This window comes from Myotis myotis, unplaced genomic scaffold (assembly GCF_014108235.1).
Source record: "Myotis myotis isolate mMyoMyo1 unplaced genomic scaffold, mMyoMyo1.p scaffold_m19_p_22, whole genome shotgun sequence".
Lineage (NCBI taxonomy): Eukaryota > Metazoa > Chordata > Mammalia > Chiroptera > Vespertilionidae > Myotis > Myotis myotis.
In genome coordinates, this window is record NW_023416327.1 from 1573519 (window position 1) to 1861876 (window position 288358).

General features: G+C 47.5%; 3 protein-coding genes and 2 pseudogenes across 14 annotated transcripts in view; 2 read left to right on the top strand and 3 right to left on the bottom strand.

Annotated features, from left to right (window-relative positions):
- Positions 1 to 2127: 2127 nt before the first annotated feature.
- SCAPER (S-phase cyclin A associated protein in the ER) lies at positions 2128 to 167991 on the bottom strand. 9 transcript variants are annotated; one of them, XM_036355330.1, is made up of 32 exons: positions 167935 to 167991; positions 162236 to 162304; positions 160518 to 160635; positions 159515 to 159585; positions 155666 to 155860; positions 149607 to 149707; positions 145359 to 145475; positions 144073 to 144233; positions 140980 to 141233; positions 136077 to 136316; positions 131218 to 131388; positions 126971 to 127046; positions 126651 to 126768; positions 126270 to 126381; positions 124171 to 124311; positions 121051 to 121206; positions 120198 to 120340; positions 117594 to 117675; positions 115929 to 116081; positions 113104 to 113211; positions 89151 to 89287; positions 86469 to 86534; positions 80118 to 80244; positions 49187 to 49302; positions 43222 to 43345; positions 33248 to 33480; positions 30369 to 30524; positions 22989 to 23226; positions 21126 to 21275; positions 6944 to 7135; positions 4773 to 4824; positions 2128 to 2566 (listed from the first exon to the last, which is right to left on the bottom strand). In XM_036355330.1, exons 2-32 carry the CDS (start codon positions 162239 to 162241, stop codon positions 2466 to 2468), a joined length of 4215 nt encoding a protein of 1404 aa, XP_036211223.1. In that variant the 5' UTR covers positions 162242 to 162304; positions 167935 to 167991; the 3' UTR covers positions 2128 to 2465. The 9 variants fall into 9 exon arrangements, with proteins under 9 accessions (XP_036211223.1, XP_036211222.1, XP_036211224.1 ...); XM_036355329.1 differs by having other exon boundaries at positions 167830 to 167946; XM_036355331.1 differs by having other exon boundaries at positions 136095 to 136316; positions 167830 to 167945.
- On the top strand, positions 47514 to 47949 carry LOC118679045 (annotated as a pseudogene).
- A 2149-nt stretch (positions 167992 to 170140) lies between the features above and the next one.
- On the top strand, positions 170141 to 186154 carry RCN2 (reticulocalbin 2). Of its 4 annotated transcripts, XM_036355400.1 has the most exons (8): positions 170142 to 170315; positions 170607 to 170712; positions 173494 to 173690; positions 181860 to 181973; positions 183510 to 183606; positions 184424 to 184566; positions 185159 to 185316; positions 185478 to 186154. In XM_036355400.1, exons 1-7 carry the CDS (start codon positions 170187 to 170189, stop codon positions 185309 to 185311), a joined length of 939 nt encoding a protein of 312 aa, XP_036211293.1. In that variant the 5' UTR covers positions 170142 to 170186; the 3' UTR covers positions 185312 to 185316; positions 185478 to 186154. The 4 variants fall into 4 exon arrangements, with proteins under 4 accessions (XP_036211294.1, XP_036211295.1, XP_036211293.1 ...); XM_036355401.1 differs by having other exon boundaries at positions 170141 to 170315; positions 184427 to 184566; positions 185159 to 186154; XM_036355402.1 differs by having other exon boundaries at positions 170141 to 170315; positions 181872 to 181973; positions 185159 to 186154.
- A 5576-nt stretch (positions 186155 to 191730) lies between these two features.
- LOC118679038 lies at positions 191731 to 192043 on the bottom strand (annotated as a pseudogene).
- Positions 192044 to 206957: 14914 nt separating this feature from the next.
- Positions 206958 to 288358, bottom strand: part of LOC118679013 (E3 ubiquitin-protein ligase RNF213-like) — a 99940-nt gene continuing 18539 nt past the window's right edge. The window contains 64 exon segments of the mRNA XM_036355243.1: positions 206958 to 208037; positions 210654 to 210832; positions 210907 to 210996; positions 211349 to 211543; positions 212019 to 212298; positions 212502 to 212682; positions 213261 to 213344; positions 213621 to 213753; positions 215179 to 215430; positions 216293 to 216384; positions 221351 to 221528; positions 222692 to 222851; positions 224306 to 224400; positions 224978 to 225012; positions 225896 to 225977; positions 226256 to 226498; positions 227140 to 227250; positions 227942 to 228088; positions 228672 to 228862; positions 229090 to 229300; positions 231477 to 231588; positions 233275 to 233374; positions 233906 to 234075; positions 234717 to 234899; positions 235006 to 235106; positions 236093 to 236213; positions 236822 to 237003; positions 237274 to 237480; positions 238373 to 238533; positions 239791 to 239936; positions 240560 to 240751; positions 242499 to 242637; positions 242821 to 242974; positions 243351 to 243694; positions 243887 to 243994; positions 245007 to 245125; positions 245925 to 246020; positions 246418 to 246554; positions 248934 to 250265; positions 250267 to 252546; positions 253375 to 253530; positions 253947 to 254140; positions 255017 to 256196; positions 257039 to 257203; positions 257380 to 257520; positions 258502 to 258719; positions 259722 to 259887; positions 260661 to 261256; positions 264108 to 264257; positions 265234 to 265407; positions 266547 to 266727; positions 268877 to 268999; positions 269902 to 269991; positions 271690 to 271860; positions 272277 to 272430; positions 275199 to 275254; positions 275963 to 276182; positions 277400 to 277597; positions 278868 to 279124; positions 279803 to 280086; positions 281047 to 281249; positions 281563 to 281721; positions 282284 to 282438; positions 283351 to 283748. Coding sequence (XP_036211136.1) covers positions 207884 to 208037; positions 210654 to 210832; positions 210907 to 210996; positions 211349 to 211543; positions 212019 to 212298; positions 212502 to 212682; positions 213261 to 213344; positions 213621 to 213753; positions 215179 to 215430; positions 216293 to 216384; positions 221351 to 221528; positions 222692 to 222851; positions 224306 to 224400; positions 224978 to 225012; positions 225896 to 225977; positions 226256 to 226498; positions 227140 to 227250; positions 227942 to 228088; positions 228672 to 228862; positions 229090 to 229300; positions 231477 to 231588; positions 233275 to 233374; positions 233906 to 234075; positions 234717 to 234899; positions 235006 to 235106; positions 236093 to 236213; positions 236822 to 237003; positions 237274 to 237480; positions 238373 to 238533; positions 239791 to 239936; positions 240560 to 240751; positions 242499 to 242637; positions 242821 to 242974; positions 243351 to 243694; positions 243887 to 243994; positions 245007 to 245125; positions 245925 to 246020; positions 246418 to 246554; positions 248934 to 250265; positions 250267 to 252546; positions 253375 to 253530; positions 253947 to 254140; positions 255017 to 256196; positions 257039 to 257203; positions 257380 to 257520; positions 258502 to 258719; positions 259722 to 259887; positions 260661 to 261256; positions 264108 to 264257; positions 265234 to 265407; positions 266547 to 266727; positions 268877 to 268999; positions 269902 to 269991; positions 271690 to 271860; positions 272277 to 272430; positions 275199 to 275254; positions 275963 to 276182; positions 277400 to 277597; positions 278868 to 279124; positions 279803 to 280086; positions 281047 to 281249; positions 281563 to 281721; positions 282284 to 282438; positions 283351 to 283704 — 15222 coding nt within the window. The 5' untranslated portion in view covers positions 283705 to 283748 and the 3' untranslated portion in view covers positions 206958 to 207883.

Consider the following 288358-nt stretch of genomic DNA (forward strand, 5'->3'; position numbering starts at 1 on the left):
CCCCTCTGCGGGCACATCGTTTCCCAGGTGGGTTCCAGGGAACGCCTTTAACTTTGAAGCTTTCTTACAAAGGTCCCAGGTGAGGTGTCATATCTACCGCCCGTTAGTTACATTAATAAATATGTTTTCATGGTTCCCAGGTCATCTTTAAACATATCCTGTAATACAGTAGGGATTTTCTTGTAAATTAAATTGCCTGTAACAATGACAAGTGTTGTATTTTGTTTACTCAACTTTTACCCAGTTGTGTAGTAAAAAAGTCAGTTAAGAGGCCATAGGTGCAAATTGGGAATTAGTTATTTAACTAGATTCACTTTAGAATAAGACATTCCCAGAGTCTTTATCTAATAACGTGGACAGCTCTCTGAAATTCAGGCAGGAAAAGGTTCCCAGCGTTGGGAAAGTGTGTGGCTATTACGCCAGAAACTTCAAGACGTATTGCAGGACTGCACACTTCTGGGACATTCGGAGCCCCTGAGCCAGTATCCCAACAAACGTTAATATTTAATGGATTGTGGGACAGAAATCAGCCTTTCAAATTAAAATATGGACTAGCTTAAATTTTTCAGAGCGGCAAACACAGTTAAAATAAGACACTGTCTAAAGTTGCTCCGTGGGGGCGGGGCGCTCATCGCCACCCATTTCCTGGGCTGTTTCCCATACAAGCAAGTCCTTGCTAGGATGGGGAGAGGACGCCGTGAATGAATAATAAACTATTCGCAGAGACGTTGCAATCAAGCTGTGATAAAAGCAGGAAATTCAGAGTTTATTAAGCTGATGCAAGGAAGATTAGAGGCTTTTAAACGCGGGTCTGATTGATGTAAAGGTAAACTTCCTTCCAGATACAGGGATTCCGCGCGGTAATGAGGACCGCGCAGCAATCAGACCAGCACCTTGTTGATAGAGGCTGTGCTTGGAGAGGCGGCCTCGGGAGTCAGACGGGCGATGGGAGAGGAAGGGGCATGAGGACTGGGGTGGGGGGTGCCCCACCTTAAAAGGCAAGTTGGGGCCCTCAGTCCTGGCAGAAGGCCGGGCCCCAGGGGAGTGCGGCCTGGAGGAGGCACCTGCTGGTCAGGCAGGTCGGGAATGAGGGGGTTGGGGGGGGGGGCGGGCAGTTCGGTAGGAAGACAGGAGGCCCGTGTTGGGGTGAGGGAGCCGGGAGAGGGGAGTGGAGGCCGGGGGTGGGGATGACCCCTTCCCAGGTCACCGAGGTCCGAGGGTCTGCAGCCGCCTAGGAGGGGAGGGCGGCGGGGAGGTGAGATGGGCCCAGGCTCAGCGGGAGGCTGGTCCGGGTCCCAGCGCCCGGGGGGAGGGGGGAGCACCCTCCGGGAAGGTCCCGCTGGCTCCGACCCGCCCAGGCGGCAGGGCAGGGGGGTGTGGACGGCTCCTGGGAGGGTGATCACGTTGCCTCCATTACTGTGGCTTCGGGCAAACTTCCGACCAGACGAGCATTTGCAAGTGAAAAGCGACTTCTCCGCGGTCCCGGCCGGTGCCCCGCGGACGTGCGCACGGGGCTGGTCGCCTTTGGGTTTGTTTGGAAGCGGAGCTCCACCTTTTCTCTGTAAAACAGTAAAAAACCATGCGCCCGGCGGCCTAGGGACTCAGTAGCTGGGTTTGCTCTTAAAAAAGGGAAGAAACTTCTCCTGCTCAGCCCCTGACCCGAGTCTTGGATCCGATACATTTTCGGAACCGTTTTCCGACCGGAGCCTTGTTGCTGGTCACGCTGATCCTCATCCGACAGGAGCGACTGGGGCGTCACCAGCGCCGGCGGCGGGCGCGGCCTCAGGTGGGGGCCCGGACGGCGGCCAGGTCAGGCCCACGGTCCCTGTGCTCAGCGCCGCCCGCCCGTCAGTCTTTCAGAGGCGGATCTTCCCGGATCTGGACTTTCCTCCGGAGAACAATTCGGTTCGCATCACGGAGGCTGTGCTCCGTCCGAGGGAGGCTCGGTGGGCGGTGAGCCAGGCGCTCACTCACCCCAGTGGCCCCGGATCGTGCGTGGAACTAGAATGCACTCCAGTCCCGAAAGAGGGCGGTCAGGCGGGTTAACTGCGAGTCTTCACTAAGATGCTTCAAGGGCCGGGGTGAGCATTTCCTTTCAAATTTGAATTGTCTTAAGAAAAGTCACCATGACAAACAGAATAAGTTATTTTATTACAAGAAGTAAACAGACTTGCTAATTTTGTGCCTAATTTCACCCATATTACAAATGCAAAGGATATATTATAAGATGGAAGTTACCAAAATGCAAACTATTGTGCATAAACGAAATAAACCCAACTTACAGAGTTAGCAAGTAGAACATGACGTATCTACAGCCATTATAAATAGTTCAAAGTATATACCATATCTACATACGGGGGGAGTATAAACATGTGAAAAAGGGTTTCGTAAGGAACAGTTAGAACATTTGAACAATTTAAATTACTAATGAGGGTACTCAAATATAGAACCAACCAAAACATTTTTTATTTTTCTTTTTTTAAGAAAAACTGTCGAGCTTCCTCCCAGGCCTGCTGAGGAAATCTGTTAGCCAGCTCAAGGTAGTCTTGGGATCCAAGGCATTTTCCTGAGAGAAAAATGGAAAAGAATGAAATGTAAAAGTCAAATTCTTTTAAGTTTAAGAAATTAAAATTATTTTGATATCTGAGTACAAAATGGAGACATAAACTTCAGATAAACTATGACACAATTTATGCAAACAAGGTAACTGATCTACTTATAGTATAAAATATACAATATATTTGAGTCACAATCTATTTTATGCTTCTAATGTATTTAGACATTAACCCCTCTGTAAAACATTGTGAAAAAATTTCTTTTGGATTCCAGAGTAGGAAAATAGGGTAAAATAAGTATAGTAACAAAATAAAACGACAATCATAATCTGTCCTTAAATTAGACTTGAAAGGGTAAATATGTATGTAAACTTGACATATTTTCTAAAACCGTCTATTTGGTTGAACACTTTGAGTGACGGTCACCTATGGAACCGCGGGGACGGTCAGGGGTGTAAGCACAGCAGCCACTCGCACAGGGGGCGCCGAGCAGCGAGCACCGGCCCAGGCGTGTGCTGCAGGGCTGCTCACACTTAGGGGTGCACACGGGTAACCAGCTCCAATGACCTGAAATGTTTTCTGGGGACAACAGAAAGCTCCCCTGAAGGGAACAGGTCTCCAGGGACAACTTGGTGGGGTGTTCTCATTTGCTCACTGTGTGCGGATTAAAGCACTGAGTGGGGAAAGCGTGGGAGTCCGAGAAGAGGGGTCCGGGGAAGAAAGAGGTGGAGAGTCCACAGCCTCAGCCCTCCAGGCAGACAGGCAGCGCCTGGGACTCTGCCTGCCTGACACGCGCCAACGGTGACTCATCCTCCGTCAGGAGGGGCCTCTGCACTGCTCACTGCAGAGAAACTGCTGTCCAGGCACCAATGCAGGCACCGGATTCCTGTGGCATTTTCACATCTTCACAAACTTCAACGTTCTCTTGTCAGAAACAGTAACTAACGATGCTGACTTTCCCCAAGGAGCCCCCATAGCTTTCCTCTTCAGGCTGTAGCTGAGTCAGGGCGGAACTGAACTTGCACGTCTGGCTTAGACAAATGGGACCAACTGTGAGGCTGACTTTAATTTCTAAAAGGGGCACAGCTTTCTGTTTACTCATCTGAGTCACTAAAACGTGACGTTTTTCATGATATTATTACAAGCTTATATTTTCATCTTTGTACTTTTCAACACTCGCCCAGTGTGTGTGTGTGTGTGTGTGTGTGTGTGTGTGTGTGTGTAACAATCCAAGATGACCCCCCACTGCCGCCTGCCCCCCAGTAAGGACTGCTCAGTGGGTGCCCCAGGGGGTCCTGCTGGAGGGGCCCCTGACTGGCCACTTGAAAGGCTATCAAACTAACGGGAGAACCAAGGTCTCAATCAGAGACGCTTCTCGACGGTCACAGAGCCACCTGCACGCCTCAGTTACTGTCTAGGAAGCAAAATGTTGTAAACAGTGAAGATGCTCTTTAAAACTCCACATCTCCAGTTTGATCTCAGGAAACTCCTCAGCAGGAAAACTACAGGGAAAAACCCTTGTAATCTGATGGCCTTTTCTCCATGGAGAACAATTTTACATTTCTTATTTCAAATAAAAAAAGTCAAGTACTTGAATTTAGGGCCAGTATGGGTTACTATCACTAATAATTTTATTCTGAACACGAATAGGGGACCAAACCTACGTGATTCCAGTATTTACGTGAGTAACATAGGCCAATATTAATGGTCTGATTGTCTCCTGTATTACTAATTTAGTAATTATTCACCATTTATTCTATCTTGCATGAGGCGAGTATAAATTTCACAAAGATATTTTTGTGCTTTTCTTTTATTCCCATAGATTTCTCTGTATATTCTTTTTATTTTATTTTTTATTGAGTTTTAGAGAGATTGGAAAAAGGAGGGAGAGAGAAACATTGACTGGCTGCCCCTGCATGCGCTCGGACTGGGGATCAAACCCGCACCTGGGCCTGTGCCCTGTCGGGAAGGAGCCAGCCACCTTCTGGCACACGGGGTGGCGCTCCACCCACCGAGCCACAGGGCCAGGGCTCTGTACATTCTGACACATTCATGCTGATGACAAAACTGATTTTTTATTGACTGAAATACACTTGGTGTCTGAATCTCAACTATTTTAGGCAAAGTAAGCAATGATTTCTCCACGGGCTCCGAAAGGTGAAGTAAGAAACATGTCCGCTCACGAACAAGCACGACATTCAATCTGAAGAGACATACCTCTGGGCTGGTACGGCTGGTTAGCTGCCTGGCTGTGACTCTGTGCAAAGTCCTGTGCAAGATGAGAAACGCGTTTTTTACCAAAACCACAAGCAGAGAACCTCACTGAGCGCAGCTTTAAAGCTGCTGAATTCAGAGACAATGATTCTGCACGAATATCTTGGAGCCCAAATATCAAAGCTGGGGAAACTGATGCTATGCATCCCGTGTCCCTGTAACTTGAAGTTACACGGAGACGACTCTCAGACTCTGCTCGACTACCCCAGGGCTAGGCCGCTGCTACTGCGGAAATGGCAATTTCACTTCATAGCTAACAAGCTGAACACTTTAGTCACATTTACTGTCTTACACAGATTATTAACATGTTTTTAAAGCACAACTATTAAAGCTCTTATGTATTCTGCAGCTAAATTTTAAAGTCTGCTAATTTTACTTTCACATGGAAAATGTAGAATATACAAAATTTCAGAAACTACCAGCTCCTACCTTTAATATCATTTTCTAGTGATTATTATTTATCTAAAACACAGGGACCTTGCAGAACCATTTTATAAGCTAAAATCTAATATATATTAATTCACTTCACAATTATTTATAGAAAAAAAATTACTTGATTTAAATCCAACATTTTATCTCAAATAAGCACTGTAAGATATTTGTGTAGCATTTACAGAATTTGTGTTAAAATATATGTGAAATGTGTTAAATTTATATTCACTTACACTTGAATGTGTGTTGACTGTAATAGAGCAGATTTAGAACTAGTTTGAGATGAACATCAGGTGAACTTATGTATATGTATGTATATGTATACATACATATACATATACACATACACATATATACACACACATATATATATATACACACACATATATACACACATATATATTTACTACTTTAGATTCTGATATCATTTGTATTTTTACAAATTGTTTCCCAAGCAGTTGAAAATGTAATGGATTAAGGTGAGACAGACACAAATTTGCTCTTTGCTCAACTATCACTGTCTTGGTTGAGGGCCCTCTGTTTGGGCCAAAAGCTGCACCCATAGCCCTGGCAGCCCCGACCCTCTCCTGCCGTACTTTCCTCCTCACATTCACACTAGTGGACAAGCTGCCTGTTTTCTGTCTGACTCCCCGCCTCAATGAAAAGTCTATGGGGGCAGGTTTTATGTTTCATCCCTTGCTGCGATGCCAGTGCCCAGAGCAGGGTGTAACCTGGAGGGACCACAAAGTACCGAATGGAAGAAGGAACCATCTGCGTTTAAGATCACAGTCTGAAACGTAATTTTTATTGAATTCAATCCCAAGGTTCCCAGAATATATGTAGAATCCTAACTCTTGCTATGATGGTTACAGAAGACTTTATTAAGACTTTGATTTAACCATATGACACTTTATGAAAATTTGTGCCTGACCTGTAGATTTGAATATCTTCGAAAACTTTTTCAGAAAATGAAACCCAGGCTCAAACAAAACAACTAAGCTGAAAATAAAAGATTTCTAAACATAATTGACCCAGTTGTGTTATATTTGAAAGAAAATGGAATGTTTTCATGAAATAAATACGACGACAGAGGAAAACCACCGGCTAGCTATGAACACACATTAAAGGAGAGCCAACGTGGCTGCTGTCCTGCCAGCGACCGAGTTAGTGTCGATGTGGAAACACTGCTTTGCTCAGTGCAGCACCGATTACAGACTTCCCTCAACCAGAAACAGGAGGCCGTTCTTAAAAGTTGTAGATTTTCTAAAGGCAATATAACAGGTTTTTGTTACACACACAGATGTGTGTGTGTATGAATAGTATTTATTTAAACATTTACCAATACACTGAAGTTCTAATGGATCTTCCCTCAGCAATCATTCCCTGTCCCTCACAGCCAGACTAAATGTGAGGTGAATGTGACGTTAAGGCCTTCGCGAAGCCTGGCCGTCCTTTGGAAACATCTTGGTGTGGGCTTACCGTTGCAGCACTTTCCTTGAAATCCTCCAGTAGAAACTACACAACACTCAACCCCCCTCTCACCACCCGACATCTTGTGAATCATTTCCAAGCAGAGAGGCAGGTGAACGCCCTAGCAGGTGGGCGGCTGGCACCTGCCCCTGCAGACAGCGGCCAGCGGCCAGCGGCGGCTCGCACAGCTGAGGCAGGCCGCACGGAGGTACCTGGATGAAGGCGGCCAGCAGGACGCAGCTCATCTCCTGCTCCAGGATGACCTTGTTCTGGCCGTTGTTGTAACAGGCGGCGATGAGCGACGGGAACAGCACCTTGACCAGCCGGGGGTCGCTGAAGTACCGGAAGGGCAGCTGGCACAGCTGCTGCAGCACCGTGGGGTGGCGGCCGGACTGCACGATGACCTGGGACAGAGGAGCAACCCGGTCAACTGCCAGCCGCCGGCCGGCCCTCCCCCTTTCCATGGGCAAGTGCCGGGAAGAACCCCGGGGACACGTGGAAGGAGCGGAAGGAGGAAAAGACTCCCACTCCTCACTGACCTGGATTTCAGTGACACAGGAAAGGAGCAGACAAGAACCTCATCTCCTAACTCGAAAGGATTCCAGAAGTTCTGCAGCCATTGACGTTACTAGAATCGTGATGACGGTCCAGCAGCCGTGGACCAGGACATGCAGCTGTAACCACGCCCCCCCCCCCCCCCCCCCGGGCAAAAGCAGAACAGCCATTTCCCTTAGACCTGCACACAGCCCCCTCCCCAGGCAGACGCCCTCGGGCAGCCCTGCCCACTGCAGTCCCTGACCCGCTCACAGAACACATGAACATGGATAAATCTATTCTGTGTGCAGACCAGCCCTGGAAGAGGGGATTGGAGGGGAACGAGCAGCTTCGGCCCAGGCTCCCAAGGTCCCTCCTCCCACCCGCCCTCCTTATCTGTTTCCATCGGTGCCACGGAGACGAAGAGGAGAATTGTTTAGAGAAACGTGGCCGTGGCCGTGCAGCAGGCGAGGCTGACGGCTGTGCACATGCAGTTAATGGGCTTGTAGGGAGCCCTCCTCACTCACCCCCGGGGCCTTCATGATAAACTCAGAAATGTCCACATCAGATCTGTTTCAAGTAACCTCGGCCGGACAGTTCTCACAGAAGGGCAGGGACACGGTAAAGCCGAGGCCGGGACTGTAAATTGTACTTGGAGAAACACCGTTTTACAGGTACACCCCCAGACAGGACTGCATTCAGATTAAAACCAGAGGGAAAGAACGCCACGGCAGAGGCAGGAGAAACATAAATTACAGGGATTTACAAGTTTTCAAAGCACTTTTAACAATACTTTAAGAACACACGCTCAGATGGTAATGCAGCCTGGTTTAAGAAGAAAATCAACAAAGTAATAGTTCACATATTTCAGTTCAATAGCTAAAATGACATCAAAAACCTTTAGAGAATGCTGATAGGGACTTGTTAATACCTTCAAATCCAGCAGGAATTTTAAAGACGCGCAGCCGTGACCATTCAGCACATGGCTGTGTGCTGCCGTGTCCGACGCTGGCTGAGAAAAATGTGTCCTATCATCCGCTTTACTGATAAAGCGTTTACCTGCATCGTTATTCTAATCATTAGATACAAGTCCGTGGCACAGCCAAATGGTCCCCGCCTTAGAGTTCACAACGATCCCGTTATGAGAAGTCTCTCCCCTTTAGCTTTTTCTGTGGAACCTCACTGTTGAAATGCTATCAGAAGACACCCCACTGGCCAGTCTGGCCGGCACAGGCACAATGACAAAGACGACAACACCGGGGTCTTGGTAAACGAGACAGAACAGGGGTGCCCGGCGGGACCCTTCCCCCTAGACCCCTGCCCCTCACTGAGGTGGGCAGAGCCCTGGGGGCCTGTCAGACCCCCAGGAACAGGCAGAGCTGCCCGTGGAGGAGGAGTTTACAGGTCACAGTGCCGTGAGGTGACCTGCCAGCGGCCACGACTTTTAAGCCTCTTGTCGGTGAAGACACTAATGGACGCAGGCAGGTACCTGGGGGTGAGGAGATCTACCCACAGGACCACCCAGGACAGACCACCTGGGCACAGGCTGGGGTGCACGAGGGGTGGTGAGAGCCGCACCCCGGCTTGGCTGTGAGCCAGCAGGACATCTGGTCAGTACTGGCCTTGGAACCACGTGTCACACATTGTGGGCAGCCAGGGTTTGCAGCACGGAGACTTAGGCAAGACTACCGCTGGGTGAGTCAGGTGGGCTGGTGGCATCAGCAAGCGGAACCGTTGATGGGTTTGGGCTGAGCGCTCCCTTAGGGGTAGGAACCAAGACTGGGATGCCAACAGCCCGACCTGGATGCTCAGGACTTTGGGCACCAGGAGAGAGTTGCCCGAGAGGCTCTGGACAGACTGCGGGGTGAGGGGGGCTCCGTTTTACTCTGTCCAGTCCGTCCTCCCAGGCCACAGGTGGTCACACCCCTTGGATCGCCGAGGCGTTCTCAAGGCAGGAGACAGTCAACAGAGAGGCACCGCGCGGCATGGAAGCTGCTGAATGAAAGGAATGTACACAGTCGGGGAAAGCTCAGTTTACAATACGCTGTTTCTCTCTATCCGCGTTCCCGACGGAGCTGGCACTAAATCGGGGGCTGCTGGTCACCTTTGTTTACAAAGGTGGGCACTACCCTGGGCCTGGCCACTGCCCTCCCTCCGGGCATGCAGGCCGACGCCAACCACGGGCTTCTCACAGAGCTCCTGCCGCGGCTGGGAGCGGCCTGGGCGGCAGACAGGGACCAAGAACGGCCCACCACACCGAGAGACCGCCTCAAACCCGTCGGCCCCTCCGCCGGTCGTGTGATCCTGGGCAAGCTGCCCCAGTGCTCTGGTTTGAAGGTGGAGAATTCCTTCAGAAGTAAACTTCTTAACGACGTATACAAACCATTTCCAACTGGTGTGCCAGTGTTTCTTACCACATGCAACACCTGACTATTCAGGCAGGGCACTGACCTCTTTTCCCTTAGATTATTAAAAAAGAAAAAAAGGACAATAGACATCTGGTGCGAATCCATCAAAATTATACCTGTTCTTTTTTTTTGGTCAAATTGGCAAAACTTAATGTATTTTTTGGCGTGCTGTAGAATTTTACCAGTTAGTGTATGTGCGCCATGAGATGCAAAGGCTGAAAATCACTGATGCACACACACCCCTACGCGGACATCCCGTTGGCGCCCAAATAAAGAGCACACAGGGCCGGGGTGCTGGGTCTCGAAACAGATTCTCTCATTGAGAAGCAGATGCCCGTGTCTTGAGTGTGAGGCAGACGAGCAGAAACTGCCTGCCTGCACTGGAGCACGAGAGCTTCCTGCCTCCACGGTCCGTCTGGTCCTTCTCTGTCGCTACGACCCACTGAGGAAGGGGATCTTTGCCCAGGGCCCTGTCCTCGCCACTTTGTTAGTATCACGGGGGTCGGGGGAGAGAGGGAAAGAGAGAACCCCCACTCCCTCCTCTTTGGAAGCAGGGGCTTGAGAACGAGGAGGCTGCATGCTGGCAGTGTGCCCGGCCTGGTGGAGAGAGGGCCGGGAGACACAAACATGGGCGTTAGAGAGGAATCTGGTTTAAAAAAGGAAAAGAAGATGGAAGGTGGAGTAGACAAGCCTGCTGACTCTTTCACCTGCTGACCCCTGGCCACTCCTGGCCTCTGGCTCCCATCGGTGTGCCTTCTACCAGGCGGCAGAGACCCGGGTACATTGAGGGCCAGGTGAGGTCGGCAGGCACGGACTGAGTCTCGGGTCACGTCTGTGGGGACAGAGGCCATGCTTCTCGCTCTCAGGAGATGAATGACAAGAAGCGCAGGGGCCTGAGGCATCCGAGAGGGAAGGACGAGGTCCTAGGAGAGCCACGAGGGAGGCTGCCCCGCACGCAGGGAATGCGGACATACCTGCAGGGCGGCGTCCCACCTGGCGCCTGGGAACTGCAGGTGGAGGAGTTCCAGGAGAGAAGCCGGGTGCCTGCTGGCCCGTCACAGCTCAGGCTGCCGCCATGTCACGCGGCCTCGACAACGGAAATCCGCTTCCTACAGCTCTGGAGCCCGGGAATCCGAGGTGGAGCCTCTTCCTGGGTGCAGACCGACCCCTCCCTGGCCTCTTGCGCGCGCGCGCGCGTGTGTGTGTGTGTGTGTGTGTGTGTGTGTGTGGACAGACAGACCTCTCCCCAGGGCCACCGGTCCTGCCTCATCAGGACCCACCCCTATGGCCTCATTGGACCTTAGTTATCTCCTAAAAGCTCCCCCCCCCAAGTGCGGTCTCGGGGGGTTAATGTTCAACATGGACCGGGGGGGGGGGGGGGGGCGTGGAGGGGGCGGGATCACACAGTTCAGCCCAAAGGTGCAGCTGTGACTCCTCCTCCCCGGACGGAGGGACGTCTCATCCGAGAGGCTGCCCTCACCAGCTGCGTGCCAGCCAACCCTCGGCGGCCACAGGCCCCGCACTGCCGGCTCAGGGGACTGTCAGGAGCCCGGCTCTGGTCAGTTAACCAACTGGAGCTTCCGGGGCCTTTCTATAAAGGGGGGGGGGGGGGGGGGCGGGCGGGATGGCAGCTTCAGGGCTTAGCTGAGGCTCACACGAGGCATCTGTGACCAGAATATAAAAGCCACGTAGCGATGGGCACTGCTGCCGTGTCCTCTCCAGTGGCATCTGCTCCCACCGAGGGGCTTGCAGGACCGGAGCCCCTCCCAGGTGAGGCCTAAGGCATGTTTTCCATCATCCCAGCCGCCTCCCCATGAAGGCACTCGCTGGGCAGATCCGGCAGCGCCGGCCCTCGGCTGCGGCGGGGCCTCGGCAGCATCTCCAGCCCCTGGAAGCCACAGCCTGGCCTCCCCCGACCCTGTGCCCACAGGACCAGGACGAGCTCCGCACACAGCGGGGTGCCAGGGGGAGCTGGTGGGTGTAGGAGGGCGTCCTGATGGCTCTGAGGAGGGAGAGTCCCGGCAGGAGCACGATCCTAGAAACAAGCGCAGAGGCTCAGCCGACCGTGTGCTTCCAGTTGCTGTGCCCAACGTGCCAAGGGAAACAGGCAGAGGGCAGAGCCACAGAGGGAGCCGTGGGCCCGCGTCATCAGCATGAGCTTCCTGTGGAGCACAGGGAACCCTCATGCTCAGGAAGCCTTCCAGGCAGCACAGCCAGAGACCCGCTCCTTCCAACCGAGACAGGGCGGCAGCCGCTGCGCCTTCCCTCCCGCCCTGTGCGGCCCTGCTGGACGGCGAGGCTCGTCTGTGCCACCGGGGGATCCACCCGCATGTCCCTCGTGAGCTGGATGGTCTGTCTGCCTCCACGTCCCGTCGCCTCGGCCTGCACAGCCAGCCCTGGTCACACAGTGTGTCCGGGGGAGGGCACCGGGGCCTCGCGGCTGGGACAGGCCTCCCTCTGCCACGACGCTGTGAGGACGACGAGAAGGTGGCCGTCTGCAACCTGGAGGAGACCCTCCTGGGCCCCAGCCTGGCATCCTGACCTCGGGCTTCCAGCCGCAGACAGAACAAGTGTGTGCTGCTCACCAGCCCGGGCCCTTGTTTCTGAAGGGACTGAGGCCCCTGCAGGATGGGCCGCACGCGGAATCCTCAGGGCCCTGGGCACGGCCGCAGGCTCCCGGCCGGGTTACGGAGAGTCTGGGGAGGCCCGTCTCTTGGTGGTGCGGGTGGACGCCGTCTCCAGGACACTGCGCGTAGGACCCCCTCACCCGCAGGGCAGAGCCGGTCGGGCAGTGGGTGCAAAGGCCCTCCTCAAGGCCTCATTCTCTTCGCACTCTCTGTGGTGGGCAGATGGGGGTGGGTGACCATCCTCTTTCATAACAAAAAAGATGATGTTCAGAAACTTCAAAAGACTGTCCCAGGTCCCCAGGCAGCCCCGGGGTGCTGAGTGCTGGCTTCCCGCTCACCCTCAGGCCCCTGCAGGGCCCTCAGATGCGAGGCGCCCCTCCCTGGCACAGGGCTGGCTCTGTCGCTGCGCCCGAGCTCGTCCCGTGCCTGCCGCCAGCCGGCTTCTCACAGTCTTGTCCAGACGGAGATGAGGACGACACACCGCCATCCAAACAGATGCCGACCGGCGGACACAGACCCCCAGCACGAAGGCCTCCTCAACACTCAGGTTCTGCTGGGCGAGGCATCCAGTGACCAGCTCTCGGCCTTGTCCCAAACGACCAGACGGAAGAACTGAACGAGAGGAACGGAGGGGGCAGGGCTGACGCTCAGGGGAACCTGCTGGGCACACGACTGCATGAGCTCCGTCCCGGACGCCGGCAGTCAGCTGCCTGGGGGTCTGAGTGTCTGCAGTCTGGCCTGACATTTCTGGAACAAACACTATCGTGTACAACAGGCTGATGATGCTGATCTGTGGTATCACCTGAGTACTTTTCCCAATAGTTACATTTAAAGAAGAAAAAGGGAAGTGGGGTGACGTGCTGAGTAGCCGTAGGTCTGGTCTGAAGGTGCATCCGGCCTGGGAGAGTGTGCGGATCACACGTCTGAAAACGACAACGCACACTCCCTTCCTGGGACCGCAGGAGAGGCCTGCAGAGGTTCCATCCTGTTACATAAACGGAAACACCCGCCTCTCCTCCAACTGTGACGGCCTGGAGTGCTGCCAGGAGCCAGGAAGTGAGCGAGCAGACAAACCGCCCATTCATCCAATGTTTGCGGAGCATCTGCTCCGGCCAAGGGGGACGAGGCACCTGGGAAGGTGGTGACGAGTGAGAGCCATCCCTGCCCTCGAGCAGGGCCCAGTCTTCCCACAGCCCATCTCTTCTCCTTGCAGGGAGTTCTGCAAGCTCCAGCTCAGTCCCGATTCTCATGTCAGAGCCAGGCTATAAAAGTGATCGGTTTCCCAGTCCTTGCTGTCAGCTCCATGGGGACGCTGTGCCCCTAGTACCTTGCATGGTGCCCATCCCGTTCCTGCAAAGAGCAGGTACTCATGGCTCTGGGGAGGGAAGGCATGAGGACCAGCTCAGGTTCCCAAACCTACATCCAGTGCTGCGATGACCCATCTTTGCATTTGCAAGAACAGCTGGCTGGCTGGGTCCCTTGGCCAGCACCCCACCGAGTCCCAGGCTCCTGGCACTGCGGTCCGAGAGCAGGGGCAGGTCCTCCCGGCGCCCTGCGAGCCGGCCTCTCAAATCTAAGGCCACCCAGTTCTGTCGGTCAGTGTGGCTGGGGGTGAAGTCAGACAGAATGTGTACAGACGGCTAATCTCACCAAGGCAAAGTCTTCATGCCTAAGAATTCTTGTTTTGTTTTCCCTTTTCTTGTCAGAGACAAGATGTCCTCACCTGAGGGGTGAGAGCAGGTGTCTAGACATCTGAATGCACCGAGAGAGACAGCCGCGAGGGTCCGTAGATCGTTGGAACAAAGCATATTTTTGTAGCAGAGCAGAGACAAAGTCACGTTGCATTCCTTCTGCGAACAGGTCCTGCTGCAAAGCTCCAGCGAGGGTGGCCAGGCCAGCGCATTGCTCCTGACAAGTCCTGTCACACCTGCAGCCGGCCGGGCCTGGCGGCCAGTGACCTTCATGAATCACGACACACACACACACACACACACACACACACACACACGTGCGTGCGGTACCGGAGGATTAGGAACGCCATGGCAGGACATGTGGGGGCAGGAGCGGGTGGCGGAGGCGCAGACCTAACAACGCCTGAAGGTCCCAATACTCCCAGGGGCTTGGAAAGCTGGTGCCCGACCCCCTCCCAGGCAGCCCTGGGTGAGCGAGGGTCATCCACGCAGCGCCTGCCACCTCCCAGCAGCCGACGGGGAGCGTGGGTGCATTCCCCGAGCACTTACCGGCTGCCCAGCACTAGTCTGTCTGTGACAATTTTATTTAATCTTAAAAATATAATAGCAGTCACATCTCTTTGTAGTCCGTTTACTGCTTTCTCAAGTGAAATAAATGGTCTCTCGGATTTCCCCGCTTTCATCTCTGCTCTAAGCACCGGAGGATAAGGTTCCAATTAGGGGCCAGGAAAGGCTCCCCGTCATTCATGTCAGGCGTCTCCCGGTCGCTCCCTCACACCAGCTCAGGGCACCTCCGGGCTCCGTGGAGGGTTTCAGAGAGAATTCCCCGGGTGAGAGGTCTCCCTTCCTCCGACCTGGGCCCACGGTGCTGAGTGGAGACCCTCTCGCTGCCTGCCCGACCGCATCTGGTGGCCACCGGGCAATGTGTCCTGCTCAGCAGGGCGTGGCCCTGGGAAGGGGAGGGGCAGCGGGGCCAGAGCAGCGAGTGCAGCCCAGGACCCTGACGGGAACCCTGGTGCTTCCACATCCTGGGGTCCACACAGGGTCCCTGTGCAGGAGACGTCAGCGCTCCCAGCAGCTGGGGATGGTGGCTGGAGGGGAGGGCGTGTCGAGGCTGAGCGGTGGGCACTCGGGCCTTTTCCCCGTGAGAGCAGGGAGGCCCCCCATGATGACCTCGCACCGCACAGAACCGCCCCGCTCTGGCCCCGGCTCTGTGCCATCTAGTCCAACGTGCACAGCCGGGAGGTGGCAGCCGCGTGGTTGCACGTTACAGAAGAGCTGCAGCACCGCAGGGAGCGTCCGCCGGGCGCAGAGCTGGCTGTGGGGCAGCTGCCTGGTGCAGAGCCCACGCCCTCTCCTCAGGCTACAAAACACTCCCCTTGTCTGAGAGGGCGACCGCGGCTGACTGCTGCCCGGGCAGGTCTCTGTCGAGGTGGGCACCACCTGCTGACACGTGAAGGGTCCCAAAGGGATCGAAGAAAACCCTTCAGAATGCCCGCATCAGCTTGCTGCCGAGATGGACGACACGTGCTCTGGGGTCGGTGAGTGCAGACTCTCCCACAGCGCGCCGGCTTGGAGTGGGGCTACACCAAACGGCTTTTTAAAAAACATCCGTCATCACACATCACAGATTTGCTAGGACAATGCACCAACTCGGTGAGCAAAGATCCCAAAGGCACCCGCTCCCCCTGCCCCCGCCCCCACCACACGGGAGGCAGGGCTGGGGCGTGCACCATGCTCCCTCATGGCAGTGTTTTCTCACAACAGGATTTGCCAGACACGAAACAGAAGTTTCCTTTGGTTCTCAGAATCACTGGCTCCAGCAAAACAAAACGAAGGAGTTTCTTTTAGAATAGATTCGAAGATAAGTAAGTTACAGTGTCCAAGAAACGGCTTACATTTTTAGCTGCCAGTCAGTTCAGGAGGTTTGGTCAGTGAAGCAGAAGTGCTGTGTCTTTCAAAACCTGGGGCCGTTTTAACCTTTTCTGCAGGATCATCCCGAAGGGTGATGTGTCATCTTGACATCTGATCCTTCATTCGGCAAATATTTACCAGGTAATTGCTACCCGCGTGGCACTGCTCTCGGCACCGGCATTTAGTGGGATGGCTGGGAGTGGGAGACAGAGTCAACAGGGAAATGTCAGGGGCAGGTGCCACCAGTGAGAAGGAAAACAGAGCGAGGCAAAGAAGAAACAGGACCATGGCCGACAGGAAAGGAAGCCTCTGGGAGCAGGACAGGTGGCACCCATGTCCCCGAACCTGCTGGTTTCTTGGGAAAAGCATTCCAGGGAGAAAGCAGCAAGGACAAGGCTGTGTTTATGGAGCAGCCAGGAGAACAGTGGCAAGAGCAGGGGCTGTGACTGCCGTACTGAGAAATGAAAACGGTGACATGTACCTACTTAGGCTGGTCTGGCCATGACCTCCCACGCGTCTCGCATGATACAGTCACACGCCATCAGACAGGAGGGTAAAGCCCAGAGAGGGAGGGACTCACCAAGGCCACCCAGCTGTGCAGCCGGGACAGGACCCACGACCCTGACGGCCGCCCCAGTAGCTGTTCGACGGCATCGGCGTCTGTGACCCACAGGGTCTCCCGCTCCCGCTCCCGCTCCCATCTCAGGAGGTGTTTTCACTCCCTTTCCCGGGAGGTGTGGGCTCCGCCGAGGCTGCGTCTGCTCCAGGGATCGGCCGGCAGCCACCGGCCAACGCGTGGGGCTCCTGACAACTTCTCAGGGTGGTTTGTGCAGGAAAAAGGGCCCCCGACGTGAGCACGTGTTGGGAAGCTCGCCGAAGAGACGAGGGGAGTAAAAAGTGTCTTTTATTTGGATTCGGTGATGTGGGCGACATTCTCTGCCATCAGCCAAAATTGCTAACTGGCAAGTGCCATTCTAACACCAGCCAGGTCACTCACTAAAAGTCTTAAAATAAATATTTAAGCAAAACTTACTTTTAACTAGGAAATTTATTGTGCAACTGACTGAATTTTACTTTTGAGGGGGAAAAGCCATATTTTTCTCTGAGCTGAAATACTGAGAGTAACTCCAAAATGGTTATATTGTCGACACCCCAGGCTCATCCTCAGACGTGGCATTTACTGTGTAAGAGGAAGGTGCGTGTCACGCAGAGAAGCCGGATGCAGCGTGACAGCTAAGAGCGAGCGGCCCACACGCACTGAGAGCAGGGAGGCCTGGGGCCCGGCGGCCCTCTGAGCCCACAGTGGACTCCCTCCAGGGGGACAGGCTGGGGAGCGCACACGGGGGTGTGACCGAGGACCCTCGCCTTGGAGAACGGACAGTAAGGATGTTGGAGCAGGACTTGGGCTGCCTCTGAAGGCTCGGAGCTGGAACCGGCTGGAAAGCTGTGCCCTGGGAACACCCGCTCTGCGCCCCTGAGCCCCGAGGGAGCAGGACTGGGAACAGCCCTGCTCTCGTTTGCAGGGAAACGGCCGAGGGGAGGACAACAGACAGAGTTTAGGGATGATTAGTCCATTAACGTTTGGGTTTTCTTACTAAATCACCAAATTGTACAAGACCTGGAAAATGCAGGTCACAGCTCAGGCCGATCTCGTTCCAAGAGCCTCACCGTCCAGCTCATGCTGCTCTCCCCGGGAGCCCGCAGGAGGCCGCGCACATGCAGGGCGGACAGTTACATGATGCATGGACTTCCCCACAGAGGCGCTGACGGGGACGCTGGGCCACAGCGACCCTTCCCTTCAACTCTCCTCAGAGGTTCGGACTCTGACAGCTGCACTCTCTGGGGTCTTTCCAAATGAAACGTCCGTCACTAACCAAAATGAATATGCAAAGGCGCTTATTCCCCATCCAGCAGTACGCAGGCCGTCAAGTCATTTGTCACTGAGTTAATGTAATTATCAGGGCACTTTTAATTATCCCATATAAAATGCAAATAAGGGGAAGGGCTCACAGCACATGCTAATTGTGTTCATTATAATAATTAAATGGGAAGAAAGTTACGGCGAGTCCTGATGTGCCACACAATAGACGGATGCTTCTGATCTGACCCAACATTTTAATGAGAGACGGCGACCCTTCAGAAAGGTGACCCCCACACGCGGGGCACCACGTCCACAGCAGGTTGTCTGCTGAAGGCGCCCCAGGCCTCAGGGCTCGGTCCTGCCAGCTCACAGACCGAATGGGTGCGGGTCCTTCATGCAGAACCGTGAGCTGACAGCACAGCGTGGGCCTGGCTCACGGGGGAGCATCCAGCACCACCCACTTTTTTAAAACTGATTTTACTGTGGCAAATACATGAAAGTTACTATTCTAACCATTTCTAAGCCCACAATTCAGTGGCATTAACTGTACCCACAATACTGTGCGACCATCGCCATCATCCATCTCCAGAACCAATCTACCTCTTAGCTGAGCCACAAAGTCCCAGCTCCAGAGGGAAAATGCTTTCTCTGAGATCACACAGCCAGGGACGGAGTGGGGTTAGACTCCGGCTTGTTTCCTAGCCTGTGGTCCACCTGGCGCTCATCGGACACGCATTCACGGCTTCCCAGGGCCTTTGCGGCTCCAGAGTCAGGCACACAGATGTCCAGGCGCAAGGACCCGCAGGGTGGCAGCGTCTCAATGCCTGGGTACCCTCCCGGCCCGGGTACACGTCAGGGATCACCAGTAGATGGGGCTGTGGACATCCGATTTCCTTGAGCGACACGGAATGAAATGAAACGTACACGGGGTGGGCTTTGCAGGACCTGGAATCTAGTCCTGGTCTTAGTGGTTCTTACGCCATCTCAGGGCTGGCATCACCTCAGAACCCCAGTTCCTCACTGTCCACGAGGCAGGACAATTCCTGCACTTGCAGCCGCACTGAAGGGCTCAGGGGTCCCAGGGCAGCGGATGGGAACCATTTATGAAGAATTCCACAAATATCAGGGATTATGCTTAGAAACAGCATCGCTAAGGCCCAGTGCTCAGTGTTTGACAATTACTATCGTTTATATTTCTGACGATTTCTGCTGTATTTTACCCTATTCTTTCTTCTCAGAGATTGCTGCACTTTAGCCACTGCCTTGGGCTGAACTGACCTCTCTGACCTTCCCCTGAACCGGAAGTGGGTGTCCAGGTTGGTATCCAGTCCTTCTGGGAGGCAAAGGGTTGACAGGGATGTCTGGCTCTTTCCACCTTTCTGATTTCTTCCTCGCAGCGAGCTCACCCTGAACAACTACCCACGTGGCACTGACCAGCACCAGGTCTCTGTCTCCTCGTGTTGCTACTTAATGTGTTTTCTTGTTCCCGCGTGCTCACTCTTGCTTGGCCGCAGGCCTAGGTCGGCTGTCACCGCCACCTGCAAACACCAGCTCCCGATCCCATTTCCCATCCTGCCTGGTGAGCCCAGAGACTCAGAGCAGGTGCTTCACCTACAGGAGAGGACTAGTCCGTGACCAGCGTCACAGGAAACTCTCGGAAAGTCCACAGGATTCTGAGCTCCGTAATTCTCACCCCAGAGTGGTTAGCGGAGCTTGAAACTGTCCCTCACCTTGGCTGCCGTGAAGAAACCGCCTGTGCGATGGCGTTGGGGCCTGAAAGGGGCGTGCTCAGCACCACCCAGCACCCAGCACACGCCCTGCCTTCCCAGCAGGAAGGATCTCTGCCACCAGCGAAAGAAGGTCTTCTCCTCCCCCAGCCACACACCAGCCAACGGAAACCTGGCAACTCAGCCAATGAGAAGCATCGCCCCCAGGAGCGAAGCGCTCCCGCTCCTCCGATGGACTTTTCTCCAAAGCTCCCCTGCGGTCCCCTCCCTTTCCTCTATAAAGTAACGTTCTCGTTTGTTTTCTGGACTTAGCGATATAGTCTTTTGCTACAGCATGCTTATCCAGAATTGCAATTATCTGCTATTCCCAAATAAACACATTTAAAAAAAATATTTTTTATTGATGTCAGAGAGGAAGGGAGAGAGAGAGAGAAATAGAAACATCAATGATGACAGAGAATCATCGATCGGCTGCCTCCTGCACACCCCCTACTGGGCATCGAGCTTGCAACCCAGGCATGTGCCCTTGACCAGAATCGAACCCAGGACCCTTCAGTCTGCAGGTCAACACTCTATCTACTGAACCAAATCAGCTAGGGCTAAACACATTTTTGCTGATAAAATAACTAGCAGTTTTATTTCTAAGGTCCATAGAACTGAACTTTTTGCTGTGGAACTGTACACAGCAAAATATTACCACACACACAAATCACTCGCCTCTCTAAGTGCAGCAGGTGTCATGGTAACATATGGTAAACAACTTAAAACAGGAAACTGTTAGGTCAACCACGGGCTGTCCACATAAGATACAGCCATTCAGACACTAAAAGTGATACTTGTAAAGAATGATTCGTTACAGGTGAAGTGTCTAAAGCGGGACAGGAGTGTACGCGCAGCATGACTGCAGCTATGTAAATATATTCAGAGAGGGGTGGTGGGTGGGGGAAAGGTACAACCTTCCAGTTACACAATAAAAAAGACAGATAAATGAGGTTGTCAGGAATTACTATTTGATATGTTATTTATGCCATAACTCTGGTTTCACAAATAAAGTGGAACACAGTGCCTTATTATTTTTTCACAAAATCTGTAACACAGATCTCCCAACTTCTTAAAGCAGCAGAATCCTATTTACAAATGAAATCTTGCTCAAAACCAAATAATCAAAACCATTAAAAGCAAAACGACTCAGGAGCCTGCCTCAGGTCCCCTCCACCACCACCAGGCAGGCGGCCTCTGACTCCCGGGCGGGTGGGGGAGGCCGAGGGCCGGGAGCAGTGCCATAGGGGCTGGAGTCCTGGCTGCAAGGTGCCCAGTAGAAAGAGGCTCTACCTCACCACAACAAGAAGTCTGCGGAGACAGCACCAGAATCCCGTGGCAGGAGAGCAGGTACCGCTGTGTGGCTTAGCAATGTTTTATTAAAAACATTTTCGTTGTCCAGCTCAACAAGGGGCCCTACTGTTAATCTAAGGCTGATCCAACCTCTCTGGAGAGAAGTCAGGGACTTCTCGACTTCCCTGGGGCTGCTGGAGGCCCTCACCCAGGCCAGATGGGTAAGCCTGCCTTTACTCACTCCCATACCTCACTCTCAGAGCTGGGGGTGCAGCCTCCGGAACCTTCCGGGCCTCTTACCTGGTTATCCGGGTGGTTGACAGTGAAGTAGCCCACGCAGACGATGACCTCGTGAAGCAGGCTCTCACAGGAGACGTGGCTGCAGTGGCCCAGGAGGGAGCTGGCGATGTGCCGGAACGCGAGGGACAGGCCCTCTGCCCCTACGACAGACTGGCCAAGGCAAAGGGCAGTTAGCGCTCCCCCAGCGGGGCCAGGCTGCGACCAGTGAGACCGCCGCGCTCTGCCACGGCCGGAGCTGGAGAAGCGCGTCCAGCTTCTGAGCACAAGGCTCAGCAGCCCCTCGGGGACCCTTGTGCTAACAAGTGACTGTGATAAACGCGGGGTTTAACCTGCACAGGGACAGAAGGCAGAGCAGAGCAGACCAAATGCCTGGGCCACACGGACAAGACACCTAAGCAGGGTTATTTCTTCCCTTTTTAGGAAGTTATTTTTTCTCTTTGTACAAATAGTCTCACTGTGAAAAATTTGGAAAAATATCAAAATACGAAAAATCGCCTGTAAATCTATCATTTAGCTAACTTCCAATACTTTTTTTCCTGGAGAAAACATTTTCTTGTACACAGGGATACAAATATAATTCTAATTATTTACTTACGTTCAAATAGAAAGGAAACATAAATAACTAGTTATTACTCAAATACACAGCTCTGTGAACCCAAGGCTCCCAAAAGAATGTAAAACACCCAGCCATCAGCCCCTGTCCCCCCAAACCAGCCCGCCCCCCCCCCCCCCCAGCTCCGAGGCTTCCAGGGCCCCTCTGAGGGCTGGGGCGGTGGGCGGTGGGCGCGCGGGAGAGCAGGGTCTGCCTGCACAGCCGGGCTTCTATTTAATAAACATGTCAGACAGACAGAGTGACAGGAGGGCAAAGGGGAGAGGTGAGCCCACAGAAAAGGCCCGCAGCCCACACTGGAGGGAAGCCCACTGCTGGCTACGGGAAAGGCAGCGCTTTAAACACATCTGTGATCTGAGGTCGTGGCCGGCTTGAAGCAGGCCAGGTCGGTGGCGGCTGGGAAGTTTCCCTGAACGCGCTTTGCCTGTTGGTGGTGAACAGCCCTGTGAGGAGTGCCGTCGACACACAATGACTGCTCGGTGTGAGAGCGTCTTCTGTCTCGGTGTCACTGCCCTGAGACAAAATGTTTCCAGTCCCAGGGAGACTTCGGAGGCTCCTGCCCTTTAAATCAAGCAGTGACATCTTCTCGCTCAGCCCTATTTAATTAGCTGCGTCCAGCATGCTGCGACCCCGTGCCCTCCATTTAACCTTACTGATAAGTGCAGGTCAAGGGGCACGTAAGTTTGAATATAAAAATTAAACCAATTTTTCAAGAAACCTATATTTCCTTTTTAGCCAGAATTAATGGCCTAGTCAGTACATTGATTTGTTTCTTGAGACCACCTTCAATTGTAAAAAGTGTCAGACTAGACGATATACAATATCCGGGACCTCAGGGCCATCTGTGCCACCATGAATTCAGAGTGAAACCACACTCTGTACTGAAGGGACAGAAACATTTTGACAGCCTTATTAGTATACAATGAAATGGAGACTGGAAAACATCCTAATGAAACACGTTACTACTGCACGGTGAGGCTCACACAGCAGCACCCAGCTTTGCCGCTGCGACACTGAACTTCCCCACGCAGCGTGGCCTCTACCCTTCACCCCACAAGCTGCGCCGGTCCGCATTTCTCGAGGGCCTACTGCGTGCGGGCGCGCGGTGTCCTGCATGTGACCCTCAGCCTTGTGAGTTCTCTCTTTATCGCAGTTTATTCCTCGTGCCCAGTCCGGAAGAAGACCCTCCCATCCTAGCTGCACTGCACATGAACTTGTGGTCGGTCACACCAACACCAGCCAATGTTTCGTACCTGAAAAGCGGGCAGGTCAAGAGCCGCAAAGCTGTTGAAGAAACGTAAACTCTGAATGGCCACCTGGACCGTGTTCTGCGAGTAACTCTCCTTGGGGCTGGCGGTGCCGGGGTCCGAGACGGTGCCGTGGAATAGGATGCAGTAGAGCATGTGCAGGACGCCCGCGAGGTCCGTGGCCTGAAGAGCCGCTGTCAGTCCCGTGAGGTCCTGGCGATTGCTGTCGAATATGCTGTACGACCTGCAAAGAAACACGCAACTCTTCACCTCTGCTTCCGGGACGGCAGCATGTCTGCCGGTCGCGTGGAGCAGGACGAGCAGGCGCTGAGAGCACACCATCTGAGCTGTTAACAGGGAGCAAGAGCCCTCGAGGCACCCCTGCCGCTGTGGACACTGAGCAAGCGCCGCCAGGGCCGAGGTCGCCACCAGCCTCCGGTCTCCGAAGCCGGTAGCCCTGCTCTGTTAGGTTCCAGGTCTGGACAGAGTCCACGACACCGCTGGGACCAGAGGCCAAAACCAGCATGGCCTCCTCAGGATGCACAGAGGGCACCAGGGGAGGCAGCTCTCAGGCAAGAGGCCTCACGACCCACGGCTGTGCTGGGGCCCTGTGGTGGGCAGACATGGCACCCCCCTGGGGCAGTTTCATCATCAGGGCAGGGCAGGGCGTGGGGCCAGACTCCCGAACAAGCATCTGGATGAGCGTCATGCAAACGACCAGGAATCGGCTGAGCAGCCACGGGGCAGCATGTGGGGGAGCCAGAAGCACGTGCTGGGAAACGAACTCCTGGAGCCAACGTGAAGCCAGGGTTTGCACACCCATCGCACCCCTCAGCTCGGGCCCCAGGAAGCACCGACTGACCAGGAACCTGCAGTGCTCGTGCCACGGCTGCCAATCATTCACTCACCCTCCCCCCCACCCCCCACAGGGAAACGGCACCCAGATTGCCCCCTGAGGAGCCATCTCCAGGACCCAGTGACTAGGTGACAGGCTTTAGGTCATACAGACGTGCTGGTGGCACGGGCAGGGGCTCCCAAGGACTTTGAAGGATGACCTTTTTCCCCCTCCATGCCTCCTTCTCTGACATCAAATCTCGGATGAACTGAACACTGTTAAACGAGTACACAGACTGCAGTGTAACCTTGCATCATCGTGGAGAAACTTTCTATCTTACGGGACTCAATGACAACAAAAAGTTAAGAAATCGCATTGATTTGCTCACGGGCACCTCAGAACCTTGCACGCTGGGAGTGTGTGTCCGTTGGCCCTTCCTCCCCCCACAGCCAGAGAGGTGGGGGTCAGACCCTGACGGGAGACGGAGCAGAGACTAATGCGTCTGAGTTTATTATATAGGTTCCAACAAGGGGTCTGTGTTTGTTTAGCACCGACTGCCTCTGAGAGCCAGTGACAAGTCAGAAGACATTTCTGCCCGAAGCCTCGGGGATGAGTGACATTATGCTGCCGAAAGTCCTGCTGCTGTGAACGAGAAGGCTGCCCCCGCCCCCCATCACTGCTGGCGCTGCTTTTAAAGGGACTGTCAGCACACCCACATGCAGGTATTCAGGAATATGGCTTTGACATTTAAGGCGCCTTAATACCTAGTCTTTCCAAGCATTTATCAGATGACATGAATTCACTGCTATTACTTTTTCAAAAGAGTAAGTATAAGAAAAAAAAGTCAGTAAAGTCATCAGAATTCGTCCCCCTCTCCCTACCCCACTCCATTACTGAGGGAAACGCTAATCATAGCTCATAAAGAAACACACCCCAAGATCTCTGGCAACATTCTCCTGATGGAGTGAAAATGGTCCTTCAGAAAAATCGATCGAGTGAGCGTCCAAGAACTCGGACGGAATGGAGACGGCTCAAGGCACACACGTGTCACTGCTTCAGGGAGAAGACCTTTCCCTGCAGGGCGGGGGTGGGGGTGGGGGCGGGCGGGTGCTGCACGGGCATCACAGCCGAGTGCAGTCCCGAGGGGGCTCGAGAGAATGTTTACTTTTGATTTAGTCTGAAATGCAGATCATTTGTCCACGAACAGGCCACTGGCTTCTGTTGGTCTTAACTGTCAGTTATAATCACTTTAAGCCTGAATGTTTATAATAAAAAAGGTAAAAGGCCTCATTCATGTCAGGCATAAAGTTTTCTTTTAAAAATACATGGAAAACCTAAAAAATCAGATCTGAAATGTTGTATGTTACACTCTGAGATCTTCTCAGTTTTATCAGATTTTATTTTATTTTTGTTGTTGTTAATACTCACCTGAAGACATTTTTCCATTGATTTTTAGAGACAGTGGAAGGGAGGGGCAGGGACAGAGAGAAACATCGATGTGAGAGAAACACATCGATCGGTCGCCCCTCCTGTATGCTCCCAACCAGGGCCAGGGATCGAGCCTACAATGGAGGCATGTGCCCTTGACTGGAATCGAACCCAGGACCCTTCAGTCTGAGGGCGGACGCTCTATCCACTGAGCAACACCAGCTAGGGCTGGATTTAAAGTGTTTTTGTTTGGTCTCTAGGACTCGAGGTCTTAGTGGCATATTCATGTCTGCTCATTAGAAAGCCAAATCCAATTAGGCAAACTATCAACCCCCTGAACAGCACCTGAAACCCGACTTCGCCTTAAAGAAGAGCACGCGGGGCAACAGCTGCGTCCCCTGTGAAGGCACCCCCAAACCCGGATGTTAAACCACGTCCGTCCCAGGCCCTGCTGGGCCCCCACGCGCAGCTGGGACAGCCCCTCCCCGTCGGCTCCCGGCCTGCTTGCTGTCGTCCCCTGGTCCCTGGATCCCTGGCCTGCTGACATCCACCCTCACTCCTTCAGGGCGGGGACCTTCTGGACCGCTTTCCTCGCCTCTTGGATTTGGGCCTGTTCACTCCTTTGGTCCTGGAACCCAAGGCATCTGTGTGACCCTCCTTTAGCCAGGACCCCAGAGAACTCCCCGCGGAGGTGCCAGGTGGGGTGGGGGGTGAAGTCACTGACTCTCCCAACGATGACTCTGAGCTCCCCTGCTCCAGGAGAAGCGCGCTGCGGCTGCGGGCGCCTAGGACCGGGGTTTTGGGGAAAGCGAACTGTGTGCTGAGGAGGTGGGAGGAGCGGAGGGTGCTGGCAGGTGCGGTCCTGGTCGGGGAGCCTCTCGGTGGGCGTCTGTACCTCTGTAGCTTCCGCTTCCTCATCGTCCCTTCAACAGCCACGGGCTCTGGGCTGGCTTTGCCTGGTTCTGCCGATATTTGGGGCCTCTCTCATCTTTGGGGTTTGGCCGTGAGGCTGAAGGAACTCTGCCAAAGGCTCCGCCGTGCTGCCAAGGAAGGCACCTGCTCCCACCGGGCGAGTAACGGAGGAAACGGTCACGTGGGGGCTGCCTGGTGACCCCCCCCAACCCTGTCTACACAGAGTAAACAGGAGCCCCCCTACTTTTAATAATCAGGTGATGCCACTCGCCTGCTTCATCTCCTCCGCTGGCTCCCCATCCCACTCGGAAAAACCCAAACGTCTGATCTGTCCTCGTCTGGGCCCTCCCTCCCGACTCCCTCTCTGCACCTCCTTCCTCGCACCAGGGCAGGCGCTGCCTCCTGTGTCTGGGAGGCTCCACTGCAGCCGTGGGGGCGCTGGCAGCCCCCTCCTGCTCGCGGGAGCCCAGTGCCCGGGGTTTTCCCTGACTGCCTCCGTCTCAGCTTCAGGGTCGCCTCCCAGAGGGGCTGCCCCTGCCCACTCCACCTACAGAACAAACGCTGTCGGCAGCTCACACCTTCCCTGCACCTTCATCGTCTCACTGGAACCTCCTGACGACCTGGGAGGCACTAGCATCACTACATCCGTCTCAAAACCCGGCTAAAGCCAGTCCTCCCGTCCTCATGCTTTTCTGCGTGATGTCGTTGTTTTCTTCTTCGTTTCCTTTTTCAACTCTACATGTTGCAGCCCCTCCTGTCTTCCAAGGCCCCGATTGAATTTCAGTTGCTCCAGAAAACAGTTCATTCCTTCAACTAAGCTGACCTCGCCCCTCTGACCTCCGTCAGCGATTCTGCTCTAACCGGCAGTGCTCGGCCCGGGTACCTCACCTCCGCAGCGCCCTCCGTCTCACACCACGGGTCTCCGTCTATGTAACTTCTTTCCCTTTCTAGCTGACAGGGTCCTGAGGACAGGAGCGATGTCTGAGTCATCTCTGGGTTCTCCACGCCTAGCTCAGGGCCTGGCACAGAGAAGTGCTGCATAAATATTTATTTAATGAATGAATGAATAATTCAGGCAGGCGGGGACAGTTTACCTTTGCCTGAACAAGCGGCTTTCAAGCACCCTTAACACTTGAGAGGCATCATTTGTCCCCACAGAATTAACGGGCTGACGCAGAGATCCTCCCTCTCTCTTCAGGGCAGGTTTCCAGGGACCTTGGGTAGAACCCACTTTGTTACTGTAGCTGATGGCTATGAAGATGGAAACCACAAATACACGTAACGACAAACATCTTTCTGTGTGAAAATATTCCAGAGTCCAGCACAGTCTTCACCAGCAATTAGAACTGGCCGGGAGCAGGGCTGTGCCTCCGGACCGAGGACCCACTGCCCCCGCCCCTCGCTGTGGGGCCCCTGCCGCCGAGTCTGGAAAGCCTGCCGACTAAGTGGAGGCCGTGTGGGCTGGATTCGGTCGCTCAGGCCTGTCCTGGCCCTGCCAGCTGGGCTCAGGAGCCAGGGCCTGAGGGGCTCAGTGAGCACCGCTGGGATCTGAAAACCATCCTTTTCTCTTGGACCGAGAATGGAAAATTGGTAACAGTGAAGGCCAAAGAAATAGGCGCTCCTGGAAGCCCTCTTACAGACGCTGGGTTCTGTTAAGTGACGAAGAAGGGCAGTCTGTGAACAACTCACCAGGGGAATTCTGGCATAAAACCTCACATAAAACCAGTCCTTTTACTAGAAGATCACAATCTCAACTTCTGCTTCAATGCAAGTTCATTGTTCACCAAGCAGTGCTTTTCTCCCCACCCCGGAGCCAGGATTAGCCGTGCACATTCTCACACCCAAGTGGTCTCCCCGAGAGCCAGGGAGAAATTAGGAGATTAAGGGCACAATGGCAGCAGGCTCAGGCCCACCTGCTAATCGCCCTCCCACAGGTGGCCACCAGCAGACCCAGGCCTGTGCTCTCAGGCGGGCACTTAATTATCTCAGGGCGGGCGCCGTGCAGGGGGCAGGCTCGGGGCCTCTGGCTCCTCTGTCTCTGATTCCCGCTGGGCTTAAGGTCACACCTTCCTGGACGCTGCGGGGCTCCTGCGGCCCAAAGAGGCGCCAGTGCATGCCTCCCAGTCACCGTAGCCACACGCGCTCCTGACCCGGCTGTGACCTCGCGGACACTGAGTCACACAGGTAACCAAGTGCTTGCAACAGGCTGCTGCAGTTTACAGTTTAGAAATATAATTTCACAAAGAGGGGAAGTAGAGCGACATGGTCTGTAAGTATTAGAGGTACTGGTGGTGCCAGAAAACGCGGGGGATTAAAGGAGGGGAGGAGAACAGTAACCAGGGGTCACTGCTAAGAAGAAAATTATATTGGGTAAAATGGATTAAGAATTCTTAAAAACAACCAAGAGTTAATCACTAATTTATTTAAAAATCCAGTTGCATTTAGTTCACCGAAACAATTGTACTTCTCTCTGCACGTGCGCACACGCACAGACACACACACACAGACTTCAGTCTGCTGGGACAACCCTTAGGCACGTCTAGGGGGCCTCCATGGAGAACGCTGACACTGCCTAGGCTGGGACTGTACCACCTACCACTCAAACATTTCAAGTCAGACCCTTGAGTCATTCTGGATCCCTCCCTTCTGTCCTCCTCCCTCGTCCTCCAAGCCAGGCACGTCCCTCCCACTCACTGTCCCCACAGGCCCCCGCCACCCGGTTCCTCGTGCACTTTTCAGGGCCGGGCGTTTTGTAACAGAAATGTGGTCCTGTCGCCCCTCGGAGACAATCCAATCCCCAGGGCGTCCACACCTCCCGTCGGTCTCCCTCTCGGCGCCCAGAGCTCCCCTGTGTGGGGCTCATCTAGTACCTCACCTGCCACTCTCCTCAGTGCCCGTTTGGTGCAACTCCCTCAAGCTGACTGTGCCGTGCACACAGAAGGGGTCCCCTGGGGGAAGGGACAGCATGGGGCGAGCGGGTGGCACACAGCCTCTGTGTGGTGTGTGGGCACCTGCTCTCTCCGGTCACAGACCCACGAACAGCACTCCCTGTGTGCCCACCGGCTCAGGAAGGGAACGACTAATGGAGCGCTGGCTGCAGGCCGTGCCTGGCTCCCCGACCCTCAGTCTTCATCTTCACGGGCATGTGATTGGGGTGGGTGAGACTCAGGAAGAACAGGTGGCTTAGGGGTCCCACGCACAACACAAAGAATGTGGAGAAGGTTCATTTTAGAAAAAAATTCTGTCTTTTAAGATATTCTGAATACAGTCAGTGGCATTCTGTGTACACTGAATATGGATAATATTTCTTTAAGCGTGTAGACTTTAGAAGTTTCAATAATTAGTTTTATTCTTTTTTGTATGTTTTTATTGATGTCAGAGAGGAAGGGAGAGGGAGAGAGAGAGAAACATCCACGATGAGAGAGAATCACAGATCGGCTGCCTCCTATATGCCCTCCACTGGGGATGGAGCCCGCAACCCAGGCATGTGCCCTGACCGGGAATTGAACTATGACCTTCTAGTTCACAGGTCGATGCTCAACCACGGAGCCCACCGGCTGGGGCAATAACTAGTTTTATTCTTGAAAAGCCCCTAAAAAATGATTTGTATGCAGTGTTGCTTGTAATTTAATTGTAAGGAAATTATTTTACTGAAAATCCTCGTATCCCGGAGGCGAGTCCCATGGCCATCGGAAACGCTGAGTCGCCCCTGCGATGGGGTCATCGGCCTCCCGGAGGACTGCACACCCGCTACAGTCATACCCGCGGGTCACGTGTGACTTCAGGGAGCCACTGATTTTGGATGGTCCTCCCCTTATTCACGGGGATCCCGTGGAATACGGGGCAAAGGGGAGAATAAACACCCCCAGTGGCGGTGAACCCGGGCGGCACCCCAAGGCTGTGCCGGGCTGAGGACCTGCCTGGTCGGGGCGGGGCTTTGTCGCTGACGCACCGACGCACAGAACCGCCTGACTCCTCTGGCTCCGCTGGCCTCTCAGGTCTTTCCCATCAGCGAGTCAAGTTTATGACGCCAACAAGGAAAACAGACTCTGACAGGAGGCTCAGCCAATTTCCATAAGGGCAGAGGCAGGACCACAAAGAAGGGGCCAAGATGACCGACCACCTGCCTCCCTAGGAAATGACCCCAAATTCCCAAAATTTAAGAGAAGTTTCACAATTTCAGTCCAGACGGACCTCAGGAGGCACCTTACCTTCCGCTGAGAGCCCAGCACAGCGTGCAGGCGCCCTGCAAGAGGCCGGCCGCGTGCTGCAGCAGCGAGGCCAACCTGGGGTTCTCGTCCACCGGGCCCTGCACGGACAGGAAGCAGCCGCACAGCTTGTGGACCAGGCCGATGCTCACCACGTAGCTGCAAATGCAGAGAAGTGTCAGCACCTGCACAGGCTGGCTCACCTTCCCTTCTAGACCCACCTGACCCAACAGAAGCCAGGTCCTCAAACAAGCAAGCAGAACACACGTCTGAGTAAAACTCCTCAAGCGGCCCCTTCTTGAAGGTTTAGTCCTGAGGAATGAGCTACTTCTATAAGTGGTTCTCTTCTCTCTGAGTTACTCCACGAAAGTGACTGAACGGATCACCTGGCCATCCGTGGGGTCTGGAGCCTGACAACAGCTGGAAGCTGTGTGATGACCTCTGCACTCCTGAGGTCAGTACTTCCTAAACTCCGATGCTGCCCACACACCCTGTTCAAACTGACACCTCTACTGCCAACTGCAGGTTCCCTGTTTAAAACCCTGACACCATGAGGTACAGGACCAACAGTGAGATGCTCGCTGCTTTCTGCTCTGAGAAGTGCCACCCTAAGAGCTGACAGTTAAGGAGGCACCGTCATCTTTCCAGTCCATTGCAGTTTCCAGAGCTGCTCATCACAGTGGAAGAACAGCAGCAGCTGTTGTAAGAGTCCTCAAAGCAGCAATCACTGAAAATAACATGTAAGACTATAATGACCTCGGAGATCACCTTAGCTTAGACGGTTTATTCTGACTCAGTGCTACTGCATTTACATGTATGAAAGGACAGGACTACGCATGTAGCCATTCTGAACATCAACACGCTAACTTCCAGGGATGCATGTGAAGGAGTCGATGCGTCTGCTCCTAAGTGCATCCCATCCCCTCTGGGTAAGGAGGCGAGTCTGAGGAATCACTCATGTTTGGAGCCTCTTCCAAGTTCACAGAAGGTGCAGGATCCTGGATGCCCGCCTGCTCCTGCGGCACCAGGAGTGTGTTCCCCGGCTATGAGCAGCGGCTCGTGTCGACACCGGGAAGCCTGTCCCCTTCCAACGAGGAAAACTCACAGGCGGCCATGCAGGCACGGAGGTCGCATGGCGATCAGATCTAACAGAATCAAACCTTGTATTCGCTCAGAACTTCCCGATTTAGAAAGTGTGTTTGCATGACCATCAGTGAACTGTCTTCACAGCCCACAGGGAGCGGGCAGTGGCCGCCTGCTTCCCGTGTTTATCCTGGAAAGACAGGCCCACGGACATGCCCAGCGTGTCCCCCCTCCCCACCCCGTGGCCGGGGGGCCGTTAGTGTTGTGCCTCCTGCAGAGCCTGTGCTCGAGGACAGGCTGAGCATCGTCTCCGTGGCAACAGGGGAAGTCCCGGGGGGCCCATGACCTGTGGGGGACCCCTCAGCACCTTCGGGGAAGCTGGCTATGACCACGGGAAGAATCTCTTTCCACTGGGCTATTGGCCCTGAGAGACGGGAGTCTGGGCTTGCTGGTGGCCCCTTACTAGTTACATGCAGAACCCACACTGACAGAAGCAAGCAGAGACAGCAGAAGAAAGAAAAGAGGCTCAGGTCTGTAGATTCAGTACAATCCCTCAGCGAAAATTCCAATGGCATTTCTTACAGAAACAGCAAAAACAATTGCATGGAACCACAGAACACACCAAATAGCAAAGCAGTCCTGACAAACAAGCAGAGCTGGAGGTGTCGCACGCTGAGTCCCACATATTACAAGCGACGGCAATGGAAGCAGGGTGGTCCTGGCATGAAGACAGGCCCCTGGACATGAGCATCATGGTAGAGTGTCCCCTCACATTTACAGCTGGTACGTCACCTATTAGCCAGCAAGGGTTCCCCTGATCAGCACTGCACACAGTGGTACCTATGAAGGCAGGTGTATTAAACTCGGAGGGGAGGCGGGGCAGGGAGGACAGGAACGGCGCACACAGCTCGGATGCCTGGCTGCCAGGGCTGAGCCAGTGGCCCCGGCCAAGGAGGAGTTTGGAGCAGCCACCACTCTGGCCCGATGGAGGGTGAGGGGCAGCAGCAGAGTAGGAGCCGGAGCTTCCGGCTTCCCTGTCAGAGCACAGCAGAGCCAGTGGTCACAGGGAATGGGGTAGCAGGGGGGGTTTCACCAACCCAGACGTCCCCTGCCCTGGTCGAGGTGGTGGTGCTCTGAGAGCCAAGCACCCGACACAGCAGAGGCAACCACCCTGCTCCCCGCTCCCTGAACCCAGGCTACCACTCCTAACCCACAGTCATTCCCCCCAAACCCCCCTCCTCGTGCAAGTAGCTCAGGTAAGAGAAAACAAAAACTTGGGCTATAGCTCCATCTACTGGAAAACAAAAGAAAGACTAGTCATTATCAACCTGCTCAATTGTTATAGTCAAAACAATGCCTTTCTGAGCATTTCCTCTCCTACAGGGCTGCAAAGCCTCCTCCACTCAACACTTTACATCAAATGGGAGCTCCATAAATGGCAGCTGTTGTGACTGGTTAAGTCTGCACCAAATTTATAGACAGAGATGATCTGGGATAGAAGGATTCTCAGGAATTCTCTGAGTTGAAAAGAGCTGACAGCAAGAACGTTATAAAACCTGGACACAACATATTCATATCTTAAAATATCTAAATAGCAAGAATGACAGATGAGCACCAGCTACAGTCCTTTTCATTAATAAGTGCTCCTTTTCTCTACACAATGTCGCGTATTCTCTACCAGGAATGAGAGGATGGTGTTGTGAGAACCACTGCCATCACATGGGCCCTGAGATTTAAATTACCTTAACTTTTTTTTTTTTAAACAAAGAAGAAAGTATTTTAAAATCTAGCCATTTTACCTGATGAGGTCTTGAACGCGACTGTTAAAGGCATCACCTGGTGAGGGTCTGTTTTTCGTTTCCTCCGTCGATGTCTTTGGTGTAGCTGGCCGGCTGTTTCCATCCGGTCGACTGGCAATCAGGCAGCCAAAGACCATAGAACTGACTTTGAGAAGTCCAGCTGTCAAACCTTCAAAAACTTGCTTATTTGTATTTCTCCCCAAAATAGCATTATTCTCATCTGGAACATAAACCTAGAAGGAAATAAATACAGTAATTATGTTTAAGTAAAACCACCAAAAATGGACAGAGATGATGTGGAAAATTTCCGGAATCATAAATAATTTTGAAATTCTAGAGCTGGCTCTCTGAATGTGCGAGCGTTGGCTGTGAAGTCAGATTGCTGAGTTCAAATCTCAGCTCTGCCCTCGCTAGCTGCATGACCTTGAGTAGGTCTACCTCCACCTTCAGTTTTCTCACTTGTAAAACAGGGGTAACAACAGCTTCTTTTTTTAATCCTCACTTGAGGATATTTTTTCCATTGATTTTTATTTATTTATTTTTTAAAATATATTTTATTGATTTTTTACAGAGAGGAAGGGAGAGGGATAGAGAGTTAGAAACATTGATGAGAAAGAAACATCGATCAGCTGCCTCCTGCACATCTCCCACTGGGGATGTGCCTGCAACCAAGGTACATGCCTGCTGGGGTCCAACCCCAGCAGGTCCAGGGGTCCCCAAAGGTGTGGACGGAGTCGGCGAAGAAGGAATGACACAGAGGCAGCGTTCAGGTGATCATCATGGCCAGGTTCCTCTAGCCAGGTTCTGTAGCCATGTTCCCTCGCTAGGTTCTCCAGCCAGGTTCTGTGTCTAGGTTCTTCAGTCAGGTTCTGCAGGTTCTGTCTAGCATCTTTTGCCATGTTCTCTTGCTAGGTTCTGCCTCTAGGTTCTGTGTCCTGTTGTCTTGTTACATCTGTATTTATACCAGTTGATTTTAATCCTGTCAATTTCTATTGCAAAGCTTAGGGTGTTTCTTATCTCCATTTCAGGGAGTAAAGATTATGTAGCTTAAGTGTGACTGTTTGTAGTTAAAGTGATTAACTACCCGCCTAGCACTTAGTTAAGGGGTTTTATTCCCTCCTTAGCTTCAGGGGAAAATCCCTACCTGGGGAAACAACCTTTCTCGGAGAGGTGACCTTGGTTAAAACACATAGAGCCAAGAAGGGAAGCAAACATATTAAGAACACTATGCTATATATGCCAGGTCCCTTGAAACATATGCTGTGCAGATGTTTCTTCCCTGCAGCGACTGTGTCAAGCAGCAAGGATGGACCGGCTCCCGGCACATGCCCTTGACCGGAATCGAACCTGGGACCCTTCAGTCCGCAGGCCGATGCTCTATCCACTGAGCCAAACTGGTCAGGGCTCCATTGATTTTTAGAGAAAGTGGAAGGGATAGGGGAAACACTGGGAGAAATATTGATGTGAGAAAAACACATCGATTGTTTGCCTCCTGCACAAGCCCTGACCAGGCCTCAGGTTGGGGAGGAGCCTGCAACCCAGGTACGTGCCCTTGACCGGAATCGAACCTGGGACCGTTCAGTCTGCAGGCCGACGCTCTATCTACTGAGCCACACCAGCCAGGGCTAATTCACTATTTCATTGGGGCTTTCAGCCCAATGTTATAAACACCATTTGGGCAATTTCTCATAAAGTAAACACAAACTGAAAAGCTTCTCTGACAACCTGGCAGTCAGACGAAGAGCCTGTGGCTCAGGCTGGTCAGGTCCGGGGTGAATCAGAGCCCTGGGCTGCCCTTCCCTTTCTCATCATGATTCCTATTCCTAACCGTCTCAGTCAGTCTCACATCAACTCAATCACATCGTCATGGTTTTCCACATCTTTTTTTCCCCCTAATTTACTCACTCAGTATTGATCCTTACTGCTGAGAATGGAGTTTTCTTTTGCTTATTTCATCCAGGAAAAAAATTCAAAAGTGCCTGAATTAATTCAAGGAGGGGCTTATCTTTAGTGAGACCAGAAGTTCTTTCCAATCTTCAAAGCGAGATTCGACACAAGGAACCTTGAGGAGAACTGGCTGCACTGTGCAGGTGTTCTGGTCAGGCAGGGCTCTGTCCTGTCTTCTGTCAGCTGAGTATCGGTCACGTGCCCGGGTGAGAGAACCCGGCGCTTGTGGGACACCGAGTGCTGAAACGCACCCAGCTCTGGTGTGCTCACGGGCCAGCACCGGAGTCTGAACTTCCTGCCGCACAGCTGCCAGCGAGGGCCTTTAGGGAAGGTGTGCAAGCCCACCGCCTCCCCGCCAGCCCCGGCCCTGTCCACTGCACACCTGGCCCACCGGAGCCTGGAGCGCATTCCCTCCGGGTGGGTGGTCTATGGAGGGCAGGGCAGGCGACCTTCCCAGCAGGCGCAGTACTTGTAACTACCCTGCTGGTGAGCACAGGCCTGGCCTGGGAAAAGCACCGCTGTGAGCTCTGGCTCCTGGCAACCTGCTCCTCAGGCAGAATGTAAAACCACAGCCTCTCGTCTGTGGATGGAAGGGATTCCCTTCGTATATTTATGCAGAGCACACTGGTACCGTCACTGTCTTACTCTTAATGTACCAGCAAACTACAATGTGATTTCATGTGTGTATTCTTATCACAAAATCTTCCCTTTCAGTCTTTTTTATTTCTCCATCTTCTATTTAAGGAAACCATGATCCAAAGAAGCCACCGGGACTGGAGTAAGTGCTACGCGCTTATTCTAAATCCATTCCAAGGAGAAACCCAATATTTATGGGACCAAGCCCCTGAGGCAAAGTGTTTTAGCAAAATTAAATTAAAGTCATCTTCGCTTTTAAAAGACAAGCTCAGATTCTTTCCCCCCCACTACCTCCTACCACCAAAGTGGTTTCAGGAACATTCTAAATTCTTTTTTGCAATACAGAAAGATGCTTTTATTAGCGGTATAAATCCATCCTCTGTAACATGATTCCATGAGAGAGAAAATTAACTTGGTAATCAGTGGTAATTCTACCCAACTGATTTTTAGCATTGTGAAGTCGGGTCTACCTATATTTAGTTGTATGGTGTGTTCGCAACGGTCAGAAGATGAGTTAAGTTCACTGAGAACCAACAGGGGACTGACAGTTTAGAAGCGCCTGTCAGGACACTGGGAGAGTTCAGGGGGAAGGAAAAGCACGGTGAAGGGTCCCGGCAGCGGAGCAGGTTTCCACATGGTGGTCACTGTTTCATGTCCCTTGGCAAACTGTCCTTGGACATACAACAGTCCTCTCACATTGGTCTTTTATAAAACATCTATGCTCGTGTCATATTGTACATAAAACCACAGCTCATAACGGATATTAACCATGATGATTTCCTTGGCTTGAAAGTATAAAAGGAAACTGCATGGGAATGGCTAATAAGTTTTCAATATTATCTTTGTAAAATTTCTACAAACAATAAAGAGGACATAATATTTTATTCAAAATGTCATTATCCTTTTAAATGTATTTATTATGCCTTCCAGTCTCTGTTTATGTATATATTTTAAGTAGCCAAAGTCCTAAATAATATAACTTTAGCAAACTTTATGGTACAGGCCTCAGTAGTCATAATGGTTTTAAATTTCTTTGTTATAAATGTTGAGTCAGATTCTTCTGCTGGTGTTTTCCTCTCTTGCACAGTTAAAGCCCCAAAGCTCACAAAGCCAACCAGGCCCTTCCCGACCTGTGCACGGCCCATCGCCTCCAGCTTCTATGCCACTCGGTGGTTCTCTCCCTGAATCCTCCTCCCCCAGGCAGGCTTGTGACGCGCCCCCCACTTCCTCTAGGTCGCTACCTAATGCCACCACCTCCATAAGCCTTCATACACTACCTTTTCTTTTAAAAGATGCCAAGCTGCCAGAAAAGCCACGGAATAGCATACAATGAACTACACTCTTCTACACAGATTCGTTAATTGATGTCATTTAGCCACATTTGCAAAAGCATATTTTAAAAATAAATTTGATTGTAAACCACCTATTTTAAGTGTGTGCACTAATAAATTTTGACAAAAGGAACGTACCTGTGCAAAACCATCATAATCAAGAAACAGAACATTTTCATCGCCCCCAGAATTCCCTGTGCTTCTTCCAAGTCAATGTCCTCCTCCCCAGGGCCCTGGGCACACCCATCTGCTTTGTCTCATCGTAGGTTATGTGGCATTTCCGAGCATTTCATATTACGGGACCATAAAAACAGGTAGACTTTAATCTGGCTTTCCCCCCACCGAGTAATGCTTCCTGAATTATGAATAACTCATCCATGTTGCTGAGAATATCAACAGTTCATCCATTTTTGTTGCTAAATATTATTCCAGTGTATGGATTACATCTGTTTGTCATTTCACCTGTTGGTGGACATGTGTGCTGTTTAGGAATGTAGTCATTTATGAATAAAATGTCTAATATCATTTTTGTGCAAGTCTTTTTTTTTGGTGGGGAATGTTTTCATTTTTCTTGGGTGAATAGCTAGGAGTGAGACTACGGGGAGGCAGGGGAAGGGCATGCTCGTAAGACACTGCCGACCCTAAAGCACACGTTTACAACACAGGATCTGTGAAACCGCATCGCCGAGACGCAGGAGAAAGCACGCGACCATTCAGGGAGCCTACACCTTGCAGTGGTCGCCACGAAGACGCACCTGCTGCGCCGAGACGAGGCGTCCACGGGAGCTGATGCTGCTGCCCCCTCTCCATGCAAATGCTGCTCAGGTGAGAGCGCCTGGGCAGGAGCAGAGGCCACCAGGACGCACGCTGTTCGCCCACTTCCCACCTCCCATAAACCCCACGAGAGCTTAGCGGCCTGAGTGACCCTTAATGTCTGGTGTGACTGTTCTTCCACTGACTGGAGAGCCAGGCCCCGAGTGCAAACGTGAAGGCGCTGCACGGGCCTCAGGAGGCAGGCCGCCAACGCGTCCCTGCAGGTGCTGGGAGGCCTGTGGGCTCCTCTCCGTCCACCGTCTCCTCCCCGGCCCTCCTGCTCCGTCTCACTCTCCTCCCAGGCCCCCCTCTTGCCCCTGCTTTCGGATGCACGTGCCCACGTGTACGTGGGGGAGTCTCAACCTCAACAGGTTCCTTCACCTCAGGCTTCTGCTCGCTGCTCTTCCCTCTGCCAGACACAACGGGAAGAGGGCTGTTTCCTTCCACCGCTGGCGGAACCCCCTGTGTCCTCCATCGCTGAGGGAACCCTCCGTGCCCTCCACCGCTGAGGGAACCCTCCGTGCCCTCCGTCGCTGGCGGAACCCCCTGTGCCTTCCATCGCTGAGGGAACCCTCCGTGCCCTCCACCGCTGAGGGAACCCTCCGTGCCCTCCGTCGCTGGCGGAACCCCCTGTGCCTTCCATCGCTGGCGGAACCCTCTGTGCCTTCCATCCCTGAGGGAACCCTCTGTGCCCTCCATCGCTGAGGGAACCCTCTGTGCCCTCCATCGCTGGCGGAACCCCCTGTGCCTTCCATCGCTGGCGGAACCCTCTGTGCCTTCCTTCGCTGGCGGAACCCTCTGTACCTTCCATTGCTGGCGGAACCCTCTGTGCCTTCCATAGCTGAGGGAACCCTCTGTGCCTTCCGTTGCTGGCGGAACCCTCTGTGCCTTCCATCCCTGAGGGAACCCTCGGTGCCCTCCATCGCTGAGGGAACCGCCTGTGCCCTCCATCGCTGGCGGAACCCTCCGTGCCCTCCATCGCTGGCGGAACCCTCCGTGCCTTCCGTCGCTGAGGGAACCCTCTGTGCCCTCCAATGCTGAGGGAACCCTCTGTGTCCTCCATCGCTGGCAGAACCCTCTGTGCCTTCCATCGCTGAGGGAACCCTCTGTGCCTTCCGTCGCTGGTGGAACCCTCTGTGCCTTCCATCGCTGAGGGAACCCTCTGTGCCTTCCGTCGCTGAGGGAACCCTCTGTGCCTTCCATCCCTGGCGGAACCCTCTGTGCCTTCCATCCCTGGCGGAACCCTCTGTGCCTTCCATCCCTGATGGTACCCTCTGTGCCTTCCATCCCTGATGGTACCCTCTGTGCCTTCCATCTGCAGTTTTCTTCCTGCAGCTACACTTTGCCACTGAGCATCTTCTATCTGAGACTCGCTGAAGACTGCAGGCCATGGTGGAGGATGTCCCCCGGTGGTCAGCTTGATGCCGCACCGTCAGTCACACCACGTCTCCTCGCGAGCTGCAGAGGCGCTGCTGGGCTCTTGCTGTGGCGTCAGGTGCAGCAGACACTGGGTTTGTGCATCTGGTGATGTTCACCGTGACCCCGCGACAAGGTGGTGTGAACCAGGTTTTTCCACCATAAACGTACTCTCACTTTGTAATTAACAATTTTGTAGGGATACTTTTTGTATGTTGGATATTAACTCCTTATCTATTTATCTATTTCCCTCATTTCTTAGGTTGCCTTTTCACTTGGTGATGGTCTCCTTTGCTGTACAGAGCCTTTTAGTTTGACACAGTCCCATTTGTTTGTTTGTTTGCTTTTGTGGCTTGTGCGTTTGGTGTCATACCCAAAAAAACCACTGCCAGAACCAAAGCCATGGAGCTTTTCCTTGTGTTTCCTTCCAGGATTTAAGTCGTCAATCCATCCTGACTTCATATCCCGGGGATGGCTTCATCCCTGTGCAAGTGGCCATCAAGCTTTCCCCTGCACTTGCTGAGACACCATCCTTCTCCCTCTGTGCAGTCTTGACAGTCAAGGGTTAGTTGAACACGCGTGGGTTTACTTCTGGGTTCTCTGTTCTGTTCTGTTCTGTGGGTCTATTGGTCTGTTTTTAGGCTGGTTTTCTCTAATTTTATTTTTTTGAGGTTTCCACAGTGATTTATTGTTCATTATTTTAACAACGTTTACATGAAGACTGTTCACAATTAGGCATCCTCAAACACTTTTGCCACAATGCCTGCTTTTTAAATAACACCGATGAACCGGGCAGCGGTGTCCCTTCCTGATGAGGCCTGTGGGTGTCGGGGGCCCGCCGATAAAAGTCCCTTTGACAGATGTTCTTGGCTCGGTTCTCTCGCCGTCATCCTGTCCAGCGCGTCCTGAGACCGGCTTCCGTATTCAAGCAGGCCCAGCGCCACCGCCTTGTAGCTCCCGTTCATGTCGTGAGGAAGCTTCTTTGCCGGGTTGCAGCAGGAACGAGATGTCTTCGAGTAAATCACCACACGCCATCAGAAATGGTTTCCTGGAGTCTGTCCTCAAGCCCATCCTTGCTGAACACTTGTGACTCTGTGTCCTTATTCTGGAGGCAGTTCCCTCACAGCAGGTTTCTGGCATTGTGGTCACATCTACAGCTGTGCGTGAATACTGGCTCCGATTCACGGGAGCAGCTGCCGGCTTCCCCAAAGGCGGTGACGTGCTGTTCCCCATCCGCAAGGCCTCCCTGTGCGTGCTGCACCCCCACAAGGGCCGCAAGCTGCCAGGTCATGGTCTGAGCGCGGGGCCCGTAGCGAACGGAGGGGACACAGGAAAACGGACCCGGGAGAGCCCGCCTCCAACGGCAGGCCCCCAGTTTTCTCTAATTTTCATGATTTCCTCCGTATGCATTCCCTGAGCTTAGTCTGTCCTTCCATATTTACTGGCTCCTTGAGGTGTAAAGTTAGGTAGTTTGAGACACGCAGGTATTTATTGCTATAGACTTCCCTCCTAGCAATGCTTTTGCAGCATCCCATAGTTTTGGTATATTATATTTTCATTTGACTCAAGGTATTGTTTAATTTCTATTTTAATTTCTTGGCCCCATTTGTTTTTCATGAGTGTATTGTTTAATTTCCATGTATTTGTGAATTTCCCAGTTTTCATTCTGCCATTTATTTCTATTTTCATTGCACTGTGGTCAGAAAATACGGCTGGTGTGATATCAGCCTTCTTAAATGTACTGACGCGTTTTGTGTTTCTGTGTGGATTTCTTTGGGTTCATCCTAGTTAGGGTCCACTGGACTTTTTGCATCTAGATATCCATTTCCTTCCCCAGATTGAGAAATTTTATGCTCTTATTTCTTTAAATACGCTTTCTGCCCTTCTCTCCCGCTCTCCTTCCCCCTCTCCCTCTCTCCCCTCCCCCGTTGAGACTCCCTTTGTGCATGTATTGGTCTGTCGGGTGGCACTGCATAAGCCCCGTAAGCTTTTGTCACTCATTTTCACTCTTTTTTCGTTTAGTTCCTGCGACTGGGTGATTTCAAATGAGTTGTCTCTAAGTTTACTGATTCTTTCCTCTATAAGATCAAGTCTGCTCTTGAACTTGTCTAATTTTCCAGTTCAATTATTGTATTCTTCAGCCCCAAAATTTCTAATTCTTTTTGAAAGGAGGAAATGAATACTGAGCCAATAAAATGAACTATTCTGTAAACCTGATTTGAATTTTCCAATCTTTTCACTCTTGTCCTTTTTCTGGTCTAAAATTCCACATTATATGTAACTGTCAGATCTTCTAAGTCTCCTCCAATCTGTGACAGTTCTCCAATCTTTCCTTGTCTTTCATGACATTGACACTTTTGAAAAGTATCCATCAGTTATTGCGTAGAATGCCCCTTACTTTGGGTTTGGAGACCTAGGTCTGACTCTTGGCTCTGTGATTTACTAATGATGTAGACCCTGGCAGACCAACCCCTCTGGGACTCAAGTTTCCTTATCTGTAAAATGGGATAACAATACGGACTTTATGGTTAAAAAATTAAATGAGGCAATATATATTAAAATGCCTGGAATATAAGGCCACACAACACTAAGTCTTTTCCCCTGGTCCCTGCTTTTTAACTATTTCTGATAGAAATTTGTGCCAAAATGTCTTGCCCATATTTTAATGCCTTCTTTTATAGGTAAAACCGAATGTAATTTAGCCTCAAGTGATGAACCTGTGTCAGCACCATAAACAGCCACCATTGTGTGTGCAACCAACAGTTCTAGTCTCCCTGTCAGGGTGCCTGCATATTGGGCTGCATCATGCACTTTCTGAGTTTCAGCTGGAGACACGTGGGGATCCGTTTATTCACACGTATACTCATCCCCGATGCACTGAATCTACAGGCCCTGTGTTAGGGTCTTGGTGACAGTAAGAAGTCCTTGCTGACTTTATGGCTAGGAGGGGAGACGGGCAAGTGAAGGGGTCATTACAATCCAACGTGATTAGTTCTATGGGAGATGGGTGCCGAGGCGTACATGAGAAACCCTAGCCTGGGCTCGGGGAAGGTTTCAGGGAGAAGGGGCCATTGTGTTTCAGGTCAGGCCTGCAGAATGTGTAGAAATTAACCAGATGGAGGAGGAAGGAGAGCAAAGGCATGCAGCTTAGAAACAACCATTACAACTATGTGCTGAGTAAAAGGAAATCGGCCTGAAGAATAAATCCCCTGCTGTGACTTACAGCGTGAGCGCGGGGCGTGCCAATACCTCAGGGACTCAGAAACCTCACCAGGAAATTTCTGGCCCAGGGCTGTGTTCTGGAGACGTAAACCTTGGAATATTGCACTGAGCTTACCTGTTTCAACATCTGTGAACTGAAGTATAACTTAAGGTTACAATTGGCTGCTTGTTCCCATCTCAAAAGTAAAACTGACAGAGGCATTTCTTGCTTCAAAAAAAAAAGTTAATGGCCATCAAATATTCCTTTTTACACTGGCCCGTCTGCTGAGCTGGCAGAGGTCTGCAGGCCTTCCCTGCTCTCCCTTCCGCAGCACTCACTCCTGGGGCCTCACAGGTTTGGCTTTGAGGCCAACGGACTCCAAAGCCCCGGTCTAACCGGGTCAAGGTGTGGTCTTGGCAAGTGATGCGGTGAATTATCTTCCCTCTGAGCTGAGGGGAACCCAGTACGAGATTTTCCAATGAAGAGGCTCCTCTGCTGGCCCGTTTGATTCTCCCAGTCATCTCTGCTGTGTTTCTCACCTGGAGAGCGAGTGAATTCTTTCCCTTTCTCCACAGGGAACACTTCCCGAACCTTAACTACTTCCAACTCAAAGCAACACTATTACATACCGTCAGCTGGTGCGTCAGGAGGTCCATTAAGAAGGTAATCTTGTTACTGAACAGCACGTCGGCGCAGTTTTCCGGGCAGTTACTGCAGGTGAGGCTGTAAACATGGACTGCGCTGCAGAGAGACCTAACGGGGAGAAAACACCTCGAGTAAGCCCTCAGCAGCCCTTCTCCACACGATTAAATACGTACAACGCCCGGCACAGAGCATCGGGCGGGGGGGGGGGGGACGCCCTAAGAACAAGCCAGGTGCGAGGTGCCAGGCCCCCACTACATGTGAGAGGCTGTAACTTACACCCAAAGCCCGTGTTCACTCGCACCTACTACAGGCCTCACTAATTTCTTATCTGCAGCAGGAGACATGGAGCACACTCACCAGTGCGTCTGATAATGTCTTCACAATCTAAGGTCAGATAATACCCAGGACCTTTGGGACCAGATGTCTTTGAATAACACCCGGAAAAAGGACGGGCCAAAGCTCCTGCTGCCTTGCCTCTATTTGAAAAAACTCTACTGGAGGTTTTTATTTTTCTTAATGATTTATGAGAATTCCCTCATTATAACTATAACAAAGGGTTAATACAGGTTCGTAATATTTTCTCCAGTTTACCTAATGCCTTTCATGTTACTTATATCATTTTTCAGGTATTTTTATGTATGAAAGCTACACAATTTTTTTCTTTAGAATTTCATTTTTCTTCCCTTCCCTTTGTCCTTTAAAAACTTCTTCATTATGATACATTTGTATCCAGCCATTTGTATTCATTTTTCTTAAATTTTATCACCATATGTGGAAATTTTATGGCTTCATAATTCACGATCAAATCATTTAGAATTTCCTTTGGCATGAGGCAGAAGCCTAAGTTTGTTCCCCACATTAAAAACATTACGGAACAATCTACCCGCTCTCCACTGGTTTGAAAAGCCACCTTTATCATGCTATACAGGGCATACTCCCTGGCTCCTAGACTAAGCGATAACTGGCCAAGCACTGGGCCCGTATCGCGCTGTTTGTGCGCTGTGGCTCCACAGTAGCATGAATGTATGAAACTGCCGATCCCTAACGCCTTAAAAAGTGAGGCACGACAGTAGAATGACATGTGGAACTTTACAGCTTTATAATCTCATCCTATTTTCCCTTTGGCTTTGACCTATAATTCTATGGCCTTGACTTTTAAATTTCTATTTCTCTGTTTCATTCCATACAGTCCCCAAAACTTGTCAAAAATCTTTTGTGGGCTAGCACAAGGCATATACAGACACACAAACATCAGAACGCAAACAACGCCTGGTGTGGGATTCTGTCCTGATCTGACGTGCTCCGTGCTTTCCATGGAAGGACACACTCAGCGGTGACGTGTGCAACGCCATGGCCTCTCCACACGCTTATGCTCACAAACTCTCCCAAGAAACTGCCACAAAGAAACTCCTTTCTGACGAGAAAAGAAGGGGCAACAACCTCAAGGTCAGGAAAGACCTGTCCACTCAGCAAAACCCGTTTGAAAGGCCGGCTCTGTGTGAGCAGCACCTGTCTCAGAAAGGTCACTTCCGGGAGCCCAGCCTGGGTGGTCTGCCCGAGCCGCCCTGCCTGTAACCTAAGACTCTAAGGCCTGGGAGCAGTCTCTCTGACGTCAGGCAGAACGCCCCAGATTTTAAAAGTGTCTCCTCAGGGACGTTACAGCCTACTGTCCGTTCTGTCAGAAGTGCATGTGCGTGGGCTGAGACAAAGGCTCTCTGCCCCATGTCGTCAGGGCACCACCAGTGAGGCCCATGTCAGCTCCGCCTTCTCACTGAACAGGTGTCCTCTGAAAAGCAGAGGACAGGAAAGTCGCCACCAAACCGGGTACTTCGGCAACAAGAACAGGAACACATTTAAATACGAAAAGGACAGTGCACCTCAGATACTGAGATGAGCACCGAAGACTTTATAAAACAGCTGAACAGAAAAGCCAGGAGGTGGCCGCCAGGCGGGTCTGCCAGGACAACGTCGTCAGCACGTGGCTCTCACGCAAGGCCGTCTGCAGCAGGTACGACTGACCAGGAGACACTGTCCACCAAAACCCACCGTCTCACACTGATGTCAAGAGAACAGACATTTTCAAGCAACTGCCATGGGCGTTAAGAATCCAGAAGCCCAATCATGTTTTAATTTTCCAAGTACCTTTGGTTTACACTCAGCATTTAATAAGTAGAATGCAGTTTACCTGTATTATCATTCCCAAGCTATGTTTTGTCTTTGTAGAGCTCCAAACTAACTGGTATAGATGCACTGGGTGCACCAAGTGAGCTGGGCGGCCCTCACAGAAGGGCCTGGGACCCAGGCCGGGGAGGGGCCCACCCTGCAGAGGAGGCGGGTTCCAGCTGCCCCGCAGGCTCGCCAGGACGCAGCAGTGCAGCTGGGTATTTTAAGTAATTTAACAGGCACGAGGAAGTCTCGTACTGCAGTTTTAATTTGTACTTCCTGATGATGTTGAGAGCTTTTCATATGCTTATGTGCCATCTGTGCATCTTCTTCGGTGAAGAATCTATTCAAATCTTTTGCACATTTATTAACTTTCAGTCTGTGATGGAACCGCAGCAGCTAAAACAGTTCCTGGTCATGGCAGCACTGAGCCCACGCTGACTGGCAGGATGGAGGCACGATACTCTCTCCTGCACCCACACGAGGCCATGTGGGAAGTTTGCAAACACGAAGGACAGCGTAGGATCTATCTCTGAGCTCGTGTCTATACAAAGTAGAAAGACTCTAGTATGTATTTTTTGAACCAATGAATCTCGAATGCTAAAACGACCTGGAGTCTTTATAGAATGCTACCAGAAGAGTGTTAACTGATTATGCTTATAAAGTTATTTGTCGCAGGAAGAAACGTTTCCAGTGGAGTCTCATTTTCATAGTGTTCAATGGGTCTGCTGCAGCAAAGAGATTTCAGATGTATAATATTGGTCAGAATAAAATATATTGAAAAAAGGAGAGAAAAATAGTACTTGACATGGAAAATGTATTTAAAAGAAGTTCTATATGTGGTCTTTCATATATGGGAATCTTTTAAAACTGTTATAATTTTATTTATAAAATTAGAAGATATTACATAGTGCAATTATAGGTGACAGAATTTGCTTGTTTCTCTGCAGTGGACACGAGACATCTGGTCAGTGGGTAAAGAGGACAATGCATATCGTGGTCCAAAATGTAACATTTTAATAATACCAAAATTAACCCTAAAATTAAACAGTTTCCATCATTGTAAGGACACCACAGAGAAGGAGTAAGAACTCTTCAACTAGATGAGTTATTTCAAGGGTTTTTGTTTAATTGGTGAATCTGGAACAACTGGAATAGGCAATTTAATTACTCCACAGAGACACATTCTGATTTTAGTTGGAAGATCATATATATTCTAAGCACCAACCTAACTAGCCTTTCTGTTCTCCCTAAAATTAACCTCCCCTAGAAATGTTGTTTCAGAGATTATAATGATGGACTTAAAACTGTAGGGGAGCATAAGATTAAAGCATTGCTTTGAAACGCTAGTGTTGAACTCTGTTTTGTCTGATTACAAGGCCGTCACGGTCCGCGTGCCTTTAGCTAGGTCTCAGCAGGACCTGGCCCCGTAAGTGTGACTCCACATCCGCACGCCAGCTCTGGAGGAGACCCAGGTGGCTCGCAGTGCCGACCGGCAGGTTAAAGGCGACACGACGCATTTCTTTGCTTTAATCTCATTAGTGGTGCCGCAGCTGTCAACTGTGACCATCTCCGTGCAGCCTTTTGAGACATAAACCAAATGCCGCAATAAGTCAAATGGGAAGAGCATTTATCAATCAGTATGGCTAATTAGCTTGCAAACAGTTTTTTACTTTTATTGTGTAGGAGAACGCTATTCGCTTCTAGTAAGTCTTGATCTAAAAATTGATATTTAAAATTATAGTAGAATAATCCTGCCTACAAAGGAGGACTTGTTTAACACATGTTATTAACATGTGCCGGGGCCTTGGCATGGTGGATGTGAGGTGCATGTGGCTTCACTCCACAGCATCCACATGCTCCTGACGGGCCGCCAGTCCAATGGCCCCTGACTCCGTCTCTGTCACCTGCTTTAGGTTCTGGAGGGCGTTTAAGGCAACGCGGAAACACTGCAGTTCTTTCTCAGGCTTCACTGCTAGCCTTCCCGGGTCTTTCTGTCTCAGATGTACAAGGAGTCTCAGTGGTTTGTGTTCACTTTCCCTTCTGATAAGGACAACAACTCTCGTGGGTTAGAAAACGCACACAGATCTTCCCGCCATCGGTCCGTGCCGCCATAATGGTGCGCAGGAATGTCCTGGCTGATGCTCTGAAGAGTATCAGCAATGCCAAAGAGAGAGGCAAGCGCCAGGTTCTCATCAGGCCACGCTCCAGTCCTCGTCCGGTTTCTGACTGATGATGAAGCATGGGTACATCGGCGAATGTGAAGTTACTGATGACCACAGAGCTGGGAAATTGTTGGGACCTTCACAGGCAGGTTGAACAAGTGTGGAGTAATCAGCCCCAGATTTGATGTGCAACTCAAAGATCTAGAAAAATGGCAGAACAACTTGCTTCCGTCCCGTCAGTTTGGTTTCATTGTACTGACAACCTCAGCGGGCATCATGGACCATGAAGAAGCAAGACGAAAACACACAGGAGGGAAAATCCTGGGATTCTTTTTCTAGGGATGTAATACATACGTGGAAATAAAATGCCTCAAAGGACAAAAAGAAAGAAAGAAGAAAATGCACACAGGCTGGAACTGCCCGGGGGGGGTGCTCTGTGCACAGAAATGCCGGACCGAAGGGCACCTACACCTCTTTCATTCACCTCTACTTTGAGAGAACAGCAAACCCCGGACTCAGTACCAAAGAACTTCTGCACAGAAACGTCACCAAAGGCCACAGAAAGCCACACAAATAAGCCAAGGTGGACAGTGCCACACAGACAGCACTGTCCTGAGCCAGGAAAGACGACTCCTGTCGCCTAACCTCTTAGGGCACTTCACAGTTCACAAGGACGCTCACGGCATTCCAGCTGACCTGCACAGCGCACGCCAGGTGGACACAACCAGCCGTGAGACCACGGGAGGAGACACGGCCACAGGGCTAAGGCACCGCCCAAATTCTCCCAGCGGGAAACTGGAGTCCAGCTTTGTCTGACGCTAGAGCTGGCGCTATTTCTGTTTTACCAAACTGTCTCTCAGGAAAAAAGATAACATGGTTTGGGAATTTTTTTTTTCTTTTCTGTTTTATCCCATGGACAAATGAAGCACTCACTTTTGTTGGGCTAACTAAATATTTAAAAGTTTTCTTCGTGATATAAATAAATTTTTATGAAAACTTCTCACTTAAACTCTGAGTACCCAGAAATTGTGCACGTTACAACTCAGGGATGCCAGACTTCGGAGGCAGAGCTCTCTGCTTCCACATCCCAGAGACCAGGGGGCTCTGGAGAGCAGGAGGCAGACCCAGTCTCCGGCTGTGCAGGACCCCGATGGCCAAAGCACTTCGCAGTCAAAGTCCCAGCTGCGCCTGCGTCCGAGCGACTGTCCAAGCGACGTGGCTGGGACTCCAGGTGCAGCAGTCTGGCCTCAGACGGTTTCCTGTGGCGAGGACCGGGCCTTCCCTCGGGCTTTGTTCATGTGCTCACACCTTGTTCTGCAGGCAGCACAGGAAGCTGGCTTTCTCGACTGCTCTTCATTTTGGCTCCATTTCTGTAAGCAGTTACAACTGCCCAGGAGTTTACCAATTCCTCTTGATTTAGGGCTTGAGAAGGTCGTAGACCACAGAGATTTCCTTTCTATGGCGTCAGGCTCAATCTGCTTTTCTCCCTACAGGCAGTGTGAGCTTTTGCTCTTCAAGCCTGAACACACGTGCCATTTCCTCGTGGCCTCCCACATGGAAACACAGGGCAGAAAGGACGCATAAACGGAAGGTGGAAGACAGATGAAGAGACTGTACTCACTTGGGAGGAATTCGTGAAACTGTGTTCACGTTCGCAGCTGGGACCACTCCTTGAAGAATGTGTTCAAGAGCTGTTAATCCACCGGCAACTTGAAATGCAATCTGATCGGCCACATTCTAGACAAGAACACAAACAGAAATTAGCCCAACTTCCCAGGTACAGAATGAGAACCACATGAAACACTGACTTGCAGTGGGACACATTCTGCTGGTTCAATTATTCTGCAAATATTTATTCAAGGCTTAGTAGGAGCAGTAGGTCAAAAGCGGCGAGCACCAAGGACACGACTGCTGTCCCCCACGAAGCTTGAGATGTGGTGGGTGAGACGGCGCACCTCCAATGCCTGTAAACAAGATGATGTCGACGTGGTTAGCGCCTGAAGAAACAGGCCCGCGCTTCAGGGGCACGAGGGGGTGGCGGTCAGCACGGGGGCCGCTGACCACGTTGAGGCTGAAGTCAGGTGAGACAGGAGGGAAAGGACCGAAGTGCTCCAGGCAGAGGGAGAACCATCTCATACAGAAGTTGTCACGATACCCTGAAAAGGCAGATCATTCTGTAACAGTCATCACCACCTAACAAGGCAAGGTGACTTCCACCAAGATTTCCTCTTCTAGAATTTTTCTTCAGTAATATCAGCTAACATCCAACCAGTTAGCTATACTTTTTTTTTTTTTTTTACCACTTCAGCCATTTTAGGAAGAGTATTAAACCACTTTTGATTACTTCTGTGCATTTTCTGAATTGTTCACGGTGCTGGTGGGAAGAAGCTCCTCCAAGTTCTTGGCATCCCTCTGGCGTGCGGAAGGCAAGAGTGATCCTGGGGGCAGGTATGAGCTGTGAAGGCTGCACAGAGCCACTGCATCACATCCGGACTAAGGAGGACAGCAACCTGCTATGGGCTGAATCGTGTCTCCCAAACGCTTACGTGCAAGTCCCAACCCCTAGTCCCTCAGAACGTACGTGTATCTGAGGATAAAGTCTTTAAAGAAGTGACTAAGTTAAAGAGACGCTGTTAGGGTGGGTCCTACTCCAACAGGACCTGTGTTCTCCCAGGGAGAGGAGCAGACACGGGGGCGTGCACAGAGAAGGCAGCCACTGACAGACGGAGCAGAGACGCCACGTGGCCCACGCTCTCAATGCCTCTGTCCCGCACGCACCTCCCCTCCTCAGAGGGAAGGAGGGAACGATCCTCTTTCGCCCTCTGTGTCCCTACTGCACCCAGAGCTCCGTGGGCTTCCTCACCAAAGCCTGGCTCGCGGGGGAACAGTCTCAGAAAGTGCTCCACCTCTCCGTGCAGCGGAGGACCGGGTGAGGGCACGCCGACAGACGGCCACGGGGTCTCCACGTGGAGACACAGGCAGTGACCCTCCGGTCTGGGCCCAGGACACACGTCCGATTCCTCTCTGGCATGTGCCTCGAACAGGAGTTTCTCACTGGAATGGAGTTTCGTGCCCAAAGAATGAAACGCAGTTTCTCGAGATGAAGGACACGTTCACCGTGAGCCTCCTTGGGAGCCGCGACCTGAGCAGGGAGACAGGCAGGTAAGGCTTCACACTGGAATGCAGTGCGGCCGGAGAATCACGGGCTTTCCAGCTAAAACAACGGCGCCAGCCTTGGCAAGGCAGGCGCTCCCACATGCGGCCTGCGCAGAGGGGACCCAGGAGACTGCCCTTCTTTTTTTTTTTTTTTAAATATATATTTTATTGATTTTTTTCAGAGAGGAAGGGAGAGGGATAGAGAGTTAGAAACATCGATGAGAGAGAAACATCGATCAGCTGCCTCCTGCACACTCCTATTGGGGATATGCCCGCAACCCAGGTACATGCCCTTGACTGGAATCGAACCTGGGACCTTTCAGTCCGCAAGCTGATGCTCTATCCACTGAGCCAAACCGGTTTCGGCAAGACTGCCCTTCTGAGGCCTTTCCCACGCAGAGAGGGGCCAGCATGGCACAGGGGGAGGGCTGAGTGAAAGCAGACGTTCAATGTATACATCTCGCCTCCAAAACAAAACAAAACAAACCTCAAAGCTTTCATGCGGCTCCAGCAACATGGACGTGACCTCTTGAAAACTTTAAGACACAGGCCCTCCAAGACATTAAGCAGGAAAAAAATAAGCCAATTTCAGGAGATAAAGGCCATTCAAAGCCAGACTTTTATTAATGTACTACTGAAAACGTTTGGACTTAACATTTGCAGCTTTTCAAAGAAATAAAGCAAATAGCAAAATCAACTGTGAAATAAAACCTCACACATCGTCTGCCCCTGCAGCCGAGAGGGCTCTGGTATGGGGAACGTGGGGTCAGAGATGTAACGAGCCGCCCCACCCCTGTGCTCCCCCGGTTCGCGGCCAGACAGAAACACTGCGCAGTCCCCACCTCAGGGCCAACAGATGGACGGGGACTCAACAACAGGCGAACAAGTGAAAAGATTTCTCAGCAACGATGTCCTGTGAGGTGAGGCCGATGAGCAGGAGATACAGGCCTGTGAGCACGACAGGGAACCCCATTCCCTGTCCGCACAGAGGCGGACGCGCAGTGCTCTACATCCTGAGACGCTTCCACCTCAGGGGACAGAGAGGGAAAAGCAAGTGGGCTCCATGATGAGTTGTCCAAATGTTAAGTTAAACCACCTTCTTAAGCATGTGGCATTGAATAGTCTATATGCAAACAAGGATACAGAGAAACAAGGAGAAAAGGACATCGCTTCACAGTCCAGGAGGAAAGGGAGCGGCCGGCCCTGTGCTTCCCTTCCCGTCCATCGCACCCCAGACGTCTCTGCCTATCACTGCTCTCTCTAGGCCTGGACGCTCCCAGGAGTCTGGATGCACCTCAAATGCATCGCCTTGTGCGTGTCCCCCTCCTGTGAGTGGCTAGAAAAGAAGCAAGTCCGCTAAGAACGCTGAACCAGTTATTCTCCCCACCCACACTGCCACCTGCTCAGCCTTCTCAGCGTGTCATGTTCACATGCCCCCAGTCCTGAGACCCGCCTCACAGGCTGCCTTTCACGACGCCTTCCCGACCCTCAGCCAGTCAGGTCTCTGCACGAAACTGCCCCTGTCCCGACGCCCTCCTCACTTCCTACTTATCCAGACCCGTGTGTGCCCACGCCCAGCACTGGAAGGCCCCACTCCCCTCTGCGTCCTCCCCCAGGGCAAGCTCAGGACGCACACGGCCCAGGCGCCAAGCAGGCTGCTCCAGGAATGAGACGATCTCCTCTGGAAAGGGGAACTTTCCTCCTCCTCCTACCCTTTTCCAAACACTCTGCACTCAGGCCTGTGAAACTGGAGCTTCCATAAGAGCTTCACCATTCGTATTCGAGTGAGGAAAACACCTCTGAAGGGAAATGTGTGGCTTCGCTAGGTCCCTGGCAGAACACCGACAGCTCTGCCTTCCACCCCGTGACACTGACACTGACACTGAGTAATAGGATTAGCAGCTCCACCCCAATAACCCAGCTTAGCTAACGGCCAGCACAGAATGACAGCTCCGCTCTCCACGGCAGGTCCTGGGCACCCATTCAGTTATTAACTGGAGTGACTGTTATTGCCTCTTCCAATCAAGAGAGGCAGCTGTTACTCGGTGGTGGCCCAGAGGCTGTGGCCTTTGTGCCTGGCTTCCCTGCAGACAGTAACTGTGAGCTTTGTGGTGAGGGAGGAGGCCCCCAGCCTGTTGGCGGCGGCAGATGGGGAAGAGGGCAGGTTCCGCAGCAGGAGAGGCGGGCTCTGTTCTGAGCGTCTGGTGGCACCTTAAGGCCTGTTTGGAGATCGAGTTGGTTTTAGCAAATCCCTAAGTTCAGAACTGAGATGAGACGATCCAGGAGTGAATGTTTTTGTGGTTGGTTTTTCCCACATGGGAAACCCTCCTAACACTTACAGGACCTGGTCTCTGCAAGTCTGTTCTCTTCACCTGCTGTCAGCTTACGAGAAGCAAGCAGCACAGGCTGACTGCTCTGTCGATGGCTTTCCCACCATCTACACACAGTCTGGCCTCCGCTTTTAAGCTGCAGACACTCGCACTTGAAAGGACTCGGGTCCCGGGGTCAGGGATGTCACCGGACATTATCAACTCATGGGAATGTGGTTCCCCGAGTCAAGTCATAGCCCAGTTTGCAGCTTAGGAATAAGGAACGTGGGGCTGAGGGAGGCGGGAAAGACTTCTCAAGAGGAGGGGGCAGCCCTTGCGACGCTGACCAGAGCGCAGGCCCGTTGGAAGGCTCCCCCGAGGGAGGGCTGGCCCGCGTGGGCCTGTCTGGACTGAGGGAAGGCAGGGCAGGAGGGGGTGCAGGACACAGACCCACGTGCTGCTCCTTCTCTGTCAGCCATGATGCGGCAGGTGGCCCAAGGCCCAGGCACAGTGAACACAACAGAGCGCACAGTCAGTGTACTTTGATCCCCGCCATCCTCAGGCTCCGCAAAGCTGCCCTGTGGTGGCCAGGCGGCACCCAGCAGGGGTGGGGACCTCTTTTCTGCCCGGGCCTTTTGGATATTTATGACATCATTCTTGGGCCATACAAAATGTGCAACTTAAAAGTTAGTCTGCTATGTTTGGCCAAACATTAACTCACCCTAATGCCTTGGCAGGGCCAGACCAATGATTTCTCAGGCCTTCTATGGCCCTCGGGCCAGATGTTCCCACCCCTGACTTAGAGCGAGAGAGTGAGAGTGAGAGAGAGAGAGAGAAACGCAGTGTGTGAGACAAGAACACACCGAGGGGCGTACTAGAGCCGCGTGCAGCTGAGGAAGGGGATCCTGTGACAGCTCTTCAGGACACAGTGAGGGCAACATGGAGGGTTTCTATTAGAGTAAAAGACAAAGGACCCACATAGGAGGCTCCTTCAGCTTCTTTATTCTCCCCCTTTCCCCACTTGCTGGCTGTGGGTTACGGGTTACGCAGACTTGAGGGGTCTCACACAGCAGTGCCCCTTTCCTCCTTGTTCCTGCATATTTCAAAGTTGGGCAGCAAAAGAAACTCGACCATGAGACCCAGGAGAAGGTGTTTCAGGCAGGACACGCTGGGGCCACAGCCAGCACCACGGACAGATCCCGGTGGTCCCGGCTCCCAGGGCAGTACCCCAGCTCACAGGCTCCTCTCCCCCGGCACTGCTCCTCCCCTCAGAGCCCCGGCAGGTCTGGATCGAGTCCTCGGTTAGTTAACTGTAAACCCCACTGTACTGATCACCTCACTGCTAGTTTACAAAGTGCACGGTGTGAGCTCTCTGACAGCTGGGATCACACTGACACAGGGTCGAGCAAAAACTAGGTGCTCAGTAAGTAGTTGCTGAATCAAAGAATAAAAGTGCATTCTATTTCCTGGGGGTTCTAACATCAGAAATTCTCTTTAAAGGGGAGAAAACCCATACGTGCACAACGAGAAAGGCTTAGAAACACCCGCATGCCTGGGAAAGTCAAGGCCCTGGTCTCAGGCTCCCTGAAGGGACGAGCCCAGAGAGGAGAGGCCAGAGATGCGAAGGCCAAGGGCAGGGCCTCTGCCAACCGTCTGCTCATTTTCTGCCTTTCTCACCTTGGCATCAGTGTTTGCCCAATTCTCAAGAAAAGTAGTGACCAGACCCTTTACGTCCTAAGGAGGGAGGGGAGGACATTTGTAAGAAGAGGCCTAAGGCGGGAACAGGAACCCAAATGGGCTGGTCCTCAGAGAGTCGTCCTGGGGGCCGAGTGGTCTTCCTGGGCTGACCATGCGGTCGCCCAGCTGCCATCGTGTCCAAGCTCTGACAACATCCATGACACAGAGAAGAGAACCATCGACAGGACTCAGTTACCTGCTCACGCTTCTCAGTCAGTGAGTGGCCGAGCTGGGGACTGAGCCCAGACTTATCTGATTCCGAGGGCATGATGCACGACATGGAGGATGTTATGGGAAATAACACAGAAACATTTATCACCGAGTATCCCAATTCTGTACAATCTTAGACTCAATGCTATGTAAAACTTTAAATGTTTTTATTTTGAATAATTTTAGATTTACTAAAGAGTTCTTGTAAGACTTCATGTTAACATCTTAAGTAATAACCATGATACATTTATCAAAACTAAAAACATTCCACTAAAGTAGCGGTTCTCAACCTGTGGGTCGCGACCCCTTTGGGGGTCGAATGACCCTTTCACAGGGGTCGCCTAAGACCATCGGAAAACACATATTGAATATATAATTACATATTGTTTTTTTGATTAATCACGATGCTTTAATTATGTTCAATTTGTCACAATGAAAATACAATTTGTCACAATTTAAAATACATAAAGTATTTAAAAATACAATATGAAAATATCAGATATTTACATTACGATTCATAACAGTAGCAATATTACAGTTATGAAGTAGCAACGAAAATAATTTTATGGTTGGGGGTCACCACAACATGAGGAACTGTATTTAAAGGGTCATGGCATTAGGAAGGTTGAGAACCACTGCATTAAAGCAATGCCATTAACCAAGTATGGCCTTTATTTGGGTTTCCCTAGTTTTTCCACTGATGTCCTTTTCCTGCTCCCAGGTCAGACCTGGAATACGGCGGGGCCGAGGAACAGAACACCCTCTGCATTCCATGGCCTCTTCTCTGCTCCTCCAGCCTGTCCATAGATCCTTGTTTTAAATTCCTCTTTCTTTGAAAACACCCAGAGTAGTAGCTATTTTCCTGGCTGGATGCTGTGCAAGCCGTTAATGACCAAGTCCTTGAGCACATGCCGCCTACTGCCCACCGCGCTTACACCATCACTCACGCATTCAGCAACCATCACGTGACCACAGCGCCGCGGTAGGTGCTGGGACAGGCCACACAGACAGGTACACGCCCTCACGGAGTTCACGGCCTCGCCTTCCCGTGTGGTACAGTTTCCACTCACAAACCTGGGCGGATTATAAACTCGGTGAAAATAAGGCTATTACCTACTACTCAGTTCTCACTGGTGAATGCTCTACTCAGAAAGGAGCTCTAAAACGAAGTTTATTGATTGAAGTTAAGTAAAGCATAAGAGTAACTTTCATTATGGAACACGTCCAAGTGATCAGAGGAGCTAGCCCTGCAGTGACACCCCAGTGACCCCTGTATGTCCCGTGTTACAGGCAGGCACCACATGAACGATACGAAGCATAGAGGCCTCAGAGAGCTACACAGACGCGTCTAGGGTTTACCTCATTCCTGGTCTGAATGAGATAAAAGCATCTTTAAAATGTGTTTCTGTCCCTGGATAAACCTAAAGAGCCCCCTATGGAGGGGACTAAGCTGTCTCGCGGGCCCCAGACACCAGTCTGCCTGCCAGCCTGTTATCGCGGGCCTGACGGTCAGGCTGCTCATGTATTATTCACACGGACATTACACAGTTTACTACTTGTCCACAGAGATTTTAATTCAGAAAATGCTATGTGCCAGCCAGAGTTCAGTGTAAATTACACGGATAAAAAAATCATTTCATGTCTTTCTGACAAGTGATTTACATAATATTTCTATTCATCAAAATGGCCTATTAGTGAATAACATAACGTCATTCACACGGACTTTTCTATTCTGAAAAAAGTACAAATGCTTTGTGACTAACTATATTTTCTTATAATTGTCTAAATTGATGAAAAAATAATTTAGGTCAATAAGTGTGAGCTGAATACACATACTCCAAACTACCAGAGAGAGACTCACCCAGTGCTACATATTCCAATCTGTGGAGAGATCTCTCTGTAATCACCACACAACCACCAACTGAGTCACTGGTAGTGAGCCATTCAAAAGACTGCAGATTTAAATTCTGTCAAGAAAGCAACAGTTGCTCTCCAAATAATGCTCATTTTTAAGTTTTATACTTAGAAAGAAAACGAGTAAAATGATATTTTCAAATTACTAAATTTGGAGCTCATATAAGCATATAAAGTTACAGTAAGTTGTGAAAAGCTGGACGGTAAGAGAAATAAATGGTTGAAACACACACACACACACACACACACACACACGGACACAATGTGAACCTTTGATTTTTACACTAAGACAAGGCAGGAAATAGGTGTTTTAATCGTAAGTGTAAATGTTAACAAATGTGTGGGTGGGGATCAGGGAATAATGACTAAGTGGGCGGAGTTTCTTTTGGGGTGATGAAAATGTTTTAAAATTGATTATAGTGACGGTTGCAAAACTCTGTGAATATCCCCCCCAAAAAGTGAATTATACACTTTCAATGGATGGATTTTATGTTGTGTTTGTATCTCAATAAAGCATTTTAAAATGTTAAGAACATGGTTTAATTAAAAGACACAACTTGTCCTGGATGGTGTGGCTCAGCGTTTGGAGCACCGACCCACACACCGAAGGGTCACATGTTTGGCTCCCGGTCGAGGGCACACACCTAGGTTGCAGGTTCAGTCCTCAGTCGGGACACCTATGGGAGGCAACCAATCAATAGTTCTCTCTTACAGTGATGTTTCTCCCTTCCTCTCTCTTCAATCAATAATTTTTAAAAATCGTATTTAAAAACACAAATTATTGAAGTATTTTATAAAATATTTTCTACTTTACAAAAGGTTCAGACTCAGTTGACAGGACCAGAGTTATAAAGTCTTAAGTAATAGATCAGAATGATATATTTGCACAAAATGAGGAAAACTTGGTGTCAGACAAAAGTCTGATTCCAGGTTCTGATGTGGACACAGTTCTCTCTCTCTCAGAAGCCAGCACATTTCCAAGATGCAGACCAGGAAGTGCTGGGGGTCTGGTGTCCAGGACAGTCATTGATTACTTTATGGAACTCTGATATAGAGCCAACAAGTAATCAACCAATTCAAAATTTATGTACTTCAGAAAATGTGAAATGTAAACAACCCCCGAGGACCCAAATTCCAAAGATAATTAAACCACTCAGGGACTCATTCCTTCCTTCATCCCGTAAGCACTCGCGGGCACCATCCGGTGGGAGTCGGAGGTGAGTCTGTGTTAGGAAGACAAAGGACCCACAGGGAGGTGTCACGGAAGTATGGTCGGAGGTGAGCCTGTGTTAGGAAGACAAAGGACTCACAGGGAGGTGTCACGGAGTATGGTCGGAGGTGAGTCTGTGTTAGGAAGACAAAGGACTCACAGGGAGGTGTCACGGAAGTATGGTCGGAGGTGAGTCTGTGTTAGGAAGACAAAGGACCCACAGGGAGGTGCCACGGAGTATGGTCGGAGGTGAGTCTGTGTTAGGAAGACAAAGGACCCACAGGGAGGTGTCACGGAGTATGGTCGGAGGTGAGTCTGTGTTAGGAAGACAAAGGACCCACAGAGAGGTGTCACGGAGTATGGTCGGAGGTGAGCCTGTGTTAGGAAGACAAAGGACACACAGGGAGGTGTCACGGAGTATGGTCGGAGATGAGCCTGTGTTAGGAAGACAAAGGACCCATAGGGAGGTGTCACGGAAGTATGGTCGGAGGTGAGCCTGTGTTAGGAAGACAAAGGACTCACAGGGAGGTGTCACGGAGTATGGTCGGAGGTGAGTCTGTGTTAGGAAGACAAAGGACCCACAGGGAGGTGTCACGGAAGTATGGTCGGAGGTGAGCCTGTGTTAGGAAGACAAAGGACTCACAGGGAGGTGTCACGGAGTATGGTCGGAGGTGAGCCTGTGTTAGGAAGACAAAGGACTCACAGGGAGGTGTCACGGAGTATGGTCGGAGGTGAGTCTGTGTTAGGAAGACAAAGGACTCACAGGGAGGTGTCACGGAGTATGGTAGGAGGTGAGCCTGTGTTAGGAAGACAAAGGACTCACAGGGAGGTGTCACGGAGTATGGTCGGAGGTGAGTCTGTGTTAGGAAGACAAAGGACCCATAGGGAGGTGTCACGGAAGTATGGTCGGAGGTGAGTCTGTGTTAGGAAGACAAAGGACACACAGGGAGGTGTCACGGAAGTATGGTCGGAGGTGAGCCTGTGTTAGGAAGACAAAGGACCCACAGGGAGGTGTCACGGAAGTATGGTCGGAGGTGAGTCTGTGTTAGGAAGACAAAGGACTCACAGGGAGGTGTCACGGATTATGGTCGGAGGTGAGCCTGTGTTAGGAAGACAAAGGACTCACAGGGAGGTGTCACGGAGTATGGTCGGAGGTGAGTCTGTGTTAGGAAGACAAAGGACCCATAGGGAGGTGTCACGGAAGTATGGTCGGAGGTGAGCCTGTGTTAGGAAGACAAAGGACCCACAGGGAGGTGTCACGGAAGTATGGTCGGAGGTGAGCCTGTGTTAGGAAGACAAAGGACCCACAGGGAGGTGTCACGGAAGTATGGTCGGAGGTGAGCCTGTGTTAGGAAGACAAAGGACTCACAGGGAGGTGTCACAGAGTATGGTCGGAGGTGAGCCTGTGTTAGGAAGACAAAGGACTCACAGGGAGGTGTCACGGAGTATGGTCGGAGGTGAGTCTGTGTTAGGAAGACAAAGGACCCATAGGGAGGTGTCACGGAAGTATGGTCGGAGGTGAGCCTGTGTTAGGAAGACAAAGGACTCACAGGGAGGTGTCACGGAAGTATGGTCGGAGGTGAGTCTGTGTTAGGAAGACAAAGGACCCATAGGGAGGTGTCACGGAAGTATGGTCGGAGGTGAGCCTGTGTTAGGAAGACAAAGGACTCACAGGGAGGTGTCACGGAAGTATGGTCGGAGGTGAGTCTGTGTTAGGAAGACAAAGGACCCACAGGGAGGGGTCACGGATTATGGTCGGAGGGCCCTGAGAGCACAGAGGAGGAGGAATTGCTGTGTACGTATTTTTAAAAAGAAAACACATGCGTTATATATGGGAAAAGAACAATTACAGCAGGTTAACCATGTATGCTGAAGAGGAGGATATACTTTCTACTTCAGTGTCTCAGTCACAAAAAAAAGTGAATAAATCAACTATCAAAACCCCCAATTGCTGTGTGTGCTTAGGGTGAATTCACTTATTCTCTCCCACCTCACTTACCTCACATGTGCTATCAATTCCTGACTCTCATAAGACTGAAATGACTATCAAGACGTAAATAAGACCCTGTCATCTCAAATAGGGTTTGAAATTCCTTCAAAACAGTAATACAATGAGCTTTATACAAATCTGACTTATCTTAATGGCCCAATTATTTAAATACAAACTTTACCAGCAAATCTGTAAAGATTTCACAGCTTAGCAAGACAACATGCAGCAACACACTGTGCATGCTTTGCTGTTACAGTAAAAGAGAGAAAAGCTCAGGCCTGGAACAGCCGTGCACGCCAGCTGTGCCGTGTGCAGACCACGAGCCCACCTGTGAGGACAGAGCCGTGAGCGAGGCCTGGGAGCCAGTGTCCACAGGAGCAGGTACGTGTCGGACAGAGCTGTGCGCGAAGGCTTGGACTGGACCTTGTCCTATGAGGGGTCAAGTGCCCTCACAGCCCAAAGAGAGACTTTACTCCGGGGAGGTATTTTCATTTGGATTACCAGGTGTGTGTGTGTGTGTGTGTGGTTTTTGTGTGTGTGTGTGTGTGTGTGTGTGTGTTTTATGAATCCATTAGAAACAAGACCAACATATATCTAAGTGAATACTTTTAAAATATATTCACTTATTATTTATAACTTACTGCATAACTATTCTTCCCTCTGTACCTAGGTTGAATTTATTTATTGGTAAAATTGGATTTTCTACATGTACTTAGAAAATAGGTATTCCTTATCTAGGTGTCTATTTTCATTAACCGCTATTAGAATTTTACCGTTAATGATTTTGAAGGCTACATCAAGTAATTTCATCTTTGCCTTAGAACATCATTGGCCTGATGTATGATTTATCTGATTTTGAATCCTTCATCTAGACTACAAACTATGACATTATTCCTGTACAGTAATTTCAATTCTCAGGAATAGCAACCTAATGAAAAACTCATCTTTCCTGAAGGCTTATCTTACCATTCATATCCTAAGGCCCTTAGCATATTTTAAACCCGTTTAGATACCCTCTTCCTATTTTATCATGAACGAAAGGGTTAGTTTTTCTTCCTTTTCCCATTTTTTAAAAAATAAAATAAAATTGTAGTTTTCAACACTGTCAATGGTTAATGAAACAAACGGATGCATTTTTACAATTCCCAGGCTCACCGCTTTCACATGCCCCATGCCTGTGCACTGGACTCACTTTCTTCTTGCTGCTGTACACCTGTTCGTTGTTCTTTCGCTGAGGGCCTGTTGTGGTCCTATCTTTACCTTTGAAAGTCTGAAATGTTTTCCTTTTGCCTGAATTCTTGACTCACGTTTCACTGGGCACACAGTTCCTGGTCGACATCGCAGGTTCTGAAGACCCTGCTGTGCTCTCTTGGACACCTCTTACTCCTGACAAGAAGTTTGCGATCGGAAAACTGAACTCTGTAGATCGTCGGTCTCTACTCTTAAACACTTCTTCTCTTTGATCTTCATCAATTCATGTCTTTCTTCAATTCTCGAGAATTCTCAGGAGTTGGTGTCAAACACTAACTCCACTTTTCTCTGCATTCTCTCCTCCTGGAACTCCCAAATAAATGCATGGAACGAACCCCAAAGTCTACATTCTATGGTTCTTAACCATTCTTTCGCTCTTCCCATCTGTTTTTCTGCTGTATGTTTTAAGTATATCCCTTAATAATTCTCAAGTTATTCTCTCTCCACCTGCTTGCAGTCTCTATTAAATATTGTTGAGTTTATTTTTAATTTCAAAAACTATATTCCTAGATTTTAGTTCTTTTCATATTACCTATTTTTTCCTCTGCCTATTTTTCATGCTTTCCTGTTTTTAAATGGATATTTTCACCTATCTCCTGAAGTATACGAAATATATATTTTTAAAAATCTTTCTCAGATTATTTTATAAAATTTTATCCGCTATAAATTCTTATTCTATTTTAAAAAATTGTTTCATGGCCGTCTTTCCTAGCATCTGACTTAGTGACACCTGCAGTTTTGGTTCATAGCACATCTGGAGTTAGAGGTGCTCTATCCTACACTGTCTGTCCCTCTATGCCCCCTGGTCACTCCAGCCACGTACATGGCTCAGAGGCGGAGCTCCAGCAGGAATGCGGGGGCATTTCAGACCCAGCTGCGGGGCTGGCAGGTGACTGGGACCTGCCGACCTGTGCTCTGCTCCTCCAGGCCTGGAGCTTCCGGGAGCGGCTGGCAGTTCTCACTGAACCTCCTCTTAGGAGTGGACCCCAGGTCGTGAACCTGGCTTCCGACGGGCACCTGGCCCCTTAGTCCGCAGGCGCCCAATCCTGGTTACCAGAACACCTGTGGACGGGGAGCGGCACAGCATGCGGCTTCTGCCCTTTTCACCACTTTGAGGTCCTCTCCGTTCCATTTCGGGGCCACAGAAATCCCAATTTTGTTTCTAACCTGGCTATATCCTTAGTTTTCTTTTAAAATACGTTTTACTACCGTTAAGTCCTTGCAGCAGAATAGAGGTGTCAGCGCATACGCTCGCCACACCAGCATGACCGTGTCCCCAGCCGAACGCCCTGTCTTTCCCCGGCTGACGTGACGGCTCTTCTGATTCTCACCGTCACTCTCACCGCATTCATCTTTGCCTCTGAAGGCTCCTGTTCCTCTGCCAGAATCGGGGTCAGCAAACTTTTCCTTGGGGACCAGACAGTAAAGATTTTAGGTTTCCAGGCTGAGAGGCAAAGCCCAGGCTGTGACGTGCACTGCAGCCATCAATCAATGCAAAGGCCATTCTGTTTGCAGGCCATTAAAAGCATGGCAGTGGGCCAGCCGTGTCCAGCGCTGTAGTTTGTCAATCTCTGCCGTAAATATTGCTCCTCCTCGGGGTTCTCTCCTCTGGTCTATCCTCTCCTCACTCCATAGACTGTTATCATTTCTGCTGTTTCCCTGGCTGCAGCTCAGCTGAAGATCCCAAACCTGCTTCTCAGCCCAGGTGTCTAAGCCCCATGTCTTCACGACTAACTTTCTACCAAGAGCTCATGCACCATTTGGATGGCCCACAAGCCTGTCAACGGAATTTGTTATTTTTCTTTTATAAACCTGATCCGAAAGTTACCATCATCCACTCCATTTTTAGCCTGTTTTCCTCACGGGGCTGGAAAAACACTCCCTACAACAAGGTGTCTTGCTCAGACTGAAACGTGGCTTTGCAGTTACGGCTACGAGAGTGTGAGGACGCCCCCACGCTCCCGACAGCCACTCCGGGTACACGTGCAGCAAGCACGAGGCAGCGGACGAAGGCCCGTCTGCTCGGTCGGGGCACTGCGTGATTAATGCCATGGACTCTGGCATCAAAGTGGTTTCGAAGCCTGTCCACCAGGGACTGGCTGTGGAACGAACCTCGGACAAGTGCCTCAGTTCACTCATTTGTAAATGAGGAAAGCAACAGGTTACCGGAAGGGTTAGGTGTGTGGATCTACGTGAGGAACTCGGGACGGGGACTGGCACAGAATGAGGGTTCACGCTGACGATCCGCCTGCACTGCTTTCTCGCGTTCCCAGTGTCTCCTGGCTCTGAGTAGTGGCGGCCGTCAGCACACAGAGCGCTGCTGGCCTATCTGTCACCTTTAGTGATGTCACTGAACTGCGGACGGCTGTGTCCACGCTCTTCTCCCAGCAGATGCCTGCTCCTTGGCCCCGGGCGCGGCAGGAAAACGCCGGCCTGCACATTACCCGGAGCCACAGCACCAGCTCTTCTTACAGAGTAAGCTCTCCCACCTGCCACCCTCCAGGCACCGTGGGTCTCCTTGTCCTCATTCCAAGTCTTACTGACCCGTGAGCTTTGGTCTAACTTCTGTAAGAAGAGGTACTCAGAGGGCAAATAGAGTGGAAAAGGTTCTTTGGAAACCACGAAGCAGTCTGCAAATACAGGCATTAGACCTATTGCTCTTACAGGATGGAGAACAGAGCATCTGTTCGAAGTTCCCACCAACTCCTATGCTTCTGCTTGCTGAAAACTGCCTATGGCACAGTCTGCTTTTCTATCACGGTGATCTGCGGCAAACAGAGGAAGACGAAACGTTTACGCTCTCTGTGAAGGGTGGAGGCATTGCTTCCACTGCCACACGCCCGGCTCTAGTCAATGACCAGGACGCCCGGGCCGCGGCTCTTCCAGCAGGAGGGGCTCCCGGGGTGGCTCGGCCACCAACGAGGGTCGATCAGCCTCCGGACAGTCCCACCCCGAAAACAGTCCTGCCACTCTCCCTTCTCTCCACGATCCCAGACTGGGGAGCGGGGAGAACCCTCAGGACCCCTGCTTCCTGGAGAAGGACGGGGAGGGGCCCTGAGGGAAGGGCACCCCGGGCAGAAGCTGAGGCATCTCATTTCCATGCTGCTCTCCCCGTCAGAGAGATGACAAGTCAGCAAGCCCATTCAGATGATTTTCCCATCACTACTTTCCTTTGTTTACCTTTATTTTTCTTTTAACTGTGCAGGTGAACGTTGACTTTTCATTCATCGATTTATCTATCACTCTTCATTTTCCCCAGTAAGTTTCTTGAGGGCCTACCCCACTCACCGTACCCGCTAAGGCCCCAAGGACTGAATTAATCCTGGGTTTTCTAAAGGAAATGCCTGGTGAAGGGAACAGCAGACACAGAGAAGCAGAGGACGTGGGGGCCTAGACAGGAGCCAGCTCACAGGTGGCGCAGAAAGGACAGCGGTGCAGGCGGGACCGTTCTCACCAACAGTGAGGCCGCCCTCGGGAGGCGGGAGGCGGGAGGCAGGAGGCCATGAACGCTGGGGGTCTTGAGCAGGAAGGTCGTGTCCTACATTAAATGACTCAACGTTGATGCAGCACCTACCTAGGTATGCACACACCTTAAGCTGTATTACATTCATTTATAGACACCCCCCCCCCCCCCCCCCCCTGCTCAATAAAAAAGACTGTGTGAAGCCCTGCAATTGAGAGACAGGCTTCACTTGGCCGTAAGCGCTAAGGCCCACAGTGCAAGCACAGGGCGCTCCTGCTTTCTAAGAAGTCCTCTGCGTACCTGTCCGCACTCTCTCCTGACCTGACCTGGAGCTGCGGGGAGAGCCTATCACCAGGAAACAGTCTACCCACGAGTTCCCGCATCTCACTCTGGAAGAGCAATGTCATCACTTCCGATGCTGGGATGGCGTCTTCTCAACCCCAGCCATCACCTATAAAACACATTTTTTGAAAATATAATTGAGAGCAATACATGGCAGCTAGTACAAAAATCCCGTGCTATTCATCTTCTCCTGCTGCAAGTGGTCACTGCAGTGAGCAGCCTGACACTCTGCAGATGAAAATATAAACGCTGAGCCGCCTCCGTTCCGTTGAGGCCAACCATTTGTGACAGTCTCAGCAACATGATAAATACCGTCTGTCCACAGCTCCCCTGTATTTGAAAGTTACGACAAACATTTTGCTGAAATGTAAACAACTGACATCATGACTGGTGAGGCAGTGGGCTGCAAATTTATCTAAAATCAAGAAAACAAAGATCTTGTTTGACACTAGATAAACCATTAGTGGTCACCAGGGGAGCAGCTCTGGGAGGTCATCGTGTTGTTTGTCATCAGTCTCCAAAGCACATGCACCAGAGATACGGTTGCAACGTAGTCGAGGCAAGAATAAGTCATATGAGAGACAAAAGAATTAGAAACCTTTCTCTTTAAAGGACAATTTCTAATTGGAACACAATTTTAAAATGTTAAGCTTAACTTCTGTGTGTGTTTTTTTCTCTCAATTATTTTAAGTGGCAAAGTTTGGAATAAAACGTATCACTCCAACCCCATTCTTTCATGTCCTCAACTCTATGGGATGTGACTGCCATGGTCTCTTTGCACAGCTTTCCTGAAAAGGTGCACAATCGTTTATTCAAGTCCAGTCTGGGTCTTTGGAAGACGTGAAGTTATCTTTTAATTAAGAAGGCACTGCAGAACAAATTCTATTACTTTATAATTATAAATTATACAATTAAATTACTTTATAGTTATAAATTATATTAGAATCTTGCTGGCTGAATTTTTATGACAGTCTATAACTGTTTACAGTTCCTACATTTGTATTCCTGGGCCTCATATACTGAGAGCTTAATGATGACTTGTGACATGAAGGACAGATAAATTAATTTATTAATTTCTACATATGTAAATAAGTGATTACAAAATGGGAGGGAGGTCATTTTGAAACATGGCAACAAATATATTAAATCAGAGGACCTGGTTTCTTACAGTCCATAATAAATACCAATTACACTATTTTATACATTTTATATGAGGCAATGCATACTAACTACACTATATGAGAAATTAAAGTCTTAATTTTTTCCATTGAATTTACTATGACCTTCTTTGTCATTCTGCCAACATTCTGATTATGTAAAATACATCGCAAAGACCTTTTCTGAAGATTGGAGAAGGGAGATAGTTCTACTCTACAAATGAAAATAAGAATCTGTTTTATTTTGAACATTGTCAGCTAAAATAAAAACTGACCTACCTTCAATCATATTGTATCATTAAATTTTACTTCAAAAACCACTAGATTCCCTCTGTGAAACACCAAGTACACAATCAAAGACAAAAGCATGAGTCGGACACCTGCTTAGTTCCTGCCACTGGTAGCTCAGCGTTGTTTTTCAGAGCTACGCTAAGCCCTCTACAGCTTCTTCTAAAACTACCAGGCCTGTCCCGAACACCCCCACCAGGAAAAGAGAAAGCTCAGCAATTCCAGTCAGTCACAGCCTCTTGCTGCCGTGTTCCTGGACCCCAGGTGCACCTGCTGCTCCCAGGTGGAGCGAGCCGCGGGCTTTACCTGACGTTTCTGCGTGCCTCTGCCTCTGCCTCTGCCTCCCGTTAGGATGCTCAGCTCCATTTCTACACTATGACCCCGAACAGACTGGAACAGCTTCATGTAGATGCTTTCCAGTCCTAGTTGGCTCACCCTGAGACCAGATTATTCTAACTCTTCTCACCAACTCTGTCCTGGCCCAGCAGTCCAGAACGGCATCTCACGGGTGACTTTGGCTTTAACCTCCAGTGTGCAGGTGAACATTCTAGCTACCATCTTATGAAAGGAAGTCCACACCTTCATGAACCACCTACTGACTTAGTCTAGTAGCCCTGATAGGCAGACACGTCTTCATAACACAGCCCGTGCCGTTGTGCAGTATGGCCTATTTCTCATTCTCAAAGAAAGTAGGAGAGTGTATCTCAGACCTTTTTATAAAAACCTTCTGTACATACAAACACCATTAGCTTTCTCTTTATCCTTTTCCTGGCTGACTGAACGATCTCACCCATTCATTAATTTTGTGGTTTCTTCAGTAAGTCTTTACTGAGTACCTAGTAGTACGTCAGGCTCTGGGCTTACTGCGAGGGACAGACACAAAAGGATCCCCAAAACTCCACAATCCGACGGGAAGGCAAACTAGCAAATGAACTGTTTGGCAGAGCAATGCCTCTCAACCCTGGCTCAAAATTACTGGTGGAGGACTTTAGTCAGGCAGTCTGTGGAGGTCCCAAAGCATCTTTTTCTTTTTTAATTTTTATATTAAAAAAAATGTGAAGCTCAACAAAAAAGGAGACAGAATCACGCAGTCGTCCGCGTTTACTTTCTAAAAACCGTAAGGGAAGCCGAGGCACAGGGTGGATGCAGACAACATCCTACCCGACAGCAGATGCAGGAAAGGGAACCAGGAGCCGTGGGCACAGAGGAAGGGCGGCCGTCCGAGGAGACGGGACGAGTGAGAGAGAAGGGAGGCTGCTCAGGAAGCCCTAGAGGACAGGACACACTCGGGCCCTTTAAGAATGGAATTTCCCATCTTTCACTCTGCCACAGAGATGTCCAGTTGGAAACACAGGGACCTGGTGCGTTTTCACTGCGACAGCCCTTCCCCCTCCAGCGTCCTTCCCACGGCTGGGCTGGGCTTCCGTGTGCAGAGGTGACCACAGCCCTGTCCTTCGCCCCTCGGCTGAGTGCACTGCACCCTAAACCAGGGGGAACCTCAGAAGACAAGCAAAGAAGAGTGGCTCCCCAAAGGCTGGATGCAACATGCATTTTGTAATTCTGCTTCTAAAGTGTGTCCTGCATGTGCTCAGCGAGACCTGCAGGTCATTTTTATTCCAGAGTTTGCTGTTCACTAATATTTTCCGGTCAGACTCTGGGCTTAAGGTAAAGCAAAGAACAGCTTTTCCTGTTTGGAAGTGCCAGGCCAAAAGCATCATCTTGTGGGATGGAGCATGTGAAAATTCACGGTAACCCATACTTAGGAGTGTTACCAAACAGACATCTGCAGAAACCATGGCTTAGAAAGCTGGTGTGTGTGTGTCTGTCTCCTGTGTGTCTGAATACCACCTGTAAGAGTAAAGACAAAGGCAGGTCTTAACTGGCGCTACGAAAACATGCCACAGCAGGGACAGTCAGTGGGTGGGGACCATGGTGTCGGCTAAGAGCGCAGGAAATCCCCATTCCAGCCACATCGCCAACGCCTTTACAGACTTGGAGCATCAGCACGTTTCATTCACATACTTCACAAGAGGATGAGAGAGTTGGCTAAATATCTGTGAAGTTACTTAACTTCTAACATTCTCTTCCAATAATTTGTAAAAATAGAAAAGCACCTTGTAGGCTCAATATATACTTAATGAATAAATTTTACAAACCATTCTGAAAGTTTACATCATGAAACAAAAATGTATTTCATATACTACAGATACTACCTCTGTATTTTGCCAGAATGTTTTAACTTATTGTGTGAATATATGGCATTGAAATACTAAATATCTCACTCATGCAGTAAACTTACTATACCAAATAAAAATTTCTTAAATTTTTTTTGAATCTTTGCCACTTATGGTGTGACCTTGGCCAAGTTAGTAAATCTCTGTGTGTCTTGATGTCCTTATTCTCAAAACGGGGATAACATTACAAAATTACTATGATGAGTTAACAAGATTAGAAAGTGTTACAAGAGTAGATGCTCAATAAATTCTAGGGTTTTGATGATGTTGTTCACTGACAAACATTTCCCAGCTTTAAAATGCATTATGGATCGATAATGCATAATGTTGGCAAGGAGGAATGGGAAATGCTTGCAAACCAGACAGGCATATGAATTAGTACAGTACAAAGCCCCTTCATCTGCACCTGACCTCCACTTAGCCAAGACGATGGTTTAAGGGACACCCTTCATCTCCTCTATAAAACACACAGACTGATGCCTACATCCCAGTGAACATTCTTAATCTTGCCTCTGAGCATTGTATCTTTTCCCAAACAATTATATGTCAATTGATTCTTTACTATATTATGTAATTTAAATTAATGTCAAGTAAACTAATGACATGCTAGGAAAAAAGTTCCTATGCAAATGAAGTTGAATGCTCCAGAAAGATTCAATAACAGCAGATGTTATACAAAACTGCCTGCAAATTAGGTGTGAGACAAGTGAAAAAACTGGGTCTGAGGGGCGCCTGTAAAAATCTAGAGGATTGATTCTCAGTTGTTATGTTTGCGAAGAGGGGCTAGGAGGGGAAGATGAGGGGCTTTCACTTATTCTATTATATATTTCTGTGTTGCTGAATTTTGTTTTTAACAATGAACGTGTATTATAGTAATTTAAAAAATACTTTGTAAACCTAAAGTCCCCCAAACAGAGAAATAGCCCAATGAATTACAGCACTCTCATATGATAGAATATAGTGTGGTCCTTAAGTCATGTTCACAATAAATGAGAAAACGTTTGTGCTGCACTTTTTCTACAGCACACATTACTCTAATAGACTGACAATGTTTAAAATATTCAAATATATATTTTTTGAAACACTGGTAGTTGCAATTCTGAAAGTCTTAAGTGAAAAGGAGCTGCTGTAATCAACTTTATATTTCCTAAGAACATTCTGTATCTACCCCAGGCCATCGGCAGAGGAAAATCAATGCAACCAACTCATACATATTGGAGACTTGTATAGATTTGCTCCTTCTCCCCTACCCCCAACGGGATGGTATATATTTGCTCTCTTAGGGAATTCAATTAGCAATATGAGTCTCCTCCTCTGTCAGTGATGGACACCATGGAGACTTTCCTGACCACCTGAAGACATGTCAGATGGGCTTACTGATTCCCTGACTTGCTAGTTAACAGGAGAATTACTGCCCACTCCCATAAATGACTCCATATGCTTCTTGTCATAAACACAGTGGCAGCTCCTGAAATCAATCTTTCATGACCTTATTGATTAGGACATTTAGAAATAATGAGACTTCACTGGTGGCAGAGTAATGCTTGAAAAAAGAAAAAAATACTCCAGTGAGGGCTTGCCTATTAACACGGCCAAATCTATCTTCCGACTGCCCTTTTCCTAATCCAGACACTCACCTAGAAACATACATGATAAAAACTTAATCCTGCGGTTCATGTGCTTGTTCTTAATATTTGCTGGTAAGGTATTTTAAGTTAACAAAATAAATCGATTTAAAAACATTTTTTGGGTAATCAAAGTACAAAGTCAGTTCACCAGCTAAGATTGAAAATTATAATATGAATTGGAAGGCTTAAGAGAGACCTTTATAGGACATACTGTGTGGTCATTCAACAAATATTAAAAACAGGATTCTCAAATTTATGATTATTTCATATTTATATTAAATGTTTAATTATAAAGAAATAAAAATAATTTTTTCACCATTTTCCTACCCTGTAAGTATATAATTTACACCTTGGTTTTTCTAAGAGTGATTATAGAATAAAACTGTTTAGGAAAAGTCTAAACATTCTAGAAGAGAGAAACTTGAAAAACTTTCTCACTCAGATATCTGAGTATATTCTGCTTATAGGATCTGCATATATGACGTGTTTGAAGCAAAACATCACATAATTTTAGAGGTAGCCAGGACCCTAAAGATACTCTAATTCAATCTACTTCTTGTATTATAAAGAAATCATAATCTAGGGGAGTGACTTGCCTGGGAATATACCCAAACAGAGCCAGGATTAGGATCCAGAACTCATCTGATGTGTTTTACAATTTTCCACAAAGTGAGAGGGGTAGGTAGAGCTTATCTGGTTAAAGATAAAGAATTTCGCTTTTTTAAAAAACCCTCTATATAAGTTTCTAAGACAGAGTTAGGACACAGCCACGTTTTATTTAAAATGTGGGCTCATAGACAAGGATCGCACCCTCTGCACGTGGCAAGGTACTCAATAAAAACAGGCATTTTCCTGGGACAATGAGTCTGCCTCTTGGTTTAAAACACCCTAACTTCACAGACCATATCGATCTCAAAATGGAACGTTTTCAGTTGCTATGTATACAGAAAAATTTACATATGCTCTAAACTCAGTGCATGTTAACTACAAAGATATGCAAGTTGAATTACACTCCAAATAGAACCCGTGTAAACAAAATATTCACATCAATTGTTCTAATGCTTAAACAAACTGCACCCTAACGTGTCTATCACTCATAAAACAGCATTTCACTGTGTTTCAGGTTAGAAAATCGGTTTGAATGGACGTGAAATGCATTTTCCCTCCTTTAACATGGGAAGCAGCTCCCAGTGAGCATCCCTGCGGAGCCGTTGTCTCAGGAGGGGCTCCTGGTGGCCAGAGGGAGCTCTCAGCGCGGACACTGCACACACCTGGGGCCCGCACCGCGGGGCGCACTGTGGACTGTGATTTACCAGCTGCTCTAAGAAAACAGCTAGAGAAACGGAGAATGTATTAAGTAAGGAGGATAAAACTAAGAGGTCTTTAGGACTGAATGTTTTCCATCTCCTCTCAACTGAAGAATTCCAGCTGAAAATAAAAGAGCAAACGAAGCCCGAGGGCTAGGGAACAGCAGTGTGTCTGCGGGACCCGAACCCAAGGAACTGAACAGTCAGCGGGGCAGCTCGCGGGGACCACTGCTTGGTCTTTAAGTCGCGGCGTGCGCCACATGGCCACCAACCGCCCTTCACAAAGCTGGGGGGGGGGGGGGGGGCGTTTCTACCTTTCTGCCTTCCAGTGTCTGCTGGGATCCTGCAACATGAAAACAGCAGGGCAAGCTTGGCCACCACACGTCACGCGACGTGGCCGCTCTGAATTCACTTCAAATGGTGAATGCAGCCAGCTGTGTGGTTTGCTTATTCGGGCTCCAGAGATTCACTCACAGCTGAGTCTCCATTAAATTGGCAGGATTCTAAAAGCTCATGAAAGGCAACTGGAAAAACTCCATGTCCAATCCATCTGCGTAAACTGTTTACTTATAGGAACAGCGTACAAATGTCTCGTGTTTCTGATAATCCACAGAATGCTTCTGCGATGCTGTTACTATTCAAACTTAAAGGTAATGTTGATCATTACAGAGTAATGAGAAAAGCCAATGAAACGCATATTATGCTCACTTGGACCAAATTTAAAACCATGGCAAAAATGAAAAAAAATGCTGTGCATGTACAAGAACGCTTAGAAACTCCTATTTGAAATAATTAAACATTTCTGCAAGAAAAGGACCTTTGGAGAAGACACTGTTTGATTTTTACTTACATTTTTAAATGTATATTATTGTGAAATATAAACAGAAAAGTCAGAAAAAAATAGAAAAAATTTAAGTACTATTTAAAGAATAATAACTTGAACACTGCAATTGCCATCTGATGAAGAAAAAGACGGGAAGCACTCAGGAAGCCATCTCTGAGTAATCATTCTCCTGGTTTTCACGAGAAGTACTTTTGTATCTTCTTTACAGTTTTATCGTTCTAAGACAATATGGCACTTTTGCCTGTTCCTAAAATTTACATAACTGGACCTATAACAGTATATATGTATGTCTGTGTTTTTTTATTTGTTCTTCTCCCTTAACACTGTCAGATACATCCATGCTATTACCCACAGCAGTAGTTAATTCGTTTTTGGTTGAATAATATTCCATTATATGGACACACCATGATTCATATATTTGGCTGCTGGTGGATACTTGGGCTATTTTCCATATTTGGTCATTATAGACAAGGCTGCTGTTACACATTTGTGTACGAGTCTCCTGGTGTACACGTGCAGTGGCTCTAGACTGCAGCGGTCTACTGCAGTAGGTGAAGCACAGTATCACACTGAGATTTTAATTTGAATTTTTTCTGATTATTAAACAGATTCTCTTTGCATTTATTTATTGGATTACTCGGATTTCTTCTTTTGGAATACTTATTCTCTTGACCATTTTCCTTCTGGATTGCTTTTCCCCCCCATTAAATTGTAGGAGTTCTTTCTGTGCTCTGGATACCACTGCTTCCTAGGTAATAAATATAAAGATCTTCTCCCATCCTGTTTTTTGCCTTTTTATTATTTTCCTGGTATCTTTTGATGAATACAAATTTCAATTTTTTATGCAAATTTCTCAACACTTTCCTTTATGGTTAATGTCTTTTGTGTTTCTTTCTTGCCCAGACAAAACCTCAAAGTCAAGGTATTTTTCTATGTTATCTTTTTTTTAAAAATTAACTCAAAATGTATTAAAGATCTAACATAAGAACTAAAACTATAAAACTCCTAGAAGAAAACACAGGGGTAAAGGCTCATGACATTGTACGTGGCAATGATTTCTTGGCTGTAACACCAACAGCACAAGCATAAAGACGAAAAGTAGACAAATGAGACTACATCAAACTTAAAAACTTTCGTGCATCAAAGGTCTATGTTATCTTCTAAAGTTTGTTTTCTCTTTTTACATTTAGGTCTACCAGGAATTAATTTTGCGTTTATGACATGAGGTAAGGTCAAGTTTCATTTTCTAAAAATAAGGATATTCAATCACAAACCACACTTTTCCCGCCTCCTTTCCCACAGACACATAAACAAGTGCCGCACACGTGGTGCACGAAGCGTACACATGTGGGTAGGACCACTTATGAATTCAATTCTGTTCCGTTCGTCTTTTTCTCCACCGTCGTATCTAAATTACTGCAGCTTTATAATAAGTTTGATGTCTGGTAGAGCAAATCCTCCCATAGTATTCTTTTTAAACAGTGTCTTAGCATTACTGGTTCACTGAAATTCCATATTTTAATTTTAGAACCTCCATTTCAAATTCCACAAAATAAAATTTTAATTTCGCCACGTAAGGATTTCAAGGTAATAAAATCAGGAACAACTCCGAGAGGAGACGCTGGAGAAGCAGCAGGCTGGGCTGATGAGGAACTGCACTGGAGATGGAGCACATGTTTGTGTATATCCGGTTGCCTGCATCTTCCATATCACTGAAAAGATCACTGCCATCTGGACAGCTGGGAGTGTTTTATTGGGAGTTTACTGGAAAATGGCATCTCTCCCTGTTAATATTTTTCTGTACTAGTATTTTGGTTCAGTAATAAATATGTGAGACTTTAAAAAAAAGGAATTTTAATTGGGGCTGCACTGAACCTGTAAATCAGTTGGGGAAGAAAAGAAGTATTTATTTACTATAGTGAGTTTTCCAGTCCATGAGCAGGTCATTTTACTTCTAGATACTAAATACTTTGACATTATGAATACAATTGATTTTATTTACTATCCTTGTATCTAGTAACCTTGTTAAACTTACTTACTAGTTGTACGCTAGCTATACATTTTTTTAGGTACATTTTTTCAGATTAAGGACATTTCATTGGGTTCCTAGTTTCCTACTATGAACTGATTTGATACTGATCTTACTAAATGCTTTTGCTGCATTTTCTAAGATGACCATATGCTTTCTTTTCTTCTTTGAATATGATGTAAAAAGCTAGGATTGATTTTCCAATGTTAAACCAATCTTAAATATCTTGAATAAACCCAACGCTGTTGGGATACATTCCTTTTATACACTGCATGATTTGGTTTGCAAAAACTTTGTTTAGAAATTCTGAATCCAAGTTTATGAGTTAGTCTAGCTTTTAATTTTATTTTCTCCAGTTTCAGTATGATTAATTTTATTTTCTCCAGTTTCAGTCTGCAGTTTCACTATTTTCTCTGCTTGGGTTTCATTGGGCTTCTTGAAACTGTGGGAAAGTTCTAAATGAAAATCACTTCAAATACTTTTCTGCCCTATTATCTTCTTCTTACCCCTTCTGAACAATTTTGCATAAACTAGGCCTTTTCACTATATATTAATGCCTCTTACAATCTTTTCTGAATTTTCCAACCTTCTTTTCTCCACGTTTCAGTCTGAATTCTTTCATTTTTATTTTTTAATTTTCTTTTATTTTTTTATTTTACTTATGGTAACACTGGTTTACAACGTTATGTAACTTTCAGGTATACAACATTATAATCCAACAGTATATTACACTGCACTCACCTCCAAAAGCCTAGTTTCCATCTGTTATTACATAATTGACTTTCTTTACCCATTTTGGATCCCTTCTTATGGCCTACCTTACAGCTCACTATTTCTCTCTTCAGCTGTTTATTCTACTGCTGTCTCACATACTTTTTTCTTAATTTTGATTACAAAATGTTCAGTTTTCAGATTTCTGTTTTCTTTCAAATGTGCTATCACTTAAAAAAAAAAGAATAGTTACATTTTTCAACTTAGTAGGCAGAGTTCTGGAGACCTGTTGGTCAATTTTTATTGATTTTTTATCCTCGATGTCTTGTTCCGTTATCTGCCTAATTACCTTTCTCTGTCAAACACTGTATCTGAAAACGGTTTTGAGACTGAGGTTGATAGTCCCTTCCTCCAGAGCAGCGTTCCCATTGGCTTCTGCTGCGCACCTGGAATACCAGGAGCTCAGGTCCCTGCACTCTTCTCAGTGACCGCATTTCCCAGCACGGGGGGACGTGAAGCCGAGCTGCCGGCTGGGCCGCGACTGGCACGTTCCTGTCTAACCCCCTCCTGGCACATTCCTATGACACAGGAACTCAGATCTTAGAGTTTCTGCGATAATCCCCAGACTCCAACATTTTCCCCACCAGCGCCACAATAATGTTCTTATCCACCACTTTCGGATCGCCAATCGCACTCAACCCTGAAATGCCATCCTTGCAGCTCTAGGCCCAGTAATTCTGCCAGCCTAGTTAGCAATTCAGTTCTATCTTTATTTTGTCTAGCTTGATTAATGCGCATCAGTGGGAGGACTGTTCTGAATTACCTGCTCTGTTACTACTGGTAGGTCCGTAACGATAGGTATTTTAAGTTGATCTTTTATTTCCTTAAGAGATAAAAAAATATATAATTTTAGGCTCTGTGACTAATATTTATAAGGCCCTGCAGTTCCAATTTCTGCCTGCTCTTACTCATAATTAATTCTGTGCTTATTTTTTGTTTGTTTTGTGTTTTATTGATTTCAGAGAAGGAGAGAGAGAGAGAAACATCAACGAGAGAGAATCACTGATCAGCTGCCTCCCGCATGCCCCCTACTGGGGATTGAGCATGCAACCTGGGCAAGTGCCCTGACTTGGAGTCGAACTGTGACCTCTTGGTTCATAGATTGATGTTCAACCACCAAGTCACACCGTGTAAAATGATTTGAGGAGAGCCCTAGCTGGTTTGGCTCAGTGGACAGAGTGTCAGCTTGTGGACTGAAGGGTCCCAGGTTTGATTCTGGTCAAGGGCATGTACCTCGGTTGCAGGCTCCTCCCTGGCCCAGGCCCTGGTCAGAGTGCATGCAGGAGGCAACCAATTGATGTGTTTCTCTCACATGGATGTTTCTGTCCTTTCCTCTCTTCCACTCTCCCTGAAATCAATGGAAAACTATCCTTGGGTGAGGATTAAAAAAAAATGATTTGAGAAGTTTTCTGAGGCCTAGGATAAAGGTGTTTTCTTCCAACGGGGGCTTGAATATCCTTGTCAGCTTCCTAGGGACATCACTGCTCAGTCAGGCAGTACTTTAAACTCAATGCAGCATCTGAAATAATACAGCGATATGAACCTAACCTGGGGTGAGCTATGGTCCTCACTCTGCGATGCCAAGCGTGCCCGTGGGTAAGTCGGGAGAAGGCTCTGGTGTCCTCTCTTTGTGAAAGGAAAACCTCCTATTAGATTTCATCTCGTGGGCATTACTGCTGTCCCCTCACTCATGAGGCCTACAAGTCATAACTCACATTTGCCAAACGCTCTTAGGGAATGCAGTTATAAGCACAACTTTCACAATTCTTGCTTTTTCTTTAACCTGGTAATTATTTAATTTCTTCTTAGCTCTTTGATGCTTTTAAGAAAATTAATTTTTTGCAGCATTTTGAGATGTTTTTGTTTGTAGAGTTGGTGCAAAGTCTACACCACCATATTTCTTACAGGTGGCTGAAGTTTGCTAAAAGGTGTAACAAACACAACAGTTTATAAACTTTTTCTTTCGGGACAGACGCACAGAACTCAAAGGGCCGGAAGGAAGCTAGGCTTCCTCAGGGTCCTGACCTTTTCTGCTACACGAGTGTTTCTGCGCATCAGCAGTTTAACCCACTTGCTCTACGGCAGCTCTCAGAACTTCCTGAAAGTTACCCCAGGAAAACTGCCTCCAGCAACAAGAGGAGGCATGGAGTGCGGAGGTCTAAGTGAAGAGGTAAAGCCCTTCAGCTCCCCTCCCACGTTCCTCAGTGAGTGCTGCCCACACCCCACTGGTCACTGCCAGGTGCCTTCAAATCCTTCACTGGGTACTGGACTCTGGCTCTAATGATTTTGGAACTCCAGGCAGTTTTCCAAACAAAAAGAAGTGGTTATTTACAACCCTAAATTGAAATCATAAATGTCATTTGCTGAATTTCACAGAAATGTCAGTATAACTCTCCCAACAAAATCCACATTAAGTGAGTCTACCTGGGCTAGGTAAAAGGGTTTTAGTTATAAAATAAGGAAGGGGCCTGACTGTGGGTTCGTTCAGACCACCTGGTGGTCCTGCAGTGTATACTCTGAGGACAGCTTTGCAGCAACGTTTCTGATACAGACCATTTAGACTGGGAGCCAGACTACATTTTTCTCCCTAAAATTAAAAGGAATCAGTGGTATTCCAGTAAATTGCCCCTTTGTGAATGAAATAACTTTACTTAGATTTTCATCATGAATACCCTCCTTATAAAGATTATTTTACTTTTTCCTCAAAAATTCTGTGATTACTTTAATCTAAAACAATATTCACGAGATAAGGCGTACACAGTGGTATTTTCAAGCAATTACCCTTAGTCCAAAGTGTAAGTGCCCTTCATAAAACCCTTTATAATGATTTTACGATAACTATGGGGATTTTTCCAAGGCACAGCAAACCTCCAACACCACGTCTGACATCGACCGGGTCCCGAACCCCGTCCCTCAGCGTGGAGCCTGTGGTCCTGCCCGTGCCACGGCCCACACGCTGTCTCCGCTCCACACAGGACCATTGTCTGCGGCGAAACGCAGCTGAGCACACCTTGTAAGTAACTGGTCATAATTCCACCGCCGGGCAGACGTCTTGACCAGACCAGCCACCGTGTCACCTGGGAACTTGCTAGAAATACAAAACCTTGGAACCTGCCCCATAACCACTGAACCAGAGAGCCAAGGGCAGCCTAGCAACTGTTTTAACTAGTCCTCTAGGCGATTCTGACACAGACTAGAGTCTGGGCTCCTGCTCCAGAGACACTCTCATGCATTTGCTCTGATACAGGAATGTGCAAGCAGCACTGTCTGTCTGTCTCGCACACACACACACATCCAATTCCTGAAAACAAATGTTCATGCCAGGAGAATGGATTAAAAAACTGTAGTGTTAACACAATGAAGTATTCACTGTATAACAGAGAAAATAAGTGCAAAACATCTATAACTTATAAGCTTAAAAAAACTTAGAACCATAATTGTGAATGTTGTAATTCACAAAGGCCTAGAGTATATTTTATAAAGGTCAAATACAAGCAAAACTAAGTAATATATTATTTAACAATACATTTATGTGATAAAGCAATAAACCTATTTTTAAAAAACAAAGAAAACCACCCCTTTAATTCTATGCAGTGTTTGCTCAGAGGGAGCCGAAGTGGGTGGGTGAGGCAGGATCACACCAGGAATAGTCCACTTCTTACATTGGGGTGGTGAGTTCACAGTTGCTGGTTGCACTTAAGTTACTTTTATCACTACAGTCTTTTTAAAGTATAAAATGTTATATAATAAAGTTTAAACCCAGAAAATAAGAAAAAATATATGCCCATTACTTTATATTAGGAAAATTAGAAACTACCTAAGATATAAATTGTGTAAACTGTGATACATTCTTTGGTTAAAAAAATGTTAAAGACATGAGAAATTATTCATGATAAAATTTGACATAAAAAATTTTAAAAACATGTATAGTAAAAGGATTAGAAAAAAATATAATGAAATGTCAACAGTGGGCATTACAGGGAGTTTTATTTCTTTGTACATTTAAAATTTTCTATAGTGAATACTAAAGACTTGTAAAATTATTAAGGACTAGAGGCCTGTTGCACGAAGAGATCCATGTAATAGGCCTTCCCTTCCCCTGGCTGCCGGCACCGGTTTTCCTCCGGCACCCGGGACCCAGGCCTTCGCTCTAGCCGGAGCCTTCAGTCTTCACTCCACTGCTTCGCGCCTACGTATGCAAATTAACCGCCATCTTTGTTGGGTTAATTTGCATCCTCTCCTGATTGGCTGGTGAGCGTAGCGGAGGGACGGTCAATTTACATGTTTGTCTATTACTAGGTAAGATATTTTCAACTGTCATTGAAACATTTAATGATTGTAAGTCATTAAAGAAAACAGCCAAATCTTCTGCTGGTAGAGGAAAATTGGTGTTTTGTGAAAATTTATGATCTATGAGCTTTATGACTCAAAGCTGTATATTTTCTGCTATAAAATTGTATGTCTTTATTGATATGATTCCATTTAAAATAATTTCATTTTGTTTATGTGGAGAAAAATATGACCTAAGGAACATTTTTTGTTATTGAAGACTTCAATTAAAACAACTGGAAAAAGGTCAACTTAATTAAGAACAAAAGGAAATCATCCGTCAACGGAAGGCTGACTGGCTTTTGGAAACACAACAGAAATGCACACGCCTTAGAGAGAAAGACCCACAGAGACAGGGGCCGAGGCCAGAGGCTGGTTCCTACCTCTTTCTCCAGGATCCTAGCGATCTCTCCCAGGGTCCGATCCAACGCGGAAACCTTATTGTTTGCCCACGACCCACTGTCTTGGACTTGCAGCTGTTTTAGAAGGTCTTTGGCCAGTCGCTGAAGCCTTCAACACAAAATGAAAGGGAAGGAATGAGTGAAAGGGAATGGCGCCATTCATGAGTGAGACCACAGTATCTCATTGTTCTAAACTTTCTGAAACAAAAGTTACTCCCATTATTGGATTAGAAACTGCTCCCCAGAGCGCCTGGGGGGAGAACAAGCAACCACCCCCAAGGCTGGTGCAGCTTCCTGGTCACCAACAACCATCCAGTCCTCATGCACCAGCAGAAGCGGACGGCACCGTCTGTGCGCAGGGCTGGGGAGGGCGGTTGTGGCCGTCACCGCCGTCAACAGAACTGGAATGCCGAGAGGTGAGTACAACGGCAGAGAGCCTGAGTGGAACAACCTGAGCAGGTCTTGTTGCTGTTGCTAATCCTTGCCAAGGACATTTTTCCCATTGCTTTTCAGAGAAAGGGGGGGGGGGGGAACAGCGATGTGAAAAAGATACACTGACTGGTTGCCTCCCGCACACGCCCCAACTGAGGACAGGGAGTGACCCCAATGAGGCACTTTGGTGCACAGGCTGTCGCTCCAACCACTGACCGACACCGGCCAGTTCAGTGTTTCATATTTTGATTTAAATCTTTAAGCTGGCTTGGACATTATGTTATTAGCATTGTAAACTCTTAACGTCAAACTCCCCATGGTCCAATTTACAGGCAATTTGGAATTGCCTGCCGACTGCTAATGTCATTTACTTAGACAATCAAGCTATTACCTGCATTTCACCAGGAAATACTACACATTACCTAGATCCTGGGGTTCTTTAGTAAAGGGGCTGCTATCCTATTTCTTGTGGCCCCTACTTCTTCTGTTTCTCTGTGAGCAATCTTTTCCTTTCCACTCACTTGCTTCGGCATCTCACCAGCTGACACTACCCTCGCCCACAGACCCTGCTGCTGACCTTCACCTTTATCTGTGATGGATTCCAGAGGCCGTCACTATAACCACGTTCTTGTAAACAGGTCACCTTCCCCTCCCGTTTTGTTGTTACCCCCAGTGCCACCCCAGCAGTGACCATCACTGTGCGGCTCTCACTGGGGGCGGGGCTCCATGTCAGCGCCCTGCGCCATTAATCTTTTTAGCTGATTGATAAGTATCTGCCAGGCTTTTCCACTCCATGCAACAGGCTGGTCTGACTATGATCGGGATCCGACCCATCTGTCAGGCTGCCCCTGCCCATTCTCCATAAAGACTTGCTTCACACACTCCCCAATCCCTTCAAAACCCCCCTTTCTTTCTCCCTCTTGCTTTCATAAGATCTTACATTTCACAGGCAATGGGAGCTATTGTGAGGAACAAGAAGATCCTCACTTTCCTCCACGGATCCTCAAGCCTCTCTGCACGTCACCCACACGGTCCTGTTACAACTGAGGGGACTGCCCCTCCCGTGTGGGCTGATGCACCCCAGTCCACGCTCCGCGCTCTTCCGGGATCTGTACCCTCACTCCTTCCCGCTTCAGTGTCTGCAAATGCTCCCACCTCATCCTCCTCTGGGAAAGTCCTTCTGATCCCTTATCAGCGTCAGCGTTCTCCTGGTTGCCCAGCCCCGGCCACTCGTCACACAGCCCTCCCTCCAAGAGCCTCCAACAAAGCCTCCTGCGAGGAGGGGAGCTCCGCATCGGGCCGTCCCACACGGCGGCCGCTGAGCCAGGGAGTGGTCAGTGTGGCCGAGGAAGGGAAGTGTAAACCACACTGGTTTTAATGTTGAAATACGAACAGCACACGTGGCTGGAGGCCGTCATGCTGGACGGTGCGGAAGGCAGGAGGGACTCCAGGAGAGGGTCCTGCCTCCTGCTCGCGGCACAGCCACAGCCCAACACGCTGCCTCCGCACACGTGCCGCCGGCACACCGCCAGGGAACGGCCGAGCAAGGGTCTTCTTACGTTCTCCACCCCGCCCACAGCCTCAGAGGTACCCAGCACTTTCACGTACAAAACCTTATTTAACCCTCCGAGAACACCGTCCCTTAGTGCTATCCCTGTTTGAAAATGAAGAAACTACGGCTCAAGCGAATCAGGTGACTTCCCACGGTCTCACAACTGTAGGGGTGCTACTGGGACAGAAATCTAGGCATGCGATCTTTAAATCCCAGGTTTTACCTCTATACCATATCAGTTAATTCAAAAAGGACATTTATTCTCAAACTAGTAATAGGCTAGAATACAATTTCATCTATAGCTGCATTTGTGTAAAAGTTTCTCAAAACAGGCAACAGCAAATGCAGCTAAAAAAAGACACGGGTGAATTCCAGTTTAAACCTCAGCTGCCCATGTGAGGTTACTGTGATACGTGAAACAATGAACACAACTCCAAAGCCAAAATGCCTGTGCTTTAACCTGGCTCCAGCACAGGCCACATGTGTCAGCCCGGGCGGTCATGGAACTCTCCGAAGCTCACTTTCTTCATCTTGAAAGTGGAGGAAATGTACATATGTTTCCTCTCCAAGCTTTGGAAGATCACTGGTAAATAATGCAACATACCGAACATCATTCACTACAGTGGACATTCAATAAATGTCCAACTATTATTATTATTCATTGACAGAAAGTTCTCAATCTAACAAAAGGAAAAAAAAACCAGTAAGAGCAACATTTTTTTCCCCCCTCTAACAGTTAGAGTCTAACTGAATATGGGCTGGAGTCCCATCCGATTAAAGTTACTGACCTTATCATGTGGAAGAATATGGGCAGCGAACTTCACTGTGATAGATAAGTAGCCACTTCAGCTTTTGGCTGAACAAAGGCTGCACACCATGTAACTAAATATCCAGCCCAGCAATGAATGCATATGAATCCAGCAGTCCTCTTACCAGGAATGCTCACATTCCACTGAAAACCAGGGTTACTTGGGGAGGCACAGGACCATTTTAATTCACAGAGTACAAGAGGCTTGTATTTCACCCCGAGGTAAATCAAATCCGGGATTCATGTGAGCCTACCCTTCAAGGAAGAACGCCAAATCCAGGGGACGCTTGAGTAACATGAGCTAGCCCTCTGCTCCACTGCTGCCTCCACAAAAGCACCAGTAAAACTGCCCATCTCGAGAACAAACGCCTCAGATTTTGATTCATGCTATAATCACAGAACGTCACAGCACTAAGCTATATTTTCCTTACAGGGCAAAAACAGGAGCTGTTAGAGGGTGCAGTTTTTAACACAGAAAATGTTATTCGGATTACTTCTGGCAGATAATTTTTCTAGCATGAAGGAGAGTGGAGGCTTTGTAACTCCTGGGCTAAAATATGAGAAGTGTCTGTCAGGTAAATGATTTTGTGGAGACTGTTGTACAGTCAGATATTTTCTTCTCAAAACTTGAACAAATTCCAACAATAATTCTACGTTCAAACCTGTCACTGGTGAATGTGAGATGTAGAGTATCTCCGGAAGGAACCCTAAATTTTATCACAGTGAATTTGGGGGAGTTTGTTGGGGTCACTGGGAAGATCTGCACAAGTGTAAGAAGAGACTGGGTCCACTCTGGCGTGTGGACAGAAAGACAAACACTTTATCTTTCTTATTTTCACCTCCTCTACTTGAAAGGTACACGGTTTAAATTTAGGGTTATTGGTTACCCTTCTATTTCTTTTAAAATACAATTTATTGACTTTTTACAGAGAGGAAGGGAGAGGGATAGAGAGTTAGAAACATCGATCAGCTGCCTCCTGCACGTCCCCGACTGGGAATGTGCCCGCAACCAAGATACATGCCCCTGACCAGAACCAAACCTGGGACCCTTCAGTCCGCAGGTCGACGCTCTATCCACTGAGCCAAACCGGTTAGGGCTACCCTTCTATTTTTAAACAATATGCTTAACCTTTATTTTTAAATATAAGAGCTCAAAAAATCCCTACGTAATCCATCAGTGACTAGATGTTTAAAATCATGAAGCGGAATGAGATGGCCGAGGGAGTGATTCTCCATCAGTAACAGCGATGGTGGGCGTCAAGAGGAGGAACGAGAACCAGGCAAAAGGTCAGCAGAAAGCAGGCTGTCAAGCGAGAGGACAACCCAGAGCGGCCGGGCGGCCTGTGTCACACAAAAGCCCCTGAACGGCGACCTGCTGGACTGAGTGCAGGCTCCCTGCACGGGGCTGTGGACTCGGCCAAATGACTTGCTCTGGCCGTGGGGCTGGAGGGGCGAGATATCCCCTGTGGACACCGAGGCGGCAATCCTCCCCAGAGCAAGCCAAACCACCCCAGGAGCGTCCTGAAGGGATTCTGCACACGCCCGAGAGGCCTCCCACTCCCGGGGCCGCGCCAGACTTCCACACAGGCTGTCACGGGGCAAGGAGAGGGAGCTGCCGCAGAGGCCTCCGCTGTCCCGAGGCCACGGCTCAGAGCGGCTTCTGCCGAGGTCTGTGGGCCAAGCTGGTCGAGAGGCGAGTGCACACCGAAGAGGAAGGGAAGCGAGCCCGCCCCTGGTGGAGAAGCGGACACACTCAGACACACCCGCAGAGCCGCTCAGCTTCCGCCGGACGTCTCTGCCAACGCGACACCACGGCCCCCAAGTTATTCACTGTCCTCAAATTCTTGGCTCTAGTTCTAGATTCTTCTTAAAAATCTCTTCCCATCAATATGTATTATTATTTATGTGCCAATGAAAAGCTGTTTTAACTACATATCTGTTAGCTTGGTCCTACTTTAGTCTCCTTCAAAAAAAATTTTTTGTAGAAATTCTCATTTATTTTCCCATATGTTCTTTTTCCAAAAAATTTATCTTTATTGTAAAAAACATTACGTATGTCCCCCTTTTGCCCCCTCAAGCCACCCCTGCCCCCTCAGGCCATCACATGGATTCTACCTCTATTTTAAAAAGGCTGTTATGTAATTGGAATCACACTCCATATGTAGGAAAATTTATAGAGAATTTACCACACTGTGACTTCCATCCAAGAGTGTAATTCGTCTTTGCATTTACACAAGTCTTATTTTATACCCGATAGCATGTTAAAGTTTTATTTTTATACAGGCTTCATACATTTCTTGTTGAGTATATTCTTAAATAGTTTATTTTTATATTGCTATTGTAAATGATGTTTATGGTCTCCAACTGATTATCAGAAAGAGAGCCCTTAATTCTCATACCCTGGACATGCTGTTGCATAACTTCTGGCAAGTGACTGACCCTCTTAAGGCTTAGCTTCCCTGAGAAAAGCACCGAGTTGTGAGGAATAAATGAGTCCTCACATGTAGAGCCTGGCGTAAGGTAAGCGCTCAGTAAACGTTACCTACTATTAATACTATCACATTCATTCGCTGACCAGCCATTTCCCTGACTTGATTCTCTTGTTCTACTGGTTCTTCACTTGATCTCGGGGGCTTTTTAGCTCTACAGGATCCTCATAATCTTGGTAATTTTGTTCTCCTCTGTGAAAGGTTGTATTTCCTTTTAGAATGGCAATGGCTAATAGTTCCGAAAAATAATAAAAAAATTATCTGATGGGTGTCTTATTTCTGAAAGGCGGTAATATTTCTATTCTGAATGTAAGCGTTGCTACATCAAAATACTACAGCATATCTATCAACTATGTAATTAGTGACAGTACACAATTTGTGCATTTAAGTGTTTCCTGACCCTCTTCACCATTAAAAACGTCATCTTTGTATGTAACCGTTTGGCACAATTTGCATGTTTCACTGAGCACCATGAAGCCTCCAGTGCGCTCCTAAGCCCCAGACTCGCACGCCTTTCCTAAGACACTGCAACCTGCGCCCCATCATCAAGGAGAGACCCTTCCGCCCCGCACCTCTGTGGGCCGCCAATCAGAGAACAGCTGTTGCGTCGTTACACTCACGCCGTATGGGAGTCTAAATCCTCCTCTGTCCAAGCGACCGTCACCCGACTCCTGACGGAGACCCCCGGCAGGAACCAGCAGTCGAGCCAGAACTACTCTGTCAGAACAAGGGGCGTTTAGGACGAGGTGGCTCTTGGCTGAGGGCCTGCCCTGTGCACTGAGGACTCGAGCAGCACCCGGGGCTCCACACACGTGGTGGCAGCGCACCATCGACCGAGCTGTCATGACCAAGAAGTTACCCCATATCCCAGACGGAGACCAAGGTCCCCTGGGAAACCGCCCCCAGCTGGACACCACTGTGTTAGGAGAGTGAAGTTCTAGGCACCAGACACAAAGCCCATGCTCACAGGCACACAACGATGGCTCAGATAGGCTTTGTTGCAGGCAGAGACTAAAGAAATGGAGAACTCAAATGTCGGATAAAATACTCACTTTGCTTTATAAGGTGAGTCAGAGCCAGAATTTTTTGTTTCCATTAAACTTTCATATTCCTTGGCCCTGAAAAGACAAAAGTGTAATCATTGTTATTTTGCCACTAATTTTTTATAACAAAAAAAAACCTTGGCTGTGTTTTTCCTCTTCCAAAACTAGGGACATTACTACATTAACTTTAACACTTTGATTTCTGAAACTGCTTCTTTAAAATACTGTAAATGCTGTCAAAAAAGACCTAAAAATACATTTTTCTTTATGGATAGAAAGCAGATTCATAAAAACACTACTGAATTTAAAGATGCTAAAATCATGATTATTAACTTTGAAACCATATTAAGTTTCTATGAAGTAGTTGAGGTGGCTGAGTATCTATGAACTCAAAGGCATGTAATATGCAATATTAAATATAGATAAAGAAGGGTAATTTAACTTTAGAAATAATTTCAAAGCCGGTAGAAACCATTTGACCCGACACTCAAGGCTCTGCTGTATTTTGCTTGTGCTTTTTATACGGACTAAATGCCAAGTGTCTGCAAACAGCCACCGCCTCACTCGGCTCCACTTCCCTGAACCAGGCAGCCGACAGCCGCCCACACCACCGTCTCACACAGGTGTCACTGCAGCAATCCACTAATGTTGCTTAATCTGTCAGTTTCTCTTTGGAGAGGAAAAAGCTACTTTAAATTTTAACTGCTCACCCAAAGGGTCCTCCATCAAAGAATTAGTGCAACAACCTATGAAAGAATTAGCCACAATGTATTCCAACCCAGCCAGCAACGGCAGGTGGAAAACTAAACTCTGCTTCATAAAAAATGTGAAAGACACAAATTATAACAAGCCTAATAGGGAAAAAGCAAACGAGCACAGGTGATACCTGGGAACTAAATAACTAAATCAGAATCAAATATTAAATTATGTATCATTTAAACCTACATATGCTCAATGCTATCGGCCAAAATATTAAGACGTATCAAAACGGGAAAATAACCACTTGGTAGCTGCAAGTATGACCTCGGATGAAAGGTGGGAAAGTAACTGAGGGGCAGGGGATTCTGTGCCGAGCTCCGTGCGGGACTGCGTAAGAACTGTTTCACACGGTCCGGAAACTCGACCCGGTATCATTTCCATCTAACAAAGAAGAAACTGCGGCTTTGGAAGATGTCTGTGATATCAAAGCATACGCTCATCTGGGGCTTGAAGTGCAGGCCGTGAGAAGGTACGAGCTAGCGTGGACACCTGTGGGAAGAGGACACCTGAGGTTTTGAGCGAAGAAAACGACATGATCTGCCTCGCATTTGACCAGCCCGCTCTGGCTGGAGTGTTTACAACAGACCGAAGGGGCACGGGCGGAAGCAGGGACAGCAGCAGAGCAACCCCCAGGTGAGGGAGCCTGGTGCGGGGCCAGCAGTGACGTTTGATATGAGACTCTGAGTCTATTTTAAAGCAAACCTAACATTATTTGCAGTTGGATGAGATGTGAGGTTAGTGGGAGAAAGAGAAGGGGCTGTGTTGGGGAGGGGAGAGCAGGGCCTTGCTTGGGACATACCAACTTGGAATAACACTGGAGACATAAACTTGGTAAGTGGAGGCTCCTTACAGCCACAGGACTGGGTTAGCTCGAATGTGCACACAGAGAGGGAAAAAGAAGTCCAAAGGGCCCGCGGCCTCCCAGAGTCCGGAGGTCGGCAGGCTCTTTGCATAAACTAGGAATGAAGGACTATCATCCCCTGAACTACTTTTAGAAGTAGTTTTAGAAACTAAAACTACTAGTAGTTGCGGAACTACTTTTAGAAACTTGGAGGGACCTCCAAAAACACAATCAAAAACCCTCTTCTGCCCGTTGCGTCCATGGCCGCTCTGAGGCTGTCATGATTCTGTAAAAGGAAATGGAGCCTTTCGCTGATTACAACGTGAAGTCGGAAACTACAGAGCTGACCACCACTCACCATTATCGACCCACGTTTCCCTGTTCCAGGGGTCAAGCTTCTCCATCTTTCGAGATATTTGGGAACAAAGGCATGACAACGCATTCAGGCTACCTTCTCTCAGACCACCTGCTCAGGAGGCACTGCACTGTGTCCTCGAACAAGACGCAGCTGTCATCGGGGGTGGCAGAGCTCGAGGTCACGCTGCGCCACCAGCTACCTGGGCCTCAGATGTCACTTCGAGGCTGATGATAAACTACAGGTCTGACAACTCACTTTCCATTTCCAGATATTTCTTGAACTTTTTCTTGTTGTGACAGGCAACCAAATTGATTAAGCCTAGTCATGGGATTTAACACTACAGCCAGCAGACTTCTATTTGTTGATTGCTATTGATTTTCTTTAATACTTCATTTAAAAATCAATAGCTGGGAAGAAAAATAGGCCTGGTTTACACATACTGGACATCCCACCGCATGCTGGGGGAGGCACAAGTTTGGCAGGGCCGCTGCATCAAATTATAAGAAGAGCTCTTAGCAGGTGAAGGCAAGGGCTTTAGATCGATAGGCAGTTTTCTTTCTCAATCAAAGAAAGTGGCTATAAATTAGGCTCATCAGTGTTATTTTCGAGGCTTTCTTTAAGTAAACAACTTTAAACTTTTTGTGGGGGTTAGAGGGTCTTCCTTGAATTTACATTAAAAAGAATACCTCACTAATAGTTTTTCTTTTTTGTTTTTTAAGGATAGTTATGGTACCTGGAGTTCATGCGGGCTTTTATCTTTTTGGCCTTTTTTTTATTTTTTTGCCGCTCTTCTCCATCTTTCAAAGGCTCTGGTGGAGCTGTACTTTCGACCACAATGTCAATAATGTACTTCTTTAAGGAAAGATGCTCCTGCAAAATAAATCAAAAAGTAAATATGACAAATAAAAAATAACACAGTATTGCTATGGGCTTACAGTAAGTATAAAAGATTACGCAGCCCAGCAGGCGTGGCTCAGTGGTTGAGTGTCAACCTATGAAGCAGGAGGTCACAGTTTGATTCCCAATCAGGGCACACGTGCCTGGGTTGCAGACTCAATCCCCAGTGGGATGTGTGCAGGAGGCAGCCGATCAATGATTCCTTTTCATCATTGATGTTTCTCTCTCTCTCCCTCTCCAAAAGCAATAAAAACATATTAAAAAATAAAAATAGCTATCATGAAATGGTATCTAGAACTGACTTCAAAATATTATTTGGGGAGTGGGTGAGATGTCTGTCGGTGAGGCAGAACTTACCACAAGGTCACCACTGTTAGGGCTCAGTGATGAGTAAGTATATGGAGGCTCGTCACACTATTCTGTCTACTAGGGGGTATGTTTTAAATTTCCCACAAAATACCAGTTTGGAAAACATTTATCTTGTATGAAAAAATAATCTGTACACCTGAATCTTAAAATTCTGTTTGGCTTACCCAAGCAAGTGAAATAACAATATTCATCTCTCTCAAGCTGAACCCCAGATGCCATTAACACCTGTGCGCACCATTCAAGTGCTGAAGTGTGCACTGCCAGCGTGAACCTGTTGTAAGAACAGGAGACAGTCTCCTGCAGAAAAGTGGATGTAGACTGAGGAGGTGCTCCACACAAAGAAGCTCAATGTACATTATTGATCCAATCACCTTCCTTACCTGGTCTTGTTACGTCTGAGGCTCTGGGACGGGGCACAGGTTAAGTGGCTATTATCTTGGCCTAGAAACAGTGCTGACCCAAAGCAGTCAGGCCCTGCCTTACAAAGGCAGTAAGATGAAGGTCCTAACGCTTTTCACTTCACTCCACACCCAAATCTGTGCGGACAAGGACACCAGCAGAATCCGTCCTGACACTGATCTTGCTGCACAAGGTCTGGCATCAGTACACCTGAGCAATGCTTGCACACCTGCATACACAGGCCAGCAGCCTCCCTCTCCCTCAAACTACCCTTAGCAGGAGTATAGTCCATACAATTTGGTTGCCTAATTATTTTTCCTCCCTAATCACTGTGCTAGATTCCATTGTTCTAGATATGATTTGGGCCCTGCCCTAAACCATAATCTTTGGGCTCCAACCCTTGATGACATCCTTTCTTAAAACCCCAAGGAACTGGCTAGGACGAGAAAAACACACAGCAACCCCACCCCATCTTACATGAAATGGTGCTGCTTCAAGTTCTCTACAAGTGCTGGCCTTCCCCAGACCCTCTGTTCTCTGTGAACAGCTAACCAGGACCAGAGCCCCAGTTTGCTCAATATATAATAAAATGCTCAGGAAAAAATATAGATACTGTAAATAATGTCACTTTTGTAGTTACCATAAGGAAATAGAGAAATACTAAAATCTCTATCTATAAATATCTTCATTGTAGTGAGATTTACAACAAAATATTAGTAGTAGGGATTTGATTACACAAATTACGGCCCATGATCAATATGAGACTGACAATCAGATTTCATGACTTTTAAGCAATAGTAACGCTAAAAACATTCATTGTATAACAATAAACAAAAATTCAGGACTCATATCTATGTAATACAGTTTATATAGATATAAATAAGATTTATATTATCAAAATGTTAATAATAGGCATTATTCTTTCTAAAACATTCTGTAATTACTATCCTATATAATAAAAGCCCACTATGCAATTGTCCCCTCGGGCAGTGGTTCGACCCGTTCGACCACTCGCTATGACATGCACTGACCACCAGGGGACGGCGCGGAACATGGCGGGCGTCGGCAATGCGGCGCTGGCAGCAGGTGGCAGTGAAGGTGCTGCCAGCCCCGATGGGCCCCGATGACAGCAGACCATGGCGGAATGGTGGAGCAGGTGAGCGGGTGGTGCCAGGCCAAGGCAGGTGTGAGCGAGGTCCGATCGACCCGCCGATTGTCCCACAGACAGCGACCAGCGGTGGCGGTGGGGGGCAGGGCCACCACCTGGCTCCCAGGTGCTGAGGGAGCTGGGCAGGGGGCCCGGCCCCAGTCAGTCGTCCCACAGGCGGGATGGTGGAGCATGAGGGGGCGGCACCAGGCCACGGCGAGGTGCCAGGCGGGGCTGTGGGGCTGCAATGCTGGGGCATGAGCTGGGGCCCGATCCCCGCAGGCCACCCCGAGGGACCCACCCATGCACGAATTTGTGCACCAGGCCTCTAGTATATTAATATTTTTGTTGCAAAATTAATAAGAAAATGCAAGGAAAAGCAAGCTCTTTAAAGAAAATAAGGTCAATTTGTATAAGGGCACAGCTCTAGGCTTACTTGTGCTGTGGAAGAATGGGTATAACTGTAAAAATACACTCATCTTTTTGTATTTACCCAAAATTCTAATTAATATGCCACAAGCACAAGGAAAAGCAAAATATACTCTTAGTCTTTTTCCAAATATAAATCAATCAGGACCAAAAATCATCCAAAAGGCCCTGGATCTCCTTCCTTCCTAATACCATTTGAAAACACACACACTCCTGTCTTCACAGAGTCTTGCTCTCCTACCAACAAGCTGGAAGGCTCTTATTAAAGGGGAAATAAATGGTAATGGAAGTGACATGACTTGAGGTGGCAAACACTCAATACAATATACAGATGATATATTACAGAACTGTACACCTTAAACCTGTATCATTTTATTAAGCAACGTAACCCCACTACTACACACACACACACACACACACACACGCGCGCGCGCACACATATACACACATAAATATGTATATACTAGAGGCCCGATGCACGAAATTGGTGTGCGTGGGGGAGGGGGGTCCCTCCGCCTGGCCTGCGCCTTCTCGCAATCTGGGACCCCTCGCTCCTAACCATCTGTCTGCTCGCTCCTTACCACTGGGCTTGCCACTCCTTAGCGCTGCGCTTGCCAGCCGTGAGCCCGACTTCTGGCTGAGTGGTGCTCCCCCTGTGGGAGCGCACTGACCATCAGGGGAAGCTCCTGCATTGAGTGTCTGCCCCCTGGTGGTCAGTGTGCATCATAGCAACCGGTCGTTCTGGTTGTTCTGCCATAATGGTCGCTTAGGCTTTTATTATATAGACTAGAGGCCTGTTGCAGGAAGATTCCTGCAAGAATGGGGCTTCCTCGGGCCTATTCCTGCAAGAATAGCCCTTCCTGAGTCCGGAGCGAAGCAGAGAAGGGAGCGAAGCCCACTGAGGCGGGCTCCCTCCCTTCCCGCCACCTCGCTCCCTCCCATGTCCTCTGCTTCGCCTCCCTCCCGTGTCCGCCATTTGCTCCCTCCCGTGTCCAATGCCTCAGCTCCGCTCCCATCTCTGCTACCTCCGATCCGTTCCCTTCTCTGCCACTTGGCTCCCTTTTGCAGTGCTTGGCTTCCTTCTACACTGTCTTCAGTCTTCACTGGGCGCCTGTGTATGCAAATTAACCACCATCTTTGTTGGGTTAATTTGCATACTCTTCTGATTGGTTGGTGGGTGTAGCGAAGGTACGGTCAATTAGCATCTTTGTCTTTTATTAGTGTAGATATATATCTTATTTGGCCATTCCACCTGACACTGTTCACTCTACATAAGCATTAAGAGCAGACAGTTTTGAGGAATGTTACCTATTCACTTAAGTGCTGGATTAGTTGCAAAGTAACACAAGATGAAATAAAAATTATCTCCCTCCCCTCCCCCGCATAAAAAAAAAGAGCAGACAGTTTTCTTATAGGCATAGAAGCACAGATTGACACATCTATAATCATAAAAGCATAATATGCTAATTAGACCGGACATCCTTCCAGACGAAGCTGGGGCTGTGAGGGAAGCCTGGGTCCTGGGTGCCAGAGGGAAGCCGGTGCCGGCACCCAGGGGAAGGAGGGCCTACTCTTGCATGAATTTTGTGCATTGTGCCTCCAGTTAGAAATAACACTGAACTGTAAGTCAAAGTGTCTACACCAGGATAAATTCTGCAACTCATGACAGAGTGACTTCTCTGGGCCTCCGTTCCCTCACTAGTAAAATAAATGCATTAGACAATAAATTCTAAAGAGCCCTCTTTATAACATTCTAAGAATCAATGTGAAAACACCAAAAGGTAATTAAGGATGGCTAATTCCACACTCGTACACTAAAAAATGTGAAGTCTGGTTTTTAAGTCACAATTGTGACTTCTCATTTAAGCATCATTGCTACAATATGAAATACTAATAAATGTATGTAAGGAAACGAATACTATACAGACATGATCTCATCAGAGTTTATACCCCTCTTATTCTTTTAATTACCTTTTATGGCATACTAGACCAAAGCTCTGGCCTTTCTAACATCATTTACTATATTAAATACTGAGGTTTATGATCCTGGTATTCTATCTAACTCCTCCTAAAGGTTCTCATAATTCCTGATTTTGTAAAAGAGACATGAAAAAATTAAGCTACAGACAGGTTCATGATCTTTGGGAAGGAATGTAAAAGTTCTAAAAATAGGATATATAGGGAAATATAAATGACACAATACAAGATTACTTCCATTTTAGAGCTCTCTCAAGTGTTACCTCAGAATAAACACATTTCATAAAATGTGGCACATGGATATGTCAAAGGAAATAATCTGCTTCCCATTATTTTGAAGTACTATAATACGGACTGAGAATTGTTAAGGATGCTATTCTTCCTAGATCAAAAGGGTTTAAAGATCTCCTTTGAAAAAAGGACCAAAGCTTCATTACAATAATAACAAGTATATTTTTACTTGAAAATTAAAAGGTGGTGTGTTACGCTCAAGAGGCTTATTTCTCTGGAGGCGAGTTCACTCTCAGGAGCAGGGCGGATGCCGAGTTACTAATCAGATGAGAAAGCAGTGCAGGGTTTTAGCCCTCTTTTGGGAAACTCATTTTTCTCTCATCATCATTCTGTACTTTCTCAACTTACTACGTGCCAAGGGCTTGTGATAACTGCGTGAGTTAAAGAGGGACGAACCTCTGGATGTCACAGTTACTCAGAATAAGGCCAAGAGCATGTGTGGTAAATGATTATTGTGGTTGATATCAACCCTTCATAAAACGATTCCAGCAGATTGTCCTCCAGACAGACAAGAGGAACTCTGGTGTGTAATTACTGGTCTGCTGGATGGCATTAGCCATATCAAATAAAGTATCTACATATATTATCCAAACACGACTCAAAAATAAAACCACCATATATAAAACTTAGTCCATTTATATTTAAAGAGAGTGTTCAGAGACTCGTGAAACTATGAATTTACCAGAGATAGCACAAACTGAAGAGGTAGCTCATGTGGCAGTTTTATCATCTGTGTTTTTCAGGCACCTGGATGAATGCAGAATGAACACGCAGGTGCTGAAGAAATGCTTAAAAAATAAAATAAAAAGTTTGAGAGTTCTATTATATTTAGATAAAATTTAAAATTTCATCAAACAGCAAATTTGAGACAATCTGAAACATAATGCTTCTTATCAAAACAGGCCCTTTGTGCGACAGCATCATTTTGAAAAATTAAACACATGTAACAACAACTTTTCAAACTTTACCGGCTATTTTAATTATACAGAGGATTCAACTGTGCTAAGTTCTCTTTCTATAGGTGTAGGAGATACACTTATGTTTTTATATATTATAATCTACGGATTGTATTGCTGGGAATGACAGATGAGAAAGTGAAGCTAATGAAATACTGTGAAACAGACGCCATGCAAAGAGAAGAGGCCATCTTCTGATAAAGACGATGGTCTACCATCTGTCCCCCTGTCACTCAGTGACAATTACAAATACTCCATCAGTTTTCTGATGGGTGAAATGATAAATGAGGTAAAGATGTCTGCAGATTCTGATGTTCCTTTCTGATCTAATCTGAGGTCTAACATATAACTCAAAGCAAAGCTCAGAATATAAGCTGATTGATTACATATAGCAATGTACTTTTTTTATAGAATAGAAAATAACTAAAATAAAAAAATATTTTTAGGGATAAAACTAGATGCAAAAATAAAACTATGAAAGGGACAGCAGAGAAAGGGAGAGAAGGAAGAGGACATATCAGGCATCACTAACCAAAATGAAGTTTGCAATGTTGGTACCATACAAAAGTAATATTCAAAGAGAGAGACATTAGAGAGAAAAGAGAGATGTTTCATATTCTTAGAAGATAAAATTCATTAGTAGGATAAAATATGTAAATATGATCATGATAAAACTATGTAATATATATAACCAAGAAATAAAAAAAGAAATACATGCAAATAATAACAATATGTTAGCAGTCTTTCCATTTTTGAGAAAAGGATATTAATGAGCACAAAAAAGCATTAAAAGAGTAAAAACATTTGTGTAACAATGAACAAAACTGATCTAATATATGATACATACCCAGAGAGAAAACATATTCTTAAAATTGTATAATGTACTAAGCTATAAAGAAAATCAATAAATTCCCCAAAGTACAACCTATCTAGCCATATTCTCTGACCACAACGCAATAAAAGTTGAAATTAAAAACAAAGAATAGTACTCATTTTGGCAGCACGTATTTCAAAATTGAGCAATGCACAGAAGACCAGCCTGGCCCCTACGCAAGACCTAAGTCAAATCCATGAGTCACTTTTAAACATGTTCACTCATACACATAAAACAAAACAAAAGGCATCGCCACCCTTCTAATCTATAACCTTAGAAATATCTCTTTGTTTAAAAGGAAATAGAAAGTGAAACTCAGAATACCTTTAAAACCCATTATTTAAAGTAAGAATAGTCTGTAAAAAATGTTTAGCAACTAAATGAAGAAAACTATACACTTTACTAAATGATACACACACACACACACACACACACACACACAAATCCAACCAAGACTTGAGTAGACCAACATGTTGCTGTATGGAAAGAATTAATACTTAAAATATATCTACTCTTATTCATTCAATCTAAATTTAATTTATAATTTCAATGCAATCCCAATAAAAATTCAAACAGAAGTTTCTTAGCTACATAAATTAATTGCAAAGGTCATGTGCCAACTGAGAAGCAGAGGAATAGTCAAGGCAATTCTGAGAAAGAATGAAGAGGAACAAACTTACCCTATTATGATGGAAGCAAAAAACAAAAACTACCCACTCAATTCTTGAAGATAATAATTGTCAACCTACACATCTGTACCCAGTGAAAACATTTTTCACAACAAAAGTATATAAAAACAAAGAAACTCCAGAATTTCCTGCAGGAGATTCTCTCTAGCCTGAGCGTTGGGTACATAAATCATTGTTTTACTATTTTTCTACTAACAATATACTAGCATATACACCTAGTGCTCTGAGGTATTTATAAAGAATTTTACCAAAATACTTAAAAGTAGGAACAAAATACTTAATGTAGGTCTTTTGTAAAAGCAAGGTGGCACAATGGAAACTTAAAAAGCAGGGATATTGTATCTATACTACTGTCAAACAAAACAGATTTTATGTAAGAAAATTTTTCAGTTAGAAAAAAATACCCCAATTTATTTGGGTGAATTTGTTATGAATTTTATGCTAAAAACAAAAAGCAGCAGCAGAAAAAAAGGAAAACTATTGATTTATAATATTACTCACGCTAAAAAGAGTCATTCCACATAGCAAAAGGCTGAATTCACTAGGAAGACACACAATTTTATCTTTATTTTTTGGTTAATACTCACAAAATGATATTTTTTTTCCCACTGATTTTTAGAGGGAGTGGGAGAGAGGGAGGCAGGAGGTGAGAGGGCGAGAGAGAGAGAGAGAGAGAGAGAGAGACATTGATGTGAGAGAGACACATCGATCAGTTGCCTTCTGACATGACCTGATCGGGGCCAGGGATTGAACCTGCAACCCGGGTATGTGCCCTTGACGGGGAATCGAATCTGAGACCCTTTGCTGACCGGGTTAGCGCTCTAACCACTTAGCAACACTAGCAAGGGCAGAAGATATATTACTTCATATATTACTTCATATATTTTTTGTTAATTCTCACTGGGAATACTTTTCCCATTGATTTTTAGGGAGTGGAAGGGAAGAGAGAGACAGAGTGAGAGACACATCAACGGGTTGCCCCCTGCATGTGCCCCACCTGGGGCTGGGGATCCAGCCTGCAGCCACGGTACCTGCCCGTGACCAGAATTGGACCAGTGACCCTTCAGTCCACTCACCCAAACTGGCCAGGGCAGCACAGTTTTAAACTGATATGCTCTTAATAATATAACCTCAAAATAAATAAGCAGGAATGGACAAAACAAGAAGAAACAAATAGCATATTTTAATACCCTCCATCAGTAACTGTAAGAATAAACAGACAAAAATCACTATGGATACAGAATATTATAATATCATAATTAATGTGCTTGATAGAGTAACTGGAAAATATACATTCTCTTCAAGCAGATAGAACATTTAAAAAACTGATCATGTGCTATACTAAGACAGATTGCAAAGAATTTCAGACTATATTCTCTTGCTCTTATTGCAATTAAGTTAGAAATCAATAGATAAAACTTCTGTTTGGAAATTTCAAATCAACCTTCTAAACAACTAATGGGTCAAAGAAAAAAATATAAGGGAAATAAAATATAAATAATGAATAATAATGAAAATACTCTGCGTGAAAGAAGACCTTAGAAATTAATATCTTTATGCACTTAACATTAGAAAAAGGCTGAAAATTAAGGAGGCAAGCATTTGCCTAAAAGAATGGCAAAATAATCTCCCAGGAAGAAGTAAAAAGGAAATATTAAAACCAAGAAATAACATTAATGAAATAAAAAATTAAAAAGCAATAGATAGGATTGACAAAACCAAAACCCAAATCTTTTGAAATACTAACAAACATCTTGCAAGAATGATCACAAAAAAATAAAGGCACAAAAAAATGTGTAAAATAAAAAACCACAGAGAAGTCTTTAGAAATCACAGAGAATACTATGGAAAATATTTTTGGTAAGACTTTTGAAAACTTATGAAGAAAACATAATTTCCTAGAAAATTTACCAAAACAGATGTAATAAATCAGAAAACTGAAATACACTCAAAGAGATTAATTACTAATTTAAAATCTGACCAACCCAGAAGGATGGCTACTATCAAACAGACATAAAATAACGCTGTTGGCAAGGATGTGGAGAGATTTGGACCCTTGTGCATGGCGATGCAAAGTAAAATGGTGCAGCTGCTGTGGAAAACAATGTAATGTTCCTCATAAATTAAAAACAGAATGACCATATGATCCAGAAATCTACTTCTGAGTATATATCCCAATACTTGAAAACAAGCACTCAAACAGATATCTGAACATTCATGTCCACAGCAGTATTATTTGCAACAGCCAAAAAGTGGAAGCAAACCAAGTGTTCAACAAATGAATGGATAAACAAAATATGGTATTGGAATATCAGGCAATGAAATATTATTCAGCCCTTAAAAAAAATCTAACACAGGCTCCAACATGGCTGAACACTGCGACAAGGGAAATAAGCCATTCACAAAGCAAGAAACAATGTAGTATTCGACTGATGGGCGGTGTTCCGAGTAGTCAAATCCAGAGACAGAGAGTAGAGTAGTGCCTGCCAGGCTCTGGGGCGGGGGGAGGAAAATGGGAATTATTGTTTATCTTGTCCTTTTGTGAGGAAAGATCTCTGTGGATGGATATGGGTGATGGCAGCATAACAAGGTGAATTTACGTAATGCCACTGAACTGTACACTTTAAAATGGTTTAAATGAGAAATTTCAAGTTATATGTATTTTACTACAAATAAAAGTCAGAAAGACAATGTCCCCAAAAAGCACATACCAGGAAATTACAATTTTATATAAAGACAGATTAAACAAACCCTTCAGAGAGATCATTTCTATTTTATGCTACCCAGGAATTTTTTAAAAAATATATATTTTATTGATTTTTTACAGAGAGGAAGGGAGAAGGATAGAGAGTTAGAAACATCAATGAGAGAGAAACCTCGATCAGCTGCCTCTTGCACACCCCCCACTGGATATGTGCCCGCAACCAAGGTACATGCCCTTGACTGGAATCGAACCTGGGACCCCTGAGTCCGCAGGCTGATGCTCTATCCACTGAGCCAAATCGATCAGGGCTACCCAGGAATTTTTTTAAAAATAGGAAAAACTAGTCAGTTTATATTATTAAACTAATATAATATTAATAGAGAAAGAAAAATTAGGAAAATCCTAAATATTTGCATAACGAATACAACTGTGTTTTAAAATCATGACCAAAATAAGTTTATCAGAAAAGCCATGAATGTAATACATCACATTAAAAAATTAAAGGATAAATCAACCTTTTCATAAGATACAGAAAAAATTCAATAAAAATCAATACCTGTTTATTATTTTTAAGATCTTACAAAACTAGGGATCGAAGGGAACTTCCTTGATAAAAGCCATTTATAAATCCCTGTAAATTAATTAAAATTGCAAATGATCTATCTTACCTTTTTCTTTTCTTTTTTAAAATATATCTTTATTGATTTCAGAGAGGAAGGGAGAGGGAAAGAGAGATAGAAACATCCATGATGAGAGAATCATGGAGCGGCTGCCTCCTGCACGCCCGCTACTGGGGATCAAGCCCACAACCTAGGCATGTGCCCTTGACCAGAATTGAACCTGGGACCCTTCAGTCCACAGGCTGACGCTCTATCCACTGAGCCAAACTAGCTAGGGCTATCTTACCTTTCTTATTAGCATTTTGCCCAACTCAGCCCAGGTAGACAGACAGGTGATTAGAATTTGTTCTGATAAATACAAGAAAATGCTCTCTATAACAGTCAACTTTAGATATGCATAACAGATATATGCAGCAAGACAACAGGTATATAAACCAAGCTCATAGTCTGAGATTTAAAAATTTTTTACATACTGATTTTTAGAGAGATGGAGCGATATCGATCCATTGTTCCACCCATTGATGCATTCATTGGTTGCTTCTTGTATGTGCCCTGACCAGAGATTGAACCCACAACCCTGGCGTAGTGGGAAGACACTCCAACTGAACTACCATTTATCTTGTCCTTTAGCATGTAAAGAATCAAGTCTGGAAGATTCTCATTATAGCATTCACTCCAGAATATAAAGACAGTCCCTTTTCCAACCTTATGGAGGTTACTAGGTTAGAATAAAGACGAAGAGGAGGTTTAAGTAAATTTTATCTCTTTTCAGCCGAAGAAATTTGGAGATGAAAAAAGGAAAATAAGAAAAACACTGTAGCCCTGGCCAGCGTGGTTCGGGTGGGCATCATAGCACACCAAGAGACTGCTGGCTCCATTCCCAGCAGGGGGCGTGCAGGAGGCAAGCTGATCAATCATTCTCGCTCATCACTGATGTTTCTATCTCCCTCTCCCTGTCTCTCTCCTTTCCTCTCTGAAATCAAGAAAAATATACTAAAAATAAATCAATAAAATACGTATTTTAAAAAAGAAAGCATCTGTAGGAATTATCTGTTACATCCCAGACTGCTACCACTCCGGGAGCCATCATTACCTCTTCCACTTCAATGCTCGACACACTTTGGCCAAAGAGATCAACTTACTATTTCACTGAATACAGGGATGTCTTTACGGTTTTACAAATTTAAAATTACTTTTTTTCTTCAATCACCTAATTAGCATAATTTTTCAAAGTTGTATACTAATTTGGGATTTGTAAAACCACACTTAGTTGTAAACATCCAAGAAGTAGAAACCAAGATGGCGGCATAGGTTAACGCCAGAGATTGCTGCCTCAAACAACCACTTCAAAAAACAACTAAAAGACGGAACGGACATCATCCAGAACCACAGGAAGGCTGGCTGAGCAGAACTTCTACAACTAAGAGGAAAGAGAATATCATACCCAGACTCAGAGGAGGCGCAGTGCTGAAGTGAAATACTCAGGTGCGGAGTGCGTGCGGAGCGGGCTGGCGGCGGAGGGCGCGGTTGTTGTTTTCAATTGGGAGGGAGTTTCAGACTCTGAGCTCCAGATCCGGGAGAGTCTCTAGGGACCCAGACTCAAACGGGAGAAGCGGGACTGTCTGGCTTCGGTCGGAACTCGAAGGCAGCTTTCTCTCTGAGGTTTGCAGCGGTTGCTGGGACTCTGTGAGGCAGAGCCCCTAGGGACGGAACTGAGAGCAGCCATAACTGCTCTCTCTGGCCCACCCTGTAGATCCCCGGGGACCCGCCCCGCCCAAGCCCTGCACAGAGCCATTTGCCGGATAGCCTCAGGCAAAGGCTAGATTAGCACCGCCCTAGAGATCCAGCACAGAAGCTCTCCCACTGCAGACACAGCAGACTCTCATAGCCAGTTAGCCTGGAGGTCAAATCACCCCCGGTATTGCCATCAACAATCAAGGCTTAACTACAACAAGACAGCGCACAAAGACCACTAGGGGGTGCACCAAGAAAGCATAAAAAATGCAGAGACAAAGAAACAGGACAAAACTGTCACTGGAGGATATTGAGTTCAGAACCACACTTTTAAGGTCTCTTAAGAACTGTCTAGAAGCGGCCGATAAATGTAGTGAGATCCTCAAGAAATCTAATGAGACCCTCGATGTTGTGATAAAGAACCAACTAGAAATTAAGCATACACAGAATGAAATAACGAATACTATACAGACTCCCAACAGCAGACCAGAGGAACGCAAGAATCAAGTCAAAGATTTGAAATGTGAAGAAGCAAAAAACACCCAACCAGAAAAGCAAAATGAAAAAAGAATCCGAAAATACGAAGATAGTGTAAGGAGCCTCTGGGACAGCTTCAAGCGTACCAACATCAGAATTATAGGGGTGCCAGAAGATGAGAGAGAGCAAGATATTGAAAACCTATTTGAAGAAATAATGACAGAAAACTTCCCCCACCTGGTGAAAGAAATAGACTTACAAGTCCAGGAAGCGCAGAGAACCCCAAACAAAAGGAATCCAAAGAGGACCACACCAAGACACATCATAATTAAAATGCCAAGAGCAAAAGACAAAGAGAGAATCTTAAAAGCAGCAAGAGAAAGAAACTCAGTTACCTACAAGGGAATACCCATACGACTGTCAGCTGATTTCTCAACAGAAACTTTGCAGGCCAGAAGGGAGTGGCAAGAAATATTCAAAGTGATGAATGCCAAGAACCTACAACCAAGATTACTTTATCCAGCAAAGCTATCATTCAGAATTGAAGGTCAGATAAAGAGCTTCACAGATAAGGAAAAGCTAAAGGAGTTCATCACCACCAAACCAGGATTATATGAAATGCTGAAAGGTATCCTTTAAGAAGAGGAAGAGGAAGAAAAAGGTAAAGATACAAATTATGAACAACAAACATGCATCTATCAACAAGTGAATCTAAGAATCAAGTGAATAAATAATCTGATGAACAGAATGAACTGTTGATTATAATAGAATCAGGGACATAGAAAGGGAATGGACTGACTATTCTTGGGGGGAAAAGGGGTGTGGGAGATGCGGGAAGAGACTGGACAAAAATTGTGCACCTATGGATGAGGACAGTGGGTGGGGAGTGAGGGCGGAGGGTGGGGCGGGAACTGGGAAGAGGGGAGCTATGGGGGGAAAAAGAGGAACAAATGTAATAATCTGAACAATAAAGATTTAATTAAAAAAAAAACAAACATCCAAGAAGTTATAGTTAATTTAAGATCCTTCAGGAAACTCCTTTTCATACTTTCCATGAATTAAATAATTATTTTCTCTATATTTATGAACACAGGCAAACAAACAGAACTTGTATAATTTATATGCTTTTAAAGCCAAGGAGTCACAACAAACAGAAATACATAAACTCAAATTTAAAAAACACACAAAAACTTTTTTACTTTATTCTCTATATAGAATTAAATGTACTTCACACAACTTCCATGAAAAGCATTATCAGCTTCTTTAGATGAACTAAATCCAAACTACAAAGAAACCTGAGGTTTAATTAAAATAAATTTCATCATTTCTCTAGCATTGTACACAAAAAAATTAAATATAGGAATGTATTTAAACTAGCACCCATTTGTTTTGACCTTTAAAAATCACATACTTTTATCATTTGGATTCTAAGATGATGAAAGAGAAAAACATCAGACCTTTTTTTGTGAAGGCTCAAGAAACAAAACATTTCCTGATCAAATTAAAATAAAAAGTAGAAACACTAAGCCTTTCTTGTGGGGCAGCTGCCTATTATGTTTAACAGGCTTAAAACAAAGTGTGTCAAAGATCAAGAGTAAGTTAGCTGACATGTCAAATGCATAAGGTCAAAGGTACAACTTTATTAGATCAGAGGTGGTATAAATAAAGTCTTGTATGTCAAAGAAGGGTCACAGACCAGATGTACAAAATATAAAGACATCACAGATGACAAGTAATAACTTTAAGTAGGACAAGTATGTTTACTATAGATACCCCACTGATTAAAAATGAAACTTCCCTGTGAGAAAGATAAAACTGCCTTTCTAGGTCAGATAAGTCATGTGCTATATTGCACACTTGAGTTCATGAAGAAGGGGCTATAACTAAAAATAATTACAGTCAAAGAATCGCTTAATGAAGGTGATAGGTTCTGAGAAATGCATCGTGAGCCGACGTCACTGCTGTGCGAAACTCACAGAGTGACTCACTCACACCTGGTGATGCAGCTGCCACGCCGCTGGCCGCAGGAACAGCCTCCTGCTCCCAGGCTGGTCTGTGCACACGCGACTGCACTGAATACTCTGGCAACTGTAGCACATTGGCAAGTTTGTGTATCTAAACATAGAAAAGGTACAGTAAAACAATGGCAGAAAAGATAAAAATGTTGCTCCTTTCAGGGCACGTAGCATGAGTGGAGCTTATACAGGACATGCTTATACTAGACTAATCTTTCAACTCCAAAAGCCGCACAAAATATACAGAACATCTCTTTGAGGGCAGTAAAAAACAGCCCACAGATTAGTGTTCTCCATTCTATTTTCATCGTTATATTATTGGTTGTTTCTAGTTTGCATTCATCTCCAGGGAGCTGTTGCTGGAATTTGTTAGGATTAATGGCTGTTCTATAGGAGTATTCTCCTCATATAAAAAAGTCTCTTCCCCTCTTCCACTTCATTCTCTCTTTTCGCTCTTTTTTTTTCTTTTCTTTTCTTATCTCGCTTTTATTTTCCCGCCTCCTTTTTCCCAATTTCATTTTTGCACTCCTTTTTTTGGTCCCTACTTTTCTTTTCTTTTTTCTCTTTTATCTTTTTCTCTTCCTTCTTCCTTATCCCCTAATTCTCTTAATTCAGGTGGTCACCTTTATTTGGGGTTATTAATATCGTGAATATATTTGTGTATAGTGCCTGGTACGTGGTGCCTTGTTGTGTTGTATTTTGTGCCTTTAAATCAACGCAGCAGATCCAAGCAACAGCAACCTCCTGAGCACCACACCCTCTGCTGAGGAACAGCAGCTGTACGTGAAACCTCGCCCCACCAGCCAGAAGAGCCACCACAGCTGTGAACAGCACCCACCAGAGGAGCTGCTGCCAACTGAAGAGCAGCTGCTACCGCAACCGCCCGAAGAGCAACCACAGACCAAGGAGTCACTGCCACCAAGGGAGCAGCCACTGAACGACTCAACGTCTAGATATGTCAGTGAGATCAAACATGGGTAGACAAAGAAACCCCCAAAGGAAAGAGAAGGAGGACTCTCCAGAAAAGCAGCTAAGTAATACAGAGGCATGCAACATGACAGAGAAAGAATTCAGAATAAGGGTCCTAGAGTGCATAAACCGGATGGAGGAAAAAATCGACAACCTCTGCAAGAAGCAAGACGAAACAGATGAAAAAATCGATAACATATGGAAGAAGCTAGAAGAAACAGATGAAAAAATCAACAACTTAAGTAAGACCCAAGAAGAAATGAAGAGTGATATAGCTGCAACGAAAAACTCCATTGAAAGTATCAACAGTAGACTGGGTGAAGCGGAGGACCGAATTAGTGAATTAGAAGACAAGTAAGCAAAACACACCCAAATTGTACTGCAATTGGAGAAAAAAATGAAAAGACAGGAGGAGAGCCTAAGGGAGCTTTGGGACAACATGAAACGAAACAACATACGAATAATAGGGGTACCAGATCAACAGAAGGATGAACAAGGATTAGAAAACCTATTAGAAGAAATAATATCAGAAAACTTCCCTGAGGTGGGGAAGAAAAAAGTCACACAAGCCCAGAGAGTCCCAAACAAGGTGAACCCGAAAAGACCCACACCAAGACACATCATAATTACCATGGCAAATGTTCATGACAAAGAGAGAATCTTACAGGCTGCAAGAGAGAGACGGAAAGTTACATACAAGGGATCTCCCATTAGATTGTCAAATGATTTCTCAACAGAAACACATCAGGCCAGAAAAGAATGGACGGAAATTTACAAAGTGATGCAAAGCAAAGGACTGAATCCAAGAATACTCTATCCAGCAAGGCTATCATTCAAACTTGAAGGGGAAATAAGAAGCTTCACAGACAAAAAAAGGCTAAGGGAGTTTATCACCACCAAGCCAGCAATGCAAGGAATGCTAAAGGGACTGGTATAAAAATAAGAAATAAAAAGCTCAGAAAGAAAACAGCCACACAAAAACAGAAATGGCTACAAACAAGTACCTTTCAATAATAACTTTAAACGTAAATGGACTAAATGCTCCAAACAAAAGACATCGAGTGGCTGAATGGATAAAAAAAACATGACCCATACATCTGCTGTCTACAAGAAACCCACCTCATTAGAAGGGACCCACACAGACTGAAAGTGAAAGGATGGAAAAATATCTTTCAGGCAAATGGAAAGGAAAAGAAAGCTGGGGTAGCAATACTTATATCGGACAAAATAGACCTCAAAGTGAAGGCCATAACAAGAGATAAGGAAGGCCACTTCATAATACTAAAGGGATCAATACAACAAGAAGATATAACCCTGGTAAACATATATGCACCCAATGCAGGAGCACCCAAATTCATAAAAAAACTCCTGGAAGATATCAAAGGAGAGATCGACAACAATACAATCATAGTAGGGGACTTTAATACACCACTAACAGCACTGGATAAGTCCTATAGACAAACAATCAGCAAAGATACAGCAATCCTAAATGACTCACTAGATCAGATGGACTTAATAGACATCTTCAGAACACTTCACCCCAAAGCCAGGGAATATACGTTCTTCTCAAGTGCTCATGGAACATATTCAAAAATAGACCATATATTGGGTCACAAGCAAAGTATCCCCAAATTCAAGAAAATTGAAATCATAAAAAGCGTCTTCGCAGACCACGATGGCATAATATTAGAAATAAACTACAATAAAAACAACCCAAAATACTCAAACACCTGGAAGCTGAATAGCATGCTATTAAATATTGATTGGGTTACCAATGAAATCAAAGAAGAAATTCGAAACATCCTGGAAACTAATGACAATGAAAACACAACAATCCAAAACCTATGGGACACAATGAAAGCAGTCCTGAGAGGGAAGTTTATAGCTCTACAGGCCTATCTCAAAAAACAAGAAAAAATGGTAGTAAATCATCTAACTCTACAACTCAAAGAATTAGAAAGAGAGCAACAAGAAAACCCCAGAGTGAGCAGAAGGAAGGAGATAATAAAGATTAGAGCAGAAATAAATGACATAGAGACCAAAAAAACAATACAGAAAATCAATGAAACCAAGAGCTGGTTCTTTGAAAGGATAAACAAGATTGACAAACCTCTAGCCAGACTCACCAAGAAGCAAAGAGAGAGGACCCAAATAAACAAAATCAGAAACGATAGAGGCGAAATAACAACAGACCCCACAGAAATACAAATGATTGTTAAAAAATACTATGGACAGCTCTACTCCAACAAACTAGACAACCTGGAGGAAATGGACAAATTCCTAGAAAAATACAACATTCCAAAACTCAATCAGGAAGAATCTAAAAATCTCAACAGGCCAGTAACTATGGAAGAAATTGAAGCAGTCATCAAAAAGCTTCCAGCAAACAAAAGCCCAGGACCAGACGGCTTCACAGGGGAGTTTTACAAAACATTCAAGGAAGAACTAAAACCTATCCTCCTCAGACTACTACAAAAAATTCAAGAGGAAGGAACACTTCCAAGCTCATTCTATGAAGCCAGCATCACCCTAATACCAAAACCAGGTAAAGACAACACAATGAAAGAGAATTACAGGCCAATATCCCTCATGAACATAGATGCCAAAATCCTCAACAAAATCTTAGCAAATCGGATCCAGCAGTACATCAGAAAGATCATACACCATGACCAAGTAGGATTTATCCCAGGGATGCAAGGATGGTACAATATCCGCAAATCAATAAACGTGATACATCACATAAACAAATTGAAAGAAAAAAACCACATGGTCATATCAATTGATGCAGAAAAAGCATTTGACAAAATTCAACACCCATTTTTGATAAAAGCTCTCAGCAAGGTGGGAGTAGAAGGATCATACCTCAACATAATAAAAGCCATATATGACAGGCCCACAGCCAACATCATACTCAATGGACAAAAACTAACACCATTTCCCCTAAGAACAGGAACAAGACAGGGATGCCCCCTCTCACCACTCCTGTTCAACATAGTACTGGAAGTGTTAGCCATTGCAATTCGGCAAGAAGAAGAAATAAAAGGCATCCAAATTGGAAAAGAGGAAGTAAAACTGTCCTTATTTGCAGACGACATGATATTATACATACAAAACCCTAGAGACTCCATCAAAAAGCTACTGGACTTTGCCAATACATGAATTTGGCAATGTAGCAGGATACAAAATTAACCCCAAGAAATCCGAGACATTTCTATACACCAATAGTGAACTTTCAGAAAGAGAGATTATAAAAACAATCCCGTTTACCATCGCACCAAAAAAATTAAGCTACCTAGGAATAAACTTAACTAAAGAGGTAAAAGACCTCTACTCAGAAAACTACAGGACGTTGAAAAAAGATATAGAGGAAGACATAAACAGATGGAAGAACATACTGTGTTCATGGATTGGTAGAATCAACATCATTAAAATGTCCATACTACCCAAAGTAATCTATAAATTCAACGCACTTCCCATTAAAATACCAACGGCATACTTCAGAGATCTAGAACGAACTCTCCAAAAATTCATCTGGAATAAAAAAAGACCCCGAATAGCTGCAGCAATCCTGAAAAAGACCAAAGTAGGTGGGATCTCAATACCAGATATCAAGTTGTATTACAAAGCCACTGTTCTCAAAACTGCCTGGTACTGGCACAAGAATAGGCATATAGATCAATGGAATAGAATAGAGAGCCCAGAAATCGGCCCGAACCAATATGCTCAATTAATATTTGACAAAGGAGGCAAGAACATACAATGGAGCCAAGATAGTCTCTTCAATAAATGGTGTTGGGAAAATTGGACAGATATATGCAAGAAAATGAAACTAGACCACCAACTTACACCATACACAAAAATAAACTCAAAATGGATAAAGGACTTAAACGTACGACAGGAAACCATAAAAATTTTAGAAGAATCCAAAGGCAACAAAATCTCAGACATATGCCGAAGCAATTTCTTCACTGATACAGCTCCTAGGGCACTTGAAACTAAAGAGAAAATGAACAAATGGGACTACATCAAAATAAAAAGCTTCTGCACAGCAAAAGAAACCATCAACAAAACAACGAGAAAACCCACTGTGTGGGAAAACATATTTGCCAATGTCATATCTGATAAGGGCCTAATCTCCAAAATTTATAGGGAACTCATACAACTTAACAAAAGGAAGATAAACAATCCAATAAAAAAATGGGCAAAGGACCTAAATAGACACCTTTCAAAAGAGGACATTCAGAAAGCCAAGAGACATATGAAAACATGCTCAAAGTCACTAATCATCCGAGAGATGCAAATCAAAACAACAATGAGGTACCATCTCACACCTGTCAGACTGGCTATCATCAACAAATCAACAAACGACAAGTGCTGGAGAGGATGTGGAGAAAAAGGAACACTTGTGCACTGCTGGTGGGAATGCAGACTGGTGCAGCCACTATGGAAGACAGTATGGAGTTTCCTTAAAAAACTGAAAATGGAACTCCCATTTGACCCTGTGATCCCACTTCTAGGAATATATCCCAAGAAACCAGAAACACCAATCAGAAAGGATATATGCACCCCCATGTTCATAGCAGCACAATTCACCATAGCTAAGATCTGGAAACAGCCTAAGTGCCCATCAGTAGATGAATGGATTAGAAAACTGTGGTACATCTACACGATGGAATACTATGCTGCTCTAAAAAGGAAGGAACTCTTACCATTTGCAACGTCATGGATGGAACTGGAGAGCATTATGCTAAGTGAAATAAGCCAGTCAATGAAGGAAAAATACCACATGATCTCACTCATTCATGGATAATAGAGACCATTATAAACTTTTGAACAGTAATAGATACAGAGGCAGAGCTGCCTCAAACAGATTGTCAAACTGCAGCGGGAAGGCCGGGGAGGGTTGGGGGGCAGGAGGTAGGGGGGTAAGAGATCAACTAAAGGACTTGTATGCATGCATATAAGCATAACCAGTGGACATAAGACACTGGGGGATAGGGGAGGCTAGGGGACTGTCTAGGGCGGGGGGATAAAATGGACACATATGTAATACCCTTTGTAATACTTTAAGCAATAAAAAAACAAAACAAAACAAAAAAAAAAACAAAAAAAAAACAGCCCACACAGCAAGCTTGGGAGATCACGATCCCTGAACAAGGGAGGCAGCACATGAGGGAGCTCCACATGCATTCTCGACTTTTCCGTGAGGGCTCGTGCCAACTTCGGGCACAGGATAACAGCGCAGCCCACAAGTAGCAGGCTTACCGAGCTGAGGAGACAGAACCGGGTTTGGAGAAGTCAAAGTGGTTGAAGCTTGAGAGGCAAAGTCAGACAGAAGTGAGCCCAAACAACTGCAATTTTCCCTCCAAATTGGTCATATCCAGATACTCAAGAGAAAACAGTAGCTTCATTCCTTCTACCTATTCATTAAGAACCAATGATAGAATTACCCCTGCTTCCTGGCCTCATCCAATTCAGGGCAAGCCATATGTCCTTGAACCAGCCCCTCCTGCCCAAAATCACCCGGCACAGGCCCAAATCCTGTAAGTCCGTTCTAACATCTTATTGAGAAGCCCCATAACACCCCATGGCATTTCCCCCTTTTTTAACAAATCAATAAACCCAATTTTATTCAACTATACCTTTGTTTCTCATGGTCTTTGCTTGGAGGGCATTGACAGAAAGCTAAGAAAAAGAGTACACTGCCATAACCGGTGTGGCTCAGTGGATAGAGTGTTGGCCTGAGGACTGAAAGGTCCCAGGTTCGATTCCGGTCAAGGGCATGTACCTTGGTTGCGGGCACATCCCCAGTAGGAGGTGTGTAGGAGGCAGCTAATCGATGTTTCTCTCTCATTGATGTTTCTAACTCTCTGTCTCTCTCCCTTCCTCTCTGTGAAGAATCAATAAAAACATATATTTTAAATAAATAAATAAATAGATAAATAAAAATTAAAAAAAGAGTGAACTGTATATAACTTCACATCAACATTAGGGATCATCTCAAAGACTTCAGGTTGAGTGCAAGAAGACAGACACAAAAAGTACATACTACATGATACCATCTCTCACATCAAGGACCGGCAAGACTAATTGACGGTGCGAGTACTGACAGACTGGTTAGTTACCTTCTGGGGGTGTGACTAGGACAAGACATGAGGAAACTTTCTGGGGTGCATGAAATTACCTAAAACTTGATACGAGTGGATCAAATATAAACATTCATTAACCTATACATTTGAGTTCTGTGTACTCTAATATATGCTTACGCTTCAAGAAAAGGGTTAAACATACATGTGCACCTACATCAATTATGGCCCTCAAAGAACCACAATAAGGTTAAGAGATGCAAGACAGCTCTAACTGGTGTGGCTCAGTGGATAGAGCATCGGCCTGCGGACTCAAGGGTCCCAGGTTCGATTCCGGTCAAGGGCATGTACCTTGGCCTGAGGACTGAAGGTTGCAGGCACATCCCCAGTGGGGAGTGTGCAGGAGGTAGCTGATCAATGTTTCTAACTCTCTATCCCTCTCCCTTACTCTCTGTAAAAATCAATAAAATATATTAAAAAAGAGAGAGAGAGAGATGCAAGACAAACATGAACTTTTCATCTTTGGGAATTTTTTATAACAACAACAACAAAAAAAACACCCTAGAAATTCAAAGATCAGCAATGCCACCCATGTCTCAGTAACAGCAGGGAGAAATTATTTATTAAAATGCTTACATAAATCTAAATTCCAGGTCAATAATAATTATAGGTATGTAAATAATGCATTTCCAAACATTTATAAATCATATACTATCATTTAATTAGGATATTATTATATACTAGAAGCCCGTTGCACGAAGATTCGCGCAATAGGCCTTCCTTCCCCTGGCTGCCGGCACTGGTTTTCCTCCGGCACCTGGGACCCAGGCCTTTGGCCTGGCCGCAGCGGAGAAGCCGAGCCTTGAGGCTAGGCTTCTCCTGTCTGCCCACAGTGAGGCTTGGCTTCCCTGCTGTGGCCGCAGTGAGGCTTGGCTTCTCCCCTCCGGCCGCAGTGAGGCTTGGCTTCCCTGATGTGGCCGCAGTGAAGAAGCCAAGCCTCTTCAGTCTTCACTCCAGCCGGAGCCTTTGGTCTTTGCTCCACACCTGCATATGCAAATTAACCGCCATCTTTGTTAGGTTAATTTGCATACTCATCCTGATTGGCTGGTGGGCGTAGCAGAGTGACACCAATTTGCATGTTTCTCTTTTATTAGTGTAGATACTATCATATAAATCTCACAGTTTTATACGAAAAAAATTGTTTTGAGAGAGGAAGAGAGAGGGAGAGAGAGATAGAAACATCAATGATGAGAGAAAATCACTGATTGGCTGCCTCCTGCACGCTTTCCACTGGGGATCAAGCATGCAACCCAGGCATGCGCCCTTGACCAGAATCAAACCCAAGACCCTTCAGTCCTCAGGCCGACGCTCTATCCACTAAGCCAAAATGGCTAGGGCTGAAATTTTTTTTTTAATATATTTTATTGATTTTTTATAGAGAAGAAGGGAGAGGGATAGAGAGTTAGAAACATTCATGAGAGATAGACATCCATCAGCTGTCTCCTGCACACCCCCTACTGGGGATGTGCCCACAACCAAGGTACATGCCCTTGACCAGAATCGAAGCTGGGACCCTTGAGTCCATAGGCCGACGCTCTAGCCACTTAGCCAAACTGGTCAGGGCATAGGGCGGAAATTTTTATTGTCAACTGTTTTCCAAGAAATGTAGAGCATCACTAATAATTCTTTTCTTATATTATCTATAATAATAAAAGCGTAATATGCAAATCAACCAAATGGCCGAACAGCTGAATGATAGTCCGGACAACCTTCCGGACAAAGCCAAGGCTGTGAGGGCCGAGCCCCTTGCATGAATTTTGTGCATCGGGCCTCTAGTTAAAATATAAAAATACCACAATTTTATATTAGAATTATATTAAAAACAGTATTAAATTCTTATTTTTATGTTTTGTGTTAATATGCACACTAAAATAACACATTTGTATACTATGACAGTAGTTACTAAGTGTTAATATAGTTTTAAATAATCACAGAACTACACAGAACATGGCCTTCTTAGTATAAAGGTGTGTAAATGAAAAGTGGAGCTCACCACTTCCTCATCTGAGAGCTCTCTCCCTTGGATGCTGCTGCTCTCTCGCACGGCTTGCTGGTGCTTCCTTCCCTTAATGTGGCTGAACAGATACACCTCTGAAGAGATCTACAAGCACAAAAGCAAGGCAACGTCATTAGCCTAGACGTGCGTCTATTCTTACTGTTACAGTCAACTCAGTAGACTGTACGTGAGTTGAGATCACTCTAGCATTTACATACTAGGCTTACAAATGTTTTCTTTTGCTTCGGCACTCTGCACTCCTGCTCCCAAGTGCTCACCCTATGTTGTACTACTCACTTTGCGTAAAAATGAGGAAAGAAATTCATGGTATTCAGTAGATGCCTTTGTGTGAGTTTTAAAAAACAGGGAGAGTAGGGGGAGAAACCAAGATGTCGGCATAGGTAAACACCGGAAATTGCTGCCTCCCACAACCACTTCAAAAACACAACTAAAAGACAAAACAGACATCATCCAGAACCACAGGAAGGCTGGCTGAGTGGAAAGTCTACAACTAGAAGGAAAGAGAAAAGCACACTGAGACTCAGAGGAGGTGCGGAAGTAAAGTGCAGAGGTACGGAGGCACACACAGAAAGGGCTTGTAACTGAGGACACGGTTGTCTTTTTCAATCAGGAGGGGGTCTCAAGGTCCCGACTGCTCTGAACTCCAGTTTCGGGCGAGTCTCTGGGGACTCATACGGGGAGAAGCTGGACTGTCTGGCATCGGGTGGGACTTGAGGGCGGCTTTCTCTTGGAGGTACTTGCAGCAAATACCGAGGAACACTGAGACCCGGGGCTTCTTAGGGCAAGGCTGAGGATCAGCCATAGCTGTTTGCTCCGCCCTGTTGATCCCGAGACCCTGCCCCACCCAAGCTGTGTGCAGAGGCTTTTGCATATGAATGGCATGGCCCTTTGCAATCTAAAATTACCTAACGAACTGCAGCTGGGTCAGAGAGACCCAGAACATCCAAAAGAAGGCCCAAGGCCCCACAGCAGCTTGCATTGCTTCACAGCTGGGCCTCATCTGGGCACCTCCAAACCCCAAACAAAGAAGAAGAATCTGAAGATCTCTCTGTAGCTCCTTCTGGGTAGACTCAGGCAGAGGCTAAATTAGCACCTCCTTAGAGATCCAAGAGCCAGTGTACCCAGTGGTCAGAGTGGGACCATCCAGATTACAACTCCTCAGATCCATAAGGGACACACTCAGGGGGCAGACTCAGTGAGCACCAGAGCCCCACTGAAGCAAGTCTTGCCCCGGAGGGGTGTCTCCAGCACAGAAGTTCTCCTACTGCAGACACAGCTGATTCTCACAGCCAATTGGCCTGGAGGTCAATTCCTCCCAGTGATACCTACAACAATCAAGGCTTAACTACAAGACTGTGCACAGAGCCCACAAAGGGGTGCACCAAGAGTGTCCACCTCAGGTAACTGGGGAGGCTGAGCCACTGGGCCCTATAGGACACCTAGCACAGAAAGCCACTCTATCAATACAGGAAAGCAGCCAAAATGAGGAGACAAAAAAAAAGGTCACAAATGACAGAAATGGAGGAAAGCAAACTACTGGATATAGAGTTCAAAACCACAGTTATAAGGTTACTAAAGAATCTTCTAGAAACTGCCGATAAATTTAGTGAGACCCTCCATAAATCTAGTGAGACCCTCGAGGATATGAAAAAGGACCAACTAGAAATTAAGCATACACTGACTGAAATAAAGAATATTATACAGACTCCCAACAGCAGACTAGAGGATCCCAAGAGTCAAGTCAAGGATTTGAAATATGAAGAAGCAAAAAACAACCAACCGGAAAAACAAAAAGAAAAAAGAATCCAAAAATATGAAGATAGTGTAAGGAGCCTCTGGGACAGCTTTAAGCGTACCAACATCTGAATTATGGGGGTGCTGGAAGAAGAGAGAGAGCAAGATTCTGAAAACCTATTTGAAGAAATAATGACAGAAAACTTCCCCCACCTGGTGAAAGAAATAGACTTACAAGTCCAGGAAGCACGGAGAACCCCAAACAAAAGGAATCCAAAGAGGACCACACCAAGACACATCATAATTAAAATGCCAAGAGCAAAACACAAAGACAGAATCTTAAAAGCAGCAAGAGAAAGAAACTCAGTTACCTACAAGGGAGTACCCATACGACTGTCAGCTGATTTCTCAACAGAAACCATGCAGGCTAGAAGGGAGTGGCAAGAAATATTCAAAGTGATGAATGCGAAGAACCTACAACCAAGGTTACTTTACCCAGCAAAGCTATCATTCAGAACTGAAGGTCAGATAAAGAGCTTCACAGATAAGAAAAAGCTAGAGGAGTTCATCACCACCAAACCAGTATTATATGAAATGCTGAAAGGTATCCTTTAAGAAGAGGAAGAGGAAGAAAAAGGTAAAGATACAAATTATGAACAACAAATACACATCTATCTACAAGTGAATCTAAAAATCAAGTGAATAAATAATCTGATGAACAGAATAAACTGGTGAATATAATAGAATCAGGGGCATAGAAAGGGAGTGCACTGACTATTCTTGGGGGGGTGGGGGAAGGGGTGTGGGGGATGGGGGAAGAGACTGGACAAAAATCGTACACCTATGGATGAGGACAGTTGGGGGCGGGGGTAAAGGCAGAGGGTGGGGTGGGAACTGGGTGGAGGGGAGTTATGGGGGAAAAAAAGAGGAACAACTGTAATAATCTGAATAATAAATATTTAATTTAAAAAAAAAGTGAAGAAGAAAAAAAACGGGGAGAGTACATTTTCATACTTGAAACTCTAGTAATAAGTTCTATCTTCACAATATTGATAATGACAACCCACCAGGACATTGCACAGAGAACACTGCTTCTTTCTCTCATAAGGGGTCAGTTTGGGAGCATAATCAGTGTTTGCGTGTCGTCCACTGCTCAACTCAGCAGCTTTTTCTTTTCTTTGTTCAATCTGTTCCATGTGCCTTCTAATGCTTTCATCATGCTGCAGATGAAGTCAGAGTGTGAGAATATAAAAAAATTACTCAAATTATACTGATAACTTGAAAAAATATTTCTATTAGGCCTTCTAAAATAACAGCAGAATGTCATAATTCAATGTTAACGTGAACACAGAACAAGAATTTACATAAAGACCTTTAATATCTCCTGCATGTACAGTTACACTTCCTAAATGTGCTCCATGGAGCTACATGGGATCTTAGTAAGTGCTTTGTGGAAGAGGTTCCATGGTCAAATAAACTGGGAAAATAGGAAGTGAAAGCTAAAAAGGTTTTTAAAATTGACTTTATGTAGCCTGTAGTATGTCACTGTCTGTGAGCTATGACTCAATAAACAACATTTGACACACTCACTACACACAGCACACCTCTGAGAAGCACTTCCTGGAACACCCTGGGGGAATGGTGACCCACAGGTAAAGACCAAGCTGATCTTCAGCACATCAGGCCTCTGTCCACACCGACTACGCTGCTAACTGTCCTACACCTCCAGTGACTTCCCAGAGAACAAAACAAACAAGCTAAATTACACTACTTCCAGCGTCTGACTCCCCCTCACACTATTTCATAAGGCTGAAATGGCATCCCATCTAACTACCCGTTCTCCTTCACATGTAACTCATTTTTCCTTTAAGATTCAGCTCAGGAATGGCTCTCTAGGACTCCTTCCCCGCACCCTTCGTGCGGGACCGAGGACCCCCCTGCACCGCAGCAGCACGCTGTGTAACCTTCGTCCACGTGGAAGGTGTGTGCTCGGCATCTGAAGCTCACGTCAGAGTGTGAGTTTCTTGAAATTCATGGTCACGTCTTACTCACCTCTATTCCCATGCCTACCACAGGCTCCGTAAGTATTTACTGCACTGAATGTAAATGAATGATAAAGTTCTAGGACTACACAAATAGCAAAGTGTGGTGTCCTACATACAGAATTTACCATCTCTGTGAGGAGCCAACATGTGAAGAGTTGTGGCAGAATGTGAAGTATTCGTACTGCCAGAAGCTGCACTACTTTTGGTGAAGATTTTCTAGAAAATGTAAGTTTACTGTGTCTCCAAACTACAAACATGCAAGTCCTAAGCACTAAAACCAAGTGAAACTATCCTATCCCGTATAATAAAAGGCTAATATGCAAACTGTCCCCTCGACCAGGAGTTCAACCAGAGGGCGGGTCCGACCTGCCAACCACCCGCAGCTCCTCCCCAGACAGCCCTGACCCAGATAAGACCACCCCAACCCGACAGGCTCTGATCAGGGTGGGCCGGCCAGACCCCACCCATGCATGAATTCGTGCACCAGGCCTCTAGTTTATAATAATCACTGCTCAGTAAAAACAAGAAATGTTAAAATGTGTATGATGGTAGCGAAATCATATTTCTCATTATCAAAAGATCAGGAATACAAATTAATTCAATTTTCTATACAATTAATTCAACAAATAGAAATGTAATCCCATGCTCCATGGCAGCTCCAAGCTCTCACATAAGACGCGTGCCCACCTTGAGCTGTATCTTCTTCTGCAGCTCCTCCATGGCCTCCTGCTGAGCCGCCGTGAGAGCCGCCAGTCGCTCTTCCCTGTCTCTGTGTGAACCCAGTGGAGGAACAAACCGCATGGTTAACAAATACAATCAGGGCTCAGGGGCTTCTATCGTCTACACCAGCGGTCGCCACCCTTTTGGACCTCACGGACCACCAGTTGGCGACCACTGTTCTAAAGGGTTATTATTTTTTAAAATTATTTTTCTAAGTGCCTGTTAAGTCCCAGACATACTGTTCATTAAGTGCTTGGAAAGCAGCAGAAATTATTAGTTATGAAATAGGTTTCTGGACCCAGGCAGAGGTTTAAATATTAGCTCCAAGACTGTCATTTAAATATGCCAGTAAAACCACAACAAACGAATAGAAAAGGCATGAACTCACACAGAGAATAGGAGGAAACGATCCCAAACAAATTATGAGACATACAAAAAAGTATGACCATGCTTGGGAAAAAAGCAGTGAATCGAAACTCTCTGAATGAAGTCATATGTTGGAGTTAGCAGACAAAGACTGCAAAACAGCTATTATAAACATGTTCAGATAATTAAAAGTATGCCAAAATAAAGAAAAATATTATGACAATGATTTAACAAATAGGGACTCTCAACAGAGAAAACAAAGAGTTTAAAACAGCATTCCAATAAAAGGAAGGAGGATCCTTGAACAAGCGGCTGATTCTGGGGGTGGCGCATGAAGAACACGATGTGCAGCGTCGAACAGGAAGGTCGTGCCGAGAAACCACTGAGTACGTCGGGGGACACAGGGGCCAAAGGAAAGAGCGCCCAGTGTCAACGTGGAACAAGTGAGCAAGAAAGTGATTAACAGAATACTAGCATATAACTGAAAGTACAAAAAAGATATAAACAGTCCACACTGACATATGAATGAATGAATGAATGAATGAATGAATGATGAATGGGAGAGGACAGACTGCAAATAAGTTCTGCAGTGATTCTTCTCTCGACAGGTGTGGGCTCTGCTCAGTGGCCCGCTTCCAAGGAGGACAGCAGACGGAAATTTTTAAAGTCACTACACAAGGAAGAAACCTGACTCCATCCTCACTAGGTGACCAAGGTCCACAAACTCCGAGGTAAGTCCAGTGGACAGCATGAACCTCTGACATGTTAAGAATAGAAATTTAGCCCTGACCGGTTTTGCTCAGTGGATAGAGCATCAGCCTGCAGACTGAAAGGTCCCGGGTTCGATTCCGGTCAAGGGCATGTACCTGGGTTGCGGGCACATCCCCAGTGGGGGGCGTGCAGGAGGCAGCTGATCGATGTTTCTCTCTCATCGATGTTTCTGACTCTCCATCTCTCTCCTTTCCTCTCGGTAAAAAATCAATAAAATATATATTTTTAAAACAGAATAGAAATTTACATTTAGCCCTGTGGTCCTCCTGTCAGAAACCATAACCCTAATCTAACCATCAGAAACACATCAATTAAATCCTAACTGAGCAACAGTATAAAATACCTGGCCACTCTCAAAACTGTCAGGGTCATCAAAACCATGGGAAATCTGAGAAACTACTAAATCTCAGAGGAGCAAATAAATACCGGGAGAAATAATGGCCAAACACTTCCCAAATCTGATGAAAAACAATCATGAAGAGAACCAACCTATACAGATCATAGTCACACAGAAACGTGAAAGGGCCAAGACCGTGCTAGCAGCATTAGATACCACAATTATTACAAAGCTTTGATAATGAAATCAGAGGATAAAGAAAGTAACCACCAGATCAAAAGACAGAGCCCACAAACAGAGCCATGCGCCCAAGGAAACTTGGTTTATGTCAGAAAGCTCTCTAGATCAGTAGGAAAACTTTGATTTTTCAATAACATGTACTAGAGCAATAGGGTATTCACAATACAATCACAAAGAGTTGATTTTATTGTATGGTTTGAGATAGAAATACAGTTTCTTTTTTAGTAGCTGCTAAGTATGCAAAAAGTTACTCAGCCTTAGTATTAGTCTTGGACAGTACATTTTCACATACACCAAATTTGACACAATTAAAAGGTCAGAAAAAAATTCACATGTCAGCAAGGGATAGACCAACCAAAAGGGACTTAGGCTTGGCCAATTAAATGCTTTTTCCTGGGTCTTTAAATCTTAAACAGCTGATTTTAAAATAAAGGGATGGCCGAAGGTCACTTATCATAATCAGAGTGACAGCACGCTGACCAGACTGTTGCTACCGAAAGGCCATGCGGTGGCTCCTGTGGCCTGGCCTCCGACGCCCGACCACCTGAAGGCCTGCTCCTCGCAGCTCCTACCACGTGTGCTCCCAACGTGCTCCTGAAACCCCCTTTGCTGAATCCAGCCAGCCAGAATCAAACTCCATTTCTTGCGACCAAAACATTTTTGAAACACCATGTCTTCCATCCAACAGAAAGGTTAAAAAGGTTTTCACTTTCACGTGAGGCTATAAAGCCTGGGAATGGCATTTCTGTACTTGGACTGTTTCTAAAAACATCTCCACGACAGCAAGTGCCTTCAAGACCTGACGGGACTCCTGGCCCCTGCAAAACGTTTGTCAGGACCCAAACCACAACAGGCACCTGGCTCGCTCCCTGGCGGCGTCCTCGCGGGCCTTTTCCTTCTCCTGCCTCTGCTGCTCGATCCGCGCTTCCTGCTCCTTCCTCCTCGTTAACAGCTCTTCCACCCGGGCCTGCCGCTCGGCCTCCAGGGCTCGCTTTCGTTCCTGAGGCCAGAGACGTTTTGAAAGGCGTTAGGTGAGCGTGAAACACGGAAATGGCAGCTCTGATGGAAACGTGTATAGCAAAGCCATGGGTCCCTGGCTTGTACGCTTGCTTCACAGAATTTAAACAAAAATCAAACTTCAGTGATATCTGGTTTTCGGGTAATTGACCAGAGTTACACATAACGATCAGAGTAAATGCTATGCTCGGCAGACACTTTGTCATTCATACTCTACAAGAACCTGTAAGTATTTCATGGTTAGTCACTTCTAAAGCCCTGCGTTCAGAAATGGTTCTAGAAACACCAAAACAGCATGAAGAAAGCACAGTTAACAGAGTTTATAGGTGGATGTTCCATGTACCCGTGGCTGTGGTTTTTAAGGAACGGGAATGCACTGCTTAGGACCTTGGTCAGAGGAAAACTTTCTACTCCGTGAAAGCATCTTGCCCAGGGGAGGGATTCCATAAATATGTTAATAAATGAAGCATGACTTTATAAAGTAAATCTATATCCTTACAAATAAAGAACATAACCCTATGGCAAAGGAATTAGAAAGGTGTCTCCTAACTCTTACGCCTTCTAACACCTCTTGGGCGCCACGGCACTTGGTCTCACAGTCACGCACACGTTACGGCAGCTTAAAGAAGAACCTGGCAACCCCCTTATGCCTGCGGTGCGGCAGGTGCCCGTAAATGCCGCCGCATAGCCCACCTGGACAGCTTCGTCCCGCGCTTGCTTCTCTTCCTGCCTTCGCTGGCGCTCTTCCTGTAGCTCACTCAGCCTCTGCTCGTACTCCTTCAGCTTCGATAGAACATCGTGGCGCTTATTCTGGGCCTCAAGGGTGTTTATGAAAGCAATTTCATTTACCTTTATTAACAAAGTGAGTTCCAAACAAAGTTAGTTCTAGGGTGCGCCACAAAAATAGACGTAACCGTCTTTACATTGTAACATAAACCAGTGTAAAGGCATAAAACGAAAGTGTAATAGTCTATGAGTGTTTTCTTCAATATTTACCTCAAAAATGGATAATAATACAGTTATAAAATAAACCCACAGGCCTTAGTAAGAACTGATGTAAAATAATAAAAGTCTGCCACAGAAAGTATTTTAAGTCAATAAATAGATTAGGATTCTATAGAGACCATCTTATAAAGTTCTACATAATATCCTTATGATCTGCAACCATACAAATTACATTAAGATTAAAACAGTTACATATATGTGTTCTAAGGAGTTTGGACAAACCTGAAGACAGACCTTAATTAACAAATCATTTTTCTTCAACTTACACTGAGTGAATGACAGTTAGGTACAAGGTACTGAACTGTACGCACTGCACCCTCAACTTCATATATACTGATTCTTAAGAGTCCAGCAAAACTTGACAGCAGTGTTTATGAGTAAAGTGTAGCTAATGAGAAAGTTGAAAAAAGTCAGTTGGGGTTGAACCTTTCATTCTTTTTTTTTTTTAATCCTCACTCGAGGATATATTTCCATTGATTTTTAGAGAGAGTATAAGAGAGAGGGAAAGAGAGAGAGAAACATCGATGTGAGATAAACACATTGACTGGTTGCGGGCCGGGATGGAGCCTGCAACCGAGGTACAGGCCCTTCAGTGGAAACGAACCCAGGATCCTTCAGTCCACAGGCAGATGCTCTATCCACTGAGCAAACCCGGCGAGGGCAAAGTTTTCATTCTTTAAAGCTAGAAAAATACAGTGAAGTGGTGGCGTGAACTGGGCAAGTGAAGGCTGAGCTACGCTCTTCGACGGCAGCAAAGACTCCAGGAACCCGTCACTACAAATGCGGCCTCAGACGTCAGAAACAGCCTGCACACACACACGGCAGCTGCTTTTCAGCAAGGCCATTCGACACATAAAGGAAAGGATTTTCAACAACTGGTACTGGAACATTAGTTATCCATATGGTAAAATTTCTTCTTAACCCTCGCCTTCACCATATACAAAACACAACTCAAAATGGAATATAGACCTCAGTGTAAAATTAAAAACTTCTAGAAAGAAACTTGAGAAAAAAATCTTAGTAACCTTAGGTTTAGGTAAAGATTTATAAAATAGGATGTAAAACTCACCAAGTATAGAAGAAAAATGTCAACATTTTGAATTTTATCAATTTGTAAGACTTCAAAAGGTACTGTCACAAAAATGAAAAGGTGTGACTCAGTGGTTAAGTATAGACCTATGAACCAGGAGGTCAAGGTTCGATTCCTGGTCATGGCATATGCTTGGGTTGAGGGCTCGATCCCTAGTGTGGGGCATGCAGGAGGTAGCAGATCAATGATTCCCTCTCATCATTGATATTTCCATCTCTCTCTCCTTCTCCTTTCCTCTCTCTTGCTCTTAAAATCAATAGAAACTTTTTTTAAAAGGCAATCTACAGACTGAGAGAAAATATATGCAAAACACAGATCCAGCTCTAGCTGGTTTGGCTCAGTGGATAGAGTGTCGGCCTGCGGACTGAAGGATCCCAGGTTCGATTCCAGTCAAGGGCATATGTCCAGGTTGCAGGCTTGATCCCCAGTAGAGGGGCGTGTAGGAAGCAGCCGATCCACAATTCTCTCTCATCACTGATGTCTCTGTCTCTCTCTCCCTCTCTGAAATCAATACAAATATGCTTTAAAAAACACACAGATTGATTTCCAGTCAAGGGCACGTACCTGGATGGCAGGTTCAATCCCTGGCCCTGGTTGGGGAGCATGCAGGAGGCACCAGTCAATGTGTCTCTCTCACATCAGTATTTCTCTCTCTCTCTCTACCCCCCTCCCTCCCTCCTTATAGTCTCTCTTAAAATCAATGGGGAACAAACATTCTCAGGTGAAGATTAACAACAACAAAAGAAGTTAAACATGGACACATGAACCTATCATGATCCATTCTCAGGTATTTACCCAAGAAAATAAAAGCACACATCTGCATGAATGAATATTGGTACATGAATATTCAATGCAGTTATATCTGAAAACAAATGTCCATCAACAGCTGCTGAATTAACAAATTATGGTAATTCTATTCAGTGGTATATACTTCTCAGCAATGAAAAAGTAACTGATATACACAACAGCATGGATAAAATCAATATCACTATGCTAAGTGAAAGACGCCAGAGGAGAGAGAGTGCATACTGCATGATCCCATTCATACAAAATTCCAGAAAATGTTTACAGCTACAGTGACAAAAAGCAGGTCAGAAACTGCATGGGAACAGTTGGAGGGAGGAAGGAAGGAATTACAAGAAAGCATGAAGAAACTTTTGAGGGTGATGGAATTGTTTAAAATTTTTATGATATGATAGTTGCAGGAATATATACATGTCAAAACTCATCAAACTGATGCTTTACATATGTGCTATCTATTGTCTGTCAATTATACCTCAATAAAGCTGTAAAAAATATATATATACATCATAGGATTATTTTTTTAAATATTTTTATTGATTTCAAAGAGGAAGGGAGAGGGAGAGAGAGATAGAAACATCAATGACGAGAGAATCATTGATTGGCTGCCTCCTGCACGCCCCCTACTGGGGATCAAGCCCGCAACCCAGGCCTGTGCCCTTGACCGGAATCAAACCCGCGATCCCTCAGTCCACAGCCCGACGCTCTATCCACTGAGCCAAGCCGGCTAGGGCTACATCATAGGATTATTATAAAGACAAGATACTGCACCTAACAAGCTTAAAATGAGCCTGTAAAATGCTGTTATTCTGGACAGAATAGACATTTGATAAACATTAGTTCTTTAAATAACAATTGTTGAGAAGGACTTGGGTAACTAATTCAATGCTCAAAGCACCTAAGATTGATGTACTTACCTTAGCTTCTTCCTCTTGTGCTTTTTTAACAATTGCTTGTAATTGCACTTCTCGCTTAAATTCAGCATGAAGCAATTTCTCTTCCATCATCCTACGTCGTTGATCTAGCAATTCTTCCTTCCACTTCCGGACATCTTTTTCCTGCATATAGTGAAGTACCACATCCTCACTTTCAGCACACAGTCATTTCACAGAAGTGCAAACTGATGAACAGTTTAGTACTTGTAAGTGAAAAGAGTTAATGGAGCAGACTACAGAGACAGCCTGCTCGAGTTCATAATCTAACTCATTGGCTTGTTTTCAAGATTGAGTCGATATAGGTACAAATCTTAGAGCTGTGCATTAGACACGGCTCAACTGAAATACCTGCTGTCATTATACTGCACTACGAGTAAGCTTTCATTAAAACAGTGTGTATTTGTTAGCCTCATAAACCTAATGTCTCTAGTAACCAAATTCAAGACAATTAATTTTATCCTTGAGAATGGAAAATGGTGAGAAGTCTGAAAAATTACATTCATTTGCATAAGAAGGAAAAAGAGCCTCCAGAAGAACAAAAATAGACATAATAGTTTCCTTTAAATCCCTAGAACAGTATCAAAAAGTAAAAGACTCTGCTCTAGGAAATCTAATCCAGCACCACTGAGAATAAATTATAGAAAATCAGATGTTGGCTCAACATGAATGAGCTACATAATTATGTGATTAAACACCTAAAAAAGTATGACACAGGAACAGCATGGATAGAATCCAGAGGACAGATCCTCAAAGCCCTAAGTAAGGTGGTGAGCCCAGAAGCAGCACTTAGCCTCTCCTACACTGTTTTCACATCTGTGAAATGGGCTCAGTACCTGTTGAACTCTGTATCTCCCACAGTTACTATGGTGATCAGGTGAGAGCATGTATGTAACAGCGTTGAAACAATACCTTTTATGCAAATGCAAGGTGGGATTTATCAAGAAAAGTAATGGAAGAGATACCTACATTGATGGGAAAAGTAAACCAGAGAACCTCTAATGCACAATTTCAAGAACTGATCTCCCAATCAGTGGAGGTTATATTATATACTGAGAAAAAGATTATAAAAAATAGTGCAACTTCCATTCTGGCAGCTTACTTGCTCTTTCTTCCTCTCTCTCTCAGATACTTTCTTGGGGGAAGCGGGCAGCCATGTCATGAAGAAAGTGAGGAACTGAGGTCTACAGCCAGCTGATAAGAGGACCTGAAGCTGCCATAAGCACAGGGGAGTCTGGAAGTGGATCCATCAGCTCAGTGACTGCTGCCCCAGCTGACAGCGTGACTACACCTCATGAGGGACTCTGAGCAGAAGTCACTAGGCAAGCCACCCCCTTCCCATGCCCACAGAGGCTGTGAGCTAATAAATGTGTGCTGTAGGCTGCCAAGTTCTAGGGCATCTGTTACACAGAGCACATAACTAACACAGTCCTCACCTACATCTGCCACATGCAGGTAACAACAAACTGAGCATCAGCCGGCAGCCAACCTACAAGCGTGCTGCTGTTTCACACACCTGCCACATTTAGTCACCACAACAGGTTAATAATTACAATTTCACTGTACAGATAAACAAACTGAAACCAGTATTGTTAAAGTAACTTGCTCCAGGCACCGTATCTTTCGTAGCAAAACCAGGATTTGGCCTGGTTGGCCATCTAGGGTCCATGTTCCTTCCACTATGCCACACTGATCAGAAGTAACACTGCTCTAAATACTCTTAAGAATCTCGCCTATAATTCTCATTACTGCCCCACTTACTCAAACTTTACAATATGAGGCTCAAAACTGTCCTACCAAGTCTTCTACACTTTGCACAAGACTCCCCAAGGAAACCCTGCAACGAAAATGGCAAAAACAGTCCATGCCAACGCTGCAAAACAAGAATTTACCAGCTAATTTAGGAATTGAAAACTCTTTTTACAGGTAACCTTCTGTAATCCAACTGATATACTTTGTTTCCTAGAATATTTCATTGTTTTTATAGTTTTTTTTAGCTTCTCTCATACCATAAGAAAAGTTCAATTTGAAAAGAAGCCCACCAATTTAAGGCTATCATAATTTCCTAAATATTAAAAACTCACCCTTTCTAACAATTTCTGAAGCTTTAATGTTTTCTCTTCACGTAACTTTTCCCTTAGCTGCTGTGCTTTCATCTGTTTTTCTTCATGTTTCTTCTTAGATTCTGCAATTGTTCTATTAATACAAGCAAATAAACAGGCGACACGAATGTTTACATGATAAAACCAAAAATATTTTCTTTTGTCTTCAAAGTTCTAAAAATAAATACAAAAAGTACACAAAAATAATTTTGGTCTAACTTTTCAGGAAAACACTGTCACTTTTCAAAGAATCTGAACTGTCCTGAGTCATGTGCCTTAAAATGTTATTCAGCAACTCTGTTTAACAGTCGAGAGTGGCTAGTTTCCCTCCTGTGAAGTATTTTAAGTTTTCTGAGACCAGACCTTTTGCGAGATGGGGAGGAAAGTTTCTCATGCATGTGAATTCCATGTCCGGGAGGTCTTGCAGGCTCCTCCTCTACAATATCCCCCCAGGATGTATTCTGGCGCCAAGATTCACGAGCTGTTCATTAAAAAGAAAACCACTGTTACCGCTTACGCACAGAGTTCTATAAAACTAACATTTAGAACAGACTTTAAAAGGCATCAGCATTCTTACTCCAAATTTTTTATTTTACATAGAAGACTGTGTAATAAGATCCTCTATTTAGACCCCTCTACCTGTACACAAAACACACACACACACACACACACACACATAATACCTTCATAATCCGCAAGGACATCATTCCAGTCCATAGACATACCGCAGAAAAATACATTTCCACTGCCCATGCCGGCCTAAAATGTAATAAGGAAAATTCAAAAACAAATATTTGAACACAATTATGACCTTAAAAAGTACACTGCATATGAAATTTTCCCGCTTGTGCTGGTACGTTTCATCTAATAACTAGCTCAAAACTAGAATAAAGCACATAACTCTTATGGTCACAATAATAACCAAGTTAAAAATGCCATAGTGTGAACACTTTAAGAGGAAGACAAATCTACTTGTCATTTCATAGCAGAGACATCAAGTGAATTTAAAAGAAACATACTGGGCCCGGCCAGTGTGGTTAAGCATTGACCTATGAACCTGGAGGTCACGGTTCAATTCCAGTCAGGGCACATGCCCAGGTTGTGGGCTCGATCCCCAGTAGGGGGCCTGAAGGAGGCAGCCGATCAATGATTCTTTCTCATCATTCATGTTTCTATCTCTCTCCCCCTCTCCCTTCCTCTCTGAAAAATAGATAGATAGATATACATATAGATGTAGATGATATAGATATAGACATAATCTATCTATATATCTAGCTATATATATTAAAAGAAACATATTGGCCTATCTTGTGGTCGACAAACTGCAGCTCACGAGCCACATGCGGCTCTTTGGCCCCTTGAGTGTGGCTCTTCCTAAGCCTTAGGAGTATCCTAATTAAGTTAATAACAATGTACCTACCTATATAGTTTAAGTTTAAAAAATTTGGCTCTCAAAAGAAATTTCAATCGTTGTACTGTTGACATTTGGCTCTGTTGACTAATGAGTTTGCCGACCACTGGCCTATCCTATTACAGCACACTCTAATGAACTACACTACACTAACATAGCACACTCTAATGAACTGTACTACCCTAACATAGCACACTCTAATGAACTACACTACCCTAACATAGCACACTCTAATGAACTGTACTACCCTAACATAGCACACTCTAATGAACTGTACTACACTAACATAGCACACTCTAATGAACTGTACTACCCTAACATAGCACACTCTAATGAACTGTACTACACTAACATAGCACACTCTAATGAACTGTACTACCCTAACATAGCACACTCTAATGAACTGTACTACACTAACATAGCACACTCTAATGAACTGTACTACACTCACATAGCACACTCTAATGAACTGCACTACACTAACATAGCACACTCTAATGAACTGCACTACACTCACATAGCACACTCTAATGAACTGCACTACACTCACATAGCACACTCTAATGAACTGCACTACACTCACATAGCACACTCTAATGAACTGCACTACACTAACATAGCACACTCTAATGAACTGCACTACACTAACACAGCACACTCTAATGAACTGCACTACACTAACACAGCACACTCTAATGAACTGCACTACACTAACACAGCACACTCTAATGAACTGCACTACACTAACACAGCACACTCTAATGAACTGCACTACACTAACACAGCACACTCTAATGAACTGCACTACACTAACATAGCACACTCTAATGAACTGCACTACACTAACATAGCACACTCTAATGAACTGCACTACACTAACATAGCACACTCTAATGAACTGCACTACACTCACATAGCACACTCTAATGAACTGCACTACACTAACATAGCACACTCTAATGAACTGCACTACACTAACATAGCACACTCTAATGAACTGCACTACACTAACATAGCACACTCTAATGAACTGCACTACACTCACATAGCACACTCTAATGAACTGCACTACACTCACATAGCACACTCTAATGAACTGCACTACACTAACATAGCACACTCTAATGAACTGCACTACACTAACATAGCACACTCTAATGAACTGCACTACACTCACATAGCACACTCTAATGAACTGCACTACACTCACATAGCACACTCTAGTGAACTGCACTACACTAACATAGCACACTCTAGTGAACTGCACTACACTAACATAGCACACTCTAATGAACTGCACTACACTAACATAGCACACTCTAATGAACTGCACTACACTAACATAGCACACTCTAATGAACTGCACTACACTCACATAGCACACTCTAATGAACTGTACTACACTCACATAGCACACTCTAATGAACTGCACTACACTCACATAGCACACTCTAATGAACTGCACTACACTAACATAGCACACTCTAATGAACTGCACTACACTAACAAAGCACACTCTAATGAACTGCACTACACTAACATAGCACACTCTAATGAACTGCACTACACTAACATAGCACACTCTAATGAACTGCACTACACTAACATAGCACACTCTAATGAACTGCACTACACTAACATAGCACACTCTAATGAACTGTACTACACTCACATAGCACACTCTAATGAACTGCACTACACTCACATAGCACACTCTAATGAACTGCACTACACTAACATAGCACACTCTAATGAACTGCACTACACTAACATAGCACACTCTAATGAACTGCACTACACTAACATAGCACACTCTAATGAACTGCACTACACTAACATAGCACACTCTAATGAACTGCACTACACTAACATAGCACACTCTAATGAACTGCACTACACTAACATAGCACACTCTAATGAACTGCACTACACTAACATAGCACACTCTAATGAACTGCACTACACTAACATAGCACACTCTAGTGAACTGCACTACACTAACATAGCACACTCTAGTGAACTGCACTACACTAACATAGCACACTCTAATGAACTGCACTACACTAACATAGCACACTCTAATGAACTGCACTACACTAACATAGCACACTCTAATGAACTGCACTACACTAACATAGCACACTCTAATGAACTGTACTACACTCACATAGCACACTCTAATGAACTGCACTACACTAACATAGCACACTCTAATGAACTGCACTACACTAACATAGCACACTCTAATGAACTGCACTACACTAACATAGCACACTCTAATGAACTGTACTACACTAACATAGCACACTCTAATGAACTGCACTACACTAACATAGCACACTCTAATGAACTGTACTACACTAACATAGCACACTCTAATGAACTGTACTACACTAACATAGCACACTCTAATGAACTGTACTACACTAACATAGCACACTCTAATGAACTGTACTACACTAACATAGCACACTCTAATGAACTGTACTACACTAACATAGCACACTCTAATGAACTGTACTATACTAACATAGCACACTCTAATGAACTACACTACACTAACGTAGTACACTAGTGCTACACACATCCTGACATATTCAGATCATACATAGGAAGAGCTCAAGATTATTCTTTAAGAAATCCCTCTCGCCCAGCAGGTGTGGCTCAGTGGTTGAGCATCGACCTATGAACCAGGAGGTCATGGTTTAATTCCTGGTCAGGGCACACGCCAGGGTTGTGGGCTCGATCCCCAGTGTGGGGAGTGCAGGAGGCAGCTGATCAATGATTCTCTCTCATCCGTGATGTTTCTCTCTCTCTCCCTCTGCCTTCTTCTCTGAAGTCAATAAAAGTATATTTTTTAAAAAAGAGCCCTAACCGGTTTGGCTTAGTGGATAGAGCATCAGCCTGCGGACTCAAGGGTCCCGGGTTCGATTCCGGTCAAGGTCATGTACCTTGGTTGCGGGCACATCCCCAGTAGGGGGTGTGCAAGAGGCAGCTGATCGATGTTTCTCTCTCATTGATGTTTCTAACTCTCTATCCCTCTCCCTTCCTCTCTGTAAAAAATCAATAAAATACATTTAAAAAAATAAAGGAAAGAAATCCCTCTCATCAACATACTTGAGTATGCTGAGCACTTAGTGACAGCGAAGCAGCGTATTGTTTGCTTTTTATTAGAATAAAAACAGTAAAATGCCTTATATTCTTCTTCAATCTCTGCAATTACAATCTGAGTAATGCTAAGTTCTTACTTTCTGAGATTCAATTTCTTGATTTGTAAAAAGAAAATAACTTCTAACTTGTCAAATGCATTGTACTAAAAACTCTTAATAATGTTAAAGTGCTAAAATAAGAATTGCAATTATTTATTGTTTGTCTTAATCACACAGAATAATACAGTTATTGAAGATAATTTTAAAAGTCATTTTAAATAGGACTGGATGAACTCTAGGTCCTTCTGGCAGTAAGAATTTTATTTTTGAATATACTTTTTTGAACAATTATAAAATTCTAAAAGCTCACAGAAAAATCACTGTCGTTGTCAGTTTCAATATTAATATCATTGTTTTCTTCAGCTTCGATTTCTCTAGTTAATTGTTCCTCTTCAGCAATAGCACTAGCAATAGCTTCTTCATTGGCCTTTTCTAGGCGATCTGCTAGCTCTTCCTTTTTAGCAAGAACTTCTGCCATGGACTGCAAAGTTAAAAACAAACAGCATGAAGGGTCACCACTTGACTGGCAAGTTCAGTAGTTATCTCACTCTTTATATTCTAATCACACACTCAACCGTATACAGAAGATAGCATTGTTCTAGAATTATAAAACCTCAGGTCCACTATAGGCTCAACCACTCACTAGCTGTGTGACTTGAAAGTTTCTTAAAAGCAAGAGCCCATTTTGTATTTCATAACATGGTACAATAATCCATGACTTACCTTCCTTACCAGACTGCTGTGTATGAGAAACTGTGAAGTTGTATAAATAACAGGTATTATTATTAATGACAGTGTCAATTTCATTTGCATGCAAAAAAATTCAAAAGTTATAGATCAAATATCTTAAAAATTAAGGGAAACCATCCTATATAATAATCCTAAATAATAAAAGGCTAATATGCAAATCGACCAGACGGCAGAACGACCAGTCGCTATGACGCGCACTGATCACCAGGGGAGAGACGCGTCACTATGATGTGCACTGACCACCAGGAGGCAGCTGCCCCTGGTGGTCAGTGTGATCTCCAACTGCAGGCTTAGGCCCACTCCCTGAGGGCCTAAGCCGTCAGTCAGACACCCCCTAAGGGCTCCTGGACTGCGAGAGGGCGCAGGCTGGACTGAGGGACCACCCCCCACGTGCATGAATTTCGTGCACCGGGCCTCCAGTTTTACAATAAGGGAAACAGAGAAAGAATTTATGTAATGTTGATGATACCTAACTTAGATATATATATTACAAGTAATATAGATCAGAATAATTACTTTATAAATCCCCAAGGTAAGCTAAATACATATACAAATATAGCTCCACAGTGATATTCAGGTATTTCCATAGCCCTCTGTTGACTGATAGAACAAGTACCAAAAACATAGGAGACCTGGACAATATTATCTACAAAAGTGACCTGTCTTCCCAAGAGAAATGAAAATATGTGTTTGAAACAAAGACAAATGTTCATGGCGCCTTCGTAACAGAGGACCTGGGAAAAACTCAAACATGTCATCAAATGAATGGATGAATAAATATACTGTGTTACATGCATACAACAGAATAGGCCTAAAGACAATAAAAAAGAATGAATACACAACTACATGAATGAAATGCAAAACAAATATGCTAGCGTGAAAGAAGCCGCACAAAGATTACATTATTCCACTGACATAAAGCTCTGAAAATACCAAGTAATAAGTAGTGACAGCAGGAAAATGATGACCTGGGAAGGGGTACAAGGAATGGCAGAAAGTGGGCATGACAAGGGGGGAAAGCGGACACTTTTAGGGCAATCAGTATGTTCATTATCCTGACTGTAGAGATGACTTCATAGTTATAAACATATCAAAATTTATCAGTTTATATATTTCAGATATGTGAAGTTTACTAAAAATCAATTATACCTCAATAAAGGCATTTAAAAATGCAAATGCTTAGCCCCAGCTCAAAAATGAATGTGCTGGGGAACCCAGGCTCTGCTAGCTCCTTGAAAGCGTCCCCTCCTCCTTCCCACCTCGTCTCTCTACCCTCGGCCCCATACAACCACTCTCCCTGGGAATACAATGGGGTGAGGGAGTTTAGATGAGAGTCTATTTCTTTACATCATAAAGTTGTTCTCTATAAACCCTAGAATACAGAAGCTGAATGCTGTTATGTCCCACACAGATATTACAACTAATAGCAATGTAAAAATACAAATAGTAGCCCTGACCAGTTTGGCTCGGTAGATAGAGCGTCAGTCTGCGGACTGAAGGGTCCCAGGTTCAATTCTGGTCAAGGGCAAGTGCCTTGGTTGCGGGCACATCCCCAGTGGAGGGTGTGCAGGAGGCAGCTGATCGATGTTTCTCTCTCATCCATGTTTCTGTCTCTCTATCCTTCTCCCTTCCTCTCTGTAAAAAATCAATAAAATATATTAAAAAAATACAAATAGTAAAGCTGAAATATTTTTCACAAAAAGTAAGTTCACACATGAGCCCATTTCCTCAATTGTATCTTGCCCCAAGTACATTTCCATTTAGTCTCTGAAGACCTGAGAAGACGTTACATACGAGAGACCTTAAGGATGAAGTGATGATTCCATTACCCACATGTAAGTTTTACTATTTCACACTGTGAATTTCAAATTAATATCTGCATACATCATTTGTATATCTATGAAAAGAAAAAATTCAAATATGACCAATTTCTACCCCATATATTAAATCCACTACTTGCTATACTATAATGATGTTCAACCTTTGAAACCATCCACACTAAAAAATCAAAGTTAGAAAAACAAATTATTCTTTATTCCTTATTAAAGGAATCTAAATATTTTTTTCTTGTTACTATCAACCTTATTTCTCCCTTAACCCATATGGTTTCATCTTATCTAATGCTATTCTCTATCAGAAGCATAATTTGGCCTATTATCATCTGCTGACAGCATCTTGCAGTATGATGAGGCACTAATTTTTTTTAATTGCAAATATTTACTTCAAATTTGATAGCCATAATTTTCCTGCCTGAACCTAATAAAGAGCTAATGAAATTGGCCAACATGGACAAAAGATTAATATGAAATAGATGTTATAATATTTTAATACAGAGACAATTCAATATTGAAACTATTTTCATTTCTACCTTGGCCACAAGAAAATTAGCAGCAAGCAAAACTAAAAGCTTCTTTTATTTTTTCTGAATAGGCCTGGAAGTTAAAAAAGAAAATAACGTAAGTGACAACAAAATGACCTAGCAAGTGTTTGACTGAGATAAGTAATAATACTTCTCCTAAAATTTTAAAACTGTCACTTCCTTGTTAGAGCTGAAAATAGCTCCTACAAATTGTTCTTCCTGATGCAAATCCACATTAAACTTTGTATGTTAACACAATTCACTCAAAGCAATTCCAAATGAGTACATATAGACTTAGAGAAAAATACGTAATGAATAATACTAGCTGTTGATATAGCATTTAATCCAATTTAAATGAGGTTTTATCCACAGAGAGCTGAGGCTTTTCTCTTTTCTTCCATAAATCCAGTGCTCACCCACCAATTCCACTGAGTAAGTATGTGCTATGCAGCTGGTAGGTAAGGACTCAGAGACTTGGGATTCCCAGGACTGCAAAGGTGAGTAACATGTAATTTGCAATATGAATATAGTTATAAATAAGAACATTTACAGGTTATTATAATGTAAGGCAGTATAAAAAAGTGACTATTCAAAGAATGGGTAGGTTATTTTTCATAGAAATGATGAAATCTGAGTTGATAAAAGAAATTTCACTGGGGACAGGTTTGAAGTCTGTGATGTGAGTCAGAAGTTGCTGATGGGCTTTTAGGAAGATCAGCCTGGTGGAGGTCTGTTATGAGAGAAGTGGGGGAGAACTGAAGGCTCATGTGCATTCAGGAAATGGCCAGTTGAGAGGAGTGAAGAAGGTAGGAAAGACCAGGGGGTCGAGGTGAAATGGTCGAGGAGGAAACTCGTATCATAGTAAGTAAAAGAGTTTGAACTTAATTTGTAAGAAATAGTGACTCACTGACCATTATGGAACAAGAAAGTAATTTAATTAAACCTGAGCTTTGAACTGATAACTATAATGACAGTGACCTAGGAGGATTTGAAAGTGGAGACAGATAGACTAGTTAGGCTGTCAGTTAGGTGGGGCCATGTATTTAAGGTTTGGCCAACAGATGTAAATGGAAACAGCTGGAGGCACTAAGTTTTTAAAGAAATTACAGTGTACTAGAGGCCCAGTGCACGAAATTCCTGCACTCGGGGGGCGGGGGAGATCATCCCTCCCAGTCGGGAGCCCGCAGGGGAATGTCCGACTGCCACTGAGGCGGGAGAGACTCCCACCACGGCCACTGCGCTCGCCAGCCGTGAGCCTGGCTTCTGGCTGAGCTTCCCACGGGGGAGTGCACTGACCACCAGGGGCAGCTCTTGCATTGAGCATCTGGCCCCTGGTGGTCAGTGCACGTCATAGCGACCGGTTGTTCTGCTGTTCGACTGATTTGTTTATTAGCCTTTTATTATATAGGATGGTGGCCATTTAGAAAAGCACATTTGAATAATTTTTCACAACTTTTTATATATGCTTATTTCTTCTGAAAGTTACTTTATAAACAAAACTAGCATGACCTATTCTGGACTATCCTTAGATCTAGTATCTTAATACTAATGTGGGAAATAGGAAAATATGAGCAGAAGTACTCATCCAAAAATACAAACCTATAAATAATCACAAATCAATGCATTTTAAAAGAATCTACAATGGGAATGATACATAGATTTCATCTTGAACACCGCCTCCAAGCACTGTCTGAAGTCTGTGAAGAGAACTTTTAACACTCATTCCAGCATTCACCATTTCCCACCTATCAGAGAGCTGCATTTGCACGCAAGACTTGCTATCGACTCAGTTTCTTAATGCTAGACTAAAAAACACATACAAACGGAAAGATTTTGAGCAAGTTTTTTAACTCTCACATTCTCATTTTCTTCCTCTACCAAACAAGAAGTTTGATAAAAGTAAGATGTTAAAATAAAATCATACATACAATGCTTTGTAAAAAAAAAGTGCTTTGTAAAGGGTAAAATAATACATAATACAACTTATTATTGGGGTTTATGCCTAATAATAGGTTATTGCTTTAATGAATTCACTCATAATTCTGATAAGTTGTTCTTACCAAGTTAGCAGCACTCACATTTGAAATATCTGAAGAGTCCATTTCACTTTCTATTCTTGCTTTCTCTGCTGAAAATCTCTCTTCATTTGTATGCAAAAGAGGTGAGTCATCTTGCTGATTAATTGAAACACACACTGTATCCCCTTGCACAGCAGGTATTTCAGAACTTCGCACAGAACTGTCCGGTAAGACACTACTACTGCCAGAGTTCTTGACGTCATCCAGTGTACTCGCTGTGAACTAACAAAATATATTTACAGAATGAGTCCGAAATACTAACGACTATACTTTAGAAGCAGTTGTTAAGTGGCAGGCAAAACTCACTCATCTTTTTTTGTATGTTTCAAGTGTAAACAAAAAGGAACCATTAAGCAAGCAGCCACAGATTTTATTTGCATACCAACTATGTATAGGGCACTGAGTGCTTTAAAAAATTAGGCAATACATATTGTAATTATATTTTACTTTAGTAGCCTGTTCTTGATGAGTACTTTAAGTTATGCCTCACATGCCCTAACCGGTTTGGCTCAGTGGATAGAGTGTCAGCCTGCGGACTCAAGGATCCCAGCTTTGATTCCGGTCAAGGGCATGTACCTTAGTTGCGGGCATATCCCCAGTAGGGAGTGTGCAGGAGGCAGCTGATCGATGTTTCTAACTCTATCCCTCTCCCTTCCTCTCTGTAAAAAATCAATATAATATATTTTTTAAAAAAAGATATGCCTCACAAAAGAAATCTATTCACAAGTATAATATTTTGTCTTATATTCAAATAACTAAAGGCATTTACATGGTTTTTGTGAAGACTGTCTATTATAAAATAAAGGCACTTTTCACCAAAATCTATACTTTAAGGGCATTTTACTAAAAAATATGAAGCATGCTCTCTTTAGATACCATTAACACAATCTCTAAGCATCTTTCATGACGCCCCAACATAGTACATAATACCAATTCTCAGATCTAAGAGAAATACACCATAAACAGTATAGTATATGTAAGCACACAGTTTCAGTACAAGTTCATATTCTTTAGATTTCAACATCCTCCCATTCCCCTTTAAGAATATCTAACACACTGGAGGCCCAGTACACAAAATTCGTGCATGGGGATTTGAGGGAGGTCCCTCGGCCCAGCCTGCACCCTCTCGCAATCCAGGATCCCTTGGGGGATGTCCTCCTGCCTGCCTGATCGCCCCTAATAACTCACCTGCCTGCCTGATCGCCCCTAACCATTCTGCCTGCCTGATCACCCCTAATAACTCGCCTGCCTGCCCAATTGCCCCTAACCACTTGCCAACCTGCCTCATCGTCCCTAATTGCTCGCCTGCCTGCCTCATCGCCCCTACCGCCTCTGCCTCAGCCCCTGCCGCCACGGGCAGGACGTCGAGAATGACATCCAGAAGCTCGTTCGGCTGTCCAGACTAATTAGCATATTATGCTTTTATTATTATAGATAAGTAACATAATGTGGAAACAATTGGATTAGGCCAAATACATATTCATTTTTTAAAACCTGTCTATTCTATTGAATAGAAATAAGCCTTTATTTTCACCTCAGAGTACAAAAAGAAAGCAGCTGTGTTTTCCAATTATATTCAAGAGTAATGAGCTCTACGTAGAACTGAAATCTAAAATTTTGAATTTAAAACTCACATTACTACTTAAATAAACATTAGATAAATACTGCAGTGGCCATAAAATTCTGAGTTTGATTAATTATTTATCTAAATATTAAACTTGGCCAAGTCTTATAAACTACTTTAAAAATTCTATTGGTCAGAACTTAAAGCGTCCCAAAGTGTTGATTTTAGCATAAGCATTATTTAAATTGTATCCTATTGTTTATATTGTCATCAACATTACCTATACATCAGTCACCATGGTTTATAATTTTCTTGGCAATATTTATATTAGCATTACTGTTGTTTATAATACAGTCAACCTTGTTTATTAAAAAATCAATATAATTTATATGACAAAAAGAAAGCCTGACTATAAAGTAATGTTGAAAAAATACATAAATATGTTAATTCCATTTTTAGAATGACAGTGGAGAAAACAAATATTATGATTAGTTCGTCCACCATCAACAGTGAACTTTCATATTGAAATATTTTAACAACAGTTTAATTACTCAAAAGTTTTATGTGTGGATTATTCCTAAAATTCCAAAATCAGGTCTATTCATTACACAAAGCCAGCAAAATTCTTATATTATTATATTTTATAGTTAAAATGCACAATAGCAATAGGTAAACACTGGAGATTGCTGCTTAGCACAACCACTTCAAGAATACAACTAAAAGATGGAACGGACATCATCCAGAACCACAGGAAGGCTGGCTGAGTGGAAATTCTACAACTAGAAGGAAAGAGAAAAGCATACCAAGACTCAGAGGAGCTGCGGTGTGAAAGTAAAGTATAGAGGTACGGAGGCGCACGCGGAGTGGGCTGGCGGCTGAGGACACGGTTGTCTTTTTCAATCGGTAGGGAGTCTCAAGCTCTGAGCTCCAGTTCTGGGTGAGTCTCTGGGGACCCAGACTCATACAGGAGAAGCTGGACTGTCTGGCATCGGTCGGAACTCGAGGGCAGCTTTGTCTCAGAGGTGCTTGCAGCGATTGCTGGGACACTGAGAAGCGGGGCCTCAGAGGGCGGCCATAGCTGCTTGCTCCGCCCTGTTGATCTCCTGGGACTCCTGCCCCACCCAAGCTGTGCGCTGGCTTTTGCATATGAAAGGCCTGGCCCTTTGCAATCTGAAAATTACCTAACAAACTTGCAGCTGGCCCAAGGCCCCAGGCAACTTGCATTGCTTCACAGCTGAACTCCTGCTGGGTAGCCTCAGGCAGAGGCTAGATTAGCACCTTCTTAGAGATCCAGGAGCCAGTGTGCCCGGTGGTCAGAGTGGGACCATCCAGATTGCAGCTCCTCAGATCCATAAAGGACACACTCAGGGAGCAGACTCAGTGAGCACCAAAGCCCCACTGAAGCAAGTCTTGCCCCATAAGGGTGTCTCCACACAGAAGTTCTCCCACTGTAGACACAGCTGATTCTCACAGCCAATTGGCCTGGAGGTCAATTCTTCCCAGTGATACCTACAACAATCAAGGCTTAACTACAAGACTGTGCACAAAGCCCACAAGGGGGTGCACCAAGGGTGTCCACCTCAGGTGACTGGGGAGGCTGAGCCACTGGGCCCTATAGGACACCTAGCACAGAAAGCCACTCTATCAACACAGGGAAGCATAAAAAATGCAGAGACAAAGAAACGGGACACAAATGACAGAAATGGAGGAAAGCAAACTACTGGATATAGAGGTCAAAACCACACTTATAAGGTTTTTCTAGAACTTTCTAGAAACCACCGATAAATTTAGTAAGACCCTCAAAAAGTCTGGTGAGACTGCCGATAAATGTAGTGAGATCCTCAAGAAATCTAATCAGACCCTTGAGGTTATGAAAAAGGACCAACTAGAAATTAAGCATACACTGACTGAAATAAAGGATATTATGCAGATTTCCAACAGCACACTAGAGGATCGCAAGAATCAAGTCAAAGATTTTAAATACAAAGAAGCAAAAAACACCCAACTGGAAAAGGAAAATGAGAAAAGAATCCAAAAATACGAAGATAGTGTAAAGAGCCTCTGGGATGGCTTCAAGGATACCAACATCCGAATTATAGGGGTACCAGAAGATGAGAGAGAGCAAGATACTGAAAACCTATTTGAAGAAATAATGACAGAAAACTTCCCCTACCTGGTGAAAGAAATAGACTTACAAGTCCAGGAAGCGCAGAGAACCCCAAACAAAAGGAATCGGAAGAGGACCACACCAAGACACATCATAATTAAAATGCCAAGAGCAAAAGACAAAGAGAGAGTCTTAAAAGCAGCAAGAGAAAGAAACTCAGTTACCTACAAGGGAGTACCCATACGACTGTCAGCTGATTTCTCAACAGAAACTTTGCAGGCCAGAAGGGAATGGCAAGAAATATTCAAAGTGATGAATACCAAGAACCTACAACCAAGATTACTTTATCCAGCAAAGCTATCATTCAGAACTGAAGGTCAGATAAAGAGCTTCACAGATAAGGAAAAGCTAAAGGAGTTCATCACCACCAAACCAGTACTATATGAAATGCTGAAAGGTATCCTTTAAGAAGAGGAAGAAGAAAAAGGTAAAGATACAAATTATGAACAACAAACATGCATCTATCAACAAGTGAATCTAAGAATCAAGTGAATAAATAATCTGATGAACAGAAAAAAAAATTATTGGGACAGCTGGAAATTTTTGAATATTGACTATAAAATAGGTAATAATATATAAATGTCAAATTCCCTCAATTTTATAATTATAATGTGGTTATGTAAAAGTTTTTCTTTGGCCCTAGCCAGTTTTGCTCAGTGGATAGAGCATCAGCCTGTGGACTGAAGGGTCCTGGGTTTAATTCTGATCAGAGGCCCATGCCCGGGTTGTGGGCTCCTCCCCAGTGGGGGGCATGCAGGAGGCAGCCGATCGATGACTCTTTCATCATTGATGTTTCTATCTCTTTCTCCCTCTCCCTTCCTCTCTGAAATCAATAAAAAAAGTATTTAAAAAAAAGTTTCTTCTTTGGAGGGACATGCTGTAGAAGGTGAATGGTTACGATATATGCACATTCTTCTAATGTTTAGCATACAATGTTTGTGTGACATAAATATACACAGAAAAAATATGGCAAAGCATTAACCTATGAATCTACATAAAGGACATAGGAGGGTTCATTGTTCTATACTTGCAACTTGTCTGCATATTTGAACTTTTTCACAATAAAAAGTTAAAAATGAAGGAGAAAAATGAGACATTCTGCATACACACATCCCTTATAAAAATTCACTACAAGGATTTTCTGAGTGTACTACCTGGGTTCTTTCAGCAAGAGGATGGTCACAAGAATGTAATGAGTCTTTGGGCCGGGCTTCTATGGCGTTAGAAGGTCCATCTCCAACTTCCCCTTTCTGTATGCTTTCATCCGGTAAAAGACGTACATTTTCTTTATCACTGTCATCCTTTGACCTTAGTGCTTGTGTTGAAACTTTTGGCATCACTGCTGTTGATCGTGAGCGAACAGCCCTCCCTCTCTGAACAGTCTCCCATCCTTCAGCATCTTTCCGTTCTGTGCAATTAAAGGAAGAAAATAATAAATATTTCTGTAGATAATAAAAAATTTTAAAACCCTATAAAATAAAAATAATTCCAATCTAATTCCCACTTAATATAAGTCATATACAAATATGACACTGTTATACAAGGTGGGGTGTGTGTGTGTGTGTGTGTGTGTGTGCATACACACATACATATACACGTACACACACGCAGAGTCTCTAATTCCTATAACTACACTGTGTGGTAGGGATTAATCCTACCCCACAAACATTTTCTTTATTATCCCTAATTTACAAATAACAAAACTGAGACTTGGATCAGGAATGACTGGAGGCCAGCCGCAGGGTCCGGAAGTGCGAGTGGCCGTTTGTCAGAGCACAGGGTGCACTATGTGCTTGCCCTCTTCTCAGGGCTGTTCATACAGCAACACGTTTAATCTTCACAACCACCCCTGAGTGCTATCACCCCACCCTATCAGTAAGGAAACTGAGACCGAGAGAGGCTCAGTCATCTGCCCAAGGTCACATACTTGGCAAGTCCAGGCAAATGGGTCTGGTGTTCTTGTCCCAACGGCTAAGTGAAAGCTGCCTCCCCAACTCCCAGAATCCAAAGAGTGTGATTGAAGTTTTCTTCTTTTCTAACACATGTAATTGAGGCTACAAATTTTCCTCAAAGCACAGCTTTACCTAATCCCACAAGATTTTAAATGTTCATTTTAATTCAATTTACATTTTCTAAATTTCATTTTGATTTCTTCTGACTCATGGAATATTCAGAAATAGACTCTAAAATTACAAAAACTTGAGAATTGTATGGTTATCTTTCTGTAACGGGTTTCTAACTTAATTCCACTGTGTTCAAAAGGAACAGAGTAAGTTCAATCATCTGAAATTTTTTGGTGCTTGTACAGCCATGGCAAAGTAGCCTATATCAAAATTAACCTTCTTTCCTCCAAACACGCCTATAAAAACTAGACAAAATATCTAAATGAACTGTTTAATGCCCCTGGAAATCAAGCAGATCTGAGGAACTATATTCCCTGAGAAATGGGAAGGACAACATGAGATCCACGTCCACCCCAAAATTTTCCCTGAAGACATTTGGACTTCACAGTGCAGGGGAAGTGAGCCCCACAGAAACCAGCAGTCTTGTCTGGCTGAGACAGACACTGGAGTTCAATGAGCCTCAGCAACGTGGACTACAGAGGGGCTCACTGCAGGAAAGTGAGCCGAAGAGTCTGCATTCCGTCTTCCCTTAAGAAGTCTGACAGCTGCTAAGCTTTGCATCTGCAGGCCAAGACTCCCAGGCACCCCAGAGAATGCAGCAGCTGGGATGCTAATGAGCTGAGAGATCTGTAGTAACTGCAGTGCTGAGGAAACAAATGCTGGAAAACAGGAATGTAGGGGCCTTGGCAAACACCCCAGGTTTTCAGTTGATACCCGAGAAAGAATAAAGACAAAACTAAAACATACCAACTGTATTTTATAAAACCTCAAACCAAGCTCTGACGGAATTAAGGTGATCTGTTGGTACTCTTATCTTCTTGCCAAAAGAAAAGTATTTTTAGAAGGAACCTCTATAATTTTTAATATACGTTATTAAACATTTAATTAAATAGTATGTGGTTTGTTGTAAAACACAATCGAGTAACTGAAAATGCCACAAAAATGTTTTTAAAGTAACAAATAGGCAGGTAGTTTAGATATTTTACTTTTAGGACACAGACTTTAAAAAAATAACCATTATTAATAGATTTAAGAAAATATGGATTCATCATATAGAACAGAGAAGACATCTCAATAAAAAGTTTCCAGAGTGAAGCATCAAAAAAAGAATGGGAAAGAATAAGCATTATTTGTTAGGCATTTCAATTATGTCAAGTTCACTAATCAGGCTGTGTATATCTTCACTGATTTTTCTCTACTTTGTATTATCACTGTTGGGACTGTTATGTTAAAATCTTCCAGTATGAGTATATAGTTTGAAATCTCCACCCTCATTTGTCAGTTTTTACTTTATTTCTCCCCCTCTCCCCCTGTGGGTGGTATGCAGGAGGCAGCCAATCAATGTTTCTCCCATGGATGTTTCTATCTCTCTCTTCCTCTCCCTTCCTCTCTCTAAAATCAATAAATATATATATATATATATATTTTAAAGAAAATAGCCCTAGCTGGTTTGGCTCAGTGGACAGAGTGTCAGCCCACGGGCTGAAGGGTCCCTGGTCCGGTTCTACTCAAGGGCACGTATCTTGGTTGCAGACTTGATCCCTGGCCCTGGTCGGGTACGTGTGGGAGGCAACCAATCAATGTGTCTCTTTCACATCGATGTTTCTTTCTCTTTATCTCTCTCTCCCTCCCTCCCTCCCGCCCTCCATCCCTTCTACTCTCTCTAAAAGCAATGGAAAAATATCCTTGAGTGAGGATTAACAACAACCAAAAAAAAAAAAAGAAAAGAAAAAAGATGTGTGAGTAAAGATAAACATAGAATATTACTTTAATATCAAAATAATATTCAAATACTAATTAAATGAAATAGTGGCATGTAACTTAAAAGCGTATACTGCGTAGAGAATGGAATGACTATTTTTTTTCTTTAAGTCAAAAGAGTCATAAAGGACCTACATTATAAATGAATTTACAAAGGAATTACAAACCTGAGACTAGAATGATTTCCATATGCTTTCATACATCTTTAAAGAATATTTCATAGCTGTAAGTAGGGCAGATTAATATGATATAAATGATGCGAAAGATAACTATATAATGCTATTAGCTCCAATTCCAAATAAAACAAATATTCCCATTGATGTCCACTTGTCTACTACATAAAAATGAATGAGAGCCACTCGCCATTTTTGCAGGAAGTCTTCTGCACTGTCGCTGGTGGGCAAGACGGCGCAGGAGCGACATCTGAAGAAGCAGGAGACCCTGAATGATGAGCCTTTACCTTGTCAGCCCAACTAACACCTGCAGAAGCCACACGGGCAGCAGCCACTGTGCCAGGCGAAGCCCTATGGAGAAAACTGCTGCGTTAACAAATCACATAAATATAAACGTTAAATATTAAATATATACTCAGTAGGTTTAAATATTAAATAAATTATATTTGGCCCTAGCCGGGTTGGCTCAGTGAATAGAGCGTTGGCCTGAAGACCAAAGGGTCCTGGGTTCAACTCCAGTCAAGGGCACATGCCCAGGTTGCGGGCTTGATCCCCAGTAGGGGGCATGCAGGAGGCAGCCGATCCATGATTCTCTCTCATCATTGATGTTTCTCTCTCTCTCTCTCTCTCTCTCTCTCTCTCTCCCCCTCTCTCTGAAATCAATAAAAAACAATTAAATGAATGAATGAATGAATCTCCAATGAGAATAAGACCTGATTTCTTATCAGAAACCATGGAAACCAGAGGCAGTGAGAGGACATATTCAAAGTGCTGGGGGAGGGGGAAGGAGGGGGGAGACTTTAAACCAAGAATTATATGCAATGCAAAACTATCCTTCAAAAGCTAAAGGATAAAGTAAGATATTCTCAGATAAAACTTGAGAAAAACTGTCACTAGCAGACATGTTCAACAAGTCATACTACAGGGAGTCCCCTATAGGCTGAAATGAGAGGACACTACACAATAACTTGAATCCACATGATGAAATAAAGAACATCAGTGAAAGTTACTACACAGGTATACAAAAGACCATGTAGATGTATTTTTTCTTCTGTAACTCTCTTCTTGTCCTGATTTAACAGACAACTTCATAAAGCAATGATTATAAAACTGTGTTGGTGAGATTATCATGTACAAAGATATAATTTATATGACAATAACAATGATAATATGTAGATCTATCTTTTTGAAAGAACTGTCAGTTCTTGTTATGAGTCATGTAGCATGGAGTATGTTTATGGGTTTAGATTTTGTGCACCTAATTATTTCTGAATATATTATATTTCCTAAAGTTAAACTGTACTGTCCTGGGTTTTTAAAAAACATTTTATTCAAACAATTTCGAACAGATACACAACCATATACATGGGTATTTTTGTAACAGAATATCTGTTTTATAATACTTTAAGGGTGTTAACCACAGAAAATAATTTACAGCAATGAAAGCCTTAGTAGTTTTTTTTTAGTTCATCTCACCCAAAATTTAAGCTTCTTCGGGCATTTGATGTTACACTTATTCTATCCGTCGATGGACTTGGAAGCACATGACGTCCCGGAGACATCTTCTTTACTTCCCACGCCAATGACGTTGGTCTGCCGATTCAAGACAGATTACATTAGCAGAGAAAAGAGAGGAAACCTCATGCTTTCTAGAAGTTACCAGAAGGTGGAAACATAATTAGGTCACAACTTCTTCCTGGAGCACTGTTGACCATAAAGTAACTATATTACCAGTAAGCAATCACAGATGATGCACAGTCAAGATTCCCACCCAATTTAGCATAGCAAACAACCTACTTAAGTAAAACAGGCCAGGAGGTGCGAAGATGTGAGATATATAGTACGTCTGTGTTTTGAAAGCCTCCTCACACCCAGCCAAACACATTTTAAAACGTGGTGCAGTGGCTCTGGCTGGGTGGCTCGGTTCGTTGGAGTGTCATCTCACACACAGAAAGGTTGTGGGTTGGATCTCTGGTCAGGGCGCACGTGGAGGCAACCAATCAATGTTTTCCTCTCAGATCGATGTTTCTCTCTCTCTAACAAAAACATACCAGTATTAAAAGAAAGAAAAATTGCTTCTTTATAAAAAAGTGTTGCAATGGTACCGATTCAGGCTAGTGTGTCTACTGTCCTGGAGAACTACTAGTAAGTGTGTAGTCCTGGGATCCAGACGGAAATGCAGTGAGGAGGCTAAAGGAATACCCAGGGAAACGTGAAGTCTCCTTTCTCTACCTGAGATCACCCATGTGAGTGGAAGCATAAACACTTTTTTGCTCTTTGCTAGGAAAGCTAACTCCTCCTTCCTCACAGGCCCACAACCAATCAGCTGCACAATCTCCACTAGAAAGTTTTCCTCCAGCAAAGTGTTCTACACCCTATGCCTTCAGTCGCCTCCTAACTCCCCAGAATCTCTGTGCCTCTTACTCTCCATTCAACTACTGATTTTGATTTTTTCTCTCGCAATGTAACACGAATTTTTAGAAAACAAGAAAATTTAGATAAAAGATTATCCAAATCAAGTCTAAAGCATTTGATAATTAACTGTCCAATCACCTTTCGCAAAGGTTGTAACAAATGATACGTCCACCAGATGATATGTGCCCTTTCCCTGGAAGCTTGCCAACAGCTGATCTCTTCTTTTAGAACTCTCATTGGCCTGTGAAAAAGACAGCACTGCCAGCAAGTCTACAATATGTACTATCTGGCACTTCACAAAAAAATGTTTCCTGAGTCCTGGGATAGAGTTTCAGTCTTGTAATGACTTCTTTTTCCTACAGGAATTTCAGTCAAGGTTGTTTAATGTTTTAAAAAATGCTATTTGTGTTTGTTTTTCAAATTTTATGATTATCATTACTACTTAGGCTGAACTTTTTAACAATCATTTGAATTTTTTATTTTGAAATTTGCATGTTGGTACCTTTTGCCCATTTTTTTCTACTGGGATTTGTAACATTTTCTAATTGATTTGAAATCATTTTCTACCACTACTATTACTATTATGGCTATAAATCCTTTGGGTTAGATGATGGACCTATTTCTCTTTTAATTTTTTATATGTAATAACATTTTTTCCTAATAAATCAAGCCTATCAATATTTTCTTTTGTGGTTTCTTACTTTGTCTTACAGAGTCCTTACCAACAATATGTAACAAATATGTAAATATGTATCTACTAGAGGCCCGGTGCATGAATTTGTGCATGGGTGGGGTCCAGCCAGCCTGCCCCGATCAGGCCGGGCTTGCCGGGGAGAGGGGTCGCAGGTGGTTGCTGGGCTGGCCCCGCCCCTGATCAGGTGGTGGGACTGATCAGGGGTGGGGCTGTCCAGGGCCGGGGCCACAGATGGTTTGGCCAGCCAGCCCTGCCCCCTGGTCAAACTCCCAGTGGAACTTCCAGTCAAACTCCCAGTTAAGGGGACAATTTGCATATTAGCCTTTTATTATATAGGACTAGAGGCCCAGTGCACGGAATTTGTGCATGGGTAGGGTCCCTAGCAGCTGCCGGCTGCCGGCCAGGGCCTTCTTTCATTCCGCACTGCTCCCTGTGGTCAGCGTATATCATAGCGAGCGATAGAACTCCCAGTCGAACTCCCGCAGGGATACTTTGCATATTAGCCTTTTATATATATCGATATTTTCGTCTCTAAATATGTACAATTTCAACTTTTATATTTAAGTCTCAAGTCTAGGTGAAATTAATTTTGATGCATGATTTGATAAATATAAGCTGAATAATGCCATTTATAGGGAACTTAAGGTTGCTCTCCATATCTGAGAGCTGCCTTGAGAGGCAAAGAGAAGAAATGATGTTAACTGGTTAAGGTAAGAAGAGACGCTCCAGGTGTGTGTTTGAACCATGAGATGGCTGGGAAGGTTGGACGTGGCCTCAGAATCTCTCTCAATACAATCCTCCACACAGCCACCACTGGTTGCCTGGAGTTTGCAAGCAAGAAACAAAAATATAATTAGCTCTTCATATGCATTGGTGGTTACATTATAGAAACTCAATGAAGTTCAATTAAAAAAAAGAAAGTAAAGATTTGTTGTATATAAACTGTACAAGGTCAAGGACATCCAAGGGAAGGGGGAACTAGAATCAGGGCTTGTGAGGATTAGACCCTGGAAGACACAGGCTTTGAAGCAACACTTTTAAACTCTCCAAGATCACATGGTTTCTTTCATCCCTCTTCTCTCTGTACATCTACTCCACTTTCCTTGAACCCGCTTCCCTTTGCTTATCTTCACAGGACAATGCAGCCACCAATCCCAAGTCAGCATTATAATCTCCTAACCTGATTCAACCCAGTGAAGAAATGCACCCCTACACACACCAGATCTAATCACATGTTACAAGAAGTAAGGGCAAAATTGCATGGTACAAAGACAACTCAGCCTCACCCACCCAGAACTGTGGGTAAAGCAGGTGCACACACACACACACACACACACACACACACACTCAAAATTTTTACTGCGAGAAACAAAAATTTTAAAAGGATCAACAAATCATGGTTTCCCTGAATTTGGTTTCCTGTGGAATCAAACCTTCTGGATCTGTCTCTTGGGATCCCTTCACTCTCTTGGTTCCCCCAAAGGAGGCATTCTCTACTGGCTGGTTCCGCTTCCTGAGGCTGAACCAACGTTAAATCCAAGGAAAGAGGTAGCCTGGGCCTATTTTCTTTGGGTAATAGGCATCACTGTAGCTTCATGTGACTTGGCCCAGATCAAAAGGGATCAGGTTTCACTCAATAAAAACCTTTTATGGCTCAAAATAACGTGTACAGTTTTATGTCTACAGTGCCCTACATAACCTGGCTCCAGCCCACATGTCTAGCCCACCTTAGGCTCTGCCTCCCCTTGCTCTCCTCACTCCAGCCCTGCTAACCCTACATTCCTGACTCTACTGCACGCTCCCACCTCCTGGGTATCACGGATCCATCACCTCCCATGGAATGACTCCTCTCTTTGCCAAGATAAGTCCTCTGATATTGTCTCACTGAAACAGGACCTCCTTGGGGAGCCTTCCCGGACTCAACAAACCTGCTGAGGGAGCCCTTCCTTATGCTCCCACCCGCACTGTGCTTCTCTTTGATGCCACTTTGCACCCTGCTAAGTACCTGACATCAACCTTTCCTGTGCACCCACCGCACATGTCACGAGGGCAGGGACTGTTTTCCACCACGACAGTCCCAGGGGCTGGCACATCGCATTCAGGTGTGTGCTGGTTCCAGATGAACATCTGTAAGGTGGCTTTGGTCTCTCGTTACTCCCCTAATTAAAAATCATCCATTTTCCTTACTGCCTACTGCATTAAGAACTGCTATACCTTTCCCTACCTTCCTTTCCCTTCATACATGCTCTGCACTTCCATGGCTGTCTTAACTTACCCCCTTCATGGGAAAGGCCACCCACTGTTAAAATCCATCATACCCTTTAAACACTTCTGCTACCTCCATGAATTCCTTCCTAGTCTATCCTGTCCTTTTCTGAAAAGCTCATATGTTCTAATTTACCCTTCCCTTAGACTACAAATTCATGAAAGTAGTGAACGTATCAAACTCCAGCAGTGAAATTTCTGCACTGGATAAACGGGGCTTGCACTAGTAGATACCAAATAGATATGTTACTCAACTGAATGAGAAATGCGGAGGTCAAGTTCATTGTCAATTTCAATGACTGCTTTAGAAAACGCTGGCAGCTACAATTATAAAGGCCAGAGCTCATTACCTGCTCTGAGCATCGGTCTTCTCTAGCTTTTCCTGAAGTTGAATCCAGTCAATCAATGCTTTGAAATCTCTTACATAATTATCCAGCATCATCAGCACCTCCTAATTGAAAAAAACAGCAAACATTAAATTCCATTCTTTGACTAAAAGTTTAAAAAAAAACACACTTCAGAGTGAAGGACTTAAAAATTAATAATTTCTACATTATACTCCTTATTGAGGAAGCTACAAAATATACTGATCTAGATTTTTGGTTGTTTTCATTCTTACTGTTTGGCAAGAAATTAGTGAAGCTGAGAATCTAAAAACCAAGAGATGGTTTTGATATTCCTCTCAAGACCTCTAGAATGACGATTCTTTTTTTAAAATATATTTTTATTGATTCCAGAGAAAGAGAAAGGGAGAGAGATAAAGAAATATCAATGACGCCTGACCAGCGTGGCTCAGTGGTTGAGCGTCGACCTCTGAACCAGCTGATCACAGTTCGATTCCCGGTCAGGGCATATGCCCAGGTTTCGGGCTTGATCCCCAGGGTGGGGCATGCAGGAGACAGCCAATCAATGATTCTCTCTCATCATTGATATTTTTCTCTCTCTCTCCCTCTCCCTTCCTCTCTGAAACCAATAAAAATTTTTTTTTTAAAAGAAACATCAATGATGAAAGAGAATCATCAGTTGCTGCCTCCTGCATGCTCCCCACCAGAGATTGAGTCCGTAACACAGGTATGTGCCCTGACCGGGAATCAAACCGTGACCTCCTGGTTCACCATTCGATGCTCAACTATTGAGCCACACCATCCAAGCCACAGTGCCATTCTTTTAACCCTCTTTATTGTGACATTAATAAACAGAAAGTACACAAAACACAAATATACAGATAAATCGTTTCAAAGCACAGACCCAAGCAACCACCACCCAGGACCAGAGTATAACAATTCCAGTCTCTACAAGTTCCCTGGTATCTCCTCCCTATTACAACTCCATGTCTTTCCAAGGTAACCACTACTTTAATCTGCAATAGTTCAATTTCACCTTATTCCAAAATCCATATAAATGAATCCATAGTGTATGTATTATTTTGTGGTTTCTTTTTTACATCTGTTTACTAGGTTCATCTATATTTCAGTGTACCTGCAATTCATTTATTGTCGATGTCCAAGGTCACAACTGAACAATATTCTTTAAATGGATATTTATTTATGCAACCAATTGTTGAATTAGATGATTTCAAATTCTGGATATTACAAATTATACACTGCTACTTATGTAGATGTGCTCTACACTGACAGATGTTTGCATTTCTGTTGGGTATAAGCCCAAGAGTGAAACTGCTGAGCCACAGGGCAGGTGTATGCCCCACTTTAGTACATAACACATACTGGTTTTCCAAGGAGGCTGCCATCCCACCAGCAGTATACGAGAATTCCCTTTTCTCCACATCCTTCCCAATACTTATTTGTCTTACTGGCAATAGCCACTGTAATAGGTGTGAGGTGGTATCTCATTGTAGTTTTTGTTTTTTAAATACATTTTTATTCATTTTAGAGAGAGAGGGAGAGAGAAAGAGAAACATCAATGAGAGAGAAACATGGATCAGCTGCCTCCTGCACACCTCTTACTAGGGATCGAGCCTGCAACCCAGGAAGACCAGGAATTGAACCAGTTACCTCTTGGTTCATGGGTTGACCACTGACCCACACTGGCCAGGCTCAATGTAGTTTTGATTTGCATTTCCCTTATAGCTACAATTTTTTCTTATATCTATTAGCAACTGTATGTCTTCCTTGGAAAAGTATCTATTCAGGTCCTCTGCTAATTTTTTTAAATGTTTTTATTGATCTTTAGAGAGAGAGGAAGTGAGAGAGAGATATAGAAATCTCTGTATCTCTGGATGAGAAATATCATTGATCAGCTGCCTCCTGCACGCCCCCTACTGGGGACTGAGCCTGCAACCTGGGCATGTGCCCTGATCCAGAATCGAACCAGTAACTCTTGGTTCACGGGTTGACAGTCAATTACTGAGCCACAGGGGCCAGACCCTCTGCTCACCTTTTAACCATTTTTTTTCTCCTTGTTAAGTTGTATGCGTTCTACAACAGCCAAGACATGGAAACAACCCAAGTGGCCTTCAGCGGGTGAATGGATAAAGAAGATGTGCTACATATCTACAAAGAAATACTACTCGGCCATAAAAAAGATGAAATATTCCCAAATGAAGTACGTCCCATGGAAAAGGACAAAAACCATATGATTTCACTCATTTGTGGGATATACAACAAAAAGCAACCAAAGAACAAACAAAACAAACAAAAAGCCAAACACAGAAACAGCAACAAAGCGATGGCAACCAGAGGAAACGGGGGTGGGAAGAATGAAGACAGCAGAGGGTCAAACACAAGGCGGAGGAAGAGCCCGGATGCTGGGTCATGTGCTGGCGCAGGTGTGTGCTAGACAGCTGCACACCGCGACACGTCTATGACACTGTTAGCAATATTACTCCAATAAGTTTAATTTTTTAAATGATAATTTGTTCTATGAAAACATTACTTTTCCATAACTAAGTTTTAAACTGACTTTATAGTATCAGTGGTACTCAAAGACCTCAAAATCACTTTTCAAATATAAATGCTTAAAAATTTTGGCTACACTTTGGAAATTAGGCCCAACACTAACAATAAACTACACCTAATTACTCACAAACGAAATACAGCACCAACCTCACTTTAGTCACAAAAGTTATATTCTACTTTAAAAGACCCTTCTGAACAAAGAAGTATTGTTTATCTCCTTTCAAAGATAATCCTTAGTGACAAATCACTGGTAATAGTCTTCTACAATCAGGAAAAGGGAAAATTTTTTATTTAGTTGGCTTCCTTTTCTCAATTCTACTAATATAATTAAAATTAGTTCACTGAATTCATTCAACTTAAATCACTTAGAGCAAAGATTAAATTCAGAATAATTTATTCCATAAGTTTTCTGAATCTCACTTTTAAAAGAAGAGGAGGAGGAGGAGGAGGAGGAGGAGGAGGAGGAGGAGGAGGAGGAGGAGGAGGAGGAGGAGGAGGGGAAACAATCTCTACAGGACAAGACTACAGCAGCTATACCTCTGATACTCGTTGGCACAGAGAAAGTACATTTGGTGCTTAAACAACCTATTTTGAGGAATGCTTAGGTCCACTTACTCAGAAGTGATCACAGTGGAGCCATGCAGCTGTAATCCGAGTCATGTTTTACGAACAAGGGAACACAAACAAGACAAGCAGCTGGAGCAGCCTCGCAGTCAGTGATGCACATCTTTCCCCCACAGCCGTGAAGGCCATTTTGTCAAGGGGGACGGAAAAGAACAAAAGTGCCTCTGAAAGTAACGCTATAGGCACTCAGATAAGTACATATAGATGTACAGCTACAATTACCAATGACTTTACCAATTGGCTGCAACAGATTTGATTGGTTGGTAATGAATTCTCGTTACTGGCGCGCAGTGCCGGACGGTTGGCGCCATCCCTTTGTCCTGCTGACACCTAATACCAGCGCACAGGCCCTTGGGCCCAGGGCATCGATGCAGCCTCCAATTCAGCTCCAGGACTGAGCAGTGCTGAGCCCAGTGGCGATGAAGGGGTGAAAACACGCATCACATGAGAAGGCAGTGATAAAGGGAACCTTATTAAAGACAGAGCTCCACAAAGTGAAACCAGTTTAAAGAGCATGATTTTTAAGACCGGCTTTTTTTAAAGCTACTAGTGGAATAGTAGTTCATGGAAATCATCTGAAAGAAAAAGAGCAGATAAACCCTCGCAATCATGTTAATAACATCATTCACAGTTATCCGCACGAGCAATCCAGCCCTCCCGCAGACCCTTGTGGGAACCAGTTGGGAGGATGGCTCCCACCTCACTACCTGCGCCCTCCCCACCCACCCTCTAGTCCACTTCATAGGGGAGGAGGGGAAACGCAGTGCTGACGGTGAGCACACAGTGTTGTTGGAATGTCAGTTCCCAACAAGCCCTGCAGGCGTGGCAGATGGCATAACAGGCACATCGCCAAACGAAAACAATGAGAAGTTCAGCCTCTTGATTGCAGAGGTGGGCCCTAGTCCACAATCCTGGCTGGAACAGAAAACATACTTTTTACTAGCATGTTATACTTATCATGTGAATTATACAGCAGAGCTATTATTAACTGCAAAACACAAAAATCACAAATAGTGACAAATCTTGTCTATACTTCTGCAAATCAAGGGTTGACTCCACCAGTAGAATGAGGGGAACTATGTATCTCACAAAGATACTAATCAAATGAGATAATGGATAAAAGAATTAAAAAAAAAACCACACACCTCTAGGTAGTATACACCCAGCACATGTTTTGACCAAATGCTATGTTGTGTATTTTCATCCCCACCTGTACGTCCTGGAGGGGAGAGTAGTCGAGTTGGGTATGAAAATACTGTTAAGCTCCCAGGTTTCATTGCTCAGTATAAGCCTCTGAGCATCTGGGCACAGCACAAATAGAGACCACACCTCTCTCTGCTCTCGCTGTCAAAACCTCCATCGTTACATCTACAACCTGAACAAGTTTCTATTCCTGTTACATCATCACGAAGCGTTGGCAGACGACTGACAGAGCCAGAAATACAAGCCACACTGTCTTTTGGCCAAGTCCAGCCTCTCCAATGCAGATCAGAGAACAGGCAGGAGTTTCCTCTGCTCAGCACAGAGACATACTGACAATCGGACAAACTCACTTCCATGAAGAGGGACACTCTTTACAAACAAATTTGACTTCTTCACTCAACCTTCTGTTATTTTTCATCATAAAGCAAACAATCTGCTAATCTGATCTCTAGGGCTGACCTGGAGATTATCTAGGCCCACATACTCACTTTAATAAGAAAATATAACTCAAAATTAAGTCCAATAGTGTTATCTACCACAACATGCTGACTCATCAAACTCTGTGGATGATTTTGCCCCAAAATATTTTTTAAATAGAAGAAATTTTATATGCTGATAGTAACAATATTGTGATAATCAAACCATAAATTTGGATGATTTCAATTACTCTTCATTCTAAACATCTGCTTCTGACGAATCATAATTCTAAGCTAGTCTAAAGCCGGTTTTGGTTGTTTCCCATTTTAGAGGAAAGGCAGCTGCTGTCTCAACACATAACTTTCCTTTGACCCGACATACATTTCAGAGGTCGGCAGCCAATGCCAGGGTTCTCAACCCTGCTCTCTGTAGAAACAGAGAGGCTGCCTTCGTAACATGTGCATAAAGATGTATCACTCTGGACTTTCTCAAACTAATTTTATTCAGTATAAAGTAATACAGTATCGTTTGTATTTACTAAAAAGCCAGGCTTTGTAGTGAATTTTTAGAGACAGCTCATGCTGTGTGTCTGTTTAATATCCTATTACAAACACAAGGTTATCTAAAAATAGAAACATGCCTCACTGAGGACATGCCACCCCCACCCAGGATGGTTTGCGGGTAGCCATCAATCTCACTTTTCCCACCCAGGGTGAGTTAGGAGAGTGATAAGTATCTCAACCAAAAGGGAGCGATGTCTAATTAAAGACAGTAAACGGGAAACCAAAGAATGTGAAAAATCTCACTAGTGCCACCTACAGCATCAAGGGGGGATGAAGAGGAGAGATTTTAAAAATGTGTGTGTGTGTGTGTGTGTGTGAGAGAGTGTGTGTGATTTCTTGCCCAGGACTATGTATCGACAGCTTTCTACCAAATCCTGCACACAATATAAAAGTACATAATTAGGTAATGCAAAAATCAACAACAAAGTACCCCTGAAAAGCCAAGAAACACCCAAGCTCTCATAGAAGCAGCGAGGAGAACAGTGGTTGCGGGGGGGGGGGGGGGGGCTAGGGAGAGGCTGGTCAGAGGGGACAGACTGTCAGCTGTAACATGAGCGAGCTCTGGGGGCCTACCGTGCAGCCCTGCGACGACAGTTAATACAGTGCGGGAAACGGGAAAGTCAGGTGGAGCAGAGACCGGGGAATCTGGCTTCAAACGACTGCAAAGCCTCACACAAACCTTACCTTACATTCCACCACACTCTGATCTGATTCACAGGTTACGTAGATTTCATCGACTGCCCGGCGAAGATTGTCAAAAAGAAATGCCCAGTATCTAGCTCTTAGATCAATTTTGCGAGGGTGCCTTGTTTTAGTGGGACTTTTATCAAAGTGTTTATCTCCAGTTGTAGCTGTTATTTTACAATCTCCCGCGGTGTTCTGGTGAAGCAAAACAAAACACGAAAAAAATGTTTTGAAAATCCTCCACGGGTTGTATTATTACATAAAGCACATGTTTCAGCATAAATACTTAAAAACATGACATCGTTCTTCTCAGCTTGTATCACAGCACGTTGAAATCACTTAAACAAAGCTTGTAAAGGTCTGTAAAGTTAATTCTTATTTCAGGCATGTCTCATTGGAGGTATCAGGAGGACCTCAACTGTGACTAGATCCTTATTCAAAAAGGAGCACTAAAGAGGCTCCTGATTTATTGGAAGAGTGTATGGCACATTTACATACATTGACAAATAATAAAGAGCAAGGCCAACATTTTGAAACAGCTTGCATATATTCTTCTCATTGAAAAAATAATAACATACACTACACAGTTCTATTCAGCTGCTTAATTTGATTGTAAACCAATTTAAAGTAAAAATTAATATATAAGTGCAAAACAACTGACTAGGAGAAAACATGATGGATTATTATCACCAAGCACATGCAACTGCAACCTTCCAGCCCCAGCAGCACCTGCAGCCACAGGGAGCAGGACTCACAACACGGGTGGCAACACCTGCAGGCCTGACAGCCCCAGAAGCAGTGCAGGTGCCCGCTACCCGAGCTCCCCCAGCCACCAACGCAACCCCATGCCATGGAGACACTGCCCAAGACCCACAAGACCCTAGACTCAGCGGGCACCGCCATCTCAGTGGCAATACTGCAACAGCAGAGACCCGGGCAGCAGCCAGGTACCAGCGACCCCCAGATACACAAACAGCAACAAAGAGGGCAGCTGTGACACCTCTGGCGGACACCTTGGAAGGTAGACAGTGCTGGCGATCAACTCTAACCAGTCAGCGCAGGTAAGAGAAACCAAAACCTGTCCTATAGCACCACCTACTGGAAAACAAAAAAGGCCTCTAATTACCAACCTGTTGGATTGCTAGGCAAAAAAAGCTTTACCTAAATTAAGAAAGTTGTTCACTACTTCAAATTCACTGGCTGAGGGAAAACCCATCAAGCACCATGAATAATAATAATCACAGTAACACAGCATCACACAAAAGAGACAAACCTCCAGAAACCAAACTTAAAGTCACGGAAGACTGTGATCAAAAGGATCGAGAATTCTAAATGGCCGGGTGGCTCTGGTGGTTAGAGCCGGACAGGAAAAATTTATCCAGCAAAGTTATGCTTCGGATATAAAGGAGAAATAGAGACTCTCTCCAACAAAAACTGATGGAGTTCACCACCATGAGACTTGGCTTCTGCCCGGGCCGGTTTGGCTCAGTGGATGGAGCGTCGGCCAGTGGACTAAAGGGTCTAGGTTCAATTCCGGTCAAGGGCACCTAGCCTGGTTGTAGGCTCTCCATCCCCAGTAGGGGGCGTTCAGGAGGCAGCTGACCAATGATTCTCATCATTGATGTTTCTATCTCCCTCTCCCTCTCCCTTCCTCCCTGAAATCAAAAATATATTAAAAAAAAAAAAAGAAAAAAAGACTTGGCTTCTAAGACATGTTGAAAGGAGCTCTTCCGCCAGAAAGGAAAAGACAACAGTCTGACAAGGTGATAGGGATTATCAGAATTGAGTGTTAAAAACCTAATTATTGCATAAAGGTTAAAGGGGGAAATCATTAAAAATAACTATGGCTACTTCAATGTGGTAATGAACACATACCATAAAAATAGATAATTTGCAACAACAAATACATGATAGGGGAGTAAGTAAAGGATGAAACTTATATAGGCACATAAAGATAAGATGCTATCGAAGAAGAAGGACTACTTTATATGAACTCTGGACGCCACAAAACAGAACTCTAGCCCAGCTGGCGTGGCCCAGTGGGGGAGCACCACCCATGACCAGGAGGTCACCGTTCGATTTCCAGTCAGGGCACAGCCTGCCTTGGGGGCTCCATCCCCGTTGAGGGCATGCAGGAGGCCAATGGACGTTTCTCTCTCATCGATATTTCTCTCTCTCTATCCCTCCCCCTTCCTCGCTCTAAAGAAGGAAATCAATAAAAACAGAAATCTAGATCAGAGACACAAACATAAAAAAGAGAAAATGAAGACCATCATCATAGAAAATCACCAAATTAAAATATCAGTCAGAAACACAAGAGAAAATCAACAATGGAGCTATAGAGCAATCAGAAAACCAAAAATGGCAAGAGTACGGCTTCATATGTCAGTATCGCCTTCATGTAAATGAACAACTCACCAATCAAAAGGTACAGAGTAGCTGGACAGATGAAAAAACAAGACCCAACAATACACTGCCTTAAGGAGACTCATCTCAGTTACCAAGACAAACACAGGTTCCAAGGGAAGGTGTGGAAACTAGTGCTCCAAGCAAATGGAAGCCAAAAGAAAGCATATGTAGCCATACTTTATCATACAAAACAATGGACATTATATATAGATGTGGGCATCACATAAAGGACACAGTCAAAAAGAAAACGCAACAGTAACGTATATGCACCCCACTTAGAAGCAAGTAAATACATAAAATAATTATTAACAGATCTAAAGGTATATATTTAGGAAAATAGTAGGAGACTTTAGCACCTCACTTAGACAGTAGGGCAAGAAAGAAATATCGGCCTTAAATGACATGAGTCCAGGTGTCCTTAAATCGATACAGACAACATACTCCATCCAGAAGCGACAGAATACACATACTTCTCAAGAGCACACGGACAGACCGCATGTTGGAACACAAAGTAAGTCTCCATAAATTTAAGATTGAAATTATATCAAACATCTTTTCTGATCACGATAGTATGAAACTAGAAATTAACTACAAGAAGAAAAATGAAAAATCACAACTATATGGAAATTAAACAACATGAACTGAACAACAAATGGGTCAATGAAGACATCAAAGGAGAAATCAAGAAATACATGGAGACAAATGAAAATAAAAATATGACACCAGCACCTGTGGCAGGGGCAGGGAACTTCCCTCTTCTCTGCCAAGGGCTATCTGGATATTTATAACGTCATTCAAAGGCCACACAAAATTATCACCCGAAAAACTAGCCTGCTGTATTCGGTCAAACATTTAACCAACTCACCCCTAATGCCTTGGTTTCTCTTACCTGAATCATGAAGAAATACAAAATCTGAACAGACCAATCACTAGTAAGAAAGTTGAAACAGTAATCCACAACCTCCCCCAAACCAAAAGTTGAGGACCAGATGGCTTCCCTGGTAAATGCTACCACCCAAAGATTTAATACCTGAATTTCCTCATTTGTAAATGAAGACAGTAATAAAGCCTACGTCACAGGGTTATTATGATAAGCAGATAAATTAATGTTTGTAAAGTATTTAGCACAAGCTGTGCACATAGTACTATATAAATGTCTTTCAGCCCTGGCTGGCATTTCTCAGTGGTTAGGATGTTGGCATGCGCACCGGAGGGTCTCGGGTTGGATTCCTGGTCAAGGGCACATACCTGGGTTGCAGGTCCGATTCCCACCCCGGATCGGTTGGAGTGAGTGTGGGAGGCAACCAATTGATGTATCATGTCGATGTTTCTCTCTCTCCCCCTCCTCCTTTCCTCTCACCCTCTTTAAAAAATTAATGGAAAGTAAATTGTATTTTATAACTAAAATAAGAAGTGAGTAAAGAGTTGCATATGTTTTACCTGTTTAGTAGTTTTATGAGTGCCCTGAATTGTCCTCTTTGGTTTTCCACCAGTTTGAAATTTAGATTTTCCTTCAAGGCAAGAATAAACAGATAAATATACAGATCGACAGACAATATAAAATAGAACCAGAGAAATCACTCAGACCTACTAACACACAGCCTCCCTCTATTCACAGTCAACCTGAACCACGGCTGTAACTGAAAACAAATTCCCAAGGTCCCAGGGACTATTTTCATGGAACAGCTTCCCCAGAACAGGAGTGAATCAACTCCTTAAAGAGGTCAGAGTTTCTGACAATGTAAAAATAAGGTCAAATGGAAAACTTCTGGAAAAAATTTGTTTCATGAGTGAAAACATGAATAAAAATAAAATTTAAAAAGATCAAGTTAGTGATACTTCTCAACTTATATATACAGGTCTGAAAAATACTTATTTGAATTCAAATCTTATTTCAACAATAAAATTAGGAATACGTTTTTTACAACATAAAACTCAGTATTTTCTGTTTTGATGAACTTACCTGATGTATGGCATACAGTTTCATTTTGAAACGGGAGGTTTTTTAGTTGTTTGTATTTTTGCAGTCAGACATCTCTCTCTCACTTGTCCTTTTTTTCTTTTTTATGAATGAGTCTGAGCTACTTCATAACATTGTGGATTTCTATTTCAAGCAGTACTTTAACCTCGATTCCTTTCTTCAAGAAGACTTAAGCAAACCACCTACTGCCCTGAGCAGAGAGCTGGCCCGTGCACCGAAGGGTTGCAGGTTCAACCCTGGTCAAGGGCACATACCTGGGCTGCAGGTTTGATCCCCAGCCCAGCTGGGATGCGTGCGGGAGGCAGCCAATCTGTGTGTCCCTCTCACGTTGATGTTTATCTCTCCTTTCCTCCCTTCCTCCCTCCCTCTCCACCTCTCCCCCTCTCCCTCCCTTCCATTCTCTCTAAAAATCAACAGGAAAAATATCCTTGGGGGAAGATTAACAACAAAAAATATACATACCATCATCATCTTTGCTTTCCAGTGGAACACTCCAAGCTATGAGATTTCTTGCTGTACGACCCTCCTCTGCAACTATCCTCCTGACTTTGTCATGGCTGTTGGAGCGCTGGAATGAAGCCTATGGACAGAGAAGAGAATATTGATTGAATTATTAGTCAAGATATAAAATATATTTGGCAGTAAATGCATTATTTCTTATGTTTCTCTGAAAGAAAACACACTCTATTCATTTTTCATAATCCCGTTCTTAGAAAAACCTAACTAGTAACTTACGTAGAATAGTTTTGAACATTTTAGTCTAAGTAAGCATCAGGATTTGAAATGCAATAAATGAGTCTGAGATACTTCATAACACTGTGGATTTCTATTTCAAGCTGTATTTTAACCTCGATTCCTTTCTTCAAGAAGACTTAAACAAAAACATTACTTTCATCCAAGGTCACAGTGTGCCACCTAGTGCTACATGGAGACTTTCACAAAGGTTTGCTCAAATATTAGATGTTTCAAAAAAAAGCAAACACCAGTTTCACGTAAAAGTTTTTCTATCCAACTCTTATAATAGATAGTCTAACAAAGCAATTGTTCATAACGTTCGCCAAAGTGTCTACAGATTTCTGAAACTTGCTCCTAGACTGGGGGAAAAATTACTTTCACTCATTTCTAAATAATTTCTACTTGTAGCAACTTCACTGATAATCTGGAACTGTTGTCAAGCATTGCTTATTAAATGTTTATGTTTGCACCTACATAAAAGTATCTCCTTTCCACAGGAATTAAGAGAGAGGGATTCACAAACTGAACTGGGCCTCCCCGAGGCCACACAATGAGGGAATGAGAAGGAAGGAGGTACAGCACAGCCATGTGCTGGGAACCCAGAGTGAAAACATCCGATCTGTTTGGTAATGGCCCCCCAAACCTCCCGAGGCGGTTTCCAGGAAGACTGGGCTCCCCTAGAGACTCCGTTCCCTCCTCCTGGGTTGGAGTGGCGCTGTTTAAGGAGAGACTCAGGCCTGCCTGAAAGTCTCGAGTCAGAAGAGCAAGTGTAGGGAAGGGAGCCTGTCTGCCCAGGTTCTGGGGAGTCTCACCACGCTGACCCCACCCCCGACCCACAGAGGGCCTGGCCCAACCTGCCAGCTCAGGGAGAGGGTGGCTTCTTCAGAGCTGGCTGGGTCCTGGGCAGAATGCAGGGCAAGCTGTTGGCATGGATGGATCTATATCTTCTTAAAATTAAGACAAAAACGAAGCCGGCTTCCACTTGTGTATCTGCCCTCGGTCCCACAAATGGTAGGAGTGTGGCTCTCAGGTTGAATACTACATTCACAGGTGTTCACTTCATTACTGTGCTTCACAACAAACGTGTTCCCTAGAGTAACTTGTATGTAACAAATGTGACATCAAAAAAGATAATAAGTAAAAAATAGGCTGGCCCATCTGGTGTGGGGTGTAGCTCAATGGTTTGTGCCTCGACCCAGGAACCAGGAGGTCACCGTCCGATTCCCAGTCAGGGCACATGCCTAGGTTGAGGGCTTGACCCCAAAATGGGACATGCAGGAGGCAGCCGATCCATGATTCTCTCTCATCATTGATGTTTCTCTCCTTTCTCCCTTCCTTTGGCTGAAATCAATAAAACATTTTTTCAAAAATGGGTGGAAGAAAGAAAGGAAAGAGGGAGGCCAAAAAAAATTAAGGTTAGTGTTTGAGGTAGTTTGATCACTTACCATCATTCTTCAATTCCCTTCTATGCCAAGAAGCGCTCATTTATCAAATAAACCCATGGGGTGTGACTCCTAGAATTAAAAAACAATTAATTATACACACACACACACACACACACACTAATAGTCATAACATTGTCAAGAAAACATATCTATATATATAAAAGGCTAATATGCAAAGTGTCCCCTCGGGAATTTGACGGGGAGCCTGGGAGTTCGATTGCTGGCTATGATGTGTGCTGACCACCAGGGGCCGGCCCTAATCTCAAGCCAGGCCTAGGGACCCTACCTGTGCATGAATTTCGTGCACCAGGCCTCTAGTTTATTCATAAAAAGATGAAAATCTCATCCCAAGTTTCTAATTAATCTAACAACAACAAAACTGCCCCTTTATACTGCCTGTTTCAATATAATATAGCATGTTTTAAATACTCCATGTTCTCCAAAAAGTAAAATAAAATGGGACAGTGTTAATTACAGGAGCAGCCCATGATAGCCCAACCCAGAGGCTTCCGTGTTTTTTACTCCCATTGATAAACACACACACACACACACACACACTAGTAGTCATAACATTGTCAAGAAAACATATCTATATATATAAAAGGCCAATATGCAAAGTGTCCCCTCGGGAGTTTGACCGGGAGCCTGGGAGCTTGATTGCTGGCTATGATGTGTGCTGACCACCAGGGGCCGGCCCTAATCTCAAGCCAGGCCTAGGGACCCTACCTGTGCATGAATTTCGTGTACCAGGCCTCTAGTTTATTCATAAAAAGATGAAAATCTCATCCCAAGTTTCTAATTAATCTAACAACAACAAAATTGCCCCTTTATACTGCCTGTTTCAATATAATATAGCATGTGTTAAATACTCCATGTTCTCCAAAAAGTAAAATAAAATGGGACAGTGTTAATTACAGGAGCAGCCCATGATAGCCCAACCCAGAGGCTTCCGTGTTTTTTACTCCCATCGATAAACACACACACACACACACACACACACACACACACACTCTGTATCCTGACTCAGTTTACACACGTTCAACTAAAGCAAGTTTCATGAAGTAATATGCATCCCTGTTATGTGAGAGGCACTCTGAGATTTCCTTCTCTGCTCTATTTTTTTTAATTATTGCTTTCACTTAGTTGGTTTATGACCCACTAATAAACCCCAACCCGGATAAGGAGCACTGTGAAACCTTCTTGGAGGCCCTCTCCCTCCAGGGAGCATGCTGTGCCTTTTCCTTCCCTTCCCATCTTCCCCTCCCTCCCATACCCTCAAAAAAATTAAAGTAAAATAAAATAAAATCCTCTTGGAAACTTTCAAAAAGTGAGATTTTTGTCATAATATGTTAATTACCAATTATATAAGACTCTCCATAGAACAGACCCCGCTTGACAGGAAACCTAGTTAATGTGGCCAGACCTTTACTCAAAGAAATCCAGAGCAGAGGAGCCAGACAGAGCCCAAAGGGAGAGGGAAATTGCTGCAAAGAATGGCCTAGCCCGGTAAGAAGAGCTCATGAACAAAGAAAAGCAAGCAGCAACTGGAACCAAAACTTTGGGAACGAGAGCCGAGATCTTTTATCCTTTGCCACGTGAATTTGCTCCTTTTAAATGCAGCCCCTCCAATGAAAACATATGCGCAAACAAAAGTTTACGTGCAAGCATTCACAGCGGTATTAGTCATAATAGCCCCAACGTGGAAATCACCCAGTGCCCACAAACGATGGATTTTTAAAAAGGAGTATATTCTTCAATGGGATATTATCCAGCCATAAAAAGGAAGAAAGTGTTCCTACATGCTGCAACATGGGTGAACCTTGAAAACATTGCACTCAGTGAAAGAAGCCAGTCACAAAGCCCACATATTACATGTATATGGAATGTCCAGACGGGCAGTCCATAGTCAGGAAACAGATCACTGGGTGTCTAGGGTTTCTTCTGGATACACTAAAAAAAACCATGTGTTAAAGGGGTGAATCGTGTGACATCCAGCTCAGTGTAGCTGTTGTATTTTTAAAGGGCAGCCCCTCTGCTCACAATTCTCCAGGCCTCTCCTTCTTACTTCAGAGTAAAAGGCAAACTCCTCACAGTAGCTCCCACACCCTCCACTTCCTAGCTCCCCCTAAACTTCCTAGCTCCCCACACCTCTCGCACCTGATGCTCATTCCACTCCAGCCACACTGGCCTCTTCATGTTCCCCAACACAGCAGACACACTCCGGGCTCAGGGCAACCCCATCTGGAGCAGTCCATCTTTGGCCTTCCCAAGCACTATCTTAAAAATTACAACCCATTTCTCCTGGTTTCCACCACCTGCAGGCCTTATTCCACTTCTCCTCTAGAGCACTTATCACCGTATATTATTTACTTGGCTGATGTAGTGTCCCATCTTTCCCAACAAGAATGCAAGCTCTATGATGTCTCTTGGGTTTCATTATTGCTATAGCCTCGGAACGTGGAACAGATCATGGCGCTGAGTGGGCATTAATATGTACTAACGAATGAAACCCATGCTAAAAAATCTGTGCTCCTTTCCTCTCACCTTCTACGTATTCAAAGCCTGCCACTTCCTCAAGGCCAGTTCAAAACTGATCTTCATAAACCCTCCTCTGACATCTGAATTCCCAGACTTTATCCAAATTCTTTCCATCTAAAAAGCGGCAGATGGCTCAGTGGATAGAGCGTTGGCCTACAGACTGAAGGGTCCCGGGTTCGATTCTGGTCAAGGGCATGTGCCTTGACTGCAGGCACATCCCCAGTAGGGGGTGTGCAGGAGGCAGCTGATCGGTGGTTCTCTCTCATCGATGTTTCTAACTCTCTATCCTTCTCCCTTCCTCTCTGTAAAAAATCAATATATTTTTTAAGAAATCGGGGGAAGGCATGATATAGTGAAAAGGCTTTATGGAGGCACCGAGTCCACCAAATCACTGTGACTTTGAGAAGTCATTTAACCTCTTTGAGTTTCAGTATTCTCATCTCTAAAAACGAAGGCCAGGTATTTACCCAATGAACAAAAGCATAGTTTCCACAACAAGATCTATATACAAATGTTCAAATCAGCTTCATTCATAATATACCACAACTAAAATCAACCCAAATATCCATCAAGAGAAGAGATAATCAAATTGTGATATATCCATAAATAGAATAGAATGAACTGATACAACGGAAAAGATAAACTTCAGACATTATGTGTGGAAAAAGAAAAAGAAACTGGACACAAAAGCGTAGATACTGAATGATTCCATTTATATCAAGTTTAGAACATTCAAAACTAATCTTAGGTGAGAAGTGTTGAGGAACGGCTGCCTTGGTCGAAGGGGAAGCTTGGACTAAGAAGGTGTACAAGGGGACTTTCTGGGAGATGGAACTGTGGTAGTGGTTCAATTGTATATAAAATTGATGTTATTTATTGAACTGTCCACCTAAAAAGTGAGTGCACTCTGTATGTAAGTTATACCTGAATAAAATGATTTTTTAAAAAAGGGCAGATAGCTGAGGGGTGGAATATGAAGGCTACCCCTGACTTACAAAGTTGCCAGAAGGATTAGATAAGGAACATATGTACTGAAATAAGTATGACCCAGCGGGAGACTGCATACTGATGTGGGACTGAATCCCAACGTAGCCAGTTTTTATAGTTCCTGGTTATATAGCCTTGGACAAGTCACTTAATCTCTCGGAAATGACGTTTTCACTTCTGTTCAGACAATAACATCCGCTTCTCTTACATGGCGCGTACTAGAGATCAGCACGTTCATGCAGCATCTGACACACAACAGGTGCCCAGATACTCGTTCACACAACATAAAACCCGCACATACAGATGCTCCGTGTTTTCCTCTCTTCCCTCCTTCCTGCATGAGAGTTTTCTGAAGAGGAGGAGAGGATCGATGTCTGAATGATCTTCTGCTTAAAGTGCCTTACAAATGGCAGGCCCTCAACAAAGATTTTGAAGGAAAGGAAGGAAGCTGGATGGCCTGATGATTACGAGGGACTAATAAACAGGCAGAGCAGAGGATTTTCAGGGCAGCCGACGTCCTCCATGCGGCACGATGATGGTGAAGCCCCAGGACAAACATTTTTAAAGTCTATGTTTAAAACTCTGTCTTTTGGGCCACAGTCACCAAAGTGATGTATAAAGGCATGTGCACAGGAACCCTGATGAGGCTTCCGTGCGTCCTCCAGCGGGTGCCCTGACCTGCACCAGGACGGGCTTAACCATGGAAAGTAAGACCTCGCAGCTCGAGGGAGTGGCAAGGAAGGTGGACTAAGCCAGCGGTTCTCCACCTTCTGGCCCTTTAAATACAGTTCCTCGTGTTGTGACCCAACCACAAAATTATTTTCGTTGCTACTTCATCACTGTCATGTGGCTGCTGAGATGAATCGTCATGTAACTATCTGAGATGCAGGATGGGCTTAGGCGAGCCCTGTGAAAGGGTCGTTCGACCTCCAAAGGGGTCGCGACCCACAGGTTGAGAACCGCTGGTAAGCCTCTGCTGAGGGCAGTTCCACACGCTCTGCAGACTCCTCGGTTACTCGCTATCCACAAACGTATGAGATGGAAAGCATGCGCCCCATTTCACAGACGAAGAAGCCGAGCCCCGGGGAAATGCACGATCGGCCGGGATTCAAACCACCACCCGTCCGTCCGCGTCACAGCTCATCCGATCGCACGTCCTCCCACGCAGACAACCTGTCAAGCCCTTCACGGGCTCTTTGATGGAGGAAAACACTCACCCCTCACGGGGTGTTTGCTATTCAGACCGGCTCACGCTGTGGCGTCCGTGAACCAGCGCCCAGCACGTCTGTGCGGAAAGTCATAACCAACCGGAAAAGAACACGCGCAGAGCCGAACACAAACCAGAATACAAGCCGGGCTGCCCGGCCCGACCGCCGACCTGAGGCCGAAAGCTCCGCCCGGACCCACCACGTGCCAGCAGGTGCCCGGGACGGAGGCGCCGCTGCCGGCCTCAGTTTCCCCTTCTGCACCGAGCACAGCCCCCCATCCCTCCGCTGATGAGCATGAAACGGTGCTGAAACCAACACTGTGAACGGCACCGAGCAACACGCCCAGCATTACAGCCCGTCAGCCGCCCTCCGAGCGGCTCTGTCCACGGACAATAACCCGCACCCACAGGGGAGGCGGCCGCGGAGGCCGTGGCAGCAGGTGCGGCCCGACCCGGCGTCGCCCGCTGTCTCCCCCCCGCGCGCGGACACGCCCGCGAGGCGCCGGGCAGGGGCGCTGACACCGGGCGCAGCCCTGGGGTCTCTCGCCCTCGGGGCCTCCGTCCGGCCCGGCCGCCCCGCTGAGCGCAGGGAACGCGCCCAGGACCCGCCGACGAGGGGCCGGCGGCGGCCATCACCTGTCAGCGAAGGGCCGGCGGGGAGGCCGCTTCCGGAACCCCGGGCGGGGAGGACGCCCCGGGAGCGAGCCCCTCCGCCCTCCCGTCCGGCCGCCCCGCCCACCTCGCCCCAGACCCCTCGGGCCCCCCCCCCGGGCCCGCCCCGGCCGCCGGCTCCCCTCCCCCCGCCGCGCCCCCGGCCTCGCCACCCGCACGCCCGGCTGAGGGGAGGGGTGGGAGGGCGTACCCCGCCGCCGCTGCGTCCCCGGGGGCCCCGCGAGGCGCTCCGCCGGCGGCGTCCCCGCCCAGGCCCGCCCGGTCCGAGAGGCGGGCGCCCCTCGCGGACACTCACCGCGGCCGCCCAGCGCGCGGGAGGCGCCTAGCGAGCGTCCCGCCGGGAAGGGGGCGGGGCCGCGGGCGTCACGTGACCCGCGCTGGCCCGGCGGCGCGCGTGCGCAGTCCGCTCTCCTGCTGGGGGTGGGGGGGCGGTGCAGGCGGGGGCCGCCGCGGAGAGGGGCTGCCTGTCCCTCGGGGCTGCGCTCGCACTGCCGCCTCTGACCACACAGCCCGCGCCCGGTCCCGTCCCCACAGCGAGCCCCGCGGAGGGAGGACCTGCCAGCGCGCTTCCCGGGAGGTCTGGTCGGCCCCTGGCCGGAGCCCAGCTCGCCCGGCTGAGTGGACACCCGACAGGACACCGATTAGAGCTCAGCTGCCCTAGAGTCAGTCCTGAGTGAAGTGGGGCCGAGACTCATGCCGACATTGTTCCCTCCGTCCCGCTGAGAGCGGACTCTCCACGCTCCTCCTCCCTCGTCGCCCACAACAGGTGGGAGCCATGGGATCTGATGGAGTCGATCTCACAGGTAGACGGCCAGCGAGTGAAGACTCAAACGAAGGCCCTGTCACCATCTCTATGGCAACCGGAGTCCCCACTCCCGGGTGAGGTGACCTTATGGCGGAGACGGCCCAGCTCCAGCCGGAACAGCTGTCGTCTGTGTTGGGACGGAGACCCGCCCCGCCCCTGATGAGTCCATTTCTATAAAGTGGGTCTGGACGGGTCAGAAGGAGTCACCCGCATTGGTCCGTGGAGATGCAAGTGAGGATGTAGCTGCGATTGGATGGGGGAAGTATTAGTCCTGTTAGTCCAATGTGACCCAAGCACCAAGACGGCACCGGTTCGATTCCCGGTCGGGGCACATCCCCAGGTTGCGGACTCGACCCCCGTCAGGGGCGTGGAGGGGGCAGCCAATCCATGTTCCTCTCTCTATGATGTTTCTCTCTCTCTACCTCTCCCTTCCTCTCTTTCTAAGGTCATACATATTTTAAAGATTTTAGCCTCTTCTATGGGTCAGACACCTTACAGAGAATATTTACTATACTCCTCACACAAAATCAGATTTTTTATTCCATATTTTTACATCGTTTTAAGTAAATTAAGTCACCTATTCCAAGTTATATAGCCGGTGAGCTCCTGAACCTGAAGATCCAAACGGTATGTGCCTGGGTTCTTTCCCGGCACCGTTACTCCCCCGCAGGACAGAGGGCAGCAGACCAACAGCTGTAACTGCTGTGCGATGCCGCCTACATAAAGGTCAAGAACAGGCAGGACCTATACGCGCTGGTCGAGGGTTTCCTTCCTTCTGCTAAGCTGCCGGCTATTCCTCCCGTGCGAGCGTCTTTTGCTTTTCAACCTGCAGGGATGTGAAGCTGACGATTACCGAACACTTTACCATACCTGTCAGCTCCTTGTCTAAAGGCCCTGTATTATTTAACTGAATCCCCACGCTCTCTAAGGCAGTCTTATTCCTACGCCCATTTAAAAAAATATGTTTTATTGATTTTTTTACAGAGAAGAAGGGAGAGGAATAGAGAGTTAGAAACATCCATGAGAGAGAAACATCGATCAGCTGCCTCCTGCACACCTCCTACTGGGGATGTGCCCGCAACCAAGGTACAAGCCCTTGACCGGAATCGAACCCGGGACCCTCCAGTCCGCAGGCCGCGCTCTATCCACTGAGCCACACCGATCAGGGCCCTGCGCCCATTTTATAAGTAAACAAACAGGTTTCCGAGGCGCAGTAACTTGGCCAAAATAAAGAAGTGCAAGCCACAAAAGTGAGCATCGGATGCACATGCATCTGCGTGTGTGCATCCAGCGCTGGTGAGATAAGTCAGTGGAGATGCATGGAGACTGGAATGGACACGGCGGTCGGCTCTCCAGCTACCGCCCTTTCTCCACCAAAATGTCCCGCCTTTTCACTTCGGGAAACCGGGGCGGACGCTCGGCCTGGCCGGGAGTTTCTGGCCCGAATCCGCGGCTGTTCAGAAGGTTCTCCCCTCTAGCGGCCCCGCCCCCTCGCCCCGGCTCGCCCCGGCGCCGTGCGGACCAATCAGCGGCGCGGACGGACGCCCCGCCCCTCCGCCGGGTTATATAAGTTTGGCCGGAGCGCCGCTCTGCGCAGCCGCAGGCTCTGCTGAGCTCGCGCGACTGGCGGCCGGCGCCCCGCCCTCCGCGCTGCGTGCCCCACGTACGCGCCGCCGCAGACGCGCCCCCTCCCGCCTCCCGCCTCCCGCCTCCGCCTCTCCGTGTCCGCTGCGGCCGGCGCGATGCGGCTGGGCCCGAGGCCCGCGGCGCTGGGGCTGCTGCTGCTGCTGTGCGCTCCGGCGGCCGGCGCTGGCGACGCGCAGGGCGAGCACCGCACCGACTACGACCGCGAGGCGCTGCTGGGCGGCCAGGTGAGTGGGCCGGACCGGGCCGGGGCCAGGAGAGTCAGTCCCGGGCGGCCTGACTGGACGCTGGGCGGGACGCCGCTCACAAGGAACCCGGGGCCCGATCCCTTCTGCCCGCCCCCCCCCCCCCCCCCGAACGGGGCAGGGTCTCCGGGGCGTGTGGGGGCCGGGGCCTTGCAGAGCGGGTGTGAATGACCCCAAACCCCGCCTGCGAGGCTCTGCTGGCCGTACTTTCTCCCCCATTTTGGTCGCTGATAGTAACGCTTAACCCCCCCGTGTATCGCTTACCTTCCAAAGGAAGAAGTCGACGAATATGTTAAACTCGCCCCCGAAGAGCAACAAAAAAGACTGAAGTCGATCATAAAGAAAATAGACTTGGACTCGGATGGCTTTCTCACCGAAAGTAAGGACGTCCTGCCCGGCCGGCTAACAATGGACACAGAAACACATTTAGACGGGGTGGCTGCTGAGGGCCCTGGCTAATGCTCCCCCAAAGTAGAGGTGCTTTGAGCGTGTAAGGGACCTACTGAGTAGGCCTGATACCGGGAGATCTTTACTTTTTGCTTATTCTTTTATATTAAATTTATTGGGGTGACATTGGTTAATAAGATCACACAGGTTTCAGGGGTACAGTTCTATGATATTGCGTTGTGTCCCCATCACCCAAAGTAAAATCTTTAGCCGCCATATATTGGGCCCCTTTTGCTACCCCCCACCCCCTTCCCGCTGGTATACCTGGAAGTCTTTAGATACAGGATACTAAGCAAAACTCATGCTCTCTCCCATCCTATATAATAAAGAGCTAATATGCAAATGGTCTCACGCCATCACGGCTCAGACACCCAACACTGGGGAGAGAGCAATGGGGACCAGCCAGGGGGACCCACGGTCCGGGCACCAGTGCCTGCGGCCTGGGCAAAGCCACCCGTCATGGTCCGCTGCCTGCGGACAGCCAGAGGGAGGGAAGCCCAGGTCCCAGGTGCGGGTCGAGGCAGAGGCAGGGGCGATCAGGCAGGCAGGCAGAAGTGGGTTAGGGGCAATCAGACAGGTGGGCGATCAGACAGGCAGGCAGAAGTGGGTTAGGGGCGATCAGGGAGGCAGGCAGAGTGGGTTAGGGGCGATCAGGCAGGCAGGCGAGCAGTTAGGAGTTGGTGGTCCCTGATTGCAAGAGGCACTCAGACATCCCCTGAGGGGGTCCCAGATTGGAGAGGGTGCAGGCCAGGCTGAGGACCCCCCCGCATGAATTTCATATACCAGGCCTCTAGTAATATATAAACACCATTGGCCCTACGTGTATTCGATAAATCACACCTTGAGCAAACACCTATTCTTCATCAGACTTTTATCGGTGTCAACAATGCAATTTACTTTAGAGAAATATGCCAAAACCCAATTTAATATTTTAAGTATTGTTTTAGAATTATAAGAATTTGCTTCTTTTAACAAGCAACTAGAAAAAGACCTGTTGCATATGAATTATGTGTATGACAAATCATTACAGCTAATAGAGGCCCTAGAATCATCTTGTCCCCTTTCTTTGTAGAGATGAAGAAACTGCAGCTCAGAGGGGTTAATTAAATGCCTTTTTCAAATGAGTGGTAAAGCCAGGGCTGAAATCCAAATCTGATCTTCAGTTTTTAATATCTTGCACTTAAAACATATCTGAGTGCTCTTAGGTCGATTCTGTAGTCTGAAACGAAATGCACAGATTATTAAAAGAATATCTTAATAATATTAAATAGAAGCTAGTTTGCTATAACCTGTTTCAATGCAGCTCAGCATCTAAGGAATGAAATTGCTGGAGAGAATATTACAAACAGATCAGTTTAAGATTTGTTGTCAATAAAGTATCTACATTGGTGCCTTCGGGAGTATTGAGGCTTTGGTTCTTTCTACTTAAAACAAAGAACAAGAGAAGCTTACACTGTAATATCTAATAAGAATGGGTTCATCTTTGGTTAGGAAGCACACGGAACAAGTTGATTTGGAAGATTTTAATGTACCTGTTTGTAAGGGCCTGCATGTGGTCACGTATTTAGTAGTAAACATTTCAAAAATTTAAGTTAAAAGGAACTTATTCCAGATGTTCATTATACAGAGAAGAACACAAGCACTGGAGAAGGTGGGCGTCCCCTTAGGGAAAGCTGCGGTGAGCCACTGCTTCTGGTCACTGCCGGTCTGCTTTCTGTTGTGGGTGATGAGCTCCAAGTAAACTTAGAAAAACCCCTCGTTCGTGAGGACCCTTCAGGAAAGTGCTAACATGCACTTTGTTTCAGGGGAGACAAAAAGAACGCCTTATATTCACCTCACCGCCCCTGAATCTAGAAAAATCCCATTCTTTAAACCAAATGGTATACTGCTGCTATCTTTGCAAATAGTTGTTTTCTCCTCCGCTTTTTCTACCATGCGGCATGAATTTCTGTTTCTATTAATAGATTTTTAATAATTGATCTGAAAGTAGATATTTGAGATTTAGAAACTTTTCAGGTGTCTCGTTAAGACAGACAGCTGTTGCAAGAAGCGCATAAATCCTAATTGCTACCCATACTCGTGTCAGTCTCCTCCAGCTGTTCTGTGTCGCGGTTAGAGGGCGTAGACTGTAGGAGTGTTTCTCGACTGCAGTCACTTGAAGACCATTTCACAATCGAGGCCGTACCTACTTACCATCTATTGTTAGTATAGTGTTGATTCAACTCAATGTTAGATTTATTCTAAAGGAAAATTTTATATTACTTTTGTAAATGGAAACCATTTTTTTCTAATACTAATTAAAGTAAATTGTTTCAAAGATTTGTGCTTCATGATAGAATTATGATTGCAAAAGTTACTTGCAATTTTAGGGGTAATTTTTCTTTAAGTCACGTGCCATTTTGTCCGATTGTAATTCACTCACTAAGTACTTTCGGCGTCAGGGACTTCCTCGGTATTTGGAGGACCTCAGGGAACAAACCATGCACAATCGCTGTTCTGGAGGAGCTTACCTCTCCTCAGGCCACATTTGTAATGTCCGAGCCTCCAAACGGCCTCCCCACCTCCCCTCGTATTTCCATGAGCACTGCTAAGTCTGCTCAGTCAGTATTGGCAAACACTGCAGTTTTGCGTGTGTCTTTTAGCGATGGTCTAGAAATCCTCTAAGTATGAGAATTACTGTTAACGTCTATTGTGTTCTGGGGAATTCCCGCAGGTGAACTCAGTTCATGGATTCAGATGTCGTTTAAACATTATGCTATGCAAGAAGCAAAACAACAGTTCGTGGAGTACGATAAAAACAGTGATGGCCGTGTGTCGTGGGACGAATACAACATTCAGATGTACGACCGCGTGATTGACTTCGACGAGAACACAGCTCTGGATGACGCAGAAGAGGAGTCCTTCAGGCAGGTGGGAGCATGTGCACAACTGCCTTTTGAATGAGAGAGTGGAAGGGAGGGGGAGACACAGAGAGAGAGACATTGACGTGAGAGAGGCGTCGATCGGTTGCCTCCCGCAGCTGCTCCTTTTTAAGACGGGTCGTACTCCAGTGCAGGTGTATACTGTATTTTGTGCATCCATTCATCTGTAAATGGACACGTGGGTTTGCTTTAACTTTTTGGCTCTTATTAATAACTAGAGGCCCGGTGGACGAAACGCGTGCATGGGTGGGGTCCCTAGGACTGGCCTGCGATCAGGGCCTGTGGAGGTCGTCTCATCCAGTCCTGGACAGGGCCTGCTGGGCAGGGGGAGGGACTGCGGGAGGTTTGCTGGCCGTGGGAGGTTGGCTGTGTGAGCACATTGACCACCAGGGTGTAGCTCCTGTGTTGAGCATCTGCCCCCTGGTGGTCAGTGTGCGTCATAGTGACTGGTTGACCAGTCGTTTGGTCCTTAGGTTGTAATGGTCACTTAGGCCTTTATATAGATAGATGTGGCTATGAACATGGGTGTGCAAATATCTGTTTGAGACCCTACTTTAAGTTTTTGGAGGGAATGTGTCCAGAAGTGTAGTTGGAATTGCTGGATCATATGGTGATGCTATTTTAATTTTTTAAGGAGCTGCAGTACTGTCTTCCATAGTGGCTCCGCCCTTTAAAGTAACTCATTTTTGAAGATTCTGTATGACTGTAGTTCTATTGCCTCTCATGGTTTAATTTGTTTAAATATATGCTGCTTAAGCAGAGCTGAGGAAGACAGTATTTAGGAAACATTTATTTAGTAAATAGAACTTTTCAAGACAACTGTTTTCTTCAGAAATTGCTATTTTAAATACTTTTGTATTTCAAATTAGTTTTACAATCTTTTTCTTAAAATGATAGTTGTTCTTATGTGGAAAAATACAAAGCCAAGCACGTGGCTGCAAACCATTATGTCCCAAAATATTGTTAGTCAAGGGTATTTGGCAAACATTTGAGCCACTTCAAATTCTTTAACTTACCCATTATCAGTCCCCACCTTTTAGTTATTGGCCGTATGTCATCGTGGTCTGTGTTGTTTGTTTTAGAACTGTATGGGCCGCTTGAGCTCTAGAGGCCATCCGAGCTCAGAGTTGGTCGTTGCTCTGCTAGTAATGCTGCATGTGCTGGGCATTTGCCCCCAGAGTAGAGGTAAAGGGCTGCCCGTCTGCCTGGCTTTCCATCCAGCTGCCCCACTAACAGTTCTTCAGCTTTGGGTCAGTTATGTAACCACCTTACGCTTTAGTTTCTTTATATCTGATAATGGGATGATAATAGTAGGAGAAATAGTAGCAGCTCTGTATTAAATTATAAGAATATTGTTGAAGAAAGCACATGCAGATCACACTCATTTAATATTTATATATAACTAGAGGCCTGGTGCAAGAATTCGTGCAACAGTGGTGTCCATCGGTCCCTGTGGAATCAGGCCGAAACCGGCTCTCCGACATCCCCAGAGGGTTCCCGGATTGTGAGAGGGCACAAGCCAGGCCAAGGGATCCCACCAGTGCACGATCGGGTCCAGGGAGGGACCGTGGGAGGGCTCCAGGGCGTGTCCGGCCCACCTTGCTTAGTCCCGATCAGCAAGACCCCAGCAATAAGGTAACCTAACAGTTGGAGCGTCTGCCCCCTGGTGGTCAGTACACGTCATAGCAACTGGTCGACCAGTCTACTGTCTGCCCTTGTGGCCAGTGCAGGTCATAGCGGGTGGTTGAGTGACCTTAGTTAGCATATCATTAGCATATTATGCTTTGATTGGTTGAACGGACAACTGGACACAGCATATTAGGCTTTTATTATATAGGGTCAGCTTTTAAAAATATTTGAGGCATTTGCTAACTATATCAGCATTAGGTTAGTTAGAATTTACTTAATTCACAGAGGAAAAATGTATCTTTTGTTTTTCTTTTTTCCTCCTTATTTGGGTGTTGGTCTTACAGCAGACTGGAGAGTACGAATCAGTCTTTCCACTGCTTAGTGCCTAAGAGAAAACAAAGGGTGATAAAGTGAGGTTGGAGACTGGTCTCTCTACTAGGTACCCTCTTTTCCCTCCTTTGTATTAACTTATCCTAAAAAGCATCATTCAGTGCCCTAGCCAGTTTGGCCGAGTGCAGGGGTGGGCACACTTTTTGACTCGAGGGCCACAATGGGTTCTTAAACTGGACCGGAGGGCTGGAACAAAAGCATGGATGGAGTGTTTGTGTGAACTAATACACGTTAACACTGCTGCTGGTGAAGGAGCAGAGGGGAGAGCGAGAGAACCCTCCGCTCTTTCGGCTCCGTGGGCCGGATAGAACAGCCGAACGGGCCGGATCCGGCCCGTGGGCCGTAGTTTGCCCACGGCTGGCCTAGTGGATAGAGTGTCAGCTTGTAGACTAAAACGGCCCAGGTTCTATTCTGGTCAAGGGCACATGCCCAGGTTGTGGGCTCGATACCCAGTTGGGGGCGTGCAGGAGGCAGCCAGTCAATGATTGTCTCTCATCATTGATGTTTCTCTCTTTCCCTTTCTCTCTGAAATCAATAAAAATATATTTTTTTTAAAAAAGCATCATTCAAGTTCTGACACTTCACTAAAACCAAACCATTGTGTGATATGACTTACTTACCAGGGAACAACAGAGAAGTCAAATACAGTATTTTAAAATATGATTATAATTAGGTTCTAATGCTATTCTTTTTTTCCCTTTGGCACCCAAAAGGTTTAATTACTATCTAATCACAATATAAGAGATGTGTTTGTTTTTTAAAAAATTCAATATTTTTGAGAGGGGGTGATCAGTAAATGTGACGTTGAGAAGAAAGTCTTCTCCCATTAACATAAATTGCAGTGAGCAGTTTGTCATTGGAAAGATGTCTGGTTCTAATGCAGACTTCCTCACCCACACACTCAGTAATGTTGATTATAAGTCTCTCTCTTTTAAGAATGAATTAGCCTGGCTGGTGTGGCTCAGTGTTGAGTGTCGACCCATGAACCAAGGGGTCACCCATTCAATCCCTGGTTAGGGCACCCGGCTTGTGGGCTCATCCCCAATATTGGGCATGCAAGAGGCAGCAGGTTGATGTTTCTCTCATCGATGTTCCTTTCCTACCTCTCTTTCAAAAAATCAGTTACACAGAAAACAGTTTTTTAAGAGTGAATTCGATGGAGCATAAATGAACACTTCTCAATGGGGTCCTATTGGGTAGGTATTCTTTGATAACCCAGGAATATGTGTCTATTCTACTTTATTAGAATTTGATATAATTTCCTCAAAGTAGAATAGACCTCTAAAAGTGAATGTGGTATATAAAGATGAAAGAGTTGCATTATTTTTCAAAATTTAAAAATCAGTGGTGAAGAATGAGTCAGTCCTAAAGTTACAGACTAAACATTATACCATAAATAAATCATAAAAAGTAATGGGCTCCCAGTCATCCCACTTCTGGGAATATATCCCAAGAAACCCGAAACATCAATCAGAAAGAATGCATGCGCCCCTCTGTTCATAGCAGCACAACGTACAATAGCTAAGATCTGGAAACAGCCCAAGTGCCCATCAGCAGATGAGTGGGTGAAAAAGCTGTGGCACATTTATACCATGGAATACGATGCAGCAGTGAAAAAAAGAATCTCTTACCCCTGAGAAAATGTGGAGGGACCTGGAGAGTATTATGGCTAAGTGAAATAAAACAGTGAGAGAAGACAAGTATCACATGATCTCACTCATGTAGAATCTAATGAACAAAATAAACTGATGAACAAAATAAATCCAGAGACATAGAAGCATGGAACAGACTGACAATTTCAGAGGCAAGGTGTGGGAGAGATTGACTGGGGAACTTATATGCATATATGCATGGCCTGTGGACACAGACAATAGTGTAGTGCAGGCCTGGGAGGGCCGGTTTGGGTGGAGGGGTTGGTTGGGGGGAAAGGGGGGCATCTGGAATACTTTGAACAGTTAAGATTTTTTTTTAAGTAATGGGCTGTCTAAAATAATGTTTTCTATATGGTAGTCTATTAAAAACAATTGACTACCTGAATTTATGTTATTTTTAATATGGAAAATAGAGATAACCGTGAATAATGACCCTCTCGGGCTATGAAATGCCTGAAAGGGCCGTTCTGTATGGGATGATGAACAAGTGCAATCAGCATCTTGAAGCAAGATAACTAACGTCTGGGGACCTGCCTGGGAAAGGTTCAGCTCTAACTTTTAAAGCCAGCTGCTGAGTGTGCGTGCATCAGCAGTATTTCCTTATGTTCAATATGCTCTTACACAGGGCAAATCAGAATGTTAGGACCTGGACTCTGGTATCACTAAGTATGCATGTCTTCATGTAAAGTCGTTAGCCGACCCAAACATGGCAGTTCTGTTCTTCACAAGGTTCTGTTACCATATAAAAATGACTATTGTTTTCACTACTGTATGTGCTGTTTTCTATCATCCAGTAGAATACAAGGTTTTTGCACAGAAGAAAAGAGTGTTGAGTTTGGGAAACTAAGAATCTTTTGTATCATCTTTAGAAATTGGCCACTTAGGAAAAAGTCCTTCTGTGTTTTGGCTTCTTGAATGTGAGTTGCACTTACATTGTGTTCTTCAAATGACCATGAATGACTTTTTGGTTGTTTTTTTAAGAAATCTCAGTCTGTTGAAAGAAATCCTTTCTTTATAAGCGAATTTGGCCAAATTCAGCTCCCTCTGGCGAAACGTGGACCTTGTTGTTCCAACTGGAAGGGCTCTTCCGTCAGGAAAGCTGAGCACTCAGTATTCAGAAATGTGGTTTATTCCAGAAGAACTTGATTGACTCAGCAAAGTACACCAAGTTCTTGTTTGTCTATTTTTGCCTGTTAAACCTGAATATAAAATGTAAAATGTTCGGTTTAGTTATTAAAAGTATGAAAGATGCAGATAAAAGCAGCTATTTGGAAACTTTTTTTTCTTTTCTATCAGATTTGGTTGAGTGCAACTAACTGTCCAGTGGAATCTGAATGTTTTGTTTTTTTTTAATTAAATCTTTATTGTTCAGATTATTACATTTGTTCCTCTTTTTTCCCCCCATAACTCCCCTCCTCCCAGTTCCCGCCCCACCCTCCACCCTCAATCCCCACCCACTGTCCTCATCCATAGGTGCACGATTTTTGTCCAGTCTCTTCCCGCATCTCCCACACCCCTTTCCCCCCCAAGAATAGTCAGTCCATTCCCTTTCTATGTCCCTGATTCTATTATGATCACCAGATTATTTATTCACTTGATTCTTAGATTCACTTGTTGATAGATGCATGTTTGTTGTTCATAATTTGTATCTTTACCTTTTTCTTCTTCTTCCTCTTCTTAAAGGATACCTTTCAGCATTTCATATAATACTGGTTTGGTGGTGATGAACTCCTTTAGCTTTTCCTTATCTGTGAAGCTCTTTATCTGACCTTCAGTTCTGAATGATAGCTTTGCTGGATAAAGTAATCTTGGTTGTAGGTTCTTGGTATTCATCACTTTGAATATTTCTTGCCACTCCCTCCTGGCCTGCAAAGTTTCTGTTGAGAAATCAGCTGACAGTCGTATGGGTATTCCCTTGTAGGTAACTGAGTTTCTTTCTCTTGCTGCTTTTAAGATTCTGTCTTTGTGTTTTGCTCTTGGCATTTTAATTATGATGTGTCTTGGTGTGGTCCTCTTTGGATTCCTTTTGTTGGGGTTCTCTGCGCTTCCTGGACCTGTAAGTCTATTTCTTTCACCAGGTGGGGGAAGTTTTCTGTCATTATTTCTTCAAATAGGTTTTCAATATCTTGCTCTCTCTCTTCTTCTGGCACCCCTATAATTCTGATGTTGGTACGCTTGAAGCTGTCCCAGAGGCTCCTTACACTATCTTCGTATTTTTGGATTCTTTTCTCATTTCGCTTTTCCAGTTGGGTGTTTTTTGCTTCTTCGCATTTCAAATCTTTGACTTGATTTTTGCGCTCCTCTGGTCTGCTGTTGGGAGTCTGTATAATATTCTTTATTTCAGTCAGTGTATGCTTAATTTCTAGTTGGTTCTTTATCATAACATCGAGGGTCTCATTAGATTTCTTGAGGATCTCACTACATTTATCGGCGGTCTCACCAGTCTTTTCGAGGGCCTTACTAAGTTTATCGGCAGCTTCTAGACAGTTCTTGAGAGACCTTAAAAGTGTGGTTTTGAGCTCTATATCTTCCATTTCTGACATTTGCGTCCTGTTTCTTTGTCTCCGCATTTTTTTATCTTTTCTTGGTGCACCCCCTAGTGGTCTTTGTGCGCAGTCTTGTTGTAGTTAAGCCTTGATTGTCGGCAATACCAGGGGTGATTTGGAATCTGAATGTTTAAAGATGAATTCTTTGGGGGAATAAGTGAGCTCTCCTCTGTGAATCAGTTATTGTAGAAGCAGCGTTGTTGCCATGAGTCAGTGCTACCTACCTTAGCAGTGAAAGACATGAATTAAAAGCTTCTAAAATATTAGAAATTGCGACTTTTTAAATGTGAAGTTTAATAATACAATCAGCTTATAAAAAGAAAAGTATTTGCCCTAGCCGGTTTGGCTCAGTGGATGGAGCGTCAGCCTGCAGACTGAAGGGTCCTGATTTCTATTCCGCTCAAGGGTGCATGCCTGGGTTGTGGGCTCAGTCCCCAGTGGGGGACGTGCAGGAGGCAGCCGATCGGTGATTCTTTTTCATCATGGATGTTTCTGTCTCTCCCTCTCCTTTCCTCTCTGAAATCAATAAAAGTATTTTTTTTAAAGAAGGGAAAGTATTCTCATAAGAAGACTATTTCTGAAACTTGCGAATATATTTTTGAAGACCAGAAACAGTTTTCAATTGGCATAGTAATCCCGCTGGTGTGTCTCTGTGGTTGAGCATAGACCAGGGTGGGCAAACTTTTTGACTCGAGGGCCACAATGGGTTCTTAAACTGGACCGGAGGCCGGAACAAAAGCATGGATGGAGTGTTTGTGTGAACTAATATAAATTCAAAGTAAACATCATTACATAAAAGGGTACGGTCTTTTTTTTTTTTTTTTTTTTTTTTTTTTTTAGTTTTATTCATTTCAAAACGGGCCGGATCCGGCCCGCAGGCCGTAGTTTGCCCACGGCAGGCATAGACCCATGAGCCAGGAGGTCACGATTCAGTTCCAGGTCAGGCACATGCCTGGTTGCCAGCTAGATCCCCGGTAGGGGGCATGCAGGAGGCAGCCAATCAATAAATCTCTCATTTTTAATATTTCTTCCCTTATCCCTTCCTCTCTCTGAAATGAATAAAAATATTTTTAAAAACACAGTCTAAATTTATCGGTTTTTGGGGATTCAAAAGAAATTGAGATCAATTGTTAAAGAAAAGAATGTGTACTACTGTGGAAAGACCAGAATGGATCCAAGTTCAAAATATTTTAGCTGTATTTCTGACATCCCTTTCAGCAAATCACTTAATCTCAAGTTTTTCAATAATAGTAATTTGTCACATTTAGTAAATGTTTATTACTTAAGGTTTACTAATTGCTGAATGGGATTCATATTCCAGTTGCTTAATAGAACGACACCCAACCAACTGAGCCGCACTGGCCAGGGCCCTCTTGTTGACTTTTGCTTTTGTTGCTTTTGCTTTTGGTGTTGGATTGTCCCCATTTTATAGTTGAGGAAACCCGGGGAGTGAAGCAGTTTGCCTAAAGGAACACGGCTAGTAAGTGGCATTGCTGGAGTTCTGCTCCGAGTTTCTGACTCTGGAGCAGTGGTTCTCAACCTTCCTAATGCCGCGACCCTTTCATACAGTTCCTCATGTTGTGGTGACCCCCAACCATAAAATTATTTTTTTTGCTACTTCATCACTGTAATGTTGCTACTGTTAGGAATCGTCACGTAAATATCTGATATGCAGGATGCATTTAGGCGACCCCTGTGAAAGGGTCGTTTGACCCCCCCCCCAAGGGGTCGCGACCCACAGGTTGAGAACCGCTGCTAGAGCCTGTCACTGCCTGTAATGAGTGTCATTTGCCCTAGCAACCTTCAGAGGGATGATGTGAAGATAAAATAACGTATGAAAATGTGCTTTAGATTTCGCATGGTTTGTACTTTTGGAAGTCTTGTTTGTGATTATATATTATGATGAGACCTTTGAACATGTTCAATATCTAATTTTCCAAGCTTCATCTAAAGGACAAGAAGCGATTTGAAAAAGCTAACCAGGACTCAGATCCCGGTTTGAATCTTGAAGAGTTCATTGCTTTTGAGCATCCTGAAGAAGTGGATTATATGACGGTAAGGAATGAAGGTTTAATCGAGTCATTGAGTGGCCAGAGCGTTAAGGCCTGTTTTAAGGAGGCGATCACGACGAACTGTGCACAACCCGCGTTTTAAGAGCCAGGAAGAGCCAGGTTCTCCCCGGTTCAGGTTTGGGCTGGGGAGGAGGGTTTCTGGGGTGGCGGTTGCTTATTGGGAGGGAGAAGGTAAAGGACTTTTTAAAAAATCTCTGTAATAGATATGAGCAGCACTCTTTCCTGGTTTTCAGACTTTTCTCTGGTTTTTCTATATTAAAAGCCAGAGTTAAAACTTGTGAAGACCTTCAGTCTTGGGAAACGTCCCGCGTTAGGATCTGTTTTCATGGGGTGGGTACCAGCACAACTGCTAACGACCAACGATGTTTTTGCAACTTGAGGCATAAAGAGTCCTGTCGTCCCTGAAGTACTGGAAAGAAATGCCAACCCTTCAAACGTTGTTGCGCTCCGGGTGTAACTTGGCAAACGTTGGCTGGGACTTAGGACGTGGCGAGCTTCTTGAGAGCAAAAGCCACCGTGGGGAGAGCAGAGACGAGCAAAAAGTCACTTTAAAGGAGACTCACATTTGCATGGAGGCCGGGTGCCTGGCCTCCGTCTCCAGCGGTGTGGTCTGTGCGCGAGAGGTCAGGGAGGCAGCTGTGGCTTTTGTTTCGGTCACGGTCAGGTGCGGCTGCCTCGGTCGCAAGCTGCAGACCGCTTTCTCCACGGCCCAGCGGCAGGACAGCACCGCTAGCACCACTTCTCTTGCCATCGGGAGGCTTTGGACTTCTCACTTGGCTCAAAATACATGACCTGGTTGAAGGACAGTGCTGGGCACCATTCGATTGAGGCCAAACTTCAGTGAGACAAGCGCCTTCGCCCTGTCGGGGCTGACAGTGCTAGTGCTGGCTCTTGTTTCTCTGGGAAGGAAGGAACATTGGAAGATTGAGAAGGGGGTGACCAGATAACAATGACACCATTTAGGCATTTGGTGTTTTGGTCTGGAATTCAAGGTGGCAGTGAAATGAAAGAGACATGATCAAAGTTTGAAGCAGGTATAGACAGGACATTGTGACTAAATAAGTATGGGAGAGAAGAGTCAGAGATGCCGCGGCCCTGAGCGTGTACAACAGTAGGAGATGGACGTGCCGGGACAGGGGGTGGGGATGGGCTGAGCTGGACAGAAGGCAGCACGAGGTGTGTGGCCGACCAGCACGTGGGCCTCCCTCAGAGCAGCAGTGATGTAGGAGAGAGGGGTTCTGATGGGTTGGATGAAAAGTGGAGTTAAAGGAGACGGGCCTCAGACGATGTTCTTGAGAAGCAGGAAAATGAGGTCAGTGCTGAGGGTTTCAGAGGGCGAGGGGGCTCTAACAACAGCCTAAGGACGCTGGGCTTACTCTGTGGTGGTGCCTCCCGCTTCTGGTTCCAGGGTTTGCAAGCGTAGACCGTCCTAGTGATTGTCCCTAAAGCAGCCCTGTAGTAGGAGGACCCGGGTGGCGGCAGCACTGGAAACGTCGTTACTAATTTATTTCTATGATAGGAGTTTGTCATTGAAGAGGCGTTAGAAGAACATGACAAAAATGGTGATGGATTCGTTAGTTTGGAAGAATTTCTTGGTGACTACAGGCGGGACCCAGGTAAGTAGCTGAGGGGTGTGGAAGGAGGGGGCAAATGCAACTAAAAGGAAAGGAAATGGAACAAGAAGCCCTTGCCTGATTTATGCTCGCTCTGCCCAGTGAGACAAGCTCAACGAAGGGACTGGGAGCTCATCTCTGAATGCTGTCTGGCTCGCTTAGTACCACGTCTAGATTCTAACATGTCTTCCTTTCGTGACAAATGTAATGTGATTATCAAATCAAATGAGGGAGGAAGTAAAGGTGGATATTTTTAAACAAAATCCTGTATCTTTTGATGTAGATCTTAAAAGAGAAATAAATATAAATACTGTGAATACTGGTGTAGACTGTGGAAGGTGACTTACAATGGTTTGAAATTTGAGGAGTTTGTATATGTCTTTTTTCTGAAATTTTTCCAGAATTGTTGCTTAAAAGCATCCCTTGCTGTGAATGTCACTTTGAAATTACACATAGCATTATTCTTTAAGAACACGTAAGAAGCTTTATATAGCCACATGACATACCAAACATTTTTCCCAGATCAAATTTGGGAAAACTAGTTATAACAAATAGCAGTTAATAAAATTACTAGTTTGTGAGAATTTGCAACAATTTAAAAACTCGTAGTTGTTTAGACCTGTGTGTCACTGTTGAAAATTACTATATAGTTTATATGTATTTTAGCACTTTTTAGTTAAGTATTTTTGTATCTTTGGGCATTTTTTATGTAGTAGGCTTTAAATTCATTCCCTTTATTCTAGGGATATATCAAACTTCTCATTATGTACATGTGATATTCTTATGTGTGTATTTGTTGTTGATTTCTTTTAATCTAAAGCAGCAAATGAAGACCCAGAGTGGATACTAGTTGAGAAAGACAGGTTCCTAAATGATTACGACAGAGATGCGGACGGCAGGCTTGACCCTCAGGAGCTGCTCTCCTGGGTGGTGCCCAACAACCAGGGCATTGCCCAGGAGGAGGTGAGTGTTCCAGAGTGGCACGTCTCTCTGCAGATTTCTTACTGTTGATAGGAAAGGAAGTTCAAATTTTTAAGCCTAAGAAAGAAGCAATTAAATTATTTAGGATCCGTGCATTGCTGTTTCTTCATTTAAATCTTTGAACGGTTTTAGATCATCAAGGGGACATGGAAGTTAAAATTGCATTATGTAGTAATTTGATAGGACAGTTAGAATAATAAATTTTGTATTTGCCTGTAGGGGCTCAAAATGGGTTATGTTCATTTTGCTTAACTTTGAGATATCCTGAATCAGATTTGAGTTGAAAGGAGGCAGAATCCAGTGGAAATTAACAAAGGAGATAATGAGAAGCCGGAGACAGATCCACTTACATGTGTAATGTTTTCATTTACTTAGACAATGAGCACTTGAACGGAGCAATAATCATTTTGGTCAGTGATTCTGTTATTGCTCACAGGCCCCTTTAAAAATATGGTGCAAACAATGAATGAATAAACGTATGAATGGTTCTGGAAAATCAAATCCCCATTGAAATGTGAACATCTTGCTGAAAATATGTATTACACCTGACCCGTTGAATTATCTTGTGTTAAAGGCTCTTCATCTCATCGACGAAATGGATTTGAATAACGACAGGAAGCTCTCGGAGGCAGAGATTCTGGAGAACCAGGACTTGTTTCTGACCAGCGAAGCCACAGATTATGGCCGACAGCTCCATGACGAATATTTCTATCATGACGAGCTGTAATCATGGTACTGGCTCCTTTTATAATCTGTTACCAGTGTTACTTTTGTGATAAAATTTCGAAGAGGTTATTTTCCACTCTGAAGTCTTACCACAATCAGGTGTATGTTAATGTAGATGATAATTCCGGCCTTTTAGGAGAAAAACAAAACCCCGACGTTTATTTCAGAAATGCATTGGAGAAAACAATATTGTGCCGTCTGACGACAAAGCCTTTCCCATCTGCTCCTCCTCTTCCGAACCGTGTTGTGGAATGTGTTGAGTTCCAGTTCCATACTTGAGGAAACGGAGCGTTCAGGACGCCTGGGCAATACTACAGGCGTATGTGGCCGAGCTGTACATTTTCCTTCTTTAAGTAGCACTAATTTGAGAACTGACGGGAGTACATTGTTTTTAGATTTAGCATTTTGTTTTAAAAACCTTTAAAGGAATGTGTAGAAGAATTTTTACTCACACATAAGTTGAGAAGTTCTGCTTAATTTTTAAATGGTTCCTATCAAGGGTTTTACTGTATGAAATAGAACTTTATATTTTTGCATACTTATAGATAGTAATTATATTTAATGTGTAATGATAGCTCTATGGTGTGTGGAACTTGAGATTGTCTTGAACTCTTTTCTCTTTTGACTGATTAAAAATGAAGTGTCCTATCTTTTTCAATGTTTGTTAGTTTTCTTTAATCTTCCTGGTAAACCTTGAATTTCACGTAGGTTTTGTTCTATTACACACTATCCCACCTTATCCATTCCTGTATTTTGATAGTGAGTGTTCCAGAACTCTGTTAAATTATTCTTGTTCCATACTTGTATCTTTTTTTTTAATAAAAGAATACCATAATTAAATGTATACTGGATACATTTCAGTTGCTATTGTAGCAAATATGGCTGTGCTGTTTGGGGCTAGAAATAATTGTAAGAATTACACAGGTTGAAATCACCAGTAGAGCTCAATTTCAGTTATACTAAGTTGAAATCATATTTGGTAAACACTTCTCTATACCAAAATGGTCAGTTTTGTGTGTGTGTGTGTGGTTAATCCTCACCCGAGGACATTTTTCCATTTTTTACGGAGAGTGGAAGGGAGAAGGAAAGACAGAGTGAAACATTGATGTGAGAGAGACACATCGATGAGTTGCCTCCTGCACATGCCCCAACCAGGGCCGGCCAGGGAGAAGCCTGCAACTGAGGTACCTGCCCTTGACTGGAATCAAACCCGGGACCCTTCGGTCCGCAGTACGACACTCTGCTGACCCAGACCGGCTAGGGCCAAAGTGGTCAGTGTTGACCTTATTTAGCAATTCAACTTACTACGTTTGGGGGGAATAAGAAAAGTGAGAAGGCGAGGAATTCATGTTTCCATAGCTCTGACCCACAAATAGTTTTCTCTCAAAATGTTTTTATTTGTGGGTGAGCATTCTGTTAATATTTCTCCTACAATTCATGAAAAGGTATCACAAGTAATTTGCTTCATTTCAACATTGAGTTTTTGCTGAGTGTTTACACTTCCTGTCTGCTATAAAATTTTTTGTAGCGGATTCAGGGTTTAACTTAGAGTGAGCCTGGTTTTGGGTCTGGATTCTCATTTTACTGCCAAGTCGGCAGGAGGGGCGGGGGGGGGGGGGGGGGGTGGGGGGGCGGAGCTAATGCTCTCCTGCAGCCTCTAGTGTGCATCTTGGTTAACACCTGAGTGACGTCTCAAGGAAAGCTATTCTCTGCTGCCATCTCGTGTGCATCTTGGGAATTGCATCTGAGGGGAGATCAGCAAAAACAACTCATTTCTGCTGTCATCTAGTGTGCTGCTTTGGAATAACAGCTGAGTGGAGGTTACCCATTCAGAAATGACGATCCTATCTAATAATCCTATCTAATAAAGAGGGAATATGCTAATTGACCGTTGTGCCCTCAAGATGGCAGTGCCCACAGCCACAAGATGGCGGCGCCCAGTCCTCTCAGCCCCTCCAGGGTGGCAGGCATGTGGCACGGCTGCTCCACGCTCCTGCCTCCGATGCCCCCAGTCCCCTCAGCCCCCCAGCCACCCAGGGCCAGCCCGAAGCACAGGCAAGCCTCCGATGGCAGCTGCCCAGCCGCCCAGGGCCACCTGAGGCTTGCGCTGCTGGCAGTGGCAGCAGCAGAGGTGTGATGGGGGCATCGCTTTCCCCTGATCGCCGGGTCGCCTCCCGCCCCTGAGGGCTCCCCGATTGTGAGAGGGGGTAGGCCGGGCTGACGGACGCCCCCCTCCAGTGCATGAATTTCCACAAACCAGGCCTCTAGTCATTTGAATAATTAACTTTCAATCTTTCTGCAAAAATGTATTTCTATACATCATGCCTTCTATTATTAAATTTATACAATTTCCAGCTTGATTTGAGTTTTTAATTCTTAGAAACCTTAATTTTCCAATGCTGACCAAAAAGTAAACAACCAGCATTTCTTAGATTGATGTTTATGAACACACTTTAAACATACTTTTTATTTTCAAGAAACACACCTTCAACAAAGCACAAGACATGATATTAACAGTTGCAAATCCACTTTATAGACTTTCTGCAATAAAAGCTAAAAGCAGGTGAACCTAAAACTTGTGTAGCCCTAGCCAGTTAGGCTCAGTGGATAGAGTGTCAGCCTGTGGACTGAAGGGTCCCAGTTTGTAGGCTCGATCCCCAGGAGGGGGCTTGCAGGAGGTAGCCCATCAGTGATTCTCATCATTGGTGTTTCTATCTCTCCCTCTCCTTTCCTCTCAGAAATCAATTAAAAAGAAATTCAAAAAAGTGTAGAAATCAATGTTTCAGTATTTCATGCTATCTTAAAGTATTAGGTGTTTAATAGCTTTTATTATTTAATCCAGCAATGCTTTTAAAGTTTTAGTTATTACAGACTTTGGAAAATTATGTATAGGCATATATACTTACTGCTGAAAAGCTTTATCAAAAACCCTTCAGTTATATTTATTTATTGTCTTACCAGCTCTATATTTTAAAGACACTTACTATCCAAGGCATTCTTCTGATAAATGTTGTAAAAGGTAGCCTGACCTTGACAACCTTTAGGAGGTTGGAGAAAAGTGGGGGATGGGAGGAGGGAGCTATCAGGCCCCCACAGCCATTCCCAGGTGCTTCCAGCTGCTTGGATTGAAACTGCCACCCTCTTACCTTACAAGGGACCAGTGGCCCCTCTCCTCGCAGCTTCTGCAGCTTGACCAAGGACATTGCCGCAGCTTCCGCCCTCTCGGAGAATCTGGAGTCTTTAAAATGTTTACTTCCATGTACTTTTCTTCACATCTCACCGGAGGCTCAGAAAGGCATGAGTAAGAGTGAGATTCCTGAGGCTGCAGTTGGGTTGAGTGAAATAGTCGAGGATGCCCATTTACTCCAGTGATCAGACAGGTTTCCGAAGAAAGAGGTCCTGGTGAGAGAGCAGAGCAAGCATCTCCTCCCCCCCCCTCCCCCCGCCCCCCGCCCCATGTCTAATAAAATGTAATGGCTCCCCGGCCGCGTCAAGGGTCACCTGTGGCTCCTTCCATTGATAGGTGGCGTTCTCAGTGGGGGCCAGCTGGAGCGTGAGCCCCATCAGTTCAAGGCCACTGTGTAGTTAGGCTCTTGTCCCCGAGACAGCCCCTCTTCCTCCAGGGGCCACACTGGCAGAGGGCACAGCCCTGGGAGCGATAGAGGACTCTAAGCTGAGCTCTTTGTTGGCATGGGATGGCTTTCTTGCTCTTTCTCTGCCCCATCTCAGTTGTTAAAAACCATGAAATGCCCTGGCTGGTTTTGCTGAGTGGATAGAGTGTCGGCCTGCGGACTGAAGGGTCCCGGGTTCGATTCCGGTCAGGGGCATGTACCTTGGTTGCGGGCGCATCCCCAGTAGGGGGTGTGCAGGAGGCAGTTGATCGATGTTTCTCTCTCATCGATGTTTCTGACTCTCTGTCCCCCTCCCTTCCTCTCTGTAAAAAAATCAATAAAATGTATTTTTTTTTTTAAAAAACAAACAACCATGAAAGTTATTTCTGCCAGTTGCTCAGTGGGGGGGTCGGGGGTCCTAAGGTTAGTTTTTATTGTTTTCATTTGACGTTTGGGGCTAGTTGTTGGGTAAAATGCATCCCCAAAGTGCTTGGTCCTTAACAGACCGGAATAACTCATTTAACAGGCTCCCCATTTATCACTTTCCTCACAGATAACATGAAGGTTTTGGTGACAATGCGCTCCACTCCTGATGGTGGCAGGACTCATAAGTGTTTGCACTTCTGCCAACAGGGACCTGCAGTTTTGTAGCAAAAGAAAGGTTAAGGGGCAGCAGCTGCTCTTTGCGAAGGAGGCGGTGAGCTGAGAAAAAGGCAAAATCAGGGGTTTCTCATGGTTTCAGGGGCCTGGAGGTGGAGGCATAAAGGATGAGCCAGGGGGAGCAGAGTTCAGGGGGGTGGTGGCGCTCAGAGGCCTGAGCCTTGGGAATCTCGGCCCATTTGCCGAGGTGGCGGCAGCATCGATCCAACTGGAGAAGGTGCTGTAATGAAGGGGCAGCGATGACTCCCGAGGCTGGGATGGTTCTCAGGAGTAGGCTGAGATGAGCTTTTGCTCTTGTCCCACTGCCCGCCCGCTCTGGCCTCCAGTGGCCCCTCTGGCTCCCTGTGCCCCCCTCTAGCCTCACTCTGAGCCATGCCGGCCGCCCCTGGCCCCCTCTCTGGCCCCGGTTCCACACACTGACCGGCAGGTGCTGCAGAAATGAGAGTTGCGTGGTGGAACTACAGGTGTGACTCCGTCGCTGTGTGGGTGTTGCTGTGGACACGAACTGTTTCTTCTTACCAAGAAGTATTTTCTGATTATTTGATCGTGAGCATGGATTATCTTGTCTGTGGGTGTAGCATCAGGCCCCTCCAAGGCAGGGATGGTGACGGTTGTAGCAAAGGTTGGGAGAAGACTGTTTCTAACTCTGTGGAGGTGAGAAGGAAATATCTATTTGAGATGTGAACACACGTGACCTTGGCAGGGCCTGTGTCTACAGGAGATAACCCCAAAGAGATGCTTACACCTTTTTGGCAAACGCCTGTGGGTACGAGGGACTGGAAACAAGCAGAATGTCCCCACTGTGCACAGAGAAGGAGCTCTGTGACCCCAGCACGCTCTGCTGCCTCTGAGAAGAATTAGGCCCATTTGTAAGATGCGTTCTCCACAAGCATCACACCGGGAAAAAAGAGGCATCGATAGCTTCAAGCTGTAAATTTATTTTCTTTGTGTGTTTTTTTTTTTACTGATAACCAATCCCTGCAATTAATTTTAGGAAATAACATACCCTTTAGACCAGCCGTAGGCAAACTACGGCCCGCGGGCCGGATCCGGCCGTTCGGCTGTTCTATCCGGCCCCCGGAGCCGAAAGAGTGGAGGGTTCTCTTGCTCTCCCCTCCACTCCTTTACCAGCAGCAGCGTTAACATGGCAACGTCGGGAAACACGGCCACAGCTCCTTCTTCTGAGTCCAGTTTAAGAACCCATTGTGGCCCTCGAGTCAAGAAGTTTGCCCACCCCTGCTTTAGACCCATGGATGATACTAAATTATATATCCATATGGTATTTTAGCAGAAACAGGTTCTAAAAATCATACAACCATATAGATTAATGATATACATATCAAGATTAGGTTTCAAAATGTCTAAAATAAAATAAAATGTCGGTCATGGTTCTCATTCACTGCCTTGGCGAACAACAAAGAAAAAAAACAACACCAAATATCCCAATATTTACAGACATAGGTGTTTTCAAAAGGTCTTTTTCTGACTTTAGCAAAGAGAAACCATCCCAATTTTATTCTTTATTTGATTGAACTCTAATACATGTTAATACTATTTCTCCTACTGCAGCAAGTTCTCACTTTCTCAAGGCCTTTTCTTCAATTTTTCTAGAAATAAAATATCTCACTTCTAACCATCAAATTAAGATGTTATCCTCAGAGATATTATGTACCAGGTTGGTATATCCACATAGCTGCTTTCCATATTTCAGGCTAAGCAAAGACATGCATTTAGAGCTGTACTAATGTTATGAAAGCAAAAGACAATGCAACCGAATATCCAGAGAAATTATGGCCTTTCCATGCAGTGTTTGATGCTGAAAACAGTGATTTGGACATAGTGATTTTTATTCAAATACCATTCTGTTCACTTGTGGTCCAAGAACATTCAAATAATAAACCAAATGCCCTGGCTGGTGTGGCTCAGCGGACAGAGCGTCGGCCTGCGGACTGAAGGGCACCATGTTCGATTCCAGTCAAGGGCACATGCCTGGGTTATGGGTTTGAGCCCCATTGAGGGGGCGTGCTGGAGGCAGCTGATCAATGGCTCTTTGTCATCATTGATGTTTCTACCTCTCTCTCCCTCTCCCTTCCTCTCTGAAATCAATAAAAATATATTTAATAAAAAGAAACATGTTAAAAATTGGTCTTCAAACATTACAGCCAATGATGCCAATGCTTGCTGATGATCTCAGCGACACAAAACCACATCCACGCCTCAGTGGCCACCAAACCATTCAGCAGAGCTTCCTGAACGGTGACCTGTTTGAGGCTGTCAGTGTGAGCAACAGGTACTGTGTTTCAAACCCTGAATAACTGTGGGGATCTCAGCAGGGGTTGGTGGAATCAGATCAACCTTGGCACATGCCAAATCGTGGCCAATGGAGGCTTCCCATGAGTCACAGCAGCAACATTCACCGGCGTGGGGGCCGTCTTGGCGAGGTTTCGGGCAAACTGGGCCATGTTGCCATCGTGGATACTGCGGCCCGAACCACCAGCTGAATCAAGCTGTAAATTCAGTGCGCAGCTTCCACTATGTTCCAAAGACCAGCTCACTCATGCTAACAGCACCTCCTAATGCTGGAAGCGTTGTCAGCATCTTACAGAGAAGGAAACTGAGGCACAGGGAGATCAGCCCTCAGAAAATTGCCTCATCTGATGCACAAAAGATGGACACTGTGACCCCCTCTGGGACAAGCAGCTGTGCTTGGGGTTTACTTACTGTTGCTCCTTCACCTTCCTTTGTACTCTTAAAAATGTAAGTCTTAAATGTCATAAGTGAGCCAACAAAAACACAGTTAAACCTTTTTTGGGGTGCACTGCGACACCCTTTCCAGAAATCTGGGGCTCTCTGCCCCTGGGGAGAACCTAGTGGCTGGAAGAGCAGGCAGCTCTCACAGTTCCTTCCGGGCCTCTCCACAGCCCACTCCCCAGCCTGATCTACCCAGAGTGAGACGAACACAGAGGCTCGGGGCCCTGCCCGTTCCCTGGAGTCGGAAACCGTCAGCCTATGTGTGGCCCCTCCAAGGACCAGGATCCCCCGTGGGGCATTGTCTGTTCTGGAAACGTCCCTGATGGGAAGATGACCAGCGCTGAACCCCAGGCGCCTTTAGCCAAGTTATAAGAAGGTGCCTCATCTTCAAGACCTTTATGGACTAGAGAATTGTCATAATAAATATTAAAGAGGCCTAAAAACACTTCCAATAAAATCTGAAAACATTTCAGATTATAAGAACATTTGCAGTGTGAGGTTTGAGATGTGAAGTCATGGACCCTGTTCAGTGCACAACCTCACCTCTCAGGCCTTCCCCATCACAAGTCCATCCTGGGCCTGAGCTTCCCAGAGCCCCTGGGTTGACTGGAGCCAGCAACTGGGTGGTCCTGCCCATATTCTAGACGTCCAAACTGAGGTTCAGAGAGGGGCAGCAGAGGTCCCTACCCCCAGCCCACTTCCCCTCCACTCAGCCCAGCTCACTGGTCTTCCCCCAGCTCCCGCCTGGTTGCCACAGTGTCGGAGGAGATTTCTGAGAAGCAATTGAAAAATCTACACCAGCTGGCCCCTCCTTCCTCACTCTCTCTCCAGCTTCAAAGCCTCCTTTTGGGCAGGTAAGAGGGGCTTCTTCCTGGCCAGGCCACGGGGAGCAAAGGAGATCATGGAGACATAGGGTCCAGATAGTGGGTTCTGGGACCCCAACCTCACCCAGCAGATTCCCTGGGCTCCATCGCCCTGGGCTCCATCGTCCTCTCACAGTTCCAAGTCCAGGTGGGCTGTTTCCTGCCTCCCTGCCTTCGCACATGCAGTTCCCTCCACCTGGAATGCCCTTCCTCATCCTTCAAATCCCAGCTCGTCTGTAACTCCACTGGAGAACCTTCCCTGAGTGCCTTGGGGCTCCTCCTGCATCCTGCACCCTCCGCAGTCACAGTATTTTTCCGGATGATGCTCTCATGGGGTGGTGAGGTCTTGGGGATGCGAGCTTTGCCTCTGTGCCCCAGCCCCTGGCACAGACAGGTGCTCAGTAAATCTGGAAGGAAGTGAAGGAGGGAGGGGAGCAAAGAAACTCCTCCCATAGGATTGGAGAGGATCTGGATCGTCAGCACCTGGCACAGGGATGCTGGTCACGGAGCAAAGCCCAAGAATTAGCCCCCAAGGGACCTGAAAACAGGATTGGGTGATTTTCATGATGTCATCGAATGACTACGCTAATTGAGAAAGGAGTCTCGGCCTAGGGCTGTGCACCAAAGGGTTCTGGGTTTGATTCTGGTCAAGGGTACTGTACCTAGGTTCCCTGGCCCCGGCTCTGGTCGGGCGCGTGCAGGAGGCCACCAATCGATGTGTTTCTCTCACATCGCTTTTTCTCTCTGTCTAAAAGATCAACGGAAGCCCTGACTGGTTTTGCTCAGTGGCTAGAGTGTCAGCCTGCTGACTGAAGGATCCCAGGTTCGATTCCGGTCAAGGGCATGTACCTTGGTTTCAGGCATGTCCCCAGTAGGAGGTGTGCTGCAGGCAGCTGATGGATGTTTCTCATTGATGTTTCTAACTCTCTATCCCTCTCCCTTCCTCTCTGTAAAAAAATCAATAAAATATATATTTTTAAAAAAGATCAATGGAAAAATATCCTCTGGTAAGCATTAACAACAACAAACAAGCAAAAAACAAGAACAAGTCTCAGTGAGACTTTGTGGGGGTGAGTTGGAGTGGAGGGTGTCATTGTAACCGGTCAATCAATGCATCCAGACAGCCTGTCACTGCTTGAGCCAATCAAGCACAGACAGGGTTGAGTCACTTAGGAGTGCTTCTTCCAATCCTGCCGGCGGTCTGGGAGAGCAGCAAGTCATCCACCAAAATCTGGTCTGCACCCCACAAGCCAGCTGTTGATGTAGGGTAGGGCAAGGATTAGTACAGGCATGGGGAAGTAGGCTAGCAGGCTGGGGGGGGGGGATTCCATTGTTTGGGTACCAACGTTGTTAATCTTTCCATGATAATACAGGAGATAGCGGCTGGGAACATGGTTAATGACTCAGAGGCCTGCACCATGGCAGACATCTCAATGATAAGGTCCGTGGTGGCTGCCTGATCATATTTCCGCAGCATCATAATGAGTCGACCCTTCCAGGACCTTAGTGAATTCCAATATTGCTTCATATGTTCTCAGGTTACTTCTGGGACATTAAGCTCTTGTTACTGAGTACCTTTTTTTGCTAGTAAATTAGTTGTGAACACATTTGTTTTCCTGAATGAAAGATTCTAGTTAATACTTTGGCATATAAACACAGTGGTTTTGAAAACATGTTTTTGTAACTCAAAGGGTTCTGCTTGATTCCTGTGTCTGTCCCTTTCAGAATGAAAGATAAAATAATCCTGTAGAAATGTGCTAAAACCAATCATCCCTTACTTTGCGATTTATTAGAATGTAAGCAAAGAGAAGACTTATACATTGGTTTTATAGGATAAATGCTTATATTTCCCTCCCAGTAAGGCACTGATAATACTGTGCACATCTGTGGATCTGTATATTTATTACACTAGTCCTCAAAGGACGCTGTCAGCCAATTCCTGCGCAAAATGATCCTCTGCTGCCCTCCGGTGGCCATGCAAGGAATAACACTATGTGCCTCTGTCCATGGTGCTGCAATTCGAGGTAAAGCCCTGTGAACACAACCAAAAATTATACCCAGAAAAAATACCCGCACAAAATCATCATCGAAGCTGTCCAAGGCGCCAATCATTGTGTAGTCACGGCTCTGTGTTCTTCACCTCTTCCCGCCCTAGCTCTGCAAAGGGACACCCCTCCCTGTAGACTGCTGCACTGAGGTTCCTCTTATGGTAACGCACCCACCCTGCCTAATATGTTCGTTGGTGCCTTTTTATAAATCAAAAATATATTTTATTGATTTTTTTACAGAGAGGAGGGGAGAGGAAAACATCCCTCAGCTGCTTCCTGCACACCCCCCACTGGGGATGTGCCCGCAACCAAGGTACATGCCCTTGACTGGGATTGAACCTGGGACCCTCCATTCCACAGGCCAACGCTGTATCCATTGAGCCACACCGGTTATGGCTCGTTGGTGCTGTTTTTAAGTACAGTGGTGAGTGTATGTCTGGCAAGCAAATGCTCTAATCAGTTAGCCACACCAGCTACGGATTGTATGCACTTTTGTTGTTGTTATTTGAATTTATTTTTGACTCTAATTGACATACAATAATACATTACTTCCAGGCGTACGACATAGTGATTCAACATTTACATACCTTACAAAGTGATTCCCCCTAAATGTAGTTCACATCTGACTCGACTGCCTATGTTGCAGTTCCATCTCCATGATGTATTTCATAAATGATGTGATGGACTTTCCCAGCCCCAGTGGAGACAACCCAAGGCAGGTGTTGGCAGAAGAACAGCTGGATGCTAATGTGATTGAGAGGGACGAGGGGTTGGGTCGTGGAGCGGCGTGTGTGTGACTGCAACGCTTCAGGGGCTTAGGCTAGAGGAGCAGTGGCCCTTTGGAGCTGACTGGGGGAAGGAGGTGAGATGCAAAGCTGCTGTCAGAAGACAGGTCCTTGCAGAAGCTCCAGGGAGAACATCCCAGCCTTTTCTCTTGTCCTGAGATGGGGAGCAGCCTGGATTTCCCACAGGTCCCAGTGTGATCACAGCGGCCCTTATAAGGGGGAGGCAGTAGGGTCAGGATCAGAGAGATGAGGCTGTGCTGCAGGCTGTGGAGATGGAGGCCAAAGGAGAGGCATTTTTTTGGTGGTGGCTTCAGTGTCATTGTGGGCTCGTCCTCCTCATGGTTGCGGATGCCACGCACCAGGTCTTGCAGGTTCTTGTCGAACATGCGGTCAGTGTGCCCTTGAACATCTCAAGGGCCATAACGACAGTGGCCAGCGGGCTGGAGACCTGGGATACCTGATGCTGGATGGTGTACGGGGACCCAGGGGCCGGCCTTGCTCCCTGTGGAGGGCTGTGCCTCCGGCTGCCACTGCAGGGCGTGCAACCTGTGTATCTGGCAAACTGATGCACCACCGGCTACTGCTCCTATTCACTGTTAAAGATCTAAATTTGAAGCAAATTGTAGTAACCCTGAGTGGAATTCAACAGGTTCTCTTGTGCCAGAAGCTGTTCCATCCTTGCTTCTTGACACAGTTGCTGCAGGGAAGAAATATCTGCACAGCATATGTTCCAAGGGACCTGGCGTCTATGGCCTACTGTTTTTAATATGTTTGTTCCCCTTTTTAGTGCTATGTGTTCTTATCAGCTCCAACTCCCCAGGAAATGTTGTTTCCCCAGCTGGGAATATTTCCCTAGAGTTAGGGATGAACAGGACTAGGGAAGGGAATAAATCAGTACCCCCCCCCCCCCAGTGTTACAGAAATACAATGTACTGCTTATGAGGAACTCAGAGAAACTACCAAATGCTATACTCCTAAAAACCTGCCAATGCAGGGCGGTGCCAAGGAAGACCACCAGGAACGCTAAAAGAACAACTATCAAACAGTTAAGGAAATACCGCTGCAAACAATGCAGGCAGGCTCCTTATCTAAAAATCTTATTTGAGCTATGCAAGCAGAAAGCCTTCAACTAAGTGCCAGGGAGGTAGTTCATCACTGTAGCTAAGAACAATCACGCTTAAGCTACATAACCTTTACTTAGGCCATAGAATAGGAAAACCTCCTTCAGAGTTTTCCTCATAGCTTCACAGTGGAGCAATAGAATAGTAGCCTTAGAATTTTTTTTTAAATATTTTTATTTTATTTATTTATTTATTTATTTTTATTTTTATTTTTTTTAATTAAATCTTTATTGTTCAGATTATTACATTTGTTCCTCTTTTCCCCCCCCCATAACTCCCCTCCTCCCAGCTCCCGCCCCACCCTCCGCCCTCACTCCCCACCCACTGTCCTCATCCATAGGTGCACGATTTTTGTCCAGTCTCTTCCCGCATCTCCCACACCCCTTTCCCCCCCAAGAATAGTCAGTCCATTCCCTTTCTATGTCTCTGATTCTATTATGATCACCAGATTATTTATTCACTTGATTCTTAGATTCACTTGTTGATAGATGCATATTTGTTGTTCATAATTTGTATCTTTACCTTTTTTTTTCTTCTTCCTCTTCTTAAAGGATACCTTTCAGCATTTCATATAATACTGGTTTGGTGGTGATGAACTCCTTTAGCTTTTCCTTATCTGTGAAGCTCTTTATCTGACCTTCCGTTCTGAATGATAGCTTTGCTGGATAAAGTAATCTTGGTTGTAGGTTCTTGGCATTCATCACTTTGAATATTTCTTGCCATTCCCTTCTGGCCTGCAAAGTTTCTGTTGAGAAATCAGCTGACAGTCGTATGGGTATTCCCTTGTAGGTAACTGAGTTTCTTTCTCTTGCTGCTTTTAAGATTCTCTCTTTGTCTTTTGCTCTTGGCATTTTAATTATGATGTGTCTTGGTGTGGTCCTCTTTGGATTCCTTTTGTTTGGGGTTCTCTGCGCTTCCTGGACCTGTAGGTCTATTTCTTTCACTAGGTGGGGGAAGTTTTCTGTCATTATTTCTTCAAATAGGTTTTCAATATCTTGCTCTCTCTCATCCTCTGGCACCCCTATAATTCTGATGTTGGTGCGCTTGAAGCTGTCCCAGAGGCTCCTTACACTATCTTCATATTTTCGGATTCTTTTTTCATTTTGCTTTTCCAGTTGGGTGTTTTTTGCTTCTTCGCATTTCGAATCTTTGACTTGATTCTTGCGCTCCTCTGGTCTGCTGTTGGGTGTCTATATAATATTCTTTATTTCAGTCAGTGTATGCTTAATTTCTAATTGGTTCTTTATCACAACATTGAGGGTCTCATTAGATTTCTTGAGGATCTCACTACATTTATCGGCGGTCTCACCAGTCTTTTCGAGGGCCTTACTAAGTTTATCGGCAGCTTCTAGACAGTTCTTAAGAGACCTTAAAAGTGTGGTTCTGAACTCAATATCCTCCATTGACAGTTTTGTCCTGTTTCTTTGTCTCCGCATTTTTTATGCTTTCTTGGTGCACCCCCTAGTGGTCTTTGTCCGCAGTCTTGTTGCCTTTAAGCCTTGATTGATGTCGGCAATACTGGGGTGATTTGACCTCCAGGCTAACTGGCTATGAGAGTCTGCTGTGTCTGCAGTGGGAGGGCTTCTGTGCTGGATCTCTAGGGCGGTGCTAATCTAGCGTTTGCCTGAGGCTATCCGGCAAATGGTTCTGTGCAGGGCTTGGGCGGGGCGGGTCCCCAGGGATCTACAGGGCAGGCGGAACAAGCAGTTATGGCGGCTCTCAGTTCCTTCCCCAGGGGCTCTGCCTCTCAGAGCCCCAGCAATGGCTGCAAACCTCGGAGAGAAAGCTGCCTTCGAGTTCCGACCGAAGCCAGACAATCCCGTTTCTCCCGTTTGAGTCTTGGTCCCCAGAGACTCATCCGGATCTGGAGCTCAGAGTCTGAAACTCCCTCCCGATTGAAAACAACAACCGCGCCCTCCGCCGCCAGCCCACTCCGCGCGCGCATGCGCGCGCACTTCTGCACCTGAGTATTTCAGTTCAGCACAGCGCCTCCTCTGAGTCTGGGTATGATATTCTCTTTCCTCCTAGTTGTAGAATTTCCACTCAGCCAGCCTTCCCGTGGTTCTGGGTGATGTCCGTTCTGTCCTTTAGTTATATCTCTGAAGTGGTTGTTTGAGGCAGCGATCTCCGGCGTTAACCTATGCCGCCATCTTGGTTTCTCCCCCCAGAATTTTTTTTTTTAAATATATATTTCTTTATTGATTTTAGAGAGGAAGGAAGAGGTAGAGAGAGATAGAAACATCAATGATGAGAGGGAATCACCTCATATATGTAAGAATAACTACCATCAACAAATCAACAACTCACAAGTGCTGGTGAGGATGTGGAGAAAAGGGAACCCTAGTCCAGTCCGGGGACCACTGGTGGTCTGTGAGGTCTGAAAGATTGGAGACCACTGACCTAGAACACTGCTGGTGGGAATGCAGACTGGTACAGCCACTATGGAAAACAGTATAGAGTTTCCTCAAAAAATTAAATATGGAACTGCCATTTGACCCAGTGATCCCACTTTTAGGAATATATCCTAAGAAACCCAAAACACCAATCAGAAAGAATGTATGCACCCCTATGTTCATAGCAGCACCCTTTACAATAGCTAAGATCTGGAAACAGCACAAGTGCCCATCAGTAAATGAATGGATAAAAAGCCGTGGTACATTTACACCATGGAATACTATGCAGCAGTAAAAAAGAAGAATCTCTTACCCTTTTGGACAGCATGGAGGGACCTGAAGAGTATCAAGCTAAATGAAATAAGTCAGTCAGAGAAAGACAAGTATCACATGATCTCACTCATATGTGCAATCTAAGTAACAAAATAAACTGATGAACAGAGTGGATCCAGAGACATGGAAGCATGGAACAGAGTGTGGAATCTCAGAGGAAAGGCGGGGGAGGGTGGGTGGGTGGGAGGTAATTAACTAAAGACCTTGTATTTATATATGCATAACCCATGGACACAGACAATAGGGTGCTGAAGGCCTGGGGCAGGAGGGGGGGCAGGAGTGGGCTGGAGGGGGTGACTGGGGGGAAAAAGGGGGACACATGTAATACTTTCAACAATAAAGAATTATTAAAAATAAAAAAATGAACCAGCCATCCGGAAAGGTCTCCCTGACCTTTTGGAGACTTGAAGGGTAAGTAGGAGAGAACATTTCAAGCAATGAGAACAACATGTGCAAAGGTCTTGTGGCAGGAAAGAGGTTGGCGTATGGGGGGCACTGATGGGCAGCCAGTGAGGCTGAAGGGTAGAGATGTAACTCTATGGAGATTCAGAGAAGTATGTGGGTAAGAAGGCAGCCTGAATATAGATCTCAAGAGGAAAATACAAAAGATGAGGGTTACGCTTCAAAGTTCAGGAAAGGCTTCACATAGCATTTGACAACTGGCAGGACCTCACATTTTCAGCTGGGAGAGGCGCCGAGCACCATTTCTCCAGCACCTGCAGCATACCAGGCACCATGCTCAGTTATTGATCTACACTAATTTATTCCTCATCACAGCACTGAGAGATACCTCACAAGTGGGGAAACTGAGGCTTGAAGAAGTCAAGTTGCCGGAAGCTAATTCCAGCATGTCATGAATGCAAGAAGTTTCATCAAAAGGTTGATGGAATCTTGGGGCTTATGCAGCCCTATTATTACCTGCTGGAATGGCTGAAGGGCATTTCCCCACACCTAAAGATTTACATGTATTATTGCCTGTTGCTAGACAGCTGAGGGCATTTAAATCTACATGTTGTTGCCTCCTGCTGGCCAAACACCTGAACAGCCCAAGGCAGTTTCCCCAAAACTGACAATGCTTCTGTATACTAACCCTTAGCTTTGATATGTATATCTACTTTGCCTTAGGACAATTTGTGTTAATAAAGAGTGGGGGTCCTGAGGCAGACAGAACTTGTTTCCTATAGCTAAACTCCTCTGGCTCCCCCATGGACTACACATTTATATTATATTTCTAGTCTCTTTATCAGTTTATGCCGCAGCCACTTCTCCAGATTCTTGAACCCTTCCAGATGCTGAGAAACACCCACTGGCATTTTCAAGTGGCTTGCCCAGGGTCATTGAACTGGCAAATGGGAGAGCCAAGATTTCCTCTGGAGTCTGTCCCGGCCACATTGTGCATCCTTATCACAGGCCCTTGGGGCTGGCCACTGGGGACAGTGGGTGGTCCTGAGAAAGTAGCTGTGCTAGGGGGTGGAGGTTGTGTTGTGTTCGGCTATGGGTACGGTTAGCGGTAATGGGTTAGTGGTAATGGGGAGGCAGTGAGGGAGGCAGTGCTGAGGATGTGAACTTGGGGATGAGTTTAGGTGTGAAGGGAAGGGGGCTGTGGAAGGCAGGTCTTTATCCAATGTGAACAGTTAGTGAGGGTCTGCATGCGCTCCAGCACCAGCCCATCCCTCACTTTCCCTCTGCTCCTGCCCCTGAGGGCTCCTGAAAATAGTCCCAACAGCCCCTTAGCTTCTAGGGTGTGAAATCTGTTAGCATCCACACTTTCCTGGTGCTTGCTTTTCCAGTTTGAACTAGATTCATGCTGCTTAGTGAGAAGGGATTAGAAAAATGCAGAGAGCAATATAAATACTCTGAGTGGACTGTCCTTCAGCTCAAGGCCCAGGTCCTCCTCCCAGCTCCTAATCTCTAGTCTCTCTCCAGGCCCACCCTGCTTCCCACTAACGCACCACATCGGGGTGTCATGCACTTTACCTGCCTGGCCTTCTCTCCACAATGATTGGTTTCACTGCACTGTTGTTTTTGGGTTGGAACTGTGATGAATTGAATGTCAGTAGAAAATTTTCAAATCTGTTCCCCAGCTGTGCCCCAGTTAGAGTTCTCTGTAAACTGACAAGAGATCAAGGATGGGGTCAAGGATGGGTAACCAGGCATAACACCAAGTTTCCTACTTCCTGACATCTGCTCATCAAGGCCCTGATTAGACCCTTGCAGCTGTAATGAAGGACGTTTGTGGTTTCTGTGAATCAAAGCTTGCCTAGCACCAAAGTCGGGGCTGCTGCAGGAGGAGAGCTCCCTGCGTGGAGACGCCTGTGGAGGTCGCTGGCCAGCTCAATAAATCCTCGCTTGCTGCTTAAGACCTAATTGGAGTCAGTGGTCCTTTTCTTGCGAATGTTGGTCCATAACATTTGGAGGCCGCAGCGAGATACTCGGCAGGGGTGAGAGGGACCCCCTATCCAGGGCAGGAGGCTCTCCCCCATCCATTGCCGGGCAAGCGACGAGGACTTATTGAAAAATCCTGCAGGAGGTAAGGACAGGAGGTGCCTGGGGTGAGATCTCACAGTGGGCAGTCATGTGGAGGGCTGGACGCAGCACTACCTCCCGACTCAAGCTGGTGACCACGGCATCTGGCAAGTGTGACTTTCGGTTGCATGGGACTTGTCTGTCTGGTTTTTTTATTTTTTGTCTTGGTGTTTGTCAAAATGGGACAGGGGTCGTCTGCTTCTGTGTGCTCCCTGCTGCAATGTTTTCTTAAGAATTTTCAGGACTTCAAGAAGAGAGCCGGAGACTATGGATATGATGTTAATGCTTTTGATTTACAGCGATTCTGTGAACGGGAGTGGCCCACTTTCCAGGTGGGGTGGCCCGATGCAGGGTCTTTTGATATGACCACTGCCTACCGGGTCCATCATGTCATATATGACTGCCCAGGGCATCCTGATCAAATTCCTTATATTCAGGTTTGGGTTGACGTATTGTCCGAGAAACCCCAGTGGATGAGGGCATGCCTCCCGAGGGGAAAATTGGGACAGAGACAGACAATTCTTTTGGCCGGGCCCCAGAAGAGAAAGGGCTCCCCAGGTCCTTCAGGGAGAGCAGGAAGAACCAATTAGCCGGCAGCCCCCCTATATTCCCCCGGCCCTGGATCCGGGTGAGCCCCCGCCATGCCACCAGCTCCTGACCCGGAGCCCCTGCCTCCCCAGACGCCAACTGTCTTCCCTCCGGACCCACCGATAGGAGGGGCTTTGTCGTCCTCCAACCCCTTCAGTCCGTCCCATACTAGACAGGGAACGGAATATGGAGCTTCCGGGGGTGTTGGGCCAGCGGCCCCAGCACCTCTCCTGCCCTTGAGGTAGGCTGGGCCACCAGACCTGGGCCCGGACAGCCAGCCTTTCATGATTTATGTCCCTTTCTCAACTAGTGATTTGTATAGTTGGAAGAATCAAAATCCCTCTTTTTCTCAGAACCCTCAGGGTCTGATCTCTCTGCTGGAGTCAGTCTTTTTTACCCACCAATCCACGTGGGATGACTGCCAGCAATTACTGCAGACCCTCTTCACCTCAGAGGAGAGAGAGAGGGTGAAGGCGGAGGGAAGGAAATTGGTCCTCGGGCCAGACGGGCAGCCCTCTGGGGATGCAAGGCAGATCGAGGGGCTGTTCCCTAGCTCCAGACCGGATTGGGGAGTGAATGATCAGAGAGGGAGGGAGGCCTTGGACCAGTACCGCCAGGCTCTATTGCGGGGCATCCGGGCAGCGGCTCGGGAGCCCACTAACCTCTCGGTGGTGACTGAGACCACCCAAGGGCCGAACGAGAGCCCAGCCGCGTTCCTGGAGAGGTTGTGCGAGGCATATCGGATCTATACACCCATAGACCTCGATGCTCCAGAGAACAGGTGGGCCATTAACGTAGCGTTCGTGTCCTAGTCTGCCCCAGACATTAGAAAAAAGTTGTAGAAGTTAGAAGGCTGTGAGGGAAAGCAACGGGCCTGGGCTGAGAGATGTGGGAGGGGCGGGGGTGTTGGCAGTTATTTTACTGGCTGCAGACCACTCTGCAGGCGTAGGGGCCTCGTCTGTAGCTTACCAGCAGGTGCCTTATCAACTAACTTCAAGGTCACAAGTTTTCTGTGAGCACAGTTAATCTTTCTCTGCCCAGGATTATTCTTTTTAACCCTTCCAATGCTAAATTAGACCGATACCTGTTCTTAGTTTTATCACAGAAGGTCTAGGTCATAAATATTAATCTAAAAATGCTGATTGTTCACTTTTGGTAATCATTAAAAGATTAAGGTTTCTAAGAATACAGAATTCTAATACATTAAAACAACTAAACTCCCAGGAGCAAAGTGGAGGAGAAATGGAGCTGAAGTCTGCAGCCGCCCTGGTGATTAAGAGCTGGTTGCTAGGCAGACTCAGCCCCCAAGAGCCAGGACAAAGAAGGGGGGCTGGATGCCTGAGCTTCCTGCAGTGGCCCTAAAAGAAGCAGCAGCAGCAGCAAGAAAGTGGGGGCCAGCAGAAATTTACCTGACACTAGAGCTGCCCCGCTGCTGCTCAATGAGTAATGAGTGTTTTACAACAAGCAATACAAGACTTGGGCCTTTGGCTTGCAGGCTACAGCAGTTAAACCAGAAGCCAGTGACTGCTACTAGCCGTCCTGCAGCCCGAGGAATAGAGCAGCAAGCCCGGGATCTATGAAAGCTACAGATAGAGCTAGTAAAAGCTCCCTGTTGGCAAATGTACCAAAAGGGTTCAGTACCTGTTGCTGCTGGAAGAGAAGGGGCTGATATCCCCTTCCAGTGCACTCCCTTGGGAGAGGCCTAGTCGCTGCTCTGCTACAAAGGGGACTGCTGGGAAGACAAGGAAAGCTGGGCCCTGTAACTAGTAAACAGGGTTAATAAAAGGGCAAAGAAAAGAGCACTCTCCCTGGACCCGGGAGCCATCAGGACTTTGAAATTCTCCAAGAGAGGAGGAGTCTGACTCAGAGACTGGCCGAAACCCTGTTGGGTTAGGAGGACCGGAGGCTGCATATTGAACCTATAGACTGCAGTTTCTAGGCAGAGGTCCAAGCCCAGTTGTATAGGGGTTAAGCTGCCTGTGTACAGCAAAGCAACTTTCTCCTGTGCCAGAATACATTTTAAGGAAATTGGACAGACTGTGTTTATGGCTAGAAAGAAGAACTGGCTGCATACACAGCCCTGACAGTAGCCCGCAGAAAACTGTGTAATAGACTTAGATGATGCCTGCATCTTCATGGACATGGCTCCAGAGAGACAAGGACAATTTTACCTTGTGTGGGAAGGTCGAAAATAGACTCTAGTCACCTCCCTAAGATGTTTGTATAGCCCTACCATATGTCATGTTTAGTAGCAGAAGATTTAGCTGCCTGAAGCGGCCATAGTGCCAATACTATGCTTCGTTGTACTAATATGTTGTATTAACCTTTGATGCTCTTACAGGTTTGAGTGTAGCTGTAGCTGCCAGCAGTTGCTGTAGACCAGTGATGCTCTACAGTCCTTGGTAGTCTTTGGGAGTAACTGGCAAGTGTCCAGATTCCCACACTGAGGGCCATTGTTATGGCTATGTGTTAGCTGTCCTGAAAGGGGGCTATGTGGGGTGAACCCCAAAAAGTAAAAGGTGCCTAGCTGCCGAGAGGGAAGTTGCCCAGGTGGGCAAAGAAGAATAGCCATCAGGGTTTGGTCTCTATTGAGAGACAGTTGGCAGCCTGTATACTGTCTTTACAGGCCTGTGTGACCATGCCCATGTCAGAGGTGGCAGAGTGACAGCAGAGCTCAGAGCCTTGGAGTTTAATGCCACTCCCCAAAAGCAGCAGCCTCCGCCTCAGAGGGCACCCTCCACCCCGGCCTGGGCGGGAGCCAAGGCCCAGCTATCCCAGCCTGAGCTAATGGCTGGGGGGTTGTGGGGTGGGGGGATCCCCAATAGAAGGAAATAAAGAATGTGAGAAAGATCTCAAGCTTCTGGCTGCCCACTTATGTTTGACTGGAAAAATGCCACTTTAGGGAGAAGTTTCATTTTTCTCTTCCAATTAGAAAAGGCTCCTCTGGGGACAGCCTGGGGCCTGGAACTACAATGTCACTGTAAGAACATTTAAACCTCTGAAGAATGTTAGTGAGTTTATTTGAGCCAAACTGTCAATTGCCGGGAAGCAGAACCTCAATATATGAGGATAATGCTCTGGAGAATGGCAATTTTTTACCTTATTTTATACATTACAATCAAAAGAGAAGATGTAAGGGGGTTACATGAAATCCATTGGTGATAGGTTAGGGAGGTGGGAGAAAGCAAAGTGGGGAAACCTCTGGGATTGGATAAAAAGTAAATGATAGACACCTGCTTCTTTTACACAGGTGGGTGCAGAATGGTTAGCAGTCAGCAATTAATAATAATGAGGGTATTTGTGGTCTTCGCAGAGTGGTGCCTATGCTTTGAGGAGGTCCGGAGAAAGGAAAATTAATTTGACATTCCAACAATATGTTATCATAGATGCAAAAAGACAGTAGGCTCAGTTAAGGTAAAGATGGACCTTTGTCAGGGAAGATACCAGCCTAGGACGTGACTACCCACCATAACTGCTTTTAGGTAAAGTTTTAATTTCAGACCATCCTTCATGGTTACTTTAGGTCTCTGAGTTTGCAAGGCCACCACACAGCCCTCCCTGGGGCTGTCATGTTAGCATGTGGTCCCTTTTTGTGCACAACAGCAGGCTCACCCAGAAATCCATGCCTGCACCACCGCCAGTCCTCTGATTCCTCCTCACCTTCTGCTCTCTCATTCCGTTGTCTGGGCATCTCCCTGCTGCACAGCCCTTCTGCTTGTGGCCCTTCTCTGTAAGACCTTACCTCCTTGGGCATGCCAGCCATGTATCTTTCCTCACGGGTTATGGGATTTCATCAGTTAATTGACAGTCATGAGCTATTTCTTCTCTCCCCATCTCCCCGCCCCCCCCGCCACCCATCCCTTCCCCCCCCCCCCCCCGTGAGCTCTTTCAGTTATTCCCAGGTTCAGGCAATTCTGTTATGGACCAACATTCGCGAGAGTAAGACCACCGACTCCAGTTAGGTCTTAAGCAGCAAGCGAGGGTTTATTGAGCTGGCCAGCGACTGCCACAGGCGTCTCCACGCAGGGAGCTCTCCTCCTGCAGCAGCCCCGACCTTGGTGCTAGGCAAGCTTTGATTCACAGAAACCACAAACGTCCTTGGGTACAGTTGCAAGGGTCTAATCAGGGCCTTGACGCACAGATGTCAGGAAGTAGGAAACTTGGTGTTATGTCTGGTTACCCAACCTTGACCACATCCTTGATCTCTTGTCAGTTTACAGAGAACTCTAACTGGGGCACAGCTGGGGAACAGATTTGAAAATTTTCTACTGACGTTCAATTCATCACACTCTCTACTGGTCTTAGGAGATGAATTCAGACCCTGGACTCGTCGCTAGTATCTACTAGCTGAGAGTACTGGGTGTGCAGGACCATGAGTTTGACAGAGAGGAGGGGCCCTGCCACAGTGGATAGGAGGGTTGTGAGCCAGGGGGACCAGGAGAACAGATTCTCATACCAGTTCCCCTCTGCCTTACTGGCCTCTTCTCTGTCCGCCAGCCGTTTCCTTAACTGACTTAAACTTTCTCTAATTACCCCAGAGTGGTTAGTGTAAGCAAGAACTCAGCAGGAAAGGAGGAAGGAAGGAAGCCAGATTCTCTTCCACGAGTGCAAAACATATTAGGAAAAAAAACAAAAATGTGTAACGCCATTTCCCCCGCTCTGACATGTAGTCAGAGGAAGGGCCTGGTGGCTGGGGATGTGACCATCAGGGGCCTAGAGGCCTGAGACAGACTGTTCCCATCTGCTCCCCTGGAACGTGAGGCCCGTGTCCTGCTCCGTCCCACCTCAGGGACCAGTGGTCACCACCTGGAGAGTGTGGGGCTCAGGTCCTGAGGCCTAGTCCCAGCGCCAGCCATGGGTGGGGGAGGAGTAGAGTGGTGCGCAGGCAGTGGCTCTATCTCGTCTGTCGTGCCCATTTCAGCTCGGCTGCTGTTTTCCACGCGGAGATGCAGTGGCAGAGCAGTATCTCCTCCGGGAACAGAGACTCCATCTCGGGGAGAACGTCATCCCTGCTAGTCTCCATGTAACTGACTAGAGTGTCTCTCAGGCTGAAAGACCAAGGAACAGGGGACGGCATTTAGAACATATTCCAGACAACCTTGGATACGCCTCCGTGGGCACCCCTCCCAGCCACTGGCAGAACCAGCGCTCCCTCAACCAGAAAGGCCGGGGGACAGCCATAGGCCACCCTAGGCCAGTGGGTCCCCTGGGACCAGGAGCCCCGCTGGAGGTTCTGGTGTGCACCCGCTGCCTCCCATGTGCTGCACAAGCCCTGCAGGAAGGAGCGCCTGGTGGAGGCCCCTCTAACTGTGTGACCTGCTGGATAGAAAGGGAAGCCTGCCATTCTGTGTGAACAAGCATCTAGGTTCCCCAGGAATGGGCTCCTTTCCCTACACCCAAAACCCAGGGGAGCAAGGGCTTGTTAAAAAATCCAAAGACATGGCCCTGGCTGGTGTGGCTCAGTTTGTTGGAGCGTTGTCCCAAGCACCAAAAGGTCTCGGGTCTGATCCCCAGTCAGGGTACATACCCAGGTTGTGGGCTTGATCCCCAATCAGGATGTATAAGGGAGGCAACCAATTGATGTTTCTCTCTCACCTCTCTCTCTTTCTCTCTCTAAAAAAAAAATCAATAAACATTCTCAGGAGAGGGTTAAAAAATCCAAAGATAGAAATGTATACAGGTATATGCTACACAGCATAATAGGGGAAAATAGAGACTTTGCACTGTTAGAGAGGGGACTGGAGTTTGACTTCTATTTAGAAAACCAGAAAAGTTAAATCCCTACCTCATACACCACACATAGCAATAAACTGGTTACAACATAATCTATATATATAAAAACCTAATAAGCAAACAGACCTAAATGCGGAACAATCGAACAACCAAACAACAGGTCACTATGATGTGCGCTGACCACCAGGGGGTGTGCACAGAACATGGCGGGCATGAGCTGCAGTGGGATGGAGCAGGTGAGCGGGGTTGCCAGACCAAGGTGGGGTGCTGATCACTGTCACCGGGGAAAGCCTCTGGTGGTTACTGAAAATTCTTTGCTCCCATGCACCGTGGTCCTGCCCACTGCTCACACCTGATGCTGGCACTGGCCCCACTCACACTCGCACTCGCTGCAGGCGCCCGGCACCAGTTCCATCTCTTGGCGCCGTCAGTGGGTGTTAGCGGTGGTTGCCGCCCTCGATTGCCCCTCAGGGCTTCTCCACCTCCCCCTGCTCCCGAGGGGCAATTGGGGCAGCAGCCTCCGCTCGAACCCGCTGCTGGCACCTGTACCAATTGCTCTGCGCCATGAGCAGTTGCAAGCAGGATCAACACTGTCAGAATGTGGAAGTGGCAGTGGCAGGAGCAGGGCTGCTGGCAGACAGAGGACCAGGGGCCACGGTGGGAGGGGCCGGGTGGGGGAACCGGAGTATGGGCTGAGACCTGCCCCTATACCCACCATAGCCTCATGGCCCACAGTTACTTTCAAGGTGCACGAATTCATGCACTGGGCTCCTAGTGTACAACATAAAACTCTAGAAGCACAAGAAGAAAACTCTCTGGACTATCTTATAGCCTCGGGATCAGGGAGGCCCTTATCACTCTATGTCCCCATGGAAGCTCCATAGAAAAATTCTGTCAGCTTTGGCCTCATAAATTTCAACACCAAGGTCAGGGTTCGATTCCAGGTCAGGGCATAGGCTGGAGTTGTGGGCAAGATCCCCAGTAGGGGGTGTGCAGGAGGCAGCCAATCAATGATTCTCTCTCATCATTGATGTTTCTCTCTCTCCTTCCCTCTCCCTTCTCTGAGATCAATGAAAACATATTTTAATAAAGAGCATTTGTAACATAATGGATAAAAGGTTAATTCTAATATTTTAAGACTAAGAAAAAAAATAAACAGCCCCCCCCAAATAATCAAAGGGTATCAAGAGATAATTAAGAGGAAATATACAAATGGCTGATAAACAAAAAATATTTTCAGCCTTACTAGTGAATAGGGAACTGTGAGTGGACATGGGACAGCATTTTCTGGCCATTAGGTTGGTGAAAATGTAAAAGACGAATAATATTAGTGTATGTATTCTCACACTATGCATGGGTGTAGCTTTTTCTATGAGTTAAAATGTGGGGGTGGGAGTGGATTAGAAGGGGTTAATGGGGGAGAAAGGTGACATTTGTAATACTTTCAACTATAAAGATAAATCTAAAAAGTCAATCAGTGAATGCATAAATAAGTACAGCAACAACATAATGACAGTTAAAATGAACACCTCTTTGACAAGTAAGTCCAGTTGCTATACTGAGAATATGACTTTTGTAATTATTCAAAAAGATCCTATAGAGCAGGGGTGGGAACCTTTTTTCTGCCAAGGGCCATTTGGATATTTATAACAGCATTCACAGGCCATTCCAAATTCTCAACTTAAAAATTAGCCTGTTATATTTGGTCAAACATTTACTCACCCCTAATGCCTTTACAGGACCACACCAAATGATTTCGCAGGCGTTTTACGGCCCATGGGCCAGCTGTTCCCACCCCTGCACTAGAGACTGACACCCCCAAAGCCAGTCCTCAGGGACCCTGGCAATGGGAACTGCAGGTAAGACAGGAACTGGAGGTTCGCAGGAATGATGGTGCGAGGGTGCCTGGCCGGCAGGTGCACCAGCCCTACCTCCAGTCGGGGTTGAAGGTGGCCTCGGTTTGGGGGTTCTTCAGTTTCAAGAGGATCATTTCGTGGAGCTCCAGGAGGAAGGTGTCCAGGGAGCTCTGGTTCAGGAATGTGTGCAGGTGCTTGGTGCTTTCCGGGCTGAGTTCCACTCGGTACTTGGCACTGATCTCCCTGAAGGGCTCCTGCAGCGAAGGAGGCACAGGTGAGGGAGGCCCAGGAAGTAAGTGTCAAGTGGACATCAGGAGGCGGGACTTACTTTCTGCAGGCGCAGCAGCTGCTCAGACTTGTGGGCTGAGAGGAGCTGCCAGAGGGCGATGATGTGCTGGAGCTGACATCGGTGTAAGGCCTGCGAGAGGAAGTGGTTCCTGCAGGTGGTGCCTGTGTCTCCTCTCCCTCCACCTTGGGCTCCAGTGCTGAGTCCCTGCCTCTCTGAGTGAGAGGCTCCTACACAGCACGTCAGCCCCAGCCAGGACCAGTGGGCAGGTGCGTTGTCCTTGGTCACCACTGCCGCCCTGGCTGCTGCGCGTAGTCTTCCCTTCCCAGCACACCCTCGACCTCAGGGTCTGTTCTGTGTCTAGGCGGGCTGGCCGGGGAGGGACTGCTAGACTTGCCCGCTAGACTGACCTGCTCGCTGTGCCCTCAGGAAGTGAGGACAGGATGGGGGGGTGGGGGTAGAGCTGGTCTCCTTTGAGACCCACCTTTACCACCTGCTCGGTCTGGTCGCCCATGCGCAGCTTGTCCTGCAGGTACACGTTCAGGTCCATGTTCGGGTCCTCGCCAGCTGTGCTCAGAAACCCCAGCGTGACTTCCACGAGGGACAGAGCTTCGCAGGTGTCGCTGTGGGACTGCAGCTGCCTGCCCAGGGCGCTGGTGGCCGAGTGGGGGAGGGGGCTCTGGAAATGGGAAGCAGCACAGGGGTCCGTGGGCAGGGGTGCATGGAGGCCTGGTAAGGCTGCTGACCTCCACCGCCCAGGTCACAGGCTGGGAGGAGCGCTGTGCTTCCTAAGTGTCGGCTATTTCCTAGTCACAGATGGGGACTCACCGGACCTTCAGAGCCACTTGTGAGGATGTGCACACAGACACATGCACACACACTCCACACATACATTTAACACGCACACACATGCACACACTCAACATGCACCCGCCACAAACAGAGTTCTCTGGCCTTCCGCATCGGCACACATGGCCATGACACCGGGACCACGAGACTGCCATCTGCCATGCTCCAGGAGAAAGCGTGTGTGCCCGCCACCCGGCCCCGCCTGTCCTCCGGAAGGAGCGGTGGGTGGGCTTAGGGAAGGAAACGCCTGGTGTGGGAGTGGCCTGTGTGAAGGGAGCCCCCAGTGAGAGAGGCACAGTGCTCACCTGGGGCATCCTGCTCCGGATGGCGGCGAACAGGTGCTCATAGTTCCAGTCTTGCCTGTACACCAGCGTGGGGAGGCCCCTAAGTCTCAGCCTGGGTTTGCCCTGGAGGAAGCGGCCGATGACCTGGCGCTGGATCCGCTCCAGGTCCAGCTCCTGCAGGCTCTCGCCGCCCTGCACCACTTGGTACTGGCAGTTGGAGAGGATCAGCGGGGTCAGGTCCCGCTCCACCTCGTAGCTGATGACGTGCAGGTCGGCCACCTCGGAGGCGTCCACGGAGTAGCTGCGGATGGAAGACGGCGCTCGGGGCGGTCCAGCGTGCTGCTCCCGGCCGGAGCAGAGGACACCGCGCAGAGGCCTGTAACACTTGAGGGCGGGGCTGGACCTGCTTTTGCCAGAGAGCTGACTTGGCCTGCGGACCCTGCCCCCAGGGCTCAGAAACGCCTCCCTGGGCTGAGAGGGCAGGACCCCCGGGCATGCCCTCACCTGTGCTCCTCCTTGGAGAACTTCTCCACCGCATAGACCATCTCGTTGTGCAGGCCGATCAGGTAGCTGACCAGTGCTGTGGCGCAGAGGCCCAGGCCCTGGCGACGGGGCAGAATGACCTCAAACTCTGTGTCCAGGTCCCGGTCGGCACAGCAGTAGTCTGCAGGCAGCTTGATCTCCCCTTTAAAGGACAGGCTGTTTTCCAGCAGCTGCTCTGAGCCGCTTCCTGCAGGGCATCAGGCCCGGAGGCCCCGCAGGAGCAGCAGCAGGGACCCCAAGCCTGAGCAGCGCCCAGGGACTGAGGTCCCCCTCCCGTTCTCCAGGTGCCACTGTCCCCAGAGCTCCCAAGTCCCTTTTGTTGGCACATGTACAGACCCAAGAGGACTGAGGGTGGATTTTCTTTTTTCTTTTTTATTGATTTCAGAGAGGAAGGGAGAGAAGAGAGTAAATATCAATGAGATTTACACATCAATCATTGATCAGCAGCCTCCTGCACGCCCCACACTGGGGACAGAGCCCACAACCAGGGCCCGTGCCCTGACCCGGAATTGAACTGTGACCTCCTGGTTCATAGGTTGACGCTCAACCACTGAGCCAAGCCAGCCAGGCCAGAGGGTGGATTTTCCAGCTGTGTGGTTTCACCATCCCAGACCCCTCCACCCAGACGCAGGTGGTGCTGTGTGGAGAGGGGACTGCAGGCAGGGCCATGAGGACGGGTCCTCCTGTGGCCTTTTGCGTTGAAGGGGAGCGTGCACTCACCGCGAGTCTCCAGAGACCTCCTCAGCTTGTTCCACGTGGACAGAAACATCGTGATGCGGCTGTGGAGCAGCTGCTTCAGGCCCCCTGCCAAACACCCCCACTGTGCAGGTCAGACCCGCCAGGACATTGCGCTGGCCCTACACCCGCTCACCAAATGCTGCTGCCTTGGGAGCATGGCGGCCCAGTGTGGGGAGCTGGAGTGAGGCTGCAGCAAAGCCTTCGCCGTGTCCCGGGGTTCATGGCAGCCCATTCTCCTGCGAAAAGTGCCCGCGGGCCCAGAACTGCCCCCACCCCCAGTTGGAATGACCCTTGAGCCACCAGACACAGGTGTCCTGACCTCCTGTGACGGGAGAGTCCTACCTGAGCTGTGACTGTCAATGAAACCTCTGATGGACTGGTACTCAGCTTCTGGAACATTCTGGAATCGTTCCACCAGATCCCTCTGCAGGGCCAGAATCTCAGGCAAGAACTTCACCAGTCTCAGCTCTGCTTCCTGGGGAGGGAAGACCGACCCATCACATCCCTCTTCTGCCCAGAAAGTGCCACTGGGAACAGAGGCCGTGGGGCTGGCTCATGGCGTGTGTTTGTATTTTCATCCAGTCAACGTGGCTTTTTTAAAAAAAATTTTCACTCGAGAATATTTGCCATTGATTTATAGAGAGAGAGGAAAGAAGGGAGGGAGAGAGAGAGAAACATGGATGTGTTAGCTACACACCCTAACCCAGGGGGGAGATGGAGCTGCAACTGAGGTGTGTGCTCTTGACCAGTATTTGAACCCATGACACTCTAACCACTGAGAAAACCTGGCCAGGGCCAGAGTGGCATTTTGTGTGAGCCTTGGAAATGGGGAAAAGGCTGTTCCATGCCTTCAGCAAGCAGCTCCTGGCGGTTCGCCATGTGTCAGCACGTTCTACACTCTGGAGGCAGTGGAGTAGACAAAGCCCCTGTCTCACAGGCCCACATATCAGCCTCTATTCCAGTGATGGCGAACCTATGACATGTGTGTCAGAGGTGACACGCAAACTCATTTTTTTGGTTGATTTTTCTTTGTTAAATGGCATTTAAATATAAAAAATAAATATCAAAATAAATCTTTTTTATACTATGGTTGCAAATATCAAAAAATTTCTATATGTGACACGGCACCAGAGTTAAGTTAGGGTTTTTCAAAATGCTGACACGCTGAGCTCAAAAGGTTCGCCATCACTGGTCTAGGGCCCAGGGGATGGGCTGGGTGTGGAGAGGAGCAGCCCAGAGCCCAGGACCTGGAGCCCAGGCGGGGTGCCTGCCTCACCCCGGGGTGCCATGCTGAGGACCTGGCCTGAGCACCTTCCCAGGGACAGAGCAGGGCCTTAACATGAAGCCCCTCTGCTGTGAGCTCGCTCTCTGGGACTCTTGCTAAGCTGCAAACACTGCTCCGTGGAGGGAAACAACTGGGATGTCTACTGTAGAAAATGCAAGTCCCGGGCACTGAACTAAGAGCAGTGTGTGTTTCTGGTTCTAAGGATACGACCATCCCTAAATGCCCCTTGTGCTGTAAACCCAAACAGTTCAGGAACGGTGAGATTTTGTTTGACTTTAGACTGGAATTTTTCATTCAACAGACATGCATGGATGACCAACTGCCCCAGGCGCTGGGGGGATGGAGGTGGCCGGACATGGCCAGGCGAGACTCATAGCCTGTTCTTTCTTGCTCCCCAGGTCTTTGCAGATTCCCACTAATTCCACCTCGTGCATGATTCCTCTGTGAGTTAAGTTCACACCACCCTCCCCTTTGTCCTCTGCTGCAGATAGCTGGGTCAGGATCCAACCCTGAAGCAGGGTTCCCGGTGCCCACCCTTAGGGAAGATCAGGCTGTCTTCTAACCATGCCTCAGGCTCGAAGGGGAATAGGCAGATGGTCCCTGCCAGGTGCCCACCTTCTGCAGGAACCTCCAGAGGACTGGCACAGTCTCCTGGCCGTTTTTCTGCTCCACGACGTGCCGGAGGTGCTCCACAGTGATCCTGGTGCGGCAGCTCCACATCTTTGAGCAGTGGACTGCGCTGCCCCGGGGCAGGCGGTGCAGGAAGGTGGCCGGGTCCTCGAACACGATCCTGGCCACCAGGTTGGATTGGACATGCTTGTCGCGGCTGACGAGATTGTTCACCTCTAGGAGGGTTTTATCCAGATGCTACATGGGGCAAATGATACCAGGCGCTGGGTATGAGGCACACTGTGGACAGATGGGGTCACCTAGGACGGGGCCGTGGGCGAATGAGCAGGAGCCTGACCTGCTCATTTTATTTTTTTGTTTGTTAATCCTCACCCGACAATATTTTTTCCATTGAAAGTGGAAGGTGGGGGAGAGACAGAGAGATACATGGATGTGAGAGAGACACATGGGTTGGTGGCCTCACACATGTGCCCTGACCAGCACTGGTGATCAAGACTACAACTGAGGCACATGCCCTTGATGGGAACTGAAGCTGGGACCCTTCAGTCCAAGGGCTGACACTCTAACCACTGAGCCAAACCGTCTAGGCCGACCTGCTCATTTGACACATAATCAAATATCCATGTTGGTTAACTTTCATCCCAATTCTGTATGGTTTTGTCTGCCCAGATGGCATGAGACTCGGGCCTACACCTTCCTCCCACCCTGTTACTCGCTGAGGCTTATTTCCTGATGGGCTTTGTTACTCTGAGGAGCATCCTTGTCTGACTAGGAGTAGTTGACCTATGGTCCTTAGTACACACTGGGGGCGGGTCTATGTGTGGTCGTTTACGTCTCTGCCTCTTGCTTTCACAATCTGCTGTGAAATGAAACGGAGAGAAAACTATGCCCCGCACCTTCTGGGCTCCAGCTGTTCCTCCCCCGATGCACCACGGGCGAGGGAGGGAGAGGTCGGATGGCAGGCAGGGGTGACCTGGGCTGGCACAGCTGGATCTGAGATTGGCCGAGGGCTCTGGCCACCTTTGCTAAGGCACATGGGCTGAACCCAGCGACTTCCCAGGAAGCCCTCCCCCCAGACCTGTTGCCCCTCTTCACGCACCTCCAGTTCGGGCAGCATGATGGCCTCCAAGAGTTTTTCCCAGGAATTTCTCTCTTCTTTGGTTGACAAGTTTTCATTAAAATTGAAAAACCCTACAAAGAAAAATGTGTGGGTTCCCCAAGGAACAAAACCCGCAGCCGTCTACATATAGTGAACCTGAATGAGTGTTAAACTGAAATAATGTTCCTTTTTCAGGGGGGTGTGGGTATCTTCTAAATTAACCAGAGTATTAAAAAAATGGCTCCTGTCCTAACCATTTGGCTCAGTGGACAGAGCATCAGCCTTCGGACTCAAGGGTCCCGGGTTCAATTCCTGTCAAGGGCATGTACCTGGGTTGCGGGCACATCCCCAGTAGGGAGTGTGCAGGAGGCAACTGATCAATGTTTCTCTCTCATCGATGTTTCTAACTCTCTATCCCTCTCCCTTCCTCTCTGTAAAAAAAAAAAAAATCTTATCTAATAATAGACAAACATGGTAATTGACCATACCTTCGCTATGCCTCCCATTGGCTAATCAGTGAGATATGCAAATTAACCGCCAACAAAGATGGTGGCTAATTTTCATACTGCAGGCAGGGCAGGACAGCCATCCAGGCCCCCGTGGGCGACCCCAGAAGCTGTCTGCCTGCCGTCCATGATCGGATTCAATTCCAGGCCGCTGGCCAGCCCCAGAAGCCCCAGAAGCTGCCTGATATGGTAATAACTCCATCAGTAAGCACTCTGAAAGCCAGTGGCATAAATGCACCAATTAAAAGACAGATTATGAGGGTGAATCAAAAACAAAACCCACTTTAAATATAAAGACACATAAAGATTAAAAGTAAATGAACTAAGCTGCAGCCTGTTTTGCTCAGTGGATAGAGCATTAGCCCGTGGACTGAAGGGTCCCAGGTTTGATTCCACTCAAGGGCATGTACCTCAGTTGCTGGCTTGATCCCCAGTCCCTATCAGAGCATGTGCAGGAGGCAACCAATCAATGTGTCTCTCCCTTTCCCTTCACTCTCTCTAAAATTCAATGGAAAAATATCCTTGGGTGAAGATTAACAAAAACAAAGTAAATGGATTAAGTAACATTAAAGAGATTATAAGAAAAACATATTCCAAATTTTGTTAGTTGTATAATGGTTATGTTTAAATTATTAACACCTAAGAAATTGGGTGAAGGGTACATATAATATGCTGTAGTATTTTATAGTTTTTTTTACATGTATGAGATTATTTCAAATTAAAATATTAAAAAATTAAAAATTAATAAAACATTAATTGAAATGTGTATGCATTACATGAAAAATCTCTTAATTGCTTCTAGCATAATTTATTAAATTGTGCTAAAATTTACAAGGGTTCAATTCAAAAATATCTTAATTCTAAATGATATAATAGAAAATATATAATAGTGCAGTTATAAGCACTTATCTGAAAATAAAAATTTGAAGAAGTGAATTTAAAGAAGGGATTAGCCAAAGAAAATATATGCACAACCCATGGACACAGACAACAGTATGGTGATGGCCAGAGAGAAGTGGGGGGCAAGAGCTGGGCGGAGGGGGCAGAAGGGGGGAAATAGGGACATCCTATCTACTTATATAAAAACGGTGGGTGGTGTTCGTCACATACAAAGGAACAATGACCAGAGGAAGGAAGTCAGTCCTGCAGGGTTGTCTTGGCAACAGCTGTGCCCTCCCCCAAGCTGTTTCCCGGAGCTGTTTCCTGTAAGGGCAGGGTTTGAGGCAGGAACCTGCCCTAGGAGTGTGGAGGCAGATCTTTCTAAAGTGAGCTGCGCCAGCACGGGATGAACCCGAGTGGGGCAGCTGAAAGGCTTAGAAAAGACAGACAAAAGAATGAAAGCCGGGTCTCGGTGGGACACTGCTTCTCTGAGAGACAGTGACCAGGCCCACAGCCGTGCCTTTAGTTTATAGCAGATGCTACGAGGCAAAGTAAGGGCCTGACCAAGATGTTTACAAACATTCTCCTGGGTTTCAATCCTACTCAACTACATGCACCTGAACTCTATCAAGCCCACATCACTCAGGCACGTGGGGCCACGTGTTCGGATCATAGGTTCAAGCTTACAACTACAGCTCTTGGCTATAATTGTGCTGGGAGGGCCCTGCCCCCCAAGCTGGGACTTGCACGTGGCAATGAGAGGACTGTGTCCTCTCATCAGTCCAAGGCTTGAACCTGTCCAAAACACTGTATTGGCTCCCCACAATAAAGTTTTAATTCTGTTTCTTTGTTACTAATTTAGCCCCACCCCATAACAATGAAACAAAGGAAAATTTCCCCGTCCAATTTCTGAATAGTATTACTCCTTCGGGAATGCCGTGTCATAAGTTAAAATTGAAAGTGGGTGCAATCATCATGCTATTGAGAAATCTTAATAGTAAATGGGGTCTTTGTAATGGTACCAGATTTATTATCAAAAGATTACAACCTAACATTATCGAAGCTGAAGTATTAACAGGATCTGCAGAGGGAGAGGCTGTTCTGATTCCAAGAATTAATTTGTCCCCATCTGACACTGGCCTTCCATTTAAATTGATTCGACGACGGTTTCCCGTGATGCCAGCATTTGTGATGACTATTAATAAATCACAAGGACAAACTCTAGACAGAGTAGGAATATTCCTATCTGAACCCATTTTCTCACGTGGTCAGTTATATGTTGCTTTCTCTCAAGTTTGAAGAGCATGTGATGTTACAGTTAAAGTTCTAAGTACTTCATCAAAAGGGAAGTTAGTCAAGCACTCTGAAAGGGTTTTCACTCTTAATGTGGTGTACAGGGAGATATTAGAATAAGTTTAATCACTTTATCAGTCCTTGTTTCCATCACTGTTGTTTTCATATCCTGTTTTTGTTGTTTTCATATCATATTTTTGTTGTTTTTATATCATGCCTCTGTTGTTGTTATATCCTTTTTTTTACTGTTTATTTATTAATAAATTTATATATGATTTTCATATACATTTTACTAATTTCCTTTCATCTCTCACACTTCTATTATAAAGGGCAAATAGCAATATTAAAATATCTCTTCTAATTAATTCCCTTTAAAAAATATATTTTATTGATTTTTTACAGAGAGGAAGGGAGAGGGATAGAGAGTTAGAAACATCGATGAGAGAGAAACATCGATCAGCTGCCTCCTGCACAACCCCTACTGGGTATGTGCCCACAACCAAGTTACATGCTCTTGACCGGAATCGAACCTGGGACCCTTCAGTCCACAGGCTGATGCTCTATTCACTGAGCCCAACCGGTTAGGGCAATTAATTCCCTTTTAATGTGCACAAATTCCATGCACCGGGCTACTAGTATCTAATCTAATAATAGACAAACATGATAATTGACCCTACCTCTGCTATGCTTCCCATTGGCTAATCAGCAGGATATGCAAATTAACCCAACTAAGATGGCGGCCGGCAGCCACTCAGCTAAAGCGAGCAGGAGGCTTGCTTGCTCCAGTGATGGAGGAAGCCAAGGTTCCCCATGTGCCGCGGCCCTGCTCTGAGCTCCGGAAGCAACAATGTTTCAATTATAGAAGCTAAACAAACCCCAGATACCTGCTTTCAGCAGGCCGTGGCCTCAGAGCTGGAGTGGCAATTATAGACGGTAAATAAATCCCAGAATAAAAAAAAAAGAAAAAAAGGAGAGGCTGGGAGCTTCAGTCGCCGGCTTGGCCAGCCTGAAAACAGCCCTCAGCCCCTCATCCAGACTGGCCAGGCACCCCAGTGGGGACCCCACACGGAAGGGTGTGTGACCAGCTGCAAACAGCCATCAGCCCCTCACCCAGGCTGGCCAGGCACCCAAGCGGGACCTCCACCCTGATCCGGGACACTCTTTAGGGCAAACCAGCTGGCCCCCACCTGTGCACCAGGACTCTATCCTATATAGTAAAAGGGTAATATGCAAACTGACCCTAACAGCAGAAAGACTGGGGATGACTGGTCACTATGACACACACTGACCACCAGGGGGCAGACGCTCAATGCAGGAGCTGCCCTCTGGTGGTCAGTGCGCTCCCACATGGGGGAGCTCTGCTCAGCCACAAGTCAGGCTGATGGCTGCCAGTACAGCGGTGGTGGTGGGAGCCTCTCCTGCCTCAGCAGCACTAAGGATGTCTGACTGCAGCTTAGGCCTGCTCCCCGCTGGCAAGTGGACATCCCCTGAGGGCTGCTGGGCTTCCAGAGGGATGTCTGATTGTCAGCTTAGGCCCAATCCCCCGAGGAGCAGGCCTAAGCCAGCGGGTGGTCATCCCCTGAGGGGTCCCAGAATGCGAGAGGGCACAGGCTGGCTGAAATTTTTGTGCACTGGCCCTCTGCTGAATGGCAGAATGGCTGGTTGCTATGATGCACACTGGCCACCAGGGGGCAGATGCTCAATGCAGGAGCTGCCCCCTGGTGGTCAGTGCACTTCCATATGGGGAGTGCCACTCAGCCAGATGCTGGCTCATGGCTGGCCAGCACAGTGGTGGTGGCAGGAGCCTCTCCCACCTCTGTGGCAGCACTAAGAATGTCCAACTAATGGTTTAGGCCAGATCCCTTGGGGACCTAAGCCTTTAGTCGGACATCCCCAGAGGGCTCCCTGGCTGCCAGAAGGATATCTGACTGCAAGCTTAGTCCTGATCCCCTGGGGAGTGGGTCTAAGTCAACAGGTGGACATCCCCCAAGGGGTCCTGGACTGTGAATGGGCGCAGGCCAGGCTGAGGGACACCCCCCTCCCGAGTGCACAAATTTTTGTGCACCAGGCCTCTAGTCAATAAAATATATTTTAAAAAATGGCTCCTGCTGTTACCCCCCCCCCCCCCATGTTCTCTGTGAAGATGCATCAATTTCTGACATTGGAGACTGCAAAGCCTCCCCACATACCCCCTCTCTGCTAATGACCAGACTCTCGCAGGTCTTCACCCAGCAAAGAGCTTGGAAAGGACAGATGAGTCTGTCCCTCCGCTGGCAGGCACACTGCTCCCACCGTGCCCATTGCCACCCTTCTGTCTCCCCCAGGCCCTGCATTCTGTGCCCCAGGGCCTCCGCAGGCACCCCTCGCCCCAGTCCCTTACTCTTGGGTAAAAGGGGCTGCTGCTTGAACAGGATGCACAGGACGAGGTGCGCCACCTGGGCCGTATCATCAGCGCTCTTGCCCAGCATCTGCATCAGCTGCTGCAGGTCCCTCTGGATGTGCTGCTGGAGGAACGCACTTGGATCCCTCACTGCGGGCTTGATGATGTCAATCAGAGCCTGAGATGGGTGGGGAGAGTGCATCAGACAGGCGGTGTGTGGGGCCAGGAGGAAAACACCAGCTCTGAGTCAGGAGGTGGTTCTCAAGGAGGTGGTTCTCAAAGAGGAGGCAGGAAGGTGGAGTAGCAGACAAGGGGGCTCCATGATCATGGGAGGGAAACAGGGCTCCTCAGAGCCAGGTCTCACTGCTCTCGTGGTTCAGTAACTCAGAGGACAGGCCACTCTTCCGGCCCAAAAGCCCAGACACGGAAAGACTGTGAGTGCGTCAACCTCTCCACACTCAGGTGTGGATGGCGCCAGTCACTGAAAATGGACTTCAGCCCTAGCCAATGTAGCTCAGTGGATAGAGCGTTGGCCTGCGGACTGGAGGGTCCCAGTTCGATTCCGGTCAAAGGCACATGGCTAAGTTGCAGGCTCAATCCCCAGTAGCGGGTGTGCAGGAGACAGCCGATCAATGATTCTCTCATCATTGATGTTTCTATCTCTCTCTCCATCTCCCTACCTCTTTGAAATCAATAAAAATATCCTATATAATAAAAGCCTAATATGCTAAGTGTCTGGTTGTTCGGTCGGCCATTCAACCAATCAAAGTGTAATATGCTAATGATATGGTAAGACTGCTCAACCGCTCACTATGATGTGCACTGACCACCAGGGGGCAGATGCTTCTTCTGGTAAGTTAGCTTGCTGCTGGGGTCCGGCCAATTGGGACTGAGCGAGACGGGCTGGATATGCCCTGGAGCCCTCCCGCGGTCCCTCCCTGGCTGGCCAACCTCCCGCATCCCTCCCTGGCCCTAATTGTGCACCGGTGGGGTCCCTCAGCCTGGCCTGATCCCTCTCGAAAACTGGCACCCCTTGGGGGATGTTGGAGAGCCAGTTTTGGCCCGATCCAGCAGGCCAGGCTGAGGGACTCCACTGGTGCACGAATTCGTGCACTGGGCCTCTAGTACTGAAAATAAAATGGACTTGATAAAGGCTGGTGAGCACTTCTCCATCCCACCAGATGCTGCCTTGGGCAGAGTCAGGGTGTGTAAACTTTGTGTTACCTGATGGATTCGGTAGAAAGACAAATCCGAAACACACAGGAGGGGCTAGGCCCTGTGAAACAGTAGGGCACACAGGGCTGCAGGACAGAACACAGAGCTGGACATCCCTGCAGGTACCTTGGGGCTGTGGGCTGCACCCAAAAGCATAGCCAGGTGAGTGAGGAGCCGGGCGAGAAGAAAGACCACCGGGGACAGCTCTCGGTCAGAAAGCACCACCTCATCACTGGGGGGTGGGCTTCCCAGCACGTGGCCAGTCTGTGTTCTGTCTTCCTTGTTTCTGGAAAGAGTAGGAGAGGCCCAGTGAGGGCAAAGGTCATCTCTTCTCAGCTCAGGGACACACCTAGGTCCTGGGGGCCTGAAGACCGGATTCATGTTTGGGGAAAAGAATAATGTTAAAAGCACCTCTTCTGCTAAGCCCAGACCACTTTCCCAAGAGCCTTTCTCTTCCTAGAACCACCCTCCTGGCTGTCCTGCAGCCACAACATTCTCAGGGAAAAGGGGCTGAAAGAAGCAGCATTCAGTGCTGTCCAGGGGCCACCCCTCAACATGAACGGCTGGACCTGCTTCTTCCGCTGCAATCACATGGGACAGAAGGCGGGCTCAGGACAGCCAGAGTCTGGGGCAGCCGACATTGATATGGAGACATGGGCAGAGCGGTCTCCTTTTCCCAAATCAAAGACTGGCACCAAGGCCAGGTGAAGGAGTTCTGGCCAAGCCCAGATGGCAGGTACTGTGTGATAGACAAGTCCAGTTGCAGAAATAGGGTGTCCCTAGAAAATGTACACATGCTTTAACAGCGGATATCTCAATTGATGTTTCTTTCTTTTCAGATTTAACCCATTGGAATTACTAATCACTCAAAGTGAGCCCGACCATCATGGCTCAGTGGTTGAGTGTTGACCTATGAACCAGGAGGTCAGGGTTCCATTCCCCATCAGGGCACAGGCCCTGATTGTGAGCTCAATCCCCAGTGCAGAAGGCAGCCAATCAACGATTCTCTCTCAACGTTGATGTTTCTATTTCTCTCTCCCTCTCCCTTCCTCTGTAAAATCAATAAAAGTATATTAAAAAAATAATTATTCAAGGTGTGTATACATTTTTGGGGACACATATTTGTACCTATTACTTTGAATACCTGTTGGCAGTTCTAGAACATTCTGATGGTTTATTGAGACAACAGGTTGGAATATTTTGAACTGTGGCTACACCAGAATAGCCAGGGAGGACAATGACCATGGAGAGGCCCGCCTCCTGTCTCAAGGCAGCATTTACTCCTGTCTGGACAGGTGAGCAGGGTAGGTTGGGAGACCAGGCTTTCTTGGGATGGGAGGGGTTTGAGGGAGCCAAGTGACTTTACCAGTGAGATGGTGTCTGTCCCGTGGGTTTTGCAGACTGAAATGTCCTCAGAATTAGATCACCTGCCTACGTCACACATATCTCAGTGGGTGCTTGCCCTGGGCAGGCCCACGTGGGAGACACCTGTATGAACAGGCGCTCATATAACAGTACTAATATGTGTTCTGCTCTGCCCTTCCGAGCCCAGGTGGCCAATGGCACATCTGGTACATCGCCGTGTATGACCATGGGACCGTGGCCCGATCCCTGCCGGTCAGTGGCCCACGTGCACTGCAGTAGTGATCCCTGTTTCGTGTCAGTTTATCAGGTGGGAGAGAAACAGCCCACGGTGGGGGGAAGAGGGTCTGAGAGTGAGAAGGAAACAGCCTTACGTACTTTACGACCGTGAATCCTTCGTTGGGTTTGTGGTTCCGCCCTCCGACAGGAGCACGGCAGTCGATACAGAAACTCTGCTCCATGGGCTGGCCGCACTGGGGAGAGGCAGGTGTCAGCTCAGGGCATGGGCACCATGGTGGGGGGGGGGAGGGGAGAGGGCTGGCAGGCCTACTCAGCACTGGGGCTTAGAGCCATGCGTCTCTCTCTCCTCCCCCTCGCCCCCTCTCTGCCCACCTCTCCTCTCTGGGCTAGTAACCAGCTTCTGAGCCGGTCACCACTTTGCCGTCACGTGTCCCTGAGCTCATGCTGCGGGGCCACAGAGGGTGGCTGGCGGTGGTTCCTAACCTGCAGCCATGCTGTCTCTCAGGGACCTGTAGCATCTCTGGGTGATGCACCGGGGAATCGGGGTGCTCCTGGAAGCTGGGGAGCAGGGCTAGGGATGCTGCCCAGGATGCCCCGATAAAGACAGTCACAAGGCACTGAGACTGGAGTCTGACTGGACACCCTCAGCTCCATGCAGAAGTTCAGTTGGAGCCTGGAGCAGCCCTCAGAGGCACCTGTGTTCCCTGGGAGGTCAAGACTCTCCTCCTCCTACTCCTCCATTTCCCCTCAGACACGAAGAACACACGTCTCTTGAGCCCCCGAAACCCTGCTCCCAACACCCAAACTCACCTCCCCGACACTGCACGGGTGACCTCTAGGACACACTGTGGAAAGAAGAGCAGGGCACACGTTGACTGGCAAGGTTTCCCCCACTGACCTGCGCAGGGCACAGGGAGGGCTAACCCTGTCCTGGGCCTGTCCTCCCTCCCTCCCTCCCCGTCAGGAGAGTGGGCATTTGGACCACGTGGGAAGCCAGTTGTGCACTGAACTCTCCGGAGCAGGAGAGGCCACCTCCACGCAGAGCCAGGGCTGCTGGGGAGGCAGGTGGGCGACACTTTATACACGTCCGCTCTCTGATCCGGTTCTCTGTCCTGAGCATGCTTCCTTCCAGCCTGAAGGACTATTCACTCAGCCCGCAGACTTCACAAAGCCATGGGCTATATTGCTCTGTTTCCCAGTTTCATTTTCCTAAGATAACCGCCTTAGGGCCCCACGCATGGCTGCGTTGGGGCTGAGCCTCGGGCATGGCTCCCAGTCCCCTGCTCTCCAGGAAGCAGGATGAAGGGAACAGGAGCTCATCAGGCCTTGCCTGACCAGGAAAGGTGCAAGCTCATCTATACTCTGCACACCATGCCTGTCCCGCCATGTGGCACCAACCATGTGGGTCCCTGCTCTGAGCCAAGGGCTCACATGGCACCAGGAAGCTCGTCAAAGCTCAGAGGACTTGCCCTGACCGGTGTGGCTCAGCGGATAGAGTGTCGGCCTGCGGACTGAAAGGTCCCGGGTTCGATTCCGGCCAAGGGCATGGTCCTGGGTTGCAGGTACATACCCAGTAGGGGGCGTGCAGGAGGCAGATGATAGATGTTTCTCTCTCATCGATGTTTCTAACTCTCTATCCCTCTCCCTTCCTCTCTGTAAAAAATCAATAAAGTATATTTAAAAAAAAAAAAAGCTCAGAGGACTGGGACCATGGGACAGGACACATACTGTACCACTGGACGTGTTCCAGACCCTCCCAGCTCCTGGCCTGCGCCAGCATGTCCTGGGGCATCGTCGGGAGAAATGCCCTCTGAAACACAGAGAAATCAGAGCCACCGTTAGACACAGCAGATGGCAGGAGGCCTGGCTTCCCCTCTCCCAGGCCTCGGGAGCTGTCTGTGCAGAAAGATAACAGCTCTCTGTGAAGCAACAGGGGGAGGCCTGGTTCTCCCACACTGGGCATCGGGATCGGGTGAGATGCGGGCAGACGGGGGCTCAAGGACACAAACGGGTCCAACAGTCTCCTGCACAGACAGGGCCTCTGCATGACAAGCCCACCCTGGGGTCCCCGCGTGGCTGGTGTCTTACCGCCATGGAGTCTGGGGAGAAGGCCAAGTTCCTGAGGGGCTCCAAGACCCTGTGCTGCCCGCAGAGGAGGGTGGCGGCGGTGTGAACGGCCAGCTCGGTCACCATGCCCGCCAGGCCGCCGTCTCCGGGCCCCGCGGTCCTCAGCAGCGGCAGAGCGTTGGTCACAAGGCCTGTCGCAAAATCTCTCGTGTCTGGGGACAGGGTCTGGCTTTCTTCGATGAACTTGCCAAGGGCCTTGAGTTCCTAAGGGAGAAGGTGGTTCAATGTTAAAACATGAGGAAGAATATGCCGTGAATCAAAAGGTTTGCTCTTAAGTCACGCGCCTCCCCCTCCCCCTCCCCCCCATTTGATACCAGATGGCTATCGGATATCATGGTAAACAGGGCTAAGACGCTGCCATTGAAGGGGACTGTCTGCAAGGGAAAAGTTCACGTGTGGACAGCAGCCCAGGCCCAAGCACTTACCTTCTTGCTTTAGTTTTAACTGTAATTCTAAAAGCTTTGGGTAAAGCAGAAATTAATCCCTCCATGCAAGAAGGGAGAAACCCACATCCCAGATAAAACAGACAGGTATAATTTGAGTTTGTGACTTTCTTTCAGGTTAATCATCACCTGAGGATATACTTTTCCCATTGCTTTTTAGGGAGGTGGGGGGAGAGAAACAGCGATGTGAGAGACACATTGGTTGCCTCCTGCACACGTTCGCCTGCAAGGAATGAACCTGCAACCCGGGTATAGGGATCCAACCTGTGACCCTTTGGTGCATAGGCCGGAGCTCTGTTCACTGAGTCACAGCAGCCAGGCCATGTTTGTGACATTCACCTCTATTCAGAAAGTCTCTGCAATCCCTAGGACCGCCACCCCAGCCCCGAGGCTGGCACTCACCTCTGGCTTGGGATGCAGGTGGGCGTTTTGGGACCTGTACAGCGTGGTCACCTCACGGAAGAGCGCCAGCAGCAGGTATATGGCCTGGTGAGTCTGGGAGCCCCTGCAGGCCTGGGGGGCAAGGATAGCATGGGAGGCTGGGCAGCAAGGTCCGCGCCAACCATGGGCCCCCACCCATGCGAGGGGAAGAGACCTTCCCAAGACCCTGCAGCCTGCAGCTGAGGGTCCACCTCAGGGCAACGCCTCCCAGTCCACGAGCTCCATCAAACAGTCACCAAACTCCCTGCGAATGTGCCAGAGGCCTCATGACGGGAGCCCATCACCGTCTGTCCCCTTTATAATGACATCATGGTCCCCAAATCTCTCCCGGAGCCCAGGAAAGGCCTTTTCTTTTCCTGGCACGATGCCAGGGTACATGTGGCTCACAAAGGAAGCCCAGAACACTTTAAAGACAAGATTCCAAAAATCCTGCATCATTCTTAAAATCAGCGCCGAGGGCCACGTGTGCACATAATCAGCATCCGCAGGACTGACTCCATGCGGAGGCGAGCGCAGCTGGCTGTGTCCAGAGGAGAGATCTCGGTGGAAGTGACAACACAGACGCAGCGCCAGGGACCTGCGGGCACCGACAGCCCCAGCTGCCCTCCAGGAGAGCAGATCTGCGCACTCAGCTTGACTGTGGCTGCTGTCCTGGCTGGACCGACGTGACTGCCGGCGCAGTCCCCCGGACATCCTCCCCTGTATAGTCTCACCTAACCCAGGAAAGAGAGTGTTCCCAGGGGCTCCAACAGGAGCATCCTACCTCCAGGGCAGCTGCGATGGCCTGGGGCTTGCACTCCAGGATGGCCTTGCCCACTGCATCACGGACGGCCTTGTACTCCTGCCCATGCACCAGATAGCGGTCCATCTGGCCCAGAAGGTCCTCCTGCAATCCCGGGAGCACAGGGTTCTCCAAGGTGGGGGCAGAGGGGGGAGGTTTAGCAGAGAACTGTGAGCGAGGTATGGAAGCCTGTCATCATTGGAGGTTCAGGGGCACGAACCTGGGGTTCCAGGTTGGCCCCAGGCAAGGCAGTGCAGGGCTGGGTGCACAGAGGGTGGTGTTAGGGGGGCGAGGAGGTGATGCCCACCCCGCGGTGCTGCCTGCTCCACTCACAGCAGCACCAGAGCCCAGGGGCCCTGAGCTCCAGGTGACAGTAAAACAGCCAGGGTTTCTAGCGCCATTTCATACCCAGCAACAGTAAGAATGTGTTCATTTCTAAGCATGGGACAGTCCTATGAGCCCAGGGACTTCACTGCTCAGAGGCAACTCTATCCCACTTTCCCTGTCTGGCTCCTCGTGTCATGACGCCTAAACCAGCTTTGCAGGCGGGTGGCGAGCAGCCCTCGTAAGCACGCCCCTTTCCTTCTCGCAGGCTGCTGAAGGTCATGGCCAGCGAGGGGATGGATCCCTGGAGACAGATGCAGTCCATTCCCTGGGGGTAAGGGGGGCGGGGCAGGGTGCCTAGAGGCGTGGCTGCCACGGGGCTCCTCACCTGCTGCGCCTGGACTTCCTGGGGGAACACCCACTGGGCGGGGTGGTCTGGCTGCAGGAAGCTCTGCACAAACTCCATGCCCTGGCGGCTCACGAGCCTGCGCACCAAGTACACGCGGTACCAGTCATTCCCGCTCTGCGAGCAGAAGCGCTCCAGCTGCAGCAGGAACTGCCGCTGCTCCTCCGCCAGCTCTGTGGGCCACGGAGAGTGTGGTCAGTGCAGGGCCGACAGCATCCATCCCTGTCCTAGATGCGGAGCCTGTGAAACAGGGCCCCGGCAGACCACCGAGCAGGAAGAAGGGCCGAGTCATCCTGAGGACTCCTGTGCCCGCCCCCACCCCCCACCCCCCACCCCCCGACACACACACACACATCCTGGGATTTCTGAGCCAAGGGGAGGAAGGACAGTGGAGACTTGCCTGAGCCTTCCCGCAGCTTGGAGAGGACCTCGCAGGCCCGGTCTAGGCAGAGGCGGATCCGGGCTGTCTCCTGGAGGTACTCAATAGAGGCCTCCAGGGCGGGGTCCCTACTGCACCTGGGCAGACACTCCCCAAGGAACTGGCCGTCCTCCTGGAGGTAAGTGGAGTCACCCTGGGCAGGGAGCGCGCTGTTCTTCTCATGGATCGAATCCTAGGGGACCAGAATGAAAGCATAGTGTTCTTTTTTGTTTCCTTTATTTTAATCCTCACTTGAGGGAATTTTTTCCATCGATTTTCAGAGTGGAAGGGATGGGGGAGAGGGAAAAGGGAGCGAGAGAGAAAGAGGCAGGGGGTGGGGGGAGGAGAGAAACATCAATGTGAGAGAGACATTGATTGATTGTTTTCCACACACAACCTAACCGGGGCTGGGGATCAAGTCTGCAACCCATGCATGTACCCTTGACCAGAATTGAACCCAAGAACCTTCGGTCAATGGGCTGATAATCTAACCACTGAGCAACCAGCCAGGGTGAATAGTGTTCTTTCTTTTTTTAAAAAATATATTTTTGTTGATTTCAGAGAGAAAGGGAGAGGGAGTGAGAGATAGAAACATCAGTGAAGAGAGAGAATCATTGCCCTAGCCGGTTTTTCTCAGTGGATAGAGCGTCAGCCTGCGGACTGAAGGGTCCCCGGTTCAATTCCGGCCCAGGGCACATGCCCAGATTGCAGGCTCCATCCCCAGTATGGGGCACGCAGGAGGCAGTCCATCAATGATTTCTCTCATGCTGGAAGCCAATTCCAGCATGTTCAGCAGGGCTGAATCTGGAGTGGCTGAAGGGCATTTACCCAAACCTGAAAAGGATGCATTAAATTGATTGTTTGCTGCCAGACAGCTCAGGGCATCTTAATCTACATGCTATTGCCTCCTACTGGCCAAACACCTGAACAGCCATAGGCGTTTTCCCAAATCTGACAATGGACTCTGTACCAAGCCCTGACCCTTTGAAGTGTATATCTCTGCCTCGCCTGAGGACAATTTGTGTTACTAAAAAGCATGGGGTCCTGAGAGAGGGGATCTGACCCCCAAATGCCTTTCAAAATTATGCTTTGTCTCTGGACTCTTTATTAAGTTACACACAGCCGCTTCTCCAGATTGCTGAACCCTTCTAGATGCTGGAACAAGAACCCCGGCACTCTCATCATTGATGTTTCTCTCTCTCTCTCCCTCTCCCTTCCTTTCTGAAATCAATAAAAATATATTAAAAAGAAAGAGAGAGAGAGAATCATTGATTGGCTGCCTCTTGCATGTCCCCTACTGGGCAACCCAGGCATGTGTCCTGACCGGGAATCGAACCTTGACCTCCTGGTTCATAGGTCGATGCTCAACCACTGAGGCAGGCCGGCCTGGCATGAATAGAGTTCTTTAAAAAAAAGTTTTTAATCCTCACCAGAGTATTTTAAAGTTTATCATATGATTGATCCTAGAGAGAGGAAGGCAGAGAGAGAGAGAGAGAGAAAGAGAGAGAGAGAGAGAGAGAGAAGGAAACATTGATCAAATTGAATCCATAACCTTCTGGTGTATGGGATGATGCTCCACTAACTGAGCCACCAGGTCAGGGCAAGTAGTGTTCTTTTTAAAATGCAAACCCTGGCCCTAGCTGGTGTGGCTCAGTGGATAGAGCATTGAACTGTGGCCTGAAGGGTCCCAGGTTTGATTCCGGTCAAGGGAACAAGCCCGGGTTGTGGGCTCGATCCCCAGTTGGGCACGTGCAGGAGGCAGCCGATCAATGATTCTCTGTCATCATTGATGTTTCTCTCTCTCTCTCCCTCTCCTTCCTCTCTGAAATTAATAAAAATATATTTTAAAAAAATGCAAACCCCAACCCTCCAAAATTTCCAGTGCACCTTGGAGATAAAGGAAGGATAAAGAATGTTGTAGGTTTGAGTGTAAATTTTTGGATCATGGAAAACTATTATTCCTTTTTACTTTAGAGGCAAGAAAGAGGGGACAAAGAAAACCTATGAGGAAAAAATGGTGTATGATCTAAATTTTTCATATGCACTATAAAATTTTAGAAAGTAACAAAAATACGAAGGGAATGAAACTGAAAGCTATTCATAGTCCCTGAGCTAAGTCCACAGTTCCGCTGGAGCTCAGCATTGTCAGCACCAGTGGCGTGTTCTTCCAGGCTGTTCCCTCACGCACACAACTGCCAATACAGACGATTACCGAGGGCAAAGCGACCTTTCTGAGACCTTCTGCTTCTGCACGGAACACAATCTCACCGACTACAATCACGTTCTGAGGGTTTTCAGAAGCACTTTCCATCGCATAAGCCACATGGTTCACAGGGTCGGAAGGAAATGCAGCGGGGGCGTGAGCTCACCTCCAGGCAGCTGCTGAAGAGCACGTAGAGCTCCGTCTTGTCCTCAGCCAGGAACGGCTTCTGCTCCAGCTGGGATAGGTGGTCCTGAATGCAGTCCTTCACCTCAGGGAAGCTGTGGAGAGAAGACCTGCTCATCTCAGGTCTGAAAATTCATTGTGCCAAAAAGGAAAAAAGTAGCTACCTACTTATCTCTCAATCTGCCCATATAGATAGTATATACAGCCCAGCTGGTGTGGCTCAGTGGTTGAGTGTTGACTTATGAACCAGGATGTCACAGTTCGATTCCCGGTCAGGGCACATGCCCGGGTTGCAGGTTCGATCCCCAGTAGGGGATGTGCAGGGGCAGCTGATCCATGATTCCCTCTCATCACTGATGTTTCTCTCTCTCTCCCTCTCCTTTCCTCTCTGGAATCAATAAAAAATGTTTTTAACATAGTATATACATACATACATACATATAGTATGTAACATGATTTTATTGAAAATGTGTTGGTACAATATTGGAAGAATATAAAACACCATCATTGCTGCAAGAACATCGTTGCATATCCAACGTATTGAAAAAGGCAAAGTATCTTTGTATTGTTTAAAAAATAATTCTGAACCCCCGCACTATAGCAGATCAGCACAAGCACCCAGTGGCACAGCCAGTGGTGGGGTGGGGTGGGGCGGGGCGGGGCTCAGCAGGGCTTGGCGACTGTGTCACACCCATCAGCCAGAGAGCTGATGTCTACGTGTCCACCAGTAACCCCAGGCCTGTCCACATCAGCTCGTAACACAGAAATACTTGACTGCAAAAGAGAACCAGTGACAGCAGCCGGTACGTCCTGCAGACAATGCAGATTTAAGTATGTCTTATGTCTCTAGATTTTTATCTTAAAACCAGTTCTGTAATGGTCAGTGTCCACCTGTCTCAGGACGGAGCGTATGCCCTGTCGGGGTTGATTTCTACCCCTGTGAATATGTCCACACCGCAGCGAGACGCACATACATCAGTGCCTGCATTCACACTTCTCCAAGCCAAGGGTTCGGGGAATGCGGATTGCACACATTTATCAAAGTTAGTGAAATCACAGAACATCCAAAGAGGTTCTCCTCATCTCCTTGCTTATATATCATACAAGCATAGCAAGACGCTGGCTCTGTAATAAAATGCCTCTTAAGGGCATTTTATTTGAAAATCCTGTAGGAATCCCGTTTCACAGAAATGAGGACTAAAGAAAAGGAAAACACTGGGTCCGTGGACGAGGACCCAGCAGCCTGTGTGCATGCAAATCACATCTCCGCTCTGAGACTGCTTTTGGACATTGAACTCAGAAATGGTTGTTTCTGTTAGAACCTTCCTCACTGTGTCAATCAGAAGTCGGGCTGTGCACCCAGGGCCCGACCGCAGCCTCCTGAGCACAGAGCGCTCCCGGAGAATTTTCTAAAACTGTGGCCTCTCTATCCACAGATAGAATCATAGGCGTTTAGGAGCCAAAACATAACTTAGAGGGACAGGGAGGGTGGGGGAGAGTCCGGGTACCTTCCTAAACATCATACACCTGTGGCCCGGGATCAGCCCGCAGGCCCCGACTCAGGAGTCCCTGCCGAGTCCCTCTCTGAGCCCTTCCACCCCCTCTGCCGCCACCCCCGCTGCCTCCGCTTTCTTGCCCCCAGCAAGGCCTCCAACACGCATCTGACACAGACAAATAAGGCAGGCTCTGTCCCTGCAGGGGCCTCCTCTGCATGGGGACTCCTCCTGAAGGAAGCACCCGCGAGGAAGAGAAGCAGTGGGCTTTCTGGCCGCCTTGCTGACCTGTACTTCAGGAGCAGTTTCAGGACCACCGAGCGGATGACGGGCGTCTTGTCCACGACGTCGTCAAACGGGGACAGGGACTTGGTGTGTTCACAGTGCCCTGAAACCAGAGAGAGACAGTGAGCCACCTGCACCTCAGACAGGTGTGTGGGATGAGGACAGGGCTGGGAGGTCTATAGCAGGGGTGGGGACGTCGGCCTCGGGCCGTATCAGGCCCTCGAAAGCATTTGGTCTGGGCCTGCCAAGGCATTAGGGGTGAGTTAATTAAAGGTTTGACTAAATAAGGCAGGCTAATTTTTAAACAGATAATTTTTTAAAAATATTGTTTTGTTGATTTCAGAGAGGAAGGGAGAGGGAGAGAGAGATAGAAACATCCATGATGAGAGAGAATCATTGATTGGCTGCCTCCTGCACGCCCCCCACTGGGGACAGAGCCTGCAACCTGGGCCTGTGCCCTGAGCCAGAATTGAACCGTGACCTCCTGGTTCATAGGCTGACGCTCAACCCCTGAGCCACGCTGGCCGGGCTGAGTGGATAATGTTGTATGGCCCACGAATGATGTTATAACCACCCACATGGCCTCGGCAGGAAAGCGGTTCCCACCCCTGGTCTGGGGCAGGAAGCCACGTACTTTGGGGTGCATCTCTGAGCAGTGTCTTCTCCACGAAGAGCAGGGACAGCAGTTCCTGGACCACGTCCCTGCTTGGGGGGCAGTTGTCTTTGAAGCACAGGGTGGACACCAGGTCCACGAAGAAGCTGGTGCACAAGTGGCGGAAGCGGCCGTGCTGCTCAATGGCAACCCTTGGGGACGGGAAACCACAGTCAAAGGCTGAAGGGTGGGCTGGATTCCCTCCACGAACAGTGCCTGGGATGTGGCCGGCATTTTGATTTTTTAAATACAGAGGCGTAAGTTCTCCCATCGATTAGAACCGGTCTGGAAAAGTGTGCGCTCCTCTCTCCCCAGGAACCCTTTGGAGCATCCGGACCAGCCCGCTACACTCCCAATGTCCTGTGGGTGTGTCCGAGAGGCCCCAGGGGGAAGGAAGCCAAGCCTTTCCTTGGGGAGAGCGGGCAAAGCCCCTGGGCTCCTGCTGACTTCAGCGACCTGCCCGCAGGACGTGGCCATCGGAGCTTGCTCCCCCTCAGGTCCCAGTGCAGGGTGGCAGGGACACAGTGTGAGGGTAAACGTGCAGGGCCCCCATTGTGGGTGGGCCTCTTGTGCAGCTGCCTATGACCTGACTTCCTGGTTTATCTCCTCTAACGTCGCTGCCCCCCACAGCTACACACATGTGCCTTGGGGAGACAGTGATTCTGAGACACCAGGTGTTTATGAAGGTCCACTGTCTCTCCTGGGAGTCCCCCCTTCAGGATCTCTAAGGTTAATGGACTTATATTTCTAAGATGGTAGAAAAAAGCTTTCTTGAGAGAAAATACTGTTTTACCTCGTCTCCTGGGAAACTGTGGGGGAGAAGCCGTCGGGCAGCTCCGTGAGGCACAGGGGGCAGGTCATCTGCCCGGGGGTGAGCCACTGCCTGATGCAGTCCAGGCAGAACACGTGGTCGCAGGGCAGGCAGACCGGGCTGCGTGGGTCACCCAGGCAGACGGGGCATGACTGGACCCCGAACCTAGGACCCAGGGTGGTGGTCAGCGCTGGCTTGGAGATGCCAGCAGGGAGATGCTAGGAACCCAGAGGGTCTGACTTCCCTCCCTCGGGGCTGCCGGGGAGCTCACCGGGTGAAGGTCTTGCTGGCCCGGTCCTTACACTCACGGAGAAGGGCCATCACCGCCGAGAACGGGCGGAGGGTCTTGATGTCTGAGTTCTCCTGCAGACACTGGTGGGGAAAGCAGGGATCAGGAAGAGGGTCAGCAGCGAGGGGGGCGGGTCAGCCAGTCCAGGTGCCGACACCCCCCCTGCCAGCCGGCGGACATGTGTGGTCAGCACCGTCCTGTCCATCTGCTGGGTGAGGCCTGGCGTGTGTGTCACTATCTCTGAATGCTCTTTGTGACACTGTTGCTTTTGGGAGAGAGACGACATTCTTTTTAACCTTCACCTGAGGATATTTTTTCATTGATTTGCAGACAGAGTGGAAGGGAGGGAGGAAAAAGGAGGGAGAGAAAGAAAAACATTGATGTGAGAGATACACATCCATTGGTTGGCTCCCATACATGCCCCAAGCAGGGCTGGGGATAGAACCCAAAACCGAGGTATGTGCCCTTGACCAGAATAAAAACTGAGACCCTTCAGTCTGTGGGGCCACACTCTAACCACTGAGCAAACCGGCCAGGGCATCTTTATATACATATAATTTCCGAGAGAAGGGAAAGGGAAAGAAAGAGAAACATCCATGATGAGAGAGAACACTGATCAGTTGCCTCCCCTCCCCAGGGAGAACAGAAGATCCTGTGATCCCTTAAGACGTGGCTGAAACATTCTATCACTCTGTCCCCAGCTTCTGCAACCTGCAGGTCCCGCTCACTCCCGGTACCTGGCACCATCTGATGGGCTTACCAATTCCCTGTTTTCTGCTCTTGGGCTTTTAGAATGTTCCCAAGTTTTGGCAAGTGGTCAGGGGGCTGGTCTGGGGTCCCCTGGCGGCCTGGGCGGAGCTCTGCCTTCCCCCCATTCTCCGCATGGTCGTTTCCGTGCAGCGATCTGCTCGGATTGCACTGAGGACAGGGCCCAGGACCCAGCAGTGACCACGCAGAGACCGGTGGCCTGTGTGGGGAGGTCTCTGCCCTTGGTACTTTAGACAACCTTGTGGCGCTGAAGTCATACCTGGGTCCCTCTCCCTCTCAGACACGCAGGCCATCGCCTCACCTTGTCCAGAGAGAAGACATAATCCGTCAGCAGCGTGTGCAGCTCGGGCGAGTGGTCCTCAGTCCCCAGGAGCACGTGCTCCACGAAGAGCGCAACAGAGAAGATGCGAGTCCACTGGCCTCTGTCAGGAGAGTGCCCTGCTCAGCTCTGACAAAGGAGCCTGGGGCACCACGAGGAGGGGCCCTGGAGTGGGGGACAGGCCACGGATCCGGGTGCAGAGGGAGGGGGCCTGGGTGCAGGCGAAGGGGGGCTGGGGTGCAGGTGGAGGGGCCTGGTGCGCCCTGTGCTGTGAGCCCGACCTGTACCACTTCATCTCCCCTGGACCTCATGGGGATGTAACTCGATGTCACACATGCTGAGCTCAGCCTGTGCCTGGTGAGTCCCTCTGTGCCCCTAAGACCAGCACAGAACGTGTACCCGATGTGCGACTGCCCTGGCTGTGCCCCCCACCTTGTCGTCCTGCTCTCCCTATCTTGCTTGGGATCCGTTCCGGGTGCCCCGTGGCCACAGTATTCCTGCTTGCCTTTCTGTCCCCCTTCATCCCTGCACACCCGGAATGCGGTTTTCTCTTCTTCCCGGGGTCTCCAGCACCAGCGTGCAGCCTGGCATGGGGAGGGCTCCACAGATGTAAGGAGGGAAGGAGGAAGGGGCTCCTCCATGCCGGCACCTGTGTCCTTCTCCCGGACTCAGCGGGCTACTGTGGACAGGAGTGGAAGGTGGGACGCTCACCTGACTTCTCCGATGAGGCCGCTGGCCCTGCGCCCCGGGCCCTGCACGTAGCCCTCAGAGCAGAGCAACTGCAGGGGCACCGCCAGGCTCTTCACCGCCCGCAGCCACGCCTGGGGGCTGGGCTTCAGGAGGTCCCTGGTCAGCAGCTCTGTGCAGGCCAGGGCTGCCCAGGCGTCCAGGGTCTGTGGAGGGTGAGTGGGGACTCAGCTGCTGCCCAGCCCCTGTGGTGGCGCTAGGTCTCATGCCAGAGGCCCGGAGGCCCAGCTCCCAGTCCCATCTTCACTGTCCTGGGTGCAGAAGGCACTTACTGGATGTGTCTCACGTCTGAATCTCGCGATGCATGTGCCTCATGCAGGAGCCTCGCATTTGGAGCTTGACTGCCAGCCTCCCCACCCTCCCTTCAGGAAGGCCCGGCCCCGGCCAAGCACTAACTGTCCCCAGAAGGCACCTACCATCTCAGGTCCAGCCAAGTCCTGCCTCCGGGCAGCTGCTGCCAGGCTGTCTAGAACTGGGGGGTAGATAGTCAAGATTCTGGAGAAGTTCTGGAGCCGGACCCTGAAATGCTGGTAGGCCCAGTGCACCCACGGGAGGGAGAGCTCCTGTTTAGGGCTCCCCACCCTCAGCTGTTGGACGCAGGACCACAGAGCCATCTGCAGGAACTGGAGGGGGGGGGGGGCGAGGAGGGAGGAGGACAGGCTTTCAGGGTGTGTTTGTAAATCACACCCAGACACACACAGAGACACACACAGTTACACACAGACACACACAAATACACTTTATTTTATTTAAATATATTTTTATTGATGTCAGAGAGGAAGGGAGAGGGAGAAAGAGAAACTTTAATGATGAGAGAGAATCATGGATCGGCTGCCTCCTGCACGCCCCCTACTGGGGATCGAGCCCACAACCCGGGCCTGTGCCCTGACAAGGAATTAAACCGTGACCTGGTTCATAGGTCGACACTCAACCACTGAACACACTGGCCAGGCATAATTTTCATTTTTTAAAGTTGGGGGATTTCCTTATTGATTCCTAAGAATAGTTTATTAATTAATCATATTGGTTATATGTGCTCCTCAAATATGATCCTTTCCTCTTTTTTAAAAATTTTTTTAAAAAATGTATATATTTTATTGATTTTTTACAGAGAGGAAGGGAGAGGGATAGAGAATCAGAAACATCGATGAGAGAGATCGATCAGCTGCCTCCTGCACACCCCCCACTGGGGATGTGCCCGCAACCAAGGTACATGCCCTTGACCGGAATCGAACCTGGGACCTTTCAGTCCACAGGCCAATGCTCTATCCACTGAGCCACACCGGTCCGGCCCCTTTCCTTTTTTATGTACAAAAGTTTAAAAGATGTTCATCTTTCCATTGTAATGGTCAGTGAAACGTTTACTTAATTTTCTTCAAGAGAAACTAAGCATTGAAAAGCAGCAGTTCCAGGGGCTGAGGGAGTGGCTAGGTGGCACCCACGGTGCGCCCCTAGACCACGCTCTGCCCGCAGCTCCGTGTCCGCAGCCGGGCGTGGCCCAGCGCCCGCACTCACCTCCAGTTCTGGCCACGTGGACACCTGCACGGTCAGGAGCAGGAAGTCCCTCAGGTAGGCCCGCAGCAGCTCCTGCCGCTCCTCTGCACGCAGCCGGGCGAGGAAGTGGCCCAGCGGGGTCTGCCGGAAGATCTCCACCAGCTTCCCTACCGGTCCCGGTCCTGCGGAGGGGCCCACAGGGTGGGGGGTGAGGGCCAGGCCACGTTCTCCCTCCCTCCCCCGGGGCGCGGCCTCCATGGGTGGGCCCGCCGCTCTGCTGACTTATACAGCAGGGAAGGGGCTACGCCACGCACGACCTTGAAGGACACTGGGCGATCTACTCTGAGGTCATTTCTAGATGCTTTAGATATTTTTAGGGCAACGACAGACACAAAGGCAGAATCAATGTTAAATTTCAGTCACAGCCCGGCGGGTTGAGTATCAACCTATGAACCAGGAGGTCACAGTTGGATTCCTGGTCAGGGCACTTGTCCGGGTTGCAGGCTCAGTCCCCAGTGTGGGGCAGGTGGAAGGCAGCCAATCAGTGACTCCTCTCATCATGGATGTTTCTACCTCTCTCTCCCTCTCCCTTCCTCCTGAAATCAATAAAAATATATTAAAAAATAATTTCAGTTACAAACCGCCTCACAAACCCTGAAGGGATTAGACAACCTGAGGCAGACCAAGCACATGCCTGCGAAGTCGGGACAAGTGCAGGAACCCAGGGATGGGGCTCACCTGCTGCTCAAACCACAAAGATCCACAGTCTAGGGACAGGGCACTGTCCCACATGGCATGCTCCCTGGCATAGCAGGGTGGGTGGGGATGTGGCCCCAGAAGAGAGAAACACTCTTTCCTGTTTCCAGTTTGCTCAGAAAGAGTGGCAGGTGCTTACTTAGAAAAGTAACCTCATCTTCAAGTGTTTCGGCTTGTATATATTTTTTTGTTTTGTTAATCCTCACCTGAGGGTATTTTTTCCATTGATTTTTAGAGAGTAGAAGGGATGGAGGAAGAGGGGGGAGAGAAAGAGAAACATTGATGTGAGAGAGACACATTCATTGGTTGCCTCCTAGATGCCTGACCAGGGCCAGGAATCAAACCTACCACCAAGGTATGTGCCCTTGACTGAAAATTGAACCCGAGACCTTTTGGTCAGGGGGATGAGCTCTAACCACTGAGCACCGGCCAGGGCTCGACCTGTATTTCTTAAAGGAGTACTTGTGCGTCCACTTTGAGAAGACTAGTTCATTATGAAGGTGACTATTGGATTTCCTGGAACGCTGAGAGCATATCCTGGCGCTGGGCGCTCAGGAGGGGCCCGGACAGCTGCCCAGACGCAGGCCCTGTGCTCTCTTTGCCGGCAACACCTCCCAAGTCCCAGGCCCTCACTGTTCAGGATGGAGCGGGCTCGCTTCCTGCCCCCACCAGTCCCGGCGCACCTGTGGCCTTGGAGATGTACTGTGCCTGCACCCACAGCTCCTCCACATAGTCCCGGATGCGCCAGCTGAAAGGGACGGCACCGCAGACCCCCTCCAGGCCGTGTGTGTGGTTCTGCATCAGGATGTGGGCCATGTCGCTCTTGGACCTTCAAGTGAGGGCCGAAAGCATGGGTGGTGAGATGTCGCTGAGATGCAGGCAGGAGCCACCGTGCTCCTCTTTCCTGGAGACTGGTCTCTGGAGGCTATGGACACCCCCAAACACAGACCAGGGCAGGGAGGGGTCACGTACACAGACTGGCAGAAGTCTTGGGGAGCTAGGACCTTGCCGTGCCCCCTGCCGATGGACTATGACTGGGAGAGGGTCTGTCTCAGGACCAACAGTGTCTGTCTCCTAGTGTCTCCACCGGATTCCGAATCCCATGCACTCTACTTTATTAACAGTACGCCCCAGAATCGAAGCCCCTAAGACGCAAGCGAGAAGCTTCCGGGAAACCAGCTGAGCCCGAGTCGCACAGGAGCAGGCCCCACGGAGCAGCGGGGGCCCAGAAGCGCACCGGCCGAGCTGCAGTGCCCTGGCAGCTTCTTTACGCGTATGCCGGCGCTGGCGACACCAGCTGTGACCTGCTGGTGAAGGAGGCACAGGCATCTCAGAAAGTCACGGCTCTCTGAGCCCTTCGGGCTGCGAGGGGTGCTGACTCCAGTGCGACTCTGAAGTCAGGCTGCCACCACGCTGGGGCTCCCCCACCACAGAAAGGAAGCCTGTGTTCACCTGGCATCCTTCGTCACGAGAGGGATGTTCAGCAGGTTAACATCATTGAAAATAAACATCCAAAGCTCTTGTGTCCAGGCTGGAGCGTCAGGCTTGGCCAGCAGCTCCAGGTTGCTGTCTCTGTCGATGACGGACACCATGCTGGCCAGGAGAGGGGTCACCACGCCCTGGATCCGCTTCCAGAGGGCGTGCCTGCAGCAGGGGGCGAGGGGGGATCCCGGTCTGGGTGAGAGGGACCATCGTGGAAAAGCACACGGCTACCCCCGGGTTAGCATTGGTCCCTGGTGGATTTGTCCATTAGATGTGAGTATTGCCATATACCTTTGATTGTTTGTGTGTATGAACTACATTACCTTGTGATAAATATGTTTCTATACACTAAGCTATAATTCATTAAAAGGTAAACCCTGGCTGCTGCAGGGAAGGCACCTGGATGGGCAGGCTGGCTGTGGGCTCTGAAGTCAGGAAAACCCAAGCAGGATCACCAGGATTTGGACTTTAATCCCGAGGGGACAAAGGAAGGACTTTGGTCTCAAACACATGGATGGTGACCAGCTCGCCCCCAAGGCTGAGGTCAGGGACCAGCTGGCTCCAGAGTTCTGTCTGACACCTGACATCTGACAGAGGCGAGTCAAATGCATGAGGCTTTGACCTGCCCTGACCACAGGCTGAGATGGGCCAGTCCCAACACTGCAGCGAGCAGCAGAGCTGCGGGAGGTGGGCTGCCCGACCCCACTGAGTGCCTGGCAGTGGGGAAGCTGAAACCACAGCCTTAAGAAGTATTTGTGTAAAATTAAGTGTTTAGTAAAGTGCATAGGTGCAGCCAAGGGAAATGAAAATCTTACTAGGTTCATATCTTATAAAATTCCTTACCCAGAAAGTATAACTAGGCAAGAAATTAAGGATAACTGGAGAAAAAAGAGAAGCAGAAAAACCCTAACGATAATGAAACCACGTTACCTAGCTGCCATTTGCTATCCCACACGGACTGTGTCCTAGCCTCTCCCGCCGATATGCCCAGAGCCAAACCCAGCAAGTGGTGGAGGCTGCGCCCTGAGGGGCTGTGGGTGAGTAAAACCTCCATTCACAGAGGACGGAGCTGAGGGCCACAGTGATGCCCAAGGTGAGAGCCCTGCCCCTGAGGTCCAGGCCCATCCCACCCCTGGGCCACACGGGTCACTTGGGGTTGGTCCCAAGAAAGGGGCTTTATGGACAAAGGACCCTGGGCACAAAGTGAATTCCCCAACATCTTGCTTTTGTTGTTATCAAATAACCTCAACCTCAGGTCTGAGAAAGTAGTTTCTCTCCCCTCCCTGCACACATCACCTTCATCCAATAACCTGAAACCGCGTCTGCCTCCAGGCTCCTGACTTGCTGGCAACAGTGTAAGAACAGGCATAAACACACACAAACGTAGAGAGATGAGGCGGCAAACCCCCACACAACACCACCAGACCATCTCGTACATTTTTGGAAAAAGAAAAAAGAGCAATCTGAGCCTGGCCAGTGTGGCTCAGTGGCTGAGCATGGACCTATGAACCTGTGTCATTGACGTCACAGTTCAATTTCCCATCAAGGCGTATGCTCAGGTTGCAGGCCCAATCCCAAGTGTGGGACGTGCAGGAGGCAGCCCATCAATGATTCTCTCTCATCATTGATGTTTCTATCTCTCTTTCCCTCTCCTTTTCTCTCGAAAATCAATAAAAATATATTTCAAAAAAAGACCACTTTGAATTGCTCAGAGAAAGAAATGTAGGGCACCCTGACATCGGGGGCGGGGGGCAGGGGAGGAGGTAGGATGTGAGCACACCTTCCTGTCACCCGCCAGCTGCCTGTCACCCATCTGCCTGTCACCTGCTCGCTTCCTGTCACCTGCCTGCCTGTGTCACCCATCTGCCTGCCACCGCCCCTTGCATCCCTTGTGTCTTTGATCAGGTACCTGAAGGTGCCTGCCTCCTGCAGGGCGTCAGGGTTGGAGGCCTCCTGCACAACCCACTCCTTCCTGCTGAACATATAGCTCTCCTCCTGCTGCCGCAGCAGGTCATGGATGCGCACCTTGGCCACCCGTGAGAAGGAGGCTGTAACACGGCAGAGGGGACGCCATTGGCCTCACGCCAGGACCTGTGCTGGGCCCGCAGTGTCGCCCAGCCCCCTGTAGCGGAGCGGCCTCCCTGCAGCCAGGCCAGGACTGGAGCAGCTTGGGAGGGCCCAGCGGGAGGGCCTGCTTGTGGACAAGCCAAGGGGGGGTCCCAGGGACTCACCTTTGCACGCGTTGCCTGCGTCCTCACTGAGGAGGCCGAGCAGGATCTCCACGCGCCTCACGTTGCGCTGGCTGCGCTCGCTTGGGTCCTGCAGGAGGCCCACCGCGCTCTGGACGCAGCTGCGCAGAAGGCTGTCACAGTCCAGGGCCCGCGTCTGTGGGGACACAACTGAGCTTCCGTTAGTCATTGCGCACAGGCAGGCCCAGCTGGAAATAGGTCCCCAGGGCCCATGGGAGTGGCGAGGGGGGGCAGGGGATGCATCCTGGCCACAGTTCCCCGCCCCCCCCACCCCCCCGCCCCCGTTCCCCTGCCCGGCTCCTCTCAGAACTCCTGCGAGGGGATCACGTGTGCTCAGGACTCATCCGGGAGACGCAGGAAGAGCCCATGTCGGACCCTGTCCTATATTTCGTCTGCATGCACAGCGTGGAGGAAAGAAGTGCTGGGCTGATCTGCCCACGGCCCTGTACTCCTCAGATTCCCAGGGAGCCCGCAGCTCCCGGAGGCCCAGGATATGAGACAGCTGCACTCACGTGGCCTCTCTGGGCCTTTGGACTGTCCATCTCCATGTCCACTGTCTCCATGTCCACAGCAGCCATGGGCCCTGGTTCATTGGTCTCCACTCCCATCGCCTCCTCTTGGCCATGTCTGGCCTCGAATCCCACCTCGGCTGCAACAGAAGCAACACCGTCCAGCCACTGACTATTGGGTGCTGGCGCTATGCCCGTGAGCTGTTTCCTGGCTCCTGACTGCAGTGGCTCCCAAGGAGAGGCCCAGGCACACAGCTCAGCCTCAGGTCCACCCCTCAGGGGTCCTCTGCTTGGGTCCCATGCTCTGAGGCCGATGTAGGAACAGAAAGTGGCACAGGCCACAGGCACTCACCGCTGCTCCGTCTGCTCCACCAGACCCACCGTTTCTGGTGAAATACTGTCTGCTGAGGGGCGGGGGTGAGGACTCGGGACAGGACACCAGGGGCCCTGTTCCCAAAGCTCACAGGCAGAGGTACTCCTGACACGGTTGGCCACCACACCTGCCCTCCCACGCCCCCCAGGGCATTCCCGGGGCATACACTCAGGGTCAAATAGCTGGCTGATGGTCACATCCTGCAGCTGCATCACATCGGAGACCATAGTCGTGGATCTCTGGAGGTCATCGATGTGCACGGACTGCCACAGCCCTGCAGAGGCAAAGCCACCCGAGTCTCCGTGTGTCCTTCAGCCAGAAGCAGGGACATGCTGCTGGTGCCGGCAGCGACGCACAGCTACCAAGTGAGAGACTTGTGTCCTGGAGCCTAAACCCCTGGCCCAGCCTGCATCTCAGCTTCTCAACCAGAAATCCATGCCAGACGAAAATACCTGATGTGGAAAGGCGGCCCGAGCTGGTGGACCTTTTATATGTTTGGTGTTCTACCTGTGGAGACGCGGTCAGTACAGGGCCAGGGGCACTGGCAGGAAGGCCTCCCATTGTCTATGGAATTATTAAAGTAAATCACATTTGCTGGTTCTAGAAGATCAACTTTCTCACATCATAAATACTTGGTGAGCCATTTGTCAGGAGAGGCAGGAAGGATGGAGAGAGGGAGAGAGGGAGGCTGATTTAAGATAGCATTCCTCCTCACCCCAAAACAGGCATAAAGTATCAGTGTGTTCATCACAGGTGCGTTGGAAATACCTTCTCTGCATTTCCCATTTGTTTGCCAGTTGCTCAGTGGTTAGAGCATCGGCCCAACGACCAAAGGGTTGCTGGCTTGAATCCCAGCCCCAGTGTCCAGGTCGGTGTGGAGGCAACCAATCAATGTCTCTCTCTCATGTTGATGTTTCTCTCTCTCCCTCCCTCACCCCCTTCCACTCTCTCTAGAAATTAATTGGGAAAAAACATCCTTGGATCAGGATTAAACAAAAAGAAAAACACAAAAACAAATAACAACAACAAAAAAGGAGATGCTGAGGAACCTAAGACACTGATGGAGCGTTTACAAGTTAATACAGAAAATTCTATGTGCTGAGCAGCAAGTCCAAAGATGGGTGTTTTTAGTAGGAATCAGCAGTAACAAGTGTAATCTCATCTGAAATGAATAATGTTGGGAGTAACACTGATATTCTAATTTCAGACTTGTATACCCTAGGACCAAGCTAGAAATAACTCAAATGGGACTTACGTAACCACATTTACTAATTTGTTTGTCCTACCTCCGTGAAATCCCACATAGGACGTTCCACTTTCCATCCGGGACAGTTTTGTGATGAAATAGACAAAGATGCAGGCATTATTTCCTTGTATCTTGTTGATTTCATTTATAGCAGAATGTCTATTTTTTAAAATAAACAAGCAAAACCAAAACAAATTGAAGCAGCAAAAACAAAGCCAATACACAAAACCAAAGTTGCGAAGTAGCTGGAGGGTGTCCTAAGAGCTGGCAGGTTGAAGCTCAGAGTCTCCCTTCTTTCAGTTTTAAATAAATGTTGCCCTTATCTCTCTTCTTAGAGAATGAGGGCACGTTCTTTAAGAAGGTGAATTTTCTCCCCCATCCCTGTGTCCCTCAGCTTTGAAGGGGCATTTCTTATGGATCATAAACTCTACTCTGGGATCCACGATGGCTTCCCTCTTCCCACCGAAAGCAAGACTAGTGGGACTTTGCATTTCAAGAAGCAAGTTTCCATGGACAGACAACCAGTGACCAAAGAGCCATGACACACAGTAACAGGAACACAATTCTGAAGGCATCATATTTACCTGACAAACACTATTTAAAAATCCAAGAAATACAAATGAAATTATTTCCATCCTGTTCCTGCCCTTGACCTTGCAATAAATTCAAATTGTATCATTTAAAGCTAATCATGACCAAAACATGTCTGCAAACCCATGTTTCTAGGATATTCATTTATATCCTATTAATGTTCTATTTACACTTCTTGCGTTTCTCCATTTTGGTATTGTTCTTAGCCTTTCCTCCTTTTTGCTTCTCTTTTTTCAGTTTCTCTAGTCCATGATTGGAAAAATGGAAAGCGAGAGCCAGTTTTATTCTTATTTCTATGTGTATTATGATCCTGTACTGTCTTCAGGGAAGAACCCCTTTAGGTGCTTTCCAAAAGAACAAAACGTACTTAGCCGAGGCGATGAGCTGGGCACTGTGAACACCGTCCTCAAAATCTGTCTGGATGATGAGGATCTTACGTGTGGCTGTGCTTGTCAAACAGTTTCTGAAAAAAGAGGAATTACACAAGTTATTTCTCTATCCTAAAAAGGGATGATAAAGCCCTCCCTTTCCTCCCTCCACCCCAGGACTATGGGAACTATAAGGGCTACTATTAAACTATTCAGGAGGGATTCTCTTCTACAAAGTGAGTGGGCAACCCAGTAAACACTGCCTAATGAGACCCGAGGACCAGGTTTCAGAGAAGGATGCCCACCCAGAAGACAACAGCGGTGACAGGGACTCTGGAGGATTTAACAAGTCTCCTTTTCAGAGTCCTGGGTCCTCATGTTCATTACCCAACACTGGTGACAGCACCGTGGTCACTCCAGCCACACAAACGACATACGATGTGGCCAGAGCTGAGGATGGAGCCCAGAGGGAGGGCAGGCAGGGGACCTCACCGAACTTCTTTGAGGAATGAGTGCTCGGTGTCAAACTGCTGCAGTGACAGGATCATGGGTTTCAGAGCCCTGTCGTTCACTTCCGATTCCAACATCTCACAGTCGTGACTGGTGAGCAGTCTGGAGAAAGTAGTAATCTGCAAGGTGATGGAATGCAAACTATTTGCACGTCTCCTAGGGTTAGATCCTGGAAACGCGAGCATGTTCAGCCAGTACCGTTTATGGGCTAGCACCGTGCTGCTGGCACAGACAGAAAAGAGTCCAAACCCAGAGTTTTTAAAAACAAGGCAGTACTGAGGGGAACAGAACCCAGGATCAGAAGGCAGTGGAGAGAAGACACCCTGTCCCAAAGACGGAGTCTCCTTCCCAGACTCAGGCAGCTCTTCCTGCTTTGGTCCTTACTGGAAAGTGTAACTATCCCTTAGGGCTCAACACAAATGGCATTTCCTCCCCGGCAACCTTGCTTCATACTTTCAGATGGAGTTAGCTGATGACGCCCCTTCCTTTTCATGGCTACCAGCAATTCTCCGTGCCACTGGGTCACACCGCATAGTGCAACCAATGCTCATTATGGGAATGCTGATCTGACAGCTGCCAAATCCCCTGTCTCTAGGCTGGCCTTCCCACTGAGCTTCTACATCCAATTGCATGACAGTCACATCCTCCTGGGTTGACAGGGGCACCAAGTGGAATTTACCTCTGTCCCTTCCCCCGGCCCCTCCTCCCCCAACTCACTGCTCATTCCAAAATCCTCTATTATGATTAACCAGACCTCTGGCCATCCAAGGAAGAACCCGGGAATCATCCCCAGACCCCTCCATCTCCCGCAGCTCTTATACGGGATCAGCCGTTCACTCTGCCAATGTATTCCTAACTACTCCTTTCTAGCCATCGTCATTTACTTTGAACACTCACAGCAGCCTCCCCACTGGTGTGTCTTTTCTATGACAGTCTCTCATCACACCTTCCCCCCATGTCCCCACACATATCTCCATCACTCCCCTCCACACAGGAAAGATCAAACTCTCAGTGCCGCCAACAAGGCCCTCCATGAAGTCTCTCCAATAGTCGCTCACCCCACCTCTCAGCACTCCCGGCTTTGCATATTAGCCACCATCAGTGAACCACTCCTGATCTCCTGTACAGGCTCTGCTGTTTCTCACCTTGACACCGTCTACTGTGATACTTTCCCAACCATAATTCCCAGTCCCTGTGGGGCCACCTCTTAAAGAAAATCCTGCCTTGTGGGGAAGTATGGGGCTTGGTTGGAAAGTCTGCAAGGAGGACTCTCCAGAAGGTCAGGGACTGTAGGGGGACCTTGTCAAAGGCAGCAGACCCTGCCTTGACTTTTCCAAACAAGTCTGAGCCCCCAGGTGTTTTAGTGGAATCTTTATATTTAGACTTCAGAACGTCCTTGCTCAAAGGATACTGCAGACACATGTGTCTTCTCAAGGATACTTACCCGCTGATAGTATCTAATAGTTAATTTTAGTTCAAGCTGTTGTTATAATAAAAGCCTAAGGAGGCAGGTGAACAGGGCTGTCTGGTTCCTTTAGCCAGGCAGTCCCTTAGTCCTCTCTTTCACATAAACATGTGTCAGAGTAATCATTCATCCATCTCTCAGAGTCTGCTGGTCAGCCCCAGCACTGCCTGTTCCTAGCTGGTTTACTCAGTGGTTAGAGCATTGGCCCATGGACCAAAGATTTGCAGATTCAATTTTGGTCAAGGGCACATATCTTGGTTGCAGGTTCATACCCACCCCAGTCGGGGTGTGTGTGGGAGGCAACCAATTGATGTGTCCCATGTTGATGTTTCTCTCTCTCTTTCTCCCCCTCCCATTCTATTTGAAAATCAATGGAGAAAATATCCTCGGGTGAGGATTAACAAAAAGAGAAGATCCCATCTGACCTGTGTTGCCCCTCTTTGCCTGGGGAAAGCATTCTGGAACGATATCAATGGCACAGGTTCATGAGTCTGTCTGTCCACCTTACATGGTATGCTGAGCAAGGACAACAGTGGGATACATTCCCAGTTCCCTGAGCACAGTCCTCAAACGTGGTGCTTCCTGTGCTGAGGTTCCTGTCCACACGAAATGCTGCACAGACATTGGCGCCCAAATTGCAGTGAGACCAAACTTTAATACATATCTGGGTCTCTCCACATGTAACATGAAGAAGAAGCAAAAGTCTCAACATACTTTGAAGAGCTGGTGTGGCTCAGTGATTGAGCATCAATCTATGAACCAGGAGGTCAGGGTTCTATTCCTAGTCAGGGCACATGCCCGACTTGTGGGCAGGAGGCAGCTGATCCATGATTCTCTCTCATCATTGATGTTTCTATCTATCTCTCTCCCTTCCTCTCTGAAATCAATAAAAGTATATATTTAAAAAAAACCTCAATCTATCCCTTTCTGATTCCTAGACATGGACTAGAGGAGAACCTTTCATTTTTTACACCAGTGATCAAGGACTCTGAAGTGAAAGAGGGTGATGGTGAAACTATAGGGAGAGAATCACCTCTGTGAAGAAGGCATGGTGCTCCGGACTCGGCCCATGGAGGTGAGCCTGCAGGAAGTCTGCAAAGGAGTTGTGCTGCTGCCCATAATAGTATTCTCGGGACAGGGACTGTGCAGCAAACTGGCCCAGGGGGGAGGTGCTGAGCCGGACCACAGCATCGGGTGTGGCACAGTTCAGCAGCACCAGCTTGGCGTCCTCCAGGACCTTATGGTAACACTCGTGGCTCGGGGCCCCAGGCCCAACCCTCTCGATGACCTGGAGCACCACCGAGGCACAGGTGTCTGCGTGATAGCCGATGAAGATGTCAGGAGGGCTATACCGGGTATGCCGGGCAGGAACCTGCACTGCCTTGAAGTCGATGAATTTGTCCACCCAGCCCTTGAGCTCCTGCACAAGGTCCTTCTGCCACTTCTCCAGGACAGTGTTGAGGTCCAGGTAGTGCTTCTCCAGCCGGTTGATGAGGGGAGTGGGGAATTGCTGGCAGACGACGTCCTTCTCCTCGATGACGATGAGGCGGAAGTCAGGGTGGACCCGGCACTTGACCCGGTGGGTCCCCAGGCCAAGGTCCACGTACTTCTGGCCCCCAAGGTAGACGTAGTACTGGTTGAGGGCATCATAGAGGCTCTCGTAGAGGTTCTGCAGGTTGAGCAGCACCACCATTTTGCCTGTCTCCATGCAGATTTTCACGCGGTTGATGTTCCGGCAGATCTGTGTGTACTCCTGGTCCCGGGGGAAACTGGATCCGAAAATGATTTCTGGCTGCTGGTCCTTGGCGAAGAGCATCCGCTGCAGGATCTGCAGGGCCACGTAGTTCCTGGTCAGCACCAGCAGGTAGCGGGACTCCGAGTCCTCTGGCCCCGTGCCTGGCGCCCTTGGAAGGTCCCCGAACAGGTTCTGCTGGATCAGCTGCAGGGTGCTGACCTCCGTGGTGAGCTTCACCTCGGGCAAGTGCTCAGAGAAAATGTCCAGGGCCTGGATCTCGTCTTTGCCACTGAAGTTCCGAAGGATGGCCTGTGCAATATCTTGCGGGAAGAGTGTCCTGTTAGAAGCTTTTGCGGCAGCGAAGACCATTTTGATGAGGTTGTAGTAGTCTCGGAGCCCGAAGAACTCCTTGTCCTGCTTGGCACACACCGCCTCGTAGGCGCTGGCCAAGGGCCGGAAGTACGCTTGGATTCTCTCTTGCACGAGGGGCTCGGACGCGCAGATCCCCCGGGCGCTCCCGATGAGCTCCCTCTGGCTGGGGCTGCCGCGGGACACGAAAATGCCCCGGTTCATCTTGGCGGGGTCCAGGGCCCAGTTGGAGATGCCGATGAAGCCCACCTTCTTGTGGGGGGGCGGGGTCGTCTTCGATGCACCCGTCTTCCAGCAGCGGGTGCAGGGCCTTGAGGGGCATCTGGGGCGAGTCCTCGGCCAGGCCCACCTCGTCCAGCACCACCACGGAGACGTACTGCTCCAGGTCCCGGCCCTGCTGCAGGCGGGCGCAGTGCTTGAAGGTGCCCACGATGCCCTGCGGGGTGGAGTGCGGGCTGCACTGGAACGACACCAGGTAGACCTGCTTCAGGCTCCGGAAGAGCTCCGAGGGGGCAGCTGGGCCTTGCATGGCATCTGCCATGATGGTCTTAGCGAGAGATTTGGAGCTGCCAGGCTTCCCCACCAAGAAGAGTGGGATCTTCAGCTCGATGCAGATGACCATCATGAAGAAGTTCTCCTTCAAGGCTAAGTTCTTGGCGATGGTTTTCCTCAGAGATACGCTCTCCAGGAAGAGGTCTTGCGTTCGCGCAATCGCATCCAGTATGGTCTTGCTGTTGTCGTAGGGCGGCGGGAGGAGCTTACAGATGGCTCTGCGGTACTCGTCCTGCTTCTCCAGGGAGGCATGGTAACACACCCCAACGGCCAGCACCAGGGACCAGAGCACGGGGTCTCTCTTGGAGTTGTCGGGGCTGTCGCCAGGCTTGCTGTGAAAGGTGTCCAGCTTGGACAGAAGCATCTTGCTGTGGTCGTAGAACCACCAGAAGACTCTCATGCAGCGCTCCACATCCCGGAGGCTAACGAAACTGCACTCATTCTCTCCTCTCCGCATGAAGCACTGGGAGGCGTAAAGCACGTTGGTGATCACGCATGTCTTGTCTGGGCCAATTGTGGTGGTGTCCACCAGCCTCCGCACGATCTGCTGGATGTACATCCTTTCTGTGGTGTTGTTCAGCTGTCCGAAGTCCCACACTAGGGGCAGCAGGCTCGGAGGCAGTGCATGGACACGGTACACCAGCTGCCGCAGAGGGATGGAGCCCAGCCGGTCGACCGTCTCCTCTGCACGCACCCGGTAGCCCAGCCCGGCCGCCTCCAGGCGGGCGATCATCTCTGGGGAGTGCTTCCGGTAAGGATTGCAGGCCGCGATGACGTGGAGGCCCGAGTCCTCCACCAGCGGCCGCCCGCCTACCATGTGGTCACACAGGACCTCCTTGATGCAGCTGATGGCGCCCGTGGTGTTGGCCTCGTCAAAGAATAGGATGGTGTTGAGCCCGTATTTGCTCTTGTTGAGTTGGGCGAGGGCCTCTGCCGCCTTGACTTTGTTGTAGATCATGTCCGCGCTCATCCCGCCGTGGACCTTGACCAGCTGCAGGGTCTTGGCCTTGGAGGCCCCGCGCTGCAGGTCGCTGAGGAACCGGATTAGCCGGGTCTTCCCGCAGCCGGTCTCCCCCATGATGATGACGGGGATTCCGCTCCGGAAGCGCATCTCGATGGCCAGGATCTTCAGCATGTTGTCTGTCGTGAGCTCGTATGTGTTGTCAGGGTCCGCGGGCTGCTGGATCCCCAGTGCCAGGCAGAGCCGCTCTAGTTTCTCATGCCTGGGCAGCGCGTCGAAGTCCACGTTGAAGGGCACACCCTGCCGCAGCAGCACCCGGTACAGGTCTTTATTCATGACATCCCTCTTGATCACTTTCTTACTCACGTGGTCAATGGCATCCAATGTGCCCTTCTGCTTGGGCTCCAGGTGGAAGCCAATGAAGGTCATGGACGTGCGGTCCCCGTTGAAGAACAGGTATGGGTGTGGCTCTGACTCCCACCGCCGGCGGAGAGAGAACGGGGCTATGTCCTCCTCAGTGACCCCGTCCATGGCAGCTGCCTGCGTCCCAGGGCTCTGATCTGACATGCACAGCGTTGGGGTGGCGAAGTCTCTTGCCATGAAAATCATGAATGTCACCACAAAATTCTTGAAGCCCCTCAGTATGTCCCCAACCACTGCGGAGTCACAGAAGGTGGAGGCCTCACAGTCCCTGAGCTGGCAGTTCAGGAAGAGGGCGAAGTTGCGGAGCTCTGCCCAGGAGGGATCAAGCACCCCACAGTAGAAGAGCAGGTGCTGCAGGCATTCCTGGGGGGTGCCCTCCACCTGGCCCTTCTGGTACTGGAACGTGTCCAGGTTCTGTTTCTGATGGAACCGCTTCAGATACTGGAAAGGTCTTTGGAAGGTTTCGCTGCAGAACTCTGTGGGGTCCATGCCCGGCTCCTCGAGGTGCCGCTCGGGGCTCAGCTCCATGTAGATCACTTCTTTGGGGGGCCTGCAGGTGACTTTTGGGAAGATGTCAAGAAGACTGAACAGGGGAACACGTGTCCTCTGGAAAGGAGAGAGGTGAATAAGATGGTTACGAAATAAATTCCCTAAAAACATGCTTTTGGTGTTTGCACTCTCAACATGGTCTCTATTGGACAGACCTTCATGAAAAACCACTTTTCATGAAGCAATGTCTGCAGACTCCCCTCAGCACAGGTGGCTGTCGCCTACACACTCAGCACTGTCAGAGCTGCGGTCCCAGCGGGAGGTGCTTTCACCTGAGCTCCCAAAACCAAATCTTTCCATTATGTGTGAGTGTGTGAGCATAAAGCTCCCTTTTGTTAAGAAATTTATGTGACAGCCTCGCTGCTGTGGCTCAGTCGGTTGGAATGACGTCCTGTGCGCCAAAAGGTTGCACGTTGGATTCCTGGTCAGGGCAATAGCCATGTTGCAGGTTTGAGCCTCAGTTGGGGTGCATATGGGAGGCAAGCAATCCATTTTTCTCTCTCACATCAATGTTTCTCTCTCTGTCAGATCAACAAAAATGTATCCTTGGGTGAGAATATAAAAAATTTAAAAGAAAGGAATTTATGTGACAAATGCCTCCTTCCCATCTCAGCTGCATCAGGAAAGGTGGTGCTGCCAAGTGGGCGAGTTTAGTGCATCAGAGGCATAGCATTAACCATGAGTCCAAACAAATTGAAGATGCTGCTAATTAATAAAACTATTTTTATTCCATGCATTGAAAAAAGTAAGTCTAAGGATGGATTTTTCTTGATTAACCCAGCACTCTGCTGCCTGGCTAAGGCACAAGTGGTGGTGGGGGGGTGGGGATCGAATATTTAGGAAGGAGCCCACCCACCCTGATGGGACAGGGCCCCGGGTGCGCACCAACTTTGAAGACCTCTTAGGCAGCGCCGGTTGCCCTTCCAGGATTTCGATGACGTATAAGTGGCACGGGCTCCGAAGCCACATTTTCCCGTTTGAGTCCATTAAGTGCTGTAGCACCAGGAGCTTGAAGAGAAACGCCCAGATTCCAGTCTGCACCTGGAGAGAGAATCACACGCGCCACCAATATTTAAGCAAAAGACCAGCCCCCAAGGACCTTCTTAGTCTGTTCTTGGACACGATGGGACTGAATATCAACACATGATAAAGAAATTCTTTTTTTTTTTCCTTGCAAAGAGAGGAAGGAAGAGGGATACACACGTCAATGATGAGAGAGAATCATGGATTGGCTGCCTCCTGCACGCCCCCCACTGGGGATCACACCTACAACCCAGGCATGTGCCCTGACCTAGAATTGAACCGTGACCTCCTGGTTCATGGGTCGACACTCAACCCCTGAGCAACACTGGCCAGGTGATAATGAAGTTTATTATGCTTGGAAGGAGGCAGGACAGGACCTAGGAGCCACCGTGTCTTTCTGGACATGGCCACTGACTGGAATCCCAGGCACTCACCGAGGAGGTCACGTCCAGGTGGAATATCACGGGGCTCGCCTGGTACTTGGCGCCCAGGAAAGGCAGCAGGGAGCCCAGGACCTGGTTCTCATCTACCTGAGGGTCAATCAGTCGAATAATTTTGAGAGGCACGTTTTCCCCAGTAAACTTCATTTTCAGAGTTTCATGCAATCTCTTCACGTAGAGAGACTTTCCTGTAACAAACATTAAAATATAGAAGTCAGGTTCCTGGGCTGTGGACCAAGAATAAGAGAATCCAGAAAGATTTAGTACAAGTCACTTCTCTTCATGCACAATTCAAAACTGATGCAGTGTAATCCAGGATTAAAGAGCTCTCCAGTTTCCTCACTGTTACCTGCACACACACACACACACACACACACACACACACACACACACACACACCCTTTCGGGACCAGTAGTGCAAGGTGAGTGTGCCAGGGGAGGGGAGGGGACAAGCAGGATGGTGAATGGGATAAAGTCACTGAGTTGGAACCAGCGCTGGGGACTAAAGGTCAGACAAGAGGCACCTTTTTTTTTTTTTTTACTTCTCCTGCTGACGACTCACATCAACCCCAAAGCAGCTAATGCAGTTTAAAAACAAAACAGGAGCCTGCCGGTGTTGCTCATTGGTTGGAGCGTAGACCTGCACACCAAAGGGGCATGGGTTTGATTCCCAGGCAAGGACTGGTACCTGGGTTGCAGGTTTGATCCCCTGCTCCAGTTCGGGCACAGGTGGGAGGCAACCAAGCGATGTGTCTCTCTCACATCATTGTTTCTCTCTCTCTCTCCCACCCTCCCTCCCTTCCACTCTCTCTAGAAAGTCAATGGAAAACAAAAAACAAGCAAACATGAGACTTCGGAGAAGGCTGTTCAGAGAAGGAAGGTGGGTGGCTCCAGGCATCACCTGAACCAGGAAGAGTGTCCCTTCTGGTTTGGCTCCAATTTGCAACTTCAGATGAGCCCCACCTCCCTGACTCAGTTTTCCTTCTTATGGGAGGGCTTCCTTGGAGCCCCCTCCCACCCCTGTGGGCCAGGGAAGAGCTGTCCCCCCCAGCTGCTGTCATTACCGACACCCGCTCTCGCCGAGGCCACGATCCTCACACACATCCGGTCCCTGAAGGCGGCGGCGGCCGATGGGGTCCCCTCTGGGACCTGGTAGTGGTGCGCCAGGTAGGCCTGGGTGTCCTCGAGGGGTGCCCGGGGGGTGGCGGGGACCCTGTGCTGGCTGAAGGCCGAGGGCAGGTAGCAGTGCTCCCGCTCGCAGTCGCAGACCAGAACGAGCTGGAAGTCCTCCCGGTGCGGCCGGGTGCACAGGGCCCGGAGCAGCGTCTCCGCCTGGCAGGCCACCTCGTAGCTCAGCTGGTCCGCGAACAGCAGGCTGTACACGCGGCAGCCGGGGGCGCCTGGGCTCAGGCAGCGGCGAAGCAGCAACGCCACCTCCTCGAAGGTGGTACCTGGGGTGCACAGCAGCACCTCGTCGTAGGTGGGCAGCGGCTGCTCCGGGCTCTGCATGTAGATGGCCAGGGCAGCCGGCAGCACGTCTGAGTGGCTGCAGACGATGAGGTTGGGTTGGCCAGCCTGCAGGCCTCCAGGGAGCGCCCGCATCACCGGGGGCCCGCCCATGGCAGCCAGGTGCGCCAGGCCACGGCCCAGGGCCTCCAGGTCCAGGCAGTGGGGCAGGAAGGCACGTGTGCACCCCAGGAACTGCTCCATGATGACCCCCAGCTTGTCCACCAGGCCGGACTCATTGCTGAGCAGGATGGGCAATCTCTCCACCACTGTCGGCAGCTCCTGTGTGGCAGTCCTGCCATCGCCATTGCCATCGTCATCTGGGCTCCTGAAGGCCTCCACGACATCCTGCAGGGTGCACTGGCGTTTGACGAAGGACAGCATGGCAAGGACAGCAGCGCAGGCGCTGGGAGGCTGCCTGGCTAGCTCTGTGCTCAGGTGCACCAGCTGCTCCGCTGTGTAGTAGTTGAGGTGAAAGTGCTCTGCTCGCTTCTGCGCCAAAAACCCCTCCCACTGGTCCAAGAAGTGCTCCATCTGCCTGCACAGCGCCTCCAGCAGAGGGACCAGGGGCGCGTGCCCCCGCAGCGGCTCCAGCAGTGGCAGCCCAAAGTTCATCTGCACGGGCTCGGCCAGCCCCGGGCAGCAGTGCACCTCAACCTTCCAGGCCCGGAACAGGAAGCTTCCAGCAGAATACAGGTTCAGGAAGGCCTGCAGGAGCCTCTGCACGTTGCAGAACACCTGTCGCCAAGGGAAGCAGGAGGCGGGTCTCACTGGCTGACCCCAGAGAGAAGGTGGAAGCAGACTCAGAGCCTGAAGGGTGGGGTTGAGAACAGAGCCTGCCTTCCTTTGTGACAGAACCTCTGCCTCAGGAAGGCCTGGCGTTGCCAAGATTGAGGGGATCGTGTAAAAACAGTGCAAATGGCCCAGCCTGTGTAGCGCAGTGGTTGAGCATTGACGTATGACCCAGGAGGTCACAGTTCGATTCCCGGTCAGGAAACATGCCCTGGTTGCAGCCTCAATCCCCAGTGGGGGGCGTGCAGGAGGCAGCTGATCCATGATTCTCTCTCATCATTGATGTTTCTATCTCTGTTCCCTCTCCTTTCCTCTCTGACATCAATAAAAATATATTTTAAAAAATACGAATGATCTTAAAAGAAAAATCTTCTAACAAAATGGAGAGGCTGTTCCAATATGCTTCCTTCCTATGGTGGGTCACCTCCGATGCCGGTGCAGGCTGCCCACCTGCATCTTTACCTAGTTTTGGATTTTTGCTGATTGGTATAGTAGGGAGGCAATTTAAGTTTCTTTCTAAGGACTGTGCCTGGGTCATCTCCTCTCAGAGCAGCAGATTCAGGGACAATGGTCTCTACGGAGATTAAGCGGGAACCGCTAACCGAAGGGCCTGTCACACCTGAGACGCCCCATCAGGCCCTGAGTTTGGGTGACAGCCACCCTGCAGACCCACGGGTTCCAGAGCAGAGCCATTCCTAGCGATCAAACCCAAACTGTCCGGGGCCACTGGGAAGGGCATCCCCAGCCCTGACTAATGCGCCCACAGCTTGCCCAGAAGCAGACCCCACCTCGGAGAACACCTGCGCCTCGGCACTGTTGTGGTCTTTCTTGCCAGACATGAGCATCAACTTATTCAGAAGCTCCTTCAGCTCCTCCAGGGAGCACCTGCGCTGCTCCTGGCCATCCGCACTGCTCTCGGGGAGGAGCAGATATAGAGCAGTGTCTGGGGAGATCTGTGGAACAGGACACATTTGGGGGTAATTTTCTGGAGGGAGAACCTCACCTCATGCCAGGGCATGAGCGTGTCAAGGAAATGGGCATGCCCAGGAACGGGCGTGTCCTGGAAATGGGTGTACCCAGGGGTGTGGGCGTGTCTGGGAAATGGGCATGCCGGGAGTTGGGGGCTCACCTGCTGGAGCTCAGTGGGCACCTGGATCACATAGATGCCCCTGGTGTTGATGGCTCTGGCCAGTGACAGCGACGAGTGCTCTACTGAGCCATGGCTCTCCTTCACCTGCTTCAGCCACCCCAAGTCCCTGGCAGAGTCTCGCTGTTGGGACAGGAGAGAAAACAGCCATCCATCGATCCATCCTGTTCTTTCTCTCTTCCTGTGGGCACGGCCCTCCCGCCTCAAGGGCAAATGCCTTCTCTGGGCAGGTCAGCCCTCGGGGTGGAGTTGGGGGGCTTCCTCTTGCGCTGCCCAGACTCTGCGTATTGTTGCCTTTCCTGGGACACCTAAGAGGTGTCCTTCAATCAGGGGCGGGGAACCATTTTTCTGCCAAGGGCCATTTGGATATTTATATCATCATTCACTTAATATAAGTTTATATTGCTATGAAAAAAGCTCCCAGATTTATTTATTTATTTATTATTTTAAAAATAAATATATTTTTATTGATTTCAGAGAGGAAGGGAGGGGGGAGAGAGAGAGAGAGAGAAACATCAATGATGAGAGAGAATCATTGATCAGCTGCCTCCTGCACATACACCCCACTGGGGATCAAGCCCATAACCCAGGCATGTGCCCAGACCAGGAATCAAACCGTAATCTTCTGGTTCATAGGTCAATGCTCAATCACTGAGTCACCATGGCCTGGTGTTCTCAGATTTATTGAATTTCGAGTCCCACCTGGGGTTGCCTTGGCAGGTCCAGACAAATGATTTCGAGGCCCTGGTACAGCTGTTCCCCACCCCTCCCTGACTTAAATGGAAATGTGTATTTTTTTCTGATAAAACATCCATCAATCCCAATTGTGGGAAATACCAAAAAGTATACAGAATTAAGTCACAACTACTACCATTTTTGGAGAAAACACTGGTGACATGTGAGCATGTTTCCTTTCCGTCTATTTTTCTTTCATGTGTTTTGCATGCAGTTTTATATTCTACTTCATAACATACAAGCTAGAGAAAGCATTTCCATATGTGAAGAAAAACCTTTGCAAACATGGTCTTGAACACGTGATGTGTGATGATGTGCACAGTCATGGCCCAGAGTCCCACTGAGCCATGAGCCAGGAATAAAACTCACCAGTTTACTGGGCAGGTGTGGGTCATTTTCCAGAGCCTTCCACAGCTCCTTCAGGTGTCCCGTGAATGCATGGAAATCTGCGCTCATGTCCAGCTTGTAGAGCAGAGCGGTGTAGCCCTGGATGGCGTCGTGGAAGCAGGCTACGCGGTCCATGTCCATGTCATTCTCCCCCGCGAAGATGAACGCCAGGTCCACAAACACCTTCAGCTCGTTGATGCCTTGAAGCGAGAGGGGACAGGTGAGGGTGGGGCCACTCCATCGGACACGAGGTTCACACCATGGACAATAGTCTTTCGAGGAGCTATACATGGACATCCAGTGTATTTTTAGGGATTGATCTGCTTTCAATAAGATTCCAAGCACCTTTTCTCTTGCTTCTAATTGGAATACCACTGACCAGTGCCTGAACTCACTAACAGTGGGGTACAGACACCACACGAGGCTGTGTGCCTGACTCCATTTATCCATGCAATGTCACCACCCTTTAAAAAAATTAATTCTCTCCTGAGGATATGCTTTTATAATCGATTCTACAGAGAAAGGAAGGGAAAGAGAGAGAAACATGGATGTGAGAGAGAAACATCAATTGGTTGCCTCCCATACATGCCCTAAAAGGGGATTGAACCCACAACCTATGTTTGTGCCCTGACCAGGAATTGAACCTACAATCTTTTGGTGCACGGGATGATGCTCCAACCTATTGAGCCGCACCAGCCAGGGCAGGAGCAAGGTTTTTAAGAAAATGATCCCCCTTGCCCAGCTGGTGTGGCTCAGTGGTTGAGCATGGATCCATGAATCAGGAGTTCATGGTTTGATTCCCTGGGCACATGCCCAGGTTGTGGGTTTGGTCCCCAGTGTGGGGCGAACAGGAGGCAGCTGATCAATGATTCTCTCTCATCACTGATGTTCCTATTTCTCTCTGCCTCCCTCTATCTTCCTCTCTGAAATCAATAAAAATATTTAAAAGAAAGAAAGAAAATGACCTCCAGCTGTCCAGAGCAAACCTACAGAGTGAGGGAGCACTAGCCAAGGACACAGCTTTTACAACAGAGCATGAGAAATACTCTCCTGATATAAATTCCACCAGAAAACACACAGAGCACACATCCTAAGGAATGCAGATGGCACCCTCTGTCCTTTCCCCAGCCCATCAACTTAGAACAGTCACCCATGCGCCATTGGGACACCCAGGCTCCTGCAAGCCCCAGTGACGACCATACCTTTGACAGCCTCCCGGACCCAGTGGACGAACTCCCTGGCCAGGGCCAGCTCCAGCAGACACTGGCACCGGGCCTCGTTCATGTCCCGCAGCAGCTTGTTGGTACTGATGACCTGCCTGTCGATCTGGCCCAGTTTTTCATGGCAAGAGTTCTCAGAAGCTTCGGTCTGTAAGACAAGGCTCTGCTGTGGGCTGAAGCTGGTCACCTGGAGCCCTGGGTCTGAGCAGGAACACAGACCGTCCCAACAGCCTGAATCTCCTGGGTTTGTGGCTGCTACGATGTGGACGGGCACACGGGGCCCTCATTCCAGAACTGGATGCTGTATCCCCCTCCCCTGATCAGTAATAACCACCCCTGGTCTCTGGAGACATTCTGCTAAGCAGCTTCCATAAGAACCACCTGGCATGTATTATTTTCCTGCGTTGTAGGTGGAAAAGTGAGGGCCCAGACCCGGGACCTACTCCAGAGCCCACTGCTACAGCTCACGCCTATGCAGGTGTGATTCCAAATCGTGTGCTGAGTTTTCATCCTCTTCACACCCTTCTCTGCTGCTGTACAGGTCCCAGTCTGCCTCCTAGACTCTCGTCCTCAAAGAGCAGAAACCGAAAGACCCCCTTCTTACTGATGTTCACAGAAGTCACTCTTTGGGCGGCTCCCACAGACAGGAGGGGGCAGCCACGGAGCCAGGCCTTGGCTCTCTACAAACATCCAACATCTGAGAGGGCCACACAGCCCTGTCCTGTGTCCTTGATGCTCGTGTCAGGGAGCAGTCACACTATGTATAAGCCGAGGGGAAACCAGGTCCCTGCACATTCAGCACCCAGTGAAATGCAAACAGGAAACTCTCGTCCAGGCTTTAAAAGCCAGAGAGCCCAGGGCTGCCAGGAGTCTGAGCTGGGACCCCACCTGAACCCCAAGGGTCCCTGGCAAATAACTTACGATTCTTAGTACAAAGTGGAGAAGACTGAAGTCCCCGGTCAGGCCCAAGGTCTCTTTGACCTCCAAGATGACCTTGGCTGCCTTGGCAGACAGATGCAGGTGGTGGTATTCCCTGACCTGCCCCATTCGCTCCTGGATCCAATCGCTTGGGTCGCTGGGGTCCAGGGCACACATGACTCTGAGGTCAAAGGTGAGTTCGTCATATTTATTCACAAAGACGCCGAAGATGGTGTGCACTTCCCCGAAGGTGAGCTCGCCCGACTTCAGGTCCTCATACAGTTTCCTGAACTTGTTGAAGCAAGGAAGGTACAGGTCATCATACACATCTTCAATGTCCACAAGCGGCCCTCCCCGTGCCTCCTCCTCCTCTGGCGGAAGGAGCGCCCGGGCGGCCTCTGCCCAGAAGGTCCGGAAGATGTGACTGTCCTTGAGCAAGTCTATTGTTGTGGCCATTTCTTGAACGTGGGCGCTCAGGTTGTAGTGCGTTACCCACTCCATGTCTAAGGAGGTGGGGGATGGACTCGCCATCACGGCCTCATTTAGGCATTTCCTGCCCAGGTCTTCTGCGTGTTTCTTGGCAATCTTTCTGCAGTCCACTGCAAAACCATAAGAGGACGTCACCCGTGAGCCCACCAGTCCAACAGGACTCTCTCCTCCCCCTCGCTGCTCCTGAGGAAACTCGAGGAATCGCCCTCACTGGCACTTTTTCTCTCAATAAGAATCCAGACACGCGCTCCTCCCGCCTTCAATTTTCACAACAAAGCCTTATAAGTTCTGGGTGAAGAAAGGCACCCTCTTCACCCGCTCCCCACACCCCTCTTCGATGCCAGAACAGAGAGAGTTCTGTAAAAAGTCACACACCACCTGGGCAGGAAGAACAGAGAGCCACAACCTGTAAGATGTGACAGTGGATGGGCCCATGGGAAGTGGGGCCCAAGGCCTACTAGAATGTGGAACCGCAGCTTGCCATGGGGACACTGGGAGCCCAGCAGGTTCCTGCTCAGGGAGCTGGACTGTGGGGATGCTGATGAGACCAGGAAGGGACAGGCTGCTTTTCACCCCATTCCTTCTTCTTTCCCTCCTCCTCTCCCTCCACTGGTCTAGTAGCAGCGGGAGGTCCCATTCCCGCGGCGGCACGGAGGGTTGTGGACCTGGAGGTCTCAGGTCCGTGGGGAATAATGGCATTTCCAGACACGCATGGCACTGAACTTCAGGAGTAAGAAAGAGGGGACAGAAGACACAGGGGCAGCAGAAGGCAGGTGGGAGCACCAAAGGGAAAGGGGGCCGACCCGGCGCTGGAAGCCCTGCAGCCCACTCCTCTCTCAACTCCCAGAGCCATGCCCAGCCTCTCTCCCCCCACCCCCCATGTGAGGACGGGAGATGCAAGCACCCCACAGAGAAGACTCCAAGGCACAGCACATCCAAGGCCCTTCCTGCTGCCAGTTCTCTGTCCGCTTACCAGGCTCCTCACTTACTTCACAAGGAAACCAAGAATGTCCAGACATATGGGGAGAGCCTTTCACGTGGGTGGTAGGTACGAAAACACAGCAACACATAAAAGGGACTCAGAGGAAAGGAAAAACTATATGCAAAATAGAAAAACCCCTAAACCCTAAATATCAATAACCTCAGGAAGATAAGATACTGTAGCCACGAACAAGCACAGGAGGGCACAGAAAAAGGGCGTCCAGGAGGCCCAGTATCCAATTCATGTCAATCCTGGCAAGAGAGGAAACGCTCAAGGAAAAGTTTAAGAGAATGTTCCAGATCTCAAGGGCTTGGATGTCAAGAATTGAAAGACCACCAAATTATGCCCAATGCTTGGAGAGAAGATGCACCCATACAGAGGCCCACATTTCAGAGCCCTGGGGACAAAGAGATCGAAGGGCCTCCAGAGAGAAAATGTCCCCACAAAGGAGCGGCCGTTAGCACTGCTCTCGATTTCTCAATGGCCACGCCGCAGAGACCACGGTGCCACATGTGCAGCATCTGGAAGGAAAAGGACTTCCTGTCTGTAGTTCCGACCAAGTCCACGACCACCCTAGTGTGAGGGCAGACATTCGCAGACTCACAAGGACGCAAGAATGGACCCTTTTCACCTATTTCATCCCTATTTCACAGGGATGTAATGGAAGATAATGTTCAAGTAAAACCCAGGAGTGAGAGCGGGAGTCCAGGATCCCAGAAACAGACCCAAATGAGGAGTGAGGCAAAGAACAACCCAGGACGGTGCAGGAAGACTCTAGGGCTCCCTGTCCCGTGAGGGGAAGCTCCGAAAAGATCAGACTGATCATATTTCAAGGAAGTTACAACGAAGAGTATGGAATTGAATTAGAAAGAAAAAACACTGGAAATGTTACAGGATTCCAGGGCAGGAGGAATAGGGAAACTGAGACAGGAAAGTTAAAACAAGGCCAAACAGTGGGGCAATCTGCAGCCAGCTTGTCACTAACAAGCCGCTATCTTCCCCAGCCAAGGACATAGCAAATGGTTAAAAACCTCCCTCATGAGAGACTGCAGAGAGGGAGGGGAGGGGAAAGGGAAAAAAGGCAGTTGTATTTCTTTCACTCCCTAAGCAGAGAAGCCAGCATCCTCAAGGCGTGGCAGGATAAAATTGCCAGGTGCTTCTCATGAATTCTGGGAAGGCCACAGCAAAGTAAACAAGGGCCTTGAGAATTAATCTGCACCAAATATTCAGCAGAGGAATTCTGTAACCTACAGGTAGGAGGGTATATAGCACCTCAGACCCCTACCCAACCTGCTCTTCAGATTAGCTGAGAACCCGTCTGCGCTTTATGAGCCAGATGTATACGTTTACTTGCTTTGCTTTTTCAATAAAGGTGCATGCTTTAATTGCTTTAATAAATCGGGTCTCATAACACAGTCAAGGTCTCTCGTATAAATTCATTTATATGGAAGACAAGGGTCCAGGCTGGGGACATCCTCTCCCACTGGCTCAGGGGCTGTCCTGTCCAGGAACACCTCTCCAGTGTCCATCAGAGGTGCCTCTAACAAAAACAAAGCACAGGAGGAGACACGAATTTTCAATCTAGAGGAAACCAAGCTTGTGCGTGAAGGTAAGGTGATCGCGGTCTCCTTCGGGGCTCGGCGGTCAAAGCACATTTACACAGTGGTGACCATTCAGGCCCTGAGCAGTGAGCGAATGAAGAGTGAGTAAAGGGAATAGGAAAGGTGGTGTGTGTAGGGTAGAGACTGGAGAAACTAAGAGCCCTAATCGTCCACCATGGATAACACGTAAACCCGGAAAATCCAGGAGCAATTTAAGCGCGTTATTGAGAGGGACAAGGTGACAGGTCCAACTTTGTTTAAAATGGACGCTTTACCAGCAACCTGCCCGCTGAGAGAAAGACCGCTGTGGAGACATGTTTCTATTGGATTCTCCTCTGACCCTGAAGTTTGGTTCATTAAAATTCTGATGCGAGTCACCTTTCACCCAGTGTTTCACCCTCTCGCACAGCTTCAGAAGACTGTCCACCCGGCTCTGCTCTTTCTGTAGAAATTGTAGTTCTTTCCATCTGGAGTCCAGCACGTTCTTCATATCGTATATTTCCTCCTGGGGTGAAAGACTTTTTCTCTCTGGGAAAAAAAAGTTACCCAATAGAACAAAGGAGCATATTCTTTTCTGTGGGAACCATTTCTTCCCTCTTCTTTTGAATGTGATGCACACTCAGGATGTGGGGATGGGAGGAGGGAGGGGGCTGCGAGCCCAGCCCCTCCATCCAGGTGCCCGCCCTTAGCAGCATGGGATGGGCCTTGAGCACTCAGACTTGGTCATCACTTCTCTGTTCTTTTTTTTGAGGATTAGACACCATGTGACACGAAATGCAACATCTGATTCCATCTGGAATCCGGCTGCTCTCCATAATAGTACTGAAACAACTGACAAAACCTAGATGGAGTATGGACATTCCAGGGAGTCACCTGTTAAGGTTAATTTTCTGACTTTTTTTTTTTTTTAAATATATATTTTATTGATTTTTTTACAGAGAGGAAGGGAGAGAGATAGAGAGTTAGAAACATCGATGAGAGAGAAACATCGATCAGCTGCCTCCTGCACATCTCCCACTGGGGATGTGCCCGCAACCCAGGTACATGCCCTTGACCGGAATCAAACCTGGGACCTTTCAGTCCGCAGGCCGACGCTCTATCCACTGAGCCAAACCTGTTTCGGCAATTTTCTGACTTTAGTGGTTACACTGTAGTCACGTGGGGGAAGTTCTGACCTAGAGGAAATACACACTGAAGTTTGGGAATGATGGGTATTCATTGGGCAACCTACTCTCAAATGGTGTAGGGCTTTTTGAACAGTTCTTTCAATATAGTTCCCATTATTTTAGAATGTTGTGATTGTTTCAAAAATAATAAATAAATTCATCCATCTTTTCTTTTTTTTCCAGAAAAAAAAAAGAATCTGTCCTGTCAATTTAGTGGCAAGAAGAGCCCTTCATCATACCAAGGACAAAGATCACCCTTCTAAGGAACCCTGTGAGCATAGACATTCCCCGTCCAGGTTCCTCAGCAGCCAGGTGTCCCGTGTCAGCGCCATACTCACTGAGCTCCCAGATGTCAAGAAACTGAGTCATGTGATTCCTGATCAGCTGCAGCTGTTCCACCAACACCGTGCGGCTGAGGAGGGCCTCGGCCACCTTGGTGAGGACCGAGTCTGCCGTGGCCATCAGCTTCTTGCCATCCTCCGTGATGTGCGCTAGTATTTTCTCGTTGGTTCCTGCTCAGGTTTTAACAGTTTAAAGTCAGAGCCTGCCTGTTTCCCGCATGGCTCCCGCTGCAAGCTGAGGCCTCCTGGGCTCTCCTTGCTGCACGGCCCAATGCCAGGCAACACGTGCAGAGGCCTCACGCACTTCCTCAATCACGAAGACAATTCCTCCAACTGCACAGTCAGCTGAGATAACCACGTTTCTCAGGTTTCTAAAATCCGTGCGCCCTTCAGTATTCTGGACCCACACAGACTTTCCTCTCAAACCCCCCATTTCCAGAATTCCCATGACAGAAGAATTCACCCCAGCAAGGTGGCATCACAGAGGCGCTTTCATGGCCCATGGACACAGGTGCACCAACTAGGTCCTGCTCTGCTTATCCTGGCTATCTTGAAAATTTTGAATGTGAATTTCAGGATCAATTTAGAGGGCAGAATTTTAAAATATACTTAGCTTAACCACCAGGAGATTTCTCTCCAAGTAATAGCTGGGTTGTACAGTATTATGAGGACACCAAGTTTATCTATGCCACTAAAAATCAATACGGCAATTTTATTAGTAATTGCAAAACCTAGGAAGCACCCAAGATGTCCTTCAGTAGGTGAATGGACATACTGATCCATCCAAACAATGGACTATTAGTCGATGATTAAAAAACACACACAAAAACGTGCACACCCTGGCCGGTGTGGTTGGGCATTGTCCCACATACAGAAAGGTTGCTAGTTCAAGGCACTCGCCTGGGTTTGGGGCTTGATCCCCAGTAGGGGGAGTGCAGGAGACAGCCAATCAATATTTCACCTCATGTCGATGTTTCTCTCTCTCTACCCCTCTTTCCTCCCTTCTAGTCTCCCTAAAAATCAATGGAAAAAATATCCTCTGGTGAAAATTAACAACAAAAACACACGGGGACCTTCAGGAGGACCCTCAGGACAGCTTCAAGGACACAGCAGCTGTGCCCAGCAGCTGTGCCAGGGATGGTGGCCTTAGGATTGGTTCTCATCCACATCCAAGACACCCTGCCCTTGCTGGGCCCCTCTAGCCCATTGGCTTCCTTGCTAGACATCTGCTGCCCTCATCAGGTGTCAGGTCAAATGTCCTGCCCCGTTGCAGGTCAGAAGGACGTGAGTGGACACCCCCCAGAACATACTGTACAGTTTGAAGAGATGCTTGGCATCTGGCCACGTGAGTAGGTATTTCAGAACCTCAGCCAAGTCGTCCACGGCCTCCCCGTTGCACCTGGGCCAGGACTTGGTGACCACAGCGGACGCGAGGATCCCGAATCTCTGAAGGTTGCTCTGAGAGAGTCCCTCCAGAATGCTGGCCTGTGACTAAAGAAAATGAGAACAGAGAAGGGAATTCAGGAAGGCGTCTTTTGGGGTTATATTTTTGTTTTGTTTTTAGCACATTGCATACCGCATAGAAACCTCTAAGACATACGCCAGGGACTGCACGTTTTTGGGCAAACTGCATGTTATCTAAATCATCATAATGCACTTTAGGTGTTGTTTTTCAATAATGATAACATTTTTATTCACAAAAACAATTAAACAATTAAAGTTCCTAGTATTTTTTTAACGTATGGTACTGCGTAAAACATTTTCCTCTATGAAGAGGGACCAAACAAAATTTACATAAGTATCTAGATTCGCTTCTTTTTCCATGGGCGTGAAAAACAAGAACACACATGAGCTGTCCTTAACAGACGGCGCGCGAAACACGAGAAAGCTCCTGAGCAGACGAAATGTGTTAAGTAACAGAAGTAAATTACCCAATTTCAGAAATCTTTTGTGACTAGTTTTACAAAGCTTCAAAAAAACCCACAAAAGAGTATAATACTTCACTTTTATTAGGGCATTTTGCTTCGCTGTGAATTGTCTCCTTGAGCAGCAACCCCCTAGAAACGTGGCAGTGTGGACTCACAGACACGCCCCACACATCACACCCCTCCCTCTGGCTCACCACCAGTGTCTGCATTTTTCCTGCACTTTCATGTCATGAAAAACAGCAAACATAGCATCAGTAAGTCATCAGTCCATCAAATACTTTGTATTCCTAAACTGTCTTTTGTAAGGCTGCCTGCGTACAGCACATACTAGTATATTGTAGGACTCTTCTCTGCTTCCCCAAGACACAAAATGTTTTCCTTCTTTAAGTTTAAAATTTTTACCAAAAGTGTCAGCCTGGGCAACAAAGGGTCTTGTGTTTGAGTCCCAGTCAAGGGCACATACCTGGCTGTAGGTTCCAACCCCAGCCCCAGTTGAGGTGCATTCGAGAGGCAACCAATCAATGTATCTTTCTCACATCGATGTCTCTTTCCTTTCTCTCTCTCTCTCTCTCTCTCTCTCTCTCTCTCTCTCTCTCTCTCTCTCTCCCCTCTTCCTCCTTCTCCTCCTCCCTCCCTTCCATTCCCTCTAAAAATCAATGGAAAAAATATTCCCAGGTGAGGATTAACTACGTAAATAAATAAAAGGATAAAAGAAAGCTGTATCCAACAACATATAAAAAGGATTAAATACTGAGACCAGGAGGGATTTATCCCAGGGATGAAAGGTTGGTTGAACCTAAAAAAACAATTGAATGTAATACATCGAATCAATAGAAAAAAATTACCTGATCATCTCAATAGACTAAGAAAAGTATTTGACAGAATCCAGCACCCTTTCATGATAAAAATACTGAACTAGAAACAGAAGGCACTCCTCACCTGGTAAAGGGCACCTATCATCTATGGAACCCCCAGCTAACTCCACGCTCAGTGGAGAGAGAAGCAAGACAAGGGTGGCCCCTCTCTCCACTTCTACTCAACTTGGTGCTGGGAGCTCTGCTCATGGTGGTCAGGCAGAAACAGGCATAAAAGGCACCCAGATCAGGAAGGAGGAAGAAAAACTCTCTCTGTTCACAGATGACATGATCTTACAGAAAGCGCTAAAGAGCACACATGCATGCACACAGGCCTACATGCACACACACCTACACACACACACACCCACACCCACATTCATACAAAGAAGGAGGCTGTGCCTGAGAGGCGTTGTAGGGAAGAATATCTCCCTACTTTGCAGGAAAAAAATTCCCAAGTGAATGGATAGGAACAGACACTTATCCATAAACGTTTTGTCAACCTTTGGCATCTCTCACTGCACAGGTGCAGTGTTGGAGGCAATGCACACCAGGAGCGGGGACTTCACAGGGACCTTCGCTAGTGGCTGGGGACACCACCGGACTCGGTCCCACGTGAGTGGCTGTGATTGACCGCACGTCACAGCTGCGCCACTTCGGGAAGCTGAGTGGCATTTCCAGGAGCTGGTCAAGGGTCCCAGACTCCAGAACCAGTCCTGCCAGCCAGGAGGGGATGCCTGTGCCTTTGCATGGGGTTGAAGCCCATCTCAGAGCTCATGGGCATTTACCAGACCTGCCTGACAACATTGGAAGGCAGCTGTGACCCTGAAAGCATCCCTGGTGGGCTAGCTTGCTCACCTGGCAGGCCAAGCCTACAGCTTCAATGGCACATTTCTCGAAGCACTTGGACACGCTATCGTCGGCGCCCGCAGTTGCCCAGCCAGTGCTGCAGTAGGCGGAGATCTGGGAGAGCGGCCTCTCCTGCAGGGGCGAAAGGGGCAGAGCTGGGGGCAGCACGCTGAGCTCCAGGGGACACAGGGGCCTAGTGTTTTCACTTTCCCACCCTCTTACCATTCCCCATTGTTGGAACCTTCTTCCCACTCCACGTTAAGCACATCCTCACTGCCCCCAAAGATCAGACCAACAACAAGACCATTCATTCTGCAGAGAAGGTGCCTGCACTGAAGTTTGCAAAAAGAGGTGAGTTTTGAAAAGTAACATGATTTTTTCTTGTTTGTGTTTTCCTGCAAAGATCCATTGAACGTTATATATAAAGTTCCCACGTCACATTTAAAAAAATCAGCCCCGGTCCTGGCCGGTTTGGATAAAGCATCGGCCCGTTGACTGAAGAGCTACGGGTTCGATTCGGGTCAAGAGAATGCATCTCAGTTGCAGGTTCGATCCCCAGTCCCATTGGGGTGTGGGAAGAGGCAGCCAATGGATGTATCTCTCTCACACCGATCTTTCTCTCTGTCTCTCCCCCTCCCTTCCATTCTCTTTGAAAATCAATGGGAAAATACCCTTGGATGAGGATAAACAACAACAAAATCAACCCCAATCTTTCGAGGGTTATGGGCCTGAAGTCTGTGTTCTCCCCACTGGTCGCCGGGTTTAACAGGCTCCTGTCACCATGGGCCACTTGGAGGCCCCGCATGCATGGGGTTCCCCTGGTGCAACCCCTGTTCCCCATTGTTCTCTGGAATTCCATCCAGGGCCCCACAGCAAAGGCTGCACCAGGAGCAGCAATGAAGCCATATTTGCCCACCCCTGGGCACCGGAGGGCAGTCCACCCATTTGAACAACCTTCCCCTCATGGTGGTCACCAATGTCTGGTTCTCTCAACCTGCCTTCACCCCCAAGAAGTACGGCCCCAACCCCGCTACCTGCTTGAGCCTTCCTTCCAGGTCCCCCAGCAAGGACTCCTTCCAGCCGTGTTCCTCGGGGAAGTGGATCTCCACCAGCCGCCGCCACACCTGCAAGGCCACAAGTGAGGGACAGCCCCGTGACAGGAAATGCCACAATGTAAGCCTTCCAACGACGACTGTGGTGACACAGAGGGCTCTGCACTGCGAGGCCACCTTGTGTGGGACCTGGCCACGGTTACTGGAGCTGTCGGTGGGGTCAGGGCGTCCACCTCAGCCCGAGAACACGAAGGACCCCGACTGCATAGGGAACCACTCTTTTCCTTCATTGTGAAACTGGTTGTTATTCAGAAATTATTTTCCTCCAATGTTTTATTTTGAAAAATGTCAAACTTGTGACGCTGCCATTTACCTCCATCAGATTCCCAATGTTCACCTCAAACATGCTCTCTCTCTTGCTTCAGGCATTTTCTCTGCCTGGCCCCTGGGAGGTGAGCCACCAAGGCAGTGCCACTTGGCCCCTAAGTACTTGGGCAGGCGTCTCCAATCACGTGGCCCACACGGCACACAACACAGTATGAGTCACGCTCAGGTCAGTGCCGTGGGTCTGACACTTCTCTAGGCGGGTCCCTGTCCACATCCCTCCCATCGCTCACATATGTCCTGGCTCTCTGCGTCCAGATACAACACGGAACATGCAGTACGTTTGGTGACCACATCTCTTTTCCAGCAATGCCCTTGCGGCCCTTTCTTTCTTGAACAACGTGTACAGTTCTGGAAAGCTCTGATTTTCGTGGGAACGAGGGAAGCAGGCTTTGCTTTATAGAGTCCATGGAGCCGGAGGTGCCCCATTCCACAGGGATGAGCCCTACAGAACCCTCCCATCGAGGGCAGAGGTCATTCAGGTGGACCCCTTGGCCACTCGGACACCCCGATCACCTTGATAACTACAAGGACACAAGGAGAAAACAGACACGTTAAAAACCAAAAATGGGCCTGGCTGTTGAGCGTCAACCTATGACCCAGGAGATCATGGTTTTGTTCCAGGTCAGGGCACATGCCTGGGTTGCAGGCTCGATCCCCAGTGTGGGGCGTGCAGGAGGCAGCTGGTCAATGATTCTCTCTCATCATTGATGTTTTTGTCTCTCTCTCCTTCTCCCTTCCTCTCTGACATCAATAAAAATATATGTTAAAAAATAAAATAAAAAAACAAAAACAAAAATGGGAGTGAATAAAGCTTCCCAGATAGTGTCCTGCCCAGCCCTGGCGGAGCCCTGTCCACATGTGCTTAAGGTGTTACTGCAAGCTTAGACCCAATCCAGTGGCCACCCCGTCCCTTGCCCTCCTCCACAGCGCACAGTTCTGTTCCACACCGGTCATCTTCAAAACGCTCCCACCTCCCACCTCCTACCTCCCACCATCCACCTTTTTTGGGGCTCATGTCTCTCTTTCTCACATTCAGATGCCTTTCTGCCCAGCTTCCCTTTCAAGTACTGGTAGTTCCTGCTTTCATCTGTTCTTTCCAAGTCCAGCATCACAAACTTCATTATAACCTTAGTACTAAATCAGACCCCGAATGCCCCCCACAGAGCACCTCCCTGGCAAGGTCTGCCTGCTGCCTGGGCTCCCGGTAGGCATGTGACCAGCGCCTGGCCTTGCAGATCCCACTGGGGAGGGCAGGGACCCGAGGCCTGAGGCCCAGGCACAGGATGGGGCACCCCGCTGAGGTCCTGGTGCTCAGGATACAGCCTGCGGTGTTGCATCCCTATGCAGACACCTTTCATGGGCTGTGCATGGTCGCCAGCTCACCTGGATCTCATCGCTGTAGGTGAACCTGACAGAAGAGTCATTTGAATTGCAGAAGATGCGCTGCTTGAAGGTTCTCCGAAACCACGCTCTCGTGGCAGCGAGGACTCCCTGGGCCACGCTCCTCACTGAGATCCTCATCCCAGTGTCACTTCCCGGCTCTTCCTCGGAGTCCTGTTAGCAAAGGGGAGGTAGGGAGTGGGGGAGAGAGAGAATTGTCCTGGCCCGTCCTCTGCTACCATTAAAGTGTAGGGAAAAGCTCAGTGGGGAAGACCATCCATGGACATGCGTTGGGGGGGGGGGTGTCACCTGTCGCCTGCCACCTGCTCTGCTCTGTAATTGCCCAGTCACCCAACCACCCTCACTGTAACTCCCCTCCTTCCAGCCTAAGACCCAAAGGCCAAGGTGCACATGAGGTCACACAGCATCCTCTTTGCGGTGAGCCGGCCAGGGCATGTTGGATGACGGATGAGGGGAGCAGCCGCTTTGTGCCATCCTGCGATCCCACACTTGGCCCAGCTCCTTTGTGAACGAGGTCACTGGAAACTCTGTTGCTGTCCTGGGCGTGACACAACCTGGAGCCCACTCACCACTATAGGTTTCAGCCTGATGATGATACAGACGATCTCCGCAGATAAGGGGGGCAGCTCGTGAGTCATCTGGCCTTTGGTGAATTCGCAGACGGCCTCGTGCAGCTTCAGGCACACGGTCAGGTAGGACGGCACCAAGGGCTCCTGGAGAACCCTGCACCGCAGTGAGCAAAGAGAAATCACTGGAGGGACCCAGGGAACGGGAAACATCACCGTCATCCAGGGCGCACTCCTTCCCGTTAAATACCAGCAGCAAGGCATCCATTGGATCCCTATGTAGCATAACATCGGGGAAATTTCAATCCATCTCAAACTTGCAACCAAGATAAAAAGCAAACAACCTGGCCAATGTGGGTCAGTGGTTGAATGTCCACTTCTGAACCTGGAGGTCACAGCCCGATTCCTGGTTGGGGCACGTGCCCACGTTGCGGGCTTGATCCCTAGTGGAGGGCATGCAGGAGGCAGCCAATCAGTAGTTCTCTCTCATCATTGATGTTTCTATCACTCTCTCCCTCTCTGAAATATATATATGAACATAAATGAGAGGCCCGGTGCACAAAAATTTGTGCACTCGGGAGGGGGGGGGGCGTCCCTCAGCCTGGCCTGCGCCCATTTGCAGTCCAGAACCCCTTGGGGGATGTCCACCTGTCAACTTAGGTCCACTCCCCGGGGGATCAGGCCTAAGCTTGCAGTCAGACATCCTTCTGGCAGTCAGGGAGCCCTCTGGGGATGTCCGACTAAAGGCTTAGGTCCCCAAGGGATCTGGCCTAAACCATTAGTTGGACATTCTTAGTGCTGCCACGGAGGTGGGAGAGGCTCCTGCCACCACCTCTGTGCTGGCCAGCCATGAGCCAGCATCTGGCTGAGTGGCACTCCCCATATGGAAGTGCACTGACCACCAGGGGGCAGCTCCTGCATTGAGCATCTGCCCCCTGGTGGCCAGTGCGCATCATAGCAACCAGTTATTCTGCCATTCAATGTGCATATTAGCCTTTTATTATTATTATATAGGATGTCCCTATTTCCCCCCTTTTGGCCCCTCTACCCAGCTCTTGCCCCCCACTTCTCTCTGGCCATCACCATACTGTTGTCTGTGTCCATGGGTTGTGCATATATTTTCTTTGGCTAATCCCTTCTTTAAATTCACTTCTTCAAACTTTTATTTTCAAATAAGTGCTTATAACTGCACTATTATATATTTTCTATTATATCATTTAGAATTAAGATATTTTTGAATTGAACCCTTGTAAATTTTAGCACAATTTAATAAATTATGCTAGAAGCAACTAGGAGATTTTTCATGTAATGCAGATACATTTCAATTAATGTTTTATTAATTTTTAATTTTTTAATATTTTAATTTGAAATAATCTCATACATGTAAAAAAAACCCTATAAAATACTACGCATATCATATGTACCCTTCACCCAATTTCTTAGGTGTTAATAATTTAAACATAACCATTATACAACTAACAAAATTTGGAATATGTTTTTCTTATAATCTCTTTAATGTTACTTAATCTATTTACTTTGTTTTTGTTAATCTTCACCCAGGGATATTTTTCCATTGAATTTTAGAGAGAGTGAAGGGAAAGGGAGAGACACATTGATTGGTTGCCTCCTGCACATGCTCTGATAGGGACTGGGGATCAAGCCAGCAACTGAGGTACATGCCCTTGAGTGGAATCAAACCTGGGACCCTTCAGTCCACGGGCTAATGCTCTATCCACTGAGCAAAACAGGCTGCAGCTTAGTTCATTTACTTTTAATCTCTCTCTGTGTCTTTATATTTAAAGTGGGTTTTGTTTTTGATTCACCCTCATAATCTGTCTTTTAATTGGTGCATTTATGCCACTGACTTTCAGAGTGCTTACTGATAGAGCTACTACCATATCAGGCAGCTTCTGGGGCTTCTGGGGCCGGCCTGCCCTGGATGGTGGTGCGCTGGCAGCTGGCGCTGTCCCACCCTGCCTGCAGATTGCAAATTAGCCGCCATCTTTGTTGGCGGTTAATTTGCATAGTGCACTGATTAGCCAATGGGAGGTGTAGCAAAGGTATGGTCAATTACCATGTTTGTCTATTATTAGATAGGATTTAAAGCAAACCAGGGACACCTCCCTGGTCTGAAGTGTTTTAACAAAGATGAGTTAAACTATTCCAAGGGTATCCCCTTACTTGAGAAAAGGCTAGGAATGTGCATTTTAAAGATTGAACTATTATGTCAATTTGAAAACGATTCTGAAAGATACAGGGAGGGAGGGCAAAAGGAAGAGAAGCTAGAAGGCGGTGTGCTGTGTAGCCTCCTCCAGATGGAAACCAGGTTTTGTGTCTACTGACAGTTGCTGAGTTGATCCAAGTGGGCTCAGACAGGGCCACAGCAGTGAATGGCCGGGGGATGCTGTACTGCGCAAAGCTGGCTAAGGCCTCTGAGTCACAGGTTCCTGAGAGCCCCACCTCTGACCTGAACACCTGAGAACTCAGGTGAGGGAGAGGGGAGGTGCTGCAGACTCTTAGTGATCGCCCGTCCTGCCCTGTGAACATTTCTATGGTGTCCTGTGCACTGCCCCTCCAGGGTCAGAGGCCAGGAGCCAATGATTTCGGATGATTGCATGGAGCTGTGCTAAGGTTGACATGTGAAGTCTAGATGCTGATGGAGCACAGGGCACAGGCTTGGGTGTGCAGCACGACGACGACCATTGAGAAACAAGTGGGAGATGCATAGAAAACCAGACTAAAATGTCACCAGTTCATAGCTATTATTGTCCCTTAAAAAACACGATTATCGCATTAATAAATCACAGGAGGAAGGGGGCTATGCATGGTTTATGGCCTTCCGACCATGGCAGCAGCTCTGGGACACTGCCACCCGGGGTGGGGGGCCACCACAGCCCCAGGACAGCCTTTTGCTTTGCTACTTACTTGTCCTGAAAGGTAACGAGCAGGTGCAGCAGCATTTTTAAAGTTTTGTCAATGTCCTAGGGTGGTGAAGAAAAGAAAGACAGGAGAGACTTAATCACGGCACCACAGTCTTTGCTAAAACAGACCTGAAAAAACCCAGTATGAATGAAACCAAGCAATAAATTATTTTCTTTCTACAAACGTGTTTTAAGGTGCTCAAATACTAAACTTGATCTTTCGGAAATAAATTCGGGATTTAGAGTTATGCCATTGTTTTCAGCCCCAAAATGGGAGAGGAAGATGGTAACTGTCGTGTCCTGATGCTCGGGGGTGACTTACCCTGCCTCACACAGACATAAACAAGGGAAGGCTAGAGTTTTACTGAAACAGAATAAACAGGGAGCCTCCCAGTACAGTTTCTTCCTTTTTAAAAATTTCTTTATTTTTATTTATTTGTTGATTAATTTCAGAGAGAGGAAGGGAGCGGGAGAGCGATATAGAGACATCAGTGATGAGAGAGAATCATGGATCGGCTGTCTCCTGCACAGCCCACACTGGGGATCGAGCCCACAAGCAGGACATGTACCCTGACCGGAATTGAACCCTGACCTCCTAGTTCATAGGTCGACGCTCAACCACTGAGCCACACTGCCAGGTGCAGTGCACTGTTTCTAAGTGTGTCACCCGCCCGGTTTCCCCGGGAAGAGGAAGCAGGGCTCTGCACGCTAACTTGCTGGGGTACTTGTGCCAAGCGAGCCCTCCAGGGCCTGCTGCAGGCGACGGACCTCCAGGTTTTTGTTGACATCTTTAAGTTCTTGAAGCCGGTAGTAGGTCCCCAGCAGACAGTCCAGGACACGCGCTGGAAAGCAAGTCAGGTAGTCAGAGAATTCCTGCAGGTAGGCAGCCAGGCTGCTCAGAGGCAGCAGACTGAACCAGGACTGGAACAGGTCTTCATCCACACTCAGCAGATATTTCTTCTCTACCATGAGCTGGAGTAATTGCTTCCTGCAGAGGGAGAGGGAAGCAGGGAAAGGGCGGTGAGCACTGCAATGCAGACCACAGACCAGGAGGAGGATCGAGGAAGCTTGGGTTTAAAAAATAATGTCAATGCTAAGAGGTGGATCGAATGGAAAAGAAACAATAACATTAAGAATTCACCAACATGGATGAACCTTGAAAACATGATGTTGAGTGAAATAAGGCAGACACAAAGGACAAATCCTGTGTGGTCCCACTGACAGGAGTACCTAGTGCGGTCCCACCCACAGGGGCAGGAAGCAGAGGGAGGTAGCCAGGGTGGGGAGGGTGGGGAGTGAGTGCTTCACTGGATGGAGTTACAATGTGTGGATTTATACACTTGCATGTTGCATCACGTTGGCCGCTGACCTCTGAGGTCAATGCTCCTTCGTTTTCATTCCCCGTTGGTGGTGAGAACATCTAAGATCTACTCTCTTAGCAACATTCATGTCTGTAATGCAGCACCACTGACTAGTCACACCACTGTGCTGGCTCCCGGAACCCACCTTACAGCTGGGAGTTTGTAGCCTCTGACCAACATCTACCCCTTCTCCCAGCCCCCAGACCCTGGTCACCAAATTCTACTCCGTTTCTATGAGTTTGACATTTTAGGTTCCATAGATGCGTGAGATCATACAAAGTTTGTCTCTCTCTGAATCATTTCACTTGGCTTAATGCTCTCAAGGTTCATTCATGTTGTAGCAAACAATAGGACTGCCTGCTTTTTCAGGGCTGAATAATACTGCCTTTTATAGCTACACCAGCTCTTTTTGGTCCATCCATCCCTTAACAGACGCTGAGGTTCTGCACCCACCGATGCACACACACTGGGTATGGCATTACAGACAGGCCTTAAAAGGCAGCGCCAGTGGGGCATGCTTGGCAAAACGTGAGCATTAACTTCCTGTCCTTCATCTGCATTTGTGTTTTCTTTGATTTCAACTGAATGTGTGCACTTAAACTGGACCCGCCATTTTCCCTTGCAGATTGTGATTTCTGTGTTTCTGCTTAGAAAAAGCTGGTACTTCACACCCTGACGATTGCTAACAGGCCATTTTTGTATTTTTCTTTGTATTATATGTTTCACATCTTTTAAAGAAGCCATTTTACGAAAAGAGATGCATTGATTGTGTCCTAGAAGCAGGACTGAGTGCACCAGGGAGGTCCACCGAGACTCATGTGGGGAAGTGGAGCCCACCACTTACTCATGTGCCCTTTTCTCCCGAAACTCTGAGAAAGAGATTCCTTCGAGGGCTGCCCAGATGTTCTCAGGCTGAATCCGGGGCTCCCGTCCTGGGAGGAGTGGCCCCATGCAGAGGTGGAGCACGGGCAGGGTGCCCACCCAGAGGTCCACCCCCTGGTCAATGCTCCTTCCACACAGGTTCACCAGGTACTCTCGCCACCTGAAATGGGACAGAGACCCACTGTGGGTGGCTGAGCAGAGTGACTGGACCAGGGAGTAACAGGGTCCCATGGGAGATAGGGTGCCCTCGTGTGAACCCCAATGCATTGGGCACTGAAGAGACCTCCACTGAAGGCCCTCAGTAAACTCCTGTTGGCGGCATTTCCATCTTCCTTGACAGCAGAGGAAACTGAGGCTCAGGCAGCTAAGTCACCCCTGCCCAGGGCCATGGCTGGCTGGCACGTGATCCCAGGCCTCTGGTGACAGCCAGTGTAAGTGTAAAGCAATTTCTTCAATGGGAGGGGCCTATAATCAAGTGTCTCCTACATCACAAAGCATCACTGCTTTCAGACTCGGGACACCTACACACTTCGTCCATCCACCACCATCCCCCCTTGGTGAAAATGAACAGCACTCAGCTGGCTTGTCCATTCGTAAAACCCATAATGTTACCACTCACTGTTGTCAGGGCAGGCCACCTAATATCAGCCTCGAGTTCAAGTCAGACAGCGGCCGAGCATCTGCAGCAAGATGCCAGGACCATCGGAGGGTGGAGTAGGTGCCCCCACCCGGCAAAAGGCAAGACCCTCCATGCTGGCCAGACATTCACGCTTCCGACGGCCCTGGCCAGCACTGCAGCCTGTCTCCTGAACTAAACTCGGAGGTGGCAGAGACCCACGTTGCTTTTGTAAGTGTCCTGGGCTTGGGCTCCTACAGCCACTCATCATGTGATGTGGCACAGCACAGCCTCTGCAGAGCCGTGTGTTCAACAGCTTATGTCAGAAAATGAGCATCGATGCCTGGGACAGGGCGGAGCAGTGATTCTCAACCGATGTGCCTCGAGGCTTTTAACACCTGCACCACCTAACTATGGAGTCAGGGCCCTGGCCGCTTTCCCTGAGGTTGTCAGGTAAAAATGACAACAGCCAACACAACAGTAGCCTTCTGGTGAATGAAGCACAGTCATACCTATTCTGTGGTAAGGTCAGCAAAGATGTGCTTTTGGCATGCTGCAGAAATCCAGTCATTAATGTATCTGTGCCATGAGGTGAAAAGGTTGAGAATCGCTGGGCAAGAGGAATAAATGTTGAAATGACAATAGTGAGTGGTAACATTATAGGTAGTTTTTATTTCTTGTATGTTTTCTTCCACTCTAGACCATCACTTATTTTTATAACCAGATGAAAACCAGTAGAAATGCCTGTAAAATCATTTCTCTCTCTCTCCCTCTCTCTCTCACACACACCCACACCCACATCCACACACACTACCTCTGAGATGTTCTAAAGATGAGGCTGAGGTCGTCGAAGAGGTCACCGGGGGAACTGGGGTTGGTGCACAGGAGGCCACACAGGGTGCCCAGGTCACGCTTGGAGAGGGAAAGCTTCAGCTCTGCGGCCACGTGCAGGGCGATCAGGCCCATCCTCAGTTTACTCCTCACGGGAAAGTCCGTGGGCAGAGGGTCTTCGCTCTTCTCCAGTAACAGTGCCATGTGCTTTTGCAAACACTCCCACAGGTATTGCCCCACCTGGCCCAGGGGAAACGGAGACAGAAGTGTGGAGCTGAACCCATCTGAGCTGCACCATCACTGTGCCGAGGTCCGCCTCACCTGAGCAGAGGCCTATGGCCCCGAGGGGCAGGGACAGCTCTGTGATCCGAGCACCCCCTCTCCGGGCCCAGCTGCCTGGGACCTCTGGGAGCTGCCCCCAACAATGGTGTCTGGAGACCCCAGCGTGTGGGGGGGGGGCTTTCAGGTAAGGGCCTGGGTGATTACGACGGTTCAGTGGTCATCTCATATGTGGGCCCAGATGTATCTCAGAACTACCCTGGCCCCACCACAGTGCAAGTGGAGAGGCAGAAAGGAGGGTTCCACCCCTTCTTCCTACTTGGTCTGAAGGCCAGATGAGGAGATGGGGCCAGGTGAGGGATGGAGCCAGGTGAGGAGGTGGGGCCAGAAGTGGGGGTTGAACCAGGTGGTAGGGGTGGGGTCAGGTGAGGAGGTGGGACCAGCAGTGGGAGGAGGAAGAAAATAGGAAGAACAAAGAATTCTCAAGAGGAGGTATTTGGAGAAAAGAGATGAAGGTCCACCTGCCCCCATCTGCACCTGCCCATTGAGTCTAAGGGTCAACTGGCCACTAGGAGGTGGGGCGATGCTGGCTGCTCAGAAGATGGAGGGAGTGGCTGCATGTGCCCCCCAAGCCTGTACCTGATTCTTTGTGTAATGCGGGGAGGTCCAGGTCTGCGCCTGCTCCTTGTAGACCATGGGCTCACTGACGACAGAATAGAACTGGCGGAACTGCATGAAGAAGCTGTTCAAGTTGATGGTGCTCCATGTCTGCAGGATGCTGAGGACATGGTCCAGCATGATGGAGGCTGCCTGCTTCTTCCTTTTTACCACCTCCTTCCCCTTCCATTCCTTGGCACAATTCAGGCCTTGCTCCTTGATTTCAGTGGACTTCATGCATATAATGTCATCATACTGATGCCAGCCTAGAGGGGAGAGGAGGCATCACAACCTGCCTGACCTGGACCCTCTGCCCTGGAGGCGGCTCTTGACCAGCAGGAGCAAAGGAGTGAGCCCAGGAAGGGAAGAAAGGACGACTAGAGAACTGTTGGGCAGGTAGCCAGCCTCACTCCCGGCAGATGCCCGTCACAGGTCAGCAGCACTGGGGCCGGCCTGTGGGGAGCCTGCTGGGTCGAGGACAGGCATGCAGATGCCATACAAGGGTAGGTGCCATCCAGCAGCCTGAATGTACTTTGAACATGTCTTTAACAAGCTTGATGGTTCAGCAAATGTGGCACATGAGCCCCTTAGAAAATGGTCACTCGGTGGGTAAAGACTTTATACTGAAACTGTGTCACTCACAAGTGAGTGAGCCCCACTCCATAAGTGACTTAGTGCAAGTGCCACTGTCCCCGTACTGGGCGTTAGGATGCCCAACCCATGAAGGACAGTACAGGAGACAGGGCCTGGGGCTGACAGACACACTCACGCACACACGCAGACACACTCACGCAACTGCATGCAGTGAGTAAAAAACGGCAAAGAAAAACACCAAAGGAAGATAAAGATATAAATAAGAAAAAGAAGACAAAGCGGAGAATAGGAAATGAAGAGAAGAGTGGCCGCTACCACACAGTGGGGTGGCGGGTGGGTACCACATGGAAATCTCCTGGAAAGGGCCCACACGCCTCTTCCTGCTCCTGCCCTGCCTACCACTCTGTGCCCAGCCTCCTTCCTCCTAGCAGCTTAATGACAAATCCTTTCCCTTGTTTCCTCTCATATGTGAGTGCTCAGGCTCAACTGATGAAAACTTGCTTCCAAACTCAGGTTTGTCACATAGGGCTTGGGTGGGGCCCCACTAAGCAGAGACGACCCACATGGGTCCCGGGAGCCTTTGCCCACGGGATGCCCTGCATGTGCCTGCGGCCACTGCCCACGGGACATACCTCCTGAGCCCAGCAGCGATGACTTCAGGTGCAGGCAGCGGTTGACATGCTTGTTCTCCTTGTCCTGCGGCTTGTCGATGAACTCATACTGAACAGAGCCTTTGTTACCTATGACCACATACTTGTATGGAACGGGTCTGTCCAGGAGCCGCTTGGAAAGGAGGGCACAGCCTTCAATGAGGGCCCCGACCTGTTCTAAGGTTCTGTGAACAGAGGGGACACCAGCCAGTTATCAGAAAATCCTCTTGGAAGTTTAGTTCTTCTGAAACCCAGCATGGAGTGCATAGCGAGAGCTACACATGGACGCCAGCTGAGGCCCTGTCCCCAGACAGAACGAGGGGCAGCGGGCCCTGGGGACACAGGGCAAGTGCATTGAGGGGAAGAGCTGTTTGAAATATTCATTTTCCAAAAGCCTAGGATGTCATCAGTTTTGCTAAAAAGCACTGTCACGATAGATTTCAAAGAATGGATGTCAGTACATCCCTGTGGGGCTGCTTGTGAGCCAAGGACACTCACTTGGTGATGTGCAGCTCGCACACGTTGATGCTCCATTCTGGTTTCCCCAGCTCTTCTCCACCCCGGACAAATATCTGGTGCTGGTCAGGGTCGAAGCCGAAGTCCTTGGAAAGGATGGCGTGGAAGAACACTCTGACCCCCTCCCCGGGGCCTAAGGGGCTGCAAGAAAGCCACCAGAAAATGATGATTAGACCCCAACTCTGTCTACCTAGACATGTACACATAGAAATACTAACACATACTCATGCACATGTAAGCACACGCACATGCATAAACACACACCCATACTCACACACATAAAAACACACACATACTCATGTAGACATACTCACACATGGACACACACACACACATACACATGCACACACATGTGATCTGTGTTTCCTCACTGCACATTAACACACACCCAGCAAAAATCAAGCACGTTGACACTTCAAACCTACCACCTGCGTTGTGGGTCCTCTCGCCTCCCCTCTACAGGGGTGGGAGGTGGGCATAGGGCAGGGGATAATCTGCCCTGGAAGTGCTGGGGAAGGGGGGGAGGGGCTGGCTAGTGCTCTCCTAAGTTCTGTGAGGCCAGTGCCACCTCTGGGACCCCAGGGACTCCCCTGTCTCCCTCCGGAACCTGGGAATGCCCTCAGTGGGGCGGGTGGGCACTGTGCCTGCATCTGTGGGGCAGGCCGCATCATGGCCCCACGGCCCCCTGTGCCACACACCCTACCTCACTGGAACTTCCCAAGCATCAGCTTTCCGCTCCTTCTGGTCTTTGTCCTTCAGGGCAGCCGTGTTGCTCCTATGGCCCCTTTCAGGCTCCTTTGGGTTTCCTGGATTGGCTTTCCTCCCAGAAATGGCAATCTTGTGTTTGGTTTTGGCTTCCTGGGACAAGTAACCAAACACCCACATTTAACACCAACCTCCAAGGTTGCCCCTGATGGTCTGGGCCCCCACCATGGCTTCTGAGGACTCCACACCCAAATTCTCCCCTCATTGTTCCCTGGGACCAGCTTCCTGCTGATCACTGAACAGCCACCACACTCTGCCTCAGGCCCTGGCCCTAGCATTCCTTCTGCCGGGGCCACGTCCCCAGTCTCCCCATGGCCTGCCTCTTGCCCATCCAGGCCTTCACTGCAAGAAACCCCTCGTGGGAGAGGCCATCCCAGGCATGTCCCCTGGGTGCACCCTAGTGCCCTCTGTCCTCATCCATTCCCCATGGCCCATCTCCCCTCTAGAGAGTGAGCTCTGAGGCAGGAGTGATCATTCAGGGCTCCACCCCAGCACCTATCGGCAAAAAACTGAATGAGAGGAGCCAACTGTGGGACAGACCGCAGGGCCACAACGCCTCCTACAGAACAAGACCCTCACATGGCAGTGCTCCCAGGAGGCAGGGGCCCCAGCAGGCGGCTGTTTCAGTGTCTGAGTCTTACTATGGGCTTTGTTCTCAGCCTCTGTCCCTGGCTCTGCTGGCTCGGCTGCGACAATGGTTTCCTGGAAAAACTAAAGCCCCCAAACATCAGGGCCAAGAAGACCACATGGACAGGGAGACTGTGACTCAACGATGTGAGGGTCAGCATCGTCTCCAGCCAGGTGACATCAGGGTCATAGGCACAGTGACAGGGTCAGCAGCTGGGGCGGAGGGCAGCCTCTCCCATTCCCCATTTCCAAGAGAAGTCCCAGAGGAGGAGAGGATGCCCTTCCCAGACCAGGAGGCCATGTTGGAACCACACTGCACAGCCAGGCGTCAAGGACATAGCAGGCCCACCCTGGTCCTCACACCTCCCCACAACTCACCCTGGAGGCAGGGGGCCCCGTCTGCTGCCCGATGGCTGGCGGGTCTTTCCTGGGCTCTGAGGGGCCCCCCTGTGGCATGGGCAGCGGGAGCTCCTGGGCAACACCTTCTTTCCATCTGGCAGAGGCAGTGGGGCCGGCCCCCTCCTGGTCCTTCCCTCCTCGGGGGGCACCTCCTCTGGTCTGATCCTGGGGTGCCGAGCTGCCTGAAGACTTGTCTCCTGAGGCCTCTGCTCTCCCTGCAGCCTGGCCCTGCAGAGACCCTCTGCGGCCACCAGGCCTCGTACCCGCGCCCAGCGGCTGGCTGGGCTGGCTGGGAGCACCACCGTCCTCCTTCAGCTCTTGGCTCCTCTCCATCTCCCCCTCAGGGATGGACGTCACCTTTGGGTTGTTCTCAGAGTCTACAAAGGCAGTGAAGGGAAGAACCCGTCACCTCTGGGATATTAATTTGAGCTGGTTATTTTTAAGAAAGCACAGCCATGGGAAGCTCTGAAAGCTGAGGAGGCATTTACATTTGTGAGGGAAACCTGCATTTGTAAGGGGTCTCCCTCACAGCACCAGGAAGAGGAGGGGGCCCCCATCTCTAAGAGCTATGGATGAAAAAAAGAAAAAAAAAAAAGGCCACATACTAACTTTACTAGTTCAGGGAAGGCCTGCATGGCGGTTGTGCAAACTCAAAGACCTAAAGCAGGGGTCCTCAAACTACGGCCCGTGGGCCACATGCAAATACAAATACTGTATTTGTTCCCGTTTTGTTTTTTTACTTCAAAATAAGGTATGTGCAGTGTGCATAGGAATTTGTTCATAGTTTTTTTTTAAACTATAGTCCGGCCCTCCCACGGTCTGAGGGACAGTGAGCTGGCCCCCTGTTTAAAAAGTTTGAGGACCCCTGACCTAAAGTAACCACAAACCATGGTCTAAAATTAAACATTTAACTAGAAGCAGTCTATAGTGGGTAGTCATGTCCTAAGCCAGTATTTTCCCTGACAAAGATCAACTTCCATCTTTACTGAGTCTATTGTCTTTTTGTATCTAAGATAACATCCCTGTGGAATGTCAGGGTAACTTGTAACTTCCCTTTTCCCAGACCCCTCAGGGGACAACAAATGGCACCAGGGTGAAAACCACAAATTCCCTCACTGTTATTGTTATCATGTTAATGGTCGACTGTTAACTATATAAACTATCCTGTATTCATCTGTGTAAAAGAAGCATATGGCCATCATTTCACTTTTTATCTAATCCCAGAGGTTTCCCCTCTTTGCTTTCTCCCACCTCCCTAATCTGTCACCAGTGGATTTCATGTAACCACTTATGTCTTCCCCTTTGATGGTAATTTATAAAAACAAGGTAAAAACCCTCCATTTTTCAGAGCATTATCCCAATCTGTTGAGATACTGCTTCCCAGCAATTGTCGTCTGTTTGGCTCAAATAAACTCACAAAAATTCTTTAAATGTTTGAATGTTTGTACGTTAACATTACTTAGAGTAGTAACAGCAGCGTTCCAAAGAAGCTCACCCAGGACTGTCCAGTGGACCTGGACTCGGTGCTAAGATCCAGCAAAGGGCCCATTGAGTCCGCTGGTTCCCTGCCCATTGGGTAAACTTGGGTGAGTTGTATCTTGGATCCAGGACCTTCCCTTGCTTTGGTAGATGGTCTGGCTTTGTTTGAGCTGTGTTTTAAAATCCTTGAGGTGGAACTAAGGTTAAGGGTTGATAGAACCCAGATTATGAAAAGACTGGAGGAAAAAACAGGTGGCTGGTTTTGATTTGGGCTCTTCAATTGGAATTGCTTTCTGAGAGTCTGAGCAAAAAACTTTCCCCATATAAATGAGAGCTGAACTTGTTCAGCTCCAAAGATAAAGGGGCACATCCTCCCTCCTGCCCAGATTCTCGGGTGTTTTTAGGCGACTAAGAACTTTTGTGGAGGTGTCAGAGGTTATACCTCATGACATGCAGGCTGCCCCATAGAAAATTCCAACTCCACTGTAATTAACTGACTGGCTCATCTGGGGGAGCGCCCATAAAGCCTGGTAAGCCAGTACCCCAAGCCTTTCTGGCTGTTTTAGATATGCAGGAGAGAAACTGAGATACGTAAGAGGGTTGAATTGGGACATGAGGTGTGAGAGTCTCATGGAGCTCAACCCATAAGCCATACACTTTGCAACCCACTACATAACATCCCTAGAAAATTTGCTCAGACTCCTGCAGATAGCCAAAAATAATAATAAAATTTTAAAAGATGGGAAATTGCACCTCTAAGGTTGATAAACCCCAAGAATCCCAGCCCTCTGTTAACACTCCAGCAGGGTACATGTACAATTCATATGGAATTTCAACTTGCAAGTATCCATAAAAATGGGAAAATTTAACTAAAAATGATATCAGCTTAAAATGGCTAAAGTGGGGACCTTTTGATACTTCCAAATTTATTTTTCTGTGTCCTCAATTAGAAAAAGCCAGCTCTAAAATTAAATTAAATGAATGGGAAGCTTATCTTGATTGGAAATTAGAGGCTTCTAGGAGAGGATCAGTTAAAATATTCTCTGTATAGGAAGTTAATAAGAAAATTTTAGAGAGAGACTGTCTCTGAACTAAAGAAGGCTTCTGAAGCAAGTACTAGTAAGTGCCAAGACCCCATTCCTCCCTGTTCTACTGCTCCTCTTCTATACCCTTTGCTCTCTGAGCTTCCTTGTGCAGACTTGCCCTCCACCTCTCTTCTTCCTTCTTCTGTATCCCCTCTACTACCATTCCCTGCTGACCTGGGGGAAAATGATAATACAAACTCAGAGAAAGATAATTCAGGAATTCTAGCAGCTCCTTTCCAGGAAAAGCCTGTCTCAGCAGAGGGGATCCAGCAATTGTATATGTTCCTTGGACTAGGTCAGAATTAAGAAACCTAACTAAAGATTTTCCTGACCCTCTCCAGGACCCCGATGGGTTTGCAAAGGAATTTGGATTAACTGTTAGGACATGTGATCCTGGCTATTCTGACCTGTTCCAATTAATACACCTACTGGTTTCTGAGAGCAAGGCAGCAGAATGGCTGAATAAGGTTCCCTGGCAGACTCCTGTAAATGATTTATTAAAACAGAAAGAGACAGACAGAGAAAAATGCAGGGAATTGGCCCATCGGCTTTATCAAGCCACACCTGAGATGTTTCCTTGGAAAATGGACTGGATCAAGATCCAGCAATGTAAAAGAAAGCCCGATGAACCAGTGCTTGATTTCTTTGAACGTTTTGAAAAAACCTTCAAATGATACTCATGTCTGTCGCCAGATAGTTTCAAGGATCATCAAAATGATCCCTTATTAAATTTGGCATTTTGGGAAGGACTAGATGAAGCGCTTGTAACTTTGATCAAACAACACAAATTAAACTGGCAGGCCGCTCATGCTGAAGAACTGGCTATTCTGGCTGATCAGCTATCTAAACTACCCTAAAGAGGAAAAAAGATAAAGCTGCCCAAAGTATGAACTTACAGCTCCAACAATTAAGCTACCAAGTCAATTTTACTCAGAAGTCTCTTAGAAAAGGAGAGAAAGGAGTCTGTTTTTACTGTAAAAAGCCAGGCCACCACAGGAAAGAAGGTAGAAAACTGAAATGGGATTTACAAAGAGAAAAGAGACAGAAGCAAGTGTAGGGCTGCTCTGAGGCCTATGAGAGGATACTTCCCCTTCTCTTTACTAAAACTTTAGGAGAAATTGGAATTATCATAAAAGGAGAAGTTACTAAAGCCCTTGTGGATACTGGGGCCACTTTATCTGTCCTTAACCCTACCCATTTAAGTTTCCCTCTTCCTCAGAGTAAAGCTTCTGTACAAAAGGTAGGGGTATCTAACCAACCAATGACTGTTTTTAAGTCAGAACCTGTCCCCTTTCTGCTAGGAGATGTTACGGAGCAACATACACTGTTACTGATCAAATCGGAACTCCAATTCACCTGGTAGAGAGAGGTTTTCTTGAAACCCATGATGCCACACATCCTTTTCCTGGAAGAGTGAAATGTATTTAGAGCTAAACGAGTCAGACACTGAACCAATTGGGAAAATAATGATTTTAAAGGAACTTCCACCAGAGGAAAATAATCTTGAAACTGAATGTTTTTTGCAGGAAATTCCAATGCAACTTTGGGCCCTTTCCAATGCAGATATAGGCAAGATCAAGTGAGCCACTCCTATTTCAATAACTATTGGTAATACTTTGCCTCTACCTAATATTCACCAGCATTCTCTAAGACCCAATGCACTGGCTGGAATTAAGCCCTTTAACAAGATTACATAAAAGGGGACCTATAATTCCATGTACAGGCCCCTGTAATTCTATCCTTCCAGTAAAGAAACCAAATGGGAAAGAATGGAGATATGTACAGGATCTCAGAGCTATAAATAGGATAGTTATTACTAGAAATCCTGTGGTTCCAAGTCCACATACCTTATTAGCAGATATTCCTGTGGACTGCCAATATTTTTCAGTAATAGATTTATGTAGTGCTTTGTTCAGCATTCCAATAGAAAAGGACACTCAGTATCTCTTTGCCTTCACTTGGGAAGATCAACAATTTACTTGGACTGTGATGCCCCAGATATATTCAGAGTCACACCTATTTCTCCCAGATACTAAAAGCGGATCTAAATGATGTTACATTTCCTAGAGATCCCACTCTAATCCAGTATGTGGATGATTTACTTTTTTAAAAAAATACATTTTAATTGATTTCAGAGAGAAAGGAAGAAGGAGAGAAAGATAAAACATCCATGATGAGAGAGAATCATGGATAGGCTGTCTCCTGTAAGCCCCCCACTGGGGATCGAGCCCACAACCCGGCATGTGCCCTTGGCCAGAATCGAACCTGGGACCTTTCAGTCCTCAGGCCAAAGCTCTATCCACTGAGCAAAACCAGCTAGGGCTGGATGATTTACTTTTATGCTCTAGGACGTTACTAGACTCTCAAAGGGACACAATTTACCTATTGCAGCAGCTAGCTGTAAAGGGACATAAGGTCTCAGA

Bases quoted from the DNA above. Each gene is read 5' to 3' on its own strand.
- SCAPER (XM_036355330.1), bottom strand. The intron at 49,303-80,117 runs GTAGGAACCAGC...GTTCTTGTCTAG, and splicing joins CTAGGATCCTGGAGAAAGAG to AATGTGGCCGATCAGATTGC. The intron at 33,481-43,221 runs GTATGTAATAGT...ATTTCCTTCTAG, and splicing joins TCCTGACGCACCAGCTGACG to GTTTATGTTCCAGATGAGAA.
- RCN2 (XM_036355399.1), top strand. From the start codon at position 170,187: ATGCGGCTGGGCCCGAGGCCCGCGGCGCTGGGGCTGCTGCTGCTGCTG. The intron at 170,713-173,493 runs GTAAGGACGTCC...GAATTCCCGCAG, and splicing joins GGATGGCTTTCTCACCGAAA to GTGAACTCAGTTCATGGATT. The intron at 181,974-183,509 runs GTAAGGAATGAA...TTTCTATGATAG, and splicing joins AAGAAGTGGATTATATGACG to GAGTTTGTCATTGAAGAGGC.